At 41.4% G+C, this 288,358-nt stretch overlaps 1 long non-coding RNA gene across 1 annotated transcript; it reads right to left on the reverse strand.

Moving 5' to 3' along the window:
* Positions 1 to 105,300: 105,300 nt before the first annotated feature.
* LOC116448918 lies at positions 105,301 to 223,821 on the reverse strand. The gene is made up of 4 exons (XR_004242155.1): positions 223,664 to 223,821; positions 215,095 to 215,167; positions 173,180 to 173,529; positions 105,301 to 105,502 (listed from the first exon to the last, which is right to left on the reverse strand). It is a non-coding gene; the product is annotated as an uncharacterized LOC116448918 (long non-coding RNA).
* Between the last annotated feature and the right edge of the window lie 64,537 nt (positions 223,822 to 288,358).

The following is a 288,358-nucleotide window of genomic DNA, read 5'->3' on the forward strand; positions in this document are numbered from 1 at the left end:
AAGAACAGTAATGCCATTAAAGCAGTACCAGTGAAACCAGGGTCAGGCACTGTCACCAGGGCTTGTGAGGAGCACATTTGTAACGTCTTGGATTAGCTTCCTCTCCCTCCACATGCAGCTGCCATTCAGTATTCCTCATCCTTAACAGGAAGATGCACTACACACCAGTTTTGCCCTGTCCTGTATCCCTCAGGGACATCTCCCAGGGCAGCTGTATGGGCAAGGCATCCTGGCAGTGCTCAGAGTTTGTGCCCAATACCGCAACCCTGGAGCCCATGCGGCCAGCACAGACAGGGGCTGTGCCACACAAACAGACTGAGTGGCACCACTGGCACCAGCTGGGGCATCTGCCCCCCCCAGACAATGCCCACCAGGGCTGGGTCCCCTGTCACACCCCTGTGTCACACTGCCATGCCATCCAGACTGCCTTCAGTCCTGGTGGTGGAAGTGCTCTGCACTCAGATTTGCATCTTTCCCACCACGTTTAGGTCAACACAAACTTACAAGGTTGAGGAAATGGCAGCCATGGAACTGAGGTATATTAGGAACTGGATTTCCTTCTGCCTGCTTCCAGACTTCATAAGTGGTTTTGGGCAACACATAAAATCTCCCAGGGTGGGATTCAAAGGCCACTGAAGTTAGAAGGAGTTCCTCTATTAGTCTGAAATAAGTTTTATAGGGGACATTTTGGCTCCTGTTCTTTCCCCATAAGGTGGGAATGAGCCTATGACTGCATAACAAAGGAAAAAAGCCAGTATTTTCAAGTTTCTCAGGCATTGTAATACTGAATAAATAGATAGATATATATAAATTATACATTTATTGTACTTTGTTCTGATTCCCTGCCTTTATAAAAGGGTAGCTATATCTGGCTAATTGTTTAGGCATTTAACTCTCACGAATGTTGTATTTGAACATCTCATAAACATCAACATTTCTCAAACTATGCTGTTGGGTTTGTTTTTAGGGCTTCTAAAAGTGATTAGATTGACAGCATGGGCTAGTAACTGTCTTAGCACAGACAGATGAACTGCACATATCTCTTCCAATACACTTCACATCAGATGCCCAGGCATGAATTTCTTAAATAGAAAACAGCAACTGTGATAATCTGTCGACAAAACTTGAGGTGATGTTGTGGTAAACAACTGCCCTCCATGGCCTAACTGCCAAGCTGGCAATCTTAATTGGAACTATAACCATATACAAAGTCTTTAACCCACTGAACTTTATAAAGAAGTTTCAGCGATCTCTGTTCTGGACTTTGCTTTGGCATGTCATTTGTCTTTACATATTGGTGTTTCCTAACAATCCACCCTGACATTCTGAAAACCTCCTGAAGGTTTGTCATTGAAGACACGAGCCCCCACACTCCTTAAGCATGCTTGAAAACTTCTGGTGAAGTTATAGACTTGTCATGAAATGTAAAACTCTTGATGAGACCTGTTTAAAAGTTTCTGAAGTAAAGGCTGCCAAATGTTAAGTGCACGAAAATGCCATAAAACTAAATTAGATGAGAAAGAGAAGGAGTACCAGCTTGGAAGAGAGAGAGGCTAGGATTATCTTTGCAAGGTAGCAGAGGGAGTGCTTCATGGGGATTACACAAATTCAGCGTGGAGGAAAGATCAGAAGACAGAGATGGTCATGCTCTCTGCAGCTCCCTGTTTGTGGAGAGATTTTGGGTGGAAGGATAGAGAGAGGCTAACAAAAAAGCCATCACCCGGCTAGCACATGGGGCCACAATGATTAAAAAAAAAAATCCACAAACGGACGGGCTTCATTTCAATTTCAGGAGGAAATCAAAGGGAACATCCCTGGCTCAGTGGTTAATCCCTAGCAGATTTCAATTTCCTGCCTTGGAGAGTCAGGGCATTAGGCTTCTTCAAAGGAGAATTTTAGCAGAAGTGAATGTGTTCTGTCCCAGCTTCATTCTTGACAATGGCAAAGCTTTTCTGGCTGTGTGCTGCAGACCTCTGCCCCTCCTCACCCCCAGAAAAACCCCAAACCAAACATCCAAACCCCCAAACAATCAAGCAATTACTCTTTAGGAAATACCTTACCCTGAAAATTTCAGTCTCTTGATGTCCAAAGTTACAGATCACGGGCAGTAAGACCTTATCTCAGGAAGTGTCTGGCCCCATCACTGGACAATGTTGTCAGCTGTCCCAGAGTAAGCCCCACCCTGATGCTTCAGGATGCATTTTACATACAGACACACGTAACTTATAGCAACCCTAAGCCCTCAAAAAAATCAACAATAAGCTCTCTGCATGTTGAAGGTACTTATTAATATTGTGGCCACTATTAATAGACAGCAGTGAGGGAGCATTTTAAAACATCCAGGTCACTGAGGAGCCTAAAGTGTAAATTGAATAAGGCTGCTTGAAATTCCACTCCTACATCAGTCAGTCATTTAGCAAGTGATACAGGCAAAGAAGCTGAAAACAAAAAAACTTCTCCTCATTAAAAGAAGCAACTGGAATCCTTTTCAATTTTATCCTTGCAAATTAGTTTAGATGCCATTCTCCCTGTCTTTTCCTGAAATTCCAGACTTTAAAGGAATAATATGATAAGTCAATGCTAAGTGACAATGGAATTCCTCCCTAATTGCATGTTACATGCATCCACATTGATACAAGATAATTTCATTAGGTCTGTTACTACAATGAATATCAAATACAAAACATGGGTCCAGAGATCATTTTCCTAATCAGAAGTATCAGACCCCAGGAACTTTCAGAGAATAGGGCTATTAAAATAGAAATAGTTTCTTTGAAATTTAAATTGCTATTTTCAAAATTTTTGATCATTTCCTGCATAGATTTCCAAAAATTCTACTCACGATGGCTAACTGAAAATCAACTCGATATTAGCCTCAGAAACTCTTCCTACAATGGTTTCATTAGAATACACAGCTACATTTTACCAGCACCTTTGATGAGGTGTTTTAAAACTAAGAAATCATAAATTTTATTATAATGCATGCAGGTTTCTTCTCTCAGCCAGCCTGAAACCACATGCTGTGATAGGGCAGAAAAACATCTGGTGTGACCTAAAAGCACTGGACAAACTGGACAGAAAACTGTGTGCCTGATAATTGAACACCACAGAGTTGAGAGTTGCACAATATCAACATTATTCATCTCTTCAGTGAGACGTGAGAAGTCAGCAGGAAAACTTCCTATTGCCACAGGAGAGAGAGGGCTCAAGTTCTGGTTCCTGTGGTCAGCAGTAGGTTCTGGCAGCAAAATGGCATCAATGTACAAATGGCACACAGCTCACTCCTGTAAGCAGGTACTCCCCAGCTGAAGAGGACAGCGCACAGGGAGGCTGTGCCATAGCCTGTGTACGAACAGCTGATGCTAAAAAACCAGTCCAAGGAGCTTTCTTTCATGATGTGCCCCAAGACTCTAAAATCTGGCACAACAATTCTATAGGTCACACTAAGACATGATTCTGGCTCCCTGTTGCTTTTAGTCCATTATGTGTGTTGTTTAATATCATCTGCAGAGCAATAGTTCTTCCAAGTTTTGCTTTTGTCAAGCACTGCTTTTCCTCAGACATCAGTAATTACAACCTTTGAAAGCACTTCACCAAGAGCAACTTTTTATTGCTTAGCTTCCCCATCCAAGGAAGAACTGAGCTCCCAGTGACCTTTGGTCTGATCCTTAACATTCCTGCTTCTTACAGCATGGGCACTTCTGCAAATTAGTTCCTATACATAATATTTGCTTTAAAGGAGAAAGCTTTGATATGGGTCCACGATCATCAGTTTTCTGTGCCTTAAAAACAACTTGAACCCCAGTCTCCATGGTAACAGATACCACCAGTGAGCCCTAGCAAATCTTGGTTATTTTTATGGAGAAGATGAACAGGGAAACCATAAGGTTTCTATGAAATTTCTCAGTACTGCCAGAGTCTTACTTCTACTTTAATCCTCAGTTAATGGTGTGCACTAAAGGGTTCTATGCCTAGACATAGCCACGTCTAAATAACATTATCCTTCCTGTACTTTCACTATAATGCCAGAAAGTCAACAACAATTTCTTCAAATCTTTTATGCCATTAAAAACTGATCAAGACACGCATCTGACTCTACTCTGTATATTATAGAGTGACTTCACAATGTAGAATAAAAACCTCTGGCTTGTTAGACTTTATGGCAATTTGCTGTCCCATCAGTTCTCATTTCATGAAAGTCATTCAGTAAAAAAGTTCTGTCATGTGACAAAGTTTTCTCACATGTGTCAAAAGCACTCAGGTTAGCCCATAAAAACACTGTGCAGATTATCATTATTTTTTAAACTGATACTGACTCTGTCATGGCTAAATCATTGAAGCAGTTATGAGTATGGTCCCCAAATTTTACTGGGGAGCCTTTCTACCACCACAGCTTTCCAGCTGGAAAAGAACCAGCATCAGGGCACCAGTGTAGCCTCTTATCACTCTGAGGAGCTGCATTACAAGGCACAATCTGCTTGGATTTCAGGTAGAGATTAAGCAGGTTTCTGAGCTGCATCTGAACATTTTTTCCTCAGCCACACAAAACTCTGTAGCAGAATGCACTACTGTTTATTTTGTTTCTTTCCTTTTCTTTAGAGCCTTTAAAAATGCAGATACGTTCAGTGCTTTAGAAAACCCCGACTATAAATGAAAGTTTTTGTTAGAACAACATATGTTCTCTTTTGGTTTTAACTGTATAAATTTTACCCTGCAGTTACTGGTAGTATAATCAAGAATTATATTGCTATGTCTAAAATCTCATCATCCAGCTTAACCCCAGACAAACAGTCTAAATGTTAAACAGCCCCTACATGCCTTGAAGTCTTGTCCAGCTAAGTGGCACCTGAGCAATTTCTCCAGAATCAGTAAATACAGGGTACAGCTCTGTTTGCCACTGCAGTACTTTCTGCTGTTTTAGAAGTACCTCTCTCTTCAAAAGCAGCACGAGTGGGCCTCAGATACTCAGTTCCCTGTCTCCCAGGCAGGGATCCTTGCAGTACCACTATACTTTCAAGACATCTCCCCACAGAACAGTGTGTGGTTACATTGCCAAAGGCAGGAGGAGACACAGGATGAATCTACCCATCTAATGTTTGCCCTTAGGAAGAAATACAATGATCCAAACTCTACAAAACCATTAATTCCCAATTTGAGATCTCCAGCATAAGTTTAATAAAGGCTCTCAGACTATGCTACATAATTTATATGGTATTCACAGTCAGAATTCTCTGCATAAAGTTCTTCTTGGCTTGAAAAGTACAGGAACAAATCCTAAGGAAATAAACTTTAAATTGAAAGACACTGGCACTAACTACTTGGGAGGCCTTTCCAGACTCCCTGAGGAATTAAGAACTCAGAGATCTTTGAACAGTTATTTAAGAAAGAAAAATAAAAAATTATTAATTAAAAAAAAAGAAAAAAATAATGAAAAGAAGAAAGAAATCCAGTGATTTGTTTAAAACTTGGCTCACTTTGGAAAGCAGCAGAAACAAATAGGAACTTGCAAAAAACATAAAAGGACCAACAAGATTTAAGCAGCCTCTCCACTAATTTGTGTGTTGCGTTCATTTAGACTGTAAATTCTCAAAGGTAAATCCCTTTTTTTACTACACACCTGTGCAGCTCTCAGTATTGTATGGGTTCCATCCCACTGGCAGTCACCAGGCTTGGGTGGGACACAACTGAATAATGGCAGTCTTCAGCTTGGATTAATGGAAAGAAGCCCAAGAAAGAGACATTATCTTTACATTCCCACTTTTGGCAAAAACCCAGTTTTCTTCTGCTTCCATGTTAACAAGTAGGTTTTATTATTTCTTACTTTCTTTTCAAAAGCTTGAAACTCAGCCACCAAGGGTATGAAAGAAAGATGCACTGATGAATGCCTTTCAGATTGGCAGTCAGAGAAGAAAAGATACAAAATATATTGTTTAAATAAACACTTCTTAAAAAAGCCTTCAGTTGGTAAATTGAAATGTTTGGGTAAGGGCTGTCATATCTGCTGTAAGTCCATTTCTGTGATAAGCAACCCTAATCTTTCTGATTTGAATTCAGTTAATGATAATCCACAAGATTTTTAATCTAAATGCCCCATTCATAATTTCTAGGCTCCCTGGAGGTGCAGTCAAAAGCAGAGAAGAGATGCCATTAAAGCAGATGTGCCCTATATTGTCCTTTTAATGTACACTCAGCTCATTAACTTTGATTGGTGTCCTAGTGTGGGTCAGCTTCAAAACTATTAACATTGCAACCCTTTTCCTAACGTTCACCAGCCCCATCAGTCGCGTTATGCTACTTTTTATAAAATAAAGATTAATGTCTTTGCACGTATTGTTTGTTTTTCAGTCCCTTCCTTTGCCAGGCTCTTTTATTAAGCACACAGAAGGATCTGCCAAGGTCTGGCACAGTAAATAAAGAGTATCCTCCTGTGGCGACCACAACAAAGAACAAGCATTTATTTCACCCGCTTTTAACAGGTAATTTTTTTTCTTGGACTTTCCAGAAAAATCATGAGAGAGAAACCACACTGAGCAGTCACCAGCTTGCTTACTTATTGCATGGACTATACTGATCTGCTTGCAAAGGTCCCACTACTTCTGGGTCGGGAAATCCTCCCTCACACGTATTTGGACTATCCAGACTATCAATTCTGCTGTTTTCTCATAACATTTTTCAAACCATTCCAATATAGCCCTTCATCTTCACCCAGGTAAACACAATTCAGTTTGGGCCTGCCTTTCAGACGAGTATTTCTATTGAGTTTCTTTGTGATGGACATTAAACAAATGAAAAATGCAAATAAAGCCCTGGCACAACAGAACCTTACTATTCTCTACTCACTGACTTGGACAACTTGTATTTTGCCTTTGCTTTTCCTGTTGCCTTTGTGCTTCTGGTTTTTATTTCTGTGTATTTATCACCTTTAGAGCACAGATTTTCTTGCACTTTGTCTAATGCCAATGTGCTAATTTTCAGGCAACCACCTCAGCAACTTATCTGAAGAGCTCATATTTGTGCAAGCAACAAACAGAAATCTAAATGAATGAAAGCCAGAAGCAATATGGCCCCAATTCCTTTGGATAATTAAGGACCCTCCTGTACTTTCAACTGCACATATTCAAAAGTGGTTGCATGGAGAGCAGTTTAAAACCTGGCATATGCACCTTGGGACTGGTAGGGAGCTCCTGTTAAAGGTCCTGAAAACCCTTCTGTGAGACAGACAAGGCCAGCCAAGGTTAACTAAGCCATGGGACGCGCAGAGGTCACCATGTGTGAGTGTTGGAGAGTTCCCTCTGCTTCATTAAAGTCACTCTGGAGATGAAGTGTGCTCTACTTCCACACATAACACTTCTCCAAAGGCTGCAATTTGAACTGCTACAGCTGAAGTGGCTCAAAATAAACTACCAATTTTTAACAACACTTTACTTCATATTCTACCACATTAAACAATCCCTTGTCATGGCTCAAGCTAAGAATCAGGAACACTAAAACCAAACATACCTAGTGGCCAATTCTCAGCTCATTCTAAGACAAACTTTTCTCAACTGCAGTTTTTAAGAAACAGTTGGTCATTTAGAGACAGCACAGACTCAATTGCACTTACAAGCAAGGAACTCAGACACTTAGAGAACTGAGTTCATGCTCAGATAATTGCAGGTTCCAGAAAATTTGCAAGGGTGTAAGCAGATGGCCAAGTCTCAGTCTCCCTCTGGATACTCCAATTTTATTGATGCAAAGCTTTATCACACAATTAGAAACACATATATGAGGTCTTTCACTTGTCAGGTGTATATTTAGGCAAGGACAAAGCAAGGTCAACAAGAACAAAGAGATTTTGAAAAGAGGTAACAAGGTAGGTTGAATGTCCACTGTGAAATAAAGGGTGACAAAAACCTCCCAGATTTCTGGGACTGAAAGGACACACACAGACCATATTCCCTGCCACCTGCTCGTAACAGCACACAGAGGAAACAGGGTCAGCAGTCAGCACACCTTGATGACACCAGCTTTTAATGCCTCAAAGGAGCAGGTCGTTCTTTGGCTTCCCTTTCACAGCAACTGCTGTGCCAAAGACTGACTTTATAATTATCCTGCATTCATGGGTTTTTTCTCCTCTCTGGCTACACACAGAAAACTGGCTGTTGATTAGAACTTTATTCAAGCGTCCCTTGGTATCCAGCTCATCTGAAGCATGAGAAGGTAATTTAATTTTCACTCTTCTAGTCCCACAAGCTACACTCTGGGGGACAATAGAAAAGGAAGCAGTCTGTGGGTCTCAGCTATTCTCCTTATTAGTTTAGTGACACAAAAAAAGAGATGAAGTATCAATGAATGCTGCCTTTCCCGAGCTGATTCTCTTCAGTTTATGCTTCCTGTACACCCAGGAGACTGTAATTTCAATTGGTTAGGAGTTCCTCACATTGAATATGTCACCTTGTAATGCAAAAGTAGCAGTAACACAGCAGCACAGCTCGTCTCTAAAATATCCCAGCCTTTCTTTATCCAGTGTTTGGTCAAAGGGGTCATAAACCCCTGTTTCCACCACAAGAAGAATAGCTCATTTAGTAGTGAGATGGAGGGAAATGCCACCAAAACCAGACCTTATGAAATGCTAGATTAAACTCATTTTCCAGAGAACAGACCTGACACAGAAAGTCCCAGATTCACATAGCAAACAGACAGCAGATACCTCAGTTCACTAAACCACAGGAGGCAATGGTGAAAGAGGGTAAGGGCCCCAGCAATGAGGCTACAAAACTTCTGCTTTCATTTATGTTTGACAGTGAGTGAAGAACATTTTTTCTGTCAAGCCATTCAGCAAATCCACTCCTTGTGGACCCAAAAAAGAAAACTGGCTTTGCTGCCAATGGAATAAAAATGGTGTTTTCTAAAAGAGCAGCTCAGAGTTGTGTAAGACTTTCCCTGTGTTCAACAATCCCAGTGTCCATGTTTCCTGCTAAATCCTACTGTATTCCAGTTCTGCACTTAAAACTGTTTGTTCCATTCTCAGAAAGTTTGAAACAATGTTTGTTTCAAACCACTGAGCCAAACCTCTGAGACAAAGTTGGGGTTTTTGAAATGTTCTTACAATTTCCGAAAACTCTCTCCAAAAGGCATCAGGTACTAGGTCACTGCTTGATTGATGCAAATTTTGTTGATCTTGCTCTGTAAAATTGCTGCAGTATCTTCAGAAGGAGCATTATCGGCTGTGATTACAGAAACTGAACTCTGTTTTGGTGCCTTCTGGGTTTCAAGTACTGCCTGACAAGACCATGCAGGTAAATATTAATCAGCAGAAAGCAACTGCTGTTGAAGTGCTCTTGACTTAAGATGTAGATAACAACTGAGGTGACAAATCTGATGTTTACTGAAAATTAGAACTGTGCATGTTTATAAAAGCGTCAGAGACAACTTCATAATAACACCGGCTTGAAACGGAGTTTATATTTGTTTTAACTTTCAGAAGTCAGCTCAGGAACTTCAGGAAGCACATGAAGGGGAAATATGAATAAAGAGAATAAACTGAGACCTTCTAAAAGTACCTGCAGGATGACCTCATAGAACTGCATTATGATTTTTAAACCACACCTTCAACTGAAAGTTGCCCATCACTAATGAAATCAATATTATTAAGTTCGGTTCATCTTACCTCAAAATTTGTCCCTGCTTTGCAAAATAAACCATGACAAATTCACTGATCTGCATAATAATTGAATAATTAGCATGAAAGCAGACATCCAGTGATGTGTGCCTGTACATTCATTAGCAGCAAGGATTTCCTGATACAAGTGAATAAAGAAACCCCAATTTGATAAATAAAATAAAAGCTACTTTCTTTTCCCTTTCAAGAGACTGAACGCGAACAGATTCAGAAAAAAATCAGCAGTGATTAACCTAAAATAAGATGCCTGTTCAAAAAGACTAACTTAAACATGTGATTATGAGGAAGTTAATTTCCTGAAATTTATAGCTTCTTGTAAAACCTATAGATGCACATCATGAATTAGATTAACTTTATTTTAAAGTGATATTGTGCAGAATGAAGGAGCTCTAGTTCTTTAATATCTTTTGGGCTTGCTGCTTAGTATGAAACAGGTTTTATGGGCAGAAAAAAGAGCCCACTAATTTAACGTCTAGTCACTCACCTTGTCTTTGGTGACTGTTTAATATAAAGTGTATTAATAACATTATTAAAAACATCAAATGACAAAGAAGTGGACTCCCATGCTTTAATTTCCCTTTCTAGATGCAAATTATGGCAGCTACCGGTTGGCTGGCTTCCCATAAGCTAAAATCTTCTATTACTCATACCTGCTCCCCCAGGAAGCATACAGCCTAAATTTACATTTTATCTACTCCCCATGAGGTTTGATATTGTTTGTAAAACACGCAGAGCACAACTTCCAAACAAGACAGTCCCACCTAGCCCAGCCACTCACCCTCCTTTCTGCAGTGACCGCTATTGCAAGATTCTGTGAACTGCAACACAGTTCTTCACAAATGTACATTTAAGACATCTTTTGTTCTGGTTTTCTTCTCAAAATCTTGTCCCATATCCAGCCCTGATGTATTTATTGGGCATGAGATGCAAACCTTAGACAGTGAGCACCTGAAAAACCTTAATGACATAACTCAGAATACTGAAACTCAGCCGCTTTTTTTGGATTATGTATCACTTCTATCACTCTTAACTGGCATGTATTCTGTAAAGGCACAACAGGCCATAAAAGCAGCTCAGTTTCCAAGCCCCTGCAATGACAGCCTGAACACCAGTACCTGGCAATCCTGTAGACCATGTGTGCATTTCTGATAAAATCAGCTGACACTTCTGCTGCTGATTTCAGTGAGATCAAGATTTCATACTCGTGTTGGCTAATGTGATTTAAGCTCTGGGAAGGTTCTGAGCTATCATGTGGCTTAGCAAGTTGCTTTGATACATGGTCACCACAGCAATTCCTCAGCTGGAGCTAGATGGATTAAGATTGTCTTTTCCCTTGGGGCAATTTGGAAGTCCTTTTTAACCATGCACTGCTGTTCCTCTGAGCATGGGACAGCCTAACCAGAGCTAAGAAAGCCTGCAGCCTAAAGCTCCTATCTCACCTGCACTTAAGAGCACATCCCTCAGTTTTGCTGTGCCCAGGAAGACTACTATTTTCAGAAAGATGGACCAATGTAAGACGGATATAAAAAGTGGATTCCATATCTCTGTCATTTATGCAAAATCCCTTAAAGTCTGCATTGTAACTCCCACACCAGAACACCTTTTGTGCTCGGCACCATATAAGCAAGAAAAAAAACAAGCTTTGGGAATCTTTCAAGGTGGAAAGATGAGACAATGGACAAGCAAGAAGAGAGCCAGTAAGAGGTAACAGCATTTGTCAATCCCTCAGTGCAGATGGTGAAAGAAAACAGAAATTATACCAGGCCCACCTGATACTGATCTTCAGGCTAGCCCAGAGCCATTCAATATTCCATTGAAGACAGAGTACTGGGGAGACCACTCCTTCAATTTCCTAACTTCAGGAATTTAAGAAATATTACCCTTTACACACAAAATCCAGTGAGATAATTCTCTGAGGTTTAAAAAAACCTCTAAGAGGGAAAATTGTAAAGATCTATCACAGCAGAAAACCTTGTCAGATTAATGAGATACCTCTGTCTGTAATACAGTCAGGGATTTCAGCTGGATCACACTAATTGCCATTAAATGAAATCACTAGCTTGCTCTCTACTCCAGACTGTATGGCAAGCCTGACAATGAATATATTCCCATAGAGGAAAGCAAATGACAATATAAGGACAGAATGTAACAGAGTAATTTCCATTGCAAAAACTATTTCCTAGCCTATGAAATCACCAGTTCTGTACTAAACAGAGATGTTCACCAAGTACCAAGTGCACTGGGTGCTCATTTATTGGCCATTCCAGGAATTTTCACTGTATACAGATGTGTTACAAAGAGATTTATGCTATCTGAACATGACAGCAGCACAGACCCATATTTGGGATGATATTTAGGATAATATGGGTTAAGAGCCATATTATTTTAGCTTGATTTGTATTTTTGTATTTACTTACATATACCAAATATTAAGTGGAATTTTATGAAGAAAAGATTCAACATTTGGACAGAATATGCAATATTTGACATCACAGTAAACTGCACATTAGAGATGCAAGTTTTGCAATAATATTGCTCAACTTTCCAGCCCACATATTTCATTGCATCCTCATTCAGCACTTGGTGAGGTATTCATGCTAACTAAAGGCACACTGAAATTCTCAGTAATGACAAATGAGGACAGTCTTGTAACTAGAGAGCAAATTCGGGTCCAGATTGGGCCCAAGTCAAATGAAGACCATGGAGATTCTGTCTTAAGAACTTTCTTAACAGATTTCAAATCAGATGTGACTTATCTTTGCCACTGATTGACTTTGGCACATGGCAGCAGACAGCAAGTCACATCAACCCAGATTTTCAGAACTTGAGAATCCAAAAGGAGCCTGAGGCAGAGACTTCTGTGCTCCATCTACAATACCCAAAATCACGTATAAAGTCCGGGAAAAACCTACTAGTAAAATAATTTGTACCCCAAATGGCAAATTTTACTTCTGCATCTTTTTATAAACATTCAGATCTTATCAGATCCCACAGGACAGATGTATCTCCATGTAAGTTTTTAGAGACCCAGTGAACCTCTAACACAAATTAGATCAGCAGATTTGGCATAAATGTTGCAGCAGACAAAATTTTTTACTTTAGTGAAAAACAAGCAAAAAAAAAAGATACCTCAAACCTTTTTCTAAAATATGGGCTAGAGCAGTCACAGTTACTTCCTATGCTTCCAAAGAGCCAGATCATTGCAAACAAAAGGCGAATGGAGGACAACTGTGCTAGAAACTGTTCCACCTGGAGTAAAATAGAGATTCTCTGGACAAAATGTGCACCTGACTCTCCACCCCTATTGGGCATTATAATTTTCTCACTTGAGCAAACAACAGTTTTCAGAGACAGCAAATGGACTGAGGCCTGGAGCAGTCGAACTGACTGATGGAGACATCATCAGTTTATTAGTCTTTGATCATCTGTGCACATTTTTAATGGAAGCTGTAGATTCAAACAAACTGCATGGCAAACCAGCCTGAAAGACCCCCCTGGAGAAATCACCCAGGTGAACACAGATCACGAATGCAGCCTGAGTCCTTGCCAGCACCACTCTGGGACACCACCAGCCCTGAGCAGAACCCCAGCACATTGCCAACACCAGTCATTCCCTGACTCTCTAAACAAGCTTTCATCAAAACAAGCTTGTATTCCTCGTGCTCACCCTCAGGGAAACATTGCAGCCCAGACACACAAGGTGCTTGCAAGAATTCAGGATGTGCCTTGCACAGCCAAGAGCAGTCTCAGGGTCTAATTTAATTTGGGGAGCTGCTTTGGGCTCACGTAGAGGGGTGAGACCTCAGAGAGCAGAGCAGTGCAGCTGCTGCCATTCTGTCCTACTTCCCTCCATGCCAGTAGGAGAGGGTCGGATAAGAGGCAGCAGGGATGTCTCCTGTATCCTGCCATTTGTACCTAACACAAACAAGAAAGAACTAGTCTGCTTGAAAAGGAGATGCTTAGCTTGTCCAGCTATGTGAAGATACTCTAGACTTACTCTATTGATAATATATATATTCTCTTGGAAGGAATACATACATATGATTCTCCAAAGCTCAGGAATATGATGGAACCTGCTTCATCCATTGTGGGGTCTTTAAAGCACCAGACAATATTTCATCAGCTCCAGCTGCAGGTGGTCAGTAAGTCAGCTCACCTGGAGAGCTCAGCTAACAAGCAGGCTACCTCTACTAAGAGACAACTTCACAACCATTTATTTAGTAGGCCTGTTATTGCATAAAAAGCACACCTAGAGAAAACAGCATTGCAGTGATTTTAAATCAGTGACCTTCTGTATGGTAACAGCTCTAATGGCAAGCAGTGCTGAAAGATTTGAAGAAATAACAAGGGCTTTGGTCTGCAGTTTAGTATTCCATATTTCAGACTTGGCAGTCTGGAGAGATAAGAAAACAGAAAAGAAGGTAAATGTGAACAGAAAGCTCAGAGAAAACTTCACTTCCATCTTTCTTTCAATGAGACTAACACCCAATAAGGAAAGTTAAATACCCTTTCCCAAAAGAAGAATCTGTATCTTGCTGCAGGCAAATAGTCAGTGGGAATGGGATAATTTAGAAGATTAGAGATTGTTTGGCTTTAAGGCTTTCTGTGCCTTGTTAGTTTTCTCCTGTGTTGGTCTGCTGTCAACACAAAACTCATTCCAAGCCCTTGTGACACAGCTGTTTGTTTCTTACATCTTATTTTCTACCCATTGTTCACCAACAGTCTCAGCATCAACAGCATACATAAATAATGTTACAGGCTTTCCATTTCCCTTCAAATACATGAGCTGTAAGATTTCATATACTTTTTAGCTGGTGGCATTCAGTACAGCAGCTCATATGTAAACACAAAGAAACATTCCAAATACAATCAGAAACTACATTGTTAATGCAAAACAAATGTAAACATCTTTGAGGGCAATTTGCTATTCATAATGCTGAGGGGCACCCAAACAGTCAGAACATGCAACTCACAAAAGCTGCAGTAAAAATCACGAGATCTTATTTTGATCTACTTGGACTGTGAAACTCCTGATTTTAAATGAACAATTCCATGCTATCATGCTTCTAAAAAATTTAAAAATCAATGATGTGGATCAAATGATTTTAACCAAAAGAAAAAATAAAACCCTTTCTGATATTTGGTAGCTCACCAGAAAAGGGCAAGTGTTCCGTTCAAATAAGAAAAAAATTATAAAGACACCTTCTGCCAGTCCCTAAGCTATTAAAATTTAAAGTTAAGAAAGCAGGGCAGATTTTTGCCTTCCTTATTGATGTTCAATTTTGTTAAAAACCTTTGTGTTGTCCTGGTTACTGCAACTGTGGGCTTCAATCTGGCTTCTTGCAGCTGTCCCTATTAAAATATTTTTTAAAAATCCTGCTTGCTTTGATTTATAGCTTGTTCTAAACTTAGTGAATTAAACTCATCAAGTCTTGTACCAGCTGATAAATTCTAGAAGTCTCATTTTATACTGTCTTTAAGCCCAAGGTATAAGCTTCGTTTTGCTTCAATAGCTGGATTTTTAGCCAGAAAAATCCACGTACTTCCTTTGTAGTCAGTGTAGTTGAGCCTGTTCATCTTTGCCACCCAAAGCCACCTAAAACAGCAAAGGTTCTCTCCCCACCACTGCACTTGCCATGAGCTTAGGAAGGTAAAGGCTAACTTCAAGGCGTTAGCAGAGTCAGTGACTCCTGAGGGAAAGACACACTCCCCAAGGCACCCTCACAGCTGAACCTCTACAAACTGGGCATTCAACTAATACCTCTGTCCGCGCTACTGAGCCCAGCATCAACAACATAGAAAATCAAAAAAATGATCTGTATCCCTTACTCAATCCCATACACAATCACAGAAACATTTAGGTTGGGAAAAGACCTCCAAGGTCATCAAGTCTAGCCTCTGAATGATCACCATGTTGTGAACCTGACTGTGGCACTGAGTGCCACGTCCAGTCATTTCTTGAACACCTCCAGGGGTGGCGACTCCACCAGCTCCCTGGGCAGCCCATTCCGATGTTCAACAACAGTTTCCATGAAGAGATTTCTATCCCATAGTAAATATTCTGCTGCAGATGATTCTCTTCAGGATTCTCTAGGAAGAAGAGAAGGCTGATTTGTCTGCCAAGTGCTGCCAAGGCACTGTCTCACCAAGCCCCAGTGCGAGGGACTGGAGACCAGTGCACACCACAGGCAGAGGTGTCTGTCAGGCTGCTGGGACACCTGCCCTCTCCTTCCCACGGTGCTTCTGAGCTCATCCAACACAAACACCTTCCTAGGCCTGGGTCCAAACCACTTGCATCAACAGCAGGTTTGTCTTCAAACCCAGCTGTTGGCACCAGTGCAGCCCAGAGCACACTGAGGGACACCACCAGTTGGGAGCCAAGGACACCATTTCCCAGCCCCTCCACAAGCATGTGCTCACCGAGGGAAGGGACCTGCAGAGGTACCCTGGAGACTCATCAAGGAAGCTTTGGGTTTGATGTGCAACAGAAAAGAGGGATTTGATCAGCCTGAGCTGAGTCCATTGTACTGGCATTTCCATGTGGCAGATACACAAAAGAAAAGCTGTAAAATATATGTCAGTGACATTTGCAGTGTTCTGAAGTTTAACTCACCAATTATTCAGCCAGCCCCTTGTTTATTGCCTCAATAACCAGCAAAGGAAAGGTGAAAGGCTACCCAATGAAAACACTGAATATTAAAAAGGTTAAAGTGCCTTAAAAGTTTATGGGTTTGCTACTGACTACACTGAGGATATAAATGATATTGTCTTGTTCTCATGACAATGACAAGAAAGCAGGATAAAATCCTGTTCTTGTGGTAAAAACTCTACAGGAAATCAAGTGTTGCAAATTTAACTCTTTCTGTTTGCAATCTGCAGGGTTTCACCTCTTGAGATACACCACATGTTATAGTCAGGGTGAAAGGATTAAATAGCCCCCAGTGACAATTCAGATGCCTGATCTCCATACTGATTGCACTTCTCATAGATGTAGTTTTAATTTTGAGTATGTTATTGAATATCTGAATGCCATATTATCTATCCACTGTGGTTAAATAGATACAGTGAATAATGCATTCCCATTTGACTCTCTTTGATCATTTCATTTTTATTTCAAAGCTGGCACAGAACAGCTGCTTAAGGTACAGAGCTTAAAAGACATTCTAAATCTAAATGACGGACACTTGATGAGGCACAAAGCCTGCAGGACATGCTCCCTACAAGGACACACAACGCTCAGGACTGCAGATTTTTTATTATTATTATTAATCCTACTCACATAGGAAAGTATATTGAAACCAATTATCTCAACTACTCCTTAGAAAAACTACCTTAGAGATCTTATCTGCTGAGGACAGAAAAATTGGTTAATTAATATAACTCCTGTGGAACTTTAAAGCAAATGAAACAAATATAGTTAAGTTTTGCAAGAATTTTGATTAGATTAAGTTGTACTTTTTCCTGTCAAAGAAATCAGAAACAAAGTAAATTCTAATAGAAACATAAGATTGTTACTTACAGTTTAATCATCTCCATTTAATTACATATTTAAGATGAAATATTTAATGACTATTTCATTCATATTCCAAGAAGTAATATCATGTGTTCCTACCAACTTAGCTGAAAATGGTAAAAACCTGTAATCTCAGGCTTTGGTAATACACTTCAAAGTCACTTAACAGTCTGACTACTCTAACCCTACACCACACCAATGTTAAATGGATTACAGGTAATGAAAATAATTAAAGAATTAATTTTCAGTGAGAAATCATACTGGAATGTGAGAGCTGTAATGACAAACTGATGCTAATCCAGGTATTTTATTCCATCTTAAAAGGTCAGCAGGTGAAAGACAAATTAAAGGATGTGAATAAAATTATGGGTAATTTTTCAAAGTACTTTGATTGTTGGTATGATAGGACCAATTAAAGAGATTAATTTAAAAACCAAAATATTTTATCCTAAAATGTATTTTAGCCCTTCTTTGTATTTAACAATAGAGGACATAGAAGGAAATCCATGCACTAGAGAGCTGTAAGTTCATTCCAAAAGTAATACATTCCCTAAGAGTGAATAGCAGTTGAATGCATTGCCCCTAAGTGCTGCTAGAGGATGAGTAAGGTCACAGGTAGACATAACAACAGCAAAGACAGATATTTTGATGATAGCTATGATAGATAGATATTTTTAGATATTTAATGATAGATATTTTTAGGCTACTATACAGCAGTGCTGGCACAGCTATCAAAATATTGTGTCCACCCATCGTGCCCACTTTTTCAAAATAAATGTTTTAAATACGTTAAAAGATTTCAGAAAAGAAAGCTGCATTAAAAGGCTGGGTTAAAGTCTTCAGAGAGAAAAGTAATTTTAAAAAGATATGAGATAGATCAGCTTAAGGGAGAAAAATATCTGCTACTGAAGAACTCTTTAATTTGGTCAAAGGTGGCATAACAAGAAACTGTAGGAGGAAGTTACACCTGACAAAAGCAAATTCTGCTTCAACAGTGAGGGTAATTAACTAGTAAAAAAAGAAACAAAAAAGAACAAAAATCTGGAAACCATCGCTTAATTTGTGTCTTCTCATCAGGAGTCTGGAAGCTGAGCAGAGAGAGATCATACAGTCTCATCATGACTAGAAGATATATTATACAAAAAAGCTTCTTCTGATGTTCAACTCCATAGAAGAGAAAACTCATTTAGCGAAGATAGGGGTTATACAAAGGACCTTATAATTTTATGAACCACAGTATTTTGAAGAGCAAGTGTGGATTACACACAACTGCATCATGCTTTTAGAGAATGATGAGCAGAGGTAAGCCTGTTCATTTTCCTGTCAAACTGGTTTTGACTAAATTAACACACTGCATGAAAGGAACAGTCTTCTCTCCTCTGAAAACAGCCTCCACATCCTGAAATTGCTCAAGCAGAGAAAAACAAAGGATTAGGAAGTACAGCTAATATAACTCACATCCCAAAAGTCAGCCAGCCAGTCTCAGCTTCCTGATGAGCACTAACCCGCCCTTCCAGGTGGAGTGTCAGTCCAGTTGTCTGAGGCATCAGTCAAGGATGCAGGTGGAGAGGATTAAGCTTGTACTTCATCTTTTCTCCAGAAAACTTCTCCCATGTGGGGCAGATGCTGCTATGTTGGGAGCCAGGACAGATAACCCCCCTTTAGCTTCTCATCCTCTACCATAAAAGCCAGCTGGATGAGGTCTACTGCTACAGGTCTCATTTCAAAGCTAATTCAGTCAAACATTAGACAAAGGTCTAAAATCCTGGGCTGTGTAACCAAAATAAGGAGCTCATGGTGCTAAGGGAAGGGGCTGCCGGCCCTGGGGGATCAGCGCAGGCCTCGGCCGCCTCCCGGCGCTGCCCTGAGGGAAGGCCTTCCCTCCGCACGGTCCAGGCTCACAGGGACAAACCAGCACCAGCACGGCTCCCAGGTGCTGTCATGCTGTTTTAAAGGATGTTTCAAAACACCTCCAAGAGGTCACCATCAGCCTCCTAGGGGCTCTGTCCCTGTCAGCTGTCTCTGTCCCTGCCACACAGAGCCCACACGCTCCAAGAGATCTCAAGAGTTCAGGTCCAGCATTCAAGAGCTACTGAAAAGGCTCCTTTGCACCAGGTTTGACCAAAGTTACCCCTCCAAACAGCTGCATTTTATCTTTACACCATACAGGACCACAGCCTTACCACTCACTGCACTATTTTACTCAGCATTGAAATCCCCAATTAATTTGAGATTTGGAAAGCAGATTTAAATTCTCAAACATTATAAAAAACCTGACATAGGCTCCAAAATCAGTTAAATGTGAGTATGTTAAATGCTGCAGTATCTTTAAATATTGATTACATCATTACTTATGCCAAGGCATATCTGCAGAAGGCTGAGAATTTAGGAATACTCCACAAAGCTCTCCATCAGAGTGCTTCAGAGGTCTGTAGCTGTCTCTCATGCTCTTCTTTAACATAAAAAGTAACACATCATGTAAGGCACCCACTCATCACTGGTTGTGCCTGACAGAAGGTCTCTGAGGAGTCCAAACCAGCTGATGCAGTGACTGACTGCGAGCTCCATGTGACACGGGGAGGATCCATATATAGATTCCCAGGGCAGCAGCACGCCTGCTTTGTCTAGAGGCATGAAGCTGCATAAAAGGCATTAAATGCACATGGCTGAGCTAGAAGAGAAAAGCATAGGAACGATGCAGGTTTACAGTGTCTAAGAAGAAAGGTTTCAAGGCTAAAATCACAAGATCATGAGTTTTCTCTATCACCAGCACAGCACCTGCTGCTAAACAAGCCCTTATTTTTGTACCCAGTGGTTTGGGGTGTGGTAGCTGTGATAGATGAGCACTCACCATCAGCAGGGTAAGCTGTTCACCATGGGGAGCTGTCCCGTTCCATGCTGCACTGCGTCATTTTAATCAGTGTCCTGCTGCTTTGTCAAGCATACTAAAGCACCAGCTCTAAGCTTTCCCTAAGCTCTTCAACTCAAATTATACTGTGCACATAACACAGGGAATGGATACCCAGGTACAACCTGCAGCTTGTGTGATGGGGAGTGAAGATAACCTACAGTGGACAGTTCATCTCTGAAGTAGAAGACAATTTACAGGTCAAGAAAATACATCAAGTTTTTCCTTGCTAATGAAAGAAAAGCACAAGTTAACACAGGTCAGCTCTTGGTATGTTTAAGTGAATGCTTTCTTTTATTTTTTAATGCTATGATAACGATGATTTAGGAAAGCAAACGGCTCTACAACAGAGGTGTACAAAGGATTGTTTGAAAACAACGATGCAGAGTTAAGTACATGCAGGATTGCAGCTAAGCACGTGCAAATCATTTTAGCTTGAACATCAAGACTATCTCCTGTTCATTTTAGAATTACAGTTCCATATGCCAGTCAAGAGACCATCTGAGAAAATGCAAATAACAATGGACTGGAGAAGAACCTCCAAAGTCTAAGGTGTAAGCTCTGCTTCTATAAATCTTGCCCTTTCTTGCTCAAAGTTTACCATATTGTTCCCAATTTCCACTGGCTAGTTCAAATCAAAGCAAAAGCAGCTTCTGGCTTTTCTCTGTCAACACTTTAATCTTGAGACTACAGGCTCTTAGAATGTGAGACTGAAAGTTCCCCTTTCCCAACATCCTCCTGTGGTGAAATCAAGAAGCATTTGCAAGCCTGAAACACACATTGTAACATTTTCTACTCTGACAAATGGTTTCTCTCAGTGATGTTCTGGCCTGAAAGACCACTATTACAACACCCTTTACAAGTATCATCACTGTCACACTAGAGGAAAAAGGTGGACTGGAAGGGAATCCCTAAGAGGTGTTTTACACAGTACTGTCACTGCAGTTAAATTTCCAAACACAAAATACTCAAAACCTGGCTTCTTTACCGCTGGCTCATTAAAAGGTTAAGAAACTAAACCATGTGGCCTCTTTACAGTCTTGTGTCCTTCACAGCTCACCTGATCCACACCCAACCTGACAAGAAAATGAGCACCTGTAGTTGTCCCAAAGTTCATTCTGGGCAGCAGTCACCTACCGTGACTGTCCCACCTGGGGAGCAGTGGCTGCTGCTCTGTTGGAAGCTCATCTTTAACCTTTCAGGCTGAAGAACTGCTCAGGACTTCCCAGCTGGGAAGTCAGCATGGACCATACCCAGCCTTGGGAGCTGCTCCTCCATCACAGGACGCTGTGTTGCCCGTGAGCAGAGAGCAGATTCCAGGCTCACGTGCTGCTTCTTGGCAAAACAGGCAAGTTCACACAAAGCCATGGGCTGCCATGGTTCAGCTGCTTTCAGTGCCAATGCCAGATCATTAAAATAGCTGTAAAAAACAGCAGACTGAAGTGTTGGGATACCAACAGACTGGATACCTTTCTCTGTTTTCAGAATGGAATAAGCAACTTAGCACAGTCACTCTTAGGACAGTGTACAGAGTTAATATGGAATAAATTCATGTGCTGGCTCATAAATTGTGTGCTTGTAAAAAGTGCCAGGAGATGATCAGGGTTTGTACTTACCACCTACCTTGTATGGAAAGCCAAAGGCAGAGCCAGTCATTGAATCCAATATATAAAATAGGGCTTTACTGCATCCTGACCCATAACTCTGCTTAGCATCTTGTAACCCCACTGTCATGGGTTATAGTCCTTCTGTGCTGTCCACTTTTATCATCACATGCTTTTACAACTTCTGTGACACTCAGCATACAGGAAAAGATTAAATACTGAAAACTGAGCTTGTCACAAATGATATTTGAAAAAACTCTCCTGTGTTACCCCATGCAGTGCACAGATCTATTGGGATGGTGAGGAATATCTATGTGTATCCATCCCCGCTACGTTTTCTCCCTGTGTGCACTGTATATGAAAATTTCAGCAGAAGAAAAGTTAAAATAGCAACAAAGCACCCAGTGCTGTGCATATGGATTCATTTCAGCCAGGGATATCCCCAGGCTATCTCCAGCAGCCCAGACAAGAAAACCTCAGCTGCAAAACCTACTTCATCGCTATCACACTGAAATCAGACAGCTGCAGCTACCAGAAATCCACTGCACAAGTGTCCTGGGCAACTTTGGTGGAAACACAACCCTACAGGAAATGAAAACTTAAAATAAAAGACACAGCAGATTACACCATTAATTGGAAAATATTTTTGTGATAGTAGTCTAACTGGTTAAGCTCTAGACTAGGCATCAGTCTGGGTTCAATTTCCACTTCTAAAGCTAGTTTGTCTGTGTCCCTTAAAAAAAGGCACCTTAATGTGAAGCTACTGACATTTCACACGCACATCCTGCTGAGCATGCAGGAACATATAAAAGGAATTAATCTGACCTGATGGATTTGTAGCAAAGATTTACATGATAACCCGCCAAACTAAGAATGAGAACCACAGCATTTATCATCTAAATAATCATCAGTTATTAGAAGTCTTTTTCTGTACGACATTCAAAAATCTGGACCACACAGGGATAAATCTGAACCCCAGTGGGTTAGACTTTTTAACCTCTCATGTCTCTGCCTTCTGGAATGTTTTACTCACACAGAGCCTAAGGACAGAGCACTGGCCCCACTCTTACTGCACTCAGCAGCCAGAGGAAAGCTCTTTAAAGCTCTGTTCCTCCTCATTCCTCTCGCTTGCCTTGTCCATCGAGGCTGGAGGCTTCTGAGGAAAGGACTGTTCCCTAAGATTTTATGCTCCCTAACTGCAGCCTTAGGTACAAAACATGCTTTAAATGTAACTTAGGAATATACTGTATTAACCTTTCACTTTATACCTTGATTTAACTGCAAAGAATAACATTTCAGTGTTTATATTTGTGTACATTACCGGTTCACAAGATAAACTTTCAATTTACTATTTTCTATTTGCACAACCCAGACAAACATATTTTAGTGAGGGGTAAATTGATGAATGACACGAACTGAAAGGGCTGCTCATTAGCAGGCCCAGTGAAAAATTCACCTCTCAGTGACCTTAAAGTAAAATAAACTTAATCTATACTTGTGAAAGGTATACATTTACTGCACTTGGAAAGCTCTTTTGACAACACCTAGAGAGCTGATGTGTACGTGGCAGGAGACTGAACAAGAATGTCATGAACTGAAACACTGTGCCCACACGTGTGCCATACTCTGGCACTGTGGACTGTCCCTTGGCTCTCTTGCAGTAAGAGAAGAATGGATGCTGAAAAGAAAACAAAAAAGAAATCCCATGTGTGTTGTACACCCAACATGTTGGAAGTTCTTATTTATAATATTCTGGACTGCAAACCAGACTTGTAAGGCAAAAGCACACACTGTGGTGAAGAGTACCACGTGTTTTGCAATAAATGCAAGGAACCAGTGCTGACTTCCCACTAATGGATTGCTCCAAAATCCATGTAAAGCAATGATTTGGAAAGAAAGCTCATTTTCTAAGTACAGTATTCTGGAGCTGAAGGTTTTGAATTTAATTTTGGGAAGCTAGGTGTACTACTTGGGTATGAGCTTTCTCCATTTGTATTGCAAATCGATTCTTTACATATTAAATTTACTACTTCGTTGAAAATTTGCTGAAAGCAACCAGAGGTAATGAATTCTCCAAGTCACTGCTACCACTATTATCTTTGATATAAAGGAGGATTTTAAGTAAGTTGAATTAAAAAGCAGATGTCAGGGCTTTGGGTACATCTCTAACATGGCTGAGCTCAGAGTGAGGCAACCCTTGACCAGCAAGCTGAGCGAATCAGCCACCAGCCACTGCAGTCACACACTGGCATTTGTAACATAACAGCCCCTAGCTCTAGCAAACCCCAAAGGACAAGAACATGAACCAAATGCAATTACTGTGATTTTTACGTGCTTTACAGGGCTGTCAAAAAGCACTTGGTGCTGCACAGGTCCCACTACAGCGACAGGGCTACCAGGCACCAACGTGAGGATTTCCCTCTCTAAAAGCAGAGAGTGGTAAGAACTGGCTCCACTTCTGCACTTTGTTTCACATCAAGATGTGCCTCCAGGGAAGTGTCGTTCAAGTAAGTTTTATCAGTTTCAGAAATCCCACCTGGCTGATCCTGCACAGGCATCAGTAAGCCCAAAGCAGATGAGTGTGTCAGGAAAAGAGATAATGGCAAATGAGGATGGAGGCTCTTAAAGCCTGAAGACTTATCAGTGAAGATTCAAGATGTTAGAGGAGATTTTCAAGAACATTCAAAGTCACTATAGCTTTGGGAAAAGGTCATGAAGACTACACCAAGCAATGACTTCAACAGAACTGATGCTTTTACATGTCTGGCTTTCACTTTGAAAAGGGTATTTTTCCTGGTGACAATGATAAATGGAGTTTCAGGTTTGATATTTCTTTCCCAGCAAGTATTTGGGTCTTTCAATGAATACAAGGGACTGGCAAAGAGGTTTTTAAAACGGTATTTTCAAAATTCTTCTCTACCTGGAAGCAATGCATACCCACCTGGCTACACACTGCACTGTACTTCTAAACCCTCAGCAAATAGAAGCAGTGCCACGCTCCATGTTGACTACATAAATCCCACTTTTACTAGAACCAGGCTTCCTTGTGCAAAGAGTAAGAGCACAGAACAAAATCAGAAGCCTTCACATGGCCTAGAAGGTGAGATTGAGAATATGAAATCCATTATTCTACTGGAAAAAAAGGAAGAAGAGAGATTAGAGTATGAAAATACTAAATTATAATGACAGATTTATTTAATTATTTGAACACATACAATAAGAAAAGAAAGGAAGTGAAATAATACTGTAGGTACTCAAAGTCCCCCTATTCCCCACAGCATCCCAGCATGGCTAGCACAGATAATGAGGCATATGCTGATCAATAAGATGCTCTCAGCCTGCTCATTTATGCATTAATGAAATGTGTGCAGCAGTTCACTCAGCTGATAAAGGTTCCCACAGGGGACTATGTCCAGGGGAAAACAAATTATCAAAATGAACGAAAGCAATTAGAGGAAGAAAAGAGCTGATGAAGCACAGCTAGGGGAGCAGTCAGGCCCGACAGTCTGCCTGCCCCTTTCAACCCTGTGTACCCCCTTCCTCTCCACCATCTCAGCAGGGAGAGCAAAGAAATATCCCAATACAGAGCTGTCTGTACACAGAAAAGCAACCTGGATTTCACCCAGTCTAACCCCTTTAACAGTGTCCTGCACATGGATACTCCTCTTTAACCCAACAGAAAACATTCCTACGAGTAGCTACTGAAACAATGCCAAAAGCCTGGCTCTGGCTTTAGAAACCACATATCCAGTGCACCTTTGGCATTAAGGCCACTTGGGAAGGAGTCAGGCTAGGTCCTGCGGCTAATATCATTATCCATGGCCTCTGCTAAGAGCATCAGGTCAAACTCTGGAGTGCACAGAGTTGCTGTGCAGAGCCCTATGCTCAGTGCAGAACCAGCACACCGTCCCCAGAGCTCAGGAAGGGCACCCCCACACTGCTCCACGTGCAGGGCTGCCCAGCTTCAATTTGCTTTCTGTTATCAGCTTCTCAAAAAAACCCAAACCCCAACCAAACATCTTCCTGCCTCGTCCAGCTTCTGGAGAGAAAATGAGCCTTTGGAGCATTCAGAGGAGCAGATGATTTTTCAATTGGTAGAACATATCCTGAATTCATTATGGCACAAACACCTTTGTGCAGCGCATGGGGAAATCATGTTGCTGCATGTGTAGGGTATGGTTTTTTAATACAGTGATTTGGTGCTGAGGAAGCTACCATTTGCTATTAGAGATGTCATGGCTTCTCACAAATGAGGTCAAGGTCAGTAATGCTGATCACTATGTACATTTCAGCTAGGCTTCTGCTTGTTTCAATTCACCCTGTCATTGCCTGTGACAATTGGGTAACTGTGCTGTGAAATTATATCATTTTACAAAAAAAACCCCAACTGCTCCAGCACTGACTGGAACAATGACATACTAAAATAATTTGTAAAAGAATACATGGCAATGAGAAGCTCTTTATAAGCAGATGACCTTATTATAATAGAGCTTGAATATCAAGTTGTCCTGAGGCTGTGCCCTAAACAGCAGTGGAAGGTACGTATAAAACCTACGTAATGCAGAATCAGTTTCAGCTGAGATCAGACATGACAAATCTGCACATGTAGGCCGTCCAAAGCAGTACAATTCATTTCACAATATAAAGGAGAGAAGAGCGATGTTCCCTGCCTCTGCCTGATGGAGCATTTTACAGCACTGTAGGTGTACATATTATGCATGGAACTGTGGGGCTTGTTCTCCCTTTTAGAGACCTGTGCTTAGAAATAAAGTGTATCAGATACAGGGAGAGAGAACTCATTTCTAAGTTGCATCATGAATGAGTTTGTGTGGCTTCCCAAAGGAGAGAAATGAATCTGAGGACAGTGGAAAGCACAACAGCTAAAGTTACAAGGAAGGCACTACAGGGACTAGCAAAAGGGGAATTTGCCTGCAGTTTCCCATCACTAAGTCTTTCCCAATTGACTGAAAGCTAAGGCAGCAGCTCCATTAGAGTTTTATAGAGTTCACAAATCAATGTGAAATTCCATATGCTTTGCTGAGACACCAGCACAAACGTGTTTAGGAGTATTTATTCACATCTATAGTTTGTATATAAGTATACAGAGAGATAAGGGCCCCTCCTCTGCATCCTATTTGCATGAAGTCAAACAAAATTGATGTGGTATTTGGCAGGGGATGTAGGAGGATTCGCAGAGCCATGCCACTGAACTTGTCAGCTAGAATATTTCATTCTGTTATTGGAAATCATTATTCTCACTCTCTAGAAATCTCCCTTTATTTTGAGTGGTTTGTGAAGCAAATGGAACTGCACCAGTAAAGCCATTCAGAATATAAAGTGTCGTGGCAAAAATGTAATGTATCTTGAGAATTAAACATTGGTATTGAGCTCCTTGCTGGGTTAATCACTCTTCTGCCAGTAGTTGTATTTTGTCTTTCCAAACTCTGTTAACTCAGGTACACCTTCCTTCAACAATCAAACATGGAGAACACAATCCGTTTCAGCTCAAGGGAACTCATGACTTCCAGTATTCGGAAGTAACTTGTAGTGACCCCAGAAAGGGAAATTCCCTTTGTTTCACTCTCCCTGTGCTGATCCCAACAGTGCCTTGCTGGTGATTTCAGCCTTTCTGGCTTCCACTCTCTGCTAAAAACATACACTTTAGTGCTTTTTTTAAATGCTGCATTAGGATCAGGGAGATACATGGAACCAGCAAAGATGCAAAGTGACATTTAGTCCAACTCAGAAAATAGCTGTGTACCTTCACGTGCTAGACAGAGACATAAGGTGAAAACACAATCCTTTTGCTTTAATGAAAGGCCCTCAGTGTGGCAAACCTACAAGTTGTTACAGGGATGCCTACTCAGATTTTTCCCAACATCTTTTTCAGTCCATTCCCATATGAATTCAAAGGATGGGTTTATCTCCTAGAACATTTCTGCGGTAGCATTTCCGTAAGCAACACACTGATCTGTAGGGCTGTGCTGCTCCTTGGAAGGGGCTGGATGCCTACAGCAAAACGCACGTCCTTTGTCACAGGCAGCATCCCGGGTCAAGCTGGTGGCTCATAAGCTTTCACCATCTTACCCTGATGAAAGGCACCTTCATTAATTTAATCACTACTGCAAGCAGCAACAGCGCATCTAAAAATAAAATCACTTGAACAAGGAGAAATTTTCCAAATTCTGTATTTCTATTTCTTTTTAATAATGCTCAAGCTTGCTAACAATATGCTGCAGCACAATGGAAAATTGCCATTTATAAAATAATGTAAAATCTAGCTGGTCTGTGGGAATAAGATAAGGGCTGTTTATCAACAGGAATAAAATGACTGAACTTGGAAATAAGATGGTGGATATCCTTCATTTGCAGGCTGCACAGATGCAATTAGCAACACAAAGAAGGTATTCACCATTTCAAAAATCTTAGTGCACTGATGCATCTTACTAAAACTATCTGCAATGAAAGGTTCTGCCTCAGAATACTATTAATTTTTAACACAAAAATTTAAAATTCATCTAAAGTGATGTATTCTAAACAAAGTTCATCTGTTTAAATGATGTATATATTCCTGATACTTCCACACAAATATGTATGCTTGTACTTCCCAGTGATAAGATTTCAGTCATTTTTATTTTCTATTAAATATCTATGTAATTGACACCATTTTTTATCTCATTTCATTCAGCATGCATGGTCATTTATAGTTCTGTACACAAATACCATCTGAAGTGAGAATACAAAATAAAACCTTTTCTCTTAATGTGAAAATTTAAAAACTCTTTCTATAATTTATTTTCTCATTTCTTTTCTACCAGATTGTACTTGCACTTAGTATCACTTCAGCTGAAGCATAAAGTAAATTTCTCACCCAGAGACTCCATCTTCAGGAGAAATGTCTGTTTCCAGGCTTTGTATAGCCTGTTTAACATTTTTCATATTAAATGTCTCCTAGATGAATCCAGTATATTGCTCAGCAGTTATTGAAATTTATGAACATGTTTAAGCTTTTTCGTACTGCTGTTAACCATTATGATTACCTCCTTTAAATCTTTCATTTTATAGCTATCACTTCAGCAGACTGTGTTGGTGACATTCACGAATTTCTCAGATCACAGCCATGCCCGTACTTAACATCTCAGGGTAGAGTTTTGCTTCCAAAGCCATTCCTGCGCTGTCTGCTCCAGTGAATCCCCAAACCTTCTACTGTCAAGTGGCTCATGTTTTGGGGAATCAGCATCACTGTTTCTGGGTCACCTCTGCCTCCAGCCTCTGGAGAATCCAGCAGCAATTTCTCCCAACACTCCAAATGCCATTGGCCACCACTGGCACAACGGTACCAGCTCAGCGACAAGGGAGAGCCCCATTGCTTGCATGAGGAATGACACCAGAGGAGAAGCCGTGGACAGTGCGAGCGAAGCAGAAAGCTTCAGTCAAGGGACATCATCAGCTTTGCCTGGGGAAAACGCAGGTAGGCCTGGCTCCTGGCTCAAACCAGCTCTAGGGGCTTTTCTCTCCCTTCCCGTGCTCGGTGCCTTCCCTCTGTCCCTGCTCGGATGCGGAGAGAAACAGCACAGCCGAGGGTGCTGAGCTTTGGGTCCGGCCCAGCTCCAAGTGCACCTCGTAGCACTGACCACAGCGACAAGCACCGTAAAAGCTCTCTCGGCTGAGTGACCAGGAGCACCAGAGCTCCCTCCCGGGGTCCTGCTCCCACCAGCCTTCCTGGCCTGTCCCCAGAAGCCGCCGAGGCAGCTCCTTGGCTGGCTGTGCCACAGCAGTGGCCAGTGCCCACCCAGGCAGGAGAGTGGCTGTGTGGACACTGTGCTCAGAGCAAAGCCCAGGCCACAGGGATGGGCAGGAGGGCACCACCCCTCAAGAATGATGTATTTTATCAGTAACAGGCACTAATAACAACACATATCTAGCCCAAACATCTAACCTACAGTCCACTTACTACAGCATGAGAGCAGCTCTATCCAGGACACTGGATCCAACAGCTTGAGAGGCTGAGCCCCTTCACAATAAAGGCAAGTCCACCCTTGATACTCTTCTGCCTAAAGAGTTACATATTCGGATTTCTTGTTTAAAATGAGAAATCCTCATTAGCGGGGTTCACTGTACTAGTCTTGTTTAAACTCTGGTCTAAAATCCCAAAGTACTGCAAGAGTTATGTGAGGAAAGGCAAGTCTGCCATCAGGACACTTGCACTCACTTCCCAGAAACCTGCATTACTTTCCTGGCAAACTTGTGAATTCTTGACACACACCCCTCACCAAACACAAACACACACGTACGTGCACACTGAAGGAGATATTGTAGGAAAAATCAGAGAGGACTTACCAGCTAGGTGAAAATGGCTCCCTCTCTCCCCACATTGTAGGTTTTTTACAGCTGGAGCAAGTTACTTCAAATTGCAACAGAAATGAGACAGGTGAAAACAATTGTGTAATCAAGTATGCAAATTCAGGCTTGCCCAAATATCAGGGCTGGAAGAAGGAGGCTGACCTTTCCAAAACACAAATCCTAGTTCTGTTCTCACTCATGCAACCAAGTCCAAAGCTGATGAAGACACAAACTGCACAATGAACATAAATGTTTCTCTTCTTCCCACCTCCCCCAGTCTTTTGAGCTATGGGTCCTCAGGACAGGGACCACTTCAGCACACAAATGTGTTCTTGTAGCTAATCCTGCAGAGCAAACCCCTAGTCAGCATCTCTCTCTACAATACAGCCACACTAAGAGTTCCCAGCAAGGAACCACAGAATTCCTATGCAAAAATTATAGAGAATCCAGTAGTGATTATTAGGGAATTTTATTTGTTCTAAATACTAGGGCTGTTTTACACCAGGGATACACCCTGTTGATTCCTGCTTGGCTCACCCAGGTGAGGCTGCAGTCTGTGGCTGGCTGTGCCTGCCTTTGGGGGCTGCGGTCCAAAGCAGTTAATTTTGTACTGGTACACACCCGAATGCAGACACATCCTGTACCTGCCTGCAGATGGAAATTCATTTAAATTCAGGGATGATGCTTCTAAACTGGTAATCACACATCTCAAAAGTAACCGACCAGACACAGAACTCAATAAAGTGTCATTTGTTTGCTTACGGCATCAATAACTGCGAGCCAAAGAGGTGGAGGCGCAGCTCAGCTTTGGGGAAATACCAGGGGCGTGTTCAGCGCCGGCCGCTGTCCCCGAGGCAGGGAGCCGCCGCGGTGCCTCCGGAGCTGCCTCCCCATCCCCATCCCCATCCCCATCCCCACCCCGCACCGCAGGACCAGCCACGGGCTGCTGCCGCAGCGGAGCAGAGCTGCTCGGACACACGGCAGGATCAGATACACCTCATTGCAGCTTTAAGCAGACATGACTTAAACGCAGCTTGGATTGTGCAGAGAAAAGTCAGACCTCAGAACCTGAACAGTGCAGTGCCCAAGAGGGCTACTTACTTGTGGAGTAATACACAATCCTGCTAGAAATGCTAACAACTCTGAACACGCTGGGTTTAGGCATGATTTATAACTTCTCCCAGCCTCACTACCCCTTACTCTAATGCTTAATTTTTCCTGGTTATAAACAGTGGTGAATCAGCATCAAAAGAAAAATTAAGTCTCAAATTTATTTTTTAAAGTTAAATTACATACTAACAGGTCTGTCCCATTAATTGCTAATGATATTAAAACTACACTATTTTTCACAAGAACATTTTCCATTTTTTCTTGTTATGTCACACATACCTGGTAAAAATATTTGGTAGGTCCTGATGTTTAATTAAAACAAGTTTTAATAAGGTAATTTTTTTTCCCCCCAGATTTCTTGCAAGAGTGATTATAATTTGCTCCAACTTGTTTAGCCATAGCTCAGTGGAGAGAAGGAGCAAAGACCCTGCAGTGAAAGGACAGAGTGCAGCTGCTATATTCTGCCCAGACTTGGAAGGACGCTCATCCTCTTCCTCTTTAAAAGCTTGGAGCTTTAGGGGCAAATAAACTGGCAGAAGTATTTGCTGAATTAGGAAGCACCAACATTTTTAACAGTTTACTGTTTCTCTAGATGTGGTCATTTCCTGAGTGGCCCTTTCACAAAAGTAAATCATTTATGGGTTTAAGAGCAGAGCATCTGAGGTTCTGCTGCCGCCCCCTCTGTGCCCAGAGCATCACACAGGTGTGTCAGTACTGCTTTGCCTGTGCCAGGCACTCCTGTTTCCTGGGAGTGAGACTCAGATTCCTAACTCACCAACTTGTCCACTCAGGGAATCATGCCCTACAGTTCTGAGCAACTTTGCCTCAGTCATTCCCTTCATCACAAGGTGGTGACTGCTGATCAACACCCAGAGTATCCCACAAGACAACGCAGCCCCCTCCAAATCTCTGCATGCTGTCATTAAGACACGGACTAATTCTCAGTCAACTCCTGTCCCAAAGGTAGCCAAACTGGCTGGAGGAAGTCTGTAGGAGGAGAACCAAAGCAACAAACCCACTGCCACCCAACCAAGGTAAGCAGACTGCCAGTGCTGAGGTCAGGGCTGCTGGTGTCATCGCTACCATAACGGGGGATCAGAAATGCAGAGATCAGTGCACCCCTCACACTGCAGCTCTGAGTTCATTAAAAGTTAAGTTCTTAAAAACAAGCAGGGAGCTGTCAGGCATAATAGGAAGAGTTAGAAGGTGCACCTTTTTGAGGAACGTTTACTGATCAGGCACTTCTCTTATGCCTTAAAAATGAAATTAAAAGGTCAGCAAAAGTAGACGTGTGACATGCTACTTTTAGAAAGTGAACACCCTGCTTCAGCTTTCAGCAACAATCACAATGAAAGAACAAACTCACTACAACTTCCTACTACAACATTTATATCAAGTATGGGATAAGTTAAGCAGTATTAATTGCAAAGTGCAAATCACTATTTTGAGAAGTCATCCACTTCGGGCTGTTTCCCATGGAAACTGGAGACTGATAAAAATAAATGTGGAAAAAAAAATAGCCTTCTGGTAACTACTTAAAAAATTTTCTAATTTGTATTTAGTTATTAAAGATTGCTAAATACAGTATGCAGACAGGCACTTGGGGCCCAAATCTACTTTAAATACATATCTAAATCGAAGTTTTGCTTAAATAAATTGGCATATCAATGGCTATGGGCTGAATACACTTATCAGAGTAGTCAAATTTCTGAATAGAAAACTTCTTGTAGGAAACCTTTAACCTACTTGTCAGCTAGTCAGGATCTATAAACAACATTTGTGATTCTGCTTCAGAACAATGTTATGTTTTGCAAGACCCCGGCCACCTCCAGTTCCTAATCATCCAGTTCTCATACCCAGCATGAGATCATTGCTTGCCAAGTAGAGTCTGTCACAATTTTGACAGAAAGTATCTTTTTGTTGGCAATCATGGATCACAAGGCAGTTCTACTCTTCACGGGTCCTCCAGCACCATTATTGCAGTCTGATTAGTATCTTCCCATATTGAATGATACAGAGTATTTCACTGCCTTCTGCTGCTGAAACAGAATTACAATCCTTACACACAGGTGCAGCCAATGGTCGGGTTCAGTCAGGTGCTACAGCACACTCCTAAATCTGCCACGGGGATTTTAGCAGCCTCGGAGTGCTTTCACTGGCACTAACTGATGTCCTGCATCAAAGCCTCTGACACCTGTGTGACAGAAGGAGGATAACAGTGGGACTGACTGATACCTGCAGTCATGGAGTGTGAGCATTCCATCTCTTGGGGACATGGGTACCAGGCCATCATGTCAGTAATGCCAGCCCATCTCCCTGACCCTGTTCCCTTGTCCGAGCTAGCAGCTTGTGAAACACATTCAAACTGGCCAAACAGGCTTCTCTTGCTAAAGGACACTGGTGATTCATCAGCCACACAATGAATCAAGTGACCGCAGGAGAATTCTCACATGGTAAACAATGAAAATAGGTTTTTGTTTATAATACTAATAGAAGCACAAAAATCTATTGAGACTTTCCAGTTTAAAATAGCTTGTTTTACTCAACATCAGGAAAGGAAGGAGACTTACTTTACCATGTCAATCACAAACCATAATTTTTTACATGCCTGTTTGATAGTCCAGGTTAGTATAATTACATGCTGTTGCTTCTAAATACAATTTAAGGAAAGGCAGGTATCAAAAAAATACCCACACATTCTGATTCATTGGCATGCCAGGCAGCCAAAAACTTGTAGAAGCTGTTAATGATACATGAATTATGTATGCTACAGCTCAATATAACATTTGGTGTGATTTAAACAGCATGAACTTTTAGTGAAAGTCATTTTGATTCTGTGATGTATTACACTTCCAAAACCCTTAGCAGGAGGTGGGAATTGAATGATGTTCTCTGAAAGCTTTTATTTGTTAAGCATACACAATGCAGCTGCAACTAGATCCTAAATAATGGCAAGGAGCGACATGGAAGACCTGATATAAAATTAGGTTGCTGTACAACTTGATTCTGAGAGTGTCAGTGGGGGAATGGGAAGCAAGAAAGGGGAAGAAAGGAGACAGGAATCACCATTCCCCTTTTTCTCTGTAGCAGCTGCACTTCCAGCTACCCTAGCAATATTCCTCATTTCATCACTATCACCTGAACATTTCCCTCTGCAACACCAACCAGCTGGCTCTCAGTCCCGTGGTCAGGCTGCCAGCTCAATAACAGAGCCAGGAATCACCAAGTGAAAAAGCCATCCAGTGGCTTACGAGGAGTGAAAAAGGGACATCCCTAAGTGCATAACTCATTTTTAAAAAGTTAGATGCAAGAAAGAAGATTAAAACACAGGCAATTTTTATTTTCTCTTTAAGATGCCCAAGATTGTCTGGAAATAATTTAAATACATCTGGACATAACAGCACCCATTTCTGATGCCCAAGGAAAGCTTTAAGCAACAACCCTTTCCCACATAAGTATCTTCAGCAATCTTTCAGAGGAAACTATAATTAAGATTTACAAAATGTGTCCATGGACAAAGACACTTCTTTACAAGCTCTGTTATTGCAAAGTGCGGGTTTATGACTGTGGTATTATAAAAAAGCCTTTTCAGCACACATCCCAAAACAGGGACCCATTTTATTAAACTTTAAATGTTTCAAAGTACAGGAGTTCCTCTCCTTACTGTAATACTTTGTAATTTCTTTCCAACAGCATTTAGCATTGACCAATCTGCTCTATAATGTATTAAAGACAAACTTGTCACTGACATGGTAGCAGGTACTGGAACAGCCTAAACCATACTCTGAAAACCTTGTCTTGGAGCTAGCAGGCAAGGACAAAAACCAGGTTCTGCCCCTGTTTTATGAGCAGAAATACAAGCAGTCTCCCTCAACCTAATTTTAAAAACTTGCAACCTGGCAGAGGAAATAAGTGAGATCTCTGACATGCCACTCACTAGCTTTGACAAATAATCTACCTCACTGTACAAAAGCATAAATTTACTCATAAAATAGGATCATTGTTTTAGGGTTGAGTTTGAACATACAGAGGGGTTTTTTGACTGAATTATTCCCTCTCCTGAAGTTGGAGACAGAAGCATAAATGTTATGATTTTCTTGCCGGATTTTTAAACTGCCACAAAGCACGACGCCAAACACTACCAGTGATCTCTCACACCAGCCCCTAACAAGAGCAGCCTCTTTTGATCCTGAAAACAAGCTACAGTCAGGCAACTCCTGTGGATTTTGTGTGAGGGATAACATTGCTGCAGCATAACCTCCTAGGGGTTGACCACTGAGTACAGTCTGATACAAATAACACCTACAATTATCTGTCTACTAGAAACATGATTATAGTCCTGAAAGACAGAATGGCACAGAAACTTACTCAATAAAATGGAGTGAAAAAATAATTCAGGTCTAAGCTCCCCAAGCCTAGAAACATTTGGTTATGCTCTGTGGAAAGGACACTTCTCTAACACACCTTAGGTACACACTTCAGAAAATCTTCCAAGATTTTTTCCAGACACACAAAGCATCAATTGAAGGATTAAAATGTGCATACAATTACTTGCTCAACACACAGAAAGAATTACAGAGAAGGCTTATAAAATCAAATCAATATGAGCACAAGTAGATGTCAAAGAGAATCAGAGTAGCTGGTTGTACTGTTCAAAGAAAATAGAAATTCATCGGAGTGTGCTTATTCTTACCACACTCAGTAAAGGTTTTGGGCTTCATTTCATGCAAATGCTTCAGGCAGATTTGCAAGGAGCAGTGTGTTCAGCAAAGGCATAAGGGCACCTGGTCTGGAGACACAATTATTTCCCACAGCAGAGTTTCTGTTTTGCCACAATCTAATCATCAGAAAATGCACCTTCTCAGATACAAAGCTCATACTGCTCCTGCCTGCTTACAGAAAGCAAGAAAAACAACCCCTTCCAGAAGAATTTTCAAGATTTCAAAAGCTTTTTGTGCTGTATCCCCTGTGACACTGTTTATGGACTCTGAATTGAGGAAGCTCCTTCTGTTTCAATGATGAGTCACATTCTAAGCTGAACTCATCCAAAGAGAATCAAAATTTTCATTGCTAATATTTTTGTCCCCTCTAAGAGAAAAACAGTTGAACTGGAGTCCTCAATCCATTACAGACTAGTACACTCTACCTGCAATTCTGAATCTGCATGCTGTTTAGGCTTTTGTCTTGTTAAATTATTACATTTTTATTCTGACCACGGAGTAACGGGAAGTAATAAAAAATTCATAGGACACAAAGATGACAGCAACACAATTGATTGGCAATGGCACTACACTGTTTGCCAGGGGGATTCACACAGTAGGTGCACCACACTTGTAACTTGGAGTCTTCTTTTAATACAACTGAATCTTCTTCACATTGCCCAGACTTTTTCAAAAATTCACTCAAGTTTGTATTAAGACCCCTGAATTTGGCCAGATATATGTATAGACTAGACATATGTAACGACTTCAGCTTTTTCAGGTTAGCCCATTGAAATTAGCAGGTTGAGTTAGAGACTCATTATCCTGAAAAACATTAGCCTTATACCTAATTTTGGAGATCCTGTAATAAAAAGTAAATTAAGTGTGTGATTTTTGAAAGGTGTCCCTATACAGAAAGCATTTTTTTCTTTCCTGAAGGCAGTGGAGCAGAGGGCAAAGAGACAGCTGGACAGAGCAAGAGGAGATTGTGGAAAGAGACGTGATCCATCCAGACTCTGCAAGATGCAAATTCCAAACCTGTACTTACAAAAGCAAAAGCCCAACACTGTTACCCTAAAAACAGAAGAAGTTCTTTATCCGTGAACTGCATGGCTGGATGTACAAATTTCTGTGAATGCAGTTGCCAATACAGGGGAATGCTCCAAACTAGCTGGTTGGATATTATTACCACAGAATTTGTCCAGACAGCTGCAGTGTCAGTGCTTGTGATTCACTCAGTTATGCAAGTCATTCCCGCTCAATATGAGACTGAGTTCAGAATTCCTTTTGTCCAAGTGTTGATGCTGTTAGTTCGCTCCAGACTAGGATGATATCTGTCAAGGTATCCAACATACAGAAAAACTCACCAAAAAAATGAGTAATACTGAATATGGCAGCATTCCCCACTAGGCCTCATGAAAGAATGGATTTCTTCTTTGTTTTGCTAAGCCATAGTGTTCTAAACACAACATGCTCAGTAACAGGACTTGAGATGCAGTAGAGGAAGGTGCCAAAATCATTAAAAATACAGACATCTCATCTGCAGCAGCATACAAATATAACTACTGCCATGGTAGGTTGTTAACGTGACAGCAGTCACAACTAGGCAAAAAGAAAATTATTTTATTGATTTGCCTTTCTCCTAATACAAAGTTTTTTTGCAAAACCACTCACTTCAGAAAAAGAAAAATGACATTTTCACTTGCTTTTAAAAAAAGAAGAATTGGAGTTTTGACATTTTTCCTCCTGCATTTTCTTCTTCTTTGTCTTAGGGCAATAAAAATTCTGGAGGAACTGTGTTTCCTTCCCATTCTCCTCCTTCTGTCTCAGATTTTCCATTTTCAAAGCTTTGCCAGCTTCAATAAGTTAGCAGCAGAAGGCAGAATTTCATTTCTCTTTTGTCCCTAACTTTTCCAAAGCTGGAGAAGTTTTGCAATGTATGGAGGAGAACAGGGAAAAAAGCTTGTCTGAATCCTTTGGTTTCTGTTTTGAAATTCTGTTTTGTTTCTTATTTATCTAAAACTGAAGTTGAGAAAGACCTGTTAACTCAGAAATGCATGTGCTGAGCTTTGAGTGGAGCAGAAACGTGATGGCAGCAGCACTGTGTTTGCTACGGTGCAAAGCCAGGGAGAAACCTCATCCAAAGATCAGCAAAAGCCATTTATTCTTGCTCTCATCCTGTAACCAGAGGTACAAATGAATATCACCAGTGTTGTTTCTGAGGGATGCTTGATGCATTGACAACAACCTGGAAGAGTTGCTAGATGTGAGACAAGTATCTGAAATTAGGGAAGACAGCCAAAGCTCTTCCATCTACTGTTTCCTCTACAGTCAGCAGGGAAAGACAAGTTTTTTATATGGGTGATTTCGACTCACCCAGACATCTGTTTATCTGTTTTAGGAGAAGATAAATCAGATTTTAAAGATGTCCCTTCTCTCACTGGAAATCAAAGCTAAAACCCTAAGTTTAGATTGTTGAAGTTACCCAGGGTAAATCCTACCCCGAGTGGCAAAATGAAGAGAACACAATATGGCAGCTGTCTTCCTGCCACTGACAGCTAAGTATTGCCTCCTGGAAAAAAAAGCAGAGGGAATGGAGTTTGCCTATAGCTCTGTTCTGCATGTCACTGCTGGCTGTTAATGGAAGGACAGTGCTTTCAGGTAGTAATTCCACTGGGAGATCATCTCAGGGGAAATGAGGGGGATGTGCTTCCTCTTAGGCTTCAGAAAAAAATGACTTCTAAAAAATGTATTGGATGTAATGGAAATATAAAGACAGTTGGAAAAGTCTACTAAAAGCTTTGCTCTCCCTCTTTTCTCTTAACATTCTTTCCACATGCTCCTTCCCTACTTCATCCTTACAGCAGGCCAAAAACTGAAATAAACCCTGTAAGCCCTTAAATACATCTTCTTTTCTTTATTTTTTTTTTTTTTAAGAAGAGTTATCAGAATTAAATCCATGATTTTCAATACTGTGGAAAAAAACATTTAACTCTTTTTGTCACTCTGTTCTCATCCAAAGCTCAGGCACAACCTGCATTTCACACCCTGGGGGTATGAGCTGGCAGCAGCTCCCCAGCCTGGGAGCAACAGGAAAATACTCAAAGAGGCATTCACACAGGAGCACTTGTGCTGTCCAGGTGACTGGAATTGTCCTTAGACTTCTGACCCAAAGCTGCCAAACAGAACAGCAGGTCACAGGAAAAAGCAAGGATTGAAAGCTGGAGAAGCAAAGCTCGCAAGTCTGCAGGTGAAAACTGCTCTCGTGCTGTGCCTGGGGCTGAATAATGTGGAGAAAAAAGGCTACAAAGTGCCTGGAAAGTAAGAAAAAGCTCCTCATCCAATTCTAATATGCTGTGTCTGTGCAACATCTCAAAGCTTCTTACACAAAGTGCTCTCAAGAAAAAATAGAACAATCGCAAAGCCCCACATGCTGTAATGCTGCAGTTAATCTGACGAAACCAAAAAATGCTCCACCAAATAAAGGTCAGTGTATTAATAAATGGAGTATAGGGGGACCCAGCCAGGGGTCTTGCTTGACAGAGGTTCCCCCAAAGCCAGGGTGGGATGAGCACCCCGTGTCCAAGCAGCCCTGGAGCAGCAGCAAAGCTCACACACAGCCAGGTCACACAACTTTGTGTCACCCAGAGCTGCACAGTGACCTCCTGCTGAACCTTCCCTCCAGGCTTCAAGAGAACAGCACTTCCTACAGCATTTTAAGCCCTCCTCTAATAACACATCTGGAAAATCCCAATCTTTTCCCACCCCCTCTTGTTTTGTATTACATGGAAGGGCATTATGGGAAAACTAAACACAAACCAGAGTATGATGCTGTGGGAAAGCATTGGGATTCTTCAACATAATGTCCAAGGAATTTGATACGCCCCATGTGTTTGGAAAAATGTTACAGATCTCTCAGAATAAAAGGTTTTGCCTTTGTAGTTTCATGGACAGCACTGACCAGGGCCCCATAAAGGTGCAAAGAACTCGTATACTGCTCTGGAGACAATGGTATTTCTTCCCACTGAACTCCTGAGAAAAGCCAGATCAAAACTAGATGTCCCCCACCCAGGGTGATGCCATAAAGTGACAGAGCTCCAGCCCCAGTGAGGAGCCTGGCAGCACTGCACCCATCCACCTCCTCCCATTGCTCGAGTCATGCTCCCCAGGAAGAGCCAACACACCTGTCCCAGGGTCCCCACGGACCCCAGGGGCTCCTCAGACCCTGCTGCAGGTCATAGCTGCCCAGAAAGAACAGATTTCTGCTTCCACAAATACCAGCGTGCAACTGTGGCCCCATATCTTTTAGCAGATGGCCCATTTATAGTTCTCTCAAGTAAAGAAGCAGATATCCTTTTTCCAAAATATCAGGGAAGTGACAGGCTGAGCAAAGCACCTTTCATTTATTTTTCTTCTTTCATATGGACACTTTTCTGTCCACAGTTGCTGCACAGATGAAAAAGGAGGAAAAGGGAGGGGCATTATGGTATGTTGCAGCAATTAAATGCTACCAGTAGCTTTCTTCCTGCGATACACATCCAAAGCATGGTCAGGTTTTTTTGGAAAGCAAGAGAGCAGCCTCCATTGGTAACAGCTAGCCATTCTTAATGTCAGAAATTCTGCAAACTGCCTTTATTCACGTCAAAAGATGCTGACCTTGGGTTTGCTAGTTAGGAGGAAAAGAGAGAAACCCTAAAAAGCCAGAAAAAGTTTTGTTTTCCTCTAAACAGGCATAGGAAATCTAAGCCTCAGATGATGGATCTCAATTAATCTTGAAGTAAATGCTCAAGAAACACAGGAACAGGTTTAGCAAAAGCTTGCTAGAAGCAGCAAGAGACTCTTCTCACTGCCCTCCTGCCCTCATGCCCCTCAGTCCTGCTCTGCAGCAACTGCTGCTATTGTCCCCACAGCCTGCCAGCCCCACAGCTGAGGCTGTCCCCACTGCCTCCCAGCAAGCTGCACAGCAGCCCCATGATGAGCACAAACGGCTCGTGGGCATAGGACCAGCAAATCTGCTCCTTTGCCCAAATTACCTAGCTGGGGGGACAACACTATTAAGCACTGACACATAGAACCTTTCTGTGCTGCTCAACAAAATCCCTGAAACCACTCCTTGGGGTGAACACAGCACCTGCCTGCAAAAATAGCTGGTCTGAATAGTGTGTGTTTGTGTGTAAGGGCTGCACTAGCTTCCTTCTTACAGGGCACACCTTATTTATAGCTTCATTTTTTATTCCTTCTTTCAAGTATGAACATAATACTAAAAAGGCTATGAAAAGCCAGTTCACCAGAAGGAAAGAAAAAAATGGCCACATTGATAATAACTACCTTGTTCCTGAAATTAGGTATTTTGCATGTGTTTGCAGCATATTTCAGTAGCTGATGCTGGATCAGTTTTGTACTGCAGTAATTCTGAGCCACAGCAAGGATACAGACAATGCAGACAACTCTCTACTTGGATTCAGGAAACAAGATTTATATTCCCATCCCCACCCAAGGCCCAGTATAAGGGCTTTACATTTCAGGCTTTAATACTGTGCCCTCTGAAAGTACAGACAGAGAGCATTGCTTTGTAGAAACCTGGCGACAAGTTCTAATGATAACGAAAATTGTTCCGAGTTCAAGTTAATTATGTTAATTGGGAAATTTGGGAAAGAAACATGGTTGCTACCAGAGGGAGAGGAAAAGTTAGGATCTATGGAACAGGTCCATAGCCCATAGCAGGACACTCGGCTGTGGGTCACAAGGAGTTAACTGGAGCTTGCAAGAGTGGGGAGCGATGAGAGAAAGGACTTTCTCATGGCTAAGGCAGCCCCACTCGTCCCAGAGCACACAGATTATAATTGCTACTCTGAGTTCCTACAGACCAAGTGCAGGGTTTTAACCAAATTTCCCACAGGAGCCACTCGTCACATTGCTCATTTCTGGGCATTCTGAGAGCCCAGGGTCTGAAAGGCAGGAGCCCCAAGTGCTCACAGCTGCAGCTGGGTCACTGCACTGCAGGCTGTCAGCATCTGAGCTGCTACATGATCTGGCTGCTGTGACAAGCCAGGGCAGTGTCACATCAAATAAGGCAAGCAGAAATGAGCTGCCTTTTTTTTGACTCAATCCAAACCTCAGCTCTTCATCTGGAGAGGGAGAATGCCCACCATCCTGTCACCTAATGGACACACTGAGAATCAATTAGCATTCCTGAAACACTAATCTCAAAATGATGAGTACCACAGAAAAGCCCATGAGGAAATCAATACTTCTCTAATCAGAACAAGGTGTGAATAGCATGCAATAAATAAAGCAGAGCAGGAGCCGTCTCACAGAGAGGCTTAAATGAAGGAAGACAGGCCATCCTCCAGATAGGGGCAGCATTTATAGGCAGAAGAGGAAACCAGATGGAGGCAAGAAGCACACTTCAGCTCTTGCAAGTATTGCCTTTTGCATCCTTGATAATGTGCATGTGTGGATGTGACATTTCTTACAAATCCTGTAAAGCAGATGGCTGAACTGACAGAGCCATGTCTCAGCCCAGGCAGGACCTCACTGAATGGCACCAGCACTGCTGTGTTTCTGTCAGGGCTCCACTACTAATGCCAGACTTCAGAGAGCAAAATATTCCAGGTGCTTAAGAGCAGCTGGCAAAGGCTTTGTTTACAAGCAAGAAAAGGATGTGGTCAGTGAGAGGGGGGATCCCAACATTTGAAGTAGCAGGAGCAGCCTTCAGGGACACCTGCTCTAGAATCAGGACTGCTCTGCAGCCAGGGCAAGTGGAGGAATGCCATACTAGGAAGCCACACAAGACTGATGCCATGGATGCAGGGCCTGTGACAGCACCAGCGCTCGCTGCTGTGCTCCCTGCTGAATGCAAAGCAGAACCACAGGTGTGGGATGGAAGTTCAAGCCTGATGGAAGATATTTCCATAGAGAATTTGTTTTCAGTGCACAAGCACACTCAGAGGCAACTTGATCTACTTGTGCTGTGCTGGCAAAAACTGCATTTTGAGAAGATTTATATGGTTCTAACATTAGTTTCATTGCAGAGCATTGACTGGGAGTTGCAGCTTGAAGTCCAGGCTCCCAGAACCCACTCATTTTGCCAGGGTCAGAATATTATTCCAATTACACAACTATGAACACAGTTCAGCCAGAGAGTATTGTGGCAGTAGTAACTTCCTTCTGCAGATGCATGCACTTCTCCAAGAGAGATGCTGAGGGTCTGCAGGCAATTTTTTTTTAAATTTCTGATAATCTTAGAAAAGAAACAGACATGTAGGAATGGAGCAAAAGAGACACTCCCAGTTACCTCACAGTACAAGCATTCTCTTGTTACTGTTTCTGGTTTCCATTCAGGCTCAAAAACTGCATTTCATGTTTGCTCAAAACCAGAACAGTTGGCTAAAGCCAGATCATGATTAAGGTAATCATGTTAAACAAGCCTTGATTTGTTGTACCTTTGGGCTTAGTCTCTCCTGCATCTAAAGCCCAAAAATTCACCCTCCTCAAGCCCATGTGTCTTGTGTTAGCTTGAGTGTATGTAAAAATCCATATGGAATTCACTAATTAAAAGCATATGCTACGTGGGCAAGCACAAAGCTAATTATGACACGGAACACATTTCAAAGCATGAAGCTTGAGAACAACCATCATGGGGCCTGCTTTAAAAGGTTGGTACCTTTAAAACAGTAAACCAAGTTTTGAATATTTCTGGTACAGAACAGGATTAAGGTTTGTGCATCCCAGGCAAAACCTACTGCAATTGAAAAAACACATTCACGGTCAGAGCTCAACCCCCACCACACAGAGTACATTGAGTGTGAGAATAGAAACCCCAAAGTACTGTATTTTATCTACTTCTGAGGCTCCCTGTGTGTGTCTGGGCATTTCACAGGAACACTCCCATAGCACAAACAGAAAACATCTTCCCAAGTGTTGCAGGTAAAGGGGGAAGACAGTTACATCTGCAGACAGATGAAGTACTTAATCTGTGACAATCAGGTGCTGTACACTTCAGAGGTCTGTGTGGCTTTGAGGCTGTGTTCTTTCACTACATTAAGAGTACACCACTGCTCTGCACAAAACTAGTGGCCTGCAAGTGGTCCACGGAGTAACCCACTGCTCAACCAACCACTAGGAACACTCAGTCTCTTCAAAAGATGAATGGCTGCACAGCTGGTTCTTATACAAGCTGGCGTTTTCTTCACAGATGCTGATTTATGAAGAACAAAATAATTACATTTTGATTTAAACTCTGGAGTACTTCAGGTATTGCAATTCAAGGAAAACATTTTGGGATGCTGCAGAGTTTGCACCATAGTATAGGTCTGTGTGTGTTTGAGAATCAATTACCATTAGTAGAACAAGTGCCAAATGCTGTTCAAGTGTATTTAACTTGAAAGTTCTATTAGGGATATTATAAAAGAACTCATCTTCGGAAGACAAACTCTGTAACTCCTGAATTGCTTTCCAGTACTTCCAATTTAGTGGCTTTCTGTTCTTGTGGGCTTTTGTGTGGGTTTTTTTTGTTTGTTTATTAGTTTGTCTTTAAAGGGGAAAACCACAGAACCTTGCCAAAAGAAAAAAAAAAGCAGAAATGAAAGGATGACAATATAATACGTTAGATAATCAAATCTAATAATCTATTATTTTCAAAGAAACTTCAGTAAATATGATGACGATTTTTCATAATCAAAAGGGTGAATTTCTTGTCCTTGAACATTTTAAAATTCTCTGATCTGTGGTTGTGTGCTGTTCCCACATCTCCTCAGGCAAAGCCTTACTCATATTGCTGGAAGGGTGCATTCTGGTAAAGGGTGTCTGTTGGTTGGACACTACACCAAAGTTGCAGGACCTGGATTCACCTCTCCAGTCTGCTAAAACTCCTGTAGGACAAGTTTTTGAATTTCATTTTAGACTACACACTTGACGAAAAGAAAGCAATATGCCTCTGGCTTAAGTGATCTCATTTGAAATGCTGGAGCTTCAGCAAAAATGCAGTAACAGCTCTAGTTGTTTCCTAGTCAGCCTGTCTGTGCAGCTTCACCTCAAGTTTCCTGATATCACAAGCAATAAGCCATGTTTTATAAAACTAAGCTCCACTTAACATTTGAAAGTCAAGCCAGACTCATTTGGTGCCTGGATAAACAATTCTGACCAAGTCACGTCACGATCAAAGCCAGATCAATCTGTGGACTGCAGCAGCATGAGAGCAGTCTATACAAGAACAGAAGTCCTTCTGATACAATTCAATTACTTTGTGCTGCTTTGATAACTTAAAATCAGTCCAAAATAAAGCAGGTGTGGCCAAAATTAAAAGGAGCACTTCTGAGACCCTAATTCCAACTCAACTCTGTTTTCTTTAGAAGTAACTCTGTGTGTCACCAGTTAGAGGTTCACAAATGCAGTGCTGGATGCAGAAGCCATTCTGCTTGAAGCTAAGTGAGATGTGCAGCACCAGCAAACACTACAAAGGCAGGAGAAACTGATGGTTTTGGTTGTTGCTAAGTTGAGCGTCCCCTGAGTCAAGGATTTCTCAGTTTTCCATGATCTGCCAGTGAGGAAGTGCAGAAGGAGGGAGGGAGCATGACCAGGGCACCTGACCTGAGCTGGCCAAAGGGGTATTCCATGCCACAAGCCCAGTATATAAACTGGGAGGAGGTGGCCAGGAGGCATCAGTCACTGCTCAGGGACGGGCTGGGCATTGGCCAGCAGATGGGGAGCAACTGTGTAGTGCATCACTGACTTGTCTTGGGTTTTATTCCTCTCTCTCTTTTTGTTGTTTCCCTTTACATTACTATTACTATTATTATTATTCTACTATTTTATTTTAATTATTAAACTATTCATATCTCAACCCATGGGGTTTTCCTTTATTTTTTTCAGATTCTCCTCCCCATCCCACTGTAAACCACCTCATAACCTTTATTTCTGTTCATGTCGGCCCTGCAGGAGAGAGAAAGCAAGTGAACATCTGTGAAAGCACCTTCTTGCTGCTGCTACAAGTGGTGCCAATTCCTCCCTTCTTACCATTCCACTAAGTGCCCAGCTGGCTCTCCTTCTCAGAGAGCAGTTCACAAGCTGTTTGACAGGGAGGTCAGAACGTGCAAGTCTGAATTTATGCAGTTCCTGTCCTGAAGGAAATTAAGGATTCCAAACTGAGAGAAATCCTGCTTATCTCAAGGTGCTGTTCTGACAGCACAAAAAGCACACCCTAGGTGATATCCACTGTTTCAAATTGCCTCTAAAAGTTACAGGCATCTAAAAATAGCCAACTACCTAATCCTTGTGATGTTAACAATCCCCAGCAGAAAACAGTTCCTGAGCAATAGCTGTGCTCTAATGGTTTTTCCCTGCTCCCACCTCTAGTCTGCCTGACACAGGAATGAGCCAGCTCTCCCCTTCATCTTGCCACGAATATGAGTATTGAAATTAGTGCTCAACTGTCCTGTGTACTTACAGGTAAGACTGGGTTACAAAATTGGCTACTGGAGATCTAATTGCCTTTGCCACTTCTGCCAAATGAGAAAGCAATCAGTCTCTGGGCTTCTTAAATGCCATCTGTCCTCCATGTCAAAACAACTGTCCTTAAGCAGAGAACAACCATGGAGATGTAACCAAGAACAACTTCCACATTCAGTAACAGGACAGGTTCTGTGCCACAGTTTGACTTAGAGCTCCACAGAGGCAGCTGTGAAGCCTTTATTTTTCCAGTGTCTTGGTGCAAAAGAAGAGATACTCGTATGAAACAATTCAGAAATTCAAACTTATTTTAACATCGAGTCAGCCTTCCCCAGAAAGGACCTGCTGTGGGACATGGGATTACAGAATGTGGGGGAACAAGTTTATGGCACTCCAGCATAAACTATTCCACCACTTAATGCCCAGGTAGTGGTTTGACTGGAGCAACCTTCAGGTTTATTCTCTGCCTAGAATCACCTGCCCTGCAGCAAGCATCCATTACAAGTGCTGGGAATCTCTTATGCTGGGCTGTACCTGAAGCTGTAAGATGAAGTACTCTATTCTGCTTGTATTGTACCTTCTCTTTGCTGCACTATATCTCATTGCAAATTCCCTGAAAATCTATTCCAGTGTGATATTCTCAGGGCCCTTTATGGCACTACAATGTTAGCTGCAAATGAAGCTATTCTTTTCTCCTCCTCCCCATCCCCAGCCACTCTGATCCCAGGAGGAACAGTCTTCACACTGCTTGTTTGTAAGTTTCAACAAAAAATAATTCACTGTGTGAATTATAATTCCTTGAAGCTTCGAGTGAATCCTAAGGGCAAACTCTATCAGCAATAAATGACACATCCCAAAACCTGTCCCAGAAGGATTAAAAACTATCCTACAATTTTAACCGCACCTATATATAAAAGTTACTTTTTAATTTCCTTTTTCTGCATAGCTGATCTTTGCATTTTTATATTCATTGCTAAGGAAGCTTCCAGTGTTTCATTTGCAAAGCTGACATCCACTGCATGTCAAATTGAATGCTGGCTGCTTTTTAGAATACACATTACTATACTTGTATTCCAGGATTTTCTTACGCTTTTATTGGCCCCCTCTAATATTCTCTCCATACCTGTTCTTGCACTTGCACCATACCAGCTAAGCATAGTTCCTGAATTATTGATGAATCACTTTCTATTATGAACACATATGAACCAGTTGTCTAGAAATTATCAGAAGACTGTAAATTAGTACTTTATAACAAATAGCCAAGATGTCTCGAGAGCAAAGCTACTGCATTAGTCAATTAACACTTGTAAGAGAGCTTAACACAAAAATCCATTGTATGCAATCTGCCACAGCAACAAGCAGCACCTTTGTAACACACACATTTGTACTTAATGTCTTGTAGAAGCTTTCAGTTAGGTTTACAGGGCAGCTCCAGCATTTTCCCTCTCTTCATCGCCAGGAAAATATGTTCCAAGGAAAGAGGTAAGTTTAATATTTCTGTCAAAGTAGAGGTCATATTCAGTTTCTGCAAAATCTGCACTCTAATGGTGAGAATAAGACACCAGAAGAAGCAACATCATCCACCACTGATGTAGACTAATGTTCGATATTACACTTCCTTTGCTCTTCTGGGCACTGAGAAAAATGTGCATATTTCTCTGCTCTGTAAAATTGCTGAGAGACTAAATGAGCAAGTTTGCCTAAAAACAAAAGGCCACCTATGATAAATTTGAAAGCAGCAGCCCACTCTTAGAGTATCCACTTTAGTGTAAAAAATACACAGGTATAATGGATCACTGAGAAGTAGGAATTTCCTAATCATTGGACTACTTAAAAAAAACCAAAACACATAGCCTAAACTGTTCTATACATGGAGTTTCTTTTCCAAGTTCTTTCACAGATGAAATCCAGTTAACCAGATACCCTTGACTGAAATTTTAAAAACTCCCAGAGAAATAGAACATGACCACTCCATTCTCCCTCCACAAAACCCCCCTCACCTCACAACAATTAAACAAATAGAGAACTGCCAAATTTCTGCTTGTCATATACAGGGGGAACAACAGAGTATGAAGCTAAAAGATGAGGGAAACAGGTAAATTCTAATAGTATTGGGAGGAAAGTATTGCCTCTCCAAAGAGTACCTTCACACACCTACCCAACCTCCACAGAGCACAGGCCAAGAGCAGCAACTAAGCACAAACTGTTGGTAGAAACATTTTGTTCACAAGAGCTTCCTTAAATAAAATTCCCCTTTTAAATGAAATGAGCAACAATAGCACAACAGTCAAATGTACTTTTAACAGCAGAATAAACCAGCATCAGAACCTTAGGATGAACTTTTCAAAGCAGACCTAGACCCAGATTTGATCGTGCAGCTCTCAGGACTCAGCTGTGATTATGATACCTGAACCATGGTGGGGTAAAAGAAAACCCTTTTCAGCTCTCAAGCTATCTTGACCCGTTTGTTTCTGCAGACAGGATAGAAGGAACACTCTTTTAGAGTCCTCTGGAAATAATCGGTCTTTTTTTGCATCTCTATTAAACCATTAAAAAAAATAAAGTCAAGAAATGTAAGACTAAGAGAGAGAGCCCATAAATGTAAAGGGAATCCAGTTTGAAGAGAGGGTAAGCTGTGCTCTAAGGAAGGGGCTGCAGTTTGACTGGAAACACGCACATGTTGGCATAGAATTTGCACTGCCCCATTGGGGATAGGTGACAGAGGGGCTTCCACACTCACAAAACCTTTAGTGTGATTACAGCTCAAACAGACCTGAATTGAGCCTTACAGAAAACAGGCAGGTGAAGGTGCTTTTTAAGATGCCAAAACTGAACTGACATCACAATTCTGAATAACAGTCAATATGTGAATCAATTTTTATCTGACACAATTTTAAAAGTGCAAGGAGAAAAACAGTGATTTTCTACCGAGCCTCTACAGCAAAATTAAAAACAAATGAACAAACAAAAAATCCAACCAAACTGCTCTTGAATTGTTTCATAATTGTCCCAGCAGCAATTCTAACCAAGCCCCTGGCAGCAGGGAATCCTGGCAGCTCTCAGGGCAGCTGTTTCACATTCTGATACAGGGTCTGGAGTGTAAGGTCAGGCTGGCACACAGAGAGCATCAGAGACCCAAATCTACAATTTGTACCTTCATAATAACACTTGTATACACAGTTTGTACGTATAAGGGCAGACTTGCCACACACAGCTGCGTCTAAACATTTTGCTTTTAGTCTGAGTGGTTTTCAGAAATAAGGATGAGTAATGCTCAAGAAGAGATGCTGGCATTTCAACAGAATATTGATTACCTATCACAGTGTTATTTCCAACTAATGAGAAGGTCAATTCCGTTGCAGGAAAGATTTGGAGGCCTGTTGAATAATACACGGTGCATGATGATAGACCAACACAGTTGTGGTATTAGTAATCACAGAAGGGCAAATGTCAAAGTTAAAAATGAGTATATTTGGTCTTGGTTTTGAATATAGGAATGTTGGAAAATCTAAAAGTCTACCCTAGTATCTTGTGAAAGGAAGACTATTCCTAATATTTGCCTTATGACATTAAAAACAAGTGTTTATTACTCACCATCCTGGTTACATTAACCTCTCGAGTCCCTTAGCAATCTCCAGGATAATAATTTTTACAAAGAAACTAATCAGCAATATTTATTTCTTAGGTTAAGTAATGCAGCACTGCTCACACAGCATTCATTCGAGACATAAACCCTCAGTGCACGTGCATCAAAAAACCCCAGTTCATCCAAATCACTGAGTGCTCCCAGCAGCTCCAGGCAATGAGGGGAATACCTGAAATTATCCACCAGCACGCTCAGCCTCAACAGACTTCTGGACAAAAACGAACAAGATCCACTCAGGCTTTTATCCAGCTGGAAACCACCAATACTGAAGTCAAGCTACAACCTTTTAATTAGCTCAGACTCATCTTTGATTCACCAGACACAGACCCCAATTTGAGGTTCACTTCCTGATGATTCACAGGACAAGCAGTTTTTCGTTCAGCTAGGAAAAAAAAGTTCACAGCATTTATATCTTTAATAATTCCAATTTAAGTGTTTCTGGTTCATGGGATGGAAAACAGGTATGGAACCTGCGTGGCTCCATTTCAAAGAAGCTCAGTAGCTGAAAAATCAGAGGGCACTTCAAGTCAGAAGTCTGGTGGGTCAAGTGCCCACCCACACAACTTCCACTCTGTCCCAATTCTCACTGCAGGAGAAGAAACAGAGAGACACAGCAGAGCAGCTTTACCAAGGGTCTAACACACACACACACAGTGAGCTTGCACTAATGGAGAATGTGAGAAAAACTCACTCCCAGTGAGCTACCACACATGTCCTGGGCATGTGCCAAAGGTATTAACTCTCAGACAAACAGATAAAGCAGGAGAACCCTGCACCCAGCAAAGTCTGACCCCGTGCTGGCTGGGCCCGAGCCCCTGGCTGTCCTGTACGTGCCTTGTGAAGCGCTCAGCCAGACCCATGGGGTAACCTGTGCAGTGACCACAGCTTTGACAGAGCACTGAGCACTACAGCTGCTGCTAGCAGGCAGGTCAAAGCATCTTACACTCTCTATCTGAGCCCAGGATAGCTTTTATCTTTCAAAATTCACTTCTGGCCCCAGTCTGTAAAACTAGACGTGAACAGCCCAATATCCCTGCTGTGGCCAACACTGGAAGAGACCAGACATGCAAGACATGTTCCAGAACCTCTGTTTCATCACCACTTACAAACAGAACGAAGCAACAGGAATTATTTTAATTTATAAGGGTGCCATTATCAGCAGAATTTTGATAGAAGCAGTACCTGCAAAATATTCTGTGGATATGTCTACTTACATGTACATGCATATGCATACATCCCTTCTGCACTCTCAAGACACCCAACCTGGCTTTTCTGTAATTACCAAGGATTTTGGCTAATTGCAGAACAGCTCTGCAATAGGAAGTACTACCTCTATAATTCTTCATGGCTAAACTTTCTCCTATCATACTGCACTGGTATAGGCACACAGATAATGAAGCCATCCTTACTGCCAGGGGAGATCCAGCCATGTGTGTATCTAACTACATCCACATATGGGAGCTCTCTTACTTTATCCATTTCTGTTTGCTCATCCAGTGCACTTATGACAGGCATAAAAACTGCAGGAGGAAGTTTAGGTGCTGAGAAGTTGAATAAAAGCCTGGAATAAAAGCCTTTCAAGAGACTGCAGCTCCCCAGCCCTGCAATAGCTCAGGGGCCAAACAGGAGCTGGACTTCATGCCCAAACCCTTGGTAGCACTTAAAATCACACTTGTGCAACTGAGGTATCTGGGTGGACATTCACATAAATGCTACTTTGCTCTCTAGCTAATTGGCAGTCAGGTATCAGGAGGAAAGATTTTTGTCTGGCCAAACCCTAAGGCACAATATTGTCCTAATGTATAAAGAGCACAATTATCCCAATAGGAAACAGTTTCACTACTTGAAATATTTCAGGAGTCAGCCTCGATCAGTCAGCTGAAAAGTTGACAATTACCAGAGAATAACCGAGTACATGAATCACCTGCATTTGAGGGTCCTCCTTACCATTTCATCCCAAAAAGTGCAAACTGAACAAAATATTCTCTAAAAATCCTATTAAACCTGTGAGATTTTTGTGAAGCCTGGGATCATCATAGGCACAAATGCAAGATAAATCTTTACAAGCACTTGTGGGTAATTGAACACAGAGAACGGAGCTAAGCACAACCAGAGATCACAACGGGATTCACATCCAAGTGGGATGGATTTCCAAAAGGACCACTGGGCAGAGGTGCAAAGCAGATGCCCATGGTCACTAGATTTTCCTCACCTGGACCCCAGCATTGCAGAACTGTAGGGACATGATGTCTCAGCTTGCATCCCTCCAGAGGAACATCACAGTGAAATAATTCTGTGCACATCTTTTTAACTGCATGGCTATCTTTTTTACATAGTGCTTCCTCTGCATATTTTAAGACAGATTAAGGGTTTTTTCCTTTGCATCCTGCATTACTGTTAAATGGATTTAATCTGCTGTTCTGTTGCTCTAACAGGTAACATCCTGATTATTCTTTTTTCAAAGTCTCCCGACCACCGAAGCATCTTCAAGATACAGAAGGAATTTATTCTGCTTGGGAAGCAAAGGTTAAGAGACTCCCCATTGATCAGAAAGTTCCTTATATTAATCACTAAAGGATCACCTGATTCAGCACAGCTCTGTTAATGGCAACGCTCTGAGCACCTTTCCAAAGACTAGAAAGGCTGACAGTCTTGGAAAATTAGCCAAAGCTGATGAGCAGAGTTCTCTTAAAGAAAAGAAACCTTATGAATAGCTGCTACACAGCTGCGGCACCTCTACTTGAGAATAATTATGTGGGAAATCACTGCCTTTCTGCTAACTCCTCATGACAATCCAATGTATTGAATGATTTTGAACCCCCTTGAAAATACTTTACAGGGTCTCAGGTGGGTAAACGGTTCAACACAGAACATTACCTTTTCTAATAATAAAGTATCACTCTTCATTTAAAGATAATCTTGATAAATTATTTTCTTTTGTTGCACTCAAAACTCAAGGCCTAATTCTGGAAGACCTAAGGATATATTAAATAATTACTACAGAACGCTGACATTGTGCAGTAAATCCTCTGGTAACTCTTAGAAATAAACTTTCACCAAGAAGGTATTTTGAGGCGCTTTTTTTTTAAACCAGTTGCTTTAAAAAATCCCCACATGTCTTGCCAAATGATAAATGAACAGCTATGAAGGGAGGAAAGACTGACAGCCAAAACAAGTGGTGCTTTAGGGAAATTACCTGACTGGATACTTGTTTTGATTAGCCCCATCAATAAGGCTCTCTGAATACTTAAAAACATCCCTGAAAAAGGATTAAAATCTGACTTTCTTCTAGAAGACAAGCCTGCAACTGTGACAGACACACAGACTTGTTCTCCATTGGGAATTCCAGAGCACAGAGCTCTTGGGCATAGAAAGAGAACACAAAATGTACACCTGTCATCATATTTTTAAGATGCCTTAATATAAAAAGCCTTAAATAACCTCTATTATGAAATTAGAAGGAAGTTATTTTCTATTTTCTGATAGAAAATTCCCTGCTTTTGAAGGCATTCTGGAAAATGACTACAACTTGACAGTAGAAACCTTCCTGTGAAGCTGTATGCTCCTTCCCATGGATGTAAAATCTCTATTGCTCTTCACACAATTTTACCTAGGAAAAAATGGTCTGATCTTTCCATGCAAATGAATATTTGAATTGACTTCACTTAAGCCTTTCCAGAGGTACTCACAAGTTGCATTTGTCCAATTCTGTACCTAAAGGCATCAGACATTTTCACTAGTCAAAATTTGTTTGAAACAACTTCAAAACCTGAGAGGTGTTGCCTCATTTTATTTTAGCCTCTAAGCTAAAACTGAAGACAGAAGAAAAACTATCCTAGAAGGTATTAAGCTTCAAAATGCCAGCGATTTAAAATTAATTTATCCTATCTTCCCAAATTATAATTTAAATTACAATATTGTACTTCTAAATGCTAGTCAAAATTTAAAGCAATTCTTCCTGAGCAGAAAGTCCCTTTGGTATGCAAAGGAACATACAGAGACTTGGCTTAGCTGGGCACTTTTGCTACAGAACTCACAGGTTTTTGGGTTCTATTTCCCCGTTTTCCTGATGTTCCAGGCTAGGTGGAACCATGGAATTGCAGTGCCCCTCTGCAGCCCAGGAGAGAGGCTGCACCCACAGCTTCTGTCAGCAGAACGGCCCCACGCCGTTCACTCACGTCCTGGCACTGCCATGCAGATAACAGCTACTGCCTTTGCCTTTCTACCAAAACCCAAATGCCCATCACACACCAGAAAGTGTCTTCCAGTCCCATCCTCCACCTTCCCTCGGCTTTTTTGGACTCACAGGACTGCAGTGGTGCTGTGGATGCCGCAGTGGCAGAATCCCACGTGGACAAAGCACTAACGCATAATGAGTTGTGTCAGTAAGCCCTGTCCCTTGGAGGGATTTTCAGTGGTGAATCAACATTATTGCAACTAGTCTAGACTTAGGGAAGACCTGGGACAGGAAAATAATGTGGATATCTACAGGCATCCATCGGGACTTGGGCATCAATAATGTTGCACTGGGTACAATAAAATATATCCACAAATATATTCATAACCACCAAGTCAGAACAGCCAGCACTTGGCTCCACCTACAGAGAATATTCTAGTTAATATTTTTGAATTCAACAGCAAATATTTAAATATAGATGCAAATAAATTTAACTGACTCAATATGCAGTGGGCTGGTATTTTCAAAGCACCTGGAGAACTAAAGTGTGCTCCTCACACAGAGGCTGAAAAGTTTTGAGAAAAATCTCTCCCACTTTTAATACCACATTCACAGAAAGCTCCCTATGTTTCAAAATAATTTCCAAAGCTCCTTGAGGGTCAGCATATTAGCTGTGAGGTTTAGTATATTAACTGTGAGATCCTGGCCTGAAAACATATGAAGCAAGTTTATTTTAAGTGGCCTGTCATGTTTTTGAAGTATATTCAGACCACTTTCCCTTGCACTTGAAAAATGAAATTATTAAAATATATATATAATTTTAATAGTTGTCAATTCACTTAAAATATCAATCACATTCTCAAATCTGTTAACGAATATTTAGTTGGCATGAATAATTGTCATGAAGTACAGAGAATTGAAAAACAGGGTAAATGTTGTTTACCAAAACTGCTTTCCATGACATCATCTGCATTGCTCAACAGCGAAGAAAAACCCTCGATATTCCCACAACCAATTCTCTGCCATTCTTAAACAACTGCAGACAACATTTTGCCTTTATCTGTTAATTCAGGTCAAAGCATTTAATGGTTATTTTGAAGGGCACATGATGACTTGCCTTATATTTGAGATAATAAAATAGTATTTCTGAGTATCTCACCCAAATCCCACCACCTCTGACTAACAGCAGTGATTCACTGTAAGGAGGAGCATCAGGAAATGCTCAGTTCTGGCCTCTCACCATCCCATTCACAGTCCATAACCACATTCTCCCTCTGATGTGCTCCAGGCCATAGTGAACCTGTCCATAATGACACCTAAAAATGCCATTTCAAGGAACTACAGTTCATAGATGGGAACTGCACTCTACACCTACAGACAGGGTTTCGTACAAAAGTCTGAAAGCAATGGACACATCTGAGCTAGAGGTTTTAGTTATTTTAGCACAAGACTGCTTTGCCCTGTAACTGAGCTAAAGGAAATAAGAGAGCTTCTGAAACCTAAATCAAATGAGGTGGAAGCTGGGATCCATTGCATAAATAGTGTACATGTTTTTTCTTAGATTTCTCCTAGTAACTTTATGTGGAGTATGGCCAGTAATTTTAGTAGCCACTAATCCCTGATACCCATGACAAAAACATGAACCACATCTTTGCAGGCATGAGGGGAGGCAGGGCACACAAAATTGATGAATATGTTTTCAACAGCCTTTTATGATGGACCAGAGAGGCAACTTGCCAAAAAATGCACATACCACACAGCATAAGTACCTATTTAGGATATTTAAAATACCATCTGCCTTCAAATAAAGTGGATTTAAGTAAAGCTGTGCAGCATAGGATGTCTGTTCCAGGAAAAACTTATTTAAAAGCCAGCACCTACCAGACCAGATGAGATCAAAGGTGAGCTGTGCTTCTGCATGATCTAGAACCAAAGGCAGCTTTCAAAGGGACTGGGGATGGGTCAATCTAGCAATACAGCAGGATATCGAGACAAATTTCTGGGATATTATTTCTTTCTCCCAAGCAATACAAGTAACAGTCCATGAGTTTAATTCACTGATACTCAAGATTCTCAAGTTTGAATGTTCAGCTTATCTGAAGGTGTAGCTATAACTAGAGCTTCATAAATTTACATCAGGCAAAAGATGCATCTTCCTCTAATGAGCCCAGGAAAATGTAGCTACAACCTTTTAAACTGCCAGAACAAAGTCTTTGGGACTCTGCTAGTAACTTGCTAGTAAGAAATTATCACTTTTAATACACAACTAACCACTTCCATTCCAACCCAACCTTTTGCAGCACTGCACTCCAGCATCCTGTACTCAGGAAGAGGCCTGGGTGGCATCTGACCAGGCAATTGAGACAGAAAAATTAGGCTGCAAAGTCACAAACAGTGGAAGTGGGTGACTCCAAACTGCTCTGCCTCCCCCTGTGAGAAGCCCTTTGTAAGCCTGCCGTTTTCGATCCTTCTTAAATCATTCCCCTCATGCTTGTTTCATCAGTTCTTCTTCACACTTGTAAACATTGTCCACAATTCCTTACAAATGAAGAATACACACTTGCATGTAATTAAGATCTAATCACTCAAAGACATAAACCAGGAATTAATTTCACTGGCATACACATTTCAACAGCAACAGGCAGCTTCAGGGAACCTTTGGGATCCCCTGCATTGATCTGTATGCAAACATGGTCACAAAGGCTTGGCACCTAGAAAAGCAGAACAGTTGGGATACACATCCAGATTAAGCAATTTCAAGGAATACTGGCACGGAGCTAAGAACTAAGCACAGATCTTGCAAGTCCCAAGTGCACATCTTTTGCACAAGATCATTTATTCTCTGTCAACAGAAACTTCTGTGTGAACCAAACCCAAAAAATGAAAGACAAATATCAGCCTATAACTCAGGTCCTGGACGACAAATACAAGGTGTGATTTTATTTCTTAAAATAAAATATTAATTACACAGGTTATTTAAAGCTAAACCAAACTCTTAAAAGAACTAGTAAAGCAATTACTGGGTTATAGAAATAGCCCATCCAGTAACTGTACTGCAAAAACTGTGGTTGAACCACACCCACCCAATTTCTCTCTGGAACATTTTCTTCCCTGAGCTAATGTTTCACCAAAAATTCCTGAAGTTTTGGAAAGTTTAGTATCTTAGCTGAAATTCAAGCTTCCACAGTATCCTTCATATAAAATCCACATCTGTCTGTATTTGCATCCAGATTCCAGGTAACCTTATTCAGTAACCTCAGGACACCTTGATATGCCATCTGATTCTGTGGTAAAAAACATCAGGTGCTACACATCAACCCATTGCTGGTCTTCTCTCCCACTCATCTCCCACATAAGGTGAGATGAGCAGACACATGTTGATTAAAAGAATTTGATCTTGAGACTACTTAACAGGTATTTTTCATTTCTAACATCTTGTTCATCTGCTGCAGAGCCTGGTTCCGCCACTCTCGTTCCGACCGATTTTTTTTTCTGTAGAAGAAGTCCCATCTATTTCAATGAGACTATTTGCAGAATAAAAGATTACTCAGTGAGAAGAAGCCCAAAACATATCTGAACACATAAGGGTTCTTGTATCTGTCAAAACATTTTTCAACAATTCCTTCCTGTAAGCTTTGGGAGCAGTGATCACCCAAGGCATGTAAACCAGCAGGAAACAAGTCACTCCTTGCTATTCACTACTAGACAAGTCTACTTCCAGCAACAGAAACACAGTGCCACAGAACACTGGGCCATTAGAGAATAAGGCCAGCTCTTTGAACATTTCAGATTTGACTAATTCTTCCACTGAAATCTTTCTTAGGACACCTTTTCTATTAATGTGCCTTAACTATTAAAAAAAAGAAACTAATACAAGGAAAAATCCATGGATTAATGTTAAGCCCTTTTTTTTCTGCCATTATGATTAAATCTTCCTTTTTCTTGCAATTTTTTGCTTGTGCAGTCCTGCTACAGAGCTTCTTTAATTCCCCCTGTGGCACAGAGCAACACTCACACACAGCACACAGCCAGGGCAGTAACAGCACACTGGGGGGAAACAACTGTCTCCTTCATCCACCCACTATGTTTGCACACATTTTATTGATGCCATCAATGTTCTGTGCACTTAACCACTGTCTGTGCAAAGGTGGAATAGGGAAAGCAGCAGGACCCATGCAGTTTAAGAGATGAATTACACATAGCAGTAGCTCAAGTACTCCCCTCCCTTAGGATACTCACTTGCATCTTGGAGTGATAAGAATATGTTGAACAATTGGTGTGGTTTCATAGCAGAACTCAAACGATTTTACACAGTGCATCTACGGCCCCATAAAGTCTTCCTGAAGTTTTTACAATGTTTACATGAATATTTAACATTCAGCAATGGAACACTGTTTTACAACTTTCCTACTTGACTTAGTGCTTGCTGTTTTATTTTGGCTACTATATTGCTGGTAGTTTTTATTTGCATAAAGTTGCTTCACTAAAGAAATAAAGATATATTTCAACTGAAACAGCTTGGAATAGGAATAATTTTTCTCTCTCTTCTGCCTTGCTTCCTTAAAAAAAAGAAAAATCTCAAATTGCTTGAAAACAGAAGCAAAGAAAGAGACAGATTCCTGGTAAAATACAAGCCTTTTAAGAAGCACTTTAGGTAAATATACTTCAGGGCTACCTTTCATATTGAAAGTTAACATAATTATGGTGTAATGAATACATACAATATAATGAATTATTAGGTACCTAAACTGTTTCTTAAACTGCAGTGATAATCTTCTACAACAAGGTTGCTAATAATTATCTGTGCAACACTGTCCTTATCTGCTGCATCCGGATACCCCTTTACTACCCTAAAGAATAAGGCAGCTATCAGACTTGCATCTTCCTGGAGGGGCAGGATGTGGACACAACTGATTTATTAAGTCCCAGTATTTAGGACTTGAACTGAAGCAAGCCCTCTATTAATAATAGAAATTAAATCCTTCGTAAGTTTAAGACTTAATCGTTTGTAGTTTGGGGGGTTTTTTAACATTTCTCCACATTTATCTGCACTCACCTTGACCTGCTATTTCCAATAGCATGGAAACCAAACTTAAACTCACAGTGCACATGCTGCATTTCCCCAACTTGGAAGATTTTACATCTCCTGATAAAAGAAATCCCCAAATCTACTGGCTGTCATCCACAAACAGTTCTGGTAACAACTACATGCAATGGCAAACATGCTCTGGCAAGAGGGGTCTAAACTATTATCCCTCTAGCATTGCTGAAAGCAGGAATAACATTAAATGATTCTAAGTCTTCTCTACACAGCATCCATGGCTTGGTCACACCAGCAGGAACACGTTAAAGAGGAGGCAGCCACCTCCATCTTCCTCTCCTCCTCCCCTGCTCTCAGTACAACATCTATCTCTGAGGATTGACAGTTCCTCTGTAGTCAACAATGGACCTAAATATGTAAACAATTTACTTTAATACTCTTCTTGTAGAGGATTTTCCCAAATCTAAGAATGTTCATTGAAACACAAGCTGGAAAGAGCCACCCCCACTGATTCATTTATAGATTTCATTACAGCCTTTGGACCCAAATCCTGTCCCTTTCTCTCAGGTGAATGAGCCTTCCCTCGTGTCACCTGTGTCACCCTTTCAGAGGCTGGTCCCATCTTTTGAGAGAATTTCTTTTCCATGAACAGTGCTTGGTTTTTGGAGGGGCTGGCAGATAAGAAAGACCATCCTCTCTATGCTACCTTTGCTTACCAATAATTTGAAACATCCAATTCTTCCCAACATCAAATATGCACCACAGAGAGAAGCACAAGGCAGAAATATGGGAAATATAAACCTACCATGCAACAATACTATCAAGAATGTATTTAAACCCACACATAACTGCATCTTGTTGGTATAACACAAACTCACTTTTTCTCCTGTTATTTCATCGTTTACCTCAGATTGGACAGGATCTTTTCTGAGAGAAGCAATGAGGTGTTCCCAGAATGCAGCTCCCTAGTCACCTTCAACTTGTTTCAATGCCACCAGGTACAAAACCCCCAAGAAAGCTGAATCTCTTTAGAAGATGGAAAGGGAGAGGCCAGCTTAGCTGCATTACTCTTTTGTACTTTGGAAATGGTTAATGGATTTGCTGGAGCTGTTTACAGAAATGCTTAACTGTAAGCAAGTATTAAAGTATCTTAAGAAAGTGCTAAATTCTAACCGAATTTACACCTTGTCAGCTCCAATGCATTCCTGGGAGGAATTCTGTGCCCTCTTCTGTTCCCTTCAAGTTGTGCATTCCAGGAGTGGCATATTACATTCTCTAGTCTTCTCACAAGTAACTCCTAACCTTCTATTATTCTTTTGCATGCTACCCAACCACTGAGCTGACACTATAAGAATTACCCCAAATTATTCAAAAATCACTTTCAGAAGCAACAATAGCTAATTTAAAACCCATCAACACATACAGCTAGTCAGGACCGTTTTCCTCCAGTTTTGAGTTTCATCTGGCATTGTATAGTTCCTTCATGGTATTTTCTACAACTCTTGACACTCACAGCATCAGTGTCATTTCAACACTCCGGAATAACTCCGACAGTTTCTTCCCTACTTCAGTAATTTTTCCAGGTCAGTTATGAACACAGTGAATGCTATAACTCTTAGTTCCACTAGTAATGAAATCTGGCAGTAATAACTGTAACTCTCTGGGGAGGTTAACCTGTTTATTTACAATGGATATCTAGATGACATTATTCTGTCAATGCTGATTCTGTAACAGCCTGGATATTTTAGAAGACTTCAGTGAAAAGACTTTTGGAAATACAAACACCACATCAAGCAGATCATTGTTCTCAATCTGCTCCTTCAAAGAGCTCTAACAGAACAACAATACTTCATCTTCCTTTGCAAAGAGGTAATGATTTTTTTCTACTGATATTATATTCATTCATAACCGAGAAATGTTATCATTTTCACTATTCATAAAAATATGTATTGGCTTAATAGAAGTTGCCAAAGGTGGCACCTTTGAAAAAGGATACAATCTCTTCTATCACTGGAACACTGTGATGAAAGCTGTATGGTAAGCACAGAATGACTCTCCTATTTGCATAATCTAATAAACAGAGACTGTTCCTTGAAATAAAGTGAAACTTCTTAGAAAAGAGGAAGTGTAATGAAGAAGGCTCTTGATACAGTACACGTGGATTTTACAATGCACTGAATGAAGTTCTTGGTTCTGCAGTGCAGTCCATGGCTTGCTAAAGTGATAAAACACTGTCCAAGGTGCAGGTCATAGTCCCAGCTTTTACAACACCCCATTGAGCTCGCTTTGGGCTGGTCAGCAATGTGTCCAAGCCTTGCATCTGCTGGATTTACACAGCTCTATCTCTGTCAAATCAAATGCACCTAAACCACATTCTCATCATGCAGGAAAATTCTGTTCAACTCCCAGTCACTCATCATAACCTGTTACACTCCAGATCTAGCTACCAGATAAACCTGGACAAGTGCTGCACAAGCTTCTCCCAGTTAGTCATCAATGTTCCAGCATCTTGCCACAAGTAAAATGTGTCATTGTTGGTGTTACCATTTTTCACAGAAACAATGTAATTTGCCCTCCTACAAAGAGCTACTGCACCACTCCTCTGGTTACCATTTATGCCTAATATCAGGATGTACAATACTATAACCTGCAGGAAATGCCCAGTTTAGTGCCTGCACTAGTGGTTCAGACTAGTGACCTTTAATCAATGGCTAAAGGAACAGCAGTGTTCCTACTGATTATTACAGACATGCTTTTAAAGGGCTCACAATACTTCTCATTTAAAAAAAAAATGTTCCAGACATTTGTTCCGACTCATTTCCAAGAGCAGTCCTAAAATAGGATCTGAGTACACTTAATTGTGTTCAGGACACTGGCAGGAGGAATGACAATAATATGAAAAAATTAACACACAGCTTAGATCAATCATTACTCAATTTTCTGAGCTGGTATTTTCCATGTGCCATGGGCTGAGTAACAACCAACTTCATTAAGCTCAAATGGATCTTTAGTAAAGCAACTATTAGCAGAGCAGCTGCAGCCTGGTGTCCCTGACACGTGCAGAGGGGGTGATTTTCAGATAACCCTTCCTTTCTTCAGCTTCTGCCTCTTCCCAAATTAACCATGTCCAAAAAGGACAAAGTGCTAAAGAGGATTCTGCAGAGTCTCCCTATTTCTACCATGAAAAATACACCTAAATCCTTTTTTCATCAACTCTTCACAATAGTTAGTTCCAACCTCAGAGAAAGGATATGCAACACCCTCACTCCTCCAGTAGAGACCCTATTTCCAGTATTAATATTTCTTACCCTAGTTGTAGCTGGTTTTTTTTAACCAGGGACTGAAATACAGAGCATCAGCACAAGGGCAATGTAATTAATATTTTTCTTTCTGTTAAATCAAGGTTCAACCCAATGCTTCTTGAAAAGCCTTAAAACCGCAGCAGCTCACTGCTTGTTTTTGATCTCCCTGCAAGAGAGTGACCACTACCAGATTCATTAAACACAGCTTGATGATTGCCCCCTGCCCAGGCTTTCTCAGCACACTGCATCTGCAGCGAGCTCACGTTAATCCTGCCGCTCCTCCCGCTGTGCAAACAGCTCTGTCTGCTGGGAGTGTGCTAATCAGGCTCCATAGGGCCGAGCACACGCCATAAACACGTCACAACAGCAGGCTGAATTCACCAATTTGCTTTCCATTCCTGCTGTTCTCTTCCTCTTCTGACTTCCAGCTCCTGTTTCCATTTGAAACAAAACAGTTTTTCTAGCAAGAACAGGTATATCTTAGAAAAAAACCCCTCCTAAACACTCAAAACCAAAACAAACCAACTGATTCTTTGCTAAGCATTCCTATGTTTTAGAAACACCTGGTTTTGAAACTAGTAGCAGCCCAAAAGCACCAGTACCATGTTCCTCCTCTCCATTGAAACACCAACATTTACAGTACTTTCCAAACCTCAGTGGCAGTGCTTGGCCTCTAGGCCTTTTGTTTCCTAGCTCTGGTGATTTTTAGTTAGCTCTGGTGGTTTTTAGTTAGCTCTGGCACACTCAGCTTCTTCACATCCTCCAGCCATCCTCCTCATGCATCTGCTGAGCACAAATTCAACCTCTGAAGTCACCACAAAACCCTCAGTCAACCCCAATTACTCAAGTTTTTGTCAATATTCACACTGGATGCAGCACATTCACTCTCTTTGATAATCACTAAGGAAAAAGAAAGTTAAAGGTTTACCTCAAAGCCAAACAAAATCTTTAAAGGACAGGATCCCATTCTCTCATAAGAGATGAGAAAAGCTACAGGCTCCAAGTTATGCCACTAATAGCTTCCCCAAGCACAGGAAACCCTGGTCCTGCAAGCTCATTACAACCTACAATTGTCAAGGAAATGCAAGCACACCTGTGTGGAATGGTACTCGGTCAGGCATGCCCAAGGTTAACCACCACAAGGAATTCTCTTTTCAAAGTGAAATGCATTAACGAGGCCACGGGGCAGCCGGTTTTAATTTGAAAAACTACCACATACGACTTCACCAGTGATCTACAGAGCAATACTAAGTGCCTGGAGCAACCAAAGTGTTTGGAGAATTTAGCTACAAAAGGAACAAACATAAGGATGTGGGACATCCAGGCTGCCAAGGGTTCTGCTGCTGCCATATTTTTGGAGATGGCCACAGCCAGCCTTCCCACCATGCTCTTTCCATGACAGGGACATTCATTCCCTGGGTTCTTCTCCCAGATGCTTCACTGGTGATGGAATCACCGCGCTCTGCCAGGATGACAACCTCCTGCTAGCCTGGCCTTTCCCTGCAGCTGTCAGAGCTTTAACTGAGGAGACATGCAGTCAGAAAACTTTCAGTGCTCAACAGTTTTTGAAGGACAACCCCATAAATATTGGATGCTTTTAACTGAACGTGAGCACTTGGTCCGTGATCAGCTCAAGGAGACTGCAGAGCCTCTTACAGAGAGAACAGAGTGCTCCCCCAGAACAGCTCAGGTACTGGGCACCAGCAGCAGCACCTGCACCAGGAGGCTGCCAGGGCTGGTGTGTAGGGCACCAGGACTGCCCCAGTCCGGTCACAGCTGCTTCCAGCCAGGCCAGTAAGAGCCCAGAGCCTCAGCCAAGGAGAGCAGAGCAAGGCCCATGTGTGGGAAGGGGTCTGTGCTTCCATTCCCTACACAGAGTGGCTGGAGCACACGGTCTGAGAGACAGCACCACATGGCACCACTGGGTGAGTCTCCTGAAAAGGGTCTACTGTCAATTCAGTCCTGAATTCTGAACCAAATGCCAGAGAAAGAGCTTTAGAAGTGCATTGCTCCTCTTAAACAAATGATTAAAAATAACCAGCATAAGTCAGAAAAGTACCTTGCAAACAGATGAAACAGTCCAGGCTTCCTCCACTGTGTCTTTAAAATCATTTTATTGTAGGGAAATGGGAGATTCCATTTCAGAGCAGCACCTTCCCTGGCACTGCTTATTGTTAACAAGCATATGCATGGCTTACTGAGGACTCCTCTATCCCAGCCCACAGATCACAATTTTCCCTCCCAAAACAGGAGCTGTTAATGTAGAAAAGAACATCCTGCATTTTCCATCCTTTCTATAATGTCAACAACCATTTGTGTATCTTCTGCTCTCTGTATTGCACTTACCTGAGTGCTTTCCTCAGACACACAAGTGGAAAACAGCCCCAACAACATAGTTCCTTAAAACCATAACTGGATTTGCATAGCTTTAAATATTCTATACTCCTACCAAAGAACACAGGCCACCCGTGTTTAAAGAAACTCACTAAGCACAGAGCATGATCAAATTCCTACAGTTTACAAGCATATGCTGATTAGTTCTCCTACAGTTTGCCAAAAAGAAGTGTTGAGACTGGTAGGGGAGGATTGACAGCAACATCTACAACAGCTACATCCACTGCCAGCATTTCGGAGTCAGTTCAGTAAGCACTTCAAAAGATGCAACTTTGTTGCACAAATAAATGAGTGACACATTTTCCATGTAAAAGCTGAGGAAAGCAGTGTCAAGACAGAAACGCAAATATCTGACTTTTCAAAGACTGTATGTTTTTTAGCAAACTAAACCAAGGATGAATTACCCATTTTGCAGAGAAATACAATGACAGAGACGTTAGCAAGACATTTCAATTGTTACAAAGAAGTGAAAGCATGTGTAAGTTTCTTCTAGCCAGAAGCCTGAAACCTCAATGAGCATTTTGTTAAGAACTTTGTTGATTTTTCTGCCACTGCTTAAGTGAAAAAGCAGATAAAGACAGAGTTTTCTAGCAACCGTGCTCATAAACTTCATACAGCCCTCCTTTATCAACTTCATATGTACACAGGTAGGTGTTCCATGCACAAAATGGAATAGATACATACTTGTTGCAATAAATAGCATTATTAGGGGCTCAGGGTAAGATTTCAGAATTCTTCAAAAGCACCACGTTGGAAACTTTCCCCCCGCCTTGAAAAACCCCATACCTTGATAAATGGTACCATCTTCTAACCTTGCTGATACCAATCTCCTTAAGCTGAGGTCTGCAGCAACTAGGTAGTATGGAAGGTAAAACCTTCCCCGTGCCTTTTACTTTTCCAGCTGAATTTCCTAGTGTGAAATCCAAATACAATCCACCTCTGCTAGAAAAATATAATTGGACTTGAGCTCACTCCACAGACTAAAAGAGCCTTCTGACAGGAATTTTTTCAGGTCATTCCATCCCAGAGCAATTTGCCCTATTTAGGCAGAAAATTAATTTATTAAGAATCAGAAATAAGCCTTGATTTGATGACATTTACTTCTCCCTGTTACAAATCTGGAAGTATTAAAAGCACAGGCATTCACAGATAATGTGATGCTAAGGAGTCCTCAGGACTCTTCAGCTGTACCTGCCTGTGGGACAGTCACTTAACCCTCTTTTATTCTCATCATTTTGAAATTCCTACCTCTAAAGAGCTTGCTTTCCTCCTAAGTGTACAAAAAAAGCACAAAATTGCTTCCATAAAGAAAAAAAGACAGGTCACTGTCATAGGAGACTGCCTTGAGGAGGGAACAGAAGGCTCCATGTGCAGACTGAACCCACTTAGGGCAATCTGCTGCCTGCCTGGGGCTCAGGTTAAAGATGTGACAAGAAAGCTTCCCAGCCTGGCACGGCCCTCGGACCATCACCCACTATTGATGTTTCAGGTGGACAGCAATGAAGGTGCAACAAGAAATCCAAGGGCAATCAAGGGAGACCTCAGCCCTGGCTCCCCAGGGAGATCCCAGCTCACTGGAGGGTTGGCAAAGGTGATGCCCATCAAGAAGGAGGCCCAGAGGGAGGATCCAGGGCACTACAGGCCTGTCTATCTGACCTGAGAGCAGGGGAAGGTCTTTTCCAACCTAAACAATTCTATGATTCTAAATGCTTGACAGGAAGGGAAACTGGTTTTGTCTGAAAAAATTAAGTGGCTTAAGTAATTCAGTCAAGGAGGAAACCCTACTACAGGAATTACACAACCAAATAACAGTGAGTGAATTGTAACTCTCTGGAATACAGGTTTATTTACTACATGTTGCAAACTTCAGACATATCTTTGGGACACATTGGGAAAGATTCATAATGTGTTTAATTCTCTAACTGCCAGCTCTTGAAAACTGAGGATAATAGTGATTCTCATAATTTATTTAAAGAAAGGTTTAGTCAGTTCAGGCAAAGCCCACTGATGTGTCAAGCAAGCCATCTTCTCTCTCCACTACTCTGAAAAGGAAGCACTTCTGTGATCCAGGGTATGACTTTACATTTGCTGTGTACCTTGAGGCTCACCCACTTTTCCTGACTTTTCTTTCTGGGCACTTCAGAGTAGTATGTGCAAGTGGGTTATGAGCAACTTGGACTGTAAAAGCCATCTTCATACAATAGAACCAGGTACTGAAAAGATGAACAATGTCTTTCTTACCACAGTGGGCCTATTGTAACAGCCAGCAGGCTCTGACCTCTGAGACAGAGCCTTCCTCTAACAGCAGAGCTGTCACTCGGTTTCCTTAAATTCAGAAAGCTGAGCAACTATCACAATGTAGTATATTAATAGCAAAACTCTGATAGCACAGCTGTGCCACAGTGAAGAGTGCAGAAGCTTTAAACTCTAGCTTCCTTAAATACAACACTCAATATACGCTGCACTATAATTAACGGCCTCATCTGCTTACAAATGTGTCACAACTATTTTTGCAACTAATCTCTCAAATCCAAGAAAAATAGATGTTCTGTACATAGAGATACTCTAGCCGGTATCTTTGGGTTCATAAGTATCACTAACACTCCATCATTACCAGTGGAGCTTCAAGTAGTAGATCTGCATGTGCACCTGAGCAATTTCTCTGTTGCAAATTTCCTTACCAGATGCTGCATATATACTTGGATGTAGATAAGGCCAAATTTAACAATAAAGGTGTTTAATAAAAACACCAACTAAGTATCTCCCCAAGGAGGCTGCTCTAGAGATCAGGCCTGTCTTGCCTACAGGAGGGAAAGATGGACCAAAAATAAGACAGGATCTCTTGAGAACAGACCCTGTTCCTGGGGTCTCTACGCATGTGACGAGGCACAGAGGAGCAGCCTGCACAGAAGGAAATCAGGTTTGACCAAGGGACAGTTTTGTTTTAGTTTATTCTGATCCCCACAGGAAAGACCCTGAACACATGATGAGAATAACAAGTAGTTCAGAGAACAGAGTAAGAATTGAGATGTTGCTGGCATGTCCTTCCTCTAGCTTCTCTCAGGGAGCCAGCAGTCAGAGACAGAGCACTCAAGGCGCAGGGCAGTGTAAATCCCAGGGTACCACACACCTATAGCCACACATCTGTGTGTGACCTGAGCAGGTCACTTGTCCCCTGATGCACACTTGCAGAGAATTTTTTTCAGCAAAGTATTGCCTGTGCTCCTATGAGTGATTCACACCTGATTCTGCTTTGATAATCCCACCATGCTATCTGGTCCTTTTCCTTCTTGCAAGGCACTTGATCCTGTATCCATGCTGCATTTATGTCTTGAGTGTGCTTTCCTTTGAGAAGGAAATGTACCTGGGTGTAAAGGTACCTTAGCAAAGCAAAGCTTTGAAACGCATACCTTAAGAGAATACTGGAGTACAGAGCAACACTAAGACAAACCTATAATATTCCTAATTCAATCTCTCCAATTGCTCTGTAGTCTTGCAAAATGTCTAAGCTACAATCTACTTCAAGATAGGCCAAGAAGCCTAAAATCCTTACTGGATGGCTATTCCATCAGCAAGAGACGTAGGAAATGAATGGGAATCTTTCCTTGATAATACCATGCATTTGTTCCACAAGATTAACTTTGTTTCAGTAACTCCCCAGTTCAACTGCCTCAAGGGAATACTTATTTTTAGCACTTTGAATCAAGGCCATTTGTCTAGCATTCTATGTTACTGAAAAAAACCAAGCTGAAGAACAGTGAATACCTCAAATTTTGCTCATCTGAGCTGCTGCCTTAGCAAAAAAAAAAAAGGACAAAACCAGGGTAACATACATCCTCAAAACTTACCACAGATACACTTGAATTCCAGGCCATACTGTGAGCTACATATGTGCTACACACATGTTCTTTTGTAAAGACAAGTAGAAGTCATGGATCAGTTGTAAGTGTCCTATCACACACGGCAGCTCTGCAGGCCTCAGCCCCTGGCTGTGGTGTTACAATATGTTGGCAACAGGATAATGCAGACCCCTTACTCACCGTATGTTAAAGGTGCTCTCCCCCTCTGAGGTTACTTTGTGTGTGCTTCACATAGGACAGCTCTTTCCTCATACTGCCAAACTAGAGAAGATAATTTTTGCTATACTGAGTAAAGTACCTCTGACAAAGAAGGGTAGCACTCAGTACTATTATGTGTGCACCTATGTAAACATGCAGTCAGGCCTGAGTAAGCACACTCATGGCTAAGCATCCCAGAGAAAGCAGATGAGCTGTTCAGGGGCAGACAAACAATCCTTAGGAATGGAGAAATCATGCGCAAAAACATCTCCTGGTGATCTCACTCTTTGATTGCTCCCTGGGGAGAACAAGTCAGGAGTTAAAATTCCATATGCTATTTTCAGTAAGTGTACAGCCAAACCAACAGTTGCTTTTTTCTATATCCAATTTCTTTGCATTACTAGGTCTTTACAGAGACTTTGAGAACCTTACATTCACCTACAAAGAGAGCTCAAGGCCAAACTTTCCAGCATAGGAACTAGACTTCAGGCTAGTTGAGCAATGAGATTCCCCTAACCCCTCCCTCCTTACCAGTACTCTTGTGTTACTTTCACCACTGTAAGTTAATAAACACATTTTATATTTGTATGAAATACAATATGTAATTGTATACACCCAAGTTTAGAACAGTGCCTCCTACATAAAATCCCCAAATCAAACCAAAACCACTCATGCCAAGCACACAGCGACACTTCCTTCCCTTAGTATGGACACAGTCACATAAATGTAACCATCTGAGGGATGTTTATAATTACAAATTACTTGTATATTTATGCAATTGCTCTGCCATAGCTGCAATTTTTACCTATAACCATATCAGAATTGATTTTGATTATTATGGAAGTCAAACAATCAAAAAGCTAGACTAAAACACTGAAAAAACAACTGAAAAAATTGTGCCAAACCTGCTAACTGGAAGCATAATCAGTGGAGTAATTAATGCTTTAATTTCATAGAACCATAAAATGGTTTGCCTTGGAAGGAACCTTAAAGACCATCCCGTTCCAACCGCCCTGCCACGTGCAGGACACCTTCCACTATTCCAGGTTGCTCCAAGTCCTGTCCAATCTGGCCTTGAACATTTCCAGGGATGGGGCAGCCACAGCTTCTCTGGGCACCCTGTGCCAGGGCCTCAGCACCCCCAAGAGGCCCATACAGTCTGATGGAACAAACCAAACTAGCATTTACAGTGTTACTATTTCTGCTGAAAACTGAAGTTGTTCCAAACACACTACAGGAACACAAGCAAGAATTACAGAAACATACAGCTGAAGAAAAAAAACCCAACATTAAACCAAAACAGCGTCAGGCAAACATGAAACCTGTAGAAGAAGAAACTTCAGATGCAGTCACACTTAGAGCAAGAGGCAAAGCAAAACTAGGGAGAGATCAGCATTCAATCTTCAAATTATGTCTGAAATGTAATGGAAATGGTCTCCAGGGTATCCCAGTCGGATAGAGGGAAGTCTCAAGCTCACAGCAGAGCTCTAAGCCACTCTTGCCAGGGGGATTGAGCTGCTTAACACCACAGCAGCATTCGTCATTCCACCCCTGCAGAACAGTGACAGACTATAAGCTTCCCAGGCGATTTTCCACACCTCAGAGTGAGGGCTGGCTGCTCTGCCTGCCTCCCTCTGAACCTGCAGGGGCTGGGCCAGAGAGAGAAAGGGCTGGTGTGACAACAGCAGCCTTGGGAAGTCAAGGGGAGGATGTGGCGTGGTGGGGTACAGGCTTGGTACCAGAGACCCCAAGCTACAAACAATTCACCAGTGGTCAGTTTAAGGGCAAACAAAAAAAATACACATCAGCAGCTGGGCAAAAGCATAATTAGGGGTAACCAAGTGAAGAAAGAAACAGCACCTAATATGTGCAAAGCACACATACAATAATTTGGATCTAACCCAGCGCTGTGGATTGGTGAAGGAAGAGAAAGGTTTAAAAATATCTTAGCAAACACATAAAACCCATACAGAATGTATCCTAGAGGGAGGAAGGAAAGGAAAACAAAGCAACAAACACAACATGAGATTTTATTCCTCCTGGCAAGGGATTCCAGCACTGCTATAACTATTCGAACTTCCTGATCCAGAGGAGCAGTGGATTGGGGAGCACAACACCCAGAAAAAGAGCCAGGGACAGGGAGGTGTGTGTATCACAGATGTAACTGCATTGTTATTTTGTTCTGCATCAGTTAGATCTACACTAACAACAATTTGACTCTCAAGATTTCGCTTACAATAACAAAATTCCTTGCCTTTACTTGGAAGGTGGGGATTTCTCTGTGCCCATAAACAAGATTTTGAGCATTAGATAGAAACACTGGAAGTCTTTGACAGTAACAAGTAAAAGAACAAACCAAATCAATCCCTCTTTCCAACTGTTGTGCAATTTCCAGTATGAAGCCAGAGTTGGTCACAGCATTTTCTTCTTTTCAGAAGTGTGTCATTGAAAGCAACTGTGATATCCTCTCTAGCCTCACATTATCCTAAACCAGTGTAGACAAAACCTTTCCCAAACTCCTTTCAATTTGCTATGAGGTTGGAGAAATTTTCTTAAAAAGAAGGATGAATATATACCAGCTTTGTCAAATGGCAAGATGGGAAAGTATCGGTGAAGCATATAAAAACAATAAAGAAACTTAGGCTGGCCCAAGGGTACAGCTAGAAGGGAGAAAGGAGGATGGATAGCAAGCAAAACTCCTTGATAAATGGAAAGCATTTGGCACTCTCAAGAAAACTGCTGTGATCCCTGTTCCTTGAGAGTTTTGAAATTAGACTCATTAAAAGAGAACCATCTTGCACTGGCAAAGAAACAAATTACATGGTCTATCCTCTCTATTCCTGATTTCTATTTCTCTGGAGTATTGCATTGAGACATTGAACTAATATAGCTTGTGTTCACTGAAGGCTAGCAATTTTCTGCTTTGCTGCTACACTGCTTGCAGCTTCAACATGAATTCTACCTCTGCTGTACCCACAGGGAGGAGAACTGGGACCTGTTCCACATCAGCATTAGAAAATACTGAAACATTCTGGCTCCCACTCAAAGTGCTGTGCTGTCACCACTTGACTGGTCAGAGTTCAACAGTCATGAGCCGTAAATTTATGGCTCAAGTTTAGACTTCAAACATTTCCTTTAGTTTACCTGTGTAAAATCTAAGCTGTTTGCGACAGAATCAAAGTGCCAGAAGGACTCTCCTGCTCAGTAGAGACAGTAGCAACTGTTCCATTGACCAAAAGTCCCAGGAAAACTTTACTGCTGAGTTTTGACAAGTGGTATGTACAGATAAACTTACACTTTTAAGCAGCAAAAAGCCTCACCAACACGATCAAGCAGTTTATAGCACATAAGTGTGTCCAGCACCTTTTGCCAGCGATGAGACATGAAACAGTGGCTTAGAGTGCCAGCTTTACTCCCATCTGCCCAGCACAGCTGGTCCAGTGGGCACAGTGCAGCAGGAAAACTCATGCCAGCACCCACCCAGACAAGAGTTACCTGTCAAACCCAGCAGTACAAACCCCACAGCTGCCAACTGAAGGTTCCTGAGCCAGTCCTGCACACATTTAGCACAAGCCCATGCCAAGGCTCTGCAGCCACACGCCCATTACTACTGTTTATTGTGCCAGCCGATTCCGCACTCCTAGCAAACCTACTGGAGTTACCGAGCTGGCTTCCCTTTGATGCACTGGTGTATTCTAGCCTCCTTTCTTGTGCCTTCCTCAACCTTGCTGTCTGAGCCTGTGCGATAACAGATTTTCAGGAAAGTGCAATAGTCAATGCCAGCTGAAATTAACCTTATTGTTTAATTATACAGCAGCTTTAGCTATTCCTTAGACAAGAAATTGTAATTTAAGATTTCTCTACAGAAATCTTATCTCACGAACCACGCATTGGCATGGAAGACCCATCATTTAAGTAACCAAAAAAAAAGGTCCAAATTAAAATAAAATCATGAGCTACATTCTCTGCATAAATGATCATTAACTAAGTTATCATCTGCTAATTCAGAGCTCTCTGCTAAACATGCAAAATGGCCTCTTTGGTGGAGAAGTATAAAGGAGCACTGGCATGGCAAAGAACTTCAGAATTGGAAACAATTCAAAACTCTTGAGAGCATCTCTTAACTCCAGTTTCTTCCTTTAATAGCTACGGGATCAGGTTTTGCTTAAGAACAAAACAAGTATTTTTTGATGAAATTCAAGGTAGTAGCTTAAATACATTAGGCTGAATTTAATAACCCATAAAAATGAAAGAATTTTATTTATTTAATACAATTCCATTTTAATAAAAACCCATTTCTTTATAATAAGCATAATTTAAATCTTCATATTTGCTATGCTTGAAAAAAAAAATTGTAACAATTGTGGCAGACGTATCAACCCAAAAGGTTATCACTAATGAATCTGTTGAAAAAGCAGTTTAGCACCATTTACTGCCACCATGACAAACATGACAGGTCTGCAAATGAACATGTTGGATACCTAATGTTAACATCCATGTTCTGTCAGGTCCTCCTGGGACTGATCGAAATGTAGCTCTGATTGCTGTGACTAATAAATAATCCAGGCTAATAAAATTGCTGTATCTTGTAATTATGACAGTGTGAACACTACCTTAATTATAACTGTTTCAGAGCCTCATCCATCAATCAGTGACAAGCAACACTTCTAAAGGTTCACAAGAGGAACAGAGCCAGTGCCCAGCCAAAGAACTGCAGAGATGATCAGCAATGCTCAGGAACGCTCCCTCTGCTTCACAGCATGAATCAGTATCAAATTTTTGAGTGCAAAATGTGCTCAGACTTGGCTTCCAGCTGTTCATAGCGTGAACTACCCTTGTTGGGATGGGCATAGCAACCTTCCATAGTATTTGGAAAGATAGGAAACAGTTACTGGGATACACAACTGCTATTCCAATTTGAGCCTTTTAGCACTGGAAAAGCAACTGCAAGGCCGAGTATTATCCTGCTTGCAGAGATACTGCACCCTGTGATGTCTCTGATCCAGACACAGGCCTGACACCTCAGCAGCCAAAAGCTTACTCATAAATGCATGTTTCCACACCTGAAAGGGTCAGCCCTGGACCTGCTCTGTTAGCCACGTAAATTAAGTGAAAACCACAGTATTCAGGCTTTGGAAGATTTCTCTGAAAACAGAATGAATGGTACCAACAATCACCTCCTCCAGTTTTCATCCAAAATAAATGCATTCATGGCATTGTGCTAGAGTTTCTCAGTTTGAGCTGATAGTGTAAAAATCTCACAACATAATAAGAAGTTATCTGTGAGGTGGAGGGACAGTTTTACATGCAATTGTTCTGAAACCCCAAGCTTACTGTAGTCTTTTCCACCAATTCTAATACTCTTGGAATTCAGTGAAACTTTTATGTTCATGGAATGGTAGTTACAGGGAAATAAACTGTCCCTTCTCCGTGTGGGATGTAACAGCTAAACAGCAGCTTTTCTCTTTCACTTCTGTGCCAAGCATGCTCTCAAGTCACACTTCTTAATAGTGCAAATGCACTGGAAGCAGAGTTCAAGCACTGTTTACTGCCACTAAGAGCTGGAAAAGATGAAAGGTGTCTCTCCCCCCTTTCCTGGCCCTACACAGGTGACTGGGTGTTGATCAGAGCAGTGGCACCATTGTAGTTAATTGTTAGTTTTGAAAGTTTTGCTATTCCAGTGCTAATATTATATATCCCTCCAGAGGATTGAACAAAGTTTCTAATAACAAAATGATGAAAGGGGAGTCTCTACTTCTGCAATAAAGCACAGACTGCAGGAAAGATCAACATATTAAGTTCTAAAACCCAGGGTAATATTACCATGCACACCAATACACAGCACAAGCTCCTAAGCGTGAGGGCAATACAAAAACCAAAACTACTTCATTACCTGCTTGTCAAAGCCAGAAGCCAAGACAAAAAAATGGAGATTTCAAGACACAGGTGCAGGAACACTGACCTCAGCAGGAGACTGAATGGCAGGAAGGCACCAAGACTGCGGAGATCTAAGGCTGGACAGGCAAACTGCTTCACTTTCATTATCATCCAAGGAGGAAAAGCAGAAAAAAAACCAGATAAGAAACTGTAGCGCACTCCAGCAGGGTAGTGAAGGTCAAACTCAGCAAGAGACAATGCATTCTAATGCGTATTTTTCCCAACTCTTGGAAGATTAGATTCAGCACATCTTTAAATCCCACCAATATATTAAACTGCTCCAAAAAAGAATTTATCAGACATACAAACTGTAGAAATATCTTATTTTGTCCTGGCAGAGCTTCTCAAGTGCAAATATCAAAAGAAGTCTTAGGACAGGTAGCTATAACCAGAAAAAAGTTATCCCATGGAACAGGAACTATCACTGCAAGGAAACAGAGTTAACAGTCAATTTTATTCCCACAAGAAACAAAAAAATTTCCTTATTTGTGTTGACACACGAGTACTAAATCTTCTGTTAATGATCAGATGTGCTCATTTAACAGCTAACATAGCTAGAAGGATGGACTCCTATGCCAGTGGATTAGAAGGCCCTGTTAATGTCAGATGAATGAGGGACTACATATATTTATTCACCCCATGTGTGTGGGTTTAGACAGTACAGCTGGTCAGCTGCCCACATTGTCCTTCCAAGGGCAGTGCTCAGCACCTTGCCAAAACAGACCCCAAGCAAATCCAGAAAGGTAGATACACATAAAATGAACAGTAAAGGGCTGAAAACAGTGTTAAACAATCATGCAATACAGAAAAAGCCAAACCAAAACAAAAAAACCCCCATAGCCCCAGAGGCACAAAAATGAATTCCCATGCTTTTACTGTTCTTGCCTTTGCTCCATGAGATGTGGGGCAGAGGTGGGGTGGAGGGCCAGGAATTATGTGCAGGCAAGAGCCATGATAAAGTGTCCTTGCACTGGGACATGTGTCCCCTGTACTGCTGTGTGCAACACACCTCTGGCTGCAAACCTACTACAACAGACACTTCAGAATGGGAGGGGGAAGAACTGAGTCTCAGGTACTAGTGCACTGCCCCTTTTCCAAGTGTTTGTGAGGAATATGTACAGACCGAGCCTTTTTCTGACCTTAGGACACTGCAGAAGACAAGGACTGGAACCCAGCTCGTGAAGTTACATTATTAAGTCAATTAACATTTAAATAGTTCCTTTTTATTACTCTAGAACAGACAGCAATCTGGTGCAGGAAAATTCTGCTTTTTCAGCTGCCAGTTTTTCCTCCTTTAACGCACTAATGCATATTTTACCTTCAGATATCACAGTTAAAACACAGTGTAACTAAAGAAGAGAATATCAAGAACTTGTGAAACCAACATTTCTACTTCTTAAACAAAACCTGAAAATTTTCCAGATTATATTCCAGTAAAATTGATGCCTTCCAAGGATAAGTCTGCAGAAGAGGGCATAAAAATGATTAGTGCATGGGAACACACTGTGAGTGTAAGAGCTGATAATGCCACCCCCCAACAAAAAACCCCAACAACTTTAATACACACAGTATTCCCAGCTGTTAACCCACCTATAAAATATGCTGTAGGTCTTCCAAGTCACAGACTGTGAAGATGGACAGAAAGAAAGAGGGAAAGTGTGAGGTAACAGCGCAAATGACCACATTGTATAATTTAATTTATTTCTTTGTGACTATGCCCAAACAACTCGAACCTAGAGTGACTTGTGTAGAGGAAACACCACTCCAAAGCTCCCAGGCAGACAGCTATCTACTTACCCCCACACTAAGCATATTCTGCCATTTCAGCATTTAGTTATTTCAATCTTCTCTTAATAATTTCAGCCTTTACCACAATCTGCCTTCAGGGTAGGACCATGTTCAGAGCAGCTATGAAACAAACAATTACTTTCATACTGAACTGCTTTAATCTCTTTCAATTTTTCCTCCTTCACTACAGCACAGGTCTTCAACTGTTAGTTCTTGGGTTAAAAGCAGAGAGCCTTGTCAGATAATTAGCAAAAGGTCTACCTGAGGGCTTTCCTGGGTAATTTACAGCTTGACTGACCTATAAAGAATTACAGGGAAATAAGTCTGCAGTACCTAAAAGTAATGGTTGTTTGTTCAGTTCAGCACTATTTAATTACTCTTCCTTTAGTTCAAAGCAAAAAGGAAATAATTTATTCTACAAAACATTTCATGAGCTAATTTAAAATAATTGACTTTGAAAGAAACTGTGAGGTCGAAAAATGTGAAATTCTTAGTATATGAAAAAGCAATACTAACAAAAAACCCCCACCCCTCTTCTGTTTTACAGACATAGGACAGTATCTCCTGTAAGTAGGGTACAGGACTCTAGTGAGTACATGAAGTGAATGAAACAAAAATAAATGGCATTATGGCTTAAAAGATTGATAGGGTTGTACCTAACATGTGGCTATGGGACAGCCAGCCTCGTTGGAACCCATTATGTAGTTACTGACAGTCATAAAGGAAGCCTCAAACTGATTCAGGATGTCACATACTTCCACAAGCTCGTTTTTGAATGATTTTAACCTCGAAGTGAATGAGTTTTGAACCTCAAAGAGTTTAAAAATGTAAAACTATTTTAAATCTAAAAAGCATCTTTCCCCATTTCTATCACAATTACCAAATAAAGAAAATATATACTGATATTTGGCCTGTGTGCATTAAAAACCCTTCCTTCTGTATTGCAGGCCCTGAACCTTAAGACACCATTTGGGGGAGAGGGCTTACAGTGAGATACTGAGCACTGTCCAGTTTCTGGTGTTCTTTTCCTCTTTTATTGTTGGCCAAGAGATACTGCTTGAAGAGCACAGAATAAAACTGCAGCTGCACTGGAAACAGGTGCATGTATACGTGTGTGTGTATATATATACACACACATATCAGGCCCGTGAGGTGAGCTCAAAATGTAAATTTTAAATGTAAATTCGACAATAAGAAATTGTAATACAGGATTCTTTAGCCCGTATTGTGATGATTTTATTGCAAAGAAATACATTCTATAAAGGCATTTGATATGATTCCAGAGTGATGTAAATGCTGCATCTAGCCCCATAATGGCCATTCTACACAGCAACTCTCAGCTCAGACTGAGCAGAGCAAGAGGGAGAATAATACAGTATATAGCTATTGCAAGAGATATAGATGCCTACCAGGAACAAGATCTAGTCTTTAATTTGTGAGCTATACTAACTCTGCAGTCACTCTAGTTTTGAAACATACTTTATGTCTCCAAAATCAAAGCACTCATGGTGTGTACTAGGGAAACAAAAATACTCCGTCATTCAAGCTGAATTTTTGAGCTACCATCTGGACAGAGATGCTCTGTCCAGACTTCATTTCCTAACAAATTCATTTTGCCCATTTGGTCAACATACTTCTCCCTTTTCGTGCAATTTCAATAATGCAGTTTAACCCAGAAACATTTTTTGAAAGTGAATTTCCAAGTGCAAATAATCTGTGCAGAGAATATTTGTGTGCTTTTCCAATAGAGACAGAAAAAATCTCCATAGCACAGCTTTTGGATTCCCTGCTACAGTACAGAATGCAGAGTTTGCCAGCAGCCTAAAGAGAGGTATTTACTGAATACACTGAAGAGAAAGCAAAGGGAATTACAGAGCTCATTGGTATTCTTCAGAAAGAAAGAGGATTAATTTATTTAATAGATTGCTGAGTTACCAATTTACACCTGATGTCTAAGTGCTTCCTCTTCCCTTCACCAGCTCCTGTTCAGCTGAAACATGTCTGTTTCTACCTCTAACTCTAGCTGCAATCTGGTTTTTGTTTGTGCTGGTGGATTCTTTTGCAGTTCTTCTTTAGAAGTAATTTTTGTCTTGTCAGTACAAATTCTGCAGTTATGAAGCATTAACAGGCTGTGGAGGAGCATTTGGAAGGGGACAACAGCCATCTTCAGACCATGGATCAGACCTTTACAGCTGGTTTCTGGCTTTGGGCTTCTGTTTAAAGAAACTTTTGCCAAGAGTGTGCCCCCTCTCCCTCTTGAGCCTACCCTCTAGTTTTTCCATACTTATTTGAATAGCACCAGAGGAAACAAAGATAACTTGGTTCCTGTGAGTTTTATCTAGACTGAAAGGCAGACAAAGCAAGCCTGTAAACGCTCAGCCTGGAAAAAACTTCCCAATGCAGCCTTCCATGAAATACCCAGAAAGAACACTCAAGCTGTGGAGGAAGCATCATAAAAGGCATCAGAATCAGTAGCTGCCAACCCCATGACACATCTTCAAGGAAAATGGTTTTCAGGTATTTCTGCAAGCACAAGAGTATAATTTTTCCTCTCTTATTATAGGTCTTCCCAAATGCACATCGCTTCAAAAGGTTCTGTAACGCTTACTTGCACATCTTAGCTATTTCCATTGAAGAATGGCATTAAAAGATGCTGAATTGATGATTTCACAGAAATCTCGAACATAGGAACAATGTGCAAGCACAGCAGAGTCACAAGCACCCTGCAGATATTCCTCAGCCTCCTGCTCAAAACCAACTATAATTAGCAGAGATTTGTGAAAACAAGGGTACAAAACCAGAAAGGTTGAAGCCAGTCCCCTCCTCTACATTGGTGAAGACCAAAGCTGTCAGCATACATGGAAAATAAAACTGTTCAAATCAGGAGCAATATTAAAAATAAATTATTACTGGGTCAAATTGGTACGCTAATTTCAGGTTTCATCTCAAGACAAGCTTGAGGAACACGGCAGGCTGTGATGGCAGACAACATCTATTCTGGAACAGGTCTGGTGACCTTCCTACTCCTGCCTCTTGCACTAAGGAAAAGAAGGCTGTCAGTTAAATGGTTAATGCTAGGAAGCCCAGTCTGACCCTAATCCTGATCTCCTTCCACTCCCCAGCCACCAAGGCAATCCTAACCACTGGGAATTAAACTGCTTGCTTGACAGACTGAAAACCTGACAAGTATGGAGCTCATGGAAGTAAATTTATTTTCCCCTCCTACTCAGCAAACATGTTACTGGTGATCAGAGAGGAAGTATGTAAGTGCTTACACACAGCATTAGTTCCTGGAATGCTCTGAGGCATTCTTGGGTATTATCAGGTTCCTGGATGTAAAACTATGGGTACATTTAGTCTGGTATTTGAGCAATCAAGAATTCCATTCATTACTGCTCTGATTCAATGACCTTACACACATAATCAATGGTTAAACTGATAAATGGGAAGACTTCTTAAAAATCTATTTCTTGAGCGCTGGAACTAAATGTTTTGTTCTTGATGGCTGTAATTTATAATTTGGTGACAAGAACATTTGTTCCAGCTGTTCAGACCTATTTCACACAGGAAAGAAGGGAGCATACTGTATTTCCAAAGCCAGACACTACATTTGGATTGGGAATTGCCTGATTTATTTATCATATCAAGTTATTACCTAACTCAAAACAATCAGAAAACATTCTTAATGTTCATAATTAGAACACTCATCACAGGAGTTACGAGGCTGGAGTTCTTTAAGCCTTCAGAAATAATAAAGTGCCAGAAAAAAGTAAAACAAACTAGTAGCTTTTAATGTCAGGGCTTAACTTTTTCACATGGCTAAGTAATTTCCTCCATTTAATTGGGATGATTCATGCCATGTATGTTCTATACCAGTGTCTCAGCATTTAGTTCACATGTTATTGTATGCAATCTGAGTCTAATAAAATTTCTAGCATTTCTTATTTTCATTTCCGCTTACAGCTAGCAGGGAGTACCTGCCTAGGTGTCCCAGGAGCTCTAGAGATCAGGCCCACAGCAGCACACTAATCTTCTGAATTCAGCAATCCCAGCCCAGGTAAAGAATAAGAATCTTCTTTACCTATGTGAAATCAGTATGAGAGATTGGACAGAGACATTTGGCCTTAAATGTTCAGTTTGTGTTGGAAGACTGTAAATCAACAGCAAGGTTGTTCCTGTTTAAAGGAACTTTACTGCCGTGTTCTGAAGACTCTGCAGGATATTGTAATGGCTCTTGGGGCTTCTCTCATCCCTCCTACTGTGCATGTCGGGGAGAGGGTAAACTCCCTGCTTCACTGAGCATCCTTGCTCCCTGTGGCTGTGAGATGTTTTACATTCTGCCCTGGGAGGCCACTTTGCTGCATTTGAATGTGGATGCCCGGAGGCCATGAGAACCAACACTAAATATTTCAAATTGATTTAGGTACATGATAAAGCTGTAAGGGTTTATGCCTGGTCAATGGTGCAGCATGTGTGGCCATGGTTTGACCTGAATGGTCAAGTGCCCACCTCCTGGTGGAAAACAATTCAATTGATTTTATACTGATATGGCAACACAACTACTTGGTACTGTCACTGCACTCGTGGAAGCCTTAAATTCCACATGACTATTGCATTTCTCAGTGTAACTGCTTAAGGTGTAAGAAAATCAGTCCTGTGTCCCAACCAGAGACCACATAATCCACCTTACCTGAGAATCTTTAAGGGAAGGGAAGACCAGTAAGGTACTGAAGGATATCAAGATGGAAGTCCAATACTACAGCCACGTATCTTAAAAACCAACTTACTCATATCTGCAATAAGTAAGCTGTGAGAGTCAGGCACTCAGAAGTGGAAAATTCGTGAAGATTTTCAGTATAAATAAAACTTACTGATTCCACAGAACATTCTCCCCTAAATCATTCTTTATAAGGAACACCACTGCCTTCAGATTAACACACCATTCCTAGCAACTTCCATGTGTGGATATGTACTCTCAGCTACTCCCTTAACCTCTTTAGTCTCTATCCATACCATGCTTTTACCTTTCATGTCTGAAAGTAACATGAAAAGATTTTTCAAACAAAAATTTCAATACTTTCTGAGATTTCTCTTCCCCTCTACAGTTGCATATAAAGGGTCAGTATGTTCTTTGTCATTTAGTCTTTTGTTGCTCGGAATGCAAAAGCACAGTCTTTATCAAGAGGCTGGCAGTGACCCAGCTTTAGTTGAGCTGTTTTAATATTGTAAAAGCATATGGGACACTCTCACTTTTATCTTTTGGTTTCTGTAGTCTTTTAGAATTACTCACAACGTTTTGATTTTCACAATACTGCTGAAACTAAAACACAGTCACTGCAAATCCAAACACACCATTCGCGTTTCATTGCCTGGGGCTACGATTTCCTGCCTCTGTATCACTGCGCCCCAGCAAGAGGCAGTCTGCATCCCTGCCTTGGGGGCTGGGATCCAGCTATTCACATGAGGCTGTGGAGATGCTGTTCAGACCTTCCCCACTGTCCCACACGCATGGAGTGGCTCTCAACTAATGACAAAACAAATTTACTGCAGGACTCTTAAAAACAAGTTGCTTAGTCAGGATAAGCATCTGTCAACACAACAGTCTGATTTCTGACTCTGAATTAGCGCTAAAGAGGATGAACGGAGATCCTGATGGGAGGCCAATTCTGCTGTGAACAGTTGCAGCAGTGGTTTCCCAAATTTCCTCAAGTCAAATATAAGACAACCACAGCAGGAGACAGAAGGGCCCACACAGCCCACTGTGCTGCTGCTAGCAGTGGTCAAACCAGGAACTAGGAAGGCACAGAAGAATGGGTCACACAAATAGCAACACTTACCCTGAACCTGACAGCTTAATTTCATGTCCTCCAGTTCTTGTTCACAAGTAGAGACATCAAACCCTACCTACTCTCTCCATGCCACATGACTTCATAGCCTTCATTACCACTTTCCTCAGGAGTCTCTTTTGCATGCTGAAGGGCCTCAGCCTCACTGCTCATTTCTTTTACAGAGCCCATTCCAAGATTTCAAAGAGCCTTGCTGTCTTCTCACTGTTTCGTCCAGTTTTAGTGCATTTGGGACTGGACTGGAAGCAAAGGAACCAAAGCTGCATACAGTATTCAGGAGGCAGACGTTCTGTGCACTGATATTAGCACATAAAGCAGTTCATGCCTCCTCAAGTTGCTCTCTCTTATTGTCCTAACCACTCTAATATTTGAGATACCTGTTGGACCATTCCTGAGCACTGAGATGGCATTTCTCTCACAACTCAAGATCTTATCCAAGAAATAGCTCAGAGCTCATCCCATTCTTCCCCATTCTGACTCCCTCCTCCCTATATACAAAGTGATGTATCACTCTGCTTATCTGCACAGTCATTCTGTATATCACTGCCCAGTCACTCAGTTTCACTACATTCTTATAAAATTTTTCAGTCATCATCAATAATTTGAAGCTATTCAGGACAGCAGTGAATAACAAGTATTCAACTCTTCCCAAACCATTTATGCATCTGCTGACCACCATGGCTCCCAGAACAGATGCATTTCCTATTTGATTAGAAAAGCTCTGACATTTTGCACAGACTACTCATTACAAAAACCAGGCTGACTCCTGTCTCTATAGCCTGCAACTCCATTCTTAATACTCCATTGTAAAGTAATTTCTTCTTGTGCATATCCCAAGCCCATCAGCCTGTGGTTTCCCTTATCACATTTCTAGAAAGCCATATCACATCTTTCAATCCTCAAGTACCAGAGTACTTCTATGGAACACCACAGTTGGTCTCGCTATCTTATCACTGAATTCCTACAGAAAGCTTGGGTTAATAAACTACTTGGCAACTTCTATTTGATTCATAAATTCCCCTACCAACTCTTCAATTTGAAAGAGACTTCCTGATGAATTCTTCTTTAAGAAGTGCACCAGCACAGGGAACTGCCATTTCTTCACAATGAGCAACAGATGCAAAGAATTTGTTTGTCATTTCTGAGCATCTACTAGCCCTAGAGATTTTTTCTGGCAGGCTCCCTGATGCTGATGTTTTTGAAGATTTATTTTTTACTAGTTTTGATGTCTTCTGCAAATGCTCCTCTAACTCCTTTTTTCCAGTCTGCCTTGTTGCATTTCTACATTTAACCTGTCATTTTTTATAATCCTGTGTATTTTCCTCATTTAGATAAAGCTTTAGGCTTTTAGAGGACTCTCTCTTGCTTTCAACAGTAACCATCATGCTGCTATTAAGCAATGACTCTTCCTTTCTGAAGTGTTTCTCACTAGGTAGGAAACATTTGTTCTCTGCCTCCAGTATCACATCCGTGCCATCTGTAACTTCCAGCCTCCTGTCTAACAAGCTGGCATGAGCTATTTCCCCATCTCCACGTACCTCGAAGTGGAGCATGGCTGCAACCGATTATTTGGCTTCTGTTTTTCCTCCATGGACCCTGAAACTAATTAAACTCTTTCTGCTTTTGACTGATGCTCTGAACCAGGTTTGTGTCCTATTCAGCAGTAAGAGGTACCATTTCTGGTTAGAAAAGTAGAACTTACACCATTATGATAGGGCCAAAAGCGAGAAGAGTTGCAATAGGGCAGCTCCACACGTTGATACCACAGACAGTGGCTCTCTTAAACTCTACAGGGCAGATCTACAGGGTACATCCTGACTCCTATGATCATGGCAGGCTCAGCCCTGCACACACATCCGACCCATCACCAGTCAGGAAGGGTGGTTATACGGAGGGTGCCTGGGGTAAGCATCCAATAAGTTTCTTCACCAGCACATAAAAAACCAGATAACCTTGTAACCACTGTTTCTGTAGATTTTGTATCATGTTAATTTGACTCAAGTTCACATAGCTAAGGCAACTTTGAAGATGCAAAAGTAAGCTTTTTAATCCAGCATGCACAGCTAAGCTCGCTTTTGGGTGTGCTCCCCCTTCCTTCATAGCCTGAGGCAATGCCATGTCATACAGCGTAACAGTGTTTGTAAGAGGAAGCCCAGGAATATGAGACCGTCCTGACTCTTAAGATGCAATTTCTGTTTCTGTCTCTGCCACAAACTTGCTCTGTGACCTTGAGCAAGTCATCAGATCTCACTGACTCATATGAATATCTCTGAAAAAGGGTACTGCAAAGCTTTAATATCTGCAGATGATTATTATATGCATAAATCCTCATCATCATTTTCATCGCTTGCTATTTCACTTTCATTCCAGAGATGAAGCAGAAAGCTCAGTGGAAATACACAAAATAGATACTGTCTCAGAGGAAAAAACAGACACTACATTTGCTACGCCCCCAGGTTCTGCCAGACACGGGTGCCTTCCAGGTCACGGTGAATATACGACACTCCACTGCAGCCATCAGAGGTGGGGGGGACCTGAATGTGCTCAGGATGCAGCTCATTGTGCTCACCACAATACTGGGCCACACAAAATAAGGAAGAGACTGAAAAAGAAAGGATACTGCAAAGCTTTAATATCTGCAGAAGGCTTTAAAACACCTGCTACTGTGAGGGGAGCACAGCTCAGATAATAGGCACGGAGAAGATAACTGTGATGTGGCCAATCATGCCTATTAGCCCCAGTTAGCTACAGAGCACACAGCTTTTTGAGACAGCACCTTCCTACCTACTACACCAAACTGCTTCCTGCCATCATTTAATTTGGTCTTTCTCAGTACAAATTCCAAATAGATTTTTTTAAAAATAATCTACATTCCTCAGAAATAATAACTAGCAATTGTAACACTTGAGTTTATATTTTCCAGGTCGTCTTTATTTCACGTCAGCAAGCAGAGGACAAAGCAAAGGGAAGGCACAGGAAGCTCTCCTCTGGAAAGCATTCTGTCCTGGGAGCTCTGAGTGAACTGCCTTACAAACAGCCAAGCACAAATCCTGCTTCTGGTTAGTGAAACCAGAGCCAAGCTGCTGATGCCAAGGCTTGTTGTACACAGCCATAATTGCCCACAACATACTTAGCCAGAGGGATCACCTAACGCTGAGGGAATTGGATCTTTGAGACAGCACAGAGACCAAAATATAAGCAGGAGCTCCATGCAGCATCATCAGCTGCTATAGTGGGAACAAAGATCAAAATCCATGTGACCTTACGCTTACTACCACTCATAAATCACTAATGAAAAGTAGCACACTGAACACTGATGCACTGAATTCCAGAAGGATACTTTGCCCACTCTGAAATTCCTGTGCAGAAAACCTAGTGGCATCTCTATGGCCATCAGCTCCAGAAACCATTCTTCTGTCCTGTGTACTACACAAAGGCTCAAAGCAGAAAGAGATTCTGCCTTTGGTTGTCTTTCCCTGGCTGAATGTGGATCATCTTTTTACCTCCTCATTCACTGCTGTGATATCTACCCTCTCTGTTTGCTGAGACTGAATAAATCAAAATGAAAGTTCACATTCCTAAGCCCCCAATATATTATAAATTCCCCATGCTGTTCAGCAGCCTGCTCTTCCAATCAGTGACTTTGCTGATCTCTCCTCACTCCACATATATGTAAGAAGATTAGAAGCAAATATAAAATAATCTTTAATAATAGATTTTTTATGATAAGTAGGCATCTTTAAACATATTACAGGAATGAGAAAATATCCCTCTTCTAGTACTCAAATATTTATGGACATACAGCTCTGGAGTTCTGCCCTACTTTACCCCACATTTCAGCAACATGCTTTCGTCAAGTCTACATACTTTTGCCATATTTACCCATACAGAATTCACACGCCTCCTCTGGCATTCATAATAAAACAAACCAAGTATTTCACCCTGTACTACTGCAAGAAACAGCTCTAGCCACGGCTAATGTCAACATTGCCTGAGAGCCACCAGATGGTGCTGTTAAAGATGGTTCGCAAAGTCATTTCAAACTGATCATTTCATGAAAATTTGAAAAAATAAGATTTTTTCAAAATGGTGATAAAATGCTGTTCTTTTAATTCTATGTTTATAAAACCAGCAAGACTCCTACTGTGACTTTGTTTCTAAGAGGGAGAAAAGTTAGTGCTGAGGACAACATAGCCCATTAAAGCCGAAAATCTTCAGTTCAAGTCTCTCAGGAGTTAGACTGTGCCTCAGCTTTCAGGCATCTGACCACAGAAAAGAAATCATCATGACCCTGAGAGACAGACCTACACTCCCAAAACACAGCCTGGGCAGAGATAGCGTGGAGGCTGCTTCCAGCCCAGCTGTCCACACGCCAGTAAAGTGCTGGCCGGCATCAGCATTTCTGATATTCACTGTCTTCAGCTTGCAGAACAGGAAAATGTTAAGAGTATTTTTGAACTTCCCTGCACTGGGAACCCACAGCCCAGCTGGGGTTCCCAATGGAAGGTGAGAAAGGTGGCCCTTTCCTTGCTCCTTTATAAACACATTCCTCGTGTGCAACACTGTGCTCCTCCGGGATGGAACGTCAAGGAAGTCTGGGTCTCTGGGGATGAGGGGGAGGGGACGACAAGAATTTCAACAGAATCATTTCAGAGAATACACACATTACCTTGAACTGATTCCTGGAACCCATATTTCTAACCTTCCGGGCATTTGCTCTCCTTCTTTTCACACATTTAGACCACCACTCCCAAACCCTTCAGTAAGGGGATATGTGCCTGCCTCCTGCCCAAACTGCCAGCTGCCTGGTGGCTTTGGCACTATGCAGGACAACAGGGGTATGAATCCACACTCTCAGGTAGGTGAGGCAGGTGAATTCAGGTCCTTCTGCTTCCCTCAGCCAAATGCCAAAAATAAAAACATATGCAGCAGCAAACTGTAGAAGCAGGAGCCACAGGAAGGCTGTGAGTGGCCTCCCTCCACCAGCACAGCTATTGCCCCCTGAGCTCCACAGGGCACAGATGGGGACAGGCATCCAGCTCCCCCACCCTGGGCGGATTTGGCCTGCCAAGGGAGCAGCATAGTTCCAGGTAGCCAAGATTCTTGTATTTAAATCCCTTCCATAGGTTCGACAGCAGCTAGGTGGACTTCTTCGGATCAGCAATTTAAGCACCTAAATTCTGGCCAGATCTCGTGTTGGCACTTATTTCGGGTTGGGTTTTTGTCACTTCAGAATATAAAGCTTTCTATTAAAATAGAGCATTTTCCAAAGCCTGGAATTTATTGTCCCTCACCCAGTTATTTCAAACTGACTAAATTTCTACCTTTTTGCCCCCTTGACTAACAAAATAACAGATGTGAATATTTCACGAAAAACAACTAGGTCATCCCCTCTTGCACCGGCATTATCAAATGACTTCAGGCTGAATCAGACAACTGCAAGCTGTGTATGTGAACAGAACTATTAGCAACCCCTATGCCAAGGAAATCTAAAGTGCATGGATACAAAACAAACATAATATTGGGAAACTGCCTTTGCTGGCATGCTAGATTTTAAAATAATGGAGGAGATGTAATCATCTGGGTTTCCAAGCAGATGACATGAGATACAAAGTTATGCAGTAATTTAGCCACAGAACCAGCATTCATGGTGGTCATGAGGACAGGAGAGGCCAGGTCAGCCAATACACCAAGAAACCACTGACAGTTTGCTCTGAGTCTCCTTTAATTTGCAATGGGAAGGCTGCCAACAGCTCATGACTGTGTGTTCAAAAGTGTGTGTAGACTGTAACACATGTTCTTCCCCAACTGCAATGCTTCACTGATTGTGTGAGGTGTTATTCCATCCCTGGCTATTAACAGTTCAGTAACAGTTCTGTGAATTAGCATTAAATTACAGTGAATGTTACAGAAGGGGTTCTAATATTTACATTAGTGCCTAATGAGTTCCCCATAATTAACATAATTGCAGTGAGACACAGAAATTAATATTCAACCAATTATTTGAAAGAGCTATCCAATCTATGTCGAGATTTTTTGAAGACACCTTCCCAATAACAATAAAGAGGTTTTGTAAAAGCACGGGTTCTAATGCTGCCACCAGCTCTTCAGGAGTAAATTACATTGCAGGATCAAGGCCTGGGTCTTCCCTGGAACAAATTAATTTATACAGGAGAAGCTCTGAACTTCACAGATACTTACACCACACTGGCAAAATGCTGCCCCTGTGGCACAAAGCTAAACATTATCTTTGTGAGAGGTACCCACCTCCTAAAGCATTGCGGGACTAGACTGCTTTCCCCCTTCCAGAGGCTCAGCACAGCTCTGCAGCACTGCTCACAAACACACACCCAGGGGAAGGAGCACCACCCTTCCTGGGCTGAAAAGCCAAATGGTCCTTTGCCACGCACCTCCCTTAAACCTGCGATCGAGCACTTCTCTGCTTGAGGCAGACAGTGCAGCAGGAGTTTGGGAAGTGTTTGTCAGAGAAAGGAGTGCCAAAAACATCACCTGTTAGTTGATTGTACTTTCTTTGCATTATCACTTCCTCCCACCCCATAAGAGTGGCTTATTCCTTCCAGTTCTCGTCCCTCAAATTCCTGGGATGGCAGTCTAGCACAGCAAGTAACTAGAGCTGGAAATGAGAAATGGAGGGGGGAAAGTAGCTGGAATATGTGGGGAATGTGATCCTTTTCATCTTATCATGTCAAACAAATAATTTTTACCTTTGATTTCTTGCCAGTTTCCATTTACAAGCACAAAACCTAAATTTACCACTCTAAACTACTCAAAGACCTCCTTCACAACAGTTGAGCCAGTTCTTTGTCGGCATTCTCTGCCTTTTGATTTGCCTGCTGCAGCTAGAAATGTTACATTATTCTGCTGCTATTGGTCTCTAAGACATTGAGCCCGGCCCACACTTTGCCTTAATGACTTCCCAGGACTGAAAATGCTCCTCACCACTTAGCTGTCATGAAAACTGTTTCCCAAACTCTTTTTGAGCATGTTCCTTCTCATCAGTGAGCATTCCTTTATTCTTGCTGTAAGACAAGTTGAATATGAGAACTGGATTTTTTTATGTTCCCCTGTTACGATTTCTTCTACTCAGGTGTGCACAAAAGACAGTCAAAGCATTAACAGAAAATGTAAATCCAGGCGATGCTTGTAAAAGTAGCCAATTTAAGACTTTGTTGCAACCCTGGGGTTGAACAATATCTTAAAAATGGGTTTAACAACATTAAAAACAGCAGTTAGGCTACTGGGTCATTAAAAACTCATCAAAATGATGGCATTAGAAAATTGGAAAGTCATCCCACAGTTTAGACTTGGATGTAGACACAGTCTGGAGGAGAAATTGGGCAGGAAATCCACCCTCAGGGCAGTGGCCAAAGTCAGAATTGTGGGTGGGCGGGAGAACAGGGACCTTGATTGTAAAAAGCCCCAAAAGCAGTTCATTCTACCTCAGAGAGGGTCCAAAACAAAGCAGTGAGCACTAGGTACATGAGGGAATATAAATGCACATAGGCAGAGGTGTACAGTGCATGATCCAACAACATCACAGTGGTGCACAAGCTTACACCCCTAAATACAGCAACAAAAGAAACAAAATTGGCCTAACTGCCCCACACCACCCCAGGCACGCTGACCAGCAGAACTCCCCGGCCTGGGAGGGTGCCCATACTGAGCTCATGCTCTGCAGAGCACAAGTTTAGGTACAGCAGCCTCAATCAAAAGTAATCCCTTAAACCCAAAGCTCAATCAATGTCTTTTTGCACTGACCAAGAGCAAAGTCACTGTGCTTTTTCTGCCCAGATCCAAGCACAAGCACACAGTTCAGCAAGCACTGGAAATTACAGAAACAGCTTTGACTTGCTCCAGCTGCAGTATTACCCATATTTAGAGTATAGAAAGTAGATTCCTTCCTTTGTAAATTCATTAAATTAGCCAGTAAAGGTTCAACATACGCTGCAGACTAAGTTTATAAATGCATAAATTAGAATTTCGTCTCTATCCAGACAGTAACTTGCACAAAAACTTGCAGGAAGCTAATTATCTTTTAAGACCTCTACCTCTGTCACATTTGATTTATGTCATCCAACAGTTCAAAATTACTAGGGAGATGGACAGACAGCAGAGAAGCATAGATCTGTTTCCATAGTGAAGTGCATTAAAAATAGAAAGAACGTGACACTGATGTTTCTTTTCAGATATTGCCAGAGGGATTCTTCAGGACACTGTATCCTGAAGCACTAACCCCCAGTGAAATCTATTTTAAAAAGCAGTAGTAGGATCCTTCATAATTCTTATGCTAGAAGAATTAATTGGACCAAACTCCTCTGCATATTGAGGAGAGAGGAGATGGGAAAAATCTCCCACTGGATGCTTGAAGATTTAATGTAGTTTAATTTACAGCTACAGTACCATATGTGAATGGCCCACATGCACGTATTGTTACAATATAGCTTAACTGTCAAACTGAAGGATTGGGCTAGCTGCAATTTGCTCCTTACATATTTGATATCCTGGTGAAGGTAATACCTTCATATTCTGCTTTACTGCTACTTCACAAGACTTTATTAAAAGTTGGACAATAAAATATTGCTTGGAGAAAGACTATTCCGGAAAAGAAGTGTTAGAAGTGCTAGTTTTTGGGTTGCCAAGAGACTTCTGTATATGTTCATACCAATCTAATACATCACTGTCTGTGAAAACAGCGGGCTGAATTTCAAGCTACCACTTCTGCAAACAAGCAGAACATGCCATACACTGCACCAGCTGTTTGTCCCCAGGGGCAACAGTCTAAAAACAGCCTCCTGCCTCAGGAACCCCCCCATATCTACAAAAACCACTGAATCTCTGATGAGAGTAGCAAATATCCACAGTGATGGCAGGGGCAGCCAAGCTCCACAAAGCAGCCACTGTCCGTTGACAAGGTGACTCTGTCCAGCTGAACGGAGCAGGGAGGAGCACCCAGAAAAGCGCAAAGTCCACTCTTGAGAGCCTGCACGGCTATTTTCCCAATGCTTTGGTCCAGCCATGTAGCAACAAAGGTGAGCTTGCTCTTTCCAACACACTTTACAGAACTGGTAGCAAAGGCTTCTCAATGTTGCACTCTGTAAATCAGTCCAAAAAAAAAAACAAAAAACCAACTTAAAAATTTAAAATCTTTTCCTTTCCCTCAAAAAGGCAGTAATTTTGTCTGTAAAAGTAAGACTGTTTGGCTTAAACATGCCTGTTACTTAAAAGTGTGAATTCTACTGCTTCTTTATTTGTGTGTAGGAGTTCAGAAAAAGATGAAATACCTTCATTAAAGGGTCCAGGCAGAACAGCAGAGCCTCAGAAGACCCCTTTCGGAGTGGACATAGCAATCAACAGAAAAGCTCTTGGAATGATGAGCTCAGTGGGAGCAATAAGCAGAAACATGTCTATAAAAGGTCATCCTCTGCTTAAAGTTTTAATCTTCTAATGTGAAGAATTTTGGTAAATGTGGGAGACATGATGGCCAATGCTAAGGCAGAGGCAATCGTTTTAAGCTGCACTTTATCTGAAGTGGGCTTTTGCCTACTTTCAATAAAGTAGCACTTTGTCTGGCTGGTTCATGAAGCATTGAATATACTGAACATTAGAACTGAAAACAACAACACATATTTTTAGCTTTAGTGAATATAGATAATGGGAGAAAGATGGCAGTCTGCCTACATCACCTCTATTCTTTCAATCCCATCTTCTTACAGCAAATAGCCTGCACTCACCCACTGACAAACAGGCACAGACAAGCTGTTGACTTCATTCAAACCCTGAAACACCACCTGAATCAGCCAGGTATCGTTAGCTGAAATTGTTTTATAAATAAAGGGCTTATAGGAATAGCAGTACAGAGAGCACACATTCCAATTCTTTTTTAAACTGTAATCCAGACTTTGTACTGAGTACCAACCTAGTTACCTAGGCAGTTTTCACTGAAGAGCTTGGGTGTTTTTCAGATGTGCAGGCAGGTGTAGCCATAGCAGCACCTGAGTCTTTGCCAGACTTTCTGCCTCTTGCAACTCGCTGTCCCCAGGACTAGTGCCCACACTGCTGTTGGCTTGGAAATAATCCCAGCCAGAAAGATGTACCAGTCAACACAGACTTTGGTTTTGGGAAACCAGACATATACCACTTTTCACAATTACTAACATCTTTCACTAACATATCAAGACCTTCTTCCAGCTCTTTGAAGAAGAGTCAATAAAGGGATGATACTGGCAACAACTCAATGGAAGCATCCCACTTGTGCTGAATGGATGCTGCTGCATAGACACAGACACAAGTGCTTGCTGAAATAATTAACTGATTGGTATGGTTTGCATTGGGTAATGCTTCTTTAGAGAACAAAACCTCTTGACCAGATGGTCAGTTGCTGTCCAGGTACTGATGGGTGCCTCCACTGCAAGTTCCTTGCAAAGATGCCTTCAGCCAGATGAGATAAGGCTCCCTGAGCCATTCTGGAGAATTCTTACATCCCACTAGCACACCTGTGTGACTACTCCAGCATAGGCACAATCCGTATCTACTCATTACCTTAAATTATGTACAAACCATCTCATAACTATCTTAACCATGAACAAAGACTGTTCTACAAGACCACTCCTACTGAGCAGTTTTGTCTGAATATTTAAAGTTACCTCTGTACAGTTTGGTCAACACCTCTGTCTACAGCAGATGCCAAAAGGGAGAATCCTCAAGAGCTCCTGGATTTTCTGCCCAGGAAGTTAACCAGCACATCCCAGCATACAAGCAGCAGCTACCAGTTTGTGCACAGCAGGAACCCACTGGGAGAGTCCCCAGGACTATCCAAAAGCCCTGTCTGCAGAGCTCCTGTGTGTTGCTTTGCTGAAGGCTGGCTGGGAGGTCAATCAATCACCCTGTCTGTGGGCAGTCCAGCAAGTCCTCTCTGCACAGATTAGCTCCAGAGTTCCCAGGCCACCCAGGGAATTGCTCATCAAACATGCTGGGTATCCAAACAGGCACAATCAGCTACATCAAAACTGCAGCAGGGTAAACTTCAGTTTCATCCTTCCCCCACAATTATAATCTACACATAATACTCCATAGGTTGTCACCACAGCATCCACTCAGCTATTTTAATACCAGCCATTTGGTAATCATTTTGATACAAGCCATGTACCGTTCCTAAGGCAGTCACCCTGACCTCATGAGGCATCCTCCTGATCCCTGCCATATGTGCATATGGAAATGGGAACACAAGGGAAATGAGCAGACATAAATGGGTTTGAATTTCATAGCACTCAGGCTGAGTGGCTAGAGCAAGGTCAGGCACCCAGCTCCTCCTCCTCACTCTTACTCGAGCTGCCCAAAAATCTTTACAAATTCCTTTGTCACTTCCCAAACCATCTAAGTGCTATACCAGAAAGCTAACGGGTTTTCTGACAAAAGTGGTTTTTTTCTGAACCTCCTGTGGGAGTAATGAGCCTCTCCTTTTATGAAGGGAGAAGTCAGCTGAAAGAAGCAATAAGAGAACTAATGCCATTTGCTAAGATGGATTGCTATTATTTGAGCTGTCCATCCACATGTATTTGTCCTGAGTGTATTTTCAGTACTAGAAGCAATGTAGTTACAGATCACAGAACAGCCAAACTGTCAGAAAACATGGACTGACTTATCTTCATCAAAATAAATCACAACAGGTTTTGGGACTCCCATAACTCAGAAGCCAAGGGTGACCTTGAGGGAGAAGTTGATTAAAACTGTCACAACAAGCCCAATGTTATACTTTATGGTTAATGATGCCAAGTTACCAACTGAAACATGTTTTTGTGTCGGCAGCAAAGTTCAGAGCTGAGGTGTTCCTCCCAAATAACAACTGAGACTGGGAAGTTCAGAAGTCTGACCTGCTCCTGAAGTTGCAATCCCTTCACATGAGGCTGTTAAACTAGTGCTGTTTCACATGCCTCAAAAGGAATGGGAAGAAACCCAATGGGCAAGATTAAAAAAGAAACAAAATCCTTTTTGCTTTCTCCTCCATCAGTTCACTTGATCATGCATACCAGAAAACATACTGAACTGTTAGGTACTAAAGAACAAATCCTCGCCTGGGGCAGACATCCACATAGCTTTACCTTCAGCAGAACACCTCTGCATGTGCCCAAGGTGCAGCTCACAGGGGTTTTGTTTCCCCAGGGCCATTGCTGCCCTGTGCTGCTGCTTGTGAGGCCCCGAGGGACAGAAGGGACAGCAACACCCCGGGGAAGCAGCCTGGCTTGGAGGTCTTTGCTATGGGGAATACTGATAACTTGTCCATACAAAAAAAAAAAAAAAAAGGACACAGAAGAGTTTCTGTTAGCATGTTCTAAAAATTTTGCAGCAAGTAAGTGCTGCTATACCAGGTGTGGGGATCCTGGTCAGACTCCAAAAACTCGATAGATGGAAAAGGATGGGAAGGTCCAGCATGGCAGTGCTGGGGACACTCAGACCAACAACCAAGAGTGGGGCAGCCCTGAGGGCTGCAGCCAGGACCTGCCCTCTGCAGCAGGGCCAGCCAGGACAGGCAGTGTGCCATGCAGGCAAGCCCTCCCCCTCTGCCAGCTCTCCTGGCTTCCCAAGCTGCTACCACAGCACAGGTGCCCAAGGTCCCTCTTCCCTTCGAGGCAGCCTGTGCAGCAGGGACTCAAGCTCCAAGCCTCTCACTCAGCAGGAGAGCTCTTCAGGAGAGACATGCCTATTCCTACACGAGTCATGTACATTTAAGTAAAGGACTTCAACTTGAGCAGTTTCACAGTTTTGAAACACAAACCTGCTGAAGTAGCACATACCTGTGCAGGCTAAGTTACTCTCATGAGTGTTTTCCCTGTGAACACCAAATTCCGCTAATGCCTAATCCCAGACTTTGCACCACACAGAAAGTTTCAGAGGTTGGCCTTCCCAAAGGCAAGTACTTTTGCTGAAAAATTTTATCTAAAACAGTTCATTCATGCTTATGAAAGCCCAGCCTTGACAGAAGAAGGAACTTTCTTTTCATCAGAGAAGAGGCATTTTAAAAAAAAAAAAAAAAAAAAAAATCTGGAACAAAGTTTTAATGTATGTATCTCTTCTATACCAGAAGATTCTCACTGAGGAGACATACTGAAAAATGCATGACTAAAAACTGTGTATTATCCAGAAATAGGAGATAGAAAAAGTATATTTAACATTTTGTACAGTTTGTTCCTGAAGGTTTAGTGGCCAAAAGAACATCTCCTTTCTTATATCCAGTGAGACTGCACAAAATTCAGGATCCTTTAAGGCAAATGATGAATGAGTCCTTGTCTCAAAAATACAAGGATGACTAGATTCATCCCACCCAGGTAAGACATCCAATTTCAACCACAAGTGCCTGAACTTCCAAAGCAGCCAAAACAAAGGCAGGTTTCTCCAAGCAGCAATTCAAATTTTTGGTGATTGTCCTTTCCCTCAAACCTCCCCCCACCTCAAAGGCAAAAGCACTTTTTTTTAGGCATTTCAGCTTGTCATGGGGGCGAATGAATTAAGACTACAACCTCTAGCTATCCTGCTGTGACATTACCCTGCTTCTGAAATGTCTAAAATATTCAGGGAGAAAGAAAAAATTAAGAAAAGAGAAAACAAAGAGACATTAGTTAGAAGGCAGAGTGACAGACATGACCCCCAGACCATTCTTTCTTTCAATTCAAACAGCAGCAACAAGATCAAAACACTGCAATTAACAATTCCTTGCATTTTGCTTACAAGCATTGACAAAATATTCTTATGTAATTACCTTAAAAAAGCACATAGGCCAACTTCTGACAAATAGAGCACAGGAATTGTCAAATCCTCCACATATTTTAAAGTTCCTTTTCATAATTCATATAGGCAGAGACCCCAGAGCAGAGATTACCTACAGATAACTCAGTTTCTGCAGCCAGTTTTGACTTTCCATAATGCTGAAGCCTGACATTTACCCAGTGTTTGAGTAGGACGCCAGTGACTGCCACCAGTGACCAATATTCCTTCCCTTTATTAGTGGCAGCAAGTTACCTGACCTTGGCTCCACAGAAAGAAAGAAAAAAAAATACAACAGGCTTCTTTACCTTCCCTCTTGTTCTCAGGTGACAGCCTGATCTGCTAAAAACAGAAGGAGCAGGAAGTCTGAATTTAACCCCAGGGATCTTTTCTAAATTGTTCCCAGCAAACCACAGAGGTAGCTCTGCTCCTGAGCTTTGGCAGTGTCCTTACCATAGCACCATCACAGAAATATAAAAAGCATTCAAAACTACCTTGCTGCTGCTCTTGTTTCTGGACTCAAACAAGGACTAAGCACAAACTTATTCAAACACATATTTCCTCATGTAATTTACCTGTATTATGCCTGGTGAAAACGGTCGTAAGTTTCTGTCTATTACTGGCCCTCTTCAAAACTGCTAATGCAAAAGGCAGAGCTCATTATTGCACTGGTTGGGCTGTTTAGATGTTCAAACACCACTGAAGAGCCAGACAAGACAAGGCAGTGTTAGCACTTCCCTCTTCATTTCAGAAGAGTGCTTCCCCTCACAAGCCTTTCGCTGTCAGCAAGGGATGCAATGTTATAACATTGCAGCAAAGCTCAGTGCATGAGCTAATTTGATTCAAAATAATGGATTTATCTTTGATTTATAATTTATAAAATATTTTATTTTAAAACAAATCCTAGTCCAGAAATTTTGTCACAAGTATTAAAATTCATGAGTGCAGCTGGAGCAGCCAGCACCAAGGTGTGTTTACCCATCCTGTCTCACCTTTCTGCACCCTTACGATTTATTATCCTTTATCTCCTTCTCCCAGTATCTGAAAGAGTGTTTTCTGGTCTTGCCCACGTGTTGACTACTCCTTGTGCAGGCTGCCCCTTGTTTTTCTGATGAGGTGTCTTGAAAAGCTGCAGGTGGATGTGCCAGGATTGTGGTAACCTGCTAATGCACAGATCATCCACACCTGCCATTCTGATTTCTCTTCCTTCTGGCACTTCCATATTCCAACCCTCCCATTCATATGTTTTTCTGTTTTAAATTAACTTTCTACAGTTGCAACTGCAGGAAACATAAAGAATTCTGGTGCACTCATCATCAGGACTGCATCCTACATGGATTAAAAAAACCAAAACCCATTGTATATTAAATAAACAGATGACAGATATTCTGGTTTTCCACTAGTGTGGAAGTTCCACGCAAACGTTTATGTACTTCCATGCAAACCTTTATGAGTTTAACTGATAGCCCAGTGAAACTAAATGCTTTAACAACTGCATTTGGCACTGTCATCCTCTCTATTATGGAAGCAGAGCAGCAGCAGCCACCTTGCAGTTACACAGTGCAGTGTGCTACTGCCTGGCTGTTGGACAAAACTCATTTTAAGTTTGATTTAAAGACTTAACCTACATTTTCTTAGCTAAAACCATCAGATTTCATTCTGTAGTTGTTGGCCAATGTGAATCATAAGTCTCTGCCTTCTGCACAGAACCCCTACCCATACCTGAACTACCTTGGTTGCAAGTTGTACTTATTTTCCTCCCCTGACTGAAGATATCCCATTGTTTCACCTAGTTTTCTTGCAGGACTCTTCAGATTCTGGAAAGCAAACTCGACCTGCTCTACTTGGCATAGCTGTAGGAGAAGGTCCAGTCCCTGCACGCCTGCCTGTGTGCCTGCAGAAGATAGTGCAGACTTTGCCAGCTGCTGAGTGAGGCTGCCAAGGCAATCTTTCTCTCAGCACCTACAGAAACTGCTGCATCTCCTCTCACCATCCCTGGCCCTGTGGGAGCTCACTCATGTCCAAAAGAGCACTCCTGTGTGAAACTTCAGGTGACTGTAACCCAAGAGACAAATCTGCCAGTTCATTTCTCTGCCACTCAGGCATATGGCCAGGAAACACCTTGGATCCCTCCATCTCAATACCTAGCCCAAGACACTAAGACTGCATCCAGATCCTCCTGAGCTCCTGGTCCCTAATGATCAGCCTCCCAGTCCAAGCCCACACTACTTCAACTCTTTAATTGCTTTGAATTAGATGACATCCCCTTCAAAAATAGCCCCTGCCACCTCCCATTTCTGATACACTCAGACGAGAAAATTATCTCAAACATTTTGGAAAAGATGCCCTAATCCAGATTCTTCGGCCTGATTTAAGCAGTGAGTCACACTCACACCTGGAAACTGAACTAAGAAGGGAAATGAAGTAGCTCAGTGAAGCAGGGCTAAGACAAATCAAACTGGGAATCCAAATTTGAACTTATTTTGCTCTCAGTATCCACCTTATAGCAATGATGAAACATCAACACAAAAGATATTAGGAAAAGCATTTGTGTATAGAAAGCACTCATACATTGGAGTCTCAAGCATTACAGAGTCCATAGGCTGAAATCTTATCTTCAAAACAGTAACTGATGGTAGGTTTGGGGAGCAGAACAAAATTAATAGCTGCTCCTTAACTATTCATTGTATACATACCTGGCATAGCATATGAATACATAATTCTTAACTATTACCACATTTCCTCCCAAATTTCTCTCTCTGCTTGACTGAGTTTTCTGCTGCATTTCCTTCAAAGCAGGACAAGATCTGTGGGAAGATGTGTTTTTATTCTATGATAAATGTCCTAGGAGCACTCCCCTGGTTTTCCACAGCAGGGACACGTCTAAAGTGTTGCAAGGCAAGTAAGAGAGTGAGCTTGCAGTGCTGCAGCTCTGCACACCTCTGGTTATGTGTCAGAGCGTGACAGAAAGAAACCTGGGCATTCATGCTCATTACAGAGGCTTCAGCCCCATCTCTCCATGTCAGCCATGGCAACCACAGCTCACTCGGGACTGCTATTTATGGAGGGTCTCTCTCCAATAAAAGCTGAATTAGAAAAGACACAAAATCCTTTAACAGACAGCTACCTGAAGGTCTGGTCTTCATAATAGCAATGTTTTGGAAATAGTATTGTAGCCTCCTCCAATCCCTTTGATTTTTAACATCACAAATTAACCTATTCTGATTAGTGTTAAAAAATAATCAGCATTTCACCAGAAAAAATAACTATGGTCACAAAAACCCAAACTCCACTCTCAGCTACTCCAACCAGTCCGACCATTTTGGTACTATCTTCAAAAAGGTACTGTTGTATTGCACATGAATTTAAACTCCCTACTGGGGCTTGTCATCATGCCCTTGATTTCCCCAAGCAGAATCTAGGGCTGCAGATCCTCTGCAGCTGGAAGTAACCCTGGCCAGAATTATCCATCCAAGAAGCAGATGGTTTTGAACATGTCAGGCCGACACTCAGTTTGTCAAAGCTATTGGGTGTCAGCAGTTTCCAGCCTCATTGTTTTAAGAGTTGGGGGGGGAAAGCGCACAAGAAAACCATTCAAAAGTAAGAAAAGGACAGTTAAAGGTAAATTATTTCCAGTACGGGGTAATTTCCATATAGAATAAGTTCCTGAAGAGGGACATTCAGCAAAGAATGCAACTTTGGGAGATAAGTAGGCAATTTTCTAAAGATGAAGATGGTAGGCGCATGGAGAAAAGAAAATAAAGCAAAGGGAAAGAACACACTCTTCACTCAATAGCCTCTTATTTTCATGAGTGTTTTACAGTTCTGAGGAACACAGAACAATAAACGCAGCAGCGCTTCGCCGACGAGACACGGCCTGTCCTGATACCTGCAGGCACACCTGCTGGAGATGAGCAGCGACTCAGCTCCTGCAGCAAGCATCTGAGGAGGCACAGAGGGCGGCACGGCCCGGCACGGCCCGGCACGGCCCGGCACGGCACGGCACGGCACGGCACAGCCCGGCACAGCCCGGCACAGCCCGGCACGGCACGGCACAGCCCGGCACAGCCCGGCACGGCACAGCCCGGCACGGCACAGCCCGGCACGGCACGGCACAGCCCGGCACGGCACAGCCCGGCACGGCACGGCACAGCCCGGCACGGCACAGCCCGGCACGGCACGGCACAGCCGCTGCTGAGGGCACTGCGCGGAGAGCAGCGCAGCACGGCGGTACAGCCCTGCGCTTTAACCCGAGCCAGCCCTGCGCGGAGAGCAGCGCAGCACGGCGGTACAGCCCTGCGCTTTAACCCGAGCCAGCCCTGCGCGGAGAGCAGCGCAGCACGGCGGTACAGCCCTGCGCTTTAACCCGAGCCAGCCCTGCGCGGAGAGCAGCGCAGCCCGGCGGTACAGCCCTGCGCTTTAACCCGAGCCAGCCCTGCGCGGAGAGCAGCGCAGCCCGGCGGTACAGCTCTGCGCTTTAACCCGAGCCAGCCCTGCGCGGAGAGCAGCGCAGCACGGCGGTACAGCTCTGCGCTTTAACCCGATACCCGAGCCGGGCCCTGCGCGGGAGAACGCGGCGTCGTCTCTTGTGGTGGAGCAGGTGGTGCAGTTAACACAGAAAGCATGGTGGCATCTTTGTCCAGGAGCAGCGAGGGGAGACCCCAGCACAGGCAGAGCCCTCACTGACAGGGCAGTGTCTCTCGTGTCCCGCAGGGACTGAGCCCAGCGCCCAAGCATCTATCAACAGCTGTGGGCACGGCAAGCAATGAACCAGGTCAAGGGTCCGTCCAGAGTGTCCGGCCAGGAGCAAAAGAACCAGAGATGGCTGTAGCACAGCCCCCATGTCCACCTGTGAGGCTGGGGGGACTGGAAAACAGCACCCCACAGCAGTGGTGGGGGGCTGGGAGGGGTCCCTGGTGAGCAGCCGTGGGCTGCGAGTGCCCTGGGACAGGAGAGCGGCCGCTCCTCCTGGCGAGGTACCCCTGAACCCCACACGCAGAACCTGGGGCTGTGCCCAGGGAGGCTGCTCAGGGCACGCAAAGCCTGACAGCTCAGTTACAGCCCCGACAGCTCATGTCTGTGCACGTCCCATGAGGAAAATTAAAAAACGAAAAGCCAGGAAGGCAGCCAGTGGAGGGAGTAGAGGCTGGTGGATCTGATGATTCCTGGGATCTGCCTGTCTACCACACTGAACGGAAAGATGGTTCCAGAGGAGGAACTGCCATTTGGTGTCTCCAGTCTGAGTTGTGCTCGAGGGATAAACATTTAAAAAGCTTAATCCCAGCAGCTAAGCACCCATCAGTTGAGATCCAGATACAGTAACATTCACTTAGGGAGAAAGCTGGCAAAAAGCAGAATCTGGATCATGCAAGGCAGTATACTTGTAAAGATAGGTGCTCCAGTTCAAAGAGTTTAAGCATCCTTCCTGTCTGTGCTTGAGAAAACAAGGAGTTGTCTGCAGCAGGAATTCACACACCATGGCACACCAAGTGGTGTAGACAACAGGCAGGATCTTGGGGCACCATCCCCACCACCAACAGCACAAGAGTCTGCAAAAATGGAGCATCCTTCACATTTCTGAAGCAAGAATGAAGGCAAGTTCACACTTCTGTGGTTAGAAAGTCCCTTGTCTATTTGAATGATGTCTTCAGACCTGACTAGTTGGCTGTCTATGACTCCAGCACCTGAAGCTTCCTTCATCAGACTGAAAATAAAGTTTGGATTTCAAACTGCTCTGCTAAACACATGAGAATCATCTGTCATTAGCTACAGACAATTTAACACTCAGAGCCAGAACATCTAGTGCTGAAGGAGCAACAACAATTAATGGGAGTCTTCATGTTACAGTAAGTGAACAATGTTCAGGATCTGCCAGCCCATGGAAGGGAAGGCTTCCCTCTCTTGCACAGACAGGGAAAAGATCATGCAAGTCCAATGGTGAGAGTGCCATAAATTACTTGCAGTGCTCAGTCTCATGCAGGACACTTCTGTGGCAGGATTGCTACCCAGGCAAGAAAGTCACTAGCTTGGAAGATAACTGCTCTTCTCAAAGGTGCTCAGTTCATAAAAGGAAAAAAAAAAAATCTTGTTCATGTATTAAGCGGAGATAAAAGGAAGTCAGAGGTAACTTTAGTGGAGATGGATTTAACTCCAGTGATTTGCATCAGTTAAATATGCAATCGATCCTGTTTACAGACCGCCATGTATCTGGCATTATTAATGAATCAAATTCTGTTTCTTCCTCTTAATTGCCCTAACTGTGTTAACAAAATTAGGAGAAGAGCCTAACAAAACATAAATAAATTATTTTGAAAACAAAACTAGCAGCCCCAGGTACTGTGGCATATTGCTGAGACAAAGCAGGTGGCCACAGGTGGCTGTGAGCCTCCAAAGGTAATGACTATCCATATGCTGTGCTATAGGGCTTGGTTGCACTTTGATGAAATACTCTGTCTACAAGCTGGCACAACACATTTGTTTTCAGAGCAATTAAAATCTACAGTAGATGGGAAAACACCATTTTTATGAAAACCCCCAGCAAGACAATACTTTACAGACCTATTGTAAGAGAATAAAGATTTTGTCCTTTGGGCTAAATTCTCGTTGTTTTTCATCTCATCTTTTGGACTTCTTTTTCCCCCGAGCAAAAAGAGGTGTAAAAATTTAAGTGCCACTACTCAGTGACATCTAACAATCTGCACATTGCATGGACAGGTGCTGTGAAGCTGTTATCATCTATTGGTGCAGGAGTTGTTATCTGACTTTCAAGGCAACATACTGTCCTGTGAGCTGTGCTTGTGCAGCTAACCAGTTTCCAGTGAGCCACTGCCATAGAGTGAACAGTTCATTAATTGGTATCAAGAACAAAATGAAGTTGAGCCTCATCTAGGACACAAAGATACACTGAGATAAATTAAATGATCATGTGTATAAAGTTTACTCATCAAGAATAAAATTCTTCATTTAAGAAAGAATTCAACTTACAAATTAATCTGCATGACTTGTCAAATACTCTATGGCTCATTTTCTAGACATTTAGATGTTTTGGACATTTTTCTAGAATCCAGGGAAATGGTGTTTCAGTCTCCCCATAGATCTTGTTGTCATTTTTGTGCAGCAGAACAATTTTTTGCAGTACTGCAGTATCTCATCCATACTTACCACTATAATGTTAAAAAAAACCATGTCTTCTTGCTTGCAAGTTTATAGTTTACATCATTTCAACAGCCCATTCCCTCTAGGATTCCCCTGCTACAGGAAAAAATAGGGCCTTTCCTTTTACCCTTTGAAAGCTCCAAAAGACCCAAGTGAGGCAAGCCCAGGCAGCTCTATTTTATCAGATTCCTCCAAAGATACATTTTTACAAACCTCCTGGTGTTAAACACCTCATCTCATTTCTTTCCAAAGACATAATGCTGTAAAATTTAAGGTTGGGCCACAGCTCTTGAGAGCCTTGGCAGCTTCCTGCCTTCCTCCCTGCATGGCTGCCCCTCTTCTTTCTCTTTTTTACACCTACCACCCCTGTATTTTTTTTTATGTTCACCAATATTCTTAGGGAGATTTATCATTTTAGCTACCTGTTCTAAATTGCTCTGTTGAGAGGCAGAGGTGTAACAAGAGCATGTTCCCCACTGTAACAGAAAACATAGTCGAGCTCTTACAACACCAATAGAAATAGCCACAAGGGGGTAAATTCAATTAATGTCTTTAAGGTCAGGCTCCACCTTCCCTAAACCAGAAATATTTAAACATAACTATTTACATAAAGAGCAGGAAAGTGTTATGCAAAATCAAAAATGAAATTTGTTAATAATTGGGAAAAGCAACTTGGTTGTTGTTGGAAGAGCCTAACAAGGAGCAACTGAGGCAGGTTCTGTATCTTTACTCAGTCCCTCTGGCAAATAGGAAAAGAAACATCTCTAACTGTAGACTCCATCAGAATATTAAGTATTTTCATATGGTGCATCTCTAAAAAATTGTGCTGTGCCAATTAATTTTTGTCAGAAGTCCCCTTGCTTTTGCATCTAAGGGATATGTGCTGCTACAACACACCAGGCCTCTGGAGCTGGGGCATCTCCTTTCACACAGCTCAGCCTTTTCCCTTTTCCTTATGGCATCTGAAGCAGAGCTCAGTTGCTGTTCATCAGCAAGGTCTCCCCCTCCTCCCTGCCCTCCACCACTGCTTCCCTCACAGCCCTGAATTACACTTTGCTCTGCATAAAAATTCCTGCCCTTATCTTGCTTCAGACCCAGCCTGTCTCCCACTGTGCAAAAACTTGCTGCTTCTAATCTTAATTTCTCAGCCAGCAGTCCTTGCAGTTACAGCTCACACCCCAGGGCATCTCCCTGGCAGAAGAAACTCCCTCTCCCTCTGGCCTACATTTGCAGGGTACCTCTGTCCCTCCCAGCCTGTCCTAAGGGGCACACATACTTACTGCAGTCACCTAGTGACTGACATCAGAGTGTCATTGAGTATTCCCTGCACAGCTCTGAAGAATTTATAAGACTGAAATATTCCTCTAGCTCACTAAAATACTGGTATTAATGCCACGGTCCCTGCAGAGTACCCAGCACAGTACGTCATCACCTCACACAGCAGGAGGCAGAGAGGCATTGCCTCTCCCAAGCCTGGCAGTGTACAGCACACTGAGTGCTAAGCATTTTAGTTTAAGAGCTGTCCATCCCCTCCCACTGCCTCCAAAGTCTGTTTGTGCTGTAGCAGAAGGCAAGGGGCAAGGGTATTTTTATTATTATATTACTAGGAGTCTTTGAGAAGTACTAGGAACATTCACAAAAGAGGCAGAGAATATCAGTGTGTTGGGGTTCTGCATTTCATAGAATCACAGAATGAATTAGGTTGGAAAAGACCTTTGAGATCATTGAGTCCAATCTATGACCTAACACCACCTTGTCAACTGAGTGCCACATCCAGGCTTTTCTTAAACACTTCCAGGGACGCTGACTCCACCACCTCCCTATGGTCTTCCTGTACCACATGAAAGTACAAAGAGGACAAAGATTCCCCCCCATTTTTCTTACCTTTCAGAAGGACATGAAACTTATGAACGGAATGTTTGGCCCCAGTCTGAAGCTTCTTCTATATTCCTTGTTATGGGTGAGGTGTATTCTTTCCTACTGGAGCTTCAGTAGGGTCACTTATGGAGGCAGTGCTCCTCAGTTGTGGGCACACAGGAACAGCAAGACTCGACTTCCCCACTTGGGTAAGGAGGGGTGAAATCAGAGCACCTGAAAAGAATATGTTCAAAGAATACAACTGGCTAAGTCAAGGATCAGCACCATTACTAGCATTTACTCTTGCTATGTATTTATTCTAGTTCTATGGATTCAGATCAAATAGGCATGTACTATCATTTTACCTGCTCAGAAGATGGAATTGCAACTGCCTTTAGAAATGGCTTTGAAAAGCCACCTAATCCTACTAAAATGCCCATTAAACATCTGCTTGATTTTAATTGTAGTGTTTTACGGAAGTTTCTTCCAAAAAGTTTCACTTTAACTGTACACTGGTTTTTAATACTGATAACTAAATTTGCTTCTTAACTTCAATGCTGGCACAAGACACCTGAATAGGTGGCCAGATTTCAAGAAGCACTGGAAACATAAAGTACCCACTGTACTCAAAACCAAGATTCACTGCTTCTCCAATGCATGTTGTTCCATGCCATCAACCTCTTGGTAAAGGAGTCTGTACCAATTAAGAAACAGACCAGTTTAGCTTACAGACCTGACAAAAACTCATTTGTTTCAATCAAGAAAATTCAGTAAGACATAAAGCAGGTCCATCTTCTCCATTGCTTCAGTCTCCTTAGCACCTTACTTTTGTAAAACTGAGACTGGAGGTCCTAATTCAGCAATAATTTTGCCATGCATTGAAGTTCCTCTAGAACTTCATGATATACTTCATTATGTCAAAATACTTCATTAAATCAGGGCCTGTGGTGTTAATGATTTCTGCACCAGGAAAGATGGACAAAATGGTTATTTTTCAGATTCAGGCAAGTATTTGAACATAGATCAACAAAAAAGAGGCCATGCAGAGCAGGATCTCACATTAAAAAGCATTATCACTAGCCTGAAATCAATCTGACAACCTTTAAATCAGACTTCTGCTGATCTGCAGACCATAAAGAAATACTCCTTCCTTCATTCAATTCATGCACAGCAATAAAAGACCAGTAGCCCAGAGATTTTACTTAGCTTGGTAGACAACAACACAGCTGAGGTCAAGCAGTGACACCAGTGTGTCTTCATTGCATTTGACTGAAATTCAATAAACTTGTGTAGGTTATGTAGTTTACACCACTGTCAAAGACAGGGATGCTGTTAACAATTTTGTGAAGGCAGAGCACTGGGGGAGATGAAAGGCATCTGCCAGCGTGCGGGCACGGGGCTGCACCACTGCAAACAATGAACGGAGGCAGAGCCATCGATTAGTGCTGCCATCCAGCTGCTCTGGCTGAGCTCGGCACAGCTCAGGAATGGCACTCAACTGAATGCAGCAAGAGGTAACCTTGTCCTCTCCCTCCCCTGCTCCCATACAGGTTATAATATAGGAAATTAACTGAATACTCAGAGGAAGCTTACGAATTTTGGGGGAATCGCAGAAGCAATTTTCAATTTAACCACATTAAATGTGTGCAATTCGATCCAAGCCATTTAAATGAGTTCATTGTGAGAGTCAGCTGGCACAAAGTAATTTGCTTGGGAATGAAATCTGGCCCTGTTCTTCAGCAGTACTGTCCCTGTCCATACTCACGGACACTTTCTTAGTCATGTACAGAGCTGCTTTAAATAACAGAATAACATCTGCCAGTAAATCATTAAAGCCCCAGGACAGTAAAAATGAATTTGCGTATGGCAGACCCTCTGCAGTATCTCATTGCCAGGCACTAACTAGTTTCCATGCAAAGGCATGTAAAACTGGAATTCAGAACAAGTTCTTGCTGGTTTAAGTATTCAAAAGCCGTTCTTGAGTACTTGTCCGGATGCAACCCTTCCCCATGTAGCAAAGCCAGCCATCAGCAATTTCAGCATTAGCCAGCTCCATATCTCCTGCATAAAAGTCACAGTGCTGTGAGCAATTAACCACCAGTGTAAGTGGATTTATCCTAGGAAGGAGGAAGAAAGACAGTTCAATAGCATAATACAGACATGTCTGGATAATTAATAATAAACAGTTAGTGGGGGGGAAATAACTGTAAGCTATGGAGAATGTTGTATTTGGGATTCATTTTTACTCTGCTAAAAGTAGTGCTGGGGAAATAGATTTTATTTTCTATCCAGTAGGAAATACGACTATGATTATTTACTGTAATTTTAAACACAAGCAAACGACTGACAGAGTGATATGTACCATCATCTGAGCGAAAATTCATAATGTTTAATCAGCTGTTTGCTATAAAATGACATTTGCCTGTTGGATTGCTTTCAATTAGTACTAACAGAATTAAAAAGAAGCATTCTGAAATGGAGAGAATATTAGATGTGCCATTAAACTGGTTCTCTCTCATGCCTGAGATTTTGTGAATGCTGTCACATCTGATGTGCCTAAGGGTCTATCCCAGTTTTATTCCCTGTCAGTGGGAGACTTTGCTTCAAGGATACTGGATCAGATTGGAACTGGAGGAGGCTTTGATTTTTTTTTTTTCCTTTGAAAGTTCAGCACATGGTCACAGTTGGCCCTGTTGTAGATGGCACCACATGCTATTCCATCATTAATTCTCTGCATTTCTTATATCCTTCACTTTTGAAGCTTTGCAATTTAGGAGCAATGCCAAAAAAGTAAAGGGATACTTGCTCTCCCCAGCATAAAATTTATTTACTTTTCATTTAAAAAAAACCCCAGATTTAAATTAGACAAAGGTAAAATGCCTTAAAATATTTTCAAGTGTTGACTTTGAATATTTTCAGACCTGTTAAAAATATTGTGGCAAAGTTGACAGATTATGTACAAAAAAGTGTGCAAGAGATGAAAGAACACTATTCCTAACACTCAAGAAAGGAACCAAACAAAAAAATGTTGACATAAGTAAATCATCCCCCTTTATTTGTTCTGATAGCTCATGCTCTGGCTCTCCTGACAACCCAAACTTAGGCATTGACACTCAAGTAGTTTAATGCCATTAAAAAAACTTAGAAAGTCTTCCATTCTTTTCTGTCCCCACAAAAAAATCTCGGTGATAAAAGTTAAACCAAAGTGAGTGATGAATAGGCACACAAGTTTGATGGTGGGGGGGGTTATTCAATCATAACCTACTACATCATTCACAAAATGTATCTTGCTGGGCTTATTATTAAAAAAATCCCAAGCCCACAACCAAATTTAAACCCACCAGAATCAGTGTGAACTAGACAGGCTCTGCAGCCCCTGGCCAAGACCCTGCTCTGCAGCTGCTCTCCCACCCTGGTTCAGGTGATGTCCTTTGCCTCCCTCCCTCAGCATTGTGGAAAAATGAGCATTCACTTCCTGTGAAAAGTGCTATTCAGAAATGTGCACTGAGCAAAGATAGATCACCTATTAGTGCTTGCTACAACAAAACTACATGTGTCCCAAAACCACTGTGAAAACTGGGCTTCCTACATGATTCACCCTCTTTTATGGCACATTCCCAAAACTGCATGTTTTACCCATTAAAAAAAAAAAATCACATAGGTTTCCCAGAGAATTCTTGCAAAAGGGTTTCTTACATATTCAGGTCCTTTATGTAAAGTCCCTACATATGTCTATAGGTAATCCAACTGAAAAGCTGTCAGTGTTTCCTATGCTTGTAAGAGTCTCTGCACTGGATCTTTGTTTCACAAGCCACATGTTATTAAAATACAAGAATTCTTGAGAAAAGTTCGCCTGGGACTATCTCCACATATGCCAAACTCTATGAGAGGAAACAGCATTTCTTCCATTGTTTGCCATGAGAAACTTCTTGTACTGTAGATTTTACAGTGTGTGTGTTTATGTATTTCACATATACAACCCCACATCCTCATTGCACTTACCCTTTCATTTATCCAAGTTATATAAATAAGGATCCAAGTAATACCAGAGCCCGAAGTATAAGATAATTTCCTTATCTCCAGTAATATATAGCTTAACTGACTTTATACAGCCTTTTGGCAGCAGCATATCTACTGAATTTGTATTTCAGTTCACATGCCACTTTCAAGCCTCCAATATTTCAGCACAATTACAAATTAATGAGATAGGTAGTCTCCGTTGCAGAGATAGCAGCAATCTGTAAAAGGGTATTTAGAAAAGGAGTAATTTATTGGCTCATGGGGGTTCCAAGTGTGCAGTCGCATTAGCATGACAGTGGGAGGTCAAGAGACTCATTAGCCAGCAGTTACAAGATAGGCAACTCAGTATTTTACAGTGGCAGGATGTACACATACACTTTAGGAAGCAATTATTGGGTGCTCACTTTGGCATTACCCTTGCCTCTGTCTCCCAACACTCCTGAGGGCCGTGGGTACCCGCTGTAGGGGGTCATTGCTCTGTGCCTACAGTAGGAAATCCTCTTCAGATTTGTTTCTGTTATGTTACCAAAAAATCTTGTGCAGTAGCACTGGAGCAGCAGAGAGCAGAACGTCTGCTGTGCCCCACTCCTGGGTGAGGGATCCAACAGCCACGTTCCTGCCCAGCACAACACCAACCTTGACCTGGCTGCTGCAGCCGGCACAGATGGGTCTTGTTAAGACTCAAGCTCATGTTTTCAGCTTGAACAACAAAGGAAGCATAGCCTGGGTTTGAAATTTGGGAGTAGGAACAAAGGCAAGGGAAAACAGGTGATGGATGGAAAGAGGAAAAAATATGTGTGGGGCTTGAGGTAAGATACAGCAGCAAGGTAGCACTACCAAATGCTTGTTCTCAAACTGAGGAGAAAGCACGTGGAGAGCCTGCACCTTGGATAAAACACTAAATGTGTGGCGAGGTTTAAAACTGAATCGGTTACCAAAAATGAAGGTGTTACATCCTGGTAAAATAAAGTGCATGTCTCCATTGACCACAGTGGTACTCTGATGTTTTATCCCCACTGAGAGGGCTTTCGCTCATTTTGAAGACCCTTACTTAAAGGGAATAAAATCTGCAAACAATCTGAAGCTTCTGACTGCAATTCATTCACACAGGGGAAAAAAGACTAAAATAACCTTGCAGAAAGCAGTTGTTGAGCAAGCCCAATGCCAACAGGGCGACCACATACCATGTTTAAATTAGCATAAGGTTGGGCTAGCATTTCTTGTCTCTCACCCCTCCCTCTCTGATCAGACACCCCACATCCTTTGTCTATGGAACAAGGGATTAAAGCAAAGACATACACTTGTTTTTGTCTAAATCAAATATGTAGAATGCAATAATTGACTCTGAATGTGCTGCATGCCTGATATCAGCAAACACCTTAATTATTAATTGAATTTCTTTAAACTAACAGTATCAAAGCCTATTACATCAATTCTTATCAAAACTGCAGCACTCCAAGACTTCAATGTTATTCCTAATTAAACACAAGGGTACCTATATGAGAGGGAAATAACACAAGCTTCACTATTTTCATAGATTTCAGATGTTCCTTAAATTTTACAAGAAGCCATTTCTCTTAAGCATTGGGTTATTTCTTGTTAAGAGCAGATTTGATTTTTTTAATTAGAAACATCAGATATTGCCTTCCCTTAGAAGTATTTTGGCCTAATTTTGATCTCACCTAAAAATGGCAATGCCAGACTAGCATAAAAATCAGAGTGAGAGCAGAATGTTGATCAAATCTGGAGTCAAATAAGCAGATCTTCAAAGGTTTTATACAGCTGATACCTGCATTATTCAGGCTTTTTATCAATTTCAGCTTTTGATGCTCCTTCCCCTTGGTCATGGTTTTTGCACATAACACATCATTATGCTGTGGAGTTAATTGCCACAGGATGTTTGGAGGCCAGGAGCAAATACGGGTCAACAGAGAGATTACTAAATAGATTAACATAAAACAGATTCTTTGGGGAATTCTGTCAAGAGTTCAATCCCATCTCCAAGTCAAGGTCCTTTAACTGAAGGTCATTGGAGAGACCTACATTTCCTTGTAGTCTGGCTCCTTACACAGACAAATCCCAGCTCCTTCCTCCTGTACAAAGACATTGCTTGAGCAAGCACTGTGCTGCACAGCCCCGTGGTGTGACCATGTTCCTCACCTTTATGAAGGATCCTACTGCTGCTTCCTTTCATCACTATATAGGGCTGACAGGACACATGTTCAACAACTGCATTGTATAGTGATGATATGTAAGTGGTAGAGTAGGAAAAACTAACCAGAGGAAGTTATACTTAAAAAAAAAAAAAAAAGAAGGAAATAAAGAGAGAGAAACCTACACAGTAACAGTAAAAACAAGTTCAGCTCTTTACTGAAAATCCTAGTGAAAAATAGCTAAATAAAATGGAATATAGGTCAATTTAAAATTCACATGTTCACATGTTGGTGGAAGGCAACATCCAGGCCCAGGGCAAGTATTTCCTCTGAGCAAAACCCCCAAGTGTACACAGTTTGAATGCAGACCTTCCATGATAATGAGGTGTTTCACCAGAGTGGAAATTCTTAAAATACCTTACACTGCTGCTTCCAGCCCCCTTTGTTTGGAGAGGAGAGAGAGTCTGTTGTCCATCTGGCTGAAAGGCAAAGACAGCTGAGGTTTTGTTCTGCTCCACATCTCAGCTCCATGGCACAAAGGACACTGCTCTGGGTTTAGGAGGATTTGACAACCAATAAAAATGCCATATACCTGGCTTCTACTCCATAGTGTTCACTGGGTCTGGAGTAGCTGCTTCATTTGCTCCTGAAAGTTTCATTCACACTGGCAGCACTGCATAGCCTATGGTGTTTGAAAAGCCAAAAAGAAAAAAATATCTCTTATCAAGGCCAATGCTGCCCAAAAGGTTGGGATCCTCAATCAGAAGAGCTGGCTCAGCATCCTGAGTTAGAAAACAACCTCTGCATAAAGAATTTTTAATTAACTGATTAGGCTCTAAAAGCATTCATGGCACATTCTCCTCTCTTCTCATTCCATTAGAAAAGAGAAATATTCATCTACTCACATTTAGAAACACAGCCTACAACTGCAACAAACTTTCATAAATTCAGCCTATAAGGATAAGGAGCATTTCCTGCTCCTTTTGTGATGTGTAGCCCATCACCATCACTCCCACTTGCTTCTCTTTCAGGCCAGCACTGGAGTTCAGTGTTTGAAGAGTCATTTTACTGACGTTCTTTACAGTGAGTCCAGTGAATCCCCAAATCAGCAATTACTTTAATTCAATAGAACTGTGTCTAATTATTTCAAAGTAGTTGTATGTATTAACCTACATATTAGGATATTCATAAAACAAAAAGGAAACAGACTCACCATCATTTCCCAAATACCCAGGTGACCACTTGTGAATATCAGCAGGAAACCCTTCCACTGTTTGCAGTTATACATTTCCTTAACTTCATTCTTCATTAGCAGTACACATTGTGTTTTTTAATAACTGCGCTGTTAACAATTAGTAAATTCCTCTTTTAAAAAACTAGCCTGGGTGCACCATGTATGCCCACTGCTTTGTATCTAGCCAGCTCAATAGCTGCTTCAGGGTGAGATCCTGCCCCCAGCCAGAAAACAGCCAACACTAAAAATGAGCTTCCCCTGGCCTTTGAACAAAGCCATGATGCAAACTTGGGGGGAAAAAAATATCTAACTGATGTAGATGCTGCCATGTGGTGGATTTCTTTTGGTTGTTTCCGTTTGCTTCCAGCATTTCATCATAAAAAACACATTTCTATTTTCAGCCTTCTTGTGCAATTGAACTAGAAAGGGCTCCTTGCTGTCATCCTTACAGGTGCAGACCTCAACATATGCCAGAATTTACTGAAGCATCAGGAGTGAGCTATCACACCTATACACAGTTACTTTGGATCCCTCCCACCTTTTGTTTAAAATAGTAAGTGGCAAAACAGACCAACCAAAATGGTCTTAATATGTACACATATGACATATACATCTATACACAGTCAGACAAACACATGCCCATCATAACCCAAACGCATCTACCATGCCAGATACGCCAACACACAGACAGAATAAGCAAATTTTAAGGTTGTGTCTTAATAATCACCTAAATTAAGACAGTGATGTAATAATGCAGATCAAGTTTAACTACAATCCCTTCAGTTATAAGCTAGTGATGGGTGGACTTCATGCTCAGACATATAAAAATACAATTCCTGGCCAATGCAGGAGTCTCTTTCCCAGCCTTCATGTCCTCTCTTTTTTCTCCTCCTCCCATACTTACATGCATTCCACTCTCTGACTTTTGTCATCACATTACCTACACTTTTTTTCATCTTTGTACCATGTTCCCCTTCTGCCACATCTTAAGAGAGGAATAGCTCTCAAGTATCTGGAAGGGATGGATATAAAACCCCCTTTCTTAAAGGGGCTATGCCATTATCCAAAATTACACTACAAGGTTGTGCCTCTTACAATGTTCAAAGAACCAGACCTGGAGCCCAGCGTAGAAACTGAATATCCTTCTCCTGGAGAGAATAGTCCTCCTGGAAGACTCTACTAGGTCCCTCTGCACTTATCCTAAAATCAGAATAGACACATTGATGCTGGCCTGGGCTTCCCACCAAAATAAATCCGAAGGTGACCTGCAGAGGAGCTCAGGCTTTGCATCCACACACTTGGCTCACGCGGTTCTTTTGAAAGCCAATGCAATGAATGGGCATGAAATCTCAGAGTGCTTCTGGCAAGCCCTGGTCACACAGGGTGTTAAGCACTGACCCTAAAGGCTGGCCAAATACCTCTGAGGTACAAATCACCTTCTCACTCAGTTGCTGTCATCTGGAAGATTGAAAAAAGGACAGAGATCTGAAGGACTCTGCTGTGATAAACCCCCTTTCTTCCTCATATTTATTCATCATTGCACCTGAAATGACTAAGTCGAATCTCAAATTGAGGCTGCACACGCATGAACATTTTAGCAGACCAAAAAGAGCCTTCCACATGTCTTAATATTTTGTGCTATTTAGAGATGCCAGGTAAATCAGGATTCCCTGCCCTACAAACCATCCAAACCCACATAGATGCTGCCCCAGTCCTAGAAGGCAGCTGTGTCCTGGCTGCTTTCATGCTCAACATAAAGCCTGCACATGCTGCAGCTACCTCCACTTATAGACCTTGTATAGGCTTGGGGTTTATTGTATTTTTATGGAAATTCAGTTCAGTGCTCAATTTACCCTTATTTAAATGCTAATTTCAGTGGAGTGGTTTAACAAAGCAATTATGAAAAAAAGGCTCTAATCTTCCTCAGACTGATTAGGGAGAAACTCAGAATGTGGTAGACAGATTAACCATGTAAATGCAACATAAGTGATCTGTTTCCTACTTAATGCACTCAGTGATAAGCGATTTGGTTACAAAGGTGACAGTTCAGCCTCCTTTTCTAAATATATAACACCAAAGAATCAACAAAACACTAACACCTCATGCAGGGTGTTGCATATAATAATTATCCTTAGCAATCTCTCTTGTTTTCTTTACTTAACACTCACTCTTGTTTTCCTTCTTAATATATGTTTATCCATTTTATTTAGAACTTCTGACTGAAAGATATAATCAGACACTTTAGAAGGCATTTTACTGTAATTGTAGTTAGTTCAGTTAAGTGCCACAATTTAAAATGGTTTAATGCTAATTCCACCTCCCCCCTCTGCCAGAGCTGCAACTGAATCTGACAATGCCAAGCAATTCAAGAGGTCTCCACCTACTAGAATCAAAATTCACCAGTTCTACCAGCTCTCCAAAGCCTCTTTGGGTAAAAACTAAACATGAATATCCTACCTGCAACAACACATTTCTCAGAGCAAGGATAAGCAACAGAGAGAATTGTAACACGGGGGTTTTAGGCCCGATACCCATTCCTTGGATAATCTACAGTGCCATTAAAATTTGCAGCATCTGTCTGCTCTTGGGAACAGGCAACATGTGACTGACAGAAATCTGTGAGATACTGTCAAATACTCCATCTTTTGCCTCTAAATCTGTGGAATTTTATTTAAGTTGAATACACAAAGGATTCAATGTCACTGTTGATTTATGACTTTCAAATACCAAATTTTATTTTCTAAAGTTTAATCATTGCAGTTCTTTTCTTCCAGAGGCCTGTTACCTCTCTTTGAGAGCTTCCTCTCTGCCTTTCTGTCATTGTTTCAATTCTTTCCAATGCTTTCCTGGTTTCTCCCATCCCTTCCTGAGTGTGCGGCCTCAAGGTTGTGCCATCCTTAGGGACAGGGCTGTGAGGGAGGAGAAAAACCAAAGCTTGTGAGCAGTTTTCTTGGGTTTGATGCACAATTCTCCCAGGGAAACAGCTCAGGTCCTAAAGTTCTGTAACGAACTATCAGTTCACTGACAAACCCTGACTGAGTACATACTCTCTAATGAAATGGGGTTTAGTGCTTTGGAAGGTAAATGGAAATAAAAGATTGCTGAGGTGAGTCCTGGTGGCAGGGACCTGTATAAGGAGAGAGGTCTCAGATGAGAAAAACTGAATTCCCACCACTACAGTATTCAGTGCTATTTGAATCAATGATTACCCACAAAGAGATTTCACACAATACATGGAATAAATGTAAGTTAGGAATCCATTTCCATTTGATTTAAACTAAGTACTTTGGGAGAATAAAACAGCCTCCCTTGACAGAATTTGTTTCATTAAGGTTTTCCTAAACTTTACACAGCACAGTAGACATAGTAATTTTATTTCCAAATGAGTTAAAACAGCTTCTGATCTGGTAGAGGCACTCAATTACGATCAGAAGGGCAAGAAACTAAAATATATGTAAGTGTGCTGGGCAATTCATGTCATTTCAGCATAATTATTCTACCTCAGGGTCAGCTCAAGTTGCTCCCACGAAAGCTAACTTCCTCTGAAGGGCTATTTCTCATGGATGCTTGATTCTTAATCACCTCATCAGATCAACTGCTGCTCTGCCTATCCCTGTGATCACTGGGAAGGTTTCAGACCCCTTCTACTGAAGTTAGTTATTAGTCAGCTCCATTCCAGCTGTGAGGCTGAAAATTTCCAAAAAAACAAACACATTTAATAGTGTTTCAGCTTATGCAGGAGAGTTCTTTTAAGTACTTGCAAAAAAACCCACTGAGTAATATTAAAGAGCAAACACCCATTTGATGTGACACTCCTAAATTCTTTGACACTCAGAGATTTTGGCAGCTGCCAGCTGAGGGTGACAATGCTGTTGTACTTCCTTACACTGCAGGTCATGCATTCCCAGTAAGGCTCTGGGTCCCTTCTGCACCTGGCCAAGGGAAATGCCACAAGATTAATTCCCATCCAGTCGCACCTCTGGAGTAACCACAGACACTGCACACAGGGCAGACTCATAGAAAAGCCTTTGGAAAAGATTCCTGGAAGTGATTTTAGACATACACTGTGAACAAGTTTCCAGTGGGAATTGGCTCATTGGGGCTGGATACTGAACACTCTTAGGGCAGTGCCTGCATTATTAAAAGGAGGTATTTTAAATGGTCATATTTCTAACACATTTTGAAACAGCAGGGGAGACAGCAACCTAAATCCTGTGGTCCTCTGTAGCTGGCCTGTCAAGACAACCTGAAGCACAAGGTTAGTGTGCCACCCATCCTTAGAATTCCCCTGGATGGTCTGGAGTGTCACTACTGAAACACTGCACTGAAGTGCCATACCTCAGCCATAACATACACCTCCGTTTCAGCTTTCAGGTAGGTAATCATTTTTAATTACAGTATTTGTATTTAAGCTCTGCACACAACAAATCAATTTCATCTTTGCAGTATGTGCCGGACTACCTCTCAGTAGCTTTGGGAAAAAAAAAAAAGGAAGAAAACATCAGCCAGCTGCCTGGGTGTTCCCAGAAACAAGAAAACATCTATCAAGCCTTGGCACAAACAGTTCTTATTTCTGTTTTATCTATTTATTTTCCTAAAAGCATCACTGAAACAATTCACAAGATTTATAATCCGCAAGAAAAGCGATTTAAGCCCACATCTGCAGAAAAATGTTAATTTATAGAAAACAGTAATCTACCTAAAACCTCCTTAGGAAAACATTTCTGCAAATTCGGAAGACTGTGTCCCAAAAGAACTGAAAAATGTATTATTCAATTGTTTGTGCTTTGTAGGTGTAGAACTGCATGTGTAGAAGAAGAATATGGGCACAAAGCCAGCAGGAAACATTATTATAGGAACTGCCCCTCAGAGGCAAATCTCAAATAGAAAATAATCCACAGGCTAGTGGCAAAAATACAGCCCCAAGCCCTCAAGTACAGCCTGTGCTTTCATGCTGCCCTGCCCTTAAGAGCAAAATGGCACAGCAGAGGAGTCAAACACCTTGATTGTTCAGCAAGTCTGAGTGTTTAGAGCATTGTCACTAGTTCTGTTTGCTTTAGGGGCAAAGCTCCATTTGCTTTAGTTCCTTTGCCCTGAGCCCCAGGGACAGAGTGCCTAAGGATCAGCCACATCACCTCAGCCCTGCGGTGCTCATGTGCAACCACAACAATCCCAGTGATTCCAAACAACCTTCTTTCCCTTCTGGCTCTCTGGTACAGAAAGAACAGCAACTGACCTGCAGGCTGACACACCAGAAACTTTTAAATCCCAGTGTTCCCCCTGGATGTCTGCAGTTTGTTTCTGTTATTCAGACACTCCCTGCTGAGCTGAAGGGGGTTTGCTCATGTCAGCTGAGTCCCTGTGTGCGTGTGAGCAGCAAACAGATGCAGCTCCCTCAGCTCAAGTGCTGGATTGCTCGTGAACTTGATTCCATCCACATCCCTCCCTCATGAGCACTCCAACCCCCTCCAAGCAGGCACAGAGCTTTTTGTGGACTGCACTTGTCTTGGAGAAAACCCAAAAGCCTCCTTTGTTCTTTCACTCTGTTCAGGTGAAAATGCACCTTCAATACATCTTCTTGACCAGAGAAGATGAACCCTCTAGTCCCCCTTGCTACAAGCATCATTTATTCAGTGACTTCTCCTGGGTAGCCAGGGCTCCAGGAGCACACACAACTAAAGAGCACATGGATGGTCAAAGGCATCCCACATGTTCCCTCCTCCATTGGCTGTCATGAACATCCTCTTCCTTTGTGTGCTTTTGGATGTGATAAAAATACTATTGGATATTCCTGACCTTAAAGACAGCTATACTTTCAAAACTTATTTGAGATGGAGACTACTGCATGGCAATTCTTTATCTTAACTCCTCTGCAGAATATTTTCACGTGCTTTTTCATTTCAGATGTTACAAAGGCCTTAGTCTCTCTCAGTGGTGGGGAGGAGAATAAATCTGCATGTGTTAAGGGCACAGGGAGCAGGAATAGACACTTTCCAGGGCTGTATTCACTGCTCTCACTCCAGAGTCACACATGGGACTCACTTTCTTTGGCAGAACTCCAGAGTTCTTGGCGTTGTTTGGGAGACAAACAATCACAGGAACTATTTTAGCTGAATAGGCCTTGCAGGTATGTGTGCTCTGGAATAATAAGTACAATGTTATGGTGCAAAAGAGGGACAGGACAAGAACAGATTCTTCAGGCATACTTGTAGTTCTTTTGAGAACAGATCTAAAATTTTATGTTTTCATGAGTAAGATGAGGGGACAGTACTTGCACACCTGTGTTCTCTTGTCCATTTCTTTTTTCCTTCTATACTTTGCAACATAACTAGCAGGAGTGCCAGAGGTGCCCGTCAGTGAAATATCAGTACAAATATGTACAAAGAGTTCATGGAAATGTTCATGCCCACTTAAGCTACTGCCATGGTGAACAACTGCCATAGAAATAAACCATTTCAGGCCAAAGACTTGAGGCAGCAGTCCCTGGCCATAGCAGTTCTTGTCCTGGGGAATTACAGAGCCTCCCTTCAGCCTAATGTCACAGGCAAACCCATGGGCCATAAAAAGGTGAAGAGGGCACAGAGGTGCCAGAGAAGAGCACAGATACCATCCAGTACAAAGTGTTAATTTTGTGCTGGATTTATCGTAATTTCTTCCTCTTTTCAGTTTAATGGGTTGTAAGTTATCTTACATGCTTTAGCTGGAACCTGCAGGTAGTTTTCCAGAAGTTTGAGTTCTGAAATCATTTTAAAGCACCAAGATGATACAAATATAAAAACAATCTTTAAATAATCTGTTAATGCTGAATTAAACTTCCTTTATAGCAAGAAGAAGTTAAATTACATAAATGAAACTACAGCAATTAGGCCATTTAAACCATGAACAGAAAGATTGAAGCTGACAGGATATCAAGTAGCATCCAGGCTTCAGTATGAAAGACTCCTGTCCTCCACCCATCACAAAGGCTACTCAGGCTGTTTCAAACCATTTTAATCTGGTCTTGTATAAAATTATCCTCTAACAGAAGAAACAAAAAAGCACTGCTTTGGGCTGCCTTCTCCCTTTGCAGGCTGTCATCTGTATTTTCCTTACCAAGGATGCTCATGTCCTCTTCAGATCTTTGTCTCTAGAAATTCCTCTAACTGCCAAAGCTTTGCTTTACTAAATTTTTGTTCTATAAAAAACCAAGTTTTCTCTTAAAATGTTCCTAGATAACATGTTCAGTAATCTAAACCAGGATTACTGATACCTTTTTGTCATTATAGGAATGACAATTCAATGTTCCCTACCTGTGCCTTTCAGCATTTCCCGAAATCAAGCATAAAGTCAATCTGCCCACATCTGGATATTCTGCCAAGAGTCTTTGTGGTTAAGGAATGATTTCTCACTGCTTCCTGAACAGTATTTTCATACTTCCCATTACTATAATTACCCATTCTCTGTACAATAGTAGTGCTTCCCATATTTCCCTTTCTCTGTCCAAAACATGCACTGCAGCCACCTTTCTAATTAGATGCACATGCACTGAGCCATCCATCTTCCTTATTAACTTTACCAGTTATGGGTAGCAAGACCTTTCCCATCCCTGTCATTCATAAAGTGGCAACACATTAAACACAGAAATAAGCATGAACTGTGGCAAATGCCTGCTTTCAGCCATCTTTCCTAATACTCTGCTCTTTAATCTTTCATGTGATCATCTTTTCCATAATTACATCCATTATAATTATATTCATCCTCCTACCGTCAATCCCTTAAATTGCAGCCTACAACATTTGTGAGGAAAGTGACAAGTCTTGTAGGAAGGGGAAAGAAGACAAAGAGATTTTCTATACTGGAGATAGGTGCTGTTCAGGAAGTCTGGAATAGCACACAACATGCAACCAGAACCAATGCACCAACATCCCACTTGGGATTAGCAAGTCCCTCAGAAAGGTGAGGCTTCCTCTCCACTCCTCTCCAGCCTGTATCACTGGAAAGCTTCCTCTCATACTGCTGATTTTAGGGGCTTGTGTTTTCTCCTGCTTTCTCCCACTTTCTGGCACATTTAGACCTCATGGTCTCTGCAGTTCTCTCAATACCAGAAATCCTTTCAGGGACAGAGTTTCTTCACCTAAAAATCATTAGCAACCTCTCTGAAACTCAAACTAATCTCCAAGGGCTATAACTCAGCAAATTAATTGAAACAGGTTCCTGTTCCAGCCCCACTCAAACCTAGATCAGCATTCAGCGAGACAGACTTCTCTCAAACCTGGCTTTATTCACTGGGATTTGGCTATGGGATACTATTTACACTCTTTAGGGTCTCAAACCCTGTTAAATCAGAGATAGTGGATACAGCTGCTCTCCCACTGCTTCCACCAGGGAAAAGACATCCATAGAGTCACTGGGCTCCCACCTCCCATCTCCTCCTGCTCCTCTGAAAGGCCTGACCCAGCAAGCGGCCTCTGCACCCTCCCAGTGAGCTCCAACGCTTCTCAAGCACATTCCCAGACCACAGCCCTCCAGCTTTGGCTTTTGTGTGAGACCCAAAACCTCTCTGCTGCCATCCTGATTTGAAAAGTTTTGTGCTGCAGCTGAGCTCCCCTCCTAGACTTTTCTTCTTGACAACTCTGCAGCCCGTGCCTTTGCTTGCTCTGCTCACACAAGTGCTATAAATCATCCCCCACTATAAGGTGCTCAGATTAGTCATAAGGCAGCTACATCATAAGGGCTAATTGGCCCGATTAGCTGTTCTCAGTTGAGACCATTATCTGAAAAATCTTTGCTTGTTCTTGTCTGTTTGTGATTTTTGCAATGAACCAGCACATCTATTCCACAAAATACCTTTTTGTCCTTGCTGATTCTGTATTCCAAAAGCATCTAGAGTAACTTACATTAAGAGAATCCGCAGATTTTCCCATTTCCTTAGCTTTTCAGGAGCTGCCTCACAGTGGAATTTCATTGAATGGACCTTGTTTATCTTCAAACAGGAAACAGACACCAATTCCTAGCTTGTACTTTATACGAAAATAACTTATTCCATTAGCAAAGGAAAACTGTTCTTTTTTTATCTCAGATCTGGGATGTATCATGTGCTCAGCAACATGCCTGAAACTAAACAGAAGTGACAGTGCTAAAACTGTGCAACACACAGTTTTCATCTCCAGCCACAGAGATACTTAACTAGAGTCAATATGTGAAAACACCAAGGGCCAGAACCATCATTTGTGATCAGAGCTGTGCATTATCAAAATAAAGAGCTCAAATGCTTAACTCCACTGATTGAATTCAACATCCTCAAATCACATCTGGACTGCATGCTGTAGGATGCCACAGCGCTCTGGTACTGCTGTTGTGCCTCCCATCCCAGGCATCGTCATGTGGCTGCAGGAGATACTGGCACATTTAGGCCTTCCATCAGTAATTTCATCTCTGTTCCAACTCATGGGTGCCTCACATGGGCAATGCAATAGGAAATGACACTGCTGTCTGTGGCAAAGTCAAGTGTAGTATAGAAGCCCCTTTTAGCATGGTGGGATGTTTCAAAGGACGCTCTTAATTTCCCACCCAAGTTTTGTGAAAGACCATCTGAGACAGAGCCTTCCTGAAGAACTGATGGCACTCCAGACCTGCACAAGTGCACTTCTGTGCTAGGAATCCAAAGAGACAAAGAGGAAAGGTGTTTTACACATGCAGAGTGGAGGCACTGAGACTACAGCTTGGGTTTGAGCCCACCTCTAATGTAAATATCAGGCCCACGGCAACATTCTGGTATCTATTGCTACCAGGCACCATGAACTTCATTTGCTTGTGTCTGGTAGCTGGCCAGATCCACTTGACTGCAAATACTGACATTCAGTATCCTCAGAAGATTCCTCAAGATCCTCAGAAGCATTCCATATTCAGGGCTGCTCTTAGGATTACGAGAAGATGCCCAGTGCTTCAGAAGAAAAGCTGTGGGACTCAGGCTGAAACATAACTGTACAAACACACATCACAAATGGACTCTTGCTTCAGCACTCAGGGTCACTAACTGGTCTCCTGCCAAAGCCAGTCTCGTTTACATCACTTCCTGAGGTGGCCAAGGGCCAGTAGAAGCTCAACAGCTGCACAACCAGAAACTCTTTCACCCACATGACAGAGTCTCTCTTGCCATAAGGCTTGTGATTTGGACACTGCAATTCCTTGACTTGGATGGATGTACTTGCCAGTCTGGGAGGAAAAGCCTTGACTCAGAACTGCCAGCTCTGCATCTTCCACATTTTCAGATAAAATATTTATAGCTTTCTGCCAGGTTGCCTCTTACATGGGGAAGGAGCTCCCCCCAAAAGCTACCCAATCTCCTTTGTACCCTCAGTGATCTCCTGTGTACCCTCTCTCCACAACAAAGTGTGGGGAGAGGTTCCCGTTGCCTTGCACATAAATGCCAGATAGCAGGGGCACCTCTGAGGCTCAGGAACCACCACAGGGCAAGCCCACCTCTCTTCTAGGTGGTACAAACCTACTGATGCACACTATAGCCCAGAGAGAAGAGAAGCAAAAACAAAGCAAGGAAACTGTTAGAATCCCCTAGCAAACAGAACTAATTATTCCATGGAGCCCTTCCCAAGGATGTCAGGATGTACATTCAGAGGACAAGGCATTGATCAGTGGAAATGATCAAAAAGGAAAGAAAGCAAAACTGTGCACTGAAAAGCCAGAAGAGAGAAAGTCTTGGACAGCAAGCAAGCACTAACAACATGGCCCGAGGAAAAGCCAGAGAGGACAGCTTTTAAGTGAGCTTCCTTGAGTCCTGCTGTGTTCAGGGACACAGGCCTTTGTAAATTCTTCAAAATACGCAGGAGTGCATCAAAGTCACACTTAACTCACCAATTTCTCATCTTAAGTGGAACGACTGACAGAAAATGTCTCTCCCCAGACTTTTTTTGTTAGCTTCTGGGGTCAAGAGAGGCTACAATAATAATTACAGCCTCAGCAAGGAGATGATATCTTGTGTTAGAGGACACATTATTTGAATCAGGATTGAAGAGACAATGCTTTTGTAGCAGCAGCTAGGCATCAGAGGAGCTGATTTTTCTCTTATTAAATACAGGAGGTTTCATCCTCTTTTGCTGTTAACAGATTGATACATGTTCTGGTCCTGCATTTGTAACATTCTGTAGTCTGGCTGACTGATTTGCTTAGAATTTAAATTGTTCAGGACAACCGCTTCTTTTAATCTTATAATACCTAAAAAAACACCATGATACTAACAGAGATATGATTGCGGGGTTTTGCTATAGTAAGGTTTGTCATCTTCTGAAGGCATATTGCTCCAGCTCCCCAGGGTCCAGAAGGAAGGAAAAAACCAGAACTGGGCACAAAGAGAAGCGTTTTACAAAACTTCACAGGGTGGATCAGGGACAAAAAATCATGCCACATGTTAATCTTAATTCCTTGTTGCTTTACCCTGTAATTCATCTCTGAGCTCAGCACTGGGGGCAGTTCACTGCCTGGGACCCCTGTGTGGTGGGTGGTTTCTGTACTTGTTTTAGAAGTGCCCCCATACAGCAGGGGCAGTGCTGTTGTCCCCAGGCCTGCCCAAGAAGCCAGCTGGTGGTCACGAGCCAGCTGCCCTGGAGTAAAAAGCAGGCTTCCTGCCACCTCCCTCACTGCCTGATACCTCCTCCAGCTACCTGGGCAGTACCTAAAATACAAGATCCCTGCTTCAGTTAACTGAGTGATGCAACTAATGACCTCCATTAGAAACACAGAGTCCTGCTGAGCTGGGAGACATCATATCCTGAAGTGGCACCTTAGCAGTGAAGGTACAGCTGGTTGGGAAGCAGCTGTAGGACACATGGTATTCCCAGGCTGAGGTGCACTCCCAGCTTCATCTTCCCATCAGGCAGAGTCATGGGTGAGAGGGAGCCCTCTAAACTCAACTGACTGGCATGTCTGGAAAAGGACACAAAGCTGAAAACACAACCTTACTCAGGCTTTTTGTTAAAAGAAATGAAAATATTTGAGCATCCAGAGCCAAAAGTCTTTACTTTTTAAATACACAGTTTAGATACCGACACTATAAAGAGGATGGAGGTGTAACTGAGCTCTGACTGTTTTCAGAGCTTTCCCCACTTAAAAAAAAGATTCACGTGTCTGTGTGCATGTCACACACATATAAAGAACTTTAAAAGAGCTGCACATACAGGGTTAAACTAAATCGGCCCCAGGGAATGCCACAGCCCTGTCAATACTGTGTTTAAAGCTTACCAGCTGTGCCACCACGGCAAAAGTCTCTGATGGTGGTGTTCTGTTTAGAGTGAGGTTTTTGGTACTCATGGTGGATTTGACCTTCCTTACCTAAGTGCTCTAGATACCCTGGATTTTGTGATTCTTACTCAGGATAAATATTAATGAATTACCCAAAGAGAAAAGTATTAGGCCTCTCCACTCATTCTGACCCCAGAGAAGCATTTCATTCTGCAAAAGTCATGCAGAGTGAAAAAAGAAAAGGCTGATTCATCTGCAATGCAGCTCACCCCAAATTGCTTATACTTGCACTGTCACGCTCTATGCTGGCACTGCTAACTTACTGTTTGCTATTTTGGCTAATTATATAACTTTCAAAGGAAAGATTGTTCTTACAAAGCACTGAAAGAAGAGTGGGAGGCATTATATCCGTCTCCTACGCATCTGAAACTCTGTATAATGAACCTCCAAATTCTGAGATGTCTGAGGAGATTATGTCTCCTCATGGCAAGGCTGGATCTGCCCCAGAACATGAGATTTGCAGGGAAGGCATCTTTGCTCTCTGCCCTCTGTTGTTAGTGTCCAAACAAAACCTAGCAAAGAAACACTATCTATTGGCAGGACTGAAAAGTCCATGTATTCAAACTGTCCAACATTATTAAGCATATAAATAAAATCATTCAAGATAGAATCAAATTCCCTGCTGGGGGAAAGGCTATTCATAGGCAACTGGAGAGAACTGCACTGTAACTCCAGATTCATGCAGCTTCAAATTGTCTCATTTTTGATGTTTAGATAACAGAGTCCCCTGGGCCTTTCTATTCAGCTCAGTGTGCAGCGGTACGATGGCTGAAGAAAAACTCAATACACAAAGGATTAAGAGATGCTATTTCTTCACAATACAGGGGAAGATGGAAAATGCTATAGGGTGGGAATGGCTTAGAATGGCTTGCCCTTGTCTTTACAGCTTGTGAGCAATCAGCGTGGCTGTTGGTATTCAATACTAAGTTTCATCAAAAGCACGAAGTATGATTAAGCCACTAAAAAAAGCTGGAGAGTATCCAGGGTTTAATTACCATCATATCAGAGTTCTAAATGCTGATGAGAGCAAGTGTCAAACAAGAAGAATGGCATGCAATACAGCACACCTTGGGGACTGCCTGATGAGTGACTGGCTCATGAGTGCCTGGCAAACCAACTACAAGAGAGAATTACAGAGGTTTAATATACTGAAGAAAAAGAGAGCTGTTAACTTACCTGGATCCCAAACAACAAAGCGGATCAAATAAGAATCTAAACCCCAAAATCACTTGGATTAAGTATAACCAGGATGCTTTCTTTTATTTGAAGGAAAAGATCTGCCAGACACCTTTTAGCAAATGCTCCCCCAATTACATTAGTATTTAGACTCAACTCTGCCTAATATATCTAACCAAATTCCAGGCCCCACTGTTCTCAAGCTTACACGTACAGAAAGGCAGTCTTCGCTCTGAAAGGGACTGAGAACAACAAGACAGTGCAGGACGTGTAATCATCCATACTTTTTGCATATGGCAACAGCAGCTGGAGGTACAGTGCATGTCTGTGTCCAGTGGTGACAGATCACAGCTGGGCCTTGCTGTGGACTCTTCCAAAAATGTGTCTTTGGTCCAGCCAAAAAGCCTTAAACTTTGCCTCTTCCTACACCTCACAGGAAGATCATTTACAGGATACCAAAAACAAATATAAGAAATATATATAGGTCTTCCTAAGAGCAAACCAAATGTCTTTAGCTGCAGACATTTTCATAGCCAATTCACAAGTTTAATATTATACAACTCTTTATCTTTTAAGCAATTCTGCTTAAAATATAACCGTCAAACTTTCACTGTCCATTCAAAGGGACATTGCTCAACACAGCAGTCAGATAGGGTTTGCAAGATAATTTGGGCTAACTTGTGCAAGAACATCATTACTTCCAACCTTTAGTCTGATATTATGTCCTTCCCTCTCCACTGCCACAAACACCCAAGAATATTGCACACAACAGCCCCCAAAAAAATGGACTCGATGGGTTAGAGGAATAAACTTCTTCAAGGTGTGCAGAACACAGGATTGGCCATTCTATATAAGGGGCCCATAAATCTGTAGAACCAGAGGAGATTACCTTTGGATATCTCAATAGTTGTGCAGAAGTTGCAAACAGCAGTTTGCTCCTGTGTGCATGCAATCATCTAAAACCCTGTAAAACAGAATCCATGTGCGAATAACCGCACCAGAGTGGTTTTGGTCAGGCACAGCTTCAAAATCTGATTTCTGTTTAACTGGCCTGAGTGTTTCCTCGAGGAAACATTGCAATACCTCTGCATATCCTCCTCCTCTAGAGCGACTCGATGTCTGTCCACAAGTGGCACTTGAGGATTCAGTAGGCATGTGAGTGCACTATCAATCACTCTAGTAATTTTTAATAGCAAAGAGCCTGATTTCTCACTGGAGGAGCACCCCACTGATACAACACGTCAGACGAAAGGTGCCATGGGTCAGCATGCCCTCCCTGACCACAACTCCTGCCTTTTATCTTTCAGACTAGATAAGGCCTAACCATATACAAGCATCTATAGCAAGGGCCCTGAACTCTTCAGAGGTCCTAAGCCCTGCCCCTGGGTCTGTCAAAGTCCCAAACTAAGGCCAAAATTAATCAATACATTTGATAATTTAATCAACATTTGATCCAAATTTTGCTTCCTCTAGGTCATTTTGAGCAACTGAGGAACTCTTTTGACTTAAAATGTGTCAGCAAAAACAACAGAGCTCCTGGCTCTCACCATGGGCAGGGGGTTTAGTACAGCACAATTTATCTCTTGTCAAGGTGATTTATTTTCCTGCTGTGAAGTGCTGATATAAATACTCATCGAAGAAATACAGGAAGAGGTCTCATAGTCCTCTTTAACACCTTTGTAGAGGTCTTTTTCATCGACCATTCTCTATGCAGAGGAGCATAAGGAACATTTTGTCTCCAAATACATGCTCTGCTGACACAGCATCTCCTGCCCTGCAAGCACCCCAGCAAAGCTGCTCTTTGTACCTGTGGCAGCTAAATCACTTCCTATCACAGCACACCGTAGTGAAAACCCCAATCCCCTCTTAAGCAATTTCGATGGCACAAGTTTTGGTCATGTCTTTCCATACTTCAACCACAAAACTCCCTGGTGTCATCCTAGTATAGTCAAGAGCAGGGGAATGAGGGAAACCCTCATCTCAGTAGGTGGAGTTCCTTCTCCCATGTTAGGAAGTAAATAAGAAGGATGAAGAGCTCCATGTTTGAAGAAAAATGCTTAGCAACAACTCTCTGAAAGATGCATGGTTTAGTGGAGTAAATTCAACATATCTCCTGCATGTCTTGATTTAATACTTACCCTCCACCCTTTTCCTTAGACTACAGACAACTCCCTCTATTCACTTCTTCCTTTGGTACTGGTAACACACCTTTCAGGATTCAGTTTCTCCTGTGCAAATTTCTATGGGCATGGCATAATTGTGCCTCCCCACCTGCCTTTTTTGATAATTATAAAGGAGGAGTATGCCATCCTTATCTTTCGTGCACCGGTGATTCCTATCCAGGAATGTTCTCCTTCCCCATATGGCAGAGATCCAGTAATTTGTCATGTCACAGTGTTCAGGGAATTCTTCCTCTACTGCTAAGGAATTATCACTCTGTTTTCATTTCCCTTGAGCCTTTAGAAAGAGATAACTTAAACTTTTAACTTCTGATTAATGTTGCTTCCTTTAATGGAAGGTACAAAAACATGGAAAAAATAGTAAGTCTACAACAAAGGATCAGATTTATCAATTATTTAAACACTATTCACACATGAAAGATTCAATGACACTCAGTATCTTTTTGTCCCAATGGAACATCCCATTATGAAAGCACCAGAGATGTAAATTAAGTCTCTACCTGCTCCATGAAGTGGTTTAATTTTGATGAGTTTTTTGAGTCACGTGAAATTAAGGCCTCAAACATAATCTTGACTGCCACAGGTTAAAGCTAATAGGAGGTTATCAAAGGCTGAGCTGTTTATTCTGAGCATCTGCTCACATGAGGTGAGGTTCTACACTTGTCCCCTCATACCTGCAGAGAGATGTGCACGTTTCTTTTATGTAATGCAGCATTTGTAGAGGGCTTGGACCAAATGGAGGTCAGAAGGGAGCAGCTCACTGGGATGATCGTCAGTTCCATTAGATCACACACAGCCCCCCCGGGGAACTGCAGAAGCTTCCAATATTAAACCTGCAAGTATTGACCAGGGTCACTATGGCTGATCTGTCTGTGATGGACATCAGACAGAACTGCTGCAAACAGCTCAGCTTGCCAGGACCAGGCTATTTCAGGATTGTTCCAAGATTGAATTGTGAGTAAAGATGTTATAAAGGCAGATGAAGGCAAAGCCAACAAATCACTGGAGAAGAGGCTTTAAGGCAGGTGTTCTGAAAGAACTAAGAATGAAAGGTTTCTGACTCTCAGTTATGATATGTAACCCCTTAATCAAAATCGCCCTGGTGCTGGAAGTGAAGATATGATTCCTGGAAAAATCAAGGAAACTAGGGACTAGCAAGCCCAATGACTCTCCAAGGCAAATAGATACAGAATAAAGAAATCATTTTGTGATATACAAACAAGTGCAGCATTTGGAGAAAAAACAAACATAGCTTCATAGATGGGAGTCAAGCTTAGCAGCCCGACTAAAATTCCCTGAACAAGTCAGGAAGAAAAGGGAAATCAAGTTCCTCCAGTACACTTGGACTTTCTGAAAGCACTCAGCAAGGTCCACCTAGCAGCAGCTTTTAAGGAAATTAAGCAGCCATATGATCAGAAGCAAGGGTCTCACATGGATAAATAATTGCCCAAGAGACAGAAAACTGAGCAGGAACCAGTTATTTTCAGCAAGGACATCAGCAGGAGTTCTCCTAAAGGACATAGACCGATAGGTCCAGGTCCTTCAAAACTTTATAAAAGTTCTACAAAAGAATGTGAATACAAAAGAATAGTTTGCTCATCCTAAGTTGCTCCAGATGGTAAATAAGATACCATCTTGAACAACTGTGGAATAACATCGTAGAGCAGACTTGACAGGGCTAAAAAAATGACAGATGAAATTCAATGTAATAAATGTGAAATTCACTGAGTGCAGATTATAACCTTCCTGCCAGCAAGCCAGATAAGATGACTTTAACTTTGGCTTAAGCTGCCTGTGAGAAATCAGACTGGCAGAAAAACCCAGAGCTGGAGTTGTCACCTTCCCCTAAAAGTCATCTTCTAGAAACAGATACTGTTGAATACTTGGAGAGTGCTGGAAGTACTCCTTGGATACCTATGTACTGCTAGGACTGAAGACTTACACTGCATGTTGGACAGCAGGCAGGCCAGGAAAATGGGCATGGTTCCTTCCTGCATTTCATGAGCAGTTAGAGAAGTGAGAACCATCTCAGGGAACTGGATTTGGCTGATGGGTTCAAGGTCATGCTCAGGCACATCAGGCAGGTCCAAAGAAATAGTTTGAGTTGTTTGAGTCACAACATCTCCTTCTACTACTCAGGTGAGTAAAGAGCTGCGGAATTAAAACCTAGAGGGTAAATAAAACCCCAGAAATTGGCCTATCAGTTACCCCTGATTTTCCACTTTAACTCTCTAAGCCTCCAGGTGGCAATCCCCCTCCCTGATAGACAGCTGCTGCTTTCACACAGTCAAGCTCTGCATGACTGACCAGAGTTTGACCCTGAAATACTCTTCCGCCTCTGCAGTCTCAATTGCAAACACATGGTGAGCATCTACTTGTGCTTTTAATTAGTTGGTTTCTCACTTTTTGGAGGTCATTTGTGTGTTCTCAGATTGAAATACTATGCATATCACTACCTCTGAGGGTGGCCTGGAATGAATTTTGGTGGTATATTAGATCTAAGTCCTGCAATGGAATAAGAGAGTTCCACATGTAGCAGTGCTTTCAGAGATAGGAATTTGCTGCTGAGCAGAGTGCACATATGCATCTGATGTTACCTTCTCAGGAAAAACTGATGGTTTTTTCCCCCCTTTTCATCACCTCTGTAATTGCTACAATTAAACCAAGTGCAAGATTTCAGGACTGAAGCTATGGTTAAGTGTTTTGTGTTAAACTGCATCATCTCACTGCACTCGGAGCTGCCTGTGTGTGCTCATGTCATTAAAGGCTCCACTGCAGAGGGAAGCAGGTTTCCTTGTCATTTGTCTGGCTGCAAGCCAGGCATAAGATGGAGCAACCTTCTTCTGGAACTTAGTATGAGTTGGAGTGCAAGTTTCTACAAACAGTTCTACCAGTAATGAACTTTAGAAGGAGAAACATTCCTGCATGAGAATTTCCAGTGGGTTGAAAATACGTCATTTAGGAAGAGCAGTTTGCTAAGGTAAATTATCTCAGATTGCCTACTTCAGGATGTCAGGCATCAGCACTTGTGCAGACAACCTAGATGGGATGCTAAGCTACCCCTCAAGTCATCCTTCAGAACGATGAACACTTTCAAGCTGCAAGGCTGAAGACTCAGACTGAGCTGTCTGAGTCAGTGTTTGATGCTGTGACGCTGCCCAGAATGCCCTTCGCTCCCTGGGCCAGTCCTCAGAGTGACACATCCACAGAGCATTCTGCTGCTGAGAGGGAATAGGGCATGTGGGTAGATGTGACTCCAGATAGCCCAGGGCTACTTCTCACCAGGTTTTTCTTTTTCTCTATGTTTGCCTTTTCCATTCTTTGAGCAAACATTGCTGATGATTCTTTTTACACTGGCCTTGTATCTTTGTTCCAGGGTGATGATGGATCGAATGAGCTTCCTGCCTCTGAGCTGCCCAGAAATGGATGTTCCATCCCAGGCTCCCCATTGTGCTGCCACATGCATATGTTTGACAATTGAGCCAGAGAGGAAATAAAACTCAGGGGCATTCCAACAGAAATGTGTTTCAGCAATCCTTAGAGAAGACCAAGACGTAACAAGATTCTTATATCCCTTCAGACTCATTACTAATACCAAACCCTTTGGTAGAGTTAGTGGAGTTGCTAATTGCCTAATGAGCCTGTGCTATAAGAAAAATTCCAACATAAAACCCCCACCCAAACCACTATATTTTAGGTAAATGTGTAATGGGCTTGAAGGTACTCTGTAAAGTGTCCCCCTTTTCCAGTATTAGAAAATAGTTCTCAGGAGACCCTTGCCAAAGATTTAGCCTCGAATTTCAAAGCCTTATTTTTTCCCTTCCCTAGGAAATTTCCCAGAGTTAATACATCAAATAAAGAAATAAATAAATAGAGTTCAACAGCAGACCTTAAATTCAGATGTCTTTAAGGTACAACAAGGTTCAGACTCCATTAGTCTCTGCTCCAATACACTTGGATACACTGCTCCTCTGTATTTAAGGCCCAGATCAGGTGTGCCCCCTCAGCCAACACCTCAGCTCAGCTCAGCCCTTACGTCTCACAGCTCACTGTGGTCTCTGTCTCACAGCTCACTCATTTTGTAACCAACAACACTCCCACAAGCTCTGTGGTATATTAGATCTAAGTCAGGCAATGGAATAAGACAGAGAAGGAAATGGACCTGGCATACCCAGGGAGAATATTTAAACTAAAAATAATTATACTTAAAGCATGTTGGCAGCCAGAGCTGCTGTAATTAAAATAAGGTTTATTTTGCCCATTAAGCAACCTGCTCTTTATTTTCATTGCAGGAAACCACCTACTCTGAACATTAATAAAGCCTTTCAGCTACTGGTCTGGCTGGAAACCAACATCCAGTCAACCTCCACAAGCACTGAGCACTTGGTTCAACATTTTTTGCTTAGAGTACTTCTACTAGCCTGCAGACAGACAACCTGAAGACAGACTGGGCATTATCATAAGGAGCAGGACCTCCAAACAAGCGTTTGATTCTGGGAACTTATTAGAAGCTGTAGCAGTACAATAGGTCACTACCTGCCTGAATGCATTCCTTAGACAGTGCTGCTGCATACACAAAACACCTAAGAAAAAACACTAAATAATGCCAATAATCTTTTAGGACCAGAAGCAGCTAGAGAAGACAACAAATTTTGACTTGAAATGCTTGCAAGACATCCAGATTCTTTGTGGCTCAGACATGCAGATCTGCCCAGGCAGACAGAAAGAACAGGTCTGGTTATACAATTCTGTTGTTCAGGTACCCACAACAAATGGCAAAATGAAAAAAAAGAAAACCAAACCCAAAACGTACAAGTGTCATGTCAGATTGATTTCGAAGCATTCAAAAATAAACACCCAAAAAGATGCTATGCCCTTATTTCAGACAAAGCTGGCCATATTCACAGCATCACTGAGCAGCTGCATCTCTAGAAACAGCAGGTTTGTTTCCCAGTAGGATGTCATTTCAATAGTTAAACCACTGCTCTACCTTCTATCAATTTCCCAAACAACAAGATCTGAGCAAGCCTGTGCACTCTTTGTGATAGGCTTTAAGAAACCTGTCACCCAATGAAATCTGAGTGCTGTAGCTCACTTTCAAGGGTACAAAAAGAGCTTCACAGCCAGGAACTTCACTCCAGGGTGTAACTGCTACTGCATGCAGTGCCTTCTACTGCTCCTGTGTGTCCCTTGAGACACTCCTGGGACCTCCTCACACCCACAGCCCACCAACTGCCTTCCTTCGAATGTCTGTGCCCACAGCATTTCTCCCATCTTCATCGCATCCCCCTTGACACCCGGCCCTGCAGAAGAGAGGGAGGCACCCAGAGCTGCAGCTACAGACCCCAAACAGCTGCTGGCACCAACCTCCAGCCCCTACACTGGGCAGAGCTGGAGTGCTTGGAGGCACTGGGCAGGCAGTCTGGGGCTGATGACTTCCCACTGGCCTTTCCCCTAGGACACACTTTGCCTGCCAGGTGTGCAGAGGTGAACCAAGGCCTCTGCAGGGGCCTCAGCTGCTCTTCCTGGAAGACTTTGCATGCAAGTGCTCTCAGCAGTGCCAGATCCAAAACTCTCTTCTTGCCTTAACCCGTGGCCAGCAGACCCAAAGTGCACAAGCCAGCCAGAGCAAGGAGGCAGTTCTGTATCCCTGCAGGAGTGCTGCTGACGTGTGGAGGGAGGGCAGCATGGCTGAGGTTCTCCACACCTCTCTGCAGCTGCCTCTCCCCTGCTGCCTTCCACATCTTGGAAGGTGCTGGGCAGTACTAAACCCAGAAACTCTGGAGGGATCAAGACAGCCTCAACACGTCTGCCTAAGCCTAATGAGCATTATTTCAACTCACTTCCATCAGATTAGCATCGTGCCCTATAAACAACTTTTCAACATAGAAAAAGCAGTTTCTCTGAGCAGTGTGTCGCACTACAGATAACTAACATAAAAAATGTCCTGCAACGCAGGCACTGAACAACAAAATAATCAGTTTTTCCACTCAGATGCTTTCTAATATTGCTTCTGCTTTTTTTTCTTTTTTGTGAGATGCAGTGTTCATAATAAATAATTTCAAGACTTAATGTTCACTGGCTCCTTTGTCACCAGCAACTCTTGAACTGCCAAATGAAAAATATCTCATTTTTTGGTATTCTGTAGAAGGACCATATATTTGTCAACAATTTTATAGCTCTTAGTAGTACTCCATGAATATCATCAAGATTGGATCCTCTCTCAAATGCCTACTATATAAAAAAAATAATTTAAGCAGCAAGTCTAATGATTCCCTTCTTCTCTTTATTACAGCAGCACTACTGTGCTGTTATCATTATGGGTCTGGCAGCATTTTTATTAGAAACTGCTACTCCAGGGGTTTATAACTCGGCAGTAAAAATTCACTCCAGAATGAAACTTGTCATGCAAGAGAGCTCTTACTTAAGCTCAAATGTCAGAAAAATATATTTATACATTTTTTAAGTTATTTTAAAGCGCATTCAATTGTTCAGACAATTGGACTACAACAATGGCCGGTAATTTGAGCCCCAGCATTGCAAAAAGAACTTGCTGAATGTGACATTCAGAAATGGTTTCCTAAAGCTTGTGGCCACCATGTGACTACCAAGCCAAAATCTATATATGTCCCTTTATAAGGAGTGCCTTAAGACAGGCAGTGTATTATCAACAGAACTTGAATCTCTCATCAAGTTCAGTTTCTGTCTACTCAGAGGTAAAGCCAATCCTTCATAGCACTCTGGCTCTATCAGAAACAGCATTTAACACAGTTTCACACTGTTCAGAGTTCCAGAGCCTCTTAGGGACTTCAGCACTCAGCTCTCACTGCATTTCTGTGCATGCTTCAGCAGATGTCCAACTTTTTAGCTCCTCTATAATCCCTAGACAAAGATGTCCAAATAAATATTTTCAGAGTGATGCAGAAAGCAGGGAAAAATTTTCCATGACCTTGAATCATTCCATGTTTCCTTTATTCTTCTTTACAAAGCAGGGAAAGAAGGTAGCTAATTGCAACAAATGCAATAAGCTATACTTCTTTGAGTGGTCTGGTGGTCATATTAAGATGATATCAATGCTTAAGGTATGACCAGCAATAAAATCCCAGAGGCATCTGCAATACAGCAGGAGTTGAGACAGAACCTAAGCTGGTTTGAGACTCTGCTATACAGAGATGTATCCTGGAGATACAGAGATGCTGGGGAATCCTGGAAATACAGGAGCAAAGCATGTGTTCAGAAAACAAGGAGCAGAGATCTGAAAACAGAAAAGCTGGAAAATGAGGATGGCCTTCTTGTTAGGGAAAATTTAGGGGTGGACTGAAAGGGAGACTCCTTTCCATACTGGGATTTTGAAATGTGGCTCCTCTGTTCCAGAAGTGTGGTCGCTCTGTATTCTATGGGACAGACTGTGGGCAGACAATGCTTTGCTCACAGAAGGGTCAGACAAGAGAAACAGGGCAACACTGAAATATTCCTGCCAGGCAAAGAGGGACAGAACTTCCTGGAGAGGACTGGCTTAGTAGTTCTGGAGTGCCACCGGGAAATCCCAATATTCAAACTGCAAACTCCATTCTCCAGCCTTCACTCTGAAGGCAGCAGGACACACCTGACAAATGCTTCATACAGCTCCCATTTCATGCAGTAACATCTCTCTGATGAGCTCACCCTACACACTCAGCTCCATTTTACCCCTGACGTACTCTAGACAAGTGAATCGCTTCGATCCAGATATTAAAAGAGAGAGTGCAAATTAGGGAACTACATTCAGTACAAAACATCAGTTCAACCCAAGTTTTGGGGTTTGGAGAGTAATGGGGGAATTTGCCTCTTAAAAGATGCCTCATTCTGAAATGTGGCTAGTGAAATTAATTTACATAAATCCTCCAGAAAAGTTTTTTGCTCTTATCAGAAACATCAGTTAATAGCATAGCAATATTTGTGAATTCATTCTCTTTATTGCTCATTAGACTAAAGTCTGGTCATTTTAAGTGGAAGGGAGCTTTGAGCAAATGATCACTTTTTCAGAGCAATTTCTGATTTGCCTCTGACCAAGACTGTTTCCTGTGCAGCTGTAACCTGCAGTTACTGTTGTCTGACAAGAGCTGTTTAACTGAAATTGCCATTACAGCTGTAATAAAATCAGATTAGAAGATTAAGAGGCTGACTTTATGGTTCATCCTTCACTCCCCCCTCTTTAAGTGAGATTTCCATCATTTATTGTACTTTGTAACACATTAAAATATTCAAAATCAGAGGTTTTCATGCCAGCTCCCACAGAATCAGGCAAAACCTCTGCAAGCAGACAAGGTGAGAGAAGGAGCAGCCTTGCTGCCATGGAACAAAAATGGCTCAGGGACTTAATACAGCACCCAGAACATAAAAGGCAAGAAGGCTGGAGGCAGCATTTATCTGAGGGAACAGTGATAAAGTGAAATACTAGTTTTTAAAATTCAGGCCAGCAAATAATTCAGGAGAAGGCAGCATTTCAGCAGCTTTCAGTTGTGTTCCTGTTTTAACACAAACTAAAACACAGATTTGAAGGGCAGCACCACCATCTGAGAGCTGAGAGGGCTCCTTTGATCTGTGTTCAGAGGAAGATTCCAGAGTACTACTGAGATGGTCAGGAGTTGCATTCCTGGCTGAATTTGTAAGTCACTATGTAGAAGTTTAGTTATTGGCATTAATTTTATTGGCAAATGGATGGGCCTCCTGACACTGGTTACAATTATTGTGGTACCTCTGTTACTGCCTTCCAGTTTAGCATTTCAGTAACTGGAACAAGCCTGCTCATGGAATGCTCAAGAACATCATTAAAGCCCTCCAATTTCTTCTCAGGACCAGTTTTGTGGCTTTCTTGTTTCAGCATTTATGCCAAACAAAGCACAGACGTGGTTTCCTCACTTCTGGAGCACTTTTATGCAGTACCAGATCATAACACAACCTCTTTTGGGAGGATGGACAGTTTTCCTGGGAGACTAGGACAGCATATGGAGAAGACCAACCATGTTCAGATAAAATAGCACAGACTACAGCTCTGCTCCTGAGTCACATGAAAACTTTAAGGAATGAAGCACTTCTATCACAAAAAAGGCAAGGGCATGTTTTAGCTTTAGGTATGTGCTTAAAACTCACTGGCACTGACTTAATTGCTGGATTTAGCAGGATTGACTTCAGTATGTACTTCAACATTTTACTGAACTGGGAATTTTACAGATCTCATTTAACATAAAAAGGTTTTAGCAATGAGCCAGGTGCATAGTACTTATGATCTTCTGAAACTTTTACCTACTGATGGGGAATTAACAAAAATGAGCTTCAGATTACCACAAGCCTGAATCTCCTTTGACTTCTGCTGAAAATTCAACTCTCAATGAATTCACACAACTCCCCACTTTGACAATGATTTCCATAATCCAAAATTTGGCAACTGGAAACGTATTCTAGAGATCATCTACATCCCTACAGCTCTGCAAAGCTTATTAACCCATGGGTGGTATACTAACAGATGTTACAAAGAAGCACTGTCTTAAAACACTTAAAAACGCCAAACTGATTTGCTGCAAATGCTACAGATTAGAAATAAGTCTCAGACAAGTGTTCAAACCCACAGTTGTCCTTACTGAAACAACTGTTTCCTCAAAATTACCCATGCTAGGTGGTCTGCAGACAAACTGTCAAGTGGCTAACCATTTCTGTATGTTTTGGGGGATTTGCCTTTTAATCCATGAAGTAGCTCTGTGTTCTTACAGTGCTGAGATGTAATAATTTTTCCTGTCCTGTAAGTTGAACAAACACTTCTCAGGCAACCACTTGAAGTTTTCCTTCAGTAAATGCTTTCACTCTACCAATTCAACCCCTGCTCATCCACAGCACTGCTTTGCCATTTCAGGGACCTTAAAGCACTGCAATAAAAAGGAGGAAAACATGCCAACCCTCCCAGTTTCTCCGAGTCACAGGATGGGTGGGCACCAACATCTCACTGTAACTCTTGCCCAGGGACTTGCCCAGCAGCGGCACAGAAGGACTTCCACTGACCCTTTTACCCTGGAATGGGCTGTACCCAGCTGGGGCACTTCCAGCAGTCCCATTGCCTGTGGCTCAGGTATTTATTTGGTTGTGTCTGTGGCTCTGCCTCAACAAAGGAATGGTTACCTGCTTTTTTTTGCTCTAAGACAGGGATAGGAAAAAGTGAGCTAAAAAGAAATTCCAAGGGCAGTGTCATTAAATGTCAGTGGTGTTGGCAACGTGCTCCTAGACATTATATTCCTTCAGCCCTTCCTAACTCAGGATTAGTGTTTTGGAAGAAAATAAAATGTAAATCAGGCTGCCAATACAGAGTGATTTCAACAAGCCCACAAAATATTCTTGGCTGGAACAGAGAGAAATCCCCTGGTGCTCAGCAGTCCTAAATCAGACAAAACTCCCTTTCACATCACTGGGAAGACAGCCAGAGAGAAGGGTGAACACTGAAATCCACTCCTGGGGTGGTTCATGTCCCAGAGGAGCTTGCCCAGCACTGTCAGTGATTTCCCTGGGCTCTGGATTGGATCCTGACTGTGGGAAAAGCATTGCAGTTGTACATACCCAGCACCAGCTCTTCTCACAGCAAACCAGGACAGGACAGCCAGACCTGACAAGGAGCCTGAGGGCCTGGCCAAAGTCCCCTCGGCGACAGCTCCTCCTGTGCTCCAGAGCTGTGGCCATCCAGAAAACTCCATTTTCTTTACTCTGGTTACAGATTATTTCAGTTTTGGAAAAATGCTTCGCATTAATTTTTATATATTAAAACCATATATTATTATATAAATGATATACATATATACTGTATTATTAGATATAATGTTTTCTTTAACAATTGATACATTATATGTATAAAAAAGAAAACCTCTGATCATACCTCATATACAGAGGAGTCCAATGACAAGCTATTTTTTCCCTCAAAAAATATTAAGAACTCCTTTTACTTCACTGGTCTATAAAAACACACTTTAAAAATATCAGCAATCAAATTTTGTCTACTTACTGGAGAGCTAGCCACCCTATATGATTTTTTTTTTTTTAATGTTAGCAAGTAGGTCACAAAGTAGTTTTATTTTTAAGTATATTTTTAGACACTCATAAAGGGCTCAGCAAATCTTCCCCTACATAAACTCCTTGTGCTTCCCTGTTATCAATTAGAGACATTTTCCAAGTGCAGATGATAATTATAAGTATTATCATTTTAACAAAATTACTAAGTTGGAGTTATTTTTAAAAGGGTGCAAACTGTCACTGACCAGTTATGTCACAGCTTCCCCAATCACTCAAAATGTGTGCAAAATGGGCAAATATCTGCACAACAAAGATATGGAATCATCTTTGCATTTGTCCAACCTACAAACAACGGTGCTGGAATGCCTGCAGATGTGTTTTCTTGTTCTGACACAATGCCACAGACAGTGGCTCAAGGAGAACAATTCTTTGATCAAATGTAAGTTAGAAAGTCAGAATTCACAAGCTCAGCTCAGGTGAAACACCAGCCTTTTCCTGTGACATTACTGTAATATCAATTATTTGGTAAAACAGTACCTGTGCCAGTTTGGCTTTGTCTGAGCAGGGTCTGATCCAAAGAGGATGAAGAGAGTTTGATGAAATTGGGATTGTGGCCTCTGACCAGACTGAGGCTAGTGATTTATTCCATGCTGGACAGCAAAGCTGGTAGCAAAAGTATGAGTGGCTAAACTCTGCCTTTCTGGTATGAAAGGACGGGATTGTGACCCTCCTGCTAATCTGTCTTTGATTTCAGCCAGTCCTTCCCCACTAGATATGGTGACAAAGAGAATAAACAAAATCCTGAAAGGAATTGCAAGTAGAAAGGCCAAAATTCTCATACCAGGTCAGTTCCCACATCTAATACTTATTTTTAATTGTATTTCCCCTGAGACTGGGACTTCCATGCATTTTATTACTACTTCTTACGGAGTAACAGATTCAAAACCGAGCACCAGGTATTGGGATGCTTATTCAGAATATATGATGCCATGACCAGCTTGGATGGACCATAGAAAGCCCCACATTAAGCACATCTTCCTGCAGTCAGGTCCACAGTCAGTGTGTGTATCCTCTTTCCTGCACACCTCTTGGAGTGATGTCTTTATTGACACTGTGCCCAGCAGTCAGCCATCCCCCTGCTCAGGTACAGGAGTATCCCAAGATCCACACTTGGGATGTGGAGGGGAAATATGTCTGCTTTGTGTCATATGTTTTTTAATTATTAATTTTTCCTAACTGCTCTCTCTTTTTAGAATACACTGAACAGTGTCAAGAAAATGCACCGCTCCCATAGTTCATGGTATCAAGCAGATGGAACATCACTAGGCTAAAACCTCAAAATTTAAAACTATGGAAAGAAATCCATCTGTTATTATTTCTTGCTCCTATAAAAAATGAGGAGAATGGGAAGAATTTGGGGGATGAGAACCAGAGTCATATGGTATCTATCAAAATGCATATGGTTTCTCTCTTATCTTTGTCTCTACAGCATATAAATAAATGAAATCGAGCCCAGAACTGCTGCATATAAATAACTGTAGGATGACATTATTAGGCCAATTACTATGGCCAGTCACAGACTAAAAGAAGATGACATTTTTCTTGTTCTTCTCAGCTCCAGTGATAATCCTGGCTCACATCCACCTTTTTTCAGTGCAGTTACAGCCACACATAGGATGCTGGGTGGTTTGTGCCACCACATCATTCTTCTCACAACAGGTCCTTGATCTTACTATTCCACACACTCAGCTCTGCTCCTAAGCCTGCTTTCCCTTCAAGTGTTCGGATGCCCGTTCAATCTCGCTCTGCAGGAAGAGCTGGATACCTTGGGAGTTTAAATGAACCCAGCAGTTACCCTGGGCCTGCCCGACTGAATTGCCACTTTCATTTCTATTGATCAACCTTGTAACAAGAAATGACTGGTAAGTTGTCCTTAGAGGTGCTCTAAGGCACACAGGGAGATGGCCTGAGCTCCTACATTGAGTTACACTGCACTGAGTTTCACTTGGAAACATTAAGAATTCATTTACCCTCCTTGTGCTTTACTTCACTCAGCTCTAGGAAATGTCAAAATCAGAGGGATAACAAAATATTGCATAATCTCAATACATTCCCTCCCTTCTTTCCCCCAAAGTTTGAAATGAGTTGAATGTAAACTCATTTTTTTCCTCAAATGTAGTCCAATGTCATTAGATAGGAGTGCAGGATGGTACAAAAGATTTCTGCACATCCCTGGGAAATACTTTACCAAAATAGGACTCACCACTTGGTTTGCTCTGCAATCCATGCCTTTGCTCTCCTATTGCAATTGCTTCCAAAGCCAAAGCAAATTTGATTTAGTTTTCAGTTCGTTACTAAGAATAACTCAATTACCAAAGTTACAAAATTGAATCCTGATCTGTACCAAAAAAGCTGATCACACTAAAATCACCAAGTCTCTAAAAATATTTCCACTAAAAGAAAAATATCCAAGAGGGAAATTCCAGAGTGTCAGGGAAGAGCTGCTAAGAATTGTCAATCTACAGTGAGTGCTTGGAATGGGCAGAAGAAACCTCAGAGGCCGTTACCCACTCACCAGCACAATGACACATGTTAACGAGCACATCCCATCCCACTGCAGGGAACTTACAAGGTTTAAAAAGATTGATTCCACTGCTGATCTCTGCTTTCCTGTCCATGATCCTCTCATACTCCACCATGACTCCACAGAACATTCCTCTTGTACGTATGAGGGCACTTTTCAGTGGCCTCCATGGAACCCTTAACAGTGGAGCAAGCCTTCAGGGAAAAAGGAAAAAGATTATTGAACTTTTAAGTCAATATTTTTTCCCCTCATCCAACCTCAAATATAAGAGTTTATGCATAAATTTAATTTATTCCAGAAGTTCCATCTTAATTTATTCCAGCATATCCTTGTGGGAACAATAGTTGAAAACTGGCAAATCCAGCAAACAACTCAGTTCTGGATCAGAGCTCTCTGTATGTCTCACTCTACTCAAACACCAGGGTCCAACAGATGAGCTGATATAATCAGTGTTCCCTGGAACTGCCACGAGGGCAAAGATTACAGGATTTTCATCCCAGAAATCTGTGCTGTGGCAGGGTGAAACCCTTGAAATTAGCGCTCCATTTGAAAGTTTCCAATAAATTTCTCTCTGCTAAGGAGTTTGGAGACTGCCAGAAAAATCCCCAGAGAAGTGAAAACTCCTAAGGGGAAGTTTTTAGTCACAGAATATCTGACTTGAACATGTCACATCATCCTGCAACTTCACCCTCTAATAGTTTTGCTCATCACAGAGGGGGCCTTTTGCAGTTTAACCAGTAGAGTTGTAATGGGGAAGAGGTTTGGATTCTGTGTATCCTTTCAATACTCTGTATCACATATAAGTCATGTTTTAAAATCCTGCATTTTTAAAAAACCCTATGTATCCTCCAAATTCACTCCTATTACTAAAAGCAAGCAGTTATTTTGGGGTAAAAAAGAGGATTTGCACAGGTTTTTTATGTTTAATTATTCCAAAAAGCTTGATTATTCCAAGACTCCAAGAAATTGGTTTTTTCCATCACAAATATTTGGGTGCCCAAATAGGAATCCAGGCTCCATCTGTGATGAAGACTGCATGTATTCAGCCTTCTGACCCTGTCTCAGTACAATCCCACTACGGCAGACAATCTAACACCTGAAATTTCAAAGCTCTCCACATATAAAAATTCTAATGTAAGACAATGCAGAAATTGAAGAATAAAGTATTCAACATATTCATACACACACTCTACGTTTCTCCCTTAATCAACAGTAAAAACAGAGATCAGTACTTGATCCTGGGCAGGACTGCATCAATTATTGCCTTGTTAGCATTTACAAAAAAAGGATGAGGTCAAGATGAAAGAACATAAATAACAAGGAGGCAAATTGCAAAGCAGTAGGACTGCAGCGAGAGGCTCATACTGCACGAGGGGCTGAGCCAGCTCTTGAGCTGTATTCACAGCTTTGGTGAAGGCCATTAAACTGAATTACATCTTCCTAGGAAGGGTTGTGATTTGTGATATTTGTGCTTTGTAAAACATAAAATATAGTTTCTTAGCACTCAAAGTACTTCATCCATCATTCGTGCATTGTAGTTGTGACTCATGTGAATGTGCAGAAGTCCAATAGCTAAACATGCAAAATGGCAGTAGCTTTAGACAGAAGAAATCAGGGCAACCTGGTATATCAATAATTGAAGGGAGTTACACTAAGAAAATCCTCATTGCACTAGGGGTGTTCCACAGACCGGGCTCTGCACCCCACTCTATCAGTATCACTGTGTTTGTCACCACATTTATATTTGCAATATAAAACTAATGGCAGGGAACAGGGAACCCATGACTGGTTTGCCTGGGCTCCTCCAACAGAAGAATTCTGTTCTGCTCCTTTGCTTACTCCATGCTAAATCTTTTGAAGCAATTTAAAATATCTTCAGGTTTTCTTAATGGCATAAATTAAAGAGCTTCAGATTCTTGGATACATGGTCTTTTAGCTTCACTTTCAGAAAAACAGTGATTTAAAGCAGTACTTGCAAAACATGCAGCCTGGTGCATGGGTTCCCACACCTGCTCTGATGTGGGGCAGGCATTTAGACTCTGTCCTGGTTCAGCCCTGCTCCTGTTCTTAATTCCTGCAGTTTAATCTGAGGTCACTGCCATATATGTCAAATAATTTTCTGAAGAATTTCCTGTACAACTTATTGACACTCACTTTAGTATGTTACGAATGTACAGGAGGTCCTTCGCACGTAGAGCATGAAAATCCCTCCTAATCCACTCACAGCAGGTGAGTGTGCCCAGAGTACCATGGCAGCTTCTACCAAAATAGAGCTGAGAAGGCACAAGGTCTCATAAGTGCTTTTACCACCCTCAGTATGAGGCAGCAGTCACGGGCTCTGTCATCAGGAGCATCATTCCAACACAACACCTGAGGTTTATTAGATCAGCACTACAGAATATGCAGACAATTCTCTACAAGCAGGCACAGAGAGCCATCATTTAATGTCACAAATTACAAGCAAAATCAAAAGAAGATTATTTAGAAAATTTGATCAGCTGCACTGAAGGATTTAGACCCTCTCCCCAGTCTTTTTACCTGTACTTAAGACAAAAGCCTTAGTTTAGATTCAGTGCTGAAGGTCCAGAAGCCCACTACAAGCAAAGACAAATTTGTCCTGAGCTGATCAAAAGCAGCATGGCCAGCAGGGTAGGGGAGCTAATTCTCCTCTGCTGCTCCACCCTCATGAGATCCCTCCAGGAATACTGTATCTATGATTCTAGGCAATAAATTTTACAGACAGCCAATCTGCACTGAATGTGCTACATCCTAGCTGGATGGTCAGTGCCACTCTCCTCTTGCACCTCATGGATGCAAGAAATGGGCTCACTTGAGATATGCAAACCACACACAATCATAACCAAGCTACTGCCCAAAAGAATAGAGGCCCCTGGGATGTGAGTTGTGAAGCACATGACTGTGACCCCATGAAAGAAATCCCTCAGTAGATGTCATTGACATCAAGGGGCCTTAGGAAGAGAGCAACATCCAAGCAAGCATTACACAGCACTCTAGCAGACCCAGTAATAGGTAGCTTTGTTCAAACAAATGTTCTTGAGGTATTGGAAATACACTTATTTGCAGGAAAAATAGAAAAGGTCAAATTCAACAAGACCTTGCACTCACGCTTAATCATGAGACTGCATCAGGTTTTCACTGGGGCCCTGGTGTTAGTGGAACTCAGGCAGAAAAGCAGTGTTCAGCTCTACAGTTGGGATTCTTAGTGTTTTGGAGGTAAAATGTGACAACAGGATTTTGCAGGGAAAACCACTGGTTTAGATCTCCTGATGAGAAATGCATTTTGGGTGTACAATGCCTCTTAGTTCAGATGTTCTTGTCAAGAAAATACTCAGCTTGTTTACAGACAATCTGCTGGGTTACCAAAGAATTCTTTGAAAAATAGGTTTTTACTTATAAAGCAGTATGGAAAATATACATCAGTGAGTAAAAACAGAAAAAGTCTGGAATTCCATTATGACACTTTTACAGTTATTCAAAACTACAGCTGTGGTGATTAATATTTATGGTCAGGCTATCTTTCCTCTCCAAAATAGTCTATTTCGTAATAATTCTTGAAGACAATATGCAGATACCATATGGTCCCAGAACATCTGCAGCCCAAAGCCATCCCTGTCAGAAGCACAGAATGTCAGTCTGAGGTTGCCCAGGAGTTTCCATATGATCTGCTGCCTCAGGCATTGAAAGAGCAATAACAATAAAGGGAACCGTGAACGTTGCTTAATGTTTTCCAATGGATCGTGCACATTAGAAACAGCAATTAATGATTTGGTTTATAATGCTTCAGGGAATTACTGTCCAACAAAATAACGTAATTTAAATTTGCAATAAAGTTTAAGTGTGCAGGCATTTCATGGCAGCACACAGCAGTAACTTGCCAGAGGAAAACAACACTCTTATTGCAGCCACAGTCAGATAATCCACAGAAAAAGCCATATCAACCCTTAAGTGATTTGATTATACTCTCTTACTGCTCAAGAGTCCTCAAAGGCATATTCAAAACCAAATACACCTCACTAAAAGACCACAGGAGCAAAAACCCAGCACAGAGTTAAAGAACTCTTTTTTAAAGGTACTACTGCAGTCCTCTCCTCTAAAATGTACTCCCCAACACTTGCAATCATCATTATCATTCTATTTTTAAAAATGCCTGTATCACTTAGCCTATGGCACCATAAGAAATTAAAAATCAGACCCATGAAATAACCTATATAAGAAACAGCTGCATTTGGCCAAACTTCCCTTGGCCATTTCTTCTTAGAGTAAGAATACTTGGGTGTTGCAAGTAAAAAATTCAGATTAGTACCTCTCTGTCTACAGCCCTAAATATCTGAACTTTCCCTTTAAAAATACTTGCAAATACAATGTTGTACACCATGCCCTGCAGTCAATATATACAAAGCCAGAGAGGAAATGAATTCTGAAGGAAAAAGCCTCTAAAACAGAGCTTCTCTACTAAGGCAGACCTAAGCTTTTCACCACCAAGGGGATGTTGTAAAGTTTGGCTTTACACACGAAACGATTTATTTAAAACACCTATCCAAGCACAAAACACAGGCACTTGAACTGAACATCTCAAAATGGTGTTGTTTAACTTAATCTCTCCCGTTGTTACTCCACATTCATGCTGCTCTTTTTTCCCAGTGCATTTCTTTTGACCTGATCAGGAAAGTCCTTTAGTGAAGCTGTTTAGAGACTGCGAAGGATAACTGGAAATATTTTCAAGGAAAACTGAGTATTTTTTGATAATGTCTAAGAATTTTATTGAAATGTGTTTATGCAAGCTTGGTCAAATTAAGTGTAAATTTTAGGTAAATATTAATTATTATTTTACTGAAAAATAATTTTAAAGAAGAGTTTTAATGAAAAGTTTAAAGCTTCTGCAGAAAATTTTTGAGCACCTTGAATGGGCTGATATTTATCAACAACATCAGAGGTGACAAACTCAGACTTGCTTTCTTCTAATAGTACGCTGATATCTTCAAGATATCTCTGAATAAAGTTACCCTAGTGTCTCTAACAGCTGACAAAAATGCACTGATGGATTAAAAAATCCTAAAAATTTCTCACAGAGTAATCACAGGGAAGTTATTCTTCCCAGCATGCCTCACCTGCAGCAAAAGAGCTTTCATCTTTTTTCAGAAGAGTCCTCATCATCCTGCAATGTAAAGTCATTCCCATATTTCATGTGCTACTTCTCCTGTCTCCAGCAATTTCCTCTGAGTCGATTCATCACACCACACTATTTCAGGGATAGTTATCTTGGCAGCTGGGCTTGCATACCAAGAGGCACCACACACTCTTCTGGGGCCCCATCCTAATGCCCACGTGTGCACCATCATTCTCCCCAACAGCCCCAGGCAGGACATACCCACACTCCCCTGACCAGACACATCTGTCCCATGGCAGAGGTAACCTAAGTCCACACCAAAATGCAAAAGGATAAATAACTGGGAAACCCTCCTGATAAAAATGAAACTGCTTTGGCCTTGTCTTCTATGGTAAGCAGGATTGAAAGAGAGTGACCATTTCTTCCACAGTCCATCCCCTGGAGCAGGAATGTTTTCCGTTGCCATATTTAATTACAATCACGGGAGCTGAAGTGAAATCAAGCAAACAAGTCATTAACTTCTGGCATTTCTGAAAAATCAGTATCGAGCTAATGCATAAATTCAAACCTGGGACTCAGAGTAAAATTCATTTTGCCCAAGTCCCTCATTCCAATGGCAGTGGCTTGCATCCTGCTCCAGAACAGCAGAAATTGAGCTCCATCAACACACCTGAGCTGTGCAGGTACCTGTGGCCTTCTTCACTCAACTCTCCTATTCCTGCTGGTATAGGCATCAGGTATTCACCTGATCCAACACATTTTATAGCTCGAGTCCTAGCAGGAGAGCAGAATCTACACCAGCTTCAAATGCAGTGAAAGGCAGTTTTCTCAGCTCTGTAAGACAACATCTCTGACAACGTTAACACGAGGGGGGTTGTTGGTCTGTTTTACACCAGAAAAACTCAGCCATGTGTGAGCAGGACATTACTATTGTATACAACAGGCACCTGTGGACAGGAGATAAAGAATATTTTAATGTTTAATGGCACAAGGATGTTTAGTCAAAAAATCCTCTGTACATCAGTACAGTAGTAAGGGCAATATTAGTACAACAATGTGCCAAAGGACCATTAGTGGCCTAGTCCTTGTTATAAAATGCTCATGCTGCAGGAATTGGGGGATAGGACGTGCTCCTCCTTGACTCTTGACAGAGAATGACTCATCACAAATCCAGAACTCCCTGGAGATCCCTATTTTAGTGCCCAGAGGAAGTGTCTCTCCATGTTATCCTATATATTCAATATCTTCTTCCTGCATTGGCTTAGCAAACCAGAGTACAGCCACTTGCCATGAGTGCAGCCAAGGGTTAAACTTGGCTGCCTCACATGTATCTTGCTGTGCCTATAAATCTGATGTTACAGGAGATGTGTTTCTGGGGACTTCCTGCAAACCACTGCAGAGGATCTTGTTTCTTCTTTGTGTCACAGAATAATCGTGAACATTCATCAACAATTAAATAGTATGGAGCTAATCAAGCATTACTATCATCAGATGGTAGCAATTCTTATTTGTTTAAAAAATCTGTGCTTTACGAAGAATATATATTTTTGTGCTTTATGTCTGCAACCAACATGCACATGAATTATTAAAGTGCTATAAAATGAATATTTTGGTGGGGGGCGGTGGGGAATGAACTACCTAAGGCATTTTCATATAAATGACTACAATTTAACTTTCAAAAACATTTCATTTTTCAAGCTCTGCTCACTTCAGATTGAAGTCTGTACATTAAATTTGGCCAAGCATGTCACAAGAAACCTCACACTTGTAAACAATTAACCCATGAAGACCCAGCATGGATTGAATACAGAAGCAGCAGCCATGTAACACCAGGCAGATAGCACTCACCCTCTGGAGTCCTTAACAAGTTTCTGCATGAGCAGCTCCAGAAAGCTGAAGCCAATTCCTGTAATGCTTGGATGGTCTGTTTGGCAGGAGCACATCACTGCTCTTCCACACCACTGCTCTAAGCTGTGCACTAGGAAAACCTCCCAAACAGCACTGCCCATGTGCTGTCACCACGGGAAGGGGAGGGTGGCTGAGCTGGGCTGGCAAGTGCAATTCCCTCTGTTCTTTGGCACTCAGCTCCCAGCACCACACAGTTTAGCTGGGTGTGGAGGAAAGGAGTTGATATACAAAGAATCCTTACATTCCTGAGATACTATTGTAGGCAACATGTTCTTCTCTCACTTCTTATGCCCACCCAAGTTTAGCAATCCCATGACTCTCACAGAAAGAGAAGTCTAATCTTTCCTCAAAAAAAAGCCCCAAATCATCAACATCATTAAAGACCAGTGTATGTGTAATAGGAAAACTCTTGTTAGAGCCAGAGAAATTAATTCTCTTCCTCACTTTGTCTTGTTTCTTGTTTCATTGAAGGTTGAACTTGGTGTCTGATGCCTAAGTATCACATCCTGCTACCATAAAGCAAATACAAGAGGAAAGAAAAAAGGTCAAAATAAGGAATTGTGGCTTTGTCGACAGAAAAGTAATGAAAATGGATTAAAGTAACTGAAGCAAAATTCACACACTAACTTGCAGGTGAATGCTTTAATTCCAAATTGAAACCCAAAGTAAAATTCTGCCTGTGACAGCAGGAGCTGACTTGTTCAGCCTTGGAGGTTCTTCAAGCAAATGGTTTGAGACAGAATATACAGCAGTGCTCCAAACACCCCTACCTCACCCAGGACTTCCTGCAGATGCTTCTGCTCAGTTCCCTCAAGAGGTTTCCTCATTTAGTGGTCTATTATTGCTGAGCATACCATTCCTATGGTGTCAGATGTGATGTACATCTGGCCACAGCTGTGTCAGATAGAAACATCCTCTTTAGAATCTTTAAAATTCTCCTCTGGTCAAAGAAACATAAAAAAATATATAGGCAAGAATTTATTTCAAGCAGGTTCCTGCCACTAGAATGAGCATTCAAGACATGGGAAGCCCTTTGGCTTCCACAATGCAGCTGGGTCGGGGAATAAAGGGGAAAGCTCATTTGGAAATTCTAGTTGTTAGAAAATCATTGAAGGCAATTTAGTGATTAAAAAATCCCTAAGTAAAACCTACACTTCAGGTGATGATTCTGTAATAACAGTGACATAAAAGTTTTATAGGCAGCTTTAGCTGCCAGAAGAAGCCCTACGTTATTAAATCAATGTTCAGCAGATAAAGTAACACTTCTATCTATAGGGAAGGCTTTGTCCAGTTTAATTTTTAAACTAGTTCAGTGTACATCCCTGTATTTCTTCCCCACCCTCTTGCTTCCAACACAGAACTACTACGTACAGACAATTTATCTTGCCCTCGAAACAACATTGTTGTTTCCAATAGGTAAAGCCTGTATCTGCATAAGCTTTTAAAGCATTACAGCTCCTTTCCTGAGAAGAATGTATCATAAAGTCAAGCCATGAATTTGGAAGATTAAACAAAGCCAAAGAAACTGTGCTTCTGTGATTTAAAAAGATGCAAAGCAAACAATCTTCACTCTGCTGATTTTTACACATTTTACAAATCAAAGAATCATAAAATGTGAGCTGCTTCTGCCTGAAGTTCACAGCCAAATACAAAACTACACCAATGTGAGCTGTGGTTAATTCCTCATTAGAAAAAGGAGTCCCCAGTGCAGTAGGGAACATGCTGGCCAGCACCCTGTTTGCCCAGAAAATTAAGTATTACCACATCAAAAGAACTAATTTCAGAAGACGAAGAAAATACTTCATCTGTTTTCATGTTCTCTTTTCTCCACACATTCAAAGAAGATTTTGCTTTTGCTATTTGACCTTCACAGGTACAAGGCCAGGGATCGTTTTACATGTATGCACAGAGCTCAGTACACAACTGGCCTGGTTCAGTCGAGATTGTAGTAAAAAATGCAATACAAGTTATCATAGGTAAAATATATCCATTTTTTTCCAGGGAGGGAAAAAAAAAAAAGCAAGCTAGAGGACAATTCACTATTGCAATTCATCTTATCAGGAAAAAGGAGAAAAGAAAAATCTGGCTTTGATGATTTTCCCTCCTGGGGCAACTGGGGACACCAGAGGAGTCATATTGGCATTTCCCCACAAAAGATAGTGGTGGTCTGATTTACTGCTGCACAGCACAGCCAAGCACAGAGCCAAAGCTGTCTGTGCTTCTGGCAAGAGGCTGGTGATCACTCATCTAATCCTCAAAGGGTGACAAATCTGTAGATTTCCACTTGAAAAGGAAACAAACTGTTCTGAGGAGTAACTGCTAAGTGATAGGTATGGGAATACTTTGATTTCTGCAGGTGAGAAAAAGAGAAATCGCATTGTCAGAGTGAAATAACCTTGTGGCTCACCAGTAAACCAAGCGCCTCTCTATGTCTGGCTGAGGGGGGCTGAAGGAACGTGTAACACCATCTGCTGAGGAGAGGCAAAGCCAGCCAAAAGGGGTGTGTTGAAAGCATCCAGAGCTCCCAGGATCACAGAGGAGCCAAACGCTTCCTGCTTTGTGTGTCAAGTGGAACGGTCCATTTTGAACACTTTGATACTTCTAAAGTCTGCTGTCTTACCAACAAAGCTTTCTCCTTTGAACTGTCAGACATGACCTTCTCAAGGGAACCTGCACTTTTGACTGCAAATTGACTCTTCAGTTCTGCTAAGGAGCCATGGGGATCTATGCTGCCTTCCTACTCTGAGCGATCCAAAAGCCAAGGGCGCTTGCTGTTTGCAGCACAGATTTGGAGAGGGCCTCATGACAGGACAGTGATGCACTTCGCCAAAGTAGGTAACACCTCGTCCCATTACCATGGGGAGATAAAATAAGGTGCACATTCAGCAGGTAACTGCACTCCTCCAGTGCTGAGCTGAGGCCACAGGGACCAGCAATCTGTGTGTGCACAGAGGGAGCAGAGGGCACTCAGCCAGCTCCTGCTGCGAGCAGGCGGATGTTCAATGGATGCATTACCAGTGTGAAGTTTTCCTTTGGGTGACATTCACAATGTGCACGGCATGCTTGGTCGCCCCCAGTGAGTTGAATTTAATTCCATTAAATTACTTCTCATTTTAATTGAATGTAGCAGTCTATGATCAATAAAGGGAAGCGTTATCCTGACCGTTGATCACTAACTCATAAAGACGCCAGGCTTCTCCCAGTAACACTGATGGGCTGGTTTGCCTGATTGTTTTTAATGTATGCTAAAAAATGGAAATTGAACAAAGCTCTTTCTCCATACCTTGCAATAAGCTGTTAGATGGCTCCATTCGTATCACTGCACCACTCTACATCCAGATCTATTTGAAGATTGTGCAGCTGTGTAAGAAGTTTCCACAGAGAGACACAGGATAAAAGGTGTGATACAACATTTCATAGCTCCATATTAGTTCTTCATCCAGCAGCCTCTGTGTTTGATTCAGAAACCAAAGTCTGGTAGGATCTAGAGACCTCAATATCAAATTGTCATTCTAGGAGAGGGTATATGCAGTTACAGATAATTGCTATGAAATCAAAAAGCGTGGTAGGCAGAGAAGCAAAGCACTGCATTGGTATGGTTTGGTTCACCTTCTGCCAACTCACATACAAAAAGAAAATAATGGGTGATTTTATGTCAACTTTATATCCAGTCCAGCACAACATAATTTAACATAAACTTTGTCAGAAGAAACTCTATAAACTGCTTTGAATAACCCACCAGAAATACGGTAATATACCCTTACCTTACCTAGACACAACTGCCATCAAAAAAAATACAGTAGTAATAGCAGAATTATAGGTTCAGAAAAGCAAAACCAGGTGACAATTGCTAACTCTGCTATGCAGGGATTACCAGGCACAAGGCACAGGAGACTCAGGTTGCTATGAAGCTGCACAGAAATATCCAAGATAGCTTCTAACCAGCTCCTTCTACCTCCTCAGTGCAACAGCAGTGAGGCTGATGTCACAGGGAACTCAGTCCTACCCAGAGCTCCAGCAGAAAGCAAATCCTAGCAAGACAGGCACACATTGAATCTTACATTCGTGGAGATTGGATTTAATGTGCACCACCTCATGGATCAGTTAAGTGTGTTTTCTCTCAGATATCCTTAGAGGCTCTTCATCTTGTGTGTGGTTCAGAGAAAGCTTTCTGAATGCATTTGAGAAATATTGATTAGAAGAGTATTTACAAATATAGGATGGAAGCCACCTCCAAACAGAGTCAAAAGTTTTCAGTAAGCACCAGGTTTAGCTTGGCAACAGTATTTCCTATCCCTTTTTCCTCATTTGTTATAAATTTCAGTTCATGGCTGTATACTGTAAATGGAAAGATTTGGAATGAAGATGAAATAAAATACCATCTTTTAAATATGCAATACTGAGTTTATAGCTCTTTTCCCTCTGGCATCTTGTCAGCATAAAATAAAAAGGCTCAGGAAATCTAAATGAGAAAAGCCTCACTCCCATACTTTATCGGTGAAGAATTTCCATGGCAATAGTGCTTTGAAGCTAAATGGTTTTATTTATAGACGAAGCAGTTTTCATAGTTCATTTGCATTTTCTCCAGATTACCATAACCATACATGATCCGTTGTTAAGATCTACAGATATTATCTATGCAGTGCCAGCAATTCACTTAATTATTTGAAATATGAAAGGATAAATAAATTAAGTGCTCATGCAACTTGCCATACTCGCAGAGCAGACTGCAGGGGAATGCAGGGATCCACAGCATGGTGAGATGGTACAGAATGAACTCACATGGCCACTTTGTAGAAATTGCTAATGACAATGTTGAGAGCAGTATGAATGGGGAGCAAATGGAAGGTGTGGGTGTGGGAGCACCAGAAGGAACAGCAGGAACAGGGATACAAGGTGTCAGGTGCTGACAGCAGGTCAGGATCCAACACAACCCAGATAAGGAAAATAAAGGATATTGAAATAGAAACAAAACCCATGAAGAGACAGTGCTGGGAAGACACAGAGTAGGGGGAGAGATGACTCAACACCTAGACAGGAAAATAAATAAAACCTGACAATGGAGAGAAGGGGGACACAATACACAAAAGGATCACAGCTACTGTGACCTCCTGAGGGGTACAATCCAGGCACATTCAAAACTGGCACATGCTTAATCAACCTTAGGAAGGTTGCAGGGTACATAATAAGGACTAGGGAGCCAGCATAGCTTATCCTCTTCTTTGTTTTGAGGAATCCACATGGGAAACCTGCCTTACAGCCTGGATGCTGGCCTGTCCACTAGGACACATGCATCTTGGTGCCCATGAGAGCATGAGTGAAATAGCATTTGTTTTAAAATAATCTTCTTCCCCCATTGATAATTATCTTATTATTTCAACATTAATTGCTACTTCTTCCCTTGGAAAATTATAAAAGGTAGTTCCAGCTTCTGCCTTCAACCTTCACAGGGGGCAAGGCAGAAAAGAAGGAAGAATAGCCCAGAAATACTCCAATACATTGAAAACAAAAGCAATAAAGATAGGAAAATCCAGCAAGAAATATTCTTTTGGTATTTATTTCCTGGCAGAACCACTGTCAGCTCCTCTAGCAAAGGCAGAGAACATGCAGTGTTTTATTTGCAGAAACCTGTGATTTAACTCAGATATTTGAGTGTTGCCTGCAGCTTTGCAGGAAAGTTCTTTACTCATATTCCTAATAAATATTCACACATAATTAATCTCTCAACAAGGTAACTCGGTCACCGAAGCCCACGAATTTGCTTTTTTTTCAGGAACACTATGCCCAAAGAAATGGAGAAGGCTCAAGGCTCCCAGTCTCCACTGAGCTAGACAGGGAGAGTGCAGCATACTCTGGCCTTGATTTCATAGAAGTCAGGACTTCAAACTGCACCAGCCAGAATGGAAAGGCATTTGTCACCAGGCATACATACTCCAAACAGGAACAGCAGTAAGGACACTGCCTGAGGTACAAATGCTACAGCCAGCACACAGGTGGAGGAAAGGTTGCTGCTGTTGGCTTCTATCAACGACTCCCCCACACTGGCATTACATGTCAGGAGAGGGACCTTTCACTGACTCCTGATGGACACAACAAACACAAGCACCTTTCCTACAGCCAGCATGAGGGACTGCTCAGGGTAGTGACAGCTACTTTGTTTACTGCAGTTAAAACAATGTCCAAGAACTAAGAGCTGCTTTCAGCTTTACCAGAGCCCGATATCTATCTATAGATAGATAGATAGATAGATACCTAAAGATTAAGGGAAATAGCAACATATATCTAAAGATTAAGTGAAAACCACCAACTGCATCATTCTTGCAATAATTTAATGCACACTACAGGGCCATCCAAAAATCTCATGAAAACAACACATTCTCTTTAGCTCCAGTAACCATATTACTATTGTGGAAATAGATTTTCCACAATCCTCCTTCAAACAGCCATTTAAACCCCAGGCTTAAAGGAGATTATGCTGTTTGCTGATTTAAGCTGAAAGGGAAGCTCGTTCCAGTCATCTGGAGGCTCCAGAGGCAAAAGCTCATCTGCCAAATTCCCTCTTTATCCAACTACAATGTACAGCATCTAAATGGCAATGATAATCTTGAAGAAAAACGACTTTGCTTTCAAAGATAGTGTTAAAGTCAGTTTCTGAAGCTTTTCTGGCTTTCCTAGGGATTGTTTCAACTTTAGTCTAACAGTGATATGATGTTGCCTGATCTGCTTGATCTATGGAAGGTGATTTACTTCAATATCAGTAAAGGTAACCCTTCTGGAAACCTTCATCTTGTACCCAAAACACAGAGACCAGTCAGCTTCTTACAGGTACAAGCTGCAGACAGGGGGAATACTGAAAGCATGGTCTAATGAGTGGTTGCTGCAGGACACAAATGCAGCATTTCTCTCCAGTTCTGCTGCCCACCCCTCACACCTCCCTGGTCATGTGCAGCCCCCCACTTCCAGAGAAGGGGCTGGGCCTAGGCCCCGCTGCCCCCGGGATGGATCCCACCTGCAGAGCTGCATCCAGAGCCAGGGTCCCCAGCACAGCAAGGACAGGGACCTTTGGAGCCAGTCCAGAGGAGGCACCAGGATGATCAGAGGAATGGAGCAGCTCTGCTCTGAGGAAAGCCTGGGAGAGGGGATTGTTCAGCCTGGAGAAGAAACGGCTTCGGGGTGACCTAGTTGGGCCTTCCAAGTGTCTGAAGGGAGCTGACAAAAAACATGGAGAGAGACTATTTACAAGGGCATGTAGTGACAGGACAAGGGAGAATGGCTTCACATTGATGGAGAGAAGGTTTAGAGTGGATATTAGGAAACAAATCCTTCCCTGTGAGGGTGCTGAGGCCCTGGCACAGGGTTCCCGGAGAAGCTGTAGACCACCCTGGATCCCTGGGAGTGTCCAAGGCCAGGTTGGACGGGGCTTGGAGCAACCTGGGACAGTGGAAGGTGTCCCTGCCCAAGGCAGGGAAGTGGAATGAGATAATCTTCAATGTCCCTTCTGACTCAGACCATTCTATGATTCTGTGATTTTGCTACTTATTCAGCCCCTGTGGTTCAGCTGCTGCCTTCACTCCAGAAAAGCTGAGAAAACAGCCATGTTCCCGGGTAGCAGCAGTGGCCAAGGCTGAAGGAGCCATCCTGCTCATCCCTCTACAAGCACCAGTCCAACGACACAGGCCACAGGACTCCCTTTCTCCATCACACCCTATTAATTAGAGACACCAATCCTCCTTTCTCCAAGCAAATTAAAGTACGTACACTCTTGAGGATAGCAGAGTCCAGGCCTCATGAAGGTTCTCCTCCTGTTCTATCACAGGAAGGAAATGTGACAAATCCCATATGAGTCTTCAGGGCTGATAGACACTGAGAGCTGTTCATCTCACTGAGAGAGTAAAGTAGGAACTACAGCCATTGTCCCTCATGCCACTTCTTTACAAATTCCCCCGTTCTTTTTGCTATTTTATACTGTGAAAATGAGAAAGTCCACTTCTCTGACTATTTCAGATACCACATACTCCTCAGCCACCACCTTACCAACTCCAGTGGTCTCCAGTAACATGTATCATTTTTCTTTCAATTTTCACAGTTGGGATACTTTCCATCCCAGACTCTAACCTTTATTTTCCGTTATTATTAACACTTGATGAAAAGGCAACAAGAATGTATATTGCACTACATAAGAATTTAAAAGTCAATGCAGTGGAAAACTGCTAATGGTTAAATGAATCATAATATCCAGTAACATTACACAATTAACAAATTTAATCATTTAACACTCTAACAAAAGCAAACTTCCATTAAATGTGTAATTTCATATATGAAATAATTATTCATTTATCAATAGGGCATGACTACTTCAGTTCAAAAGTAAAAAATACAATTAGATGCAACAGGGCAGAACATATTTCTGGTAGTAAGATGGGCTGGAGCTGTGTGTGCAGCACTTCTATGAGGCCTCACCGTGAAACTCATAATTCTCATAGGACAATGCCTCTAAATATCTTGGGTCATTAGCAAAATTACACAGCTAATGAAGGGCAAATTAATGGAGCTCTGGAACATTTTATAAGCCTGTAAGAACAGCTACTTGTTATACATCACCAAGAAATAATTGCAGCAGAGTCAATCCTGTGAACTCATTAAGTTTTAACAATACAAATTGGGCAAGATATTCCCGAAGGAGAACCTTCTGTGACCGTATGGCTGATACACCCCAGGGAGGTGATCCCGAGGGGGGTTAGGAAGAGGATGCAACACAGGCCAGCTTTTGGCTAGCAGTTCCCAGCACCCAGGGCAGGGAACTGGAGAAACTCAAGCTGCCTGCCTTGGGGCAAACCACATGTAGAGCCTGTTATGTAACTCTGCACAAATACTGAATGAGATCTCAAGAAATCAATCGTGTTCTTCTGAGAACACGCAGGAGAAATAATGGGGGGATGACACTAATGCAGGAGAAATAACTGGAGATATTTGTGAGGCTTTGGCATACTCTCCACCAGGTCAGTGCTGGAAAGGCTGTTACAGCAAAGCTCCACGACCACAGACCATCCTGCAGGGAACGCCAATGTGGTGCCCACTGCATTCAAACACGCCTTCAAGAGCAGACAGTCCCGAGCCAGAGGCATTCAGAACAAGCACTGTATGTGCTAGCAATAGGGAGTTCAGTAGAAGGAGCAGCACATCTTAAAGCAAATTAGAATGAGTTTTTGCAATACAAGGGGCTGAGAGTTGCTGCTCTCGATTTGGTCCCAAAATGAGCACTTTCAGTATCACACCACAGAACTACATGCAGGCTGAAAGGGCAAAGATGCTGAAGGCAGAACTTCCATGTAAAGGCTTGCACAAGTTCTATGGTTTTGCTGGATCTCCCAAGCACCACCCCCAGTCTGCTTCACTACAGCTAATTCTAGGGGGGCTCAGATTTCCATACAGTTCTCGCTGGGATGGGGCAATCACCACAAAAGTGGGTATTTTTATTATTTTAAACTCACTTAAGCACCTAAAAGAGCAGATCATCACCTGACGCACTCAACTCAAAGCACGTTGTAGAGACCTGTAAAAGCAGAGTTCAGTGCCCTGTTTTGAATCAAAACCAAAAGCCAAAATCTCAAAAGAAGATCCACAAAACCCGATCCACTAAGATCCACCCCAAATGTGTTTGGATTATAGATGTACTGCAGAATAACTGCCAAATTCGAACTTTATGCAATATTAGGCTTATTCACTCCTCCAACATCCAAGCTCCATCATTCCTATCACTACAAATATCTGGCCAAGGTAGCCTCACTAACAAAGAAAAATGTATTCTAAAGTATTTTTCAGTGATTTCTGCAAGTTTTTTCACGTGTGGCCCCTACAAAAATATTTTCCTGAGTACCTATTAAAGCTATTAGTTCTCTCTTAAAAAAATACGAGTAGCAGTAGTTCTTTCCATTTCCGAAAACCAAAAGCAGTAGCCACTGCAAGTAGCAACACAGTCTGGCAAACACAAATGTCTTAGAGACACTTAATGTTTTGCTCCTGAAAAAATACAGACTTTCAGGACAAACTATTCAAGTGATCACTAAAGCTGATCCCAATTTCCCCTAGCTTTGAGATACGGTAATGTTTCTGAGTGGAAAAAAAGGAAAAAATAATTAACTTATACCATTAAATCTAGTGGGAAGTTGAAACAAACTGCTGGCTTGCACTGCCTTCTCAGCTCCCAAATCCAGTACTTATGGATACTGGAAAAAGTATACTTCATGTTCACTGCCTTGTGATACTCCATTGGAACTGCAGTAGGTTGTCAATAAAGTAGGAAAAAAAATCAGGTGAAATGAAAAAAGTCTTAAATTTTCAGGAAAAATAAGAGCTTCTCACAGGACAAATATATAACAAAGCACGTACATCAGATACAGCACTGCCCAGCTACATTACACCTAAAGGTTTCAGAGGCCTTGTTGGAATCCTCTGAAGAAAATGTAAGAAATTTCAACTGGAAGATGAGGAATCTTTTGCTTTCAGTGGTTCTCATACAACCATTAAAATCCCAGGTCTGTAGCCTAACAGCCCTCTTGAAAAAATTAACGCTACAACAGTGACTGTACTCCCAAATCCACATCCATGGCTGCTCTCCAGGACTCCCAGCATCTACAGCTCCCTGGGCAACAAGTTTCATAGGCTAATTCAGTACTATGTTGTCTTTGCTAATTTCATTAAAGCTCCTTGTTGAGTTCATACCAAACTGCCACCTCCTGCTCTCAGCATTCCCAAATCTCATGAAGTTTTTAAACTCTAGACATTGCATAACTTCATCTTAACCATCTAATGAACTGTAAAGGACTCCTATATAAAACAGCCCTTTGTGACTAAGGAAAGACTCTGTAGAACTATAAAGTAGGAACCATGGAAAATAATGATTCATTTTTCAGCTTCCAGGAACATTGCTGGTTTCGATGCTGCCCACAGAGGAGTCATAGATGTTGCTTTGCTAAATTCCTGACTGACTGCAGTCAAATATATCACACTGGGCAAAGGTGAACTCCAGCAACATCACTGGATGCCTTTGCCTGATGCACCATCATTTCCAACTGCAACTTGCTGGGGTGTCTGCCAGCCCATTCCCTGCCCATTGTGCTGTACCTTATTAGCAGCAATGGAAAAGAATGTTCTTCATACACTATGACAAAGGGTTACAGAGAATGAGCAAATAATTTTCTTGCTGGGCCAGTATCAGTACATCTCAATTCAGTTTGGACTCCCAGCATCTATAGAGAGCGCAAGATCTACTACTCATATACTGTGGTGAGAAGGTCAGTGTCTGGTGAGTAGGTTTTATGCTCTCTCTACAACACATATATCAGATTTGGAATTCCTAGTGCATTTCTCTTGGTCCCATTATGTGCTGACTGCTTTTGTTCCTCACACACATTATAGAACACAACAGATATACGTTAGCTGGGAGTTAAGTCCGTGAGCTATTCCCAAGGTTAGCAATACTATCCATTGTATAGAGCACCCTGTCACTTGAAAGGATAACTTGGTGAATGGAGGCATTACACGGAGCTCAGTTTAGGCTCAGTCCTTGCACACTGGAAAGCTTTCCAGATTCCTGGACCAATCAGAGCCTAAACGACCATTCAAGTTATTAATGTGAACCAGGTTCTTTAAAAAGCCTGTACATTTCTGTCTATTCCCTTTTATGCAGTATTCTAGCAATCTTTCCAGTACAAGGACTGTTTCCTGCCACGTGTTCTCTGACAGAGGTAATTCATATGGCACAGCTTTGAGCATCTGCCCTGAAGAAAGAAGTTCAGTGCCTGGTCTCTGTATAAAGGATGAAGGACAGCAGGCTGCTCCAGGGGGAAATTTGGATTTGACCAGGAAATGGTTACTTTATCTCTGCCTCCACATATCACATTTCTTCAAATGAAGAGTCAGATTTTCAGTGAGACTTAATTACAAATTAAAATTTGCTTTTTTTATTAATAAGGACAGTGCAAGATTAAGTTAAATCAGCTGGTTTGTTGAATACTTATGCTACCCAATTAATTTTTTTTTTTTAGAAATATATTAAGAGAAGATCACAATCAAAGCTGAATTAATTTCAAAGATGAATGCCACTTTTTATGCACTGAGTATTAATCTATTCGTAGCTCCTGTGAAGTCAATTTGTATACCTCCTTGTAAGGTATACAAATACTTTGCAGAAGAGGGTATAGCTGGATCCCTTGAAACTCACTACCTATTTGTGGAGAGTATTCTATGCTGCCATACAGTTATGCTAAACTATTTACACAATTACTAAGACACTCAATGGGAGATTTTTTTATCCCCCACCCACAGGATATTGAGGAACCTTCCAATATGTCTAAATGTAAATATAAGAACCAGGCTCATCAATAAAAGCCCAAACCAACCACTGATTGTGCACGATGTTTGGTACATACGCTGATGTCTCAATAGTGCTTCCTTTAGCCAGAGTGCAGCAGCTACTGCAAACACAATCAGCAAACGCAAATTAACTTTGCTGCACAATAAAAATCTCCCAAAGCAGCTGACATGTGGATGTTGAAAGCAGCTCCCAAAAGCCCCCAGATTTCCTCAGCTAGAAGTGCTCCAAGGTCTCTGCTTCAGTACAGCTTCTCTGACAACTGCCCCTCCACCCCCGATGTGCCTCAAAAAGTTAACAGCTTCTGTACTTTGTTATTTCCAATCCCTGGAGCTGGCATCCCCAAAAAGAAGACATAATGGGTAGAGCAGAATCCTAACCCAATATAAATCCAAAGAAGTGAATTCAGATAAGTTAAGAACACGACTGGGAAGCACAAACCTCCTTCCTGGTGGAGGCTGTATTCCCTTTCCTCAAGGAACTCCAGTAGCTCAGAAATGCCAAAGGCAGATAAGAAGCAGCTGCTACATTTCTAAATCTCTGCCCCTCCACATACAGCTCCCAGCACACAAGCAGATGCAACTGCCCTCCAGACTAGGCCTCCCTGGTCATTACAAAAGCTCTGGTCCAACAAGGTGGAACTCTCCCCTCGTGTATTTTTCAATTTATCATGATCTTCAAAGGCATTTTAAAAATTCACCCAGAGCTTGCAGAAGCCTACTGTAAATAATGGCTGGAAAAACCCCAAACTACCACAAATAGCATAAAGAACAAAAGAACATAATGAGCTGAAGTGGCTCAGATTCCCAAGAGGTTTATTTCAAGATTGCCAGTAAAACTGGAAAACCCTGATTGCAGGCAGGATATACCCATACACATACACCTCTGGATCAGAAGCTATTCTGACTTGAACATAGCAACTGAATGAAGCTGTACTCACTGGCCTGAGTTTCCACCTCTCTCCTACCCATCCCTTCACATGAAGAACATCTATCAGACAGGAGAACCAAGCTTTCAGAGGAAAAAACCATACAAATAAACCCACATCCAGTTTTAACGCCTGAAATCATGCAGCAAGCCTAAATCCATCTCCATTAGGTAAACTCTTGTTCCAGGGACTGTTTCCCTGGTTTGAAAGCAAGGCAGACTGAGTAAATGCTGGGTTATGCACAGCACACTCACTGTATGGACCACAATCTGCATGTGCAAGACCCAGAGCAGGAACTGGGCTTTTTGATAAAAATGACTTCATGGAAACAGAGAGAATAGAGTTGCTTCTGACACAGTGAGCTATAAGAGGCTGTTTTTTCCAGTGCTGCCACAGAATACACACCTGACACTGGCTGTCTTGTGCTGTGTGATACCTTCTATTTTCAAAATATCTTTGTCTGGTCTATAAAAATCGTCAAGGCTCCAAGGCAGGATATGATCTAAAATGTGTCTGTGCATGTCACTCTTCCTCCCTGTGCCCCAGGTAACCACATAACCTTGAGCTTGGAATGCTTTTTATCACACAGTTATTCCCACTGGCAGTGCTCTGACTTGAGATAAGTAGTCATAATGTGTTCTTCTGATGTACAGGGTGTTCTGAATGGTCAGCAGAATGCTGTGCTGATATATAGCTTTTCTAGAACAGCACTAGGCATTGAAATGCTGGTTCAGGAAATCTGACCACAAGTTCAATTTTAGAAAGCAACTCTAAAAACAGTGCCTCCTTACACAACACGTCTGTCAATGAGTTCCAGAGTTATTTTTTTGACAAGGATAAATTGGGGGGCCTATCTTTTGCTCCTGTCACTGCTGTGAAAAGCTTTGGGAGAGAGTCAAATGTCACCTTCTGCCAAACAGTTTGCAAATGTGTAGTTCTGTCACAGAAGATATTAAGGGAATCACCCAGGATATCACAACAACTTAGTAAGCCATCTGGGAGAATATTTAACTCCCTGAGATGTGGCAATAGCTTTTTGCAGAGTAGCTGTGCTGTCACCATGGAATAGGTGTGGTGCTTTCACAGGGGAGACAGCCTCTCTGGTGAAAACATCCTACCAGACTGTAGCAGCCCCAGCCACACCTTGTCCTGTCCCTAACTTGGGCTGCCTTTGCACCTCAAAAGCTGCTCTGCTTTGTACAGCAGTGATCAGACCTGGACTCAGCAGCTTGCACTCTGCTGCAAAATCACTGAGCTACACAGGAGCTGCAGCAGCAAGGAGCCCCTTTAGGAACCTCTCCTGTGCAAGTCAGTCCTGTCAGAAAGGTTAGCAAGAAGTGAGAAAACCAGCCACACAAGGCACACCCTTAGGTGCAGCAGTCAGTATTCAGCCAAAGGTCTTGTGTAAAGTAGGTAAGTCTTGTCTAAAGTACCTGCCTTGTTCCAGGACAAGCACTGGGAATTGGTAAACTGTGTACCTGGGCTGAAAGTGCTTGTTCGACCCTGCCAGCTGCAGCTGCTCAGGAAGCATTGACTATGCTTGTGGGGACAGGCTGAGCAGGCACTAATGAATTGAGAAAAAATGGTCAGGGAAATTTCCCACTTGCAAGCGTTTTGCTACAGTTTGGAGCAGCTTTACCCTTCAGCAGCCCAATATCCCTGGCAAGCAGCCTGCTTGCCACTAGATCACTCCAAATCCCCACCTGTGAGATGCTTAACCCTCACTTGCAGCAGTCCTGGGACCATCACAGTACAACTCAGCTTTTATGCTGTGGTCATCTAATCTGTTTTGCTGTCTCTCAGCTGAGAGAACAACCCCAAGAAACAGGTTTTCGTGCCTGAAGGCACCGACTCAAGATGTTGCTGCAAATCACTGCACCACCTTTACATGCTTCTGTATGGGAACGAAGAGCCAGTTGTACCCCTAGAAAATTCTTCTGTGTCTAGTATTAAAACACAATTAAAATATGAATTCATCCTGATAAGCAATTTATAATCAAGAGAAATGTCTTCACAGTCCCAGGAGCTGCATTGCCATGTCAGGGGCAGCCAAGTCAGGCTCACTGCTGTGCCTTACAGCCTGTTGGACATGAACCAGGCCAGAAGGATCAGGTCTACCGGCACAGGTAACTAATGCAGAGCCTTGACTAGTGAGTCTGAGATGCACCTGACTGTGCTTCCAAGTGCTCATGTGGCTGCAGGATACATGGGCAGGCGTAGCTCAATGGAAAGCAAACACCTGCAGAGCTCTGTGGCCTTGGCAGGAGCAAGTTGTCTTTGCTTCAGTGTACTGCATCCCCCAGCAGAGCACAGGGCAGCCCTCTCACAGCCTGGGGTTACTCCAGCCCTTCATTTCCTGCAAACAACTGTAATTGTGTTAATTTAAACCAATTTTGCTGGAAGACTGTGTGGTTCTCCTAGAAAAGGAGCAGAAGATGTAAGAGTAATTTGCCTGGCAGAGCACACCTAGCTCTCACTTTAATTCACTTTGGTACCATCTGGCCTCTTTGAAGAGTCAAACACTAGAGTAACCCCAAAATTATCCATGCGAAGGATTTGTTCATAACTGTGGAATTCAGGCAGTGAATACAAAAGGCTGAATACAAAAAGGTGAATACAAAATTACAGCTTAAGTGTTTGATTTCAATTCCATGGAAGTTTCATGAAACTTGCATTACTTTCTGGGACCAAAATTGCAAAACGCTCGAAAGTCCAAGACAAGTTTTGTGGTTTAGGTTTGTTAAATTCTTCTTTCCACATCCCCCATGCCTTATTCTGAACCTCCCATCAAGAGTTTGGCATCAGGGAAGACAAAGGTGACATTTTACAAGTTCTCTGACTCTCAGGAGATGTGGCCAGTGGGGCTTTGGGGTTTGTTGTGTTTGTTTTCTTTTTTTTCTTTTCCCAACCCTTATGTCCTGGCTGCCTGATGGCAAGAATTTGCTGCAGAGCTCCAACCCCTGCCCTGCTGGCCCAGACACTACCTGGAGTAACACTTTAAACCCTGAGTAGCTCTGTAGTAGTTGGCAGACTCGTGTGGAAGAGGACTTCTGCGCAGAAGCTGTGCCCAAAAATATTTTTAAACTTTTTTTAGAAGCCTTCATTATAAATTCAGGTGTTTTAATCAGAATTGGTGTTTACTATGACACCACTGCAGTGTTTCCTCTCTGGAATTGCTGAGGTTTTTAGCTCATGGCTTGAGTTCCTAAGTTTGGGGAAGTTTGGGGAAGTTTGGCTGGTATTTTTAAATTACTTTGGTAGCTGAGAAAGTGTCTGTAGGGCCATGACAGACTCAGAGCTCCCCTTGTCATGTACAACCATGAAATGAAAGGAGGAGTTAAACCAGGGTTTGAACTGCTACAAACGATCTACATCAGGACAATATTTTGTAGAAAGGCCTCAGCCCAAAGAAACTATGGGTTAAATGCAGCCTGAATAATAATAATAATACTAACACTACTACTACTACTACTACTACTAATAATAATAATAGTCAAAAAGAGTTTCAGGATGTATGTATTGCAAAACTGTTACTTTCACAGACCCTAATGAATACACTCTGGCTGCACCTTTTTCTTGGGGCCCATTAGTTTACAAGGGTGGTTAAGATCCTGCAAAAAGTTAGTGTCCAAAATTCCCATCAACATCAGCATGAGAAGGGACCCAGCCCACTGCCGGACCATCTCCTTGGTCCAAAACCATAACATCACAAACCACATCAAACCTGACTTACATCTAGTGACAATGCTGCCAACTCTAACCCAAAATGTGATTATAAAATAACCCCCTCCATAGTAATTAGTATGGCAGAACTGGTGAGGGAGTGATTGAGCCCCTCCACACCAGAGGGAAAGCAGGTCCTCTGCCCAGACTTTGCCATCCCATGGAATAATGCACACAGTTTACCAAAGAACCAGGTTGAGCTGATATTTTCCACAGATAATTTCACAGCAATAAGAAAATCATACTGATTAGAGCCCCATACCATTTTCTAGACAATAATATTCACATTTTCTTAATACCAACTGTGCTACTTGATTGTCAGGGAGCATAATTTTCTACAGCTAAACTGTAACCACCACAAGGCATCCACAGCATCCAACGACCTGGCAGCACCTTCTGCTGCGCACTGATGGTGAAACTGGGCCAGGTTACTCACACCATCTGCTACAGAGGGGAGCCAGGCACTGGGGATTGCTGGGTGGAAGCCCCATTAGGCAGAAGACGTGCAATTTAGATGGAAGTAAATAAATTTTAAAAATAATCAGAGTGGAAAATAAAAGTCAAGGGAAATCTTCCCTCCAAATTCAAGATCTTCCAAGTCCCACAGAACAATCCCTGGATTATTAACAAAACATTATTTTTGGGTACTTGTGGTCATTTTTACTCTGTTAGGGATTGCCAACAATAGTTGCCAACACTGAGAAACCAGCTTTGACTAGAACTGACTGGGAAATCAGAAGCAGTTTTGGTTTCACATCAGATTAAAACCAAAGTAATAAGAGGCCCAGAAAAGCAAATAGCCTGAAGCCTGTGCCTTTCAGTCAGACTGGAACCTTGGTTTGCACTACCCTGCAGAGGACACCGTAAGTCAGCACTTACTCTCCTCGTCTCTCCTGTTATCCCCTGCTCTTCTCCTGAGCAACTTTCCTATGAAGGTTAGCCCAGTGCTAACTGGCCTTTCCCTAATGTCAGGGGCAAAGCACTTGTCTTCCATGGGAATAGTGAAGTCAAACTTCACCATCTTCAGTAGCAGTAAAATTCTACTGTCCTACATCGAAAGCAAATTCAGTCAGAGCCACTTTACCACAGCTGGTGCTCAGAAAGGTTCGTCTCCAATAGCCAGACCTTGGGACAGTGGGGGCAGGCTGGAGCTGGCATGCTTGCCCATGAACTGAATGGGACCCTTTCCAGCAGCATCATCTGCTCCTGCCCATGCAGTCTCTCTCAAGCCCTTCTAATAAGAAAAAGATAACAGGCATTTTAATTTGGGCCTAACAAACTTGGCTCCTGCTTCATTTACAGTCTCTATCAAATATACAAATAGCGCATATAATGCAACTCAGTCGCTTGCCTGTCTTCCATGCCAACTCTCAGCACAGAATTAATGTTTTGATGGAATAATAAACCTCTCAAAATCTGAGCTGATAATGGACAGTCACGTTAGATGCTTAAATTATAGCAGCATGAACAGCCTTGCAATAATCAACCCTGCAACTGCCAAAATGTTTTCATTGTTCATTAACTGGAACCTTTTTTGCATTGCTAATCCTAATGAGCTGCCATTCTCATTACCATTCCAAGCACTATCTGTAGCATGTCTCTAGATTTCTTTTCCACCCAAACATACAATCTTATTCAACTGGCAGCCTGTTAATGCATTAAAAGCACAGAAATGGCTGCTTTAATGCAGCTGTAATAAATCTACAGTGCAAGCACCTTGAGGGGAAAGTTCAGTCTTCAAGAACTTTTGCTTAAGTAGAAAAACAGAAGGTCTTTTATTGATGAGACCATATAGTAGAGTTTAAGCTCCAAATCCAAAATCCATTGAAGTTAATGTGAATCTTTCCATTGATTTCTGTACACACTGAACTGTTTTAACTCCCTCCCTTCCTCTTCTGCTCCTCTCCAAGCATGAATAAGTGAATCCCCTGCAGAGATAGTGAATTTTCTTGCAGTGAGCACAAGTGATGTCTATGTAGGGAGGGCTCAGTACTCTAACGTACTGAGTTACCAATGCCATTTCCTCTACTCTAAGTTCACAATGGCAGAGGTCAAAGAGTTCAAAGCATCCAGCAATCTCAGTCCACAAGACAGGTCCTTTCTTTGCTGAATTTATGAAAATTTTGCACAAAATTTACCCCAGACTCTGAAAAGGTGCACTTCGTCTGCACCCTGTTTGCGAGAAGGAGCAGCCCAGAGCCACTGGCTTATGTAGCATCCATTTTCTGTGGAGGAAAATATGCAGAAAGCATCTTCTATAGCAACAGACTCCAGTTCCAGATGTAAGCAGCTTATTTGTTAAAGGGGAGCAGAAAATAGAGACTGTCACTTCACACTCAGTTGAGCATATAAAAAAAGTCAGCAACTTGTTAATGGTGGGCAGCTCACTCACATAACCATGAGAGAAGTTTTTTGAAGGAAAAGCCAGATGTGAAACCATGACCTTCTTGTTTTTAGTTATAAGAGCCCCAAACCAGAGGATGTTAACAAAGTATTAGGCATCATCTTCAAGCAATTTCAGCCTTGAACCACTGATTTGTTCCAGAGAGACAGTTGTTTCCTCCAGCTGGGGAGCAGGGAATATATCTCTCTCCCCTTCTCAAAAGAGACTGTATCTGCAGAGAATACCACATATGAAGACGTGGTATGAATTGTTCAGATGGGGCATTTTCTAAGTTGTTCTCATGACAGAAAGTTTCAACATTAAAATAGCTCCAAATGGAAGTAAGAGCTCTGAGGTCTCAAACTAAGCTGAAGCAGACACACAGATAAAACATTGCATTTTCTCTTCTTCAATATAAATTCATAACCAACTAAATACTCATTCCACATTGACAAAGTATTTCCACACTGACAAAGGCTCTGAACACATTAATTAAAGAGGAGTTTTGTATTTGAAGACAGCTAAGCTGTCTTTCACAGAAACCCACATAATTTAATTTATTCCATCTGATTACTTAAAGCAGCAAGAGATGTTATACACAGGCACAGAATAATTTTTAGTTCTTGTCCTTACTTCTCTCATCTCCGTGGATCAACCAAAGTGTTTCTTTACAGTTTCCAATATAAAATTCTTGAAGCAATGCACGCATTGAATATCATACACTTGAGACACTGCCCCTGGGAAATCAAGAAGGCCCCAGGGACAGAAGGGTGAAAGGCAGATGTAGAATACACCTTTCCTAAAAAAACCTCTCAAAAATATTCTTTTCAGGCTATGACACAAGCCACTAGCTTATAAAATAGCTACTTTCAAGAAATCAATGGGCTGAACCTGGACTCAGAATCCACAATTCCAGTTACAGGAATTGTCACCCAGAAGCAGGTCAGGAAGAGCAACACTAAGGACTTCCTCCACACAGATCAGTTCCAACCTGTATAAGCCTCTTGAGTGCCAAGACTCAAGATAAATCTTTTTAAAAGAGAATTGCACTTCTAAGTTGGATAAAGAGAAAATAATTCCCATGTCTAAGTCAGTATGACTAAACCAGATGTGTCACAGAAAGTCCCATGAAAACTCACCCCAAGGTCTCACCAACTCCCAGAGCATTGTATCAGACATTTTGACACTGAAACTATTTCAAAATTCTAAAACCCCATCCACCTATTTTAGTACTTCTCAAATATCATGGTATGAGGAAACAGCAGAAGATATTTTTCTAGAAAATTCTGTTACAGCCAAGGTCCAAAGGACTGGTGGTCACCCAGCCTCTTATACTTCTGAAGCATCCCTGCCTTTGTGCCACAATTTTAAGTTCCTTAGCACAAACTCTATAACCTAACAGATTTTTCCCTCGCTTTATCATAAAACCTCAAAAAAGCAGCAAAGCTGGTTTTGAACTAGTCAGAAGGCAGACCCTCGAGACCAGGCTAAAACTTGCATCAAAGAGAATTTCAAGCAGCCTCAAAAGCACATGCAGAGAATGGTTTATATTCTCTTCCCCAGAGATCTTTTAGCTTAAACAGGCAAGACTAAGGTCTGCCTTTGATTTGGCCAAGGCCAGACAGACATTAAACACAACTTTCAAGAATTAATGCTTATGAAATTCATTACTAGAATGTATGGAATTCTCCAAGGCCTCAAGATATTCTACAGTATGGTTCAATTTCATACCAGTTTCCATGCAGGCACAACTAATTTTATTATGCAAACTTGATAACATGTTTGTAACAGGACTAATAGAATCTTGACAGAAAATATTGCTAGTAAGTACACTTAAAAATCCTGCACAAAATGCTATCATATCCAGGCTGCACTAGACTCCTGTAGCTAGGTCGATTGAAATGAGGACAGAACTCATCCTTAGCCATGTACTCATTAAGTGACAGTTGTATCACAGAACGGCTTGGGATGGAAGGGACCTCAAAGATCCTCTTGTTCCAGCTGCCTGCCGTGGCTGGGGAGAATCACTGCCCTGAGCTGCTGGTCACACTTCTCCTGATGCAGACCAGGACACGGTGGCTTTCTGAGCTGCAGGCACACACTGCTGGGTCGTGTCCAGCTTCTCACCCACCAACACCCCCATTTCCTCCTCCTCAGGGCTGCTCTCAGTCCATTCTCCACCCAGCTTGTAATCATGCTTGGGGTTGCCCTGACCCAGGTGCAGCACCTTGCACTTGGCCTTGCTGAACTTCATGAGGTTTGTACAGGCCCACCTCTGCAGCCTGTCCAGGTTCCTCTGGATGCCATCCCTTCCCTCCAGCATGCCAACTGCACTACACAGCTTTTTCTTTCCTTCCTTAAACCAGCTTCTTAAATGAAAACTCAGAGAACTAAAAATGCAATGGGTCCAGAGTGGAAAATCTGTGGACATTTCATCTATACTGTCAAGGGTAGACAAAGCCTGACCACACTGCCACAAAAAAACTACTCAGTGAAGCAGACGGTTCCATCTCAGTGCAATTCAGCTGATTATAGGCTTGAATAAACCCTGTAATAACAGAGTTGTATGACAAGCAGAGGGTAGGCCAGGCAGAAACTACCTTGACCTTCACTAACCGGAATCCAATAGGCAATTATCCATCCTTTTCTGCTCATCCGATGCAATCACTTAGGGAAGAGATGGGACAAGTACTGATGAGATATCTCTTACAAAATTTGACCATTAAACTCCAGGAAGTACCTACAGAAGAGGGAGGAAAATGATTCCAAATTGAGGCTGAGACAATGTGTTAGAAATAGCATTATACCACCAAAAAAAAAAAAAAAACCAACCCTCATAGCTCTAAAGCCTTCTACTAGCTCCAAGATAAGTGATATGCCTGACAGACAAATGAGAGTTGAAAAGATTGCCTGATGTGGAGCAGTCTGAGATGAAAAGAATCGAAACCTCTGTTTAACAGAAGTCAGACTGATCCCTGGGTGCTCCTGAGAAAGAAATCAGACCACTCTATCACCATATTTTCTCCCCTTCTATGCGCCAGCTACAAGTTGCACTCAGAAAAAAATACTTGGCATGAGAAGAGCTTTAAAAAACCAGTAATTTAAATTCCATATTAGGAGGCTAATTTTTTGTGTTTCACAATGTGAAGTTCCATATGTTAGACTGTAATGAACCCTGAGGTAACTAATGACCATGGAAGGCATCCTTTCTTGGAGTTGACTTTGGCTTACATGGACACTAGTGAGCTGCACAGAGCTTCAGGAGGATCCACAGATAAAAATCTTCCTACTTTACTTCAGGTAAATACAAGAGCATCAAAAGGTACCACCAGTGCTTTCCCTACTTTCCCAGTAGAGAGGAGTTACTGCTGGAACACTGCACCGTGGGTTTCCCCGGGGCACACACTGCACAGCAGGAAACATTCAGAGTTGTTCATGTGTGTTTCCATGCAGCCCTTTTCATAATCCTTGCTTTGTAAGGAACTGCTTGGAGCAACCCTTTATACAACCACTAAGACAATAGAGACATCAATTTTCAACCCTTGTTTTTGTCCACATACCTTGAAAAACAGTGGGAAGCTTGATTTTTGTCACATATTTCTGTCTAAACCTGAAAAATCTGTAGATTACATTTCACACAAGTACCACCAGGAATGCTGCTTCCATATTAAGGTACAGTTTTAGGTTGCCACGGTGCAAAGTCTGATGCTGTGGGAGCCACTCTCTAACCAGAAGTAACACATGGAGTAACACTGCTTTTTCCAACAGTTCAGTGTTTGTCCTAAGTTTCCCAGAGATTTTTCCAAGTAATTTCCTGTCAATAAGCCTGACTTTAAAAAATCCTGCCAAGCAATTAATCCAGATTTTGGATGCCCAGCATTAAGCATGTAACCATGACATACAGGAAATGGATCCTTTCTGCACTTGAACCAGCTCTCAGAAGTGAAGAGCATTCCAGGATGTTCAGTCTCAGACACTTTGGATTCAAACACCAGCTTGACTGCTGTTAATCTGCTGTCTCTGGCTCTTGCAAGCAGGCCACACTTGGCTTCCTCAGTTAAATATTTCAATTCCCAACCATATTGGAAATCCAGCCATTTTCTATGGCGTAGCAGCACAAGCAAAATTGGCAATTACACTAATGTCCTGTTTACCATAGAAACATAACCCCTAAGATGTGCAGTTGAGAAAGGAACATTTTGTCTCCCATGTGGAGATGGCAAGCATATCATTAGACAATTTACTGCTATTGACAGATCCTATATGTACTAATCTTCTGCTAAAAACACTGAAATACACACTGACAAAATAAAGGAGAAATCCTGCCAGCTCTTGAAATAGGTGTTTCATCCACATTATTTAGACAATAATTCAGATCACAGTTGGAGAGTGAACACTAATTTGTGAATTTAAGCATAGATTTCCCTTGTCATTTTATTCAGCAAAATGTTTTGTTATTGGAACTCTAGAGAGGGAAAGAAAGAAAAAAGATACAATTATTTAAATAAAATCGGGACAGAGCATGTAAAATGGGATTGCCTAAATGCAACATATGTTGTCAGCTTGGTTCTGACATATTTTGAGGCTTCTTCCTCAATAGTTCTTTAGATAGAATGGCATGACCTCATTAAAAGGGTAAACTGGGGTGGTATGACTTTTTTCTAGATATGCGAGCAGCATAACTAAAGCCTGCACACACTTTTTTTTAGCAAATAAAGTTTATAAGCTCTCCTATCCCAAACATGGAATTTCAAAGAAGAAACCAAGCACACAGTAAAACACAATGTGATACTTACTTACAAGTATCGGCAAAGGATATCTTCAGTGTCTTCACAAGCACTCAGCATTCAGTGAGATCACACAAATCTCTGCAGAAATACAGAAGCCAGAATCCAAAATATTTGCCTTCTCTACAGTTTGAAAGCATAACTCTCTCCTGTTTTTCACCATAGGAAGTGGCTTTTCAATGAAGTCTTCACCCAAAAAGCAAGCAGATGATGCAGATGAAGGCAGGTTTCAGTCAGTCAGTTTGAGTTCACCCCTGGGTTGACTGCTCAGAAACCACCAGCTTGTGAAGATCTTCAAGCAGCCTAATGCTCTATCCAGGAAAGTGTTCTATCCTTTGCCATCTGTATTGTATTGGTGTCTAATGTGGGGAAAGAAGAAGGAGAGTGTTAGAATAGGAATAATAAGTTATTCAAAATTACATAAGACAGTCACACGTGGAAATAGCAAAATCTCCTCTCTCCACATGGAAAAATTGCTTGGTTTTTTTCCTAATTTAAAATGCTAAAATTTAACTAACAGTTAACACAGCTATCTTTCCCAGATTTCTCTTTTGATGATATCAATTGCTACACATGACCTTCTCTAGAGTAAAAAAAGATAATTTAGCTTGCAATAAAAATCTTATAAGTATAAATTAATAAGTTATTCTTTCTCATTCCACTGAGAGAACTGAGAGGCCTTGCAGGCCAGTGAGGAGAAACTTGAATTTTGACTTAAAATTCCTCTTTCTTTTTGGCTAATCTAGTTCAGGTTACTTGCCCCCTTTTGCTGTGCTTCCTTTTTTTTTTAATTTAGGCAGAAGCAGATTCATCTGCACAGCTACCAGAAAATCTTTTTTAATTCCTACACACTCCTTATAACAAAACCACTACATCTACTATCTAGACTTTTCATGTAAGTTTTAATAGCATCAGGTGATGGTTATATGAGCAGTCCTGGGCCTACATATCCATTCTCTCTAGGTTTGAATGAATGCTAAAGTGAGCTTATAATCAGCACAGTGAGATTCAAGCCTTTCTACATTGCCCTCAGTTTGATACAGAGCCAAACAAAAAAAATCCAAGGAAAAACTGCTGGAACTCAAAAACTTGCAAAGGGTAAGAGTGCTCTTCTCACTTTCATCACTTAAGGCTACACAACGGAAGATGCACAATTTTTCACAGTGGCAGACACCATACGTGTGTTACCAGCTCAGGTACATATTCCAGCATTTAGGAAAGGCATTGAAAACTTTATGCCTATGAAAAAGGTGGACTAGTAAATATACATCTTTAGGCAATGCAGACTCCAGGAAGGAGAGCAGGACTCCCATCACAGCAGCCACACGTGAATGTAACGGTACAGAGAACAGAACAGAATTCACAAATGATATTGAATTGCTTCTCATGTTTACAGCCCTGAGCACCAAGATGCCACTGAAAGCTCTTGTTAGCGAGTTGTTTGCCTTTGGAGGACTTGAGAAGGCCTTGAATTCTAATGCACAAGGATAAGGAACAAGCATTAGCATTAGAAAGTCATGTAGTATGCCAAAAGTAGCATGCACTGACCTAAACCTTTAAGACAGGAGCATGTATTTGAAGATAATCAAAGTCAATCCAGTTTACACTGAAGTTATGATGAACCCTATCAGTATCAGCCAGATAAGCAAGAATCCTTTCAAGAACAAGGGAAGCTGTATACCTCCTTGAGCACAATTTGCTCTCAAGCATTGCAAATGCAAAACATCAAAGGTGGACAAAGAACAAACTCGTAGGAAAAAAAAGATGCAAATAAATTCTATCCATCAGTCTGGAGATACTAGATTGTCTGAAATAGAGAACAGTTGTGTTCTACACAGCAATTCCTTAAAATCAACATGGAATGGACTCATACCTGGATATGGCTCAAAGTCATAATTTCTAATGGCAGAGGCTATATGAGACCGAGAAAGTTGCTTGAAGTCAATACAGTTTTTTTCCATTAAAATCACAGTAGATTCAGATTCCTATGGAAATATGCTAGTTGGCACACCCTGGAGAACTGCAACTTCAAACACCATTGAATAAAACATACTCCACAATTTTGGTTTGCCTTTTTCCTTGCTCCCAAATGCACCTCTCACAAAGCAAGCTTTGGTCACCACACTGTGTAGTAATAGCCAAGGGGACAGCAGCCCCCACTGATTAAATACTGCTGGAAAAACATGACCAGAATGGGGAAGGGGGATTCAAAAGCAAGATGTGGAGAAAGCAGAAGCAATTTCAAGCATAACAGCAGCAGACTGCTGCTTTAGAATAGCCTCAGTGGCACAGCTGAATCACCTACAGCACCAAGTCTGGGGGCAGCTTGCGTTACTGCCCACAGAATGTGGAGGCTTCCCCAGCCAAAGGAGATGTGTGTCCTGGTTTACAGCGTGCTGGGAGGCAATGGCAAAAGGCATGCTGCCTGCTCATTTGTAGCACTAAGAAGGAACACAAGGACACAACGCCTTGCTCGCCTCTGGGAGTTAAAATTACTTCCACATGAGTACCCCACATAACCAAATTCTCCCCTTTCAGCCTGATCTAGCAGCCTAATACTCAGAAATCTGTTGGTGGAATACCTCCTTGAGGGTGGCTGAGGGCTCAGCGTAGAGCTCTCCCCATAATCCATGGCATTTAAAGTATTAGAAGATAATGCAACATATATTCTTCCCATCCATTACTGTAGAGAAAAAGTGTACAGGTGTGTATTTAGGAGCCTCCAGATAGTAGGAATGTGGATCTCAGGACGAACAAGTGGACCACATGTTTTCAAAGAAGTAAAAATCTTTCGCATCACAAACCTATAATTACCTCTTCTAACTTAATACAAAGCTCACTCATCCATGCTCTTTTCCCTTTATATAAGTTCAAACTTGAAAAAAGGATGTCTTTGTAACTGTGTAATATTTATATAGAAAGGTTTATGTCCTTGATTAATAGGAAGATATTGTAGGACACAATAGGGACTGGTTATTTTTAAGAAACATGAAGACAAAACTGCACTTTTAGGACCTGACTTTATTAGTCCTTTGTAGGAGTTTTATAAGGCAGTGCACCTCCAATATTTGGTATCAGGGAATTCCACCTATTATATACCATACTAGAAATATAGTCCATTAGAATCACGAGAGCAATGGTTTGATCTTGCTTGAGATGAAATAACTTTACAAGTAAAGTTCTAGAGAGCTGACTAATGAAATAACTCTAAGAGCAGCTGTATTTTTGAGTTACTGTTAGTCCTGGTCTAATCCCAGTGAAATGAGGCACTGGCACAACAGCCAATCATGACAGAAGGTCTCACACAGTAAATGTTGTTCAGAGACATCCTCAAATGCATTTTCCCTGAGTTAAAACATTGCTCTCCCCGTGTCAAACAGGATGAACAAAACAAAGAGCATATAACATACCTGTAACACAGCCCAGTGCTCAGAGCTCCTTGTGGAGGCAAGCCCAGCTGGAGGGGATAGCTCTAAATACTCTCCCAAAATATAAAGGTCACCACACCTGCCAGGAGAGCACTTGTCTTTACTGAGTGGTGCTCTTCCAAGTGAATGCACAACCCCAGCCATTGTGTACAGCTGTGAACATCTCCATGACTAACAGCAGAAACAGACCCCATCACTGACAGAAAACTGCCAGCCTTCAGGCCAGCTTTTGACCACTGATGCCACCATTCAGTGACAGTGCATGGTGGCTGCTGTTTAAAAATTATGCTGGAGAGAAGATATGTACTGATGCACCTGAACTAAACATGATGAAAGCAGAGCATTTCAAACCTTATCTCCAGTTCAGAAGCTGGAGATTCAGTCTGAATTGGGCATGGAACAGTCTTCTTTTCACAATAGTTACAGCTGGCCCCAAGTCAACCGAACTCTACAGGATTTCTGGTAAAGAGATGATAATTGAATTCATTTGACATATGGAGCAAACTCTTGTCGGAACTCAGGCACCACGCAAACTTTCCCCTCTTACCCAGCCAAGGTTTTCATTGCTTCTGTTCTCAAGGTTAGACTCTCTCCCATCAGTATCTGCTCCAGTGAGTGTCCCATTAAACCATCCTGGATGTTAAAAGGACATTGTACTAAAAATCTGAAACTAGGTCTCAGATCTCAAGATGTGGCCTGACTGCACAGTGCTGCTCACGATGGTTGAAAGCATAGCCTTAAAACCCACGTATCTGCAACAGTAAGAACAGCCAAGGAACAGAACACCTGAAATCCTGAGTGCATTTAGGGGCTGCCTAATTAATCTGATATGCTAAGAATGGTAAGGACCAGGCACCCCATATGATCTGCTTCACAAACATAACTCTAATGTGGGTTGCATCTGTCAAATAATGTGATGTTAGAAAATGATACTCTAGACTGGGAAGCCTGTACTTAATTAATTACCAATAGTAATTACTTAGCAAGAATGGAATTCTTTTCCCTCTAACATATGGTTTTAGATAAGATAATTACTACTTCCAGAATCATTGGAAAAGTAGACTTCATTATCCGGAGCATAGAATTGGAGGGCTTACTTTAATGTAAGCCATATGCTGGGATGCCGAGTCATCACATGGATGCTGTGCTTGGGAAATTCTTGTCACAGTTATCCTACATTTACCCTCTAGTGAGGGTAAACCATTTAACTTCACATTTATGTTGGCTTTCTTTCCATTGTTGTTTTCCATTTTCTAAGCACACTTAAAAATTTCTAGCATTTAGGTACACATCTTATTTGAAACAAACTCCAGATCCTTCCAAAACAAAACAGTACTTAAAAGAAAATTAAAAAGCATTTCCATTTACTACAGAATACTTAGGTTCAATTGCAGCATCTGTTTTTTAAACAGAGTTCCTCATTTGTAACTGAGCTTGCCAGCTGGGCTAAATCAAGTCACAGGAGTCAGCTACCCCCTCATTTTCAGAGGACATCTCAGGTGACCCTACATGTTAAAAATTAAGAGTGTGTGTGAGTTAAAAGGAAAAATTATTCAAGTAACAAATGCCAAATGGTGTAAGCATTTCATTTCCAGACTTACAACCAGATAGTGTCCCCGGGCCATCACAGGGAGGACGCTGCAAGGTACCAAGAGCCCCCCAGGGAACTCAAATTCCCAAGGGAATGCCAGGGACCATATGCTACAGCAGAGCCTTTGAGAGGAGTTCAGGTGTGCTCTGAATGACACCCTCGAGCTTCAGATACTGTTGAAAGTTCCCTTACATAGCACTGACAGCTCAGAGTTTCCTGGTTTCCTCCCTACTCTGCTATTCAGTCGCCTGCACAGAGCTCCATTCACCACATGGATATGGGGGCATCCCTCATCTCACACAGGGGTTAACGTCTTCTTTATTTCAAACTCTGGAGGAAAACTCAGAGTTCTGTTATGCTTAAGCAAACACTTGCAAGGCTGGAGGTCATAAACGTGTCCGTTTCCCCAGTTAAAATGGATGACAGCTCAGGATTTCTCAATTTATTTTTAGGGCAGGGACAATTGATTTAACATAATGGCAAGCACCATTGGCAAAATAATTCCTAAAAAGTCCAATTATGGAAGCCTTGACTAAGACATTTATGTAACTCTACCTTGTAAAGGAAGCCTCTCCCTCCCTTAACCACTGGGCCCAGGCTGCAACCTGTTGCCTGTACTATTCAGATCAGAGAGATTACTGTGAGTGCTGCCACAGAGCAGGATGCCTCCCCCACTGCCAAGCAGAGCTCCTCTCCAGAGTGTCACTGCAAAGCACAGCACACGGTTTGGAGCCTCCCAAATGAGCTTTGAGGGACACAGCTAGAGAACTGCCCCCCCTGAGCTCACAGGTCTCAAGCTCTCTAGGCAGAGCTACTGACCTCACTTCGGGCAGCAACTCGTTCAGAGCCAGCTGTGGATCTCTGGCACTCCTCTGTGCCACATCTGCTCAAGCAGCTGGACTAGAGGGCCACTGTAGGTCCCTTCTGATTGAAAGGATCTATTTTACATCCATCAGCCTCCGCTGAGGTTGTACTCAAACCCTGCAGGACCTTATTCAACTTCTCTGGTTGAGCTTTAAAATCAACGTGTTTGGAAAAGAAAAGGTCCTGTTGCACTTGTACCTTTGACAGAAGAACGTTTTGTTTTCAACCTAACTCAAAGTAAACTGACAGGTGAGTGAAACTGTGACATTGTACAGATCCTGATGGCCACATCCATTCAGACCACCTGACAGTTCTATGAAGTAATTAGTTTGATTTGCATAATACCTGCTCTGCAATAAATCCTTGGACCTTTACCAGCTCATTGACTTTCTTCTGTCCCTCTAACACTGCCGCCTTGTGGAATTCACTCCATGAGACTTATTTTGGAGAGGAGAAAGGAGAGAGGAGAGAGCTTGCCTCTACTCAGGGGAGTCTGAAGTAGCATGTTTGGCTTACCTACGATATTTAACCATTCAAAACCAAACTGGAATTCCTTAGGGAACATAACACAGCACTCTTGCCTCAGGCTTTTTCACCACCTTATTCCACAGGGGCATGCTTTAAAGAGTTCTTTTGGAGGCTTTGCTGACCTTTAGGTGGCCAAAGGATTCACCCTAAAACACACATTATATCATGCCCAGAACTAATCCAGGAACGTACTGAGTAGCAGCACATTCAGAGCAGCAAAGAGGATGCTTTCATCATAGCCTTTCAGCAAACAGACTGAACCTTTGCACTTCAGCCAAACATCCTCAAAGATAAAATGTTTAGAAACATATTATTGTTTCTAAATGGACAATGTTGAGTTAGCTGGCATATCTGGCACAGTTGCCAAAACCCATTCCTGTTAGCTGTCTTTTGAAATGGTGAGCTCCAGATCTATTTTGGTGTGGAGGACAATACGCTTTCCTCACTTCAGCAGGTAGGAAGCAGTAACGTCAACTTTCCAAACAATGTTCAAAGTGGAAATTTAATAATCAACATGCTTCTGCTTCCTCAGGCTGTATCTCTAGACTTTGAAGTGGCGATTACTTTTGCAAAACCTCATTTTTATAGGCTTGCCAACAGATCTCCACATAGATTGCAAATTAACTAGCACAGAAAGCTGTGGCTGGGGTCCTCATTAGCACACGGTCATTTCCAGTGCTTCTCTCCAGCTTCCTAGATCATTACTTGAGCCCAAACTAAATCCAGCATCATAACTAAACTACTCTTTTAACTTGAGACCCTATAAAATTGCAGTCTAGTTTATTCTGCAATCTGTTTGTGCCTTGTGTTCTGACTGAAGCATAGGTTTGCCTTTTCTGAGACTTTGTTATTTGAATTTTGTTTTTACAACCCAAACAAAGAAAGGAGTGCAAAGTGTTTGATTTCATTTTTCCTGGACTGAGCTTAGCTTTAGCCCTTCTTTGATTTTCAGTGTCAAATATGGCAAGACTATCCTTCAGGTTTGCAGATATTTACTGACAGATATTTACTAGAGGAAGAGGAGGGAAGAGAAAGATAAAGTGCAAATACCAAATACCTTTCTCTATGTAGGGAATCTGAATCTAGATTCCCATTTTCTAGTAGAGGAGCAATCAAAGTTTTGACTCTTTAATCTGTCTGGAACCAAACCTCAAATTAAGTCATTGGGGTGAAAAAGAACAGTCAAAAAGAAATAAGTATTTTATCAAACCCACATTTTCAGCAGCTGAACTGGAACTTGCCACCCTCCCACAGTGCCACAAACTGCTCTAACTGCTTTCAAGTTCTGATCAGCACAACTCAAAACAAGATTCAAACACCTGCCAAGGCAAGGCATTGCTGAGTCTGGGGTAGCAGTTCCAAAGGTCCCACACAGGCCTGTAGGTGCCTTTAGATTTCACATGAAACTACTCACTCTTGACAACCCACAATGTAGCAACATTCACCCTGTTTCCTCTCAAAGTTATTTAGGCTGCTGCTGTACAAAATTTTGTTCAGCTGTGATGAATTAAAAAAATTAAAACCCAACCCTAAACCAAAGAAGAAGCTGGGCTTTGATTAGTATTGAAAAGGTGCTTCCAGTCAGTCAGTGAAAACCTCTTAACTTTTGAATAGTTCATAGCAAGGCACTAGGTGTAAACCAACATATTACGTAGTTAGAAAGCAAAAAGAGGAGCTTTTTAGAAAAAGCAGGTTTGGCCACTGGCAGAGAAATTGTTTTGCACATTTCTACTGGGGAAAACAAATGTTTGGCTTCTGCATTGACTCATTGTTGCTGCTTCCCATACTGTAGGTAGCAGGTGGAAATTGAGCCAGGCATTAAAATGCTGCCCAAGTCAGGATTTTATGCTTTCATGCAGTGTCTCAATTAATCAAAATTTTGCCATAAAATTCGAGCAGCAATGCTCAAAGCCAAGTCAAGTCATAAAATACAAGCTGATTAATTTCCCTCTAATTTGTATGATAATTAAAATTCCAACTTTTAATTCTGTTAATTGTTCTCCCACAAGGAGGTTGATTGGGCTTTGCTAATACATGCTGTGAAAATGCACTTCCCAGAGGTCTGTCTTTGTTTCCTTTAAAATGCAGTGTTTTAACATAATTATCCCTTAACTTCCATAGATAAATGTAAGCTTATCTCTGGCCTGTTTTGACACAAGTCCCTGTGTAACTTAAGCTATGTCCATAAATCAAATGCTCAAAGTCATTAGGTGTTTCATCAAAACATTGTGCCAGTGTGTGCTTCTCTGTGACTTTTAATGAGCAATTAAACTTGCAAAAGACAGAGGGGGAAAAAATCTAGAGTAAAAAATTGCACACACATTGTCTCCTGGAAGTCAAATATCTCTGAACTGGAAACAGACAAAATATGCGATACAGCAGACACCCCGCTTTCTTCTCACCTTCTGCTTTCCACAATCCCAACAAACTGCATATAAGAGCAGTCAGAGGAGAGCTGAGCAGAACTGGCACCTGCACACAACCCTGATGCTCACTGGAAAAGAAAGTTTAACTGGTAAAGCTGCAGTCAACCTGCAGCTTGTGCATCTCTGGCTGGCTATAAAATAAACTTATCCTTTATCTGATATACCTGAATGGAAAGTCTTAGCAGGCCCTTCCATGGGGTACAACAGTTATTTGAGGTACACAGACAACACCTGCCATGCTGTCTGCCATGAATTAATACATTATGGCCATTGCAAAGACGCAACAAAAAAGTCCTCTGTGTATGTGTGGTTCTGGACACATTCAAAAGTTTTTCATAACCAAGGATTGAGATGAGGCTGGTAAATCCATCGCCACTTGCACTCAGTCTTGCCTGGTTATCAGTGTCCAAGCAGACTCTTTGTTCCTCAGAGCACGAAATGACCATGTGCCTTCTGCCATTCCACGTGCCTTGGATTTCCTTTCCTTATGCTTCCCTGGCTTATACCTTTTTCTGTATAAATGGGCATCACATCACAACAACGCCACATCAAAAAACCTCCCAAAGCTGTCTGGATTTTCACTGCCAGGATAGATGATTACACTTCTGTTCACAAGGGGGGCACTGCCATGATCCCACCATTTAACCACTTTGTAAAGCCCCCTAAGTTACAACTATTAAATTCCAAACAGCACCAGCAGTGAATTTGGGGCTCAGGTGATGGATGACAGACATGGAAAAGAGGAGTCTAAGCCCTCATTCCCCTCAGGAGCAGCAGATGGCCCAGAGCTCTCCCCTGTTTTCTTAAACCTCATCAGCACCACACCATCATCCTGTGTGAGAAAACGAAACATATTTCAGGCCTGAACCCCTTATCTGGAACATTTTCCATCTTCCAGAGCTATTCCTTTGACAATGAAAAAGCTATTAAGTCTCATTTTCCATAGAGAATTACACTTTCTCTAATTTACCCTCCATTTAACACACTGTGTAGGTCCCCAATATCAAACCAATGCCAAAATGTGGGCAAGGAAGTTCTGGCATACATCACCCTCTGACTCAAACCAGTACAGGAATATGCTGAGTGTCTTACACTAATCAAATAGCCCAAATCTTGGCAGATAAGACAAGAAAATCAATTGTAATTTCTTTGGCTGTTTTCTCATATATTTTCAACTTGTTAGCAGACATTTCTTTTAAGAGAGCGGTCAATGAATATTTAATGCTGGAACGTACTGCCAATTTTATCTGCCAGCTAATAAAAAAGCTGCTTGGTCATGGGTGTAAGAGAAGAGGTCTATTTCAGCCTCTGTGGCTGGCTGGCTGTAATAAGAAGGATGACAATTTTAAATTGGGAGATTAATGGATAATTTGGAATCACTGTCATTCTGACACAGCCAGTGACCTTTTCAAATTGACAGATAGCTCCATTTCACCCCAACCAGCTACAACAAGAGATTGCTTTAAACAATTGGACCTAAACGCCAGGCTTAAAGGAGGCCAGGCATAGGAATGTGGCAGGGCAGCTTATAAGTAAAATAGGCCTCCCAGAGATTAATGGAATAGTTAGGAGGGCCATCCATCCAGCAGTTCCAGTTCTCAGTTTTTAGCTACTGCAGCATTAGCAAGGTAAAAGGCACTGGTGTCAGAAAGAAGAATGCTCAGTATTACTTTTACCAGCAAGAAAAGCAGTACAGCTGAAACACTGAACCTTCTAGGGTCTGTCCAAAATTATATTGTGAAAAGATATGAAATAGGTGAAAGAAAACTTCTGCAGACATCTGTACCCATCCTGTGATATTGGGCAGCATTGCTTCAGCAGTAACACACAGAGCCATAAATCACTTGGGAGAAAAATAAAATAAAAAAGCCCAGAAAAACTCATTTCCTGCTAGAGCCAAGTCTTGCTCAAGAGTCCTGAAATAATGGACCTTAAAAGTAAGTTATTGCTAACAACAGAAAAACTATTTTATGCAAAGCTGTGAGAGCTATCTCTTTGTATGTTCTCTCCAAGAATCTTTCACAGTTTGATTCCCAGTGTTCAAAAGTCCAGTCTCATGACATGACTTTGGAAGGGAAGCCATGTTTATAAACAAGGAAGTGATTTGTCTCTTGACAAACTTGACAAGCCATTGTGCAGTTAAATATACAATATGAGAAGAAATTGATTCAGAAGGGTAGTCTCATATTAATTTAGAATTCTATTTTAAAAACTCTTCCTGCACATAAGGCTTTGGTTTTACTTGCAGAGGTTTGCTAAATGTGGATTAGCATTTCTTTTCAGTGACAGATCAGTTGTCACACACTGTCACATAATCATTTTTCTAGGAAGATGAATGGGGTAGCACTTCAGGCCAGCAGCCCACCTTCCTAGTGATTACTGCTGGGAGAGCTACACTCCCAAATGTCTCCAGACTCTTACCCTTATTGTCCCAAATAGTTTCTGAGCAGTTATTTTAAAATACTGACAACTACTGGGCCATTTTCTAAATGCAGAATATGCCACCAAGCACTGCTCATCAGGGGAACTGAAAGCCTGTGTTGGGAACAAGATGGAGATGTTGCAAAGCAATATGCTCAGTTTCCAGGAGATGGAAAAGCACGTGTGAGACAGATGCATGTCACCAACCATACTGATGAAAGGTCCCCCATTAACTCCAAGGTCAGCAGTTGTCATCATCTATTACAGCTAATTTCAGCTTGTGTCCCCAAATCAGGACCCAAGTCCCAAGTGCAGTACAAGATACAACTCGGGATGCCATGCAGATGACTCTGTGCACCCCAGTAATCCTCATTTGGTTCAGTAGCATGGCTGAGATCCTGGAGGTAGGAGCATATTTTAGATTGTCTGAGAATGAAACAAGACAAAGTTCTTGAGAAATTCTGCTTGCTACAGCTGCACTGAGAGTGACAGACACTGTAACACACTCTGAGTGTTAAAGTAGAACAGACTATTCCATTTGGAAGGGACTGACAACGATCACATCTCATCCAACCGCCTGATCAGGACCGACCAAAAGTTGAAATTTGTTATTAAAGGCACTGTGCAAATGCCTCCTGCACACTGACAGGCGTGGGGCATTGACCACCTCTCCAGGAAGCCTGTTCTAGGGTCTGACCCCACTCTTCAGTAAAGAAATGCTTCCTTGTGTCCAGTTTGACCCTGTCCCTGCACAGCTTTGAGCCATTCCCACATGTCCTGTCACTGGATCTCAAGTAGAAGAGCTCAGTGCCTCCCTCTCCACTTCCCTTCCTCAGGAAGCTGTAGAGAGCAATAAGGTTGTCTCCTTCCCACAGGCTACTCACAGCTCCCAGTCTGTACCTGTGGCCAGCATTACCCTGCCCTGCAGAAGAAATAAGCTAAACGATCATAAGAAGGCAAAGCTGCCATAAATTACCCAAGCCTTTCTGACAGGAAAAAAGATGCCAGCAAACCTGCACTGAGATCAGCACCCACTTTTCCCAAAAATCTTCACTTATGAAATACACATAGCAGATTCTTCACTAGCTCTATAACATTTTACCTGGCACAAGTGTAAAAATTATTACATTTAGTCAAAGTGATGCACAAGAAATTCTGCAATTAAACATGCTAAATCCACTTCCATTACCCATTATTTGAGAGCACGCTGAGAAATACCAGCTAACAGACTAAAATTCTAGTAGTTTTTCTGAATTATCACAATATTTTCAAATTTCAGCATCATTTCTGGAAGCAGGAAATGTTTCATAGACAAATAGGGGAATATGGGGTAAATTCATCACCACATTGTGATAAATGAGTTACACATTCAGTGTGCACTAAATCTTGAAGGCAAGCTAGGCATGAGTAAGTGCAGCAATTGTTATGGATAGCAGAAATCAGAAGATTCCAAATGTTTGATAAAGTGATGAGCTCTGTAGCACACAGGGGAGCGATCAGAAAATTACACTGGAATTGAATCATGCCAGAGCTCAGAATAGGGCAAAATATCCCACAGAGGAGCTACCACAGAAAGCATTCTGAACCCAAGAACTTGGCATTGCTACTGTCAGAACTAAAGAGAAGCCACTGTTTCTTTTAGGCCCATCCTGCCTGTACACCTGAAAACAGAACTGACACAATAAAGGGCTGAAGCAGAGCAACCAAGCTGATCATTTCAATACATGCTTTTAAATGACACTTTTTAGCAAATGCAAGACGGGTAATTCTGAAATTGGAAACAGTTGAAACTTATGATTTTCCTTTTACCCCACAACTAAAAGCAGGAAATTATCTTCAAATTTATAGTGCAAAACCAAAGAGGTGCATTTGTGACACTCCAAGGCTGTGCCACTAAAAGCATTTATTCACTCATACAACTAGAAAATGGGCCACTATAGCCAAATTGCTTCTTTTAGAAATAGAGTGGTTTGAAGATAGTTGGCTGCTAGTAGATTACAGAATTACAACTTTGATTTTATATTAGTTAGACTGGAAAGTCTGCACTTTGCTGTTTCTGTAACACATTAGAGCATTTGTGCAATTTCAGCTGAACTAATCTGGCACCCCATTTACATCAAAACTTTGCATGAGAGCTCTATAGCATAAAATGACCTCAGTTTGTGATGATCCTTTCATTTGATGGCCTCTGAAAATAATCCTGTCTCAAGTAGACTGGATTACTTTGCAAGTTTCATTTTCTCTTGTTATCAAAATACCAAAACAGATTTTGAAGAGGAAAAACTGGAATGAATCCTCCAGGCCAAATAGATTCCACTTTATTTACAGAAGAAAAACAAAAAAGTGAAAAAGAACAAACAACAAAAACTGCAAACCAACACAAACAGAAGAAACCAGAGCAAAAGAAAAACCACCCACACTAGAGAATGCTGGTAATGTTGCCTGGGATCTACCAGGCTCCATCATAGGCCAATAGTGTAACTGAGAGCAACTGCTCACAAACCCAAATCCCTGCTCACGGGGTTCAAACCCTGAGTTTTTAAAGGTTACAGAATTGTTATTAGAGAATTATTTGATCTTGTTTTGATAAGATCTTATCACAAGTTTGACATTTGTTACATATGATTTGTTTCCTCCTACTTTGCATGAACCTCAGAGATCACTTGTGCTGAGGGCCAAAACAAACTCAGGCCTTTTAAATCAGGTAATTTCTTCCACTTTCCCATTGCCACACCCTAGTGACCAAGAACTATTATACATTTTGCAAAACCACTGCCTAGAATTTGAAATTGGGCATCCAAAATTAGAGGAAGCTTGAATATTTTGGCTTTTGTCTAATTCTGTCTGTTGACAGGATAGAGGAAAGCCAGCACACAATAAAATTAGTCCCTGACAAATTTAACAACTCCTATGAAAACAGCACTACATAAACTCACCTAACAGTGGGTTAATTCTGTACTACATCTCCTCAAATGACAGACTCAAACTTGACTGTTTGATGTGACAATCTGACTTTGAGGAGCTGTGTTTGTGTGCAACATCTCCTCTCCAGAAGACCACAGGTAAAAGACATCATCTTTTCCTTTCTTGATATAAAGAACATTACAGGTGAAATACATCACACTGCTAATCAAACACAGGCTTCCATACCCTTGCCACACCTTTGCTATGTGAATACAGTCCCTCAGACAGGAAAAACTGGTTTAATACCATATTAAAATAATGGAGTTAGATGTAAAATTAATTCCACTGAAAAAGCACCTAGAAAATTCTATATATGTATTAAAGTACAGCAACATTTTGAAAAATATGAAAGAAAGTAAAAATTAATTTTTGGCTTTTTGGTAGTTTTCGAAAGCAGAGAAAAATGAGATTAGTTTCAGATCTCCCTTTTCATAGAACATTACTAGCATTTTAACTGGACCAATCAGTTGCCATTCCAAGGGAAGGCAATCCAGAGTTTACTCTTCTTTAATGAGGGTTTGGTAGTGAAGCATAGCAAAACATGTTCATGAGTACAAGAGAAACTCGCTAAGTCTTAAGAGCATAGTAAAATGTTTTACTAGAGAATTTTTAAAAAATTATACTATTTTACTTGCAAGAAAGAACAAAAAAACCTCCAAAATATTAAAGGTGTTTCAAAACCTTTTTTTCCTTTTGATATTTAATGGATATTTTTATTGCCATGCTGAATATAAACTCTCTAGATACATCCAACTGCATGTTCAGCTGTGTCTTAATCAAAGACAAAATTCCTTAACTAGAAATCACAAAAAGGAAAAGTTTTCAGCACTTCTGTATAGTATTTTAGCCTAATATTCCAAAATTAGCCCTTTTTCTACATGACAAAATCACTGTCTATGTAGGATTAAATATAAGCCCCAAATTAATGACACGGGCTTAACAGCTTCAGACATTACAATATTTGGTGTAAACTTTGGCCCTCAGATGCAGCAAGCAAGGACAAAGCTCTGGAAAGCAATTGAAAATCTCACCCTCACTTTGAAAGGTGAATTAGGCAGTAATAAACTGCCATAAAACTTTCACGAGGCTCACTGGCCATTTTCCAGAGGTAAGCTAAGGTAATATTCTTAGGAGAACAGTATAGTAAAATGGAGAAGTCCAAGGAAAAGGAGTTCTTTTAAAATGCTACTACTCCATCTGTAATCTTAAGTATTAGCAAGGCCAATGCACCTTTTTCTTGCTGAGAACCCAGGTCTGACAGTCAGCCCATCACCAAGGATCTGTGTTCACAAGTGGCTCAGTCACAGGATTCTTCCTCTTGTATAGAAACTTCTCATTCTCCTCCTCAATAAACTCAGAGCACAGCAGCTCAAACCTAGAGAAGTCCTCTAATCCCAGAGCACTGCCCTTGTGCTTGGAGGGACCAGCTCACTCCTCTAGAGGCTGTTCTTCCCTGAGAGACAAGGAACATGTCCTGCTTGGGACAGGCTGCTATATAGGGAAGGCAATAATGGGAATCCAGCTGAGCACGAGAAAATTCATACCCACTTCCCCACATCATTACAGGCTTCATGTAACAACTCTGCTTTATCATTAAAAACTTCCAGAGATGATAAGTAATTAGAATTTTACAAGAACTGTTCATTAAGAACAAGCAACACCTTCCTGCCCCTCTCTAAATGAGCTATGTTTCCATGCGGAATCCCGAAAAACGGGCAAATCCCTCAGCATTTTCAACTGCAACCCTCAAGTGCTCAGCCAACTGCTCCAGGGCTCCCTCCCAGCCTGCCTAACCCACTTTGTGTTCCAGTGGCTTAAGTAGCAACCTCAATCAAGCCAGAAGCACATTAGATCTTAATTTCAGCTGGCATTCTGCAAGACTTTGGTAAGTCATTTGACCTCTTCATGCCTCACAGCATGGCTTGAAAGATCTGTGGGAAGCCACCACTTCCACATAAACCAGACACCTCACAAACAGCGTTTCCAGGGTAGGTTTGTGTGCCCATTAGGACTCATTCAATTCCTTAAGAGCTTATACTGCTGGGAATGGGCTGTGGACACTCTAAAACCAAGGCACAGGATTTCACATTCTACCACAGTCACTTAAAAAAAAAAAAATCCCTCTGACTGGGCAGATTTATTGGTTCCAATTAAATGAATTATGATCGCATCAGTTCTGTACAGTAGCTATTACATATGCAAAATAAGTTCAGAGTTTTCAATCAAAACTATGTCCATGCCATCACACAACACAATTCCTGTTAAAGTGAACAGGCTATACTCTGAAAATCCATCTTTGTCCATATCATATTTTGTTCATGGGCAGGCATTTTGGTAGTCCTAGGAGACTTTAGTCTCTCTTTATTCTCCAGTGGAACTCCTCCTAAGGCAATTCCAGAAATGTTCGTCTTCTTGACCATTAGGGAGAATGCATCTAGCAAAGAGGGACAGAACGATGTCAGAATTATATTGAGGCAAATAAATTACAACCATTATAAGTTTTATTGCATATAAAAGTTCTTAAGCTACATGGAAAATGAATTGACAGAGAAATAAGGCAGTCTACTAGGAATCAAGGATGAAGTTAGTAAAGGCCAAATCAAATTTGGCTCAATTGCTGTGTGCCCTTTTGCAATGGATAATAATAGTCTTGGTGGTATGTGGGAACCCACATTTAACATTTCCTGCTAAAAGGCTTCCCACAGTTCATAGAAACAAAGGAGACAGGCAGTTTTATGATCTTTATTGGAATAGACTTTGCAGCACAAAATTTCTCCCCAGATGGAGAGGAAGCAGGGTAGGTATATACCCCATTTAGCTGGAACATGCACCAAGTCTGACCATGAAAAATGCAACCAAGAGCCAGTATAGAAATTTGAATATAGGCAGGAAAAAAAAAGTAAAACAAACCAACCACCAAAAAACAAGACACCAAGCAGCCATCAATCCAAAGATGCCAGGAGCTGAGCACCTGAATGGCTTTATGGTTTGGCCTTTTTATTTCTGACTACCCATAGCAACCTGCTGATCTCCTTCACTGCCTGCACCAGAGGCACCAGCAGTGCCACCTGACTGTGCTGCAGTGTGAGATCAGAATGAAATCTGAGTTTATTAATCAAAAGCTACTACCTGGCAAACCAGGCAGCTCTTCACAGCTCAGATTAGTCTGCTTTAGAAATACTATCTGTAAAATCAAGATGGTAATGCTTAATCCAATATATAAATATATTTAGACTATATAGTCACCCTGTAATCTAACCTAGGTAGACTTAAGAGAACCAAACTGTTTATAAAATTCATTAAAAACCCTAGCAATATACTGAACAAAACAGAATGCATCAGCTTCTAATAAAATATACCTCCAAGTTTTTACTGTCAGATCTAGTTGCAGCAGATGATATGTTCACTAGAAAAGAGGCAAATCAGACAGAAATCACAGTCATCCCAGTTATTTAAAAAATATTTTTATTTTTATCACAGGACTTCCAGCTTATTGGAGGAGGTCAGGAATTATACTGCCTCTGACAAGGTCCTCACTATTTCCTCCCTGCCTTAGTTCTAATTATCAGCTGAACAATTTGAGCTAAATTTACTATAACTATGCCCACTTGAGAATTCTCTCCTCTGACTCATGAGAGATGCCTGCACTCATTCCACTCTTCTTGCAAACATAAGTCCAAAAATAGACCAAAATACACTGGGACTTTTGCCCCAGGAGCCTCATGCCACACTAATGAAATCAATGGGAAATTCACCACTAACTTCAAACAAATGTAAGATCAAGCACAAAATTATCTTCTAAGATTTCATACTTATTTAGAACCTTGCAGAAGACCTGAAATTGTTTTAAAACCTTTAATAAATTAAGCTCTACATAATTCTTGTGAACTTGGGCATATCCCATCTGAGCAATAAGCAAGCAAAAGGATTTTAAAAGTGGTTTTCAAAAGCAGCTATGAAATCTGTACCTGATTGTGCACAAGACCATTGAACAACATGAACTTCGTTTTTAGCAGTACTACAAGACGACTGGGACAAAGTGGTTTTCCAAAAGATCAGGCCCAAATTTTCTAAACTGTGGTCTCTATAACTTCATGCCAACCCAGAAGAAAAATCAATAGTCACACTTGGAAATGCAATTGTTTTCAATTTTACCAAATCATGCCCAAAAATGTTTATGGCAGAGGTCAGTCATGGCAGTTACTGTACTCTCTGTAGAGTTCATTTTTCCTTCTGCTACAATGGAATTCTTTCTTGTTGCTTTGCATTATAGCACAGTCAGGATTGCTTGGTTTTATGGGGTTTTCCTCCCCTAAGGTACACCTGTCTGTTCTTGAACCAACCTCCATGGCACTGTAATGGTTTGGGGTCTTTCTGTACATTCTCATGCTAACAAGATTCAGTTCATTGTCTCATAAAATAGCATTTTACACCCTCTTTCATAAGCCCAAACCAGAACATTTAGTAGCAGATATTATCTGTGATGTCCTATTTTACATCATACCTCTTGTTAACTATTGCCTCCAATAATCTAGTGGAAGAGTCATGGAAAATTATAGACTCAAGATGCTTGATAAAATAGACCATGATCCAATTCCTTTGACTAAGATAAAAGCTTTCTCCCTAACCTCTACAGTATTTGCTTCCCTTAATCATTTGGACTAGACAAGAATTAAGGCAGAAATCATAGCTGAAGCGCATGAAATGACTCACCATCAAACTGAGGCAATTGCCACAGAGAGATTTGCTAACAAGGTTCCAGACTCTGAGGACAGATGTTGGAGACCGTGACACATGATACAGGGCTAATACAAAAAGAACCACTTACAGGTATTTGCTGCTTGCTCCCAATTTACTCTTTCATAACTCAATGTCAGACTGCTCGTTTTCAGAGCAGAGTTAAGAGACCTGCATGTTACTAATGCCCATGATGCCAATATCAAATTTGGTGTTTAAATTTTTATTCAACCCTTTGCAATGCTTAGAAGACTTAGGTAAAACCCTTTCAGAGCACCTTCAGTAATCTGTCGGGCCCTAAAAATACAAGACAGCTGGCTATAAAAAGAGCAAGAATAGCCCCAAAAGACTTAGAACCATCAGGGGCTACTTGTGAAAAGGGACTGGGACATTGGGCCCAGAGCAAGGTTATACCAGCACAGCCCTGCAGAGGAGAGCTGCAGTTCAGAGGGGCCTCGACAAACAGAAATGAGCTGATGAGCATCACACACTTCAGCAGAGCCAAATACAGAATGCTGAACTTCAGACATAACCCCAGGTACTGCCACAGTTAGGGATGGGCTGGTGAGGTAATAGCAGTGCAGAAAAGGTCCTGGGAGACCATTAATTCTGTTATCAACACTTACATACATACAAATCGCAAAATACCTCCTCCATAAAACATCATATTCTTTCTTTCTTTCTTTAGTGAAGCAGCATCATGTTTAGCAGATGGTGAGTGGGTGGCCAGGTAATTGTGTGAGACAAAGGTTTCAGAAGCAAACAGGATTTTGTTGGTGATAAATAACTATCACGTAAAGTCAGCAAAATCCCATAAAAATTTTGCTATTCAATGTAAAACTAATGGGAGGGTCTAGCTTTTTACTTTAGGAATTTCTTATCTACAGCTCCTGGACAATGTTCCCAACAAGACAAGAAACCTCCTGCCTCAGAAAAGGGAAGCATTTGTTCCTGAAGTAAGGTCCTGTTACACATGCACTGTTTGCACTGATAACCCACGCTGGCAGCCTTTCTTTGTCATCTCCCAGTTAATACCAGAACAGGAGGTGTAACCTCAGCTAGTGAAAGCTCTTCCACCTTTGAAGCACAGAAGACACCAAGGCACAAGTAGCCTGTGTGTAGGGTGAGTAGCTTCAGGGGGTCACTGGCAGCCTGCTCCAACCCCTGGGATTGCCCTCACTTCAGCAGACAGTCACACACTTCCTGCACTGACCTGCAACTTTCCCAAAACAAAGACTGGAACATCTTAGAGCTGCAGTCTCCAGATGGGGAAGAACAGGGTGTGTGGGGGAAACCAAAGCAAACCAAAAACCCCAAATTCATTCAACTTTTTTTTTTTTTCTTTTTTTACTGCTTCAGGAAGAACTACCCTGATCAACACACAAACCATATTTTCAAATAAGGAATAGTGAACTATTGTTGGAACCAATAGGAGACCTCGGTGCATGTGCATATTTGGCACCCTCCACCTGTTTTACAGAGTGAAAAGAGAAGGCTGATATTCCAGCCCGTGCAGAAGAGTGCATACTCTAGTGGCCAGAGCCTGAACAACTATTACCTGACAACCCAAAACAAAAACCATTACCATATTTGGATAAACGGACAAAAAGCCAATGCCACAATCTTAAATTACAACATGTGCATCAGATTAACATCTGAATATGATTAAACAGAGCTAGAGTGCAGAGAGTTAACCTATGTCAGCTCAAGAAATAATCAGGTCCACTACAGTTACACAACACAGACATCATCTACTGGAAATAAACTTGCATAATTTAGCAGCTATGTATTTTGAAGGCATCCCTTCCTACACCATTTTATGCAACTACAGATTCAAGTAACAATTCTGAACGTGTGCATTACAATATGAAGAACAGGAGAATCAAACTCAAAATAAATAAACTCTGAATAAAGCCTGCCTGTGAACTTGAACATCTTGGTTCATCAGAGCGAAAAGTATGATCAGCTTCCACTCCAAGGATGTCCACAATGTCCCAGTGCAAAAAGAACTGGGATAGTTAAGACTCCCTAAAAATAGCCAACTGTGCATTAATTCAGGAGGTGAGAACACTAGACTTAGATTACAATATTTTTGATGCAGGGTAGGGCAAAGGATGCGCTCATTCCATAGGCAGGAACATTGCTTTGCTGTTCTGTAGAGCCATTTATCCTTTTATTGATAGGGAACACAAGAAATACTGAAAGACCTGGCCTTTTTGCCTTCTGTGCACAGCTAATCCTAGACCTCTGCTTTGGATCAGCTTGTCTGAGCTCACACAAGACAGCCCACAGGACTTGTCCAAATTGCTTTTTGTTTAAACTTAAAAACATAGGTGGATTCTGCACTTTAGAGCTGACAGCAATTAATATTATGTCAAAATTTTTAAGACTATTAATTGACTCTGATTCTTTCGACATTGTATGTAAAAGAAGTCTCAGCGTAACTGCAATTCATGTTAATACAAACTAACTGAATGCAGCACTGCTGATGAAGCTTCAAGGTACTTACTAGAGGAGAAGCAAAGTTCTACTTTTGTAAAAAGCATTTTTTTCAAATGATCCCTGCCAGCCTCTGTAACTTTTCAGGTTATTTGCCAGTAGGGAATACAGACTTGGGGGAAAACAGCAGTTCTGTGTCTGGGGAGGCCTGCCCCTGGGTAAATCAGTTAGAATTGAAAAAACAAACCACCCACTTTAGAGTAAAGTACCTTGGATAGCAGGGCAGCTCTTCAGCACTGCTAGCTCTTTGCTCTACGTGTTCACACCTATAAAAACCTATAAACTGTCTGCAAAACTACAGTGAGGACTGATTGGTGTGGAAAAGATGAGCTCTGTTTTGTGATGGAGAGTCTCTCTCTGTGCAGCACAGAATATGAAGCTGGTACAGTGGGCCTGTACATGGCAGCTCTGGCTGCAGTTCCAGGACTGGAGACAGATTATCCTCCCTGTGCAACTCAACACATCACTCAGCAAATTGGACATTCTCCTCTTTTTATCCTCCTGGTATGCCATGTCTTTAGTCAGGAGCCTGTGTCATGGGGATCCTAAGCCTTCTGTGACCTACCACAGCACAAACACACACACCTTCCATTCTTTACAAGGTTACCTTCAGTTAGTTTTCAGCTGTTTATAGCAGGTAAAGTGTGACAGGTTATCACCACCTGCTTACCAGGCAGTACCAACCAGTTCATACAGCGTGTCCTCACCAGAATGCTGAAGCACTTCATTGCACTTTGTCATAGGTTAGCAAGCTGAGTCTCGGAAGTGATGTTCTTCTTACAGCTTCCTCTGTGACCTGACAGAACCTATCAGCGGCCAGTTTGAATATGGACAATTCTTTAAGCCACTTAAAGCTGTGACCACCTCTGTGATCCACACTTAAGAATAGACAAACTCGCCCCCAAGCTCTCTCTCGTTTCCGGTGCTGGGACAGGTGGCTGCGGGCCCCGAGCGGGGGCCCAGTGGGCCCAGCCCAGGCCCTGCTTGGGTTAGGCCAGGCCAGGCCAGGCCACGGCCATCCTGGAGCTGATGGGCCCTGTTCCACCCGCGGAACCCCCCCACAGCCCTGCTGTGGGCAGCCTGAGAGGCTCAGCTCCCCCCCCTCTCCACTGCAATAAGCAACATTCCAGCTGCAAGGCTGAGGTGAGATTAACCCTTTTATTCCTGTGAAGAGCTGAAAACCTGAGGGAAGAGAAAGAGGAGATGCTTAAAGCTGAAATTCTGTTGTGAAGCTATGATATATCTGAGTATCCCGTTGTAATTTCATGAAGATATGGGGGGTGGAGTGTTCAACTCGTGCTTGTAAGCAAAAGTACCTGCACTGAGATAGGCAGATGCTGACGCAGCTGTAATTTCATGAGACGTTTGAACAAGGAGAGATGGAAGCGATGAGGACTTTTGCTCCAAATGGGAAAGGAGAAAACCTCAGTTCTTAGAGATGCTCCCAGAGATAGTCCTAAAGATGAAGATGAGGAAGACCCTTTGCTCCCAGGGAAGGAGAAGGGCCTCTGTTCTTGTTTCTGAACGGCTCAACCTTAAAATTGTACCCCAAAAAACTTCAAGAGTGGACCCTCGAAAGCAGTTGTGGGAAAAGCTGCAAGTCGGGGGAAGGGACTCACATGTGAGCAGAGAGACTCCTCCTCTTCCTAAATGGACTGAACAATATTTGGAAGTGGGCAGCTGTCTCGTTGTGATAATGTTTTCATAGCACGAGCAAGAAGAGACTTCTCTTTCTAAATGGAACACGGTTATTATGGAAGTGGTAAACAGACTGAACATCTTAAGGGTTGTCTTTTTTACATTGTCACTTGGAGAAGGGAGGAAGGTGGGGGGAGGAGAAGAGTTCTGAAGGTGGTATAATTTTTTTTCCCTCTTTTAGGTCTGTTAATAACCTTATTTATATTCTTTCAAGTTTAGTGCCTGCTTTGCTTTTCTCCTAATTCTTATCTCACAGACGGTAAACAGTAATGAGTATTTTGGACCAAACCACTACACTAAATTGGTGTTTCTGCCCAGTTACAAACTGAACCCGCAACACACTTGTACGCTTAACTTTCTATTTTCACTGTCAAATCAGGATTTGAATTTCAGGTCTACTGAATAATGGGATCTGTGGGATATATCCTTGAAATAGCTCTTGCATTGATTCCTCAGCAGAACAAATATCCTTCAGTTCAAGAAAGTCCCAGCAGATAAGAAGGCAGCTCCCCACTTCTCCCAGCACCACACTTTGAGAATGACATATAAAAATTCATTACTGCAAGTTTCCTCTGATTCTTTCACTCCAGAGGCAAAGCCTGAACCATGAAGTCAGCCTTGTCCTTTCAGTCTTCCTGTAAAGATTTACTGGATTATTTTTTCATTCTGTCCCACTCTTGTCAATATACCAAAATTCAGCAGAATAGTGCATATGACATATCAAACTGTCTCTTTCCAGTTTAAGATTAGATGTCCTTGAAGTCTGGTATTTTTTACAGCTGGACATACATCATGTTCCTGTTGTGCCCAATGAAATTCTACATAAACATATAGAAGATTGATTGAGATCCAGAACTAACAAAGTCCAAGAGAACAAATAAATTATCTGTATATTTGGATGGAAACAAATTCTAGAGACTTGGACTGTCCTTCCTAGTTAAGTACCTTCAGGTATCTCATATTTCAGCGTTATTCCCTTAACAAATTAATATATTTTAGCCCACTTAATCACATGTCAGGGTAATTAACCTCAAGTTTTTTTAAATAGGAAATTCAAATGTTCTTCACATCAGAAGAATGCTTTTATCTCTCTAATTTCCTATTTGGTAAGGATCATGCCCACCACAGCAACTTCCCATTAATTTTGAAACCTCAACATATCTTGAGGCTTCTCACTACTTCAAATAGTAGGTCCAGAGAATCACATGAATCACATAAAACTCAAAAAAAATTAATATTACAGAACTGACTATTGGTCAAATTCTGACTAAGAGCAATATGGTCCAATATAAATTAACTCAGGTAACCTGATATAATTCCAGACTGTGTACCTGTATTTGTGCAGAGTGAACTAACTAAGCTTCCTACATTCCTCTGAACTCAGTTACTCAGTATATTTGGTTTCACATTTTTGCACATGCAGCTGGCAAAAATCTCTCTCCCATTTGCAAACTGAAAGCTAAGCCTGAAGCACTTCATCTCGCCTTCTGCCATATGTTTCAGTTTCACAAGTTTGGTCTTCTATTTGCAGTGTCTGAGTGTGGGGTTTGCTATTCTTAGCATTTCTGCCTGATGAAAAGCTTGTTTTCTGGCCACTTGTAGCAGAGGGATCACAAAAATTCCAAGACTCAGGTTCCAAGCTCTGCAGCACCCACTTCTCCTCTGATGGTTTTTAGCTTTTACTGCTCCAAAGCACTGCTCAGGCTGTAAGAGCACGTGCTGGACTGATCTACAGCTTCCCATATGCACTGAAATGGGCTTTCTTCTCCTTGGCAACAATAAATAATCTAATAAAAAAGACACTGCATCTTATAAACAGATTGTTATTCCTTTGCAGAGCTCTCCAAGGGCCGGCAAACTTTGACCCAGCAGACTGACACCTCCAGGAATATCAGATTTAAAAAGAAAATATCCAGCATCTCTATCAAAATATCTATCACTTGCTGACACAAACCACATGCCACCTCAGCTGTTTCAGAGCACTTTGAACCTAAAGTCCATCCAAATGAGAATGTAAGTGTTCTCTGGTGGCCAGTGGCAGGGCGACAAGAGGCAACTTTAACTAAGGCCACACTGTGGCTGCCAACAGGGAAACAGAACGTATTTATACATTTTAAAGCAGCCACAACAGCTTTAATTGATCCCACAAAGTAATCGATTGCTCACCATGTCTCTCAGTGCAGGAGAAGGGGGCATCAAAGGAAGCTGCATGTTACAAGTTAAAACAACCAAATGAAGAGGACATTCAGGCAACATGCAATTGATCTTCGATAAAAATTATGTTAGTCCATCCTGTCTCAACCATTCATTTGTGGGCTCTCATCCAATTGTATTAGTGCAAGACCATTAAGTTAATTAAGTTTAGAAGACTGAAAGCATCTCAGTTCCAGATGAATCTGATGAATCCACATAGAAATATCTTTGTGAACCAGCCTTTTGTTCATGGGGATGATTCTCCTTGGCCAGCACAGGATCGTTCTTCAAAGTATTAAGACTATCCCTACCTACTTTTCAATACTCCCTTCTTTCATAAAACAAAATAGTCATAGACTGCAGTTAGATATTGTAACTCATGACCCAGTGATGTTGGTTACTTTTTCAACTTCTGGGAGTTTCTAAGGCAGTAATTTCCCAGCTTCCTCATCCCATTTCCTTTGATTAGTTAGACCTGGCATTTAGAAACAGAGCTCTGAATCTTCCCCCTTCTGTGCCTCAGAGAGGTCTGATACCTTCCTGTTATATGGCACGATGCCCCTTTAAAACAAAACTGCTCAGACCGGCCAAGTTCCCTTCTCACATAACAAATTCAGCTCCAAATTCTGTCCTCCATCATACCTGGCTCTAACATTACTGATTATAGGTTTCCCTCCTCTCCTCCCTCCTACTACTACTGAAAGTATGTTTCGGATTAATTTCCCTACACAGGTATTAGCTGTAGAATTAAAAACAAATGAAACATTTCATCCCAAATTTCCAAGTACTGGAGACATTTCCAAACAATTTGGTAGGAAAGTACATTTGGAATAAGAAAGAGGCTGCTTGCATTTCACTTCAGATTACCATTTGCCTCTTTGGATTCATTTTACAGTCCACTTCATCAACATGCTCTGCAATTGCCAAACACACCCATGCAATTGTTACTCTACAGAATGAAAATCCAGCTGTACACACAAGGACCCAGGTGTCAAGACATATTTAGAAGGATAGCAACTACTGGAATTGATGGAGTCGCACACTTAAATACTGCAATGGAACTGGGGTCAAATTTTAGACACGAATTAGGACAATGCAGAAGCTAAAACCACTCAAGAGGAAAGTTTTTCATGGTCTTGGCTCCACTGCCAGTGTTGTGACCTTTTGGATGTTGTCAATGCTTGAGAATATCAGATAAGACTCATTACAGAGCAACCTGCATGAAATTCAGTGACCTCTGACACCAAGTGGATCAGACTAGACAATCTGATTATGCCTTCTGCGAACCTCCTAAGAGAGATGGATTAGATCCCCCAATGAAAAAGGCTTGCCAGGGCCCCCCACTGCTCTTAGAGCAGAGGTCTTGCCATCAGCATTTCCAGACAGAAATCAAAGTCAACTTCTCAGTCACCTCCCTTAAAGCTGACCATATTATTTTTTCTCAAACAGTAAGAATCAGAAAGCAGCTTGGAATTTCTGTTCTCTATGATTCTGCTGGAAGCACTGAGTGGAGAAGATGGGAATTTGTTACTTGGAGTTTAGACATGAATCAGCAAAGGTGGGATACTTCACTTGACAGAGTGCCCTGGGATTAGAGGGAAACTGCAAAAGGAGCAATTCTCATAGTTCAAGCTGTTGAGGTTTGCACAATTCTGCACAAATACACACACATACTGCTTCTCAATGAATAGATGGTGCTAGTAATTCTTGTCTCTCCCATCATTAAGTTTTATACATTAAAAACACAAGTTTCTCCATGCAGACCTATTTTTATTGTAAGTATTATAAAAGAGTAACTTAGTAAAGAAAAATGGTGGATTGACATTTGCTATATTTAGCAAAGGACTACACAGATACCATTTCAGGTACATGCAAAGCAGAAGGACAGATCAGCACATGAAAATGCTCAAAGGACAATGAAGTATTAAAGATCCACAGAGCAGAAGCTGTGAATCGTGAATACTACTTCATTTTAAAATATTTATGAAACAATTGCCTGCATTTTCTAACATTCTCTGAAAATTAAAGTTCAGCAAAACAAAACCTGTATTTCTGCAAGACAGAACAGTAGTCCTGTTCCACATATATTTACTCTTTTTTAGAAAAAACACAAAAGAGGAAGCTGGTGAAGTCAGGCTACTTGACAGCCACAAATCCAGCTCTGCACACAGACTGGTCACCTGCCAAGGATGCAGAACTTCCCACTGGGCAGTGAGCCTCAGCAGGAACAGTCACTACCAGGCAGAGGAGAAAGGCTGCTGCTACATGAAGATAAAACTTACAGTGCTTCACAAGGGAACCCACAATCAAGGGTGACTGCACAGAAGAAATTCTTACTACAGCCCTCTTTCAACAGACTGTAAGTGTACACACCTGACCTGACTGGGGAGCCACCCAACAAACTGCTCCTGCAAACAATCTGGGTGGATTCCACCACTTTGAATGGAGCAGGTCAGAGCTCACGGTTCACTTTGTCAGGATACAACTTCAGTGAAGGCAGTCAAGAATAGTTTTACAGACAACAACTGATACTAGGGTCCCCTAGATCCCATTTTAGCCTGCTTACAAGGATTGGTGATCAAACAACCTATTTCTCTGGCTTGGGCAATTCTAAGATTGGATATCCAGTTAACAGTGCAAACAGAAACATAGTGAGGCACCACATTGCATGGCAGGGCAGGTAAAGTGCTAAATTTCTTCCCTGGGACCAATCTAAATGTGAATAAATAGACATTTGCTTTTGGGAGGAAAAGAGAAAAGGGAGAATTGTCCTAACCAGATGAATGAGCCTGGCTGGCTGTGGCTGTGCTGGCACACTTTGCCAAGTGCTACCAGCTGCCAGCAACATTCATGCTCTCAGTGAGCCACCACGAGCCAGACATTCTCAAGAAGATGATGTCCTGTGATCAACAGAAGAATTTATCCATACAAGTCCAGCTGTGCCCCTAAGTTCTGTCTTCGGAAGCTCAGACTACAAATACTAGCCCTAGGAACACTAGCCCCAGGAAACCCACCAGGCCTCTGAACACAGAAGAACAACAAAACTGCTCTGATTTACTGCTGCTTGAAGTCTCCATCTCCCTGCCTTCTTGAGATTGTTGTTCTAAGAGACGCTTGTACCCATCCCTGACTCCTGAGCAGCACTGGGGTACTCAGTGTTTACGGAAAGAGAGAGTGCTTGCGCATGTGTTCCAGCTGTGGTACAAGCTGACTGAACAAGGAATTGGCAACCAGGCCCAATGCTCCACATCCAAACCAAAGTTCAACTTACAGCTCAGAGTCTTTGCCCTTTAAAGTATTTTCCTGCACCACTGCATGCCAAGAAAATGAGTGAGAAAATGGAGAAAGGCAAACAGAGGAGGCACTGATCGCAAAAGTCTAATTCTGATATTCTTAATGTGCTTAGTGACATGGTCCATCACAGACAGATGTTAGAGATTTAAGCTGAACAAATTAAAAGCCTGCTTTTTGCCCCTGGCGTGTTTCGCTTTGTAGTGCATCTCATTAGTGTGGTTTCCTTTAATGGCTCATTTGGGTTTTGGACTGAAAATTAGAAACTGAGCAAAAGCTAATTTAAGCAAACATTTTTTGTACAGCCACTTGCTGGCACCTCAGAACTTAGGGGGCTTGAGAAGGGTAGGGAAAAAAGGGCTTTCTGTTTATCCACTTCACCACAAGTTTTTTGATGCTAAAATATTCAGGTTCTAAATGCTGCAAAGAGAATATTTGTTTTCTTAGAAAACACTTCCATGAGAATTTAGAGGTCTGAAGCTGATATATCTACCCTCAGTGGCCAATTTTAATTGGCAATATCCCTTTAAAAACAAAGGGCCCTAGCTGCAAAGAGGTGCTTTGAATGAGAAAACAAATTTGGTTTTGAGGAGTTCAGATGCCTGGAACCCGACATCTTCAAAGCAGAGTGAGCTTTCCTCAAGAGATTCAGCTTCCGAAGAAACTGAACTAAAGGCCAACAGTGTTTGGAGAGGGAATCTTGAGAACTGAACAGAAAGCTTCCAAGGTCTGCCTACATGAGAGAATCAAGTCTTCAAAGTTTGAAATAATAGCATTATATAAAGAAAATTGAATTTTTCTGTGTGAAGCTAATCACACTTTAAACTGCAGATGAAGAAAATGCTAAGTGTTTGTGTTAAGCAATGAATCAGACAAAGCCCTCACCTTTCTGGCCTTTTTGAATATCAGACAGACATTCACAGTTGCAGTCTAAATACTTCGTTGTTTTACACTAATGACACAGGATCTGACATCCCAAAGATGCTCCACGGGACTTCAGCGTTTAATGTTGCTGGACTTCTCTCCACAGGTCATTGCAGAAACATTTATCTCCTCAACAGCACGATGCCAGCAGCATCTTTAGAGGTGAGCACCAAACAATTATCCCCTTAAATATGAGTTACACATGTTGTTCCAAGTATCTTAGGCTATCCAGTAAATTCCATGGTGCCATAGAAATCCAGCTCAGGTCTGACACTCTGGAGGATCAATAAAAACAAAATGGCAAATTGCACAAAGAGCTGATGTTTTCCGATCCACAACTTCCTTAATAAGTAAAATTGTTGGAACTCCTCCCCATAGAAAGTCACATGGCAAGCAATGTTTTTGCAGTGGTGGAAAATTCTGGAGAATCTCTCACAGAGGATACTGCTCATTTGGGTGTGCATTATAACATTTTCAATCTGCATTAATTTTTCCAGGTGAGGAAGCTACTTGTAAGTGATCCCAGCTGTGAGCTCCCTTCCTCTGCCTCACAGATATTTCTTGACAAAAAGTAATTATTCATTTCATCAAAAAACCCCTTCAATGAGACATTCCTGAAGCTGAAATCACCCTTGCCCAATCTCCCACCTCTTCAAAAAAGGCTCAAACACTTGTGAGACTCTAGATCACATAGAGGAGCAGAAAAGATGAAGTCAAAAGTCTTTCCCCGTTGACTCCCTGCAATGCAGAGGTGTGGCAGCTACAGGAGGACACTTATTCACAGAGGCTTTTCCACAGCATCAGTGCAGTACTTGTGGAACATCCTCCCTGCTTTGTCATAGGTTGAAAGGATGCTCTCAGATTTCAGAGCCGGGAGTTGCCAAAGGGTCCTCCCTCAGCAGATGACCCCGAGCTGGCCCGAAGCCGCGTAATTTCCGTAAGGACAGCGGAAGGGAAGCAGCCCCTAAGGAGGAGCTGGGCCTGGGCAATGGTTCAGCCTGGTGCTAAGCCTCACATACTGGACACGAGAACTGATCTGCAACAAAAATTGTCTTGAATTTTTTGAGATTGCTCTTTCAAGCCACACCTAGGTAGCAGGGATCACACTCTGCAAGGTTTTCCCAAAACTCCATCTGAAGCTGTAGAGGGCGTTTCTATGCACAACCTGAGAAGGTCAGGAGGCACAGGCTGTACTGAAAGGAACAAAATAAGTTTTGCTTGCTTTTTATCCAAATTTTCTCTGCTGCGCTCAAAGGAAAATGAGACTAGTAGAACTTGCCAAGATTTTTTCCTTATTGCATTTACTTTAAAAATCCATAATTTGATATCTCAATTATTTGTATATTTGGACTGAACACAAAGAGTTTGAGCAAAAATACAGTTCAAAAGTTTGTTCTTTTTTTTTTTTTTTTTAACATTCTCAATAAAACATTTTGGATACTTTTCCCAAAGCTGTTTATACCTCAAAAATTAAAGGAAATGTTTTAAATTAAAATATTTCTTTAATGTCTGAATATTTTGGATTAACTAGAAAGGATTATCCACCAGTTTCATAGCTAAATAAGAAGAACAAAAAATCCTGTTATTTCAATAGCACTAAAGAATGCGGATTAGAAAGACAAATTGTGTACAGCACTTTATAATTTTTGGAAACATGTTGTGAGAAAAGCTGTAGGAGAGCTACCTACAAGGAAAGCCATAAATAGAACTGGCAACTTGTCCATCACCCCTGCTGCTGGGAGGCAGCTTCACAGGTCCCTGTGAATATCTCTGTGTAGTGCTCAGGCTCTGAGCAGGTGAAGTCACTGCACTGAAGCAGCTTCAGAGGTACTTTCTGGACATTTTGTGCAACAAATATCCCATGACAGAAAGGATTCTTTTTTTCTTTTTTTATTGGCTCAGTACCCCATTTTGGTAACTTCCTAGAAATATTGCCAGACTAATTGAAAAGGCTCAGAGTAAATAAGTAATGAAATTGGAGTCTGAGAGCTGATTCAGAAGGAGTCTTGTTGGTTTTGTGGTTTGGAAAAGTATTTTAGAGGTTTTGGGCAGAGAGCCCATTGACTGAAACTTGCAAGTTAAATGCTGTAAATCCAGAGCTTGTGCTGAATACACAAATCCTCTTTAAAACAAACTCCTGTAACTGGAATAATCTTTAGGTATAAGCTGTGCACTCCCCAAAGGATGTTTGAATTCTTATGACTGTATCAGTTGAATAAAAAGGTGCTGTTCCTAGAACATTTTGACATCTGAAAGTTTGGGGCAAGCCTCTACTCAAGGAACCTATCTGAGGATACAAAAAAAAAATAAAATATTTAGTTCAGATTCTTCACAAGTTTGAATTAAGTTCAGTGCTGTGCTTGCCGTGGGATTTATTCATTAAGTTCCCATTACCAGTAATGTGAGCTATGGGGAGAGCACAACACAGAGGAAATTTATCTACTACTGTATCAGCAGAGATGCTAACTCATGGGTGTGCACGACATCCCAGTTCGAGCCAGAACCTAAAATCTGCCACTTGCAAAGTAATTCTATGGATGACATTACAAACAGCAGCAGCAAACAGTTTGGCTGTATCAGATATAGGGTCAGGCTCCTGCTGTGGTTCAAAGCCAGAGCCACACAGCCCCTTGGCACTATTTTCCTTTCATGTTTAAATCTTCTCCATGAATGTATTTGTTGTCAATAATGCCACATAACTTGGAATGTTTCTTTCCACCCTCCAGCAAGTTGCACATAGCAGAAACAAATTAATGCTAACAGCCTGTAGTCTGACTTTTATTTACAGTGGTGAAAAATTGAGGTAAAGTTTGAGTTTGGAACAGATACATCTAAGAGCACCATCACAACCAGTGCCCCAGTGCCCAAATCCTCCGGAGTGGGGTCATAAGTGGTGAATTGTTTGACATAATATTGTGTGAAAGGAAGTTTATAGGAATAGCAGTATTTTGAAAAGGGTTTCCAATACCTGGTTTTTGACAGGGTCTTTTTAAAGGTTTTTGGTCTATATCTTAGAAATCTGCATTTACCCATGGAGCTGTTTAAAACTCAAACAAGCCTTTAATCTTAATTCCATTGAACAGAAGGGAGGCAACAACTTCATGTTAGATCAAGGATATGGTCATATAAACAGTAAGCAGCTGAGTTTATTTTTTAGATAGACCTCTTCTGTTCTCTGCTCACAGACTGCCCTAAAAACATATCCCTGCTCAATTCCCAGTCTGACTGACTTCTAAAGCCAGCTACTTTAAAGGTTCAGACTTAGCTAATCAAGCAGAGAGCACCACTGTACCTGTAGCTCTCCTAACTCCTAATCAAAACCATTCCACAGTTCTTCATTTAGGTACAGAAAATATATCACATTTCTGAAAAACCACAGAGACCCCAGCAGCTGTTAGTTTACAGATTAGTAAACTGTAATTGGAGGGTAGGTGCTGATCCTAAGTCATTAGCAGAACCTCCACAAATACTGTGGATGGCTGCCTGCTGTGCTGCTCAGTGCAAATGGACCAGCAAAGAAACACTTTCTGAAGACCAGAGATAACAGAGGTCACCAGCATTAGGATCAAGGCTCCAGATAATCTTCAAATTAAAGGCCTTAAGGTGCAATGAAGTCCAGCTGGCACACATCAGGGTGATAATCTAACCATAATCCACAACCTGCCAAATTGAAGACTGAATTAATTATAACACTGAGGGGCTATATAAAAGACTACATATTACTGAACTCCTAACTACTGAATTTGATTACCCTGGAAACAACATAGCTATTCATTTAATTTTATCACCTTCAGTCCTGCTTTGGACAGACACAGTTTTGTTGAGCTGGGTGCTGTATCTCAAATTAAGCCTCTGCAAGATTTGGCATGCAGTAGCAACCTTGGCTGAAAAGCCTGAAAAATTGACAGCTAGGTAAGCTACCCAAATCTTTTAGTTCTTCAGAATATCAAGTTCTCAGAACAGGCTGTCTCACAAGTATCCTGCCATGCTTCTTGAGGTGCTACGTAAGCAAAGAGTAGTCACATTCTTGCAGCGCTTTGGCTTTTTATTGACTCCATCTTAAGTGGACAGGACTAAAAATAATAGGCAAAAGCAACAAATAAAAATCTAGGAAGAGTCATGTTTAATTAATTTCAGTTTTAGATTTATCACAGCTGGTTTACCAAGGCCTAATACACTGTTACTCTATTATAACATAACTCAGTTTCCTGACAGCGAAATTCTCTACATCTCCAAATAAAAAGCCTGTTCTTCACGCATTCCAGGAATTGAGATGCTCACTGCTTAAAAAGGAATGATCAAAAATACAGGAGAAAATTGTTCTGTTCATTTTACAAGTTAATTTTTTGCAAAAGCCTTGTTAATGTATTTTAAATAAACCCACATTTGATTCATGTCTTTTATGACTTATGATACAAAACTGCAGAAAAATTTTGTTAACACACTACACTGATTCACTAATCTTCTCCCTTCAAAAGAAAAAAACACAATGAAGATGCTCCCTGCCACGCCACTTCCTCCTCTCTTTTTTCCCCACACTGCTTCTTAAATGCTGGAATTATCTAATTTGAACATTGTTCATTCTTTAAAAAGGAAAAAACCCCAAATTTTGGCACAGCAAGTATTCTCAGAAGGAATCTCACATTTTTAGACTAGATCACAGTTTGTAAAGTCCCCAGGGCATAAACATGAAAATAAAAAGCTCTTTAAATAATGAAATTACAAATATACTGTAAAATGAGCATGGGCTTTGCAGTGATTATGCTCATAATTTTAAAAAATTACCTCAAATATTTTTTAAATTATTTTAAAATATTTTTAAATAGTCACCCTCCTATTTGATAAAATACACCACAGGTCTGAACTGCCAGTCAAAAATTCACATCCCTTCTCCAAATCCTGTGTTGATCCCTTCAATTGCACTTCCTGAGATCAAATGCCCTTCACAGCAATCACAAGGCTGATGTTCAAACATTTACCTACCCTCCTAAGCAAGGGCGATCGTGCAGAGAGACCTGCAGGCCAGGCAATCCACCTCAGCCTATCACAGCTCCAAGTGGGACTGAGGGGAGGAGATCTGTTTGTTCTCATGGGCTGAACTCCTGTGCTCTTCCCCTGTAAGAGCTCAGGCAGTGCCAGGGCTCCCTAGAGACCAGCCCTAGGGAGGTATAGGCAATGCCTGAAGCCAAGAGTGAGACCCTCTGGCTTCAAACCTGCTCCTTTCTGCACTGACCCCGGGTGTTCTGGTGGACATCAGGTTGAACATGGGCCAGCAGTGGGCCCTTGGCCCAAAGAGGGCTATTAGGTAGACCATCACCATCAGGCTGAGGGAGGGATCCTTCCCCTCTGCTGAGGTCACACCTGCAGTGCTGGGTCCAGCTGTGGGCTCCACAGTGCAACAGAGACATGAACGTGCTGGAGGCAGCCCCATGAAGGGTTCTCAAGATGACTGTGGGACTGGAGCCCATCACAAATGAGGAAAGGCTGAGAAAGCTGGGAGTGTGCTGCCTGGAGAAGTGAAGGCCCAAGGGGATCTTACTGATGCATACAAATTCCTGAGTGGAAGGTGTTGACAAGGTGGTGCCAGGCCCTTTGCAGTGGTGCCCAGTGAAAGGACAAGAGTCAATGGGCACAAACTGGAACACAGGAGGTGCTGAACATAAGGAAATGCTTTGTTAACTGTGAGGGTGACTAGCACAGCTTGCCCACAGAGTTTGTAGAATCTCCAGTATTGGAGGCATTTAAAAGCCATCTGGACATGGTTTGGGCAGCCAGCTCCAGCTGGCCCTGCTTCAGCCTGCCTGCTGGGGGACAAACGACCTCCAGAAGTCCCTTCCAACCTCAACCATTCTGTGATACATCTCAGTCACCCTGCTCATTCCAAAGCTGAAAAAAGAAAATCACACCCTCAGATGCTTCACTTTTGAATTACTTCAGGAAAAAAACTTTGGTGCATGATGCTGAGAGCCACTGCACGTACAACAGTAGGTTATGTGGGGGCAACAGCCCCCTGTCACAGACCTGCAGGCTCAAGGTCTCACCACAAAAGTGCTCTTAGGAACTGGACAACCTTAGTAAGCAGCAAGGGAGAACAAGACCTCTTGCACCACCTAGCTGGGCACTCACAAGCTAAAAGCCAGTTAAACCCAAGACACGCACCTGAGTGCAACATGGGGAGCAGCTCACTGCCCAAGGCTGGTGGAACGAGCCAGGAGTATCAGAACTGGAAAGAGAATCAGCCAGGGTGCAGAAAAGCATTTTTTCAGGCTCCTTTGACAGAAGGAAGAAAGCACCTTTCCCATTCCAGGCAACTTACACGCAAGCACATACAGCTTACAGAGAGCAACGCCCTTTACCATTGGACTTTACAAATATCAAGTGTCAAAATGTTTATATATTCCAGAATCAGTGTAAGAGGCCGAATTTTCCATTGCCTTGAATCTCCAGCAACCACTTAAACAAGGACAAAATGGAAGTGTCTGTACTAATTTCATATATAAACACACATTGCTGTTATACAGTCCTTACTGGATTTGATTTTCAATGATTTTGTGCTTAATTCTTATTTTGTCCCCACTAGTCATTTAATAGCCTATGTAGCTGGTGACAGCAACAAAACAGAGTTCTCACAAAATGGGAGGAACTTCTTCAAACCTGAGCAAGACAAAATTCAAAAGGCCAATGGAGGTCACAAAGAAACAGACCCCTCCACACAGGCACACACACTCCTCTCCACACATACACACCATGCTCCTGGCCATTGGGCAGGAAGAGATTTTAAAATGCAAATTAGATATCCACGTAGTAACAAATCATTGTGAGTAGAAAACCTTTCAGCCCAGTACTTTAATTTCAAGATGACATATAGTTTAATGTTGGTGCTATAAAACCTCAGTGCTGTTTTTAACTTGCCGTTCTGCTCTCCCCTCAGATTTACTGCAACGGAATTGAACCAGGGTTATAAAGAGCACGTGTAGTTAAAGAAATTCTATTTGATCCTGGAAATAGTTTCAGAATGGACAATTAAATCCATTTTTCCAGCAACTTAGATAGTCTCAGCAGTCAGTTTTGTAATTTGTTGTAAAGCCTACCACACATGAAATATCGTGGCTATCAGCTTCTGACTTTTTAATGGTGTGATGCCAACCACAAGAGCTCTTTAATACAGTAAAGCTTAAAAAGACCAGAAAAAGAACATTTTTTCATCTTCTTTTTTCAAAACTGAAAATTTCTCAGACTCTTGAGACGAAAGGCACCACAAAAAGACTTTTATATTAATTGTCTATGATATGCAATTCAAATATTCCTACAGGAAATTGCTAATCTTAGAGTGATATTATATAAGCATGACTTAAGATACCAAGTAGGACTGCATATGGATCAAACAAGACATTTAAGAAGACTTCTTTTGTGGCTTGGGCATGAGGATGGGACAGAAACATCTGACAATTGTTTGTCTTTTTTAAAAATCTGGACAGAGCATTTTATTCCTCCCTGACATAACCTCTACTCTCCTAACAAGGGGTTACACTCCTTTCACTGTGTTCTTTCTCTCACCTGGAGTGAACTCAAGATATGCTGTGGATTCCTGCAAAGTACCAAAGCAGACAGCTCCTGATCTCAGTTGTCCTATCTATACACTGTGACACTGCAAAATAGAAAGAAATATTCCAAAAGGGAAGCACAAAACTTAGTGTATGAGGAAATAAGTCTCATTCGTATGTATATGTACATACACACACATACAGAGCTAGGGAATCCTTAGGTTGGAGACCACCTTTAAGTTCCTCAAGTCAAATCATTCCCTCAGCACAGCCAAGCTCACCACTAACCCATATCCCCAAGTGCCACATCTACACATCTTTTAAATCCCTCCAGGGGTGGTGACTGTTCCAATGCTTGAAAACCCTTTCCATGAAGAATTTTTTTCTAGCATCCAATCTAAACCCTGGTGCGACTTGAGGCTGTTTCCTTTCGTCTTGTCACTTGTTCTTTGGGAGAAGAGACCAACCCTCACCTCATTACAATCTGCCTTCAGCTAGTTATAGAGAACAGTAAGGTCCTTCCTGAGCCTCCTTTTCTCCAGACTAAACAGCCTTCCCCAACACCAAGGTCAGGCTGACGGGCTTGAAGTTCCCCAGAGCCTCCTTCTGGCCCTTCTTGTAGGTAAGGATCACAGTTGCTCACCTCCAGTCAGCCAGGACCTCCCCAGTAGCCAAGACTGCTGGTAAATGATGGACAGTGAGCACTCCCACCAGCTGCCTCAGTACCCCTGGGAGAATGCCAGATGGCCCCACAGACTTGTGTGTGTCTAAGTGGTGTGGGAAGTCACTGAGCATTCCCCCCCAGATTATGGTGCTTCATTCTGCTCCCTGTCCCTGTCTTGCCTCTTGGGGAGTTGTGTACCTGGACAACAACTGGAGTTACTACTAACCACTGAGGCAAAGAAGGCTTTAAGTATCTCAGCCTTTTCCTCATCCTTTGCCACTATATTTTCCTCTGCATGCAATAAAGATGGGAGATTATCCTTAGCCCTCCTTTTGCTGCTATGTATTTACTTTTTAATGCCTTTTGTGGCACTAGGCTGATTGAGTTCCAGTTGAATTTTGGCCAAACTATATAGCACACATATAGGAGCATGTGTGTATAATACTAGAGGCAGAATGAACCCATACTCTCCTGGGTTCCTGGAGACTGCTCCATTCTTCCAAACCTGAAACTCTTAGTAACAACAGATGAAGAAGCTTAGCAGAAGAAAACAGAAGAGGGAACGCCAGACAGAATGGCTGTGGACAGCCATGCCATGTGTTGCTGTCACCTGGAGGGTCACACTAAGTCCACACTGCAAAAGACATTGGAGGCAGACTAAGGGAAAAGGTTTGAAGTGCAACTGACAGTTTGTTTGGATCAGGCCTATCTGAGCAGATACTGCTTTAGAAATATTTACCAAATATACCTCAAACTCCATGTAATTAAGAAAACTGAGTAAGATGTTTGTAAGAATTTAATTTTATGAAAAACTCTAACTCACATCAGATTAACAGATCAAAATCTGACCTTTTACAACTAACACATTCAGCCACTTGTTTGGTGTCTTGCCTGACCCACAGGACTTCTGACAGCACACAACCTTTCCTCTTCTGTTGTGCTTTCCAACTGAAAGATCATACAAAAGTCCCTTAGCTGAACTTTACCCAGAGCTGGTCAGGTGGCCTACCAAGCTCCCTCTGCTTATGAAGGAAAATGCCATCAAATGCTGGTTTTTTCCAACTGGGTTGGAAGGTTATTTGATGTCAAGCACTACAATGGTCAGGCATGATGCTGAACACTGAAATAGCTGCAACCTGTGCATGGTGGGAAGAAATAAAACACAGTTGTCATTTTCAGGGCTTCAGTTCTCCACCCCACCTTTAGTTCAGGAGTTTCATTTTTTTAAGTGAAGCATCTTGGACTGCCCTGAATTTCATCTCATGTCTGGATGGGGCTCACTATTCAAAGGGCATGTTATCAATTCCTGATGTCCAGGAACAGAACAGTACCTGGAGAATTTTTCGTCTCTATCTCAGGACAAAAAAACACAGTCAAAAATATCCTGACAGAAAAAATATTACCTTGTAATCCCCATGTATGTACTCAAGGCTCTGACTGCTTGGTGTCTCCAGCTATGTATTATAGAATCTAAATTTATCATTAAAAGCCATAACCTTTAGCTAAAGAAAATCTAAGGATCAAAAGAGCAGAGCAAAGGGATGATAAATTCAATATGATCTCCTGTGTAATATCAGACAGGAATTTTGCTCTGTATCTCCTGCCTGCAGGGAGCTGCCCAAAAACGAGGCTTTCAGTGCAGATATTACACACACAAGATTAACTCTTAAAAATACACTTAGTTTTAATTTGTTCACCTTCAGTACTCAGCACAGTTCTGTGCTATTCAGGAAAGGCAGCACATTTCGAATACAGACATAGCATTTCCTCACCCCTGCTTGCATCCCTGTACAACACAAGCACAAACATGCTCTGTCCACAGGGTATGAAAATCTCCCCCTCATTCCATGAAATATTAAAACAGATAACAGCACCAGTCGATTTGAAAGCTTTAACTGCTCAGGCATTACTATCAAGCTACCATGTTTATTCCTCAAAACTCATCTCTCTTTGATGACTGCTCCATTATTCAAGGGTCAAAGGCCCCGGTTTAACCCAATAGAGAACAGAATAAAACCTGTCTACAGAAAACAAATGGTGAAACAAATGCACTCTCCTATTTCATTTATTTTAATAATAAATGGAACATTTATTTTTAGAACTGCACTGATTTAAATCCTCTAATTTACTGTGACATACAAAAGCCAGGATACTCAGCCTTAAATTCCTGTGTTCTGAAGACCACACCAACACTAGCCAGAGTATCAAAAGCTGTAGGTAAACACAGTGATGAGGAGGAATCAGGGAACAAGAGAAACTGTAGCAGCCGGTCTGACACTTGTCAAAGCAGACTATAAGGCTGTCAACAAAATTTTTCAGGCATTGAGGCAAAGAGTTTCAAGGCTGGATGTCAGAATTTGGCTAAACCAAGTTGCATTTGAATGAGTTGCTAGAAAAAACACATTGCAGAGAATTTGCAAGGAATACTTTTTTCAAGTTAATTGTCTTGCCACAGGTTGCAGTGATGACTACGTGCCTTGAGCACTGCTCACACTTGTGCTGGGGAAGCTGAGATGAGGCTTTACTAATTTATACACTGAGTTGAGTCTTTGCAAGATTCTGCCTTTCAGAATATTTCTTCTTGACAATGCCCTCCTACATGCGTGGATTAAGATTTTTGTCTGAGTTTGTTCTTTAAGTAATAAAACACTGGCTGCCTTGTATCATGTGCAATAAAAATATACACTTATACTGTAAAGCATGAGACAGTTTCCAGCAGTTGTGCCTCATTTTACTAGAAAGAGCAGAAATGCCTAAACAGTCCTCTGCTTGATGCTTCAGTGTGTTCCATAAATGAATTCTCCTTCCTCCCACTTCATGTTCACTGCTCATTTTCTTTCTAAGCTGATCACACTAATGGTTTCACCCTTGTCTATTTGTGTGGGTTTGAAATTGGACAAAGAATCTCTCATACCTACTTTCAGAACATTTTATTTCTTATCTTGATAACATGCATTAGGAGCGTGATAAAGTGGTCTCTATCAGCATTTTCCTCAGTATTTAGATGAGATCATTTTGACTAGCAAGGCAGAAGCAGAAATTCCAGATGAGATCATTAAAAACAATGCTGTTGAATGCCAAGGAAATCCAATCTGCACAGGTCTCATTATCACACAGGCTATGGACTATCATGAGCAAGTCTAAACTATATACATTGTCAGCTTTCCTTTCAATAGCCTAAATACTGGCTGTCCTTTGCTCAGCCTTTCCTACCAAAGTGCTCTATTTTTCAACAAATCTTAACTTTATTCCACAATCGGCCCATCTCTGACCTCAATCCATTATTATGAGGGAGGCTACCAAGACGAGTGTAGGGGTGGAACACCCTGCTTCCCTGCTATGAGGAAAGGTTAAGAAAATTGGGATTGTTCCATCTGGGAAGCTTCAAATGTGGCCTTTGGTACCTGAAGGGAGCCAACAAGAAAGATGGAGAGGAGCTTTTTACAAGAGCATGTAGAGAAAGGACAAGGGAGAGTGAAATAGAGAAGGTTTAGGTTAGATAACTGGAAGAAATTCTTGACTGTAAGGGTGGTGAGATCCTGGCAGAGGTTGCCCAGAGAAGCTGTGGCTGCCCCATCTCCAATGGCAGGGGTTGGAACAAGACCTTCAAGGTCCCTTCCAACCCAACCCGTTCTAGGATTCTGTGATTTCTTCTACTGAGTTTAGCAATCTGAAATGTGTTAGATGGAAGGCCTAGAGAACCAGCCTAACACACCATCACTAAGGTGCATGATAAATAAACTATCATTTACAGCCAGGTTTAGCCTCAGCTGTATTCTGAAACGTTAACTTCTGGGATAGGTTCACTCTAAATCTTCAGTTCAATAGGTTCACAGGAACTCATGAAAACAAAGTAAGCACAGTAAAAGCAAAACAAAATGCAGATAGCGTGCATTCTAAAAGATGAGTCCTGTCTGTGCATGTATTATACATAAATTGAAGTACAAAGCTCCATGACAATTGATGTTATAAGGCAAGACACTTACTCACATACATGTGCAAAGCAGCACTGCACCCAGCAGACAGCCTGTGCAAGCACCACAGCTGAAGCATACAGTTATCTTGGATGATGGGGGAAACACATGATGTGAGAAAGTTTAATACTGTCAGGTACAGCAGGGACCAGGACAGAGACTACACATTCAGCCTTACCTTTGCCACTTCCACAGGGCTTCTGCCAACCCCAAAAATAGCAGTCTTTGGTGAAAAGTGTAAGTCTTCACCTCTGCAGAAAGAAAAGCATTGACATTTTATTACTGATGTGCTTTCCCACAAAAGGTGAAAGAATGTCATGGCAGATCTAAATAAATTCTGCTTGTAACAATGGTTGCACAATTGTACATTTTATAGTCTAAAGAACAGTTACAACATTACATCTCAACTATTCCATTTTTCTTTATAAGGAAAAAACTGCAAACCCTGTGCCTGCCCTTACAAAAGTGTAACTGATAACAGTGTATACAGAAAAGAATCTGTTGAACACACTTTAAAAAACATTTAAAAATATAAATGCTGCTAAAGTATGACCCTTTGTCTTGCTTTATAGTGGTGTGATAGTATCAGAGCAAATAAATGCCTTTCCAATTTATTTATTTACTAGTACCTTAGCAGATTTTAATTTTGTTGACACCTGCCCCAAAAAAAGGTTAAAAGCTCGCCCATTCTGACTCTCACACTGCCTTATTCTAATGCATATGAGGGCAATTACTACTTGACAACTCTCTGATGAATAACTGTGCTCTTTGCTAAGCTTGTCACATTGATCACTGGCCAGCAGTACAATTAATAAAGAATTGCTGTTCACATAGCACATTAATAACTAGCCTGAACTAGAGGTGGCAAGTCTGGTAGATCCAGAGCATTTTAATCTTTCATACCCTGCCAGCTTGGAAGATTAAAGGAAATCTCCAAGACAGCCTCCACATGCCAGCACTGGGTTCCATGACATCCCAACCAGGGTTACAAAGTTGAGGCCTGATATTTCATTAATGCAACTTAGTTGGACATTTCAAGCTTCATTTCCAAATGCTGCATTGCCTTGTGGTCAAAACATTATTTATTTCTTTCTCCTTCCTATTTATATTTCTGAAAGGTAGAATTGATTAAAGTTGTCAGTTCAACCAGAATTCATTAGAAAATAATGGCCATAAATTTAGTGCACTCTCAAAAGTTGCTTAATAATTCCATAACATTTAGAATGGAAAAAAAATCAATCTAGGAAAGGTCCCACCTCTTCAATATAGAAAAAAAAGTATGAATTAAAGTCCAGTCATGAGCAGCAAGTCTAGAGTTTTCCCCCAACATTTTAGAGTATATTTAATTGCTGCTTCTAGAGTTTTGCTGACAAACAGGCTTCAAGAAGTTTATTTTTTTACTTCTAGGATATATTATGATCTGTTCTTTTAGTCAAGTCCACAGAGGACAGAACGTTCATTTAGCAGAAAAATATTTTCAAGAACCCCAGCAAGCTACTCTGTCATCCTTGGAAATATCTGTGCTTCTGTTCTGCATTATGGGAAAATTCCAGCTGCATCTCAAGCCTTGGATCGACAATATCCACATCAGGATCTCTGCTATTGTCTGTCCTCAGCTTTGCCCAACTTCCAGTCACTTGAGGCTGATCATTCCTGGCAGCCACAAGGAAATATGGCACAGTAGAGATTCTCCACAAAGATCAAATAATGACCTTTTAATTGCACTAGCTTTATTAAGAAGAAGTAACACAGGGGAGGTAAAACATTACAAGAAAAAAAGAATGTGATGTTCCACCTTCCTTAAGAGATATGAAAGGCAGGAGAAATGTTTGAAAGGACCTCACTAATCCTAATCACTAGTCATCAGCCAAGAATAGTGAAATGGGATGAAAAAAGAATCCATATCTCTAGCAGAGCCCACCATGTGGAAGGGCACTGATTCACATGCTCCCAGGTACCAAGGAGCAGGTGTCCCGCCACTAGCACTATTCACCTTCAGTGGGCACTTCAAATCATTTGTATTTTATTCCAACTTCAGAGATTTTGTAATTCCCACCCCTGGCACAGAACAGTTCTTTTCCACACAGTTCTAGAGAGAAACACAGGGATCTTTATAGCTTATTCCAATTTGACCTGCATTGTCCTGCATCGCAAATATTCTCTTCTTGTTCTCCCATTTTTAAGCAGTCTGCCTGACATATCCATTCCAACTTTCTCCCAAGTGTTTCCCAAGAGCACCAGGAGTGTTCAGCACACCACCTCAGGCAATGACCAGATCACCACTGAAGTATCTGTTCCAGCAGATAAACACAGTCCCACCAAAATACCCGAAATACCCGTTCCTCCTAAAGCTGTCAAAGTACAGAAAGTCTTAGGATAAAGCTTCCTAGGCAACCTGAAGTACTGCAGTTCTGTCCCAAGGTTATGGCTGACAGCAGCCTGCTCACCCGTGGAGAGAGATTTGCTATTAGCTTATCTCAGTGAACTCAGCCCAGCTCATGGCCCAGGAATGGATTATACCCATAGGCAGTTTGCTAAGGATGTTCTCAGCCTCCTAAAGTCCTTCAGTTTTCAATACCTTGCTTCACAGAGCCAATAATGGAAGTTGTGCCATCAGGCTGTCTTGCTATGGTATTTTTTATTATGCTTCACTTTGCCTTTGGTTTCAAGGGCATATTTAACACCCATAGGCAAATACAATGGGATATCTTATTTGTCTATGTACATTACATTATAATACAAGTGACATAGCAGAAGCAATGTGGACTTTGGAAGCTCCTTCTCACTCTGTTTTAATAGAAAAGTTTAATAAGGGAATCTTGACTTCTAGTAATGAAATGAAAGCCTATTGAAGTAGCATAATACACTGACAGTGGATGGAATCACAGTTTGCACTTCATTACAAAGATGGCTTTCGTAAGATTACCCATGCAAATTAGTTGTCTCCTTCCTATGTGTTTAAGGGTTGCAGAACCAAAAGACATTTGTATTGTAAATTGTGAATGGAAAGACAGCAGCACCCAGTTATAACACCAGTTAAAGTCAACTCCTAGGAGTGCATTTTCCTTATACACTCCACTTTCCCAGCTTAATGCACCAGTTCAGCTGCAGAGATTCAATCTACCATGAAAATTTGCACGCAAACTTTTGGAGAAAATAATATGCATGCAAAATGTCACTAGAAAGGATTATCATGGGAAACAAACTTATAACAGCCCACTGAGGACGGATAAAGGAGAGCTGTCAGAAGGAATAACACAACTGACAATCCTCAAAGATGGCAGGAGCCTCTGGAAAAACATGTAGAAGTAAATTCCAGGTATTTCTATCAAGTGTTCTCAGCAGAGGCAATACCAGGGCAGTGGGAACCGGTGAGATAGCTCGATGCCAAATGCTGGGGTTCAGAAGGAAGAGACTGCTGGTGCAAGCTATTAACCAGTGGCCTGGAGGTCCTGCCATCAAATGAGAAGTGGCAAAGTCCCATATCCAGTTTTATACCGTCTGTTCTCCCTAGCTGGCCAATTTTGTTTATAAGAGAAAAGAACTAATTGACCTTTAGGAGCTAAACACTAAAAGTAACATTTACAAACTTTTCAAAGGAAACAGGTAAAACAAGCTCTTTTCCAATGCATTTGTTCTTTTGGTTTTATGAAAGGGCTGTTGAAGGGAGTTGTCACAGCAGGAGAGTCTCAAAATGCTCTCTAGCAGTCACCCTTGCAAAAGTCAGAGGAAGAATTTTTCCAAGGAAGTCTTCAGAGTGAAAACAGGTAAAATGCAGTGATGACAACTGAGACTGAACTAAAAGGTTCTACCTTCTGTCAACATGTGTGCTCTCTGCAAGGCCCAGCATAAATGGGTCCTATCAGCTCACAAGGAGTTTGGTGCACTGCCCCACTCCAGAGTTTCTTCTTTTTTTTTTTTTTTTTTTAAGGGACCAATTTTTAGTCAATGAAATGTGCTCACAGAAACCCAAACCAACCCACTGCAGGAAAAGTAACAGACTGAAGGAGCAGGAGTGATTGCCACTGAGATGCTTGTCCTGATAGTTCTGTGGCTTGAAACTGGTGCCTGAGGCACGTCCAAGTCTGAGGTAGTTTAGAAAGCATTAGGCATTCTGGTCCAGCTATTTTCATGTGCAAGGCACTGAAAGCCAGAAGGTAGCTCATCCTTGACTGGGACTTGCAGTCCCTCAGGGCCCTGTTCACAGCAAGTATTAAAATACAGAATAAAGCACAGCATCTTAACTGCCATGGCATCTGCTCCCCAACAGCCAGACTAGTCACAGTTCTGGTAGGGCTCAGTGAGGCAGGATATGAGAGGTGACTGGCAGGACCAGAGACATTATCCACTGACATGGAAGTGTCTGAATGCAGCCGGCAGGAGAGCATGTGGAAGCAAAGCATATTTTGGAAATAACACAAATTTAATCATCAGCTGAAGTAAATTAAAAGGTGCTAGCCTTCAAGGATTCATTCAAATAATTTTTGGTGAGCAGATGTCCTCATAGGCAAGAGGAAATCTTCCCTCTGGGAGAAATCCACTTTGGAGAGAGATCACTGGAAAGGGGCCTTCAGGAGTCTGTTTTAACTCCTACTCTGAGACACCCTGTTGATGTCCTGAACAGCCAGACGTGTTAGTTCAGCACCCAGAACATGAAGAGATAGGAACAAACCCCAGGGTCAGTGAGGTATTCAGTCAGGGAGATGCTGCTCAAGATCTTTGCCTCAGTGTCTTGGGAGGAGGGAGGTTATGGGCAACATAAGGAACATGTAACATTTCTGAAAGGGAGAGAGAAGAGTAAGTGTGACCAGAGACTCCAGTGTGTGTCTTTCAGGCTGTGATGTACAGTATTCACTGAACCCCTGATAATAACTGGGGAATGAAGACAACTAAACAAAGACAACACAAAAGCCACAGTTTTCAAGCAAAAAGGGACATGTGGCAGTTCAGATACCCAAAAAAAGCACAGCACCCATGATAAGAACTGGAATTGCCTATTCTGTCTTCCAAATTTAGCTCAGCATGAGCCAGAAGTGGTAAAATAAGTGCTCTACATTTAGTGCCAACGACTCACTATAAATGGTGATACTTTTGGTTACATATGCTGCTCACTGTCGTAAAGAGTTGCCTTGAAAGTTGCCCCTACACAAAGATATCTCTGCAGGAACTCTGCCTTGGTTAAAGAAAAATTTTATATGATCTGCTCCATGATCTCAAGAATTTCTGTCAGGCCTTGATCTTTGTGTAGTGGGTTCAGGGGTGAAGCAGCCCATGACTGTACTGGGAACCCTTGCATGGATAAGGTGGGAGCAGCACTGACTGTACCAGGAACTCCTGGTGCCTGGCTAAGGTGGGGGATGAGAGTGGGAATAGTCAGTCACACCCTGAGAGCCCTGGAACATTCCTTACCTGAACTGTAACCAGACTGGCATGAAAACATTGATGTTGGAGCTTTGCAAACACCAGTAATTACCAGCCTGGATTGTGGCCAGGGTGGAATTTCACTGTGACTAAAACCAATCATCTTGTGACCCTATAAACAGGGGTCCTACAGGAGGCACCTTGAACACTCCTGGACTGCAGCAGGCTGCAACCAGCATCTCTGTGAGAGGATGCTCTCAGAGCTCACAAACCCTCAAGTCTGCAATAGTCAGAGGACCCTTGCTGAAAGCTGACAGTGGAGCCTAGGCTGATAGCCCTACTCCTCAAGGCTCAACCCTTTCTCAACACGAGAAATGTCAACACCTTTGAAATGTAAGTCCATATAAATGCACTAAGTCTGCCCAATTCTTAGAACTCAGCAGTCAAATACAACATTGAAAGGGCAGCATGTAGATCATGAGCATGGATAACTATATTGTTGAGTTAAGATAATTGCAGTAGGAAAAAAAAACCGCAGGAAAATAAGGTGCATATACTAGGAAGACTGCAATAGAAAGTATCCACTCGACTTTAAGAGACTTTGATATTTGTATAGCATGTTCAAGCAGCTCTTCTGCCTGGCACTGTGGGTTTGCAGCTGGGACAGCAGGTTCCTTCCTGCTGAACTTCAGCTTCATGGCATCTGTTAGTGAAGGGCTGGACACTACATCTATGGAGATGCATGTGGAGAGGACTGTAAGTAGGTTGATTGCACTGCAGGACAACGTCCTTGAAAAAGAAAAACAAATATCCATTCAGTTAAGTGAAAATCGAGGATTTACTCCCAGGTTTCTTTAAAAACTGCATCACCAACTCATACTTTAACTTAAAAATCTTGCTCTTTCACAAATTTTAGGTATTTGCATTTTAGAAAAGGCCATTTGCCAAGACAATAGTATTTAAGTAATTAAATATGAAGTTGCAGATCTCTTTGACAAAACCCTTAAAAATATGAAAGGAGTGAAACCAAAACACAATGAGGAGTCAAGCAAGTCAGTCCCAACTACTAATGGCTGTACTATTAATCATATAATTAATGGATATTTAGTGTTTAGAATACCTGGAATAACTGGAATCTATCTGCCAGTGTGCCATGGTCCAGCAATCCCCAAATATGAACACCTAGCCCAGAGTCACAGATTGTTGCAGCTCAACCCACATGTAAAGATTGCAAAGAGAGCACGTTGCATGGATGGAGCTTTTGTTCCTTATCCAAACAGAGCAAGTCCAGTGCACACAATCTACTATCAGCTCAGAGACTTTTTTTTTTATCACTATTTTTAACCCTGGTTCCTCATAAATACATTCACAGGCACCATTTAAAAGTCACTTCTTTGTTCAAAGGAAATGGAACACAACAGCAGGAAGAAATTATGCTATAACACACCAGGGCAAGCTGTATGCAAAGGAAACCTGCCAAAACTGGTTCTTCCTCCTTTTCTTCAAGGCAGCAAAGTTTTTTTCCTTAAGCTGTCTCACTTGAGGGCTTATATAAGTATACAGTAAAGAGTCAAAAATCCTTTTCATTTTCCTCTCTTTCAGGCTGTCATCAGCATCATTGCCATGACACCAAACCTCCCTCGACATTGCTTTGTGAGTACACAACTGTGTCATACACTTCAGGCTGACTAAGCACAGCACTCCAGCAGCATTTCCATGGCCCCGAGCCCTGATGCTCTGAGTGAGGAATGGAGACCTGACCACAGCACTGCAGAAAGCTCTTTCCCTCTCCTTTCCCAAGGCTGTACCCATCAGAATCCACAAGGTTTTTGTCTCTTCTATATGAGGCTTTCCTCTCCAATTTCTCATTCACATCAAAAGCATGCCCCTAATTTGAATATATCAAGTCAGGTAAGGTAACAATACAATACAATACAGATGCAAGTTGTCTGTATCTTCCCAGGGCCACACAACTTGTAGAAAGTGTTTATAGCTCCAGATGCCTGTATTATTGAATTTAAAATAAAAGCAGCATTATTTGTAGTTTCAGTGGACAACTGACTTGATATAATTTATCCTCACAGCAAACCTGTTTTTCAAAAAGAAAATTCTCACTTTAGTCTTAAAGAAAAGAAAAAAAAAAAAACCCAAAGAAGCACACAGATAAAAATCTGGTTTGAGGCCCTACAACATAAATTAAGTTAGCACAGCAGGGCTTTCACTGTAATAATTTAACTTGTCAGTTCACATCATTGACTAACTTGAGGAATTCGTGGGGCTTAACTGATCAGTATAATAAACAGTTTGGATGGCTCTGCAGGAACAGCCCAGTCTTAATTTGAGGTCATTTCTAATTCCTTTTAAGTCTCATTAGCAGAAGCCAATGTAAATCCAGAGATGTGAGGACAAAAGCAGAAAGCTTTGCATCAACAGCAAGGCCAGCACAACAAAGCAATGTCCAGTTGAATTGTATGCATCCCAAGTGCAATCTCTTCCAGGTCTCTGGCATGGAACAAAAAGCCTGTGTAATCACTGGCAATAAGGGGGGAGAGCCCTAGGTTCTAGGATGTTTTCTCTAGTTTCAAGTTGAAAATCAACCACAGGTGTACCAGGCCAGATTTGCAGCTAGCACAAAAAGGCTTCATTCTAATGAATTCTGCAGAGAAAGCCAATGTCCAGCTGCCAAGTTGTTGAAACAGCACACTTAAGCAACTGTTGCCTTTCACCCTTCATTTTCTCCAGCAATTCCCTGAACGCCTGTCCCAGCCTGTGACTTTGTACAATCTACTGCATGAGCTGACTACCATCAGGAGCAGCACAGCAACACCAGCATTGGCACGGAGCCACCAAGCCCTGTCTCAAGTCCAGCCATGCAGACGTATCTCTGGAGTCCCAGCCTCACATGTTGACTGGCAGTGCAGCTTTAGGGAAGGCAGAGCTCTGCAGGCTCTGTGAACTGGGACCCACTGCTCCACCCTGAGCTTAAAAGCTGGCTTCAGAAGAGGGGCAGCTCTGCACCTATGGAGAAGTCCCTTTGAATACTGATCTGTTTGCCCAGTGTGCAAAAAGATTGAAGAGTGCTGCTTTAGTCTTTCCCATCTCCTTCCAAACAGCTACATTTAGTCGCTCTCAAAGGAAAGGAACTTCTCAGGCCAAAACGTCTGACTGAGCAGAGTCGCAATATGTGAATTCCACTAAAATGAGTGAGAAAACTGAAGCTATCAGGTAATTAGTGAGTGTTCTTTTTCCTCAGCCTAAGATGCCAGCTGGAAAAACTCTTAGAGCTAGAACTCATGGCCTATTACCTTTACCCACACCATGCCATCATCCCTAAATGAAGTTCAAGGAAATCAACTAATTTGTGCTGACTCATAGGAAAAACTTACCATGAAGCCAGGTGAAATAGCATTGCATGCACCCAAGGAATTAAGTTCAGGTAAGGTCACCAGCCCGTGGACAGATGCCTCTGCAGCAGAGTGAAAATGAAAGAAACATGCAAATCACTTCTGTTTGAGGAGCCAGTCGAAGGCCAAGTCTGTAGGCTGTGAATTTGTAAAGGAAGAATTGAACTTCATAAATTCAAGGACCAAACCCATTTTTATCTCAAGAGGAAGGCAGCAAAAAGCAATAGTGCATGGTAGTGACAATGACATGAAAACCAAATGCATTCAATAATCCTCCCATTTTCCCAATTTACTTGTTCTACCATTCTATGTGGAACAAAACGTCTGCCTCACACCTGAGAAACTCAGCTCCTCAGAAAAAATTTCCTGAGCCTGATTAAAACACAGTTGAAGAGGATGGAAAGATGACTTCCATGCACTGTTATTCAGGTACATAGAAAATATTAATGGATGGTTAAAAAAGTGGCTGAGCTTGAGAGGAAGACAGACTCCTTAAAAACATATCAGGACATCAGCTGCAGAAAAATTTCTGGAACTGTGTAACTATTGTTGCATCCAAGCTCTGTACTTCCCAGTGCCCCAGAGTGAGTTTACATTTTAACAGGAATGCCATAGAAACATTAAAAAAATCAATCTTCTCTTATAATTCTATATGGAACAGAAGCACATTCAAGGTATGCCTCAAGGTGCCTGCTTCGAATTTCAAATATGAAAGAGTGTTTACTCTGTTTCATGTGTTGCAGACCAACTGTCAAGCCACAGAAAGATTGCTGAAGCCAGCTCTGAAATATCATTTGCCCAGATAAGTCAAACATCACTTGTTTTCTGAAGTGAGGCTGATGAAATCGTTGTGGTGATTGGAGTGGCCAGTGCTGTAAATGAGCGTGGCTTCAGTCCTTGACATTCCATATGTGGCTTTTCCGCACAACACAGCTCAGTGAGTGTGTCATTTTTCAAATGCACAAAGACAAAAAGCAAAGCATAGATCTTGCAAGTGATGCAGAAAGAACATTCTGAGAAAGCCAGATCTTCATAACATTCAGATTGGTACCACTTTCACTCTGGTAAAAAAAAATCAGTGTTTTGGTAACTAACTTTGGACCATCACTACATTCATACACATAAAGATGCCAAATCCTTTTCTAAACTCTTTTCCTTATTAACACAGTGTCCAAGTCAAATGGTCTATTTCCTCCATGTTTTTCACCATGAAGGCCAACCCAGTCACCACACTGCACTCTCAGCTTCTGCTGATATCTGCACACAAATTCCTTTTTTGACACAGAAAATTTACAAAAAATATTTCCCCCTGCCAAGTGTTAAGACACTTGCTCCAAATTTGCACAAGGTATACTAAACCCCAAGCCTCAGCTCTCCTCCTATCAATTCACACAACACAGGCGTTATATGAAATGGACCATCGCTTAATCTGTCAGCAATGCTTGCAATGAGAAAAGCTCACGAGGACCTCACCATAAATTTCTCATGTTTAAATGGAGAAAAAGGCATGGAATAATGTCATATATGTCAACTTTTCAAGTGAAACAATTCTGTGATACACAGACTGCTAATCTTCCATGTAAATATAGGCCAGTGTAAAGTGTCTAACCTCTAACTGAAAGAGAAAGATCAAATGAAAGCACATTTTTTAAGATGTTTTGCTGCCAAGGAAAAAGGCTTCTCCCAGTAAATGGTGCTTTACTCTGAAATCTGTTTTCCCTGAACTGAACATTGCACTTACAAAAGAAATCAAAGTGAGATATCTAGGAGGAAGTTTTACCTTCTCATCATGAAAGCTCCTAGATACACAATTTAAAACAACCATGACTCCTCAGGTTTACAGAAACAAGAACAACTTTCACATGGCCAATTCTCACTGGCTGACTTGGTTCAGAACTCCTCCCTTGCGGAAAGCCCCATCAGCAGATACCTGCTCTGATGGCTTTTGTAATAGGGGGAAAAGCTTGCTTTTTCACTGGAAATAAACCCATATCCATAACTTTCACTCTGGTTTTTATTGCATCAATACTAAAGAATGACTCAAAGGAGACATGTGGCTATGTGCAACAGCTGAGTATCTCTGGTGGGTGGTCCCAAAACTACAGGACAACTCTGATGTCAAGACCTCTCACGGTTTAAAAGCTGTGTGATTACACATAACCAAACCCCTAAGCAGGGCAATTTTCCTTCTGAACCACTTGAACCCCAGACACTGCTGCTTCTTCCAGGTACTGTCCGATCCATCAAGTTCTGATGTGTCCTGCCTGATACTCCCAGGCTTTTTCCTTTCATATGGCTGGCACTACCACATTCCTAAACCACTAACATGTATGGAAGGACTCATTTGTGCAGGTGTTGGTATTTACCCTGTCACCACATAATGGTGCTGAGGTAGAGTTTTAGCATTAGTTTTATTCGCCATCAATACTGTTTACATGAATTTCTTTTCCATGAGCAATATATCTTTTGCAAGTTCCTATTCAGCACATTACCCTGAAAGTCACAAAAGAGAGGGAAACAAATCAATAGCATCTAATCTGAGTATGGCTCAGTTCTGTGCTTTTGGTTAAAGGAAAATTAACGAATTAGCAGCCATCTAGTTTTAGATACAATATCAAACATTGCCAAATAGAGTTTATCTTTCAATACAGTAGTCCAGATCCAATAAAACACTTAAAAATATGATAGTAAAAAAAAAAAAAAAATCCATTCATTATCTCCTATGGTATAATTTGAAAATAAAGTCGTTCTCAGATAATTGCCAGATTTACATATTTATAGGAAGACGGCACATATGTGGATAATAGCAAAAATGGAAGTACCACTTTTCTATTAATATGGAAATTCAGAAATTATTGGAGTTATCTGTTATAAATCAACTTTCTCATCTTTTTGCTGATGGAAATGCCATTTATGCACTACAATAAATTCCAAAACCACTAATGCAACTCCCCTTTCACTCTGATAAATCAGTGTAATGCTTGTCATGCTTATCCTCAAATTTGGCAGGAGTTCTGCTCTCAGATTAAAATGGGTCAAGCCAACACTTGGTGCAATACCACTACAGGTTTTTGAAGTTAGAGCAAGGAGGGATTTGCTCACACAAACTTGTTATTTGCTTAGTTCACCTGCCCCAAACAAATAATGCACAGCCGCAAGGTAGCTGCATTATTCACTTAAACTGACCAAAGCAAGGCTGTGAGATTCCAAGGCAATATTTCATGTGCTTGCACTGGGGGAATGACTTAGTGGAAACTGGCAAGAACAAGAGATTTTTCAAGGACTTGTTTTTTATACCAAGAATTGCATGTTGCTTGATATCAGGGTGATGGTAGCCTATCACCTTCCATAGAGGAGTGCAGCAGTGGATGCCTTCTTGTGGAGCAGAAAAGTCATCTCTCATTATCTAGAAACCAGTCAGATGCTGAAATTGCAATATTTTTTCAAGTGTTGGTCCCCTAAATACATTGTTCCTCTTTCCCAAAAGTGGTTTCACAGTTCTCTGACACCTCTAGAAGATGTGGCAGTTGATGTGAGGTAATAGCCTACACCAGGGCCTAACATGGCACTCCTGCTCTCTCAATGCAAAAAGTTCTCTGGAACACACAGGGTAATCACTGATGCTTATATTGTTCCCCAGTTTCTCAATGTGAAGAACTTCTCCTATCTCAAAATGAACATTAGAAACCGTGTTAGTTATTTGCTGCTTTAAATTAAGGTGGGCATTCAGCCTATTAAGGTTTTGCCTTCATGAGGTGAACCACAAACAGCGCAACAAAGAGCTCAGGAGTTCCCAGGCTTCCCAGTGGGCTGTCAGAAACATGAAATAACATCTCCCAAGATGGTGCTACTGTAATCAAATCTGGAAGAAGAATCCTGCCAGGCCTTTTAAGGTAGCACCTGCTCCCTGCACAGCCTGTAAGGCAGTTGGCTGGGCCAGCACTGCACGGGCACTGCCCTGTCAGAAGCAGCAGCAGCCAAATGTGAGCGGTAATTCCCTTCCCTGGTTTTCCACAGCACTAATTCACACGTAAAAGCAGAAATGCTGACACTGCATCCATCGACATCAGCTTCACAAAACTGTCTCTACAGGGGACTTTTTCAACCTGAAAAAGTCAAACAATGGGCTGCATCACTACTTAGCAGTACAGTCTTTGTAAGCATGAAGGAAGAAAGATGGTTCTCACCTGCTATGAGGATGAATTTATTATTCATAGGGAGACATCTAGAAGAAAATTTGACTTTTATCCTGTGTGTTATGAAGTTCCAAGTGCATCCCAAGATCATCACAGAGTCCTCCTACCTGTTTGGGAAAAAAAAAAAAAAATCTTCTTCTCTCAATATTTCTATCTCCTGCCAGACTCTACAATCTCTTCTGCATAGCTCATACAGCATGGAGCAGGCAGCTGGGACAGAGGGCCAGGGCTTCATACAGCATTGGACAGATAACCTTGTCCCAGCTAAACCAGTTCCACAGGGAAGGCTGCAAAAAGTACTAAAGTCCAACCAGTCACGTGCCTGTCACCACTCCACACTAGGGTCAATAAGCCCATGAGTATCCTTTATACTCTTCCTTGTCACTCCAGCCGTGTTTTAACAGTGTGGCTTCAAGCTCAACAGTGACCTTCTGCCAAAGTCACTTCAAATGCTTTTAAAGCAATGTTCACATTTGGAGAATGGAAGATGCAGAAATATCATTGGTGCCCAGGTTAGTGAGGAGCCAGGAGCCCTGCTGATACCTCCTGCCCACTGTGCTGCTCTGTTTTGTGAGAATCCACAGAGGAACCTCTGCCACAATCGCTGTGGCTTCCCCTCCTACCACAGTGCTCTACTCCCAAAGCATATTCCAGAGTTTAAAGGTCAAATAGAAAAAATTGCAGGATGATGACATGAATAATTTGTTTCAGTAATTTAGCAGCATTGGTTTGTTGTGATTATTGCTACAAACTCCTTTCGTATTTACAACTGTGATCCTTTTAACATCTGAATAATTTATATACAGTGATCAGTGACGCGTGTCAGAGAATCAGGAAAATTAGCTCCTCTAGTGCTCCCTGACTCTAAGAGAACATATTTTCCCATCCAATTATATTGTTTCTCTGGTGTTTGCATTTTGAATAAAGAGAAGTACCATGCCAAGAGATTCTGAATGGGAGCCACAAGATGATCCGCACTTATGATGTAGCCATACAGACACACCCATTAAACATCCCAATAAATTTCATCTTCCCTACAAGAATCCAGTAAGAGTCAAGAAGATGGGAAGAATTGTATTTTTCACCTACTCACACGGTGCTGTAATTTAAAATTAAAACCAAACAACAAAAATAAACAACTCCAAAGTAGACACTTCTCTCTCCAGCATGTCATGGAATAAACTGAACAAAGAGAAGGAGCTGAGGAAGAAAAGGGTTACACCCTGTGATACTTGCTTTAACTGCATGCAGCCCTTATGGGCAACAGGGATTCTGAAGGACATTGAGGGAAATCCTGTGACTTCAAAGACCCAGAATAAGAAGGGTTCTATAAATACTGAAGTCAAACCAGGAGACAGATGGAAGATTGGTAGCACTAAAACTGAAAAAAAGACAGAAAATGTGGGAAGGAAACTTATATAAAGAGGTTTTAAAGCCTGAGGCAAGTACCAAAGCCATAACTTTCATTAGCCATCCCATGGGCTGATATCCTCCTACAAACCCTCTTGGGCAGAGATAGGTGTGCCCAATGCTTCCAAATAACAGCAATCAACAAGACCAGTACAGATAAGGCAATAAAAATAGGTGATTTCGATTTAACCTGAGGCCTGCCTGATGGACTCACTTGTGTTCTACCAAAAGAGGGGCTGATGGAATCAAGGTGCAGTCATGGCAAGTGAGGCTGGATGGGAACTTTCCTTAAGAAATGGCAATATCTGAAACAAGTTTGATAGTGACATGCTTAGGCACTCATGAAACACATCTATTCCAGCTGAGAGCTGGCTTCCACTGAACAGCTCAAACAGTGTGTGCACTGCATTACAGTTCAGCTCCAGCAAGACCAAGATAGGTACAGAAACAACCTGGCTTTCAGGGAACTGTGGCAGGCACAGTTCCTCAGACAAAGTATAATTTTCCAAGATCCATGAAGGCATTATAAAAGAAGAAAAAAAACCAATAAAAAACCCAGGTCTGCTTCCCTGTCTACCCATTACGAACACAAGCACAAAATTTTTGGACCCCACCTCAGGAAATCATCACTTCAGCAAAAAGGTTGCACAATATTTCCCACTCCCAACCAAGCGACAGATGTGAGCCAGTTCTAATCCCTCCTTCCAGGAAAGGCAGCGACAGAGACAACAGCTGTGCTAGCTGGGACCAGGCTTCACTCAAAGTCAAGATGAAGCATAAAACTGCCTTTTGACTTGACACTCACAGCTATTCCTAGAGTATCTTCCTTCCCAGTAGGCTTAGGTCAAAGCCCAGTTGTGGATTCTAGAGATCACTTGCCTAGTAAACACTGGATTCCACTGAAACAGCAATGCATAATGGAGAGACCAGACTAGTTCCTATAAGCACAGTTTCCAGAGACTGAAACTCTGGAGAAGGTGCTCTCAAAAATTTCTTGCACAGAGATATTTGAGGAAGCATTAAGGTATGAGCCTGCTACATTTGCAAAGCAGGAGAGATTTAGCACACTGAAAAAATAAAAAGCAGATTAAAATGCTTATGCTCAACAGATGAAAATCAGGAAAAAATACGCTGATTGTACACATTCTCCAATATAACAAATAGAAGAGCAAAATACAAGATGTGTGGCCTAACAGCTGCAGTACTTTGAGCTGCCAGAGCCAAAACTTATAGAATATTCCTTTTGCTGATTGAAATCTGTAAGACACTTCAACATCTGTTAGAACAAGATGTTTGTTTACCACGTTCCCCTAAAAAATGGAATGATGTTTCTTACCTAATGTACTGAAGAATTTTTAGATGAAAGAGGGATGTTTATGAGACCCATGCAGGGTATAATTGAAAGAATATTTCCGGATAAAAATACCATATGCTTTGTATTTCCTTCGAACCTATAAATATCTCTCTAACAGTTTGGGCCCATAAATACCATGATTGGGAAGAGTTTTATGCATTTGCTTAAGGCTTTTATTACTTTCAATTATCAGTTTGCTAACTGCATCTTATTTTCCTCCCACTACACTGCAGTATTCCCAAGGATAAATTCTGAGATGTCAATAAGATCACTGGAATGAGTACAGAACTGAGCAGTGCTGGGGCACACAGAACAGTCTGGCTTCCACAGGGCACAGATAGCAATTCCTCCCCCACCACAACTGCCACGTGCTCTCTACAGTATGTGACCTGCAAGATTTATTTGCTGCCTTGGTTGCAGGGTATGATGGGGAAAACCTTAAAAATGCAAACCTCCAGGAAGTCCCAGCTGCACAGCAGAGCTATGTAATGTAATTCTTCCTGCACAGCACATTAGCAGGAATAGTGGAATGCGAGCATACAGAAAGAAATCTAAGCTCCCAGAGAGACAGAAATTATGATACCTTACTACTGACCACATAAGAAATTCTTACTGTCTTTATAAAAAATAATAAATTAAAAGACATCAGTGTTTTCTAAATCCTACCATTGAAAGAATCCTTTCCCCCATATGAACAGGGAAAACTGCCAGTACTTTAGGGAAAGACGCCATTTTCACTATTTTTTTTTCTCACTGTATTGTGGTAGTACAAGAGCACTGTTCACCCTTGTTTCAAGAAAAACTATTTTACTATCAGTCTTGTTAAAATCTGATTTGTGCAGTACTTCTCCATTCCCTCAGAAAGATATGCTCCTAGGAAAAATTAACCTTTGCTTATTTCTTTTTCAGGTTAACTTACGCAGTGGTTTTATTCCTCTGATGTTTCATGTAAAAAAACTAGGGAATGTCTCTGCATGGTTAATACAAGCCTTGCAATTCCATGTGCTGTGTTCTGTGGTGCCAATGATGTTATTCAGATGCATGAACATTAAAACAGAGTTTAAAAGCTGAAGAATTCAACAATATACATCCACCAACACAGAAGCTACTGAAGTCATCTGGAAGAATACACAGTTGCTTCACTGAAATTTTTCTAATGTCACTGTAATTCAAAGTGTTTGAAGTTCTGTGGGTCTCTCCATTTTGCACACAGGTCACCATGTGCCCTTTTCACCTTTACCACGTGAATGCCAAAAGCATTCTGTGGCACTCCATGAGCTGGGAGCTTGGAGGGATATCCACCTCCACCAGCCAGGAAGACAATATGTTGTTCCCAAACAGTTCCATGATCAGACTTTTACATCTTTCTTTAAGCTATAAAGAAGATTAAAAGGCAGTAAAAATATTATCTCTGGAATTGGAGCCAAAATTCAAATTCTTCACCCAAATTCAATGTCAAATAAGGAATTTAAATAGGATTTATAGTTTAAAAACAAAATTTTCCATGCCTCACAGTAACAGTTTAAGTCATCAGAAACTCAACACTGAATATGCAAGTTCATTTCCCAGACAATGCAAAACTAAATGCAATTTTTTTGTTTTTTGCTTTTTCCAATAGTGCATTTATTTCAGGTTAATAGTCTAGGACTGCAAGAGGGATAAAACAATTTATATGTGTGTGTGATCCTGATATAACAGTTATTCAACAACTACTTGTTAAAGACAAATGCTACCACCATTGTTTAGGCAAAACAGCAACTTTTAAGTGGCTCTTAATTTCCTGCTGCTCAAAGCACCTACTGATCATGAGGACACTGTATTTCCACCTCACCATTTTAATTATTTATCAAGTGTTTAGGCCCCATTAGAAGAGAGGTCCCATCCAATCTGAGTTTTGCAGGGTGATGGTGCCACTCACAAGCAACAACCAGTATCCTGGCCTGGGGCGTTCATCTTTCTGGAGTCCACAGGACCTATCAAATCACACAAATGTCAGTAGACTGCTTTGAAAAGCACACTTCAAGGGAGAAATAACATCTGCTTTAAGGCAGAAGTCCTCTCACTGATTTACTAGTGATTTACAATTACTGCAGGAAAAGCCCTTTGGAATAGTGATTTTCCGTGATAGTCAAAGTTTCCTAGAAAAAAAAAAAACCAAAAATCAAACTGATTAAATGGACCTAATGGTAGTACATTAGAATTCAGCCAAGAGCTCACTGGGACATAGCAGCAGCTGATTCTAGCCTTCTGACTCACAGCTTCCCACGGATGAGGAGATCCACAAGGTCTAGAGAACACTGCCATTATCAGAGGAGTGTGAGGTAACCCCCCAGCAGACCAGAGCCTACAGCTTTCAGTGAGCCAAGAGCCTCTAAGCTCCAGGAGACCAAATCACAATCATCTGTGTAAACCAGCATTTGCAGCACAGAGCCAGGGAAGTCAGTCATGCAAAGGGTGAGGGAGAGAGGCCACAAGTGCAAATGGGCTGTGCTTTATTGTGTTCGATGCAAACTGTGGTGCTGCAGACCCAGCTGGACACACGCACAGGATTGACTTAACGTGAAAACTTCGAGAGACCAAAGTCAACACAGATGGCTGGAACACAGGCTTTGCACCAGCCTTGGACTCTTTCCACAGTCTGAAGACACTCCTGGAACTACCTGCAGCAGCAGCAAAGCAATGGGGTTTTCCCACTTTCTGACTGTTTGCTTCCTCTGCCTACTGCAGCAAAACCACCTGGAGACTATTTGCTCTCACAGGAGTGAATGACATCGACACAGAGACTCACAAAAGTCCTCCCTAAATGAGGTGTTTCAGACATTTTCGCACTGGTCTGGACAAAACTGAAGAGTTATGAGCACCACAAGTAGCAGCCCTGTAACCTCACAAATGGATTTCAGGGGTCTGGAAACCACCAACACCAGCTAGATACGTTCTGGACATGTGTGCAGCAGCTGCCCTGGCTAAACATCATTCCTCTCAACACTTCCCTGCACAAGCTTGCATACAGGCTAAAACTAGCAGGATCTCTTCAATTTACAGACAATTACAAAGAGAAAATAAGTCCTGGACACCTACAACCAGGCAGAGCTCACACAAAGGGCAAAGTCTAAGGCAGCTCTGAGCCACTGATCTGATTTCCTGTATTTTGGTTTCCCAGACATACATTAAAAACCAGTTTTTATAATCTGTCATACAAAGCCCACCTCAAGGGATTAGTCTTTTGAAGTAGGCTGTTTCAGTGCAGTATTTCAGAACATTTTCTCTCAATGTTAGATCTCCTTTATGTTACTCATCTGCCATATTTTCTTTGGACATATTTTCTAAGTGGTTTTCCCCCCCATCAGCTGTTGTAAGTCAGTGCTTTTGGACATCCTGAGCTTTGGGACAGCACTGTTGGCTTACTCTGACTAGTTAGCACCAATGTTCTACTCAGAAATCTAGAGCAGAACTAGACAGGCTGAAAATAAATTGTAGAGTACTCAAATACTAACTTCCAAAAGTAGTTTGAAGGAGGAGGACTCAGAGGGACAGCTATGGATTACCAACCATTCTGGGCATTTGGAGCTCAGAACAAGGAGTCTCAATGTACAGCTACCATTCAGGAAAGAGTGCTTCAGTGCTGTTTGCCAGGAGAGTGGATAGAACACTTCACATGCCTTGTTTAAATAAGAGGATTGATTTACTGAGAATGCTTTGGTATTGTGTGGTTGCAGTCCACTGGAATAGTTACCCCTTCATCTTAACTCAGTCCCTCACATCCGTCCTTAGAAGTAACATTGAAGAGAAGCCAAACAGGAAATAGCATTTCTAGATCTGCCAAAATACCCTTTGATTAAGACTGGATATTGAGAAAAACCACTAGTGGTTTCTTTTTCTTGCTTGAAGTTACACAGCTCGTACACCAACACTCTCATACCCTTTGAAATAGGTGCAAAACTGCCAGCAACAGAATGGCTGTTTCCCAGACACATTCTTTGTGCTGAATCCAAAGTACACACATTCTTCAGAATATTATTTCTATTCATCACCTTGCAAAACTGGGCACTGCAACCACTCAGTATTGCAATTGCCTTGGTGGGATGTGCCCTAGGGCCCATTATGGTATGCTGATCCATTATGCCAGATTAATAATCTGGAAGAAGCTTGTTCAGGTAAAAACATCAGGATAAAGATCTAACCCTAATGGTTATTTTCTACAATTGGACTGCAGATGAAGAAGGCCTGGAAAATTCTGAGGCCTGAGATAGAAAAGTGGGGTTAAGAACTGTTTTGAGTCAATGTTGGACCGTAATTTTGGCTTCAATGAGCACAGCTTCAAAAAGTTCTCCTTTACAAACAGTAGTTATGGAAGTTAAAAAGCACTAGTCTAACAGTACAGCTTCGAAGTATATCACTGATCCCCTGTCAAGAGTTTTGCAGAACTAATTTACTATGGTAAAGAGCTTGATGAAATGACTCTTAATAGGTGAAAAAATTTGAGCTTAAAATCTAAAACATATTAAATCTAGAATTTCTATTTCTCTGCTTTCTGCGTGTGGATCACAATGCTTCATGAAAGCAGAGAAGATTCAGAGGATTTTTTAGTAGAATTTATTTGCCTTCCAACTACTATGCTGGAATGAATCAGTTGTACACTGTAACATCATAATTATACCAAGAGTACAATGGCCAATAGGTGGTCAGGATGCTAAAAGAACTAGTAGAAGTTCTATAACTGTCTGGGAAAAAAAAATGCTTTCCATAATTACAGTGCTGTAAATAAAAAAGGAAGCTCATCTACTCCCATTTAAATCAGGGGCTCCTCATACAACATTTTCTAGTGCAGTATAATATGACTTTTTAGTGGCCAATACCTCTTACTGCCTCTAGTGAAGATCCTGTTCCAGCACTGAATATAGATTTAGGATGGCATATAAGAGATAGTACCCGACAGCTTATGCTCTAAAAATTTGGACTGACTGACAAGTGAAAATTTCCTTTCACCCTTTTTGTCCAAATTTTTTCTCAGTACCAAATGCTTTCACATAGGATATCATTAGGTCTAATGAGTTTGTCACTGCTGAATTTCAGAAAAGCTTAGCTGGAAGTGTTCTAATGAAGAAGCACTCAGTTTCTTGGTATCTGAGCCCAGATTGCAAGGGAGAGGAAAGGAGCCCTGTTCTGTCATTCCCAGCTTCAGAACCATGACCCTGTTTTAGCTCATTTGTCCTTCTACAAACATACCAGCCAAGGAGCAGTCCAACTGCGCCAGTGGCAGCCACTCACCTTTCCTAGAGACAGCTGGTTGTCAGTGCAAATAAAGAACTGAGCTGCTGCTGGGAACATCATTTTACTGAAGCTTTTTTATTCATAACACATTTTTCGCTTTTACAGGACATTTCACAATCTCAAGACCTTTACTAATTTCAATCTCCCTTGAAGATGGCAATGCAGCGTCTGAGAAATGATGGGACAAGTGAAAACTTGAAATATAAAAGTTAGAGAACAGACAAATGGAAATTCTGCCCTGAAAATAAAATGCAGCCACACAGAAGCTCCGAGCAAGGAAATGAGCAAGGGCTTGATTGCCAGTCCTTACAATAGCTCTGAAGTCCTCTATGAAGGGCAGTAACAAAAATGAGCATGACCATGTCATGTTCTTCCCTTTCAAGGTTCAAGACAAGTCTTAGAGAAATCCTAAGCAAGCACTAGGAAGAAGGATTAGAATCAAGGACTTTCTAAATTACATTATTTATGGGTTTCCAGTTGCATGAAAGCATTTTGCTAGAACTTTTTTACAGCTTATTTAGTGTTTAAGGTGAAACTAAGAAACGGCTATAAATGTAAACATTCTTCTTGCTTTGGAGATGGAAACATACTTTCATGTGCTTCGAACCCAGAACCAACAGAAGAATATCGGTAAATGTGGGGTTTGGGGTTTTTTCACATCAAAATGCAAAATTTAGCACTTTAGGACTAAAATTACCAAGTGCCAAATCCTGGGAGAGATACCTTAGACAACATTGTGCTTCATTCAGCAGTGTGACTGGCCTTAATGGATTTGACTTGTCGATGCTGAAGGTAAAATTGTAAGTGTCTTCTTAGCAACTGGAGGTCACCAACTGCGGGGGATTCAGCCCTGACTTGAGAATATGCACGCTGAAGAGCTAAGAGAATGGGTTAAGCAGAAGTTCTAAGTGATTGCTCCATATATTGCAATCCTAGCTCCATCTATCACACATCCCTTCCAGGGGAGTGAAGCCCTGTACAAATACCAGCGATTGATGTAGTGGAACATGAAGAGCTGAGGAGATTTGCCTTGCTTTGCAACACACCAATGTATCTGAAAGTATTATTTAACCTTTTAAGCAGCTGGCTCGGGTGCAAAGGAGAAGAGTTTCTCTTTTATTGGATGACATTATACCTCCCACATCAGTGATTCATTCCTCTTAGCCTTGAGAGAAGCAGCCTTCTTTCCTGGCTTATAAACACATTTGTGAAGTGTTTGGCAACACTAGTGATCTCTGCTCAGAATTCCTTCCCTTACCCTGCTTCTTCCTCAATTCAAATAGACTCCTATATACTTCAGTAGATAACCATAAGTATTTTTATTATTTTTAGTGTCATTGGAAAAAAAAAATTCAATCCTTAAAAGATTTGGGAAGAGGTCACACATTTAAACTGCATCTATTTAAGAGCTAAGTATGTTTCCTGTGCTTTCCACACTAACTGCCAGTCCAGGAATTCACTGTCACAAACATCTCCTTAATGCCCATGAAAAAAAACTCAGTCGCAAGATTTTCACCACAAATTACAGGAAAGTAGGATTTTTAAGCACTGTTTCTGGAAATTCTAATGCTAGACTGAAAGTGTTTCTTAATGGCATATTTACATGCTTGATGCTAAAATCAGGACTAGCCCAAATGTCTAGATTTTTAATGAAAATGATTGACCCAGTTTTTAATCACACAATCTGGTTAAAACCTTCATGCTTTTCAAAGAACGTTGTGCTTTCTAAACTTATGTATACAAATTTACATTCAATTTGGTTTGTTATTTTTTCTCTCCTTTTTTGAATTCTTTCTTTCCATTGTTTTTCTTCACTAGGAATTGGATGACATGATGATAAATGCAAACACCCAAACAAAATTTCAACCTGAAATTCACTTCAAAGGTTTATCAAAGATTTTGAAAAAAACTGTTTCTAACTAGTTTTGTAAGTTAGTTTAAAATTTTTCTTCACTATATATTTATGCACATACACACACACTCTACATAGTAAAGAGCATGTGGCTGAAGGTACCTCATTGCTCCCTCTCTGTAGTACCATCTTCACAACTTCACAACCACTGCAGTACATCCAAGATCACACAGGGTTCTGGAATACTAAACACAGATTCCAAGTGCCAGAGACATTAGTGCTCCCTTGGCCAATCATTCCATGTAATAATAAACATACTCTCAACCTGATGATCTGAATAAGTGAGAGATTTCCACTCTGCATCTATCAGTTAATTTGCTCTGAAGGAAGTTTCTCATCTTAAAGAGCTTTGCAGAGGTGAGCTCAAGCTTCTACATTGTTTTGGCTGACACTCTTACCTTTTTCTGCAAAAAGAAGCACAACACCAATGACAAGAATACAAATGGCACAGGTTCTTCCCTGAATCATATAAAGGGAGTATCTGAAGAAGCTGATAAAGGCACAGATTGCACTATCAGGGACTAGATTTCTGCTGCTTTAAGAGCCCTCTTTTTTACTTTCTTCATAGGAAGCAATATTTTTCAAATGCTAAAGCATTGGAAAACTCTTTTGACAGGTTCCGCTTTGTCACAAGTTGGTTGGTAGTCACAGCATTTTCAGCCTATAAAAAGGAAACAAAGCTGGGAGCTGATCCAGAACACAGGTTCTGTAGAGGGTTGGCTGAAATTACCTTGAACTGATTTCATCAGGCAGGACACTAAAAGATCATGGCTGAGAGCGGAAAAAACAAAAACAGGGACCAGAAAAAACAACAAGATAGTTCTCCTAGGAAAGCAATTTCAGCAAGAGATTATAATTCCTGAGAGATAGGAATTGTAAAGTATAGATGTCTTTCCAGGTCCTTCAGGATAAATAGCATGATTACAAAGAACAGTCACTCTGTAATGATAGATTACATGCTGACCTTAGTGACTGTCAACGTTAAGAGAGGTTTGCTTTCAAGTCAACATCCAAGCCACTGAAATGACAGACTCTGTATATCCCTAGTCAAACACAGCTCCAGCCCTGACCTTTGTGAGGTGAGAATGTTCTGCTTTCTGTTCGACCTCCCACTACATTTAGTCCCAAACAGAAACAAGACTGCAGTTCTGAGAGAAAAAAACATCTAAATAGGACAGTGTAAGCTTGCCTCAAGTGGCATCTATAGGCAACCTTAACAGATACACAACATGTGGGCAGGCAGTAAAGCCAAACACTTCAGTATAAATATGCACTTTGAATATTTAATTTATAGAGCTTTGGTGTTTTTCCCCCAGCTGCCAATGTTAGGTGATTTGGAATGCCTTGCCCAGCTGAGCAGGAAGTGCAGTCCATACTGACAGAGATGCTCCCTGCAGTCTCACGACGTATGTCTTTCCAGAGCAGAGGAAAATAGGGCAACAGACCACATTCATAGTGCACGGGGATAAAACACAGACAAGCCACATTCAATCATTTACCAGCAGAGCTGGCTAACTGGCAAGGTCCCAGTTGACTGGAGGTTAGCAAACATGATGCCCATCTACGAGAAGTGTCAGAAGGATGATCCCAGGAACTTTAGTCCTGCCAGTCTGATCTCAGTGCTGGGGAATGTTATGGAGCAGATCATCTTGGGTGCCATCAGACAGCACCTAGGGGACAACCAGGGGATCAGGCCCACAGAGTGTGGATTCATGAGAGGCAGGTTGAGCCTGTCGCCCTGATCTCCTTCTCTGACAAGAAGACCCACTTAGTGGATAAGGCAAAGGCTGTGGATATTGCCCTGGACTTCAGCAGCACCTTCGATACTGACTGCCACAGCATGCTCCTGGAGCTGGTAGCCCTTGGCTTGGACAGCAGCACTCTTCACTGGCTAAAAACTGGCTGGATGGCCAAGCCCAGAGAGTGGATGGTTACATCCAGCTGGGGCCAGTCACAAATGGGGTTCCCCAGGGCTCAGTAGTGGGGCAAGTTGTGTGTAGTATCTTTACCCATGATCCAAACAAGATCGAGCCCTCAGTCAGCGTGCAGATGACTCCAAGTTGGCTCAGTGTCCACCTGCTGGAGGGTAGGAAAGCTCTTCAGAGGGATCTGAACAGCCTGGATCGATAAGCCCAGGCCAATGGCACGAGGTTCAATAACCTGAAGTACCAGGTCCTGCCCCTGGGTCACAGCAAGCCTCTGCAGAGCTACAGGCTGGGGGCAGAGTGGCTTTTCCAACCTAAACAATTCCATAATTGTCCTTCCTTCATCTGGAAATGTTCTCAGCTCCTGGAGCCAAAGCTGTGTAATGGCAGGATCTGCTTTGACTTGCTAAATTTAAAATACAAATACATTCAAACTATTTGCTGCAATCATTAAGCATTTTCCTGTTCTGACAGTTGCTCGCTATGATTCAAATGACCATCTATCTTCTGTTGTTCTCGAGGCTGCAGGGGGCTTTTAACTGCGTGCCATGTGCTTTACGGGGCCACATTCCAAAGAAAAAAAAGTCTCTGCTTTTGCCGCCTTTGCACAGGTAGCGTTTGAAGGTGTAATGCAATGGGGTTTGCTGGGATAGACTGACATACCCTTGAGGATTGGTTGATTTGGACGTGCAACTTAACAATGAATGAAAATCACAACAGCCGCAGCTGGATTTCAGCTCATGTCTCATTCAACACTAGTCAAGCACAAACTGCAGTAGGTTTTTATGCATAAAAAATTCAAATTGTTTTTGTACTGTGACTTCATCATACTGAATTTTTAATATTTATAGACAAACTTTGGGTAAACAATCATAGAAGACACCTGAATTTTCTATGACTGTTCAAGAATAGGAGAAGGTCTTGCCACCACACCAGTATGTTTCTGAAAAATCAATCAACGTGTTTGTGGCTAAACTAACCCTGAATTGAATACATTTATCAATATTATTTTTGCAAGATGGTAATGTGCTTCATTTGAAATATTAAAAGCCGACATGTTGGAGTTGGAAAATCTGAAATATGATCTATTGCATTTTAGGTTTCCAGTTTTCATATTTCCATTTGCCTTTATACTATAAAAGAGCAAAGGGACTCTTCTGGCATTCTACAAAAGGCACTCACTGTGATCAAACAGAACAGTAAAATAAACTGTAGATCTTATTTTAAATATTTGACTTAAACTTTCTGACTTCCAAGATCCAGAAAGACATACCATCACTGGCCTGGATACACTATACCTAATTTTATGGCTTCACAATGGTAAAGTCATAGTATCTGCCAAGGACACAAGGTTTCCACCTGCACTGGAAATATCAGTGCTGCAATATTTTTACATTCAACAGATTGTAAATTTTCTAAGATTAACTACTGGCATTCATAATAAAATTTGTTACCAAGGTATGACAAATTAACCTTATAAATTAAATGCTGAATCAACTCGAGCTCTTCTGCAGAATAGGGTAAGCTTTTCAGATATTTAGGCATCACCAGAGTTCCCCTCTTTGCAGTTGTTGTCTCCTGGTACTAGAGAATGTAGACACATCCTTTTGATAGGCAAGTTTCTAGAATATAAAGAAGTTTTGCACTGCCCCTTAGACAGGAGGCTGCATTAATAAAAAGCTCTTTTTAAATCCACATCAAACAGAAAAAGAAGTTGTCTCAGACTGTAATTATTCCCTAGCATCTTCAAGAAAGAAATGTGAAAAGCTGCTCAAAACTCTCAGTTTGCATCTATTTCTCCCTCATACCATCTGGGATGGCAGAGGGTGCCTGATGCAAAGCTCCAATCAGGTTATCTGTGTTGATTTCAGCTGGCTTTGAATCATGCTCTGAAGGAGGGGATGTTACTTGCCTTTGAAAAGCACTCAGTCACAATACTCTGCAGAGATATTTAAGTAGCAACTAAGAACTGCATGGTGGACTGGCTGTCAGCTTTCACAAAACATGCCAAACACCCAGAGTTTTGTTGCAAAGAGGGTAAGGATAGGTTTCTAGATCTTAAATTATGCTTGTCTTGTAAGTAAATAACAACAGACTGTTAGTGCACAAACAGCTGGGGAACTCATCAGCTCTTCAGCAGTTCTGACCTGCAAGGTATGTGCAGCTGGTTGGGAACTTGATGCTAGGTTTAAATCCCAAAATGATCTCCTGCTGTAGTAAATATTTATCTCCTTCTGAGTGCTCTACGGCAGGTTTAATTTAGAGCACACTCTACCTGAGAGATTCAGGCTGCAGACACCTCACCTGAGTATCCTTTTATATTGATGATGTAAGTTTACCTTGAGTATATTGCTATTAAATCTACACTTGTTGCTATAAACTAAAAAACCCTGAATTTGATGGAGCACCTCCTATGATGCTAGGCTAGGCCAGGACCAGAACTTTGCAGCATACAGCTTATTTCAGCCGTGAAGCACCATTCAGACATTGCTTCTTCAGCTCATTCTCAAGCTCTTCTTGGAAGAGTTCACAGTGAGTGGCACCCCTGTAATATCCTCCACCCATAAGTAGCATTTTGCTTTCTGGGGTGTTATGGGTCTTGATTGCCATTTCACTGCCACTGGACATATCTGCTGCAGGCCAAGCAAAGTATGCTGCAAGCATTCATGATTTTCATAGATATTGGCCTTGTACAGATCTGCAAAAATAACTTTAGGAGAAAGTCCTTTCAAGCTCCTCAGGCCCTCCTTGTTTGTTGCTTAGCATGAGGTTTTTCTGTCCCTAAAACACTTCGGCCACAGCATGTGAACACAGCATCTAAATCAGAGTGCAGGTCCCTTTAGCTGTCCTAACCTTGTCCTGGCACAAATTAGCTGCTGCTAGGCCATCCCATTCAGTTTAAGGAGTTTAATTCAGTAGAGAGTTTTAGCGTATTCCTATTTATGAGTATAAATATGTTATGTTATATTAATGCCTGCTTGGATTGTCCTTTAGCTGCCTCCAAAGATGGAGTGTGATAAGGCTGCTATCAGCTCACAGCTGATTGAAAACACAGAACTCTTTGTGGTATTTGGCTTATAACAAAAATCAGCGTTCACAGTTTGCACAACTATTTCATTAAGCATCACAGCAGGGTGATGAAGTTCAAGCAGCACAAAAGAAAGGAGCATCCTTCCTTGTAAACCAGCTTTGTTGGCATCCTACAGTCTGATCCACATATTAGGTATTTGAAACACGATACCTTTATATTGCTATTGGCACAGTATCCTGCAGCCATGTAGGATCTGTAAAGCTGACAAGCAGAACCAAGAGTTATTTGCAGCTTGCAAGAATTGGCAGTCTGATCTGTTTGCACTTTTCTTGCCTGTTGCCCTGAAGACAGAGGTTGACCTGGTGCACTCATAGCCAAGAAGTCTATTGCTGACAGCCTTGCCTAGAAGGTCTCTCAAAGGAAGCACTATTATAATAACAGGTCAGCTAAAAAAAGGGGTAAAAAATCCACTTGCTTTAAAATGTTCTGAAGTCTCCTGCTACAGCTGATTTCTCATAAAACACTTCCATTTTAGTAGGTGGTTATAGCTGTTTAGGGCTGAGTTGATTATATAATCAAAAATACAATTCTGCTTGAGCACTATCCAGAGAAATCATTGGCTCTTATGCAAGATCTCGATGTACCTCTAGAAAACAAAAGATTTCGACCTTAAATAGCTAATCCCTGTTCTTGCTATTTTACTTTGTGGTGTTATTTTCATACCAGTCACATTATTACAAACATTGAAACACAAATGAATTTCTGCACAACAAGTCTGCATTGTTTGTAGGGGTGGTGGGAAGTTCTAAGGCTATCAAGTGAGCCTGATATTAATCACAGTTCATGCCACAAAGCTGTGTGACACGGGCTTCAAACACTTTGACAGACAGTACTCATTTTTGTAATTAACCACAGTCTTGGTGCCCCTTCTTGCTTCAAGGCTGAAAACTTGAGTAAAGTCAAAATTGTTTCATTACATCATACATCCTACAGCTCTTCCAATCTCCTGCAAAACTATCAATTACTTCAATCGCTGATCTGCCACATGTGATATTTGATGCCTGAGGCACACAAGGTAAATTACATGCACAGAACATCAATTTTTTTATGCTTGGGGTTTAAAGCCCCACATATAGCAAAAGTGTGGTGGAAGGTCCTGAAGTGTTAGGCTTCCCCTACAGAAAACTAGAGGAACTGGAGTAGGTTGCTTTGTAAGGCAGAAGTTTATGTGATCATCATGGGGAAACCAATCTGGAAGGGTTTAGAAGGGCTACTACACATCCCTGAATGGGGATATCCTCAGAAAGTAGGTAAATTAATCACTGTACCAAAGCCTTAAGTGTTTACATACAGGCCAAGGGATCCAGATAATTCCTACATTTTCTTTTCCAGAAAGGCATTTTCAACTGGCACTATAGGGTGAATGTTTGCTAGCTAAGTTTAAGACAAAGGGTAGACAGATGGTTCTTGCAAATCCCCTGATCTGGCACCTCCAGCACACAAAGCCAGCATCTGGCAGCACATCTGCTCCACCCTGTGCTCTGGGAGCTACCCAGCTTCAGGTCAAATAGGCTGGAACTCCTGGTGTTTTGAGAAGTTGAGGCAGTTTCCAAACCAGGATGAAGGCTCGTTCACATTAGAATGCCTTAGCAAAAGCTGCCTTGGACTTAGTTCTACAGGAAGGAGTTACTCATGGCATTAATATCTTAATCTGTTCAGGTATAACACTATGTCCCTACATTTGCACTTACTGTTTCTGCTTAGTTATGTCAGAAGCCCTGGAAACCAGACCTTTACCGGAGCAGATAATTCCCTTGCATAATCTAGTATCCATCCCACTTCACACTCTGCAAGGCTGCTGTTCCACATCACAACTCTGCTTGGCAATCAGCTGAGGAGACAGAGAGCTGATGAATAATGGATGGCTGTTAGAGCTTCTGAAGAACGGGACTGCTTAAGGGAGATAATAAAAGATAAATGTGCACTCCTGCACATCCTTTCAAATACCGCATGTTTAGCACTTTGTCCCTTGCAGTTTTCTTAGCCCATAAATAGGTATATTCAGGGAGAACACATGGAATGGCAATGGAGATGTGGTGGTTTTCAGCCTGACAAAGCCACTTCATGTATGTAGAGGTCACTTGAGGTACCACCTTGAAAGAAACAAACTAAAGCACTTTCTTGCATTCAGAAAAGGGGAGGTACGACACTGCCTTCCCACACAAGTAGTTGTAAGCCAGCTAGAAGTTCAGGCTGCTGAACACAACTCATTTTCAGAACTACAAATAGTTTTCAGATTCAAGGATCCAATCAACAAGTCTCCTTTAATCTTTTAGCTTATTTAGAATATGCTTTAAGTGACTTTCAGTAGACTGTTTAGTATGGTTAACATGGATCAGTTTTGATAGGCAGCGACCTCAATCATTTGCAGCCTTTTGAACATCAGACACATGCTACTTCTGAGGCTTGGAAAGCAACTGCTGACCAGAGCTGAAATCTACCCTTATTTCCAGGAACTCTTCTTTACAGTTCACCTTGTCCATTATTCCTCTAAATCCACTTAGATGTTGCAAATCTCAATTTCCTATCTCTTCCTAACTGCCAATTTTCTCTGTGATGTATGCATTTCTTTCTTCCCTGTACCAGTCCTTATCTCTTATCCCCTCCCAAGGCAAGTTAAGTTCTTCCTAACTGTCTGTCATTACTCTCAGTCACATATTTATTCTTTTCCCGAAAACTCCTTCCAATGAAAGCAATATAATGGAGATCTATCTTCACACTGCCTCTCTGAAACACATCTCTTCCCATTTTGTTCTAATGATGTGTTTTCTATTAATTGGTTTTACATAGATTTGAAGGGGAATAGCACAGTTGCCAGGAATACAGTGATTTCTCTAAATAGTCAAATAATATAAATAATCAAATAACTTCCTAGAAAAAGTATTATTAATCACAAGCATATATAGCTGTGTTTAGGCATTGAAAAAATACATGGACAATTAAGGTTCCACAGCAAGACTTTTTTGTCTTGAAACGTGTCCTTCCTTGATTGCAACTATTTGTTCTCACAGACCAGCACTTCTGAACATAAATTTGGGTTCCATCCCAACACATATTTGTACAGATTGTACTTGAAGCTCCTTTTAACGCTAAGTTGGGATCATGTAGTGGGTTCTGAGCAGCTAATTAGAGGACACTTTTTGAGGAAATATGACCTGGCAATAGAAAGCAGCACAGTACTAAGATGAAATCCAAGGCAAAGCTACTGATGTTCAGAAAAGTATCAAATCTCACAGCTATGAAGCTGTTCTGGTTCAGAGTTTTTCTGTTTAAAATCCTGTTAGGATCTTGAGTGTTTATTTGGCTTCAGCAACACCCTTGCTCAAGAAAATCCAATCTCAGACTCTTCTGCTTCTTCTTCTGCTTTTAATCAGAAAATGCTAGGCTGAAGTGACTCCATCATTCCAGTAGTGCTTCATGAATTGCTATGTCTTTACAAAGGCTGATGAACACTATAGAGTCTGTGAAATTAAAAGGGATTCAACAGCAATGACAGAAAGAACACTCATGCTCAGATTTTGAGAAACTTGTCTCCCTTGCTAAAAAAGGTGTTGCCCTCCATTTACAAGTACCTTCCATATATGTCTACTTACATCTTTGATTAAAGACCCAAAATTAAGATTAAATTTCCCTTTCCAAGTTCACTTCAGCTCACATTGTTCAAGTCAGCCTCCTGTTTCCCTTCCCCTCCTGTATCCACCTGACCCCATGGCTTGATAAGCAATGTTAGAGGTTCAGCCTCACTGTGTTTGCTGCCCACAGATGATTTTCTCCACCATGCAACAGGAGCATGCTAGCAGCTGCAGGAAGGGAATTCAGGCTCTCCCAGGCTCTTGTAAGACTCCAGAAGCAGCCAGGTAATTGAACAGATGCCAGCCTGAGACTTTGGATGTTACAGTATGCTGATTCCCTTATACAAAAACTATCACCATTTCCTCACCTTTACCTGGCTTGGCTAAAGAGGATTTGCTTACTGCTCCTACTTGAGGGGAGAGAATACTATGGGAAAAAAGTGCCCTTTGTGCAGCCCAAGGGCAGGGACTTTTTTAGTTCAGGGCTTTGGAAATTATTTCCCAATTTCATTATTTGAAAATCTTTTGGAGAGGTATTGTCTCCTTTTTCCTACAAGATAGATGGGAGAGTTGAAGGACAAAGTTTATTTCAGTGGCCCTGAAGTTCTTCCACAGCTCTGTGGACACAAGGATATGTGTCTTGACCACAATCTCTGATACTCCTAAACTTAAACCCATGACTGAACCCTCATTTGGGGCATTACCCCCTTGGTTCCTATTTAATGAACTGATCTTTTCTGGGTGGTTCTCCTAGTGCCAGCTTGTGGAGGGCAACACTGGCAGACCAGGTTTGAGACTGTACCCTACTAATGTTTCTGTGAGATTCATGTGTTTCAAACTGGCAATCCTGAAGCTGAAACCTGTCCAGGGGCACTGCTAAAATTGAGAAAACCAATTTTAGTAGATCCTGCCTTATGCAGTGTTGCTGTGCTAAAGCTGTGAGGGTTATTCAGAGCCAGAAGGATGGACTGAAGTGGATGGCCCACTAGAAAAAAGGAGCTATCACACAGTGTACAGGACCAGACCCGAAGGGTTACGGACCAATCTTCCTTTGATGTGACTAGAGCTGTATAAATTTAGACCTGTAGAAAAGAGTGTGTACTCTATTTTATACCACAAACAGGCCTCATTAGGATGACAGCACCTTGGTAACATCCCCTAGGTCCTCTAAGACTGACCTCCATGACCATTCAGCACAGGAATTTTTGCTTATAGACTTCTGTCAGCATCCTGTTAACTACAGTTTACAAGCTGCAATGACAGTCTCAGCTCCCCCCTCTATGATTTCAGATTCTTCTTATGATTTCCAGCCTAGATTTCAATCCTTTTCTGCTAATGCAAAACAATCAGTAATCTTGGTTAATCTCAGTGAAGTACATTTTTTATTTGTTTCTGAACTGCTTAAGTTTCCTCTGTCTTTAAGGTATCGCCTCCAAGTGTGTTTTAAGACAGGTCCCTTATTCAGAATTATGTCTCTGACACTGGGACTGTTTATACCATTCAGTCAGTTTGAATATTCAGACTCAGAGAATCTGAACTTCTCTTCAGGTTTTCTTTAGATTTCCACTTAAAATATGAGAAGCACATCTTGACTGATCATTTACTTTTCCTGGAGAATATCTGAAATCTCTTACCTTGCATGCTGCAGCTTCATGGTCTCGTTGAAAAAGAGCTGGTTACTAGAGCTGGCCTGTCAATGACTTGGAGGACAAGTGAAACAACCACAGGTCTGCAAAATAAGAAGGATGAGTTTTACAATTATGCAACTGCCATTTGTGCATGGAGTTTACCAGCACAAATCCTTCCCTGTACTGCACTCCCAGAGAGCGGCCGTATCCATTTTGAGGTCTTCAGTGATACCGATCAGGCAGAATATTCTACCTGGAAAATAACATTAAGGTTGGTGTAGACTCATTTAGCAAAGAGTATCTTTTTTAAAAGTCTATTGTTTGGGTCCTCTTTGGAGGTAACTCCTCCCTGTGAGTAGGATCAGCCCTCACCTTCCCATGGATAACAAACTGCTTTTCACAAGTCAGTGCAAGGTGTCCCACCGCCAAAGTTAAGCCTCACATTTAGATCAGCTAAGTGGGAGGATTCATTCTTTCAGCACAAGTAGGTTTACCATTTGTGAAGATAAATGGATAGAGTTCCCTCCAGCAAAGTAACTCAAATTCCCAGCACAGGATCACCACACTCTGCCAACAGGCATCTCTGGAGAAGAATTCATAAGCTCGTGCCACTGCAGCATCCTACAGCTATTCTATACAAGGGGAACTCTTCAACGAAGCCTTCTTGTTACCACGTTATTTACTAAGTGGTATATTAGCATAAGACAAGACACACATTAGAGCCCCAACTGCTGGAAGCTGTTTTAAGATTACTCCTGTGGTACTCTCAAGTTACTGCACATGCAAAACCAAATATTCAAGGTATTTGCTCATTCTGGGGTGAATCTTTCAAAGGACACTCCATTTAATTTCCCTTTTCACCAAGACCAGCATTTAAGGGGTGTCTGTCAGCTAATAGCTGAAATATCACAGAGTACTTTCAAAGAAATCCAAAGGCTGCCATCACAGCTATCACAAATATTGGTCACTACTGACCTGCCTGAAGGCCAGTGACAGCAAACTGAGTTTTCATCCCTTACCCGCAAGCTGCCTGGCTCTGTGCTACAAAGGGAGGTAAAATGACCAGTCAGACTGACACATTTTTGTGTGGTATTCCTCAGCCTGAGGTTTGTTTTCATGCATCACTGTTTGTTTTGACTGTGCTGCTCCTGCACACGCCTCATTTTATCCTAAAGTGAAGTACTGTTACTTTTCTTTTTGGTTTCCTGATTTGGGGAAATTGTCCTTTTCTTTCTTGCCATCAGATGAACTAATTTCTTCTTTTTCTCTCCCAAAGCTAAGTTTTAATTTGTTCTTTCTTCTTACAGCTGTTTTGACTTAGTTATACACTACCACCTGCCTACGAAATAAATTTTTTCTGTGCTATTTTGTCTCCAAAACACAACTTATTTGTTTTGCAGAAAATGAAAACATGAGTGACTGGTAATAGTAATAGATTCTAAAACAGCCAGGACAAAGCCAACTAAACACAGGTATTAATGACATCTATTTGCTTCTTATACACATTGCAAAACCAGCTGTGCTCCTACTTCTAATTCCATCCTAACTTCCTCTTGCAAACTACAGAGGGAACAGGTATTGCTTGGCCATACCACATCATACAAACAAACAGAAAAACTGAACACTGAAAGCCCAGAAAATTGAAATGTTTCCACCAAAGAAACAAATTACATTGGAAAAGCCTCAACCAACCTAGTATTTACCTTTATCAAGACACACAAATCTTAGTTCTAGGAATAGATTATGCAGCAGTTTTCCACATTCATTACCAGCCATGCAAAGCCATCTGGCCAGGCCTGACAGATAAGTGCCAAAGCAAAGGGCCACTGCAAGTAGCCCCAAATGAGAAATCTGCTCTTTGCCATATTAGCACCCAGGGAGCTGCACCATCAGGGCTATCAGCAGCTCACAGCATCCAGCCTGAAGGTTTCCAGGTGATAGCTGAGCAATCTGCTGAACACACATTCCATGTAATTAAACACTAAGGGATAACCTAAAGCCTCCCACCCAGTGGGGTCTAAAAGCCATTAAAGCCTGCCTCTTACAGAGTACAGCCAGAACACATTTTACATGCAAATCTACCCAAGCTCCCTGTAACCACTATGCATGCAAAATAACTTGGACTTTTGCTTTCTGAAATACTCTTCTTCTGATTTTTGTGTCTACACAGCCATAAGCTGTACCTGAAACAGAATGAGGTACAGTATCCTCTGCCCTGGGACACCCCACACACAGGAAGGGGCTTGCACCATGCACTGCCACCATTCCCACGTCATCCGTTCAACTCAAGGCACAGCATTCAGAGTGAAAACATAATTGACTGGCACATGTACAAAGTTCAGCATTACAGGTGTGACAATTAAAATAGAAATAATGTCTTATACACGAAAACAAGTTTTAGAGATGACATTTAAAATACCAGGCAAGCTGACTTCAAGGAATCGGGCCGCAATATAAAAATGCCTTTATGAGTAGCTTATTAAACTCCAATAAAATGAAAATCAGTATAAACATATTACAAACAGAAGTAGGACAGGTTAGGGGTGGTTGACAGAGCAGGACTAAGATATTATAAACTATGATTAAACTACTCTCTCTAAAAAAGCTGTTTTCAATGTAAGTAGTAAGTGCATTTTTTAACCCATTCTAGTTAAAGTCATTAACATCAGTGTCCATAAATCATAAAATGTGTCTTGTCGGGTGTTGTGGCCATGGATTAGCACAGTCCAAGTGGTGGGCATCACCACTTTGCAGTACCAGGCTAGGGAAACTGATTCCCAAGAGGTGCTATATATTGCTGTGATTTCAGTGACATGTCCCAGGACAGGTTGTGCAACAGCAATCTGAACTATGGATTCTTACTCCCAAAAAATGAGAATGGGGGAATGAACTTGTCTTTTGAGCATATGAGTAGACTATAGAACTGAAGAAACCTAATAACTTAAGCTATGGGACAAAAGAAAAGGTCTCTAAGAAAGGATTCTGTAAATCTGCCAACAGGACCACAACTAAGTCAGCAAGGGCTCAGTTTACTGCATCCCTAATTCCCTCAGGTTCATGGGTAGCAGCTCCCATGACTTTAGTCTACGAAGATACAGAGAGCAATTCACACATGGGGAGCACATTTCTGGCTGCAGGCAGCTTGGGCAGGATGGCTGCAGCTCCACTTAGACAGCTCTTACAGCTCGGAACCAGGAGTATTGATGTTTAAGCAAACAAAGACTCTAATGGAGCCCTGATTACAGAGACTGAGGATTAGAAAGACTCTGGTCATGCTTGAGATAGTCCCTGGGATATAGGAAGAGCGACTTTGATCCTTGGGACAGCACATTTGCTTTTCAGCCGGGGCTTCTCTTCAGTTAGACCTTCGACATCTCTCAACAGCCAGCAGGCTCCTGCAGGAGGAATGTGAGAAGGTTCAGGACTCATTAGCTCATGAGGGGCCCTCACCAGCGTAAGTGCAGCCTTAGGGAATGTCTGCTGCAGTCACAGATAGGGGTAATATAAAGATATCAAAGGTAAATTTAGACCACAGTTGATATCAGGCTACTTAGGCCACAAGAGCACAAGGCTCAGCATGAGCTGACTCGCCTAGCAGGCCTGTGGGTTAGGCTTTTATTAGCAGGTCTTAAGCTCTCCTCAAATACACTTCCTCAATTCTTCCAATATACTGTGTGGGAAGAATATTCCACACAGTAACTCAACTGTTAAGTGGATTTGTATGCATACCTCCCACACAACTTGAACATTCAGGGGATTTCTCACCACACCCTGCCCTAGATATATACATATATCTTGCTGCATTAACTAAATCACTGTCCCAGAGTTTCCTCTTTCTCTGAGACTGTACTAAATTAGGGTTACACAGTGCTGTCCCTTCACCCCCTACACTGACCAAGAGAAGGGAATTGATTCAGTGGAGGTATCATGAGAAATCCAATACTAACACAGTGGCTTTGAAATCCTCCACAAGTCAGCCAAGGTTAAATGACACAAAGTATGCTGTAAAGCAACTGGAATACTCAAGTCATGGGAAAATAACTTAAATGTCACCAGGGCAGACCAGCCAGGATCAACTGAATTCCCCAACTGCTGTGGTTCATGCACCTGTGGAAATGGCTTTCTTGAGACCCACGTTTACAGCAAGTCATTCTTTTGTTCTTTATTTATGAACAACACATTTATTTAGCAAACTAATTTGCAATCTACTATCTAATAATATAAAAGTTTTCTTGATTTGCAGCACTGGGATTACTACTACAGTTCTGGATCCTTGTTTTTTGTAGCATGTATGCTGCCAATACACATCTGGCATATAAACTGCAGATGAACATTCACAGATGGCAGAAAATACCTCAGCGAATGGTTTGCCCAGATATAGATGTGGATGAAATTACTTGGAGTGCATTGCTGATGAAGTTTTGCAAGTATGTGAAGCTGTACATGAAATTTCTCTGCAAATAACTGTGAGGCTAATGCCTTCAGCCAATGCTTAAGGAAACTTGCCTGGATTAAATCTGTATGCTTTAAATTTCATAATGTATCTAGATATTAGATTTGTAAAGACAGACTCCTCAAGGAAATGCCCATGACTTACATGCTTTTTCTTGCCATTGCACATGCACTTACCATAATTACAAGGACAAGCTGAGTGAACAGTTGTTTTCAGATGCCCAAAGGTAGCTCTGCATTTCACTACTGTACACACATTATAATGCAGTTTGAACAGTGTGCCCCAAATGTTTAACCACACTTAAAACTACTGCCACTATCTTAACGCTAACTAAATATTTTCACCTGTGCTAACATGTGAAATGGATGAGGAAAGCTGAAAGCATGTGGCTAAGACTAAGTGTATAAAAATCAGTATGTTTATCAAAGAATAATGTTTGAGTTTACTGTTCACCATATACTACATAACCCTTGATTTCTTCTGTTCCTTCTCTTCTTACAAAAATACAATAATTTTATTCTTTCTATTAAATTAGCTCTCCACTCTGCAGTGTCTCTAATCAAAATATATTTGACAGTCAACAAAACCCAAAGAAACCAGAAAATAACAAACAAAAAAACCAAAACAACAAAAAACCCCAACCCTAAAAATCCCCCCACCAAGCACAGAGGGAGAGCTGTGCCTGAGGTTCCAGGATTTTGTCCTTAATGAAATGCTTTACTCAAAGGGTGGCTCGTTCTTGAGGAGAAATGGCATCACTCCCATCTGGTTGCCATGCTGCAGCAATTTGGCAGAAGGGATAACAGATGCTGAGACTCCAAACTGCTCCCACACTCTTTTCCCTGTCTCTAAAGGGAGTTGCATAGAGTCATCTCTGAACTGTTAATGGGTGCAAGATGTGTATTTCTGCAACGCTGAAGACTGTGAGCATGTGCAGGAAGTGAGGGGTGGTAAGGCTTTTACAGCTAAAGGAACCACTTAAAACTCTGTTAGTATTCAACTAATGTGTATTTTCCTCCCTTCTCACTAGTAAGGCATCTGCCTTTCCTCTCATCCTCTCACTGTGGCCATGAAATGGCTTGAAACTGGAAACAGACTAGCAAGGCTTGTGGAGTGAACCATAGTTGTGTTCCTGTACACTGGTCCCCTGGGAAAGACTCCCAGCAAAACATCCCAGCAGAACTGGCTAAATCACAGCTCAGAGCTATCAAGCAGCTTCATCACACAGAAACAGAAAACAAATGAGTGCAAGCTGAGACACAAGTGTGTGGATTTCTCAGCCAACCAGATCTTCATTAGGGATCCTAAGCTATGCTGGATCTTCTTCACAGCACCCTCTTGTTACTTCCCAGCCCTGAGCTAAGGTCACAGTGAAGACATGAACTGAAACCTGCACAGAAAGCTCACAGATTTCCAACACCAGTGTAAAAGATGCAGAAGCACTGGGAAAGGAGCACAGCAGGTCTTCATTTCTGCCTGCCAGGAAACAATTAGAACACTTGGTGTGTTCTAACACAAGGTATTGTTATCTGGATTTATGCAGGTAAAGCAAGTTAAAATCATTAATCCACCTCTCCACAAAGGACTTTCAGAGGATACTCCATAAATTAATGTCCAATTATATTTTGCATGAAAGAAAAATATTCAGGTATCTACTTGGCAGATCTCATGCAAATAAGAATTGCATCACACTCTAAACTAACAATTTTAAGGCGATCTAAGGAGACATCTAAATAACAAATTAATTTCAGGGTGCAGGGAAACTTGCTAGAGTCCTTCAAAGTGTGGATTGTTTAAACTTAAATTCATCTGGCATAAAATTAAGTGTTTCCTATGCAGAGCAATCCCATATGAATGCCCTATGCATTTTGGGTTTAAGGACAACACCAAATTGACACAGCTCACTGAGGAGTTGGTAGAAAATTGCTTCCAGTAATAATGACTTCTCCAAATCAAAGCCTGTAGGTCCTAGGATAAAGTTATCCATAACACTGTCTCCAAGTAGTATTAAAAATCCAAGTAAATTTAGTTGTTATTTCTGGGTACAAGAAGAAAAAAACTGCAGCTGTTTAGACACATGAATAATTACATGAGTATGGGAAAGCTTAACACTAAACTGGTTCATTCCTTTAAAGCAAATTAGAAATTAATATTGGACTGGGAAAAAAAAGGTTTTTTTCACTCATTATGCCAAATGTGCTGCAAAAGCTGATGTAAGGTGCAAGTTGGTTCAACCATATATAGCATCTTTTGGACTAACTTGACCTACGCTGCTTCCCTCTGGGCAGTGAAAGCCAAGAATAAATGTAGTATTGTGCTGAAAATAGCGACAAGCTGTATTCAAACTCAACTCTCCTCAGTGATAAAATCAATGGTGGATTTCCTTTGTTTTTCCCAGGATTTGTCTATGATGCTACTAGTGCTAGGAACAGGAAAAAGAGAGTTCTTCCAGAAGTGATCTCAGCTTGAGTCATGCCTGTAATGACCTTGTGCACCTAAGGGTTCCTCAAGCTGCAAACAGGGAGTGACACAGTTAAAGAACTCCCTGTGCACGTAATGCAGTTGCTCACCCATGCTTCCTCCTCCCCAGCGTGACAGCGTGGTGCATAATTTAGGCTCTACTGTGTGTTCTCAGCAAACAGATGGTGATGAAGAATCCTGCAGGATTTGGTGCTATTTCAGTCTGGGGAATCACATTTTTATTCCATGAACTCTATTTCCTTGGCTCCAGCCAGACAGTTCTGGCTCTTACATGCTTTTCAGCGTAGAGCACTTTGCATGACCCCCTTGGAACCTATGCTGCCTCACTGAGCCCCATCTGCTGGGAGGTGCTCTTCTCAGCAGAGCGTATATGCTGGGATGGGATAAACCTGGCCCACTGATTTTGTGGTGCCATTGTTGTGGAGATCAGGAAGATGGTCAGTCGTCCCCAGGCACCACCTTGTCAAGCGGCAAAGCTCTGCACATCCCAAGAACCACCTCAGTATCACAGTTCAACCACTACTCAGAGCTTCCTGTGAGGCCAGCTCTGGAAAGAGGCTCAACCTTTAAGCAGGCTCATGGTGCAGCTTCCCTGCCAAAATGCCTCCTGCCATTCTCCACCAGTGTTTCTAACAATTGTAAGTCTGCAATGTCTTCTGCAGACACCTCTCAGTCACCAATATTTTCAATAAATATATGATCTTACAGCCAGACCCACCACAATAATGATTTTTTTCATTTCTGTGAGCACAAGCTCATTTTGTAAGGCTCCAGTGATTAGTAGAAGAACAAGAATTTTGTGTGTGCAGAAATGAACATTCATCCTCCGAGACATGAGACAACCATAGTGGATTTCTACTGTGCAACTACCTTGTCTCAATTCTTGCATTACGAGCTGATTACAAAGCCAGTACTTCAACAGGTGAGAAACACTGTTTCAAAACAGCAGACATCTTTCCAGCCAGAAATCCATCTTGAGATTTTTAACATTTTACTGAATTATTGGAAAATTCTTCAATATATGTACTGTAACATTTCCCAATGCCTGCATGCTTCTAATGCACTTTGAACTTAAGAAACACTAGGCATATAAAGAAGAAATCCAGTCCTATTCCCCAGCTATCCTAGGCCGTCTGAAAATCTTAGTCACAGAAAAGGCTTTCTGTCCAGGAGTGAATGACGTATCGCATTTCTTTGAAAGTAGCACATAATCAAATTCTCCTCAGCAGCTGCAAATCCATTTCTGCTGAAACAACCAACTTTACCTCTAGATTTTTTCACTATAAATTTCCCAAGAGATGAGTAGATAACTGATACTCTGACTCTTTGTAAAACAGCAGGAAAAATTTGACCAATTAGTTACATTGGCTGCTCTGTACTGCTGTAATCTATTCCAAATGAAGAGATGCAGTCAGATTTCCCAGGAGCCGAAAGTATCCATGTTCAGGTTAATTCCTCATAGTCCTCCAAGTATTACTCTCTGGCTTGCCCCAGCTCCTCCTTATAAATGTGTGCCAAAAGCAGAGAAGCTCAGAAATGCTGTCCACTACCTCCATCAAGTCATATTGACACATTGATTCACTGACATCTGCCAGTACCCTGCTTTAAGTGCTGCTGCTTAATTCCCTGCTGCTCCAAACATTAAGCTTGAAATGAAGAAACTTTATGAAAAGGTGTTAATGGACACTGCAAAGGGATTTATCCCATTAGGTCACTTCTTCCATTGCAATACTCCTGCAAAAGAGCATTTAGAAATTCAGTCCTAAAGAATTCCTTCAACACTGAAGAAACCCTGCAAGAAATACCGTGTAATATAACACATTGAAAAGACATCCTGTCAGGACATTTGGTGAGACAAGTCTGGCAATGTGACTTGGCACAAGTTTTGGAGCAATAATTAACAGTGAGAACTAAGGAGCTGAGATGGAGTCAAAACAGTCCTTCCCAGCTTTTACCAGGAAGGGTTTTGTCCAGGAGGCACACGGGAGACCCTGAGTGTACTCAACTCCCTCAGTGTGATCCAGAGGGAAGGGTGGAGGCTTCCACAGGGTTTGCAGAGATTCACATGTGGGCTAGTTGAGAGAGGTGAGCTTCACAGTGATCTCTTCCTCATGGAAACATGGGGAAGACAACTGAAACCACTGGTAAAAGATAGGGATTCCTAAAGAATTCCACAGTCCAGGACATTTTCAAGGGAGCTAAATATTACCCTCTCCCCATGCTAACATGATCTTCCTGCTAAGGGAGGGGAGCCTGACCATGTTAAACCATACATGCCATAAATGCACATATATCTATGTACAGCCCAAAAACCCCAAGGCATTTTGTACACAAAGCTTACCAGCCCTGTTAATGTATTTACATGTATAAATTCAAAATAACACATTTGGAATATTCAAAATTAAGGTTTTAAATTCTGATCTAATTGTTTAGCAGGTAAGATTCCAGTGTCTGAGCCACTTACACTTGCTGCAGTTTATTGACTGCACCTTTTCTTCCCCATTCATGAAAATCGATACCATTATGGGTTTTCATTGCACTATTAATACTATTTCCTGAACCTGTAGGTCTTACCATGAAACACTTCCTATCAATCTTCTAACCCCTTCATTATAGAATTCTTTCAAAACTCAAAGTTAGGACTAGAAACATAGGTCTACACAATTTTACTTTTGGATGGCAAAAAAAAAAAAAGAGTGTTTGGAAAATATGAAGGGAGACAAGCAGATGGAGAAGAAAATGAAAAATGAGCTCCAAAGAATGCATCATTTTCCAAAGTATTACTTACATTTGTTCTGCAAACAATATAGATCTCTCTTAGGGTTTGCCTTATGTGCCTTGCTATGTTACTGTATCACACCAAGAACATTCATGTCCCTTTTATGAAATATTCAGGAAAAATCACGTTGCTGCAGTCTGCAACTGGAAGCTATAAAACTTCCTATTGCAACAAGGAATATTTCAGTTTGTCTCAATCATTGTAACCTCAATTAGCATGTTAATACAGCTAACAGTAAGCCCAAAACTTGTTCAAACTAAGGGAACTGTAAACAAACTCTTTGGCTCTGTAAGCAGAAGGGTTGCAGTACAGCCTGAAGGTCATGCAAGAGGGAAGAGCTACAGGACCATGAAGCACTGCAGCTTCTTGCAGCCCCTGTTATGAAAATACTGTACCAAAAGGTTACTGCTTACTGTTGTATTTATTTTGTTTGCTTCCTGTCTTATTACCTGACATTGCTGTATTAAATTTCAGGCTAGAACTCCAGGAAACATCTCCAAGCTCACATGTTTTCATAGAAATAATGTTCTCTAGAATTAGCACTCTTTTTGTTCAAAAAGTTGTGTAGTGTCAGTGATCAAGAGAGATTTTAGGATGTAAGAAACCTCTAAAAGCAAGTGAGTTCCAAATACATAAGACCTTTGCACTCAGCTACTAATTGGAAAAAAAAAATAAAGTGTGAAGGCAGACTTAACTTTTTGCTTTTCACAGATTTTGACATGTGGCAAAGCTGGTTTAGCAAGTGCTCCTCAATATTCTGAATTTAGATTACAAGGACAAGAAGGCATCACCCACAGCAAGTGCAATCTTCCCACCTGAATCTTCCTATGTTGCCAGCTGGCTCTAGCATTTTTTACCATCTCTTGGACTTAGAACTATCACAACATATTTTTACCTCCTGAGGATAACCAAAATTATTAGGGCTCAGTCTTTTCTTTCATTGCTTCATCTGTGTCCTCACAGCTTTCAGCTCATTGTTGAAACACTTATAAAATTACTACAATGGCTGAATTTTGTCCAGTAAAATCTTTAGGCCAGAGAGATAGAATAAAGATGGGATCCTGAAAAATCACCATTTGATCTTATGGTGTGCTACTGGTAGCTTTACCACCGTGTCAATGAACTTCTTCCAAAACTCTCCCTTACTGATGCCTGTTTTAAAAAAGGTGGTGCAGTTAATTTTGGAATGGGCATGCAGAAAGATCTAGCAGTGACAGAAATCAAGCTGTGACCACCTGCATCTGAGTTCACTGCCTTCATCTCAACACTGCAGTAAGATCTCTGCACAGGACTCCAGCTGTGTGCAGCACATTTGAGAAACAATGTTGGCTAAATCTGTACCAAGTGGCATTGCCAGCCAGCAAGGTTTTGGCACTCAGTAATATCTTGGCTTTGTCAACAGCCCTGTTCATTTCAGCACTGAACTTGTAAAATAAGAGAATAAGCACAGGATTCACCATCTGGCCCCTCTGTGGATATCCAAAAAGCCATAAAGCTGCTGTTCCTGAGGAAAATTTTATTTTATGACTTGTTAAGACATCAGATCTCCAACATACCATTTGCACTAATGCTCATTAAATTTAATATTTAACCTGGCTAACTAGTTGTATTGCCACTACTTTTTCTTGTCAAATGAATTTAACCCCCTTTCTAGCTTGCTCAGTCCTCATCCCCCAGGCTAAACAGTCTTACTTGCAGGCATTATTACCTTAGAGGAGAACAAGCATGCACAACTGAACCTGACTCTGGAAATATATTTCAGATAACAGCTTTACAAAAACCATGGGGGGAGCAGCTTTAATGCAAGGGGCCAGGCAGGCAGTGAACTTTCTGTACAAACATCTGATAACAGGGTTTTCAAATTGAACACCTGCAGCATACCTGAGGTTTAATCTCACTTCAGCTGACTAGACAATTAAGAACTGGGAAACACCTTTATAGAAGTGGCTGAAAGGCCAACAAAGCCATTTGAATGACTGTGCTTCCCACATCTCTTTTTTAATTACCTATTCCTTAGAGGCTGGCAATTAATTGTTCTTTTCATCGACCCAGTCTGTCCTGGCCACGTTGCTTAACAGGCTGCTGCAGCACTGCCAGCACTTTTTATGTTCCCTCTGATACTCACTTGCCCCATTTCCACTTTGAATGGGCTTGTCTGCAGCTCCCACATCCATTTGCAACTTCAGTTTACTTTGAATAAGGAAGCCAGGAAGATGCTGGCTTTACATTTGCCTTTTTTCCTTGTTGTACCTCTTCTCTGAACACAGTCCTATATCTGCAGCTGTAAAAGCCATTATCTTTATCTGCATCTGGGATGTTGTGCCAGAGTCCCTTTTTGAAGCAAATGGGTGACTGATTCCATGCTACACGAAATCTCAGGAAAGCACAGGGTGAAAGCTTTCCCAGGGAAAAAAAAACCCTAATAATGTTCATTAATCACTCATTAATTTCCATTTAATAAGAGCTCTTTCAAAACTGAGTATACGAGCAGCAGAGGCTTTCCCATTGCTCACTGCAGTCGGCACACACAAGTGCAGAGTCAACTTTGAGGTCAGGCTGAGCAGAAGAAGCTAATTCCTTACCCCTTCCTAAGGGCAGGCACAGTCCCATGGGTAAGCACCAAAACCAAACTCTGCACCTAGCTAAACCTTCACCCAATTTCTGTGTCCTTTGAACTGGAAGTGGAAATCAAACATACTGTCACATGATTCTCCAGCTCCAAAAGCTCTACTCAACCTTCTCTTAAATTTCTTTTGAGTTGGTCAATTTTCAAGAACATTCTGTTGCCCAACTCAGTAGCAGTAAGAAATTAATACCTCTCATCTGGTTTTCTAAGGACTTGGTCTTCAGTAAATCTCTAGCAGCCAGTGATTATGAACGGCTCAATACAGTTACTTTGATCTAGATTTCAAAGTGAGTCCATGAGAAGGGAAACATCAGATAGTCAAGGTATCAACTTCAATTTCATCACTAGTTTGTCCCTATCACCATAGGCATACTGAGAACACGAGCATGAAATTATTTGGCAAGGATGCTAAGGAGAATCAGCAAGGTTGAACCCCACAGATAGCTCAAGAAAGCAGAGGAAATTAACTTTGTTTTAACACTTGCTTTGCTCTATGTCGCACATCTTCAACAGCTCAAAAACTGCTATTTGCCAATAGTCAGCAAGATTGTTCTTAAAAATACTGTCAAGTGTCTGAGAAGAAAAGGCTAGTGACAGCAAAGGGAATGTCCAAGTGTGTAACATTTCTTCATTGTGAAGTATTGCCTAAGGAGTTACAGTCTAAAAAAATGAAATATCCAAAGGCCGTACTCCTTCACAATTTATTTTTAAACTCAGTTTCTGCCCCAATCCTTCAGTTTCCACTGTACAACTGGAGTCATTCAAAAATGAATCATTTGAGCAATTCCCACAGGAATATTAGAAATACTGAGATTTGTTCCTTCTGTTTGACATGAACACGAACCAGAGCTGTGACCTAACCTAGCCCTCTTGCTTCAGTAAGTGCAAACAGACTTACTAAAGAACACAAACTTTTCTCTCCATGACTTCCTCCCAGAGGACACAGTCCATTGGAGTGGGTGAGTTAATTTTGTTAGGTCTGCATGACAAAAGAGTGAAGGTCATTTCATCCTGCACAGATGCTGCAGAAATTATCTGGCAGTACATGATTTCTGACATTGGAAGCAGCACTCTGGTTCTGCTAATGTGGACAGTTGTACTGCATTTTTTGCCAAGGCCTGAATTTGGCTCTGCATAGACCAAGAACCAGCAGCCAGCATGGGAGATGCAGCAGTAGAGTTCTTTTCCTCTCCTGACATCTGCCTTACCCATCTTAGCTGGCCTTCCACATCTGATCCCTTGCCTGGAAACAGTCTCCATTTGCCCAACATACCATCATGTTAAAGCACCACTCCATTTCTTGGTAACTGTCTGGCTGAGCTGAGCCAAGGAAAGGTCCCATGAGCCAAAAAGGTCACTGATTTTATAGCTCTGCTCCCCACTGCAAACCACTCTGTCACTGAATTCCAAGTGACTTCATTAAGATCAACTTACTTGTACTAACCTTTCAATCTACATTAAACTTATACAAAAATATCCATCCATATCCCACAAGTCATTAAATGTATAAGAAAGGATGGTTTACAATTCACAGACAGACTATGAACTGCATTCAGCATTGGGCATCATGTTTTACTGAACTTTTGTTTCAAATGCTGAGGTTTCCACTAGTAAGAATACAGCCAGTGAAGAAAGGTAATTATGACTTGGTCCTGTGAGCAGCAGAAACCTTTATGTTCAGCTGATGGCAGTTACACACAAGGTAAAACCTCTGTAGCAGTAGCACAGTGGAGTAATTTTTTTGCTAATACATCTAAGTCTACACAAAATGTTTTCATTTCTAATTGCAACCTGATGGTAAGCTCATACCTGATTTAAAACACATCTTGTTTTAAAAAGTAAAAGCACTCAAATGAAGCCTGAAGTCAAGGAATGCTGCATTTTAAACCTTCAGTACTGTTAAAAAAAATATGCAGGACCAGCTTTCATTCCAGTAAATGTCAATTTGTAGCCTCCCTTTCTTCTATCAAATGCAAACAATCTCAGAGAAACAAGACTATTTAAAAGATATGAAACATTATTTTTGTAAGTGCTTCCATGGTGACATGTCCTAGAAGGGCTGTAGAGAAACCCCTGTTTCCAGAACAAATTTGGAAGGAAGTAAACTACACACTGCATATTTTGATAGCAGTTTTAAATGGATAGCTAATTCAATAAGCAACATTTAACTGAAGCAAAGCCCTCTAAAGGCCTTTTTTGTACTCCAGCCTTCTCTGTAGAACACCATCAATTTCTGAGAACTGAGTCCTCATAGTCACAGCACAAGTGTCCCCTACTCTCATCCCAATATACCTAACCCCAAAAGCAGCCTATGACAACCTGTCAGCTTCCTTTACAGAACAGAAGGCTCATTTCTATTTTGCTGCTCTTCAATGCTAATCAAGCAAGAATATAAAATTCCACTTCCACACAAGCTTGTATTAAATGCCCTTCTGGTTTCCATTCCTGGATATTATCAAAATGCAGTTTAGGGCAATGTAATTAATTATACTCTCTAATACAAAAAAAAAAAGGAAGCTAGCAAGAGACATGCCTTCATTTTATCAGTCAACCACGTATGCTGAAAGACATCATGCATTCTCTCTCTAAAAGCCTCTCTCTGGGTGGCTCTCTTCTCTCTCTGGGTGGCCTCTGCCCTAAGAAATAAAGGGACGTTGACTCTGTAATAGTTTGCACAGGTACACTTTCAAATCCAAGGATGGACATTAAATGGCTCCCTTAGCAACAACCCTTATCAGCATTCTTTGAATAAAAAGAGACGATTTTTTTTTTTTATGCTGTAGAAAATTTCCTTCTGCTTAACAACAGCAGACAGAATAATGTTTTGAAATTCCTGCTGTAAATAGTGTTCTTTTTTTTTATTCCAGGCTACATATTAGGAAAGTAATGGTACAGTTCAAGCACTCTGAAAGCAAAGATACAAACTCAGCTACAGGTTACCAGACCCTTGCTGCACTACTGTTCCCACTTACAAGGATGTCTCAGGCCACAGCATTTCACTCACCACTGTACAGCACAACCTCACAACAGCCTGCTAAGGTCACCCACACAGGTAAAGAACAGAAGAGCAGAGGCAGGAATGACTATGTGGAAGGAGGGAACCTTTCATGCTGGCTTGCTGTTGGAGACATTACAATGTCAAACTGCACATTAATTAGTTCTGCCTGGTGAAGAAAAGCTTTGCATCAGACTGAAAGCCCAGAATTCACCTCAAACAGAAATGCAGATTTTAAATCAAGACAGCATACATCCTTTCAGCATCAACCCAATCTTAAGAAAATCCCAAAATATGGGTTCTTCCCTAATGGAACTGTACAGGTACTATTCATCTTTAAATTCTTGGCACACTCCATCCTTTTTTAGGGATTTGATCAAATAGCTCTCGTCAGCAAGCCACTGCAGTGGCTTATAATTGTACCTACTTCTGTTTCTTGAACTTAATTGTAATTGTGTCTCTTTGTTTCTAATGCACCACAGCCAAGCACAGGGACAAGTTCTTTAAGCAGCTGGGTTCATGTTCCTTCCACATCTGTTTCACTCTTCCAAAACATCTCCCTACTCATGGAAATGTAGCAAGAAGCTCTTCTGAACTCAAACACCTCTTCAAAGTTCACTGCTTATGTTGTACTGCTTAGTAGAAAGTATTTGTGATAAAATAAAGACAGACTCTTAGCTCCTGAATGCTAAGCCTCGTGCTAGGTAGAAACACTCTCTGCATCTGTCAGCATGGGTGCTTTTGGCACATTTTAATTCCAGAGTGCTTCAGGTGCAAACCATGCTTGCAGCTTCACTGTCCCAGGCCACAGACGCCTCAACCCAGAGGCTGTCACACCTGAAGCTGAGGGACAAACTCATCACCTGGCATCAGCACATCCTTGCCATGTCTCCCTCTGGAGACATTTGCTCCCTTCTCTTACACTAAGGATGACAACTGCTGCAAAGAATGGAAACAGCATTCTTCTGGACAGATAGACAAGAAACCTGTTCTCTGACACTGGAAAATACTTTTTTAACCTATATTAAGTAGTTTTTGCTGCTGACAAGAACAAAACATACTGGCAGAATAGAGCAGGATCTGTATGAACTCATCAATGCCCAGAAACCAAAATACAGCTGTCAGGTTTAATTATAGTCCGCTAGCTCTGAGAGTGCCCTGTTAAACCACCCAGCTCTTGTGCCAAGGAAAGGGAATGCAGAAAAGGCTTTTGCTAGAAGCTGATAAGAGTTTTAAATAGGAATAAAAAAGGATGTAAAATGGTGGAAAGCTGGTTAAGCAGCTGGTGCTAACTTTGACAGTGTTTAGTTAACAAATACACAAACACCTCTTGAGTAGCTGGCCCTCAGCTATGAGAGCATTCATAGACCTTCTGTTTCTGGAACTGAGAATTCTTTTCAACCCTCATCCCTGAACTTTAAGATACAGCTACGACACACATGCTTCATCAAAGCCTTACCTACAGTGTAGGAGGTACAGAGAAAAACAGGATAGAAAACTGAATGGTACAAATTAAGAGCAGTGCCCAGCTCTCAGTTTGATCCTTTGACATGAGCTGACTCATGACTCCCCGCTACACACACATGCAGGACAGTAATCAGGCATAGAGATTCAGAGACCCAGAGCTCAAAGAGCAGTACCAGTCTCTTAGCTGTATAAAAAGGCTGGTTTTGACAAAAAGCATCAAAAACAAGATCTTATAGTACACATAGCAGAGCTCCTCAGAAATGGGAATTCAAACACTCACAAGTACCAGGGCAATTTTTCCTACCAGCTGGAGCAGAATTGAGTGCTCATAAACAAGGGCAGCCAGTCCTTCTTTTATTCCATCACATAACCAACTAGAATTAGGACATTCCTGATGGATACTTGTCTAACTCCTCAAAAATACCCGTGATATATCCTACAGCTTTCTGGAGCAAGACACTTTCTTGTGTCTTTCTTCTAGCATTAGGGATCATCTTCCATAAAGTTTTAAGCTCCCCTTAAATAAATCCTACATAGGATGGCTACTTGACCTAGCTACCACAAAACAGACTTCTTCATAAATTTTGTAGCATACATCACTTATAATTAATGTAGTTTCAGACCCTGGCCTTTTCCACATTAAAAAGTGATCTAACAGACTTGATTAAACTAATGTGAAATTATACTCACTGCAAACATGACAGAGAGAAACATGCCTAAGATCCCAGCTGCCTCCAGGACCACAAGCATGCCCCAGAACTTGTCAAAGAATCACAGCATTTCCAGTGCCTTAGCCAGCTACAGGGAATATGCACTGGCTGATAATGAAAAAGAAAATACCCAGAGTAACCTACTGAGCATTTAGGAGATTTGGTAGCTTTGCTCTAGCTATTGGCCTGTTTTGCTTCACACAAGTCTTTAGAATACAATCTGTGTGCATCTTTAGACCTCTTAGTGGTTTTACTTTATGTCTGAGTGACTGGTTGTCTCCACGTCACGTGCAATTTACCCTCTGCAGTTATACACCAGCACAAGGAGCTCAATCTTTACAGCAAGAGGCTAGCAGAGGGTATAGGCACCTAGCAGGTGACACCAGCTCTCCTATTTCTCTTCAGGTCTCAATGCTCAAGAAGGAAGGAAAGTGCAAGTCAAAATTCTGAGCTAAAGGAACTTGATGCTGGTGGCAATCTAAGGACTCTGCACCTGAAGTACAAAAGAAGTACTGGGTATAAGGCACTTACAGTCACTTGGATATTTTCCTTTTTTTTTTTTTTTTGGTAAGAAAACTGAGGCAAATTTGCATCTTGAAACATCTGAAATTTCTCCTAACCACGCAGTGAAAGAGCTACTTAAAGCTTCATCCTGAAAAACAGACATGCATCTAACAGATGCAGGTGGAAATTAACACTTAATTGTAAAGATATTTTGCCACTTTCTTTTTTTAGGTAGACTTTCACCAAGTGCAGAGTTTAGTAAGCTTATCTATAGAAAAGGTGCCCAACTCCCTCAGATATTGCAGCAGATATTGTATCTTTCAATTGATGTAAAATAAACAGATTAACTTAGGGCTTCTTTGATTATTGCATTTGCATAAAAATCTAATGGGTTTAAGGGAAGTTTGTATTATATTTATCATTTCCAGAGAAAAAACTCTTGGAGTACAGTCTGATTTTAAGAAAAAATTCCTTGCAGGATGGTGTATGAGGCGCATTATTGGTGTTTATCAAGTGTCTATTGACGTTCAATTAGAATAGTGTGGATAAACATGTCCACTCACCAACTGTTATTCTATGTGCAAAACTAATGTAATTATAAAATATTAAATCCTTGTAGTAATCTAATCCAAAATATCTGCTTTAGAAATTGTATTTTTCATTAGGAAAACATAACACTAGAAAAGATGTTATTTCTGCAAGGGTATGTAAACAAAACAAAATTCACTATAAAGTTTCATGCTTCTTTACACGCATTGATTTTATAAGACCCCTTGGCTTTAAGAAAAATGCACTAGTAGGAATTAAATTTGCTTCACTTCCAGTATAATTGATTTCAGAAAGCTATTGAATTTTGTTTGATATGCTCTGACTTGTAGATAAATTAGTCCAAACTTCCAAAAAAATGTGCAAATCACCACTCTGGTAGTAGTGGGGGCTCAGCAGAACACAGATAGTGGTAGGTCAATACAGAACTGCACTATTTAAATGAAAATCAAAACCCATGAAGCCCTATTTCCTTCAGATCTCAGCAGAGTAGATTTCTTCAGAAGTTAGGTATATCATCCTAAATGGAGGTTGAAGACTTTCTCTCCCTGGCCAAACCTACTGGTTGTAACACTGTTAGTAAGTGACTTAGACAAAGGGAACCTTGTTTTCTCAAGATGAAAAGCACAGCACAAGCCCCTTTAGGAAACCTATTGGTCCATTTCACTGTGAAAGGTAATGTAACCACACGCGGGCACCTCAAAAGAGAAGGTAACATGTAGTCTGTCTTGCACATTCTTGAACCTTCTATGTGTATTTTAATTGCCTCTTTATTTGCTCCAAATATTAAAGGCTGGTAACATACCTAAAAAAAAAAAAAAAAAAAAAAAACCAAAAAAAAAACACACCAGAGTTTTCAACTCTAATTTGCCCAATTATTTAATAACAATGGAAAACAGAAATTAAGATTTTAAATTTGCTACAGTAGTTCAGCTGTAATATATAAACACACAAGGCAAACCACTCAGATTTCCATAGCTGCTTGCCAGTGTTCCATTCAGTAATATTATATTCCAACTGCATAGGAGCTACAAAACCTCCATAAGTGAGCTTCAGATGCATGCAGCACTCCATGTCTTGTAGGCTGATACTTAATGTCTTTAGTGTGAAATTTGGAACCCACACCTAATAGCGGCTGTCATTCAGTGATAACTTCTGTAACAAAAAATGCATCCCACTCAGTCACACAAACCTCAGACTTTCAAGTTGTCTTTTAAACTAACCACTTTTCTCATTTCTAATAAAAGTCTCCCAGCACAAGTCCTGCATCTCTCAGTTTCTGGGAAGCATTCAAAAATGTAAGAGGGATCTACACTGTGCAGTTCACCGTCAGCTAAGTGTTTTCTATTTATCTTTTGTTGCTTTCATTTGAGACCTGCAACCCAGACAAATTATTTTTTCAGTTTATATAATACACCCAGCAAATAATTCTCATCCTTTACATGCTCAATTTTCAGTCAAAATTGGCTTGATAGAACTATTTCAGTTAATCAGTTCCTAGTATGGACTGAAAATGAAATTTTAACCAAATTTTTCTCTGCCTTATGCATTTTTTCCCACATGCTGTAGCTGAAAATCTTAAGATACATAAAAGTCTTGCCCACGTGCAAAAAGCATACTTAGCCTTAGATTAGTACTTATTCTAAAGAATCAAACAGTTGCAGCCACCCCATCAGAAGCCTTAAGTTTAAATTCTTCAATTTAGGGGCAGTAAGCCTAAACATTATTTGAGATACAGAGGTATCAATGTGCTTTCCTGGGAAGCACTACACTATAAATTTATTTGCAGATACGTGAAATCACTACAGGAAAAAAAAAAAGTAAAAAGTACACACAAAAACACTCCTTCCCCACCTCCAACACTTATACAGCAAAGGGACCCCTGTTTTCTTTACTTTCACATAATAATTGCATTATTTGCTCTATCCCCATGGAGGGACACCACAGGGCCCACAGCATGACAGTCTGTGCCTCTGAGAGCTCACAAGTGTGAAGGTACCACTTCAACAACTGTGTTCCAACACTGCTTTTACAAAGAATTGATCACAGTGAGTTTACAGCATAAATTTTAACATCCTCTGGTTAGCAGCAGCAGGACATCACTGCTATCATGGCTATTCCATTTCTCAAAATATTTCACTCTCACTGAGATATGCATGCATTGGAAAACAATAGCTTCATTGAGTAAACTCCATTACTGTTGCAAGCAAAATGCAGTGTGTTCCAACCATCATATTTATATGGAAATTAGACTTTGTTTCAAAAAGGCATGTTTCCATAAGCTCCAGTCACTGTCCACTGAACCTAGGCATTTCCCTTAAAATCAATGCATTTAAATTTGAGATAATATTTTTAGCTTTTGCTTTCCCTCACAAGTTTTACAAGTTTTGGTTAGGGATTACAGAGTGACCTTTTCCCTGAAAACAAATTGAAGCAAATGGAGTATTTTTTGATTTTACATTGGTCAACATTCTACAATGAAAGAAGCGAATCATGAGTGAAAGTCTCACAGCCAGCTGCTTGGCAGACTCTTAGCCAAGTGTCTCAGTAGGTGGGAACATAAACTATTGCTCTGGTTAACAGCTTCCTGCTTTGGGGACCTACATGAAGTCATAGGGAGTATTCTGACATTCACTAGAGAAAAAGATAAAAAACAATAAATCACTTATATTAACAGTATTTTACTATGACAAAGTACTTTGTGTATCACACTCAGGGAAATTTTAATGTTCAAGTAGAAATTTTATTGTGCTTTGAGCCTCATGATGACTTCCAGGATTCCTGCCATTTTTGTCATCCCTTTCATAATGTCCCAAAATGTCAGCATTTTCTACACACAGGAAGCCACCACCCTCACTGGAGAGAAGTTTTAAAATTCATTTGCTGTGTTTTCCAGCATGCTAAACTTCACAGGACGTAGCAGCGCCACATAACTCGTGCCAATATGTGACATAACACACACACCTTCCACAATGCATATGCAAATTACAATAATGACATTTATGTAATCAGGCTGCAGAGAAACAATGGAAGAATATTATCATAGACATTTACAAACAGGTTTAAATTATCCCAAGACACACAAGCTAGTAATGCACACACAGCAGTGATAAAGGCTCTTAAGGAATGGGACAGCCCTTCCCAGTGGACAGCCACAACTTCCATCTCAGGGAGTCCCTGCGTAGCAGGAATCTCCAGAAAAGGAGAAAACGTGCTCACCCAGGAAAATGGAAATCAAAGGGAAGAACAAAAATTGAAGGAACCAGAAGTTAGAGATGTGCACCGAACAGAAAAGGCCTGAAGTCAACTAACTACAAGAGTGGCTCTGGCAGGAGAGCATGGCAAGATACTCAAGGCAAAGCCAGAAGAAGACTGAATTTCTAGAAAAAGCTGAAAGCTGGGAAAAAGCCTAATATAAAGCCAAAGAAACCATTGAGTGGGGCTGAGAGCAAATGTCCAGAATCAGGCTGGAGTCTGAGCCAGGACACGAGGTTAAAACTCAAAACAGCATGAGGGAAGAGGTAGCACTGAATGCAAAAATAAAGGTTTAGGCCCTGAGCAGATAGAACTAGGAGTTAAACGTGAGATTTGTCACCACTGCTCAGTGGTAGCTGTTCCAAAATCCAGCATATCCACCAAGGAATGTTTTAGTCATTGCACACAACTATTCCCCACGTGTGGACATTACCCAGCCAGTCCAAAACCAACAGGCTCATCTGTAATTTTCAACTACTGCCTTCTTGTGACAACAGGGGGGATGAACAGCAGGGAGAGAAATCAATGAACAGTTTTTTCTTGTGATAATACACAGCTGGTTTTGTGTCTTCACACGGCTCAGCTACCAGCTGGAGCATGTACTGCTTGAGTTTCTGGCCTTGTTAAACTACTCAGAGACACCATACAAGTAATTTTCATCAAAATACCCCAAAATCTGGATTTTATGAAGGGCTACATAAAACCCAGCTAAAGCAAACTTATACTTGTTAAGAACAGGAAGATTGCTTCTGTTCTCAGATCAGTGCCATTAGGCTGCTGGTTCTAACAAGAAGACACTTCACATCACAAGCAAACCATTAGAGAATGATCAGATGGTGGGAAAGGGAACACTTCTGTACTTCTACCATTTTCATATGCTTTTCATTATGCCTAAGTATTTTTTGTGATAAGGACTTTAAGTGGCCTTTCCAAAAGACAGCAGCCACTGGCCAGGGACCCAACACTGTCAAGCACATAAACATTAACATTCAGCTAATTCCACTTTGCAAGAAGGCACCTTATCTTTTTAGAAGCAGAAAGCTCTTAACTACCAGAACACAAACCCTTCAAGCTTCATTATTCCAGCAATTGATGCTTCATTACAGTAAACTTGTTTAAAGCTTTAATCCTTTAAAGAAATATCTTATTAAAGGGTAGGAAAGTATGCATATGACAGTTCAAAACACTTCAACAGGCCTAATCCATAGGGTAGAAGCAATAAATTTATCTTCAGAGTGACTCAGGCTTTTAAGAGAAAGACATGAATCTTACTCTTGCCCTTATCAGAGCATGGCTGGACAATCACCTGCAAGGTGAGTGCATTTGGCACATCCTGACACACAAGGGCACACCAAGCCCTCCCCTGAAGCAGCCTTGTTTGCCATGCTCCAAAATGAGTCCCTTTAAAGCAGTAGCTATTGGAAATGCCTTCTAGCAAGGCATCATGACACCTCTCCTCATGTGGAGCTTCTTAGATATTTAGAGCTAAACTTGCAGGTTGGTTCTGCTATTGCAGAGCTCAGTATTTTTATACATTACACAAGCCCTCAGGCTAGTTTCTCAGCCTGTTTTGCTGAAACCTGTGCCCTCTTAGAATTTTTATTTGAGTGTTTCTTCAAGCTAAGAGGAAATGCATGCTTCTTTACTTTTCTGCTCTTTGGCAACAGCACCAGTAAACAGTGAAGTCTTTGAAGAACCTAACTGAATTAGGAGAAAAAATTGTTACCAAAACCCGGAGCCTTGCATAAACACTTGATAAAAGAAATCACTGTTTTACTTCAGTGTCAAAGTGATCACCTAAATCACCCCTACTGTTTCATTCATTGGGGGACATTTTACAGAACAGCAAAACAGGGAGTAAAATATCCTTCCAATGTTAAGGCTATCTTGATGCACGCCCAGAAGAGCGGGGCCAAAATACCTCCTCTGAATCAGTACTGCTTTAATATTTAAGAATTCAAAGAAAGAACTCTTGAGCCCTGTATCCCTGGCTGAATAATTTGGCAGTAAACGAGGTAGAAGTAACTCTAGACAGAAACAATTAATTTTCTTATTATTTAAACCAATGTTAACAGAGTGCACACAACTGAGATTGTCAGACATTTGATTTCCATCTGAAAAGCCAGTATGACCTGTTCCAGTACTGATGAAAGGTCAAATAACGCACACAGGATAATGCTCCCAAACAAAATCAAGGATTCATCCCATAAAAATCAATGATCTCTGTATATAGATCCTAGATAAACAATTCATGTAGTCTGGAAAGTACAGAATACTGTGCTTTCAGCTGAGCTATGGTGAAAAGTCAGGGTTCTGCACAATTACTTGCATTCAAACAAGAAATGCACAATATACAGATTTAGATAAAACAAAAATAGTATTAATGAGATTCATTTTTCTGGTTTTAACTTGGTTATAAATTAGCAAAGAAATCACTACAAAGGTGGAGATATATTGAAACAAGGGCCCAGGGAGGCTGTGTGACCTACAAAACCCGACTGCAGAAGTGGCTGAGCAGCCTGCTCTTACTGGCTCTGCTTAGAGCAGAGGGCCAGAGAAAATGACAAGCAGACATCCCTACCAGTGCCAGCTCCAGCACAGTTTCAGAACCAACTGTTACTGCAGCTCTAGAGCAGCCCTAAGGACATTTATGCTTAGAAGCAAAGCACAGTCGAGGGTAAGAACCTTCTATCTTTTCTTTCCAGTCCTTACACGAGTTTAGAAAGTTCCACACACTAACACATACCTACTTGTGACAGACACTTATCTCCCTCAGACTCTAACACCCCAGTAAGTTGACAGAGCCTTTGGCTTTAAAAAGTAGAAGTTGAATGCATGACTGTTTTCACTGTCAAAACTGCAGTTGTCTCACATCATCCAAAGGTTATGTAAAAAAATTATTTCCTGCATTGTAGAAGAGAAATAAGGATCAGTCAGTGAAGTGCTAATATCATTAGCTTGATCAGATGAGTAAGCATCATGTGAATAAAGGCAACTTTCTTAGGCAAAGCTAATATAAGCAACTTTACAACTTGCCTGTCCCCTAAAGGATAGTGAAACAAGGCACGATGAAAACTGCAAGCTTGGGGTGAGCTCAGCATGAACTAAGCATCCCAAGGTACCTGCCCCCCCAGCTCTGTGCTCTAATTTATAACTCCTCTTACATGTTTTTCATATTTCATTTGTGACCTGTGGAGCTTTCAAAGTAACACCATTAAATCACTTCTGTGTTTAGAGAGCAGATATGCTACAATTCGGATTTCAGACAAGGTGTCAAGTTTCAGTAGTAAGCAGAGCTATTTCTTTCCACCATCCCCATCCAGAAACTGGCTGCAGCTTTGCTCACTTCTTACCAATCAATTTAGGCTGCCTGACTTATAAAAACAATCCAGTTAGCAGTCACATAAAGAAATTGTTTTTGGTTGTCCCTAATATTTCCCTTGTCCCTTCAGTGTTTATTACTTTCAAGTACCTGACAAGAGCTACCACTAAAAAATTGGAAAAATTACTTTTCTAGGGCAGCTTTTAAAAGGGAATTGAAATTGCCATTATGATACATCAAAGCTTTGATGGGGATACTAGGGTTGAATGAAACTCAAGCTGGGCTCATGATAGACCTTAAAGCTTCTGCTAGCCGAAGTATAATGTTCACTGTAAGGTGGCATTGTTCTTCAGGTCATCTTTTTTTTTCCTTTTCAGAGGGGGTAGGTGTTGGTAGAGGATGCAGAGGGTGGTTTGGTTGTTTTGACAAAACCTATATGATTCCAGGAAATTTTTGCCTTCACCCTAATACTACTTTTCTTCATCAGCTTGTCCATTGGATATGTCTGTTAACTCACCATCTTAATATCATATTATCAGTGCTAACTCTGGACACCTACAAAACATTTGGTAATATTCTAGTTCATATCATAGCAATGTCATCCCCTAATTAGTGCTTCAGAAGTCTTCTGAGAACACAGAAGGACAGAACAAGGGTTGGAGTAGAAAGGAACACTTGCCACTGATCTCTGCAACATTGAGTGCATCGTTTCCCTTCTTCCTTTTCTTCCTCTGACATTTTGACCGCAACTTCTTCCAAACAAGCACCAAACCTTCCCAAAATTGCTACATTAGTGTTAGCTGAGACTTCCAGAGCTGCAAGAAATACCATTTGTCTGAGACCTCTCCCTACTGCAACTGACAGACAGACCTTAAAGGCCATGAGCTAAGACAGCCTTCACATGGAAATTATTAAAGCCAACATTTCTCTTGATGGGGATAATTAAGACAGTGTTAAAGACCAATCAACCAGTGACCAGCTGCTGAATTTTCAGTGGAAAGAACAAATATATGTGTTACAGAATAGTTGGAAAAAAACCAACCAGGTCAACAACTGAAATCTTTCACAGCAGAACAGGATTACATCATGGTTCAGTTTAGAAAGGGCAGTTTCACCAACAACTTGATAAGGACAAGAAAGAGCATCACATCTAAGCATATCTTCAGGAAGCTCTTATCTCTCTGCTCAGAACTTAAAAGCATTAATTTTCTGCGTTCTCAGTAATCAGATCATAGCTCTCTCTTTGCCATCTAGTAGCTCAAATGTCCCAGTGATTAGTCAGCTCTAGGGTAAATGAAGTAGCAGGGACTGTGTTTTGCCTGAAATACCTTGATACAGCAAACTCCACTCAAAAAAACATTAAAAGAAAAACAATAGTGGCTGGTTTATTATCAGAGGAGTAATTAAATGCAAGCTGGATTTAGCCCTACAACTGAAATCAATTGGATCTTCTTGTTTTCTCTCAATTTACTTTATAACATGAGCATTCCTGACTCCAGGACATCAAGGTGAAGAATTAAAGGGCAATAAGCCTTTGCTAGAGTGGTTTAGGTTAAATTCTTACTTCTAACATAAAAGAAAGAAAAATCAGACATGAGGCTGCTATTTGTTTTCTATCTCACCTTGCAGTGATGCAGTATAACAAACAGAATAACAAGGCAGATATGATGAGTACCCCTTACAACTATTTCATCTTAAACTGTGTGAGAAGACAAGCAAAGATGTTAAAGGTACTTCCAGAAGTATCCCAGTCTACTTGACCTTGGTATAGCATTTATCTCTCTGCCCCTTTCAGGAGGAACTGACAATTTTGAGGCATTTTAGAGCACTATAGTGTCACAGCAACAAAAAAAATAATTTGAGACATCAACACAAAGCCTGATAAAAAGATGACAGTAGGAAAGGGAGCAACAGCAATCCCACTGCTTGGCTAAGGAGGCAGGACAGAGCTACATCTCTGCCCATATCACAGTTCTTGGAGGATGGGAGAGGGCACAGAAGGTAGAAAGGGAGAAAAACACTCCCCTGACACTGCCGTCTTATGCTCCTTAATTCCTCCTGAGCTTCAACACTCTATCATTCCAGAGCCACTAGTTTTCCTATTCCTATTCTCCTGATTTTGTCCTCTAGACTTGTCAGATCTACTCACTAGATCTGCTTCTTTTGTTCCTTCTCTTAGAGATGTGAAAATTTCAACCTGCATATCCCATGTTCTGAGTACCTCTGAGTACGTACTGTTCAGTACAGCCAGCTAAGCTCAGCCCCTGGGCTTGTCTGCCTTCTCCAAAAGACCTGGCATTGCTTTTGGGGAAGAACTGAAAAATCTGGACTCTAGCAGCCCCTGCCAAAAAATCTACCCAGCAGAGCAGTTGCACAAGGAACCAGATGTGATAGCTTTTAGAGTCTTCTTAAACACTTCTTCCTCTCCTTGAGTCAGATCAAAGCTGTTATGCAGAAGCAAGCTTTATTTTTAAAGAAAGAATTACGCAGATGCAAACTAGATTCCATGGAGCTTTGAACAAAAATATTTATACTGAATGCATGCAACTTCATTTCTCTGCCTTTCAGGTCAGGCTGTACTAACAGAAGCATCGAAATGTTCATCTCAGATGGCCAGTTTCTATTTGCCTCAACATTCTCTACAGGCTTTTTTCAGTTTAAATATTACACTATTTGCATTGTGTTACTCAAAATCAGCTTTATTTTCTCCTCTAACCTTAGATTTTGCTGCTTTTCCATCTTTCAGTATTGGAAAAGAACTTGATTTCCCATGGGAACAAAACTTTCCTGTAGCTTTTTGCATACTTACACAAAGGTTGATTTCATAAACTATATAGGACAGCTCCCCAGAGAGAAAATATTGCCTTTGGTACCATGCATATGGATCTGTCTTTACTTGGAAACATGAGAATACACACACAAGCAAAACCTGTCATGCATTTCATGTGAATGTTCTTTACCAAGTTTGGACAATTAGTCCATTTCCACCTGAGGAAAAAGAAAGGTAGGAAAAAAGCTGATTCCTTTAACTCAGCATGCCCTTTCAGCAGAGTTAACAGGCTGAACAATAAGAGCTGCAGAATATCCAACTCATGAAATTCAAACTTAAAAAACAGACCCAAATTTTAGAAAGAGCTTCTTACCCAGAAGATCCTGTGCCTGCACAGAGCAGTTAGATAAGCTTTGTCCAGGTTAGTGCTCATATTTGTGCTAGAAAGCCTGCATGAGTTTTCCTGAGGAAGCAATCTATGCAGAAGAAAAGAGAAGAAGTAGCTCCACTAACAGAGGCATGAGATGTCCTCTCTGGGGTCACAACCAGGCACTCAATGCTTTGGAGGCATTAGGATGCTGTACAAAGCTTTAAGAAAACAGCTACTTCATAACTTCACATAAGACTAGATAAAACAGGGCTTAAGTGCACTCTGCTGCCTGTGGTATGCTTCATCTCGAGGGGCTGTCATGCAACCATGGCATGAACTTCTGTTGTTGCTCCCCATCACGTGTTAGTATTTCCTTATGAGATGTCTCTCAATACTGCTGCAAAAGGATTTCCAATCCAACTCCAACTGCAAGCTAAAAGGCACCGAGTAATCCAGTTGTAGATAAGATCAATAGATAAACCAAACCTAGAGCACCTTGACACATTTCAACTAGCTAAAGCAATGGAAGGTAGTTAATCTCCTCTTACTGGCAATGACAAATATTTTCACACCTAAATGGAAGATTCAGCTCGCTCATTCTCTGATCACAAGTGATCATGGACAGTGTCCTAGAAAAACTAAAATTTAGTTTAAAAAAAATACTGGGCTTAACTGACTCGCAGGCCTTTACAATGCATCTGAGCTGTGCATTGGTAATTGGATGATGGGCACTCAAGGACTCCAATTAAATGTGCTTTAGGAACTAAATTCACCGTAAAATGCATAATTCTCCAATGGTTAGAATGATGTACAAGTAAAATCCTACCTGACTTTCCCCAGCATGTTCAGACAGCATTGTCAGGAGTGTTGCATAGTTACATAACTCACAGGTTAATAACCACACAGAGGAGGGATGAGGTTGGTAAGGCCAGTGATACCTTTGCATGTTTGGTAAAGCTACACTGAAAACAAAAGCTCTGATTTTTGAGGTCTCTCTTGCTGCTTCATTTTTAACTAGGGCTGGGGGTGTTATTTCATGCTTCAGTAGTTGCACTAATAGAGTTGCTCTGTGCTAGCTGAATGAGATTTTTCCTGGTTGTGAACACCAATGGCTTGAACAGTTGGGCTAATCTGAATGAACCTATACAGCATAAATACATTTGAGTCCACAAATACAAGATGACATTAGCATAGATTCCTAGTGAGCTAACTCAAATTTAGACACTGTAAAAGCCTGGGGGGAGTAGGAAAGAGAGTTAATTCAAAAATTCAAATGGGAAAACCACCAAACCTACATTTACATTGAGAGACAGATGTAATTTGTGTGCATGAATGCTAGCTAATTCTCTGGTAAAATTCTCACAGGAAAATAAAAACCCAAAACAGGGAAAAAAATTACCAACATAAGGATGCCAGCTGTCTTCAGGTGTAATTCTAGGTGAGGACTAAAACTTGCCAGAAGGAATTGAACCAAGATTGCAGTAGGGTCTAAATTGGTTCATATAATTGCTCAATATCCTAAGTTTGAACCTGAGGCAGAAAAAAGAAGGACACTGCACTTGCTGAAAAGAACAACAACAATCCTTTTACTTGCAGTGAATAAGAAAAACAACAAAATTCTGCTTTTACAATGGCCTCAGTAGCAGTCTATTACTGGTTCACAATGTATAAAACAAGGTAGATCAAGGTGGTGTAATTAACTGCATTCTCAAAAAACCACCAGAAAAACACCAACTCTGAGCAAGCTAACAATAAGCAGTGTTCTTTGCTTCTTCCTTCAGAGCCTGCCTTACTGAGATTTGTGGCACAGCAGTTGACACATTACTGTTTCCAAAACTACACCTCTCTGGGAAAAGTACAGGAGCACAAGCACTCCTCTGAGCTATATTTTTTGAACAAGAGCAACTCCTTCTTTAAACTGAGACCTTTTTCCTCCTCTTAAGAAGAAATTCATTGTTTTCTGTTCTGTGATGTCCAAAATAAGAGTCGAGGATCTCCAGGGTGATATCCTACCATAAATCGGCACTCTGATCTCTTAACCCCTTAAAGAGCCTTCCCTTCCATCCTTCCATTGAGGAATGAACATTCATTTACTCAGCCCTCAGGTGACCTCTCTCCTTAGAGCTGCACTTTAAATAATCTAAACCACCATTTTGGTAATGATATGCCTTTCAGTTTAATTGATCTTTGAAAGATACTTCCTCTTGTGCTGAAAAAGGAAGTCCAGAGTGTTCACCTTGTTCAAGGGGAATATTTGGACACCCAGTTCTAAGCTGCCACTTAAGTTTTCACAGCAGGGTTACTATCCACAGGCCTGTCATTAATGCATATTTACAACCTCAATAGCAGAGCCAAGCAAACTGTGTATTAGATACTTCACTAATACTCAGTCAAACGGGTGCCCACATGAGGGATGGTCCATATAGGTATTTCAGGCTATGAATAAGTTTCAGCTGCAACTGTTTCCATTGCCATCTATGACCTGTGGAGCTTTTTTTAAAAATTCTGCAGTACTTACAGCGAATACAATTATTTTATCCTTCCTGGATGACTCTTGAATTTTCTAGGATGATTCTTAAACTGTGATAACACAGTTCAGCATAAATCCTTGTAAACACAGTTGTAGAAATACTGTGTTTATTTCAGCTGGTATGAAAATGTGGTTTCTTTGCTTCGGGGCAGTAACTAACAGCTTCTGAAGCCTGAGCGATCAGAACACCCAGAAACTTGATCATACCCCTAATATTAACCACAGAAGTGGAACCAAAGAGGAAGGAGAAAGGTAGCAGACCTGCTGCCATGCTCTTTAGATACCTTTCAATATTAAAATGACTTTACTCAGATGACATGAGCTTGGCAGCTTTACTGCAGGAAAGAACCTACGTGTGCATTTTTACTCTTGTTTTAAATTCAGGTCAGACCATCTGATAAACATTATGTAAACGGAAAAGTTTAGATACCCATAAGTTGGAAACAAGCAACAAGAAAGAGTTACAAGAGGTTCCATGTAGAAATTATAAAAATATGCACTTTTAACTAAAGAGATTTTCTGAAAAGGAAGAACTTGATCACGTTTAAGATAGAAAGTAGGAAACTGGCTAAGATTTGACATTTACTTCCTTAGCCCAAGGTCACCAATTAGATTAAACAATGAAGAAAAGAACAAATGGAAACTAAATGGAGCTATGAAAGAGTAAAAAGTTATAAAATACAGAAATACGCTAATAGGTTACTGAAAAATGTATTTGGATAACATTAAATCTGTGCTACAGTATTAAAACTTAGAGCCAAGAATTCAGAAGTCTGAAAATATACAGACTGAGTTACAACTACAAATTATCCCTTGTCTATCTGTACTCACCCAGCTAGTCCTTAATTACATAACTTAATAAATTTGAGGTTTTTTCCCCTCACTGAGTGAACAGTAGATATGGGTCTTAGACAGTGTTCCACCCTGGTTTTCCATGACTCTGATCTTACTCAACAATAACTACACTCAGCTCCGTCCCTTTCAAAACACAAATTCTCCCTGCCTTAGCACTTCGCCAAGCAGGGGGGTAGGATGTCTTGGGTTTTTCTGTATCACTGGGCAATAGTTTGCTGTACAGAGAACACAAACTGTCTGCAACTCAACTTCTGCAATAAGCAGTCGAAACTACCACAACTTCTGCGTTCATAATCAGCAGAAATTGAATTCAGGATTTTCTGCTACTGTGCTGAGCAGGGGATTAAACTCCAGGCAGTGCAATGGGGTTTCTCATTCACTTCCAGTAAGGAATATTTTGAAGAAGGGAACATTTACCTAGTGTGTCAGGAAAGCATGAACCTCAAGGTCATTTCAACCATCCTCCAGCATTAGAAATTAGATAGTCAGCATCTTCCAGAAGGAAGACTTCTAACATTAGTTACACAGGTTAGAGAACAGAAGACATACACTTGTTTCTGTCCATAAATTGAGCCACTATCAGCACAAAAGCCTTACATAGGAATACAGCATTTATCAACCTAAAAAGAATACTACTGTTCTATTTTGTTCCAAACCAATTACCCTTAAATTTCCATCTGCACTTTTAAGAAAGATGAAGACTGGGGAGAGGTACAATTGGAAATGTACTTATGTGTGGATGGAGAGGTACAGTTTTCACACTGATGCTTAGTAAGGCTTCCCAGACTTCTGTACAATGACAAGTGTCCTCTACTTAAAGAGGTTCTGCACCTAAACAAAGAGCACTGACCCTAACTCATTTACCTTATTCTCTTATACCTTGTTTAAACCACAACTCTTCAAAGCAAAGGCTGTAATGCATCCCTGTGACACTGAAATTTGAACTGTAATTCAACTTGAAGTCAAGGTATTATAGCCAAACAAGTTAATGTCTCCTACCTTGCACAGATGGAACACCACTGTAAATCTCACTCTTGTTTGTACCAGATAGAAGGGAAACTGGAAAGATGGAAAATCATGGGCTTATTAAAAAGATGTTGAGAAGGGAGCTAATAAAACCTTGTCATGACTTTCAACAATATGGAAGTAAAAATAGTTTTAATAGCTAACAGACAGAGTGTTCAGGAAGACTGCCAGCACAGGTATTTAATCTTTTCTAGAACAGTTTTACTAAATTACTGAGTGATCATATGAGCCTTACCTCACAAATCAGTGCAATTTATAGAAAAGGAAATTAATTAAAAGCAGATAACTTATGATGTCTCCTCTACTGATTCTTCCAGCACCTTGAGACTGACAACTTCAACACCTGGATCATGAGGTTGTGAATCAGTCTCAGGGTAATTAAGGGACATTAACATTTTGTCCATGACCATATATGTCCATCAGATTCCACTCAGAATTTTCAATACTGCATTAATTTGATGTGGGCTCTTTACAAGCAATTGATTTAGTCTGTATGAATCAAGGGGACCCAAAGATAAAATCCCTGATAAGTGTTGTTCAGGAGAGTTAAAAGAACTCTTAGCCAAAGTAAATTGCTGGGCAACTGAGCCACAATCCTTCTTCAAAACAGGTTGTCTAGAAAGCTTAGGACAAAATATTCCCCAGATGAGAACATGTTGCCATATCAGTAAATGAAAAGGAGCCATCTTCCTTCAGAAAAATATACATGTAAATTACGTAAGAAATTTTCATTATATTTGATACCAAAATACAGAAGCTCCTACTATCAAAAGAACATTCCTTTTCTTTCATGCAAAGTACAGTACACACCAAAAAATTAATTTTTAAGAAGACTGCATACAGAAATAACTTCTGAAGTGCTTGCCATCTCAGCAGGCAGGTAGGAGACTGGAATATTTTGCTTTGAGTTGGCAACTGTAAGGTACACGTGTGTTCAAGAACTAATGCCAAAATGAGACATCTAACCCTGGTTGATATTCCAAACAGCCAGTGTTCAAGTGCCACCATTTATCTCTCCAAGCTTTTCATACAGACACTTTTTGAGCCTGGACTTGTACAACATCAAGTGTTTTATACTCACAGGTACAGTGTTCAGGCCTTGATTTATATCTCAGTATCTTATACTCCCTAGTACACTACTCAAGCCTTGATTTATAGCTGGGTTGAGGGAATCAATTCAGATAAAATACTACTCGGCCAAACCTTCACCCTTTTCCGTGAGCCAGTACAAAGAATAACCTTTTCTATACCATCTCAGAGAGCTATGCCCAACTTTTTGCTCCACTTTTGTGGAAGCTATTTCATTCAGCAAAATCCCAGTTTTTCTCTAGTCTCCTCTCAAGAACCTACACAAAAGAGCAATGTTTGTTTGTCTTGTTTGATATCTATTAGTAAAGAACTGTTATTCCTTTTCCTGTATCTTTGCCTGAAACCCCCATAATTTCAAAGTTTATTATAATGTGGAGGGTAAGGGGTCATATTTTCCATTTCAAGGGAAATCTTCACTGGCAGGCACCTGTCTTTCAAACCAAGACACAACGACCCTTTGTAATGGGTACAGCACAGTATGAATATAGGCATACCCTGTTTTCAGTAATAACCTAGAGACTCACAGCATGTTACAGAATACAGACACTGAAGATCACACCCACTAGGTTTCAGAACTATTTTCTGTAAGACATAACTGCTGTAGGCCAGAACCTCTCTGCCTTCACATACCTACACATTTTCCACATGCTGCATGTACCTGCCAGACAGCACATTCTGCATCCTCCACCACTGGTACATTGGTCACCTCTTGCTACCCCATTCCACCCCTCTCTACCGTTTTGAAAGTCTGGTTCCATTTATCTAAGACTTTAATGCCCTACAGTACAAGTGACATGGTGGCTTCCAGGCCAGTATGGGGGGGAACGGAACTGGGAATCAGGAAATTCCAAAGCCTAATTTACTATGACATCTGCAAAGATCTAATTAAGCACCAAGTTGTAAAGTGGAGCTGCCAAGGTGTTCTGTGTCTAGGGTGCAGCGGGGATCTTCTGCAGTTTCAACATCCCAGATGGGAAACTGGTTACGTACAGAGACCTGCAAAATATTCCTAAATGTGGTTTGCTAGGTCCAGTGCTTCTCTTCCCTAGAGGCAGATGTGCAGCTGCAGGGAAATGCACATCTGTCACTGTCTTCAGCAGGGCTAGGACACTCCAGCAGCTGCTGCAGATTTGCCCCAAGGGAGGAGTAGGGGGACAAAAGACCAAGGTGACATCCACAGGGAGACTGGATGGTTCTTCTCCAACTCACACCACAAGTATGTTTCAAAGCTCCTGGGCCACAAGGCTGTCTTCATGAGCTTATTTAACTGCTTCAATTAAGAGTGCCAGAGGTGATCTCAGTGTCTGACAGCTAACTACATTACATTTCTCTCTAGTGCTGCAGTTTGCCACCAGGTAAAAAAGGGCTCAGCCAAAGACTTCTGACCAGTGCCTCTGACAATGCAATGCACTCGAGGGCTGGTACACCTGGCAGTGGTATGGCGTGGAGACATATAAAAGTATGAGTAGCAGTCATGGTTTTTTCAGAACTGCACAAAATGCCTGGATTTTCTAGATTCTAAGTATTTTGACACATTTTTGCTACAGACCATTTTGAAATTCCAGAGACCAAGCAGTCAACAAGGTATAAGATCTACAGAAAGGACTGAACCTTGCTGGCACCAATTTGAATGTTAGTAAAGCGTCCTCAACTTCCCTACCATATAAGTAGAAAAATTTACCATATAGTATCCTATAAAATATTAGGGGGAACAACTAATTTTCTAAGCACTCAACAGAAGCATGAAAAAAACCACAAAATTCAATACCAAGAAAATTGATAACTTTTTTTTTTACTTTGATGTTAGCAAACAGACCATTTACACTTTGCTTTGCACATAGATCTCTGAGAACAATGATTTTCATGACAATGAGTAAACACATCTGCAGAAAAAACTGAAAAATGGAGACAAACAAAAACATAGCAGCAGAGAAACAAAATACTGCAGTGCAGGATTTATTAGCAGGAAACTATTTCACCCTGTGGCTTATATTTAGTTTTTCTGTGTAAATTGACCAGATATTAAAACATCAGAAAGCAAGACCCAGGGCCAAAAATTTCTAGATCAAAGATTCCATGGAATACTCCAGGGATCCCATCTTGCTAAGAACAATGGAATTTGAAAGGGCAGCTAATAGTATGAGTTTAAAGAGGCTGATAGCTGAGTATTTACCTATATGAAAGCATGAAGTGAATCAACCTTGGTTGCAACCTGTTTGTACCATGCCAGAAGTGCAATGCAATGGTGATAAAAAGTTGAACGCAAGAAAAGTTTAGCCCACTTGGCATATTTAGGTTATTTACAGGACATCTGATTGTGCATGGTGCAAGTGATAGAAGCTAGACTTGTGTATGTGTGTGTGCATGGGGAAAAATATTGTACAAACTGGTCCAACACTGAAAAAACAAGGCTTGTAAAGATTCACATCCATACATTCTCCCACCTGCACCAAACTTCATCTTAAAACTTTCTGCTCCTCTTCTAGTCTAGGGGAGAAGCCAATAACACTGAGATGTCACCATGAAGAAGTAACAGGTTTCAACTCCAATCTTAAAGTCCCTCTGCTGTCTTAGATCAGTCCTAGATGATGCCCCATATTTCAACAGCAGCTATTTCTTCTCATACATTCATTAGAGCCCCTTCCAAAACAATCCCCACCAATACTGTTCAAGCTATTCTTCAGCGAGCAGCTTCTAGTTAACCCTTAACCTTCACCAAGCTAAGGAGGCATTTTTTCTGAAGCAGAGCCCAGCCTCCCTGGTGTGTCTCTGCAACCAGAATGTTAATGCACACCCCTGTGCAGCCACTGTGCTTCCTGGGGGCTCAGTTACAAATGTTTACCTAAGCTCATCTATTTCAGTTTTTCTGCTGCAGGAACCCCTTACAGAAAAAGGCAGAGTAGAATGTAATGGTAAGCATCAGTCTCACTTGTGTCTTAGCCTTCCTTTAGAAGGCTCCCTCTAATACACAGCTGATGGAATGCATGGATTGGGAGCCAAGTATCCCAGTCACAGCCAAAGCAGGCTGGTTGGCAAGTCACATTTGGCAGCCAGCAGAACACAGAGGTACAAGTCCTTGCCACACCAGGTTCCCTATGCTTATCACAGCCCAAACTGCCAGCACTAATAGCTAAAGAAACCTAACATTTTCTGTGTTTAAGACCTCATTTAATCACTTTCCCCTGTCCCACGTCATTTTGGATGACATTTCCCACAAAGACTGTCTCAGACTAGGGATTTTTCTTCCAGCCATGCAGAAAGAGTTTATTTGCTCAATGCAAAAACACTGTTTTGTCAACATTTTTAAACAACTGTTAAGTCTAAAAGCTTTTATATCCATCTGCTTTTGAGCACAGACTGAAAATTATCAAGCTGTCAGGAATGTTTCTTATTTAGCCCTATAAAATCTTTCAAATTTGGCAGTGTTAAGCCTCTATAAAGCTGCAGCTTGCCCATGCTCTGAACTGACAGGTTAGAATCTGGCAGCTCAATTTCCTGAAGTTACCATCTGCCCCGATCATTCTACAATCCAAGACTGAGTAGCACTTCCTTCACAGTTGCTGCTTTCAGTGCCTATCAAGCTGGACAAAGGAAAGCAGACTGGATTCACGTATTTTTATACTTATATCAAAGTTCTGGCTGCTTCTGCACAGGAGAAAAAGTGCAAGTCCTTTCAAAAACAGACTTCATGGACCATAAATCAGAGTCTGAGTACAAAGCTAACTTTCTCAATTGCACCTTCCTATTCCTTTGTACATTCAAATCACTTGAAATTCCTCCAAGAACCAGCTGTTACTTGCAACTTCTCTGTTACTTGTTCTCCTGCCCTTATGGAATGGACACTGACTTCCAAGGCTGTAAGTCAGCAAGTAAATTCTAACATTATCTATTTTAAGTGTCCTTGGTACACAGACACCAGAGCTTTGAAAGCATGGTAAGAGTTCTACAACAAAAAGAGCAATGGTCAGTCTTTTTATTTCAATGCATGCAATTAAACCCAATTACATGCACACACAGCTTCATGCACAGAATTATTGATGAAAATAACATGCATTCCTAATCGTTTTGATTCTTTTCAGCTTATGTTTTGTTGTTCAGCAAGTCTGATGGCTTAGTATCTTTTTAAAATAACAATCGTTTGTACCTCTCTTTACTGGAGAGAAAAGGAAGGGATAGGCCAGATATTCAAACTCCTGTAACTTAACAGGAGTCAGGAAAGTATTACTTGCTAGTTATTCACCTGACCTCAAACGGGAAAGTGTGAAACTTTCTGCTTCATGGAAAGATGGAATATTGTGCTAGCCAACGACTACAAGCAACACTCATGTTGCATACATGTAACACAAAGAAAAAAAACATCAACCTGTATCCATCATGATCAGCAGCAGGCACTGTAGAGAATCCTCAGCAAAACAGGTTTCCCCTGAGTGAGGCTCCATTACCTGCAGCCAGCAGGGCTGTAAATAGTACAAACTGCTTCCAGCAGAAGAGATTAAAATATCCAGAGAGCCAGCAGGTGAGTTAGCAAACACTTCACCATCATCCCTCTTCCTGGGTGGCTCTCTGACCACTTGCTCAGGAAGAGCCAGGCTGCTTCAGGAGCAGGACCCGTGGGCAAGCCAAGGGGAGAACCCAAGCAGCCATCAGACCTCTCCTTTCCCCCAGAGCTGTTTTGTGTCCAAGACTTACTACACTGTGGTGTGACCAGATAGCTTCATGTCTAGGTTCAGTAAAGTCAATAACAGGTTGGGGTTTTTCCCCCCTTCCAAACTTTCAAACAGGGTGTTTAGGATGAATAATTTGCAAGTGCCTTCTTGTTTAATCACATATACTGACAAAACTAGCAAGGTCTCATTGTGTAAAATGGAATACAGCACTTCACCATTCCAAAGCAAGTCTTCAGAAAAAGCAGTATTTAAAGAGAGTTCAGTCATTTTATTTTAGCTCAAGTCTCAAATGTGTCATCTTCACACCCTTCATATGGGTAGTCACATCTTGTCCTCGGACACCTCTGAGAACAAGGTTTTCAGTTTCAGAAAGAAAAAGGCAGCAAAGAAAAATAATAAAAAGTGCATCTTAATCTACCAGAAAGAAAGGACAAAACCTAAACTGAAAGCCTGGATTTCAGATGTAGAATCTATTGATTTTCAGTAGAGACTATAAATGAATGCCCTCATTCCTTTTTACTGCTATAGCATTCCTCTAAAGTCAATAGTGAATCCAGGTAAAATACACCAAAAAAACCCCAAAAGTAATTTTTCAAGTCAGCTGTTCTTGTGACTTTACTGTTAGAACCCATGCCTTCGACTCCTTTGAAATGAGAGCTCAATGGTTCCACGTCAGCCCCTTCCAGGCAGCAGTTATCTGCCACCATGAAAACTTTGCACCTAATTGAGCAGAGTTTGAGGAACATCTGCTCATGAAAGAAACATCTACCTCAGCTAATCAAAACGCTTCAATAAAATGTTTCAAGGTTACCATCTTTTGGCTCTGAATAAATTGGATTTTCTATCACACGTCTTCCCTCTCCCACAAGGATTCAGGGACACAAAATGTGCGTGAAATCTACCCAACCTACAGGCTGAATCACCCTCCAGAACTGAAAGGTTCTCTTTGCATCATTCTATGTGTACTATTAAATATTTACTTATGTCTTGACAAAAGATTAGCACTTTTAACAACACTTATTCATATCTGTTCAGAACAGGAGAGAACTGAGGGAATGTATAAGGTTTAACAGTCAACATGAAGCATTTTTTGCCTTTGCTTATGAATAGACCAGGAAAAAGTTTGAATTCAGTGTTGTCCACTAAAGACAAATTCCCTGTTGTTCTTTCAAATTCAGAAGCTAAATCCATGATCCCATACCCACAGTATTTAAAGTTAATCTAAGACCCCTTCTTTCCTTCCCCGTGATAGTTTATCCAAAAAGTAATGAGTAGATCAAATGCTCCTCCACCACTAAGGGCCATAGTAAATCTTCTTGGAAGCTGCAGTGGAATAAACACAAATGCAAGCGCAGATTCCTACAGCATGCCTGGCTGTAGTGCTAGCACTGATGGTAAGAGCAGTTAGCTGACCCATACATATGGAGAAGCTTCACACTTCTGATTTGTCTTTTCTGAAAATAAAAAAGTGATAAAAGTCCAAACCCCCAAATTTTCCTGAATATGCCTCAGCTTGATCATTTCTGGATTGGAGCGCAAGAAACGCCAGGTTTGGCACGGCAACTGACAAGTTCTGTGAACTCTGGCAAGTCAATTCACTTTTACAGCTTTGTCTCACTCACAGACCTTTTTTTAAACTGCTGTGTTCTTCAGACAGAACTTGTCTTTTAATATGCCTGCATACAATGTCCCAATAAAGCAAAGTCAGGCCATCATCAAGCTCTAACACAAGCTTGAGCCTGAGGCATTCTAACACTTTTTACTGAGACAAATTCATTTTTACTTTGAGAGCACTGGAAGACTGTTGAGACCAATTGAACTGCAAGAAAATGCAAACTTGCTTTAGTGAGAAACACCTGAAGTTTTATGAGCT

The sequence above is a fragment of the Corvus moneduloides genome, chromosome 10, assembly GCF_009650955.1.
Source record: "Corvus moneduloides isolate bCorMon1 chromosome 10, bCorMon1.pri, whole genome shotgun sequence".
In the NCBI taxonomy this organism is placed as follows: Eukaryota; Metazoa; Chordata; class Aves; order Passeriformes; family Corvidae; genus Corvus; species Corvus moneduloides.